This window comes from Cygnus atratus, chromosome 17, assembly GCF_013377495.2.
Source record: "Cygnus atratus isolate AKBS03 ecotype Queensland, Australia chromosome 17, CAtr_DNAZoo_HiC_assembly, whole genome shotgun sequence".
Lineage (NCBI taxonomy): Eukaryota > Metazoa > Chordata > Aves > Anseriformes > Anatidae > Cygnus > Cygnus atratus.
In genome coordinates, this window is record NC_066378.1 from 11,017,579 (window position 1) to 11,261,371 (window position 243,793).

Consider the following 243,793-nt stretch of genomic DNA (forward strand, 5'->3'; position numbering starts at 1 on the left):
GCAATGTGCAAGAGTCCCGGATCCTTGTGTCCTTCCAACATTAATACACAGTCCTTACATTGCATCATTGTGTTCCCAGGCTTTGGAGAGCATTATTACACTGTCCAAACAGGCTTATCTAGGAAATGGACCTTCTAGGCCAGGAAACACTCTGCTAGTTCTCCCCAAGAAACAGCATGTGTGTATTCAGCACAGATGCTGCTCTAGCTATGATATATTGGGAGCTTCATAGTCCTGAAATCTGCAACTCCAATTTTATGACAGAGCATAGGTAGCAGTTATATAAAACATAAGGATTCTGAAGAGTCCCCTAATCTTCCTTAATCTGTTTTTCTTTTTTGAAGCTTTAAAAATATTCTGTAAGGATAGAAAACATCTTTCATATACATGATGACACTTCAAATTGTCATTATTTTTCTCCAAATATTGGCTGTTTGGTTGTTTACTAGTTAAAATGGCATTTGACCACTATTACATGCTAGACCAGGATGTGATAATGTGTGATATGGCTGCTTTTGCAGGCTCTCCAGGTGGCTATCACCAGCTCATCACTCCTATTTTTCACCATTCATTAAATTATACTGGGAAGAGCTGACTAATCTAACTGTAACATAACCCTTCCTACAAAAATGAGTAATTTTTTGCTTGATCAGTTGATTACTAAGACTTCTGCCATTTTGCAGGATATGCCTGATTAGAGACACCTTTGGCTGAATGTTAAGCATGTGTCTACTGTGATGCAATTCCAAGCACTGCTATAAATCTGTCTCTATGTATATCTAAGACATGGTTGGCATGAAAAATTATTTGATGAATTGCCAATTAATTTCTTGGTTTGCTCTGTAGGTTGGAGCTGAGCCTCCAGTGGTCTACTGATATGCAATGTTTCCCCTGCCAGACCTGATGTTCCTCATGTTCAGAGAATTCTTGCTGCTCTGTTGGCCTGATACGGTCATAGTCCTCTGGCTTGTGTTGTGGGTTTTATATACATGCTATGGTGCTTAAATATAGAAGCTATATACAGACTGCTTTGGACATACCTTCTATATCAGATTATATTACTGATGAAGTCCCAAGGACTGGTGCCACAACGCTGCAGAAGCAAGAGCAACCTAATGCCCCTGCTTGCCAAGAGTTGAGAGATGGACTGGCTGTTATGGTTCTGTTGAGACTGGCCACCCTCTAAATACAGAGCAACATACAGTGACCAATTTGTGACCGGAAGAGGGAATTGAGACATGGTAACAGTTAAATTGAGATAATTCTTGACGTGGAATTCTTGACAAGTATCCTGGTGCAGGGCAAAGACACTTTCACATCAGTGGTGCAATCAAAGATGGCCCCAAAGCAATTGGCAAGCTGGGATGAGGCTTATTTTCTTAGTTCAAGTTAGGTGACTGAAGATGATGAGTCTGTATTTTTATTTTTTTGTTTGTTTCTGAGGCTCAAGACATGAAAATGTGTCTAAAGTCTTTCATTTCCACCTATTGAAAATGCTTTAAAAAAGGAAAGAAATAAACAGATGGCTCTCATTAGCAAAAGAGTGCTTTAATCTTTTGCACATTTTAAATTTTATTTTCCTTTCAATGTTTGTAAGTAAATTGGTATAAAATTAAGACTTCACCAGAGGAATTGAATTTCACACATTTCAGTCCATGAAAGAAGAGGTGGACTTCATCCAAATTGCAAAAACTGATGTAATCTTGGCATCACAATTATCTATTATAATCAACAAATGCATTCTAAGGGAACGAAATGCTGTGAGGCTGGCCCTTACGCATCTTACTCAAGCAAAGCTTACTTGAAAGTCCTGTGTACAACTGGGTGTTTTGTCTCCACAATTCAACCAAATAATTTTTATTTTAGTCTTTTTTTAGTCTTTAGAGTTTTATACAGAACTCATCATTTTAAGGAACATGTGCAAGAAACTGTAGATAAAATTTACTATTAGTATAAATTGCCAAAGTTGCAGGGACATCAGTGGAGCTATATAATTCTCATCACAAAATAATCTCCCAGTAGCATGCTGTGGTGGTCACTTGGCAAATGTTAAAATACTTGGATTCTTCTTGTAGCTCAGTAACTTGCTGGTGTTTAACCAGAGGGCAAAGAGGACCCTAATGCTGCCTCCTGAAGAAATATGAGTTGTTAGAACCAATGGCTTCAGTTAGTGTCTGCAGTTTATGCTTCTTAAATTGTTTCAAGCCACAACTTTAGGTCCAAAATCAAAATGTGTTCAGTCAAAATACAATTTCTGTTTAGATTCATAGGGGAGAGACAATGCTACTTAGGTATTAGCAAGTCATGAGTTTCCTAGATGCGTCATTATGAGCTGTACTTCTTCAGAGTGATCCATAGGATCTGTCCGGAGGAGATTCCTTGTAGCACTGCGATGAACAGCTTGGAGTTACACTATGGGCAGTGGTTATGTCATGTGGTTTGTGTATTCATGTACTGATAACATTGTTCTCAAATGCAAGCAGAAAGTTTAATATCTATACTGTAAACAGTACTACATTTTCTTAAGGTTTGTTTTATATAGCAGAAAATGAGTCTGATCTCTCCTATTTATTTGAAAAAAATGTTGAAAACTGGAGAGCTGGTAGATTTGCAACAACACAAAATTAAGTTGACTCTTAGGAGAAAAGATTTTTATTCTGTCCCTTTAAAAACAGATTTGGGTATAAGGTAGATTTTCTACTTCCAAGAGGCCTTCTTCTTCTGAAAAAGAATGTTTATTTTTGGTACCACTGTACAACATTCTGAGTTGAAAAAAAAAGAAAAAAAAAAAAGCTTAGCATTTCATTTACATTGAGGCATTTTATTTTGAGCTTAATCTTTTAGAACACTAGATGTTTTGATACGAGCACTCTCACTATACTATAAAAACTTTCAGGTTTTGATATTTAAATGCATTATTTTAGATGAGGAAAAGTTTCAAAAAATAGCTTGTCAAAATCTGAGTAAAATACTTGGCATGATTCTCCCCTGCAAAGTTTGTTTTCCTTGATATTTAAACAAAAAATGTTCTGTGTCTGATTGAAGTACTTTGGACACAGTTCTCTGGACAAACTCAGCTGTTTCATCTAGGCTGCTGGGGCGGCCAGAGAGCTTTATCTTGGTTTTGCTTTTCTGTGATTTCTAGGCTTCTTGGGGGTTCAGTTCAGAATCCATGTGATTCAAATTAAAGGAAACTTACTTTACCTCCTTTCTGTTAGTTTTAGTTTTTGAAAATCGGGTGTAAATGACACTACTGGTGCCATTTGTTTTCTTGGAAGCAGTTCAGATGTCATCTCAACAATATTCTAGACCTCAAAGCTTTAGAGATGTCAAAAGATCTTTCTAGAGGATCCTCCTGCCTTATGGCCAAATTAAGTCTCCTGCATCAGTTGAGAGAAATGTTCTTTCTTGTTCCGAAGTTTCTACGGAGATGTAGAGTTCACACACTCTGTCTAACATGTACCAGTGCTGAAATAACCTTGCTATTTGAAAGCTCTTCTTGCTATCTACCCTGGAACTTTACTTGTTTTTTTTTTTTAACCTTACTGCTTTTGTTCCCTCCTTCACAATGAACATAGTATTGTTAAGAACAAAGCAACGGTGTTTTTAGAGACTACAGACAGCTCCACCTTCAGTTCTTCTCACCATGCATATACATTTGCAGTTGTACCCCCATGTGTGCACAGGGTGTGTCTTGTTAGAACCATGGCACTCTCTGCTGAGGAAAACCACTTGTTTGAACAAAAGTAGAAAAATTAGGTCCTCATAAGCATTTTACAAAGCTGTCTTTTATCATCTGAGATGCTTCCTGCATGAACCAGATAAAGTTATCATAGTGACAAGTCAATTATATGCCAACATTCTTGCATGAAAAATAATAATTTCCAGCAGAAAGTCATACACAGCGCTGGATAATCTGAATACCTTTAAATTCACGGGGAAACAGCTGATTTTTAAAGTAGTGCTGCCTTCTGTTCCGTATGTTACATTTGGATTCAAATGTAGATGCCCATATTCTTGGATTCCGCTTTTATAAAATGCCAATTTTGTACTGTCATATTGATACCTCTTTCTTCAAGTGATACATTTTGTTAATAATTACCACATTGCAACTACCTCAGGTGAGTTAATAAAGAGTTAACTAAAAGTTACACTGAAACCTGGAATCAGTCTAGTGGGTCTCAGCTGAGGAAAACGTTCAGAGGTGGAGGGACAGAAGTAGCAGTCCTTTCACAATGTTTGTGTGGATTTACTTGAAGTGTAGGAGATGTTTGGGAATTGGCAAAAACCAGGATGCTGGACCATTTACTGATCTGTTTTGAATACTGAGTTCCTTTCGCTCAATCAGAAGCGCAGTTCATGTTTTCTCTCCTGGAAGTCTAGAACCTCTGGTGGTATAAGGTAGCATTTGCTCCACTAAAGCTGTCTATGCTGGCAGAGCATCCTTCTGTTTTGTATCTAGACACTGAAATAGAACAGAATTGCTTTTTGACTATGCCTGTTTACTTAGGTTCAGAGTTTCACCTTCTAAGGAAGGAAAAAGTACAAGGCCTGATCTTGGACTCACTTAGCTCTATTTCATACCTCATGTAACTTCATCGGCCCTAATGGAGTTAATCGTCATTTACAGAGAGATACGTTAGATCAGAATCAAGCCTCCAGCTTCTGTGTGCTGCTAGTTGAGCTGAAGAGTACATAACCAAACTTCAGCAGCAGTTATCTGATCTCAGCATAACAGATAAAAAGGCACTCCCAAGAGTAGAAATCCCCATGAGAACAGAAAAAGACAATTATGTGAACTGCATGCTGTTCTATGAAGAGCAAACATCAGAAGGACTCAGCTGAAATAAACTTGCCATGGCAATACAATTTCAACACTGCTTGTAGATTTATTTCACAGATTCAGAAGAGCAAATAGGAAAAAAATAAAAATAAGAATTCCAATTAAAATTATTGACTTCTCATTTTATTTGAAAAATGAAGATTTTTCTAATGATCTTCCCTCCTCCTCTTCTGCTCCTGGTTGCAAACAGTGAGGAAAGCCTTTTCTTTCCTGTGAGGGATGTACAAACTCATGAGTTCATGAAAAGTTTTCTGAGACTATGATATCTACTCTAAACCCTTAAGTTTAGAAAATCCAACAGTGCCAGTTGTATTGGTCATAGATATTTATAGCATGGTTTCACTGGTGGTTTGTTTGTTTGTTTGTTTTTTAGGAACATAATAAGCCATAGGCCCCTCTGAGATTCAGGCATGCATACCCAAGGGCAACATGTGCCCCCAAACTTGCAGACATTGCCACAATATTTTCTACATGTTTTCCAGTTAAATCTTTAATGTGAAAGGGATTTAGAGCCCTGAACTTTTGGAATACTATATTTGTAGAGGATGCTTTCAATAAAGCATCCTCTGAAGTACAAGGCCAATACGGTTGTTCCATTGGATGAGCTATAGGCAAACCATATATTTATGTACCACCATGCAACCTTTTTTAACCAAATGTAGAAAGGCCTTTTTAACCAGATTTTCTTCTGTTTTGTTTTGTTTGAAGGCAGCATTCTGAATGTGTATCTATATAAAAACAAACTATAGCTATTCTTTCTTCTAGCTGCTAATAACCTGTATAGGTGTAGTCACGTATTTTTCTGCCTAGCAGGTTCTCCTCTGATGTTTATTCTTCCCCTGGAACGTGATTTTGTTCCATCAAGCTCCTGTTGCCTTTGGTATCATTCTCCTGTCATCTTCAACACATCCCCTACATCTCCTGTCTTTTCTAATAGGCCTTTCTTCCCTACTGCTGTCTGAAGGCCTCTTTCACTTTGTTCTTAGTAAAGTGATGTTCTTCTTTTCTTTGCCAAATTCTGTCCCTCTTAGAGAGATGGTCTGATGGATGTCTTTGCCATTACATCCTCTTTCAGCTTTATTTTTGGCTTCTGCAGGCCATCATTCCTGGCACACTGTCAGCTTAAAAAGTCCTTGTCTGTCACAACCATTGGCTTGCGGCATCGCTGGCTTCCCACTCCTGTTCCAGTACATATTTTCTCCCTCAGTCTTCAGCCCCAAACTGAAAATTTAAGCTCTCAATTTCATAACATGGTGATTCTGTCAATACCTCTGTCTGAGCCCTTGCCCTTGTCAATACCTCTGTCTGAGTTTATACTTTTGTTAACTTCTGGCTAATCTCAGATTCTTTGCTTTTGCAGGAGAATATCCTGTGTAAGAGAATGAGAGGTGATAACAGTAGTGAAGCTTGTTTTCCTGACAAGCCTTTAAAAAGTGATTTTGTTCTTCTGAGTCTTTATTTTCCAGCTGTCCTAACAACAACAACAACAAAGTTAGTACATTTAATGGCATTAGGAGACTTAAGTTGAAATTAGGGCAATTTAGAATTTCAGTACTGTTGATTTGTTGGTATCCTTATTAGGGCTACTGCTGACAGACTACTGAAGCAGTGTGAGGGATAAATTCACTGCTTCTCTAAGCTCCCACTTTAATACACCACATCAGTGCTCACCTGCACTGTTCTTCTTCACCCTTCGTTAAGAACTTTTCAAGCTTAATAATAGAGAATGTGGTCCTGTACCCCTCCAGGAAGATTGAGGCATTGTAGTTACTTGGTTAGAAAAAAAAAAAAAAAAAAAGTGCATTAATGAATGCAAACACCCAGTGTTGATGCCAAACCAATTGCTTTGCCAGCCCTTGAAGCACTGGTTTTATCTTTAGCATTGATTTAAACCTTAAGGAAAATCTGTCAGAAGATGAGCCGCTTATTGATTTGGTCTTCAAGGCTTTCTTGTATGTCAGCTTCTGTGAGAAAACTGTGTAACATAGAAAATTGGCAAAGAACAACTTTGTTTTGAATTGGCAACCCTTCAGTTTGGGCACGCATTGTGTTTGAGTGTTCACTGTTGAGCTTGTATTGTAACTATTGGTCCATTTCTAATCAAAGTAATCAAAAAAAGGCTTCAGGGTGTGTTTTGCACTTTCCTTAGAATCTGTGCCCAGAAAATAGGGAATTCCTTTATTGCTAGTAATGCATCGTCTTTTCTGTGGCAGTGATAAGATGATCTGGCATTTTGGTCTGGGTTTTGAATGTTGATTTCCCTGTGCAGGTGTTACTCTACCGATGGCTTCTGTTGGTACTGTAGCTGACACTACAGCTAAGGTAGAGGTGCCTGTGCTCAGCACCGCATAGAGCAGTCTAGGTAGCTGGTAAATGGAAATGGACAGGAAGGCAACTTATCTTTAGTAAGGCAGTGACAGAAGAGAACACAGCTGAGGTCTCTTGGATCTTGAGGATATTCCAGCTTCTAGTCTGTCTGTAGGGGGACTTCTTAAATAAGGATTGTAAATTACTAATGTGGTAAGAGGAAAGGTATAAGAGTAGTTCAAAGTACTTACAATATGATTATACCTCGCCCTGTCCAGCAGCTTTAGCATTCTCCTTGCTTTGTTGCAATATCCCAGGCATAGCACAATTCACAAAAGATCTTGGTAAAGCAATATTCCTTTTTATTTTACCCATTTCCTCTTTTAAGAAGGGATATCCTGAGTATTGGGTTAGGAACTTACAAGCAGGTTTAGATATAATACTGTTTTTACTTTGTAGACTTAAAAAAAAAAATAAGCCTTGTAAGTCAGACAACATCTAATGAGTGAGAGGTCCAGGAAAAATGGGAAGCTTCCAGAGAAAATAAAGGTCTTTTTTTTTTTTTCCATAAGTCCTGACACAATGAGAATGAAAATACAGAAATAAGTTTAAATGAAAATATTGTGAGAACAAATAATGAGAATCTCACTTAAAGTGTTACTTCTGTGCTTCATCCATTCAATATATCTACTAGTATTTCCGAATATGATCACCAGTGCATGCAATTCTGCATATTATGGGAGAAATTTACTGTTAATTCTTAACACTTTCTGCTGTGTTAACTGCATTATAATAGAATAAGAATGCAGTGTTTGCCTTCTCTAGAAACATGAGTTTATTTTGCATCTTCATTGTAATATTAAGTCTCTATTTACATAGTTATATTTATGCCATTTGAATTTAATGGACACAAAAGGAAGATTATAAATATTTACCTAATTCAACATCTTTATTTTTTTCATCAAGATGCTAGCACTTCTTAATGTACAAAGCAACATCTTTTCTAAGATTTGGTGTATTTCTTGTTATTTGAAATTAAAGAGCATATAAAAGGTACTGTTACTCGCAAATGTATTTTAAGTGCTAATGACACAATAGTTATGCAACACATTTATGAAAGTAAATAAGTTTAGTTTTGGTAGTTACATATTTCCGTGTTTTCTCTAAAATTGCCAAAGGGCAAGGAATGATGGGGGAATTTCCAAAACCTCATCCCCAGTACAAGTTAGCAACTACAATGCTCTGAAGCTAACAGAGAATTTCTGTTTAGAGGCTACGTGGTAATGCAGAAATAAAATGGATAGGAAAAGAAAATGTTGATTTGATTGTTCCGTGCATAGGAAACTGAGGCAGAGTTTCAATGAATTAACCAAGGCAACGAAGGGAGTAAATAACAGAATGGGTATATTTTAAGTGTTTGTATTCTTGTCTCCTGCATTTGACTTGAGGCTTTTTTTCCTATGTGATAGGTGAACCCAAGTCCTTTTGAACAGGCCAAAGTTGATCTTAAGTTCTAATCACGGTTACTACATACCAGCATAGAGCTTCACTATAACAAGTTTCACTTAACAAGCAAGACCAAGTGTATTGACTGGGAAGTAAGTCCCACTGTCTTGAAATCGGTAACTGTTTCCTTTTACCTTACTGGGAGAAAAATCTGGATCTGACCAGGAAAAACAAGCTGAACTCTCAAAATATAAGGGTTACTGTATTCAAACAGATATAAATGGTGGTTTCAGAGTCCCGCTTATGAAGGATATAGAAGTAGTGACCTCATTACCCTTCCTTCATCCATTGCCAAGAAATTTTACATCAGTGGTATAAGTTAGGACTGCACTTATACATAGCTGAATTTTGACATGTACGGATTACCAGCTGGATCCTAGCATCTATCAGAAGAAAGAATGGAGGGTTGGAGAAACCAAACTTATACTTGACCGAGCACGTCTGTGGAGATGAATTTACTGCTTATTTATTAAGATGTTGAAAAGATCTGTTCATCAGAGTCAAGTCAGAAGCAAGCATCCTTCCCAATGTAGGCATGTTTCCCTGTAATTAGGATTTGAACTTTCAGTCTTAACTGTAGGGCTGATGCTTTTGAGGGAAAGTATCTGTTCATCTTCAGCCAGTCCATTTGAAGAAATAAAATACTGAGAGGAGTACAGAGTGGAAGGGATCACTTCACAGTATCTGAAAAGAATGCAGACTTGCTCAAGATGCTTCCTTTTGCACCACAGAAGAATGAAATATAGGATGGATGAGGTGTAGAAGGAATCCATCAGATCAGAGCACGTTGTTTCTGCAGGTGATACTGTAAAGTATAAGACCTTGGCTCTAAAATGCCCTTGGCCAGTTGGGCAGAGCATCAAACAATGTGTTCTTTTCAAGGGGAAATGCTACGCTGGGGCTCTGGGGCAGCAGTAGGCATGATATATATCACCTTAGTTGACTGCAGGAGGTAACATGCTAGCTCACTAGAGAGTTGTAGCTACAGGCAGTGTGCCAGGTGCCACATCATATAGCCCCAGCTCTTCAGATTGCTTTTTTTTTATTAAAAAAAAAAAGAAAAAAGAAAAAAAGCAGACAGAGAGAAAAGAGGTGTATTGAGGTGTATTCAAGCTCAGCCTCAACTGTCATTTAGCTTTTATGTCCATTACAGAAGTAGTATTTCAGGCAGCATTTGTTGCAGCACGGGGTCCCTGGGAATTGGGATGTGAATCTAATGGAGGAAATAAGTAGTGTATGCCAGTGCATCTATAATAAAACACTAATCGTACCCCTTTTGAGTTCAGACTTCTAGAAATACGCTGTTCAAATCATGTGTAGAGTTTGGTCTTCTTTTTTTTAAAAAAAAAAAAGCAACAACTAACCGGTATATTAAAGTAATGCAATTTGATGGGTCCACCTTCCTGTTGTCTTTTTCCCATCTGAAGCATTACATCTGTTATCATTTGTGCTGGAGGGTGTGATTATCCTCTATAGATAGAAATGTTCTATTGACTGAGTCAAAGGCATTTAGTTCGTCCAGAGAAGTTATTGTTTGGAGGCCAGAATGTCTCCAGTTCATATCCTAGTTCTTGTTTCCATTATTATGTGTGTGTGATATTAATTTCTGTCTTTGAGGGGGAAAAGAAATCCATCTACTGCTATGAGAAGAGGGGAGAAATGAAAGTGAATATCTGTGGACATCTCCCCTGGCATAACTTTTCATCTTGGCAACAGCAAATCATTAGAGTTTCAATTCAAATTCACAACTAATGCAAAAAAAATAATAATAATAAAGTTGGAAGATGTCCAGATTATTGCCTGGGGTAACATTGTTTCCATTTCTTCAGTAGGATAGGGCTTAAATCTTTGTAAATTGTAAGAAATTTAAAAATTTTGAAGAACTACAAAATCCAATATAATTAACATAATGTATTGTGAGAGAAGTAACTCACTCTAGCAGAGCCTCCAATATCAGTGTATTCAGCACAGCAATACAGATCTTTGCATGGGTTAGGAAACTGAGACTGTGAAACAATCAAGCCAAACACTAAAACAGCTGCTGTGATTTATACTTAAGAGAAATGCATTATAGTTGTCATTGCTTTTTATCCCAGCCATAGTGTGGCAAATTACATTCTACTGTCGCTATTTATAAAATACTCTTTTGCATGTTTATCACCAATACACAATCACTACAATGGCAGCAAACAAGTAAGATTCTTTTTAAGAGTTATTCATGTTATTCAAGTGGTTTATTCTAGAGGTAGCCAAAAATCGGGAGAGAGAAAAAGTAAAATGCAATTAAATCATTTAAGTCACCTTCCTCTAATAAAGGTTCCATTACTTAAGAATCACAAAACTTCCTGAAAATGGTAACACTTATCAAGTAAGTGTGAACATTGTGAGAGGAAAAGTGTGAGACAGTCCGGTGCTGTGCTCACGGTTGTCAGACTCATCAGTTGCGGATCCTCAGAGGTCTAGTTCTCAGCCTGCAACTCTTTCCTCAAATGGTGTTTTCCTACCTTCTATCAGTGTTACTGGAAAAAGGATCTTCCTTTTTCCGGTTACAAGCTTACAAATTTAGCCTTAAAAGTTCCACATCTGAAATACAAATCTAGTTCTTTGGCATCCTTCATCCATACTCGCATCCATTTAGCTGTGTTATTGTATAGCTGTCAGCAAGCCAGAGTGACTCAAGTCTCATAGAGCAGCCATCCAAAACCAAACACATGCAAAAAAAATTGGGGGCAGAGAGCACTTGGGTGGCTACCCTCTCCTACCTCTGTGGAAGGCAGCCAGTTAATTTATTTAAAATAAAAGTGTTTCAGCCAGCTGCGTAGTGGAACTTGGCTGCCCTTGCAGGGCCCTCTTGGCATTTACTCTGGTCGTGGTGTAACTTAAGTATTCAGAAGGTGTAGAGGTAGCCATCAATACCTAAGGCTGTATGCAGAAGGAAGAAATACAATACCCCAGCAACAAGCCTGACCCTTCTAGTTCAGCCACTATGCTTGTGCTGCTGCTGAAGTGAAAGGCACAGATGTCTGACCCCTCCCTGGCTCTCAGCCTGGTGTCGTGGTTGGCAGCTGTCTTCTCTGGGTGCATCTGTCAGGACTGTTAAACCACATAGTATGAGGGAGTACATACCTGTTTGGGAATGCAGGCCACAGCAGAAAAAATGAGGAGGAACTATGAGTAAAGACTTAATTCCAACAAGCTCTTTCTATGAATACCTCAACAAAGAGTATAACTGAGTGGAAATTACTGGCATCTCTTGCATGCTGAACATAAAAGCTGGTTTTCCCTAAACAGACACACTTAGGACAACAAGGACTTACTTGTCCATATCTTCCTGAGATATGATGTTCTTGACTTTGAGCCATCTTTTCAACTTTCAGAGGCATTTTTGGTAAGCTAGACTGGTGTGTTCTGTCATGTGTGTTGGTGAAGTGGGGCTCCCTCTTCACTGCTTAACCTTCATGGTGGGTATCTGGGGAGCAGTGCTCAATGGCAGGGAGCTGTAATGCTCCGAGAGGTACTCTTAATGTTCAAAAAAAAAAAAAAAAAAAAGGTTAACTAACATTCAGTGCAAGAGCTTCTAGCTTTAAAAGTGCAGCGTGGCATTGGCACTCTTTAAGCAAGTGTTACCACAATTTCTTGTGTTCCCTATAAGAGATTGAAGTATTCAAGGTCATGACTCATGCTGCATCGATTTCTTGCCAGGGGATTTAGACCTTAAGTGATGAAATAGGTTGTAAACTGATATTTTTTCAAAAATTAGTAAAGCCTCATACTATACTATAATTGTTAATATTTACTGAGTGAACATATTACTGTTCTTTGTTCTATTACTACAGCCTTTGGAAAGAGCATTTAAAAGACAAAAGCCCTTTTAGGTGGCCTGCCATACTGTCTTATAGCTTTACTAAATGCTTTCAAAAATAATAAACATGATGAGCCAGGTCCTTAGTTGGTATAAATCATCCTGACCCCACTGGATTACACCAGCTGTCACTCTCTGAAGAGTTGTCCAAAAGAGCCTTTCAGTGGATACCTGGCAGGGTTCAGCTGTGTCAGTCTCTGAGCTCCCAGTGGTTCTGCATGTGAATTGCCCCTGATGTGAATTGAGTACTGCATCATCCACCCTGTCTTGGGCACTGGGAGACTTCATGCAAGCCAAACAGCCTCGCTGCTGCAGGACCCAACTGCAAATGATGGCATCCATCATAGCTTCTTTTCTACTCAACTGAAACTGGGTTTATGAATCTGAACTGCAGCTAAGCAAAACTTGGCTAGCACTTATTTGAATCTTAAAACCAGTTTTCTTCAGCTGCATTTTTCCCTATTTTTAATTTGCCACTTTTGTTCTTAGTCTTTTCAGTGTTTAAAAACAGTTACTGAATTTTCTTATTGTTTTTTAATAGAAAAAGGTAGATGAAATAAAACAGTGTTGCATTCACAACCACAAACATTCATGCCAGGAGCTTTTCTCTCTGTAGATTTGTCCTTAGTGCCAACCAATTGAAAATTTTGATATAAGGGGGGGAAAATGTCCCTGAAATATGGCAAGTTCAGGAATCATTCACCAGAATTACTGTGGTGTGATAGGCTTTGGATATTTTTTTAATTTATTTTTTGATGTTTTGATCTGTCCAAAATAGAAATAGGATTTTAAGTAGATGGTGAGTATCCATTTTATTATTGGCTGTATATGTTCTGTGCCCAACTGTGCTCTACCCTTCTTTGTTTACTTCTTGGTTATATTGGTCATCTCTGTTGATACATTTGGAATAGCATCTGGATATCAGGCAGTTCAGGGAAGGGTTTTTGACTAAAAAGGTTGATGTTCTGTGAAGTTAAACGCAAAGCCCTTTTCGCTATATACACTGCTAATGGATAACTGGATTTTGGCTGTCCATTATCACAAGAGTGAAGGGACATTTCTGTGTGGGTATGTCTATGATTCTGCCTGGTGTTTTCTTACACCGTTTACGGTCTTTCTTCAAGTTAGCATAATGAAAGTGGGTGTAGAGTACACTACTATGGACGTCTTTGAGTTGTTTCACACATCCAGCACAGTAGAAATCTAATCCCATGGAGAGCTTTCAGAACATAAGTCAGCAAGAACATTTCATAATAGTATGAACCCAAATAGGTTTTGGCTCTTAGAATTACTGAGTAAAATGCTGTTGAGAAATAGCTCCTTGTTACAGGTCTAAGAATGACATAAATCAGTGGCTGCATCGAGACGGGTAGTAGTTCATCTTGATTCCTGTGGTTAAACCTGTGTTGTATTTGTCATCTACAGTATTTATTTGTATGTCCACTGGAATTTTATATTGTCAGTGACCACGTAGGCCAGAGGTCCTTGTTCGCAAGTGCAGTGCCTGAGGCTACATGGAAAAGGTAATGTGACCAAAAGCAGAGGTTCCCAGTTGACTTAAAGGATTCAAGCATGTGGTACCATTGCTTTCTGTTTAGTTTTTTTGTAAATTTAGGAAATACCTAGTGTAATTTCCCAATTTGTCAAATGCTGTTTGTGTTTTCAGTGATCACAAATATTCATTTCTCTCTTCTCTGACCATCAAGTGGTAGATATAGTTGTGACAGCAAAAACCATACTTGTGAATTCACAGCTAGATCACTATGAAGGAAGAGGGAGATGGAGGTTTTACCTACTACTACGGTCGATGGATGGTAATATGCATGTAGTCACCATCCACCACTATCTTATGCTAAAACCTCAAAAAGAGCTCATCCCATGCCAGCATTGTAATGTTAAAATATATCAACAGAGAAAAGGAAATTGTAGCTCACTTCACTACTCTTCAAGCTTGCTTTCTCCACTCCAGTAATGTATATAAAGGAGAGTGGTGACTCTGGGGTCCTCAGTTTTTTCCTTCTTTTAGAAGTCCATACAAGAGGTTACAGAAGAGCATCAGTTCTTCTGCATTGTTTGACACCATGCCACACTGCGGCTTGCTTTACACAGCAAGTAGCTGGGTCCTTCCAGCCTGTAATGGAAGAAGATATCTTACTGTTTCTTCAGCATTCTCACACAGAATAAAGCAAGAGTGTGGCTCTTGAAAAACAAAATCCTGTTCTCCTCACCTACACACTATTTAGTATTCACCACCACGGGTTGTAATGCTAAGACTCCAATAAGACTTCATCAGTCATGGTTTTCCAGTCCTGCTGAAAAAAGTTCAGATTTGATTAAACAATGCTGCACGATGAATGGATAGGATAAAATTTAGTGAGATTAACTGGGCTGCATTTTAGGTGCCAATCATATTTAAAGCAATGAGCAATGTCAAGATAGATGAAATCTGATGTACTGGAGAAGTGTCACCACTGGGAATGAGATAGTGACTCCCACACAGAGCCAGGGATGTATGTATTTGCTTTAATAATGTCTGAATGAGAATCTCCATTTTAATTTTTCATAATACCATTTGGCAGATTTTGAAGGCTGATGATATTTTTCAGAGAAGGCTTGTATCTCTTATTCCAGAGGTGAGCAGAAAAGAAACCCTTCACCAACCTGTTCCTGTTAATTGTTTTGTTATTCGCATACTCTTGTAATTATTTCAGGATCTGTTCCAAATATTTTTTTAGCTGGATCCTGATGATAATGAACTTCTAAGGTCTGTTTTCCTACAGCTTGCAGTGTCATGCTAAATGGACTGCAACAAGAAATGTTGCTGTGCCTGAGCTGTACTAGAGCCAGATCATAATTTGTAAATGTGTTTTTTGGGAGCTGCTGAAATTTCTCACCACCTCCTTGCAGAGAGAGCAGAACAGTGCAGAACACTTCCCACTGCTGAAATCTGAGTGAGATTTTTTTCAGGCTGATCTTCTTGACAGTGACCAGTAAAGCATAAACCAAGACTTCCAAAAAAAGACTAAGGAATCTGGGGTATTGCATTTCCCTTTTGTTCTCTGACACACATTTGCAAAGGAACCTGGCATTTCAGAAGGACAGACTATCTGCCTTCTACCAGGTAAGCCCCGCCTTAGGTGTCTTGAGTTACCCAGGGAACTTGTCTCCAAACTCACTAGACATCTGATCGCTTTATTATTGGATTACTTAGTATCTTCCCAGCCAGAGTGGAGTGTGTATGCATATATTTGTCTTTTTCACACTGGTCTGTCTGTTAGAGAAAATTAAGGAAAGCAGATATGGTAAAAAGTAGAAGTAGAAAGCTGAAAGATCAGCGCATTGGTATGAGGTGATTAGTACTAAAAAAGATGTATTAAACAACATGGAGCTCATGAGTCTCATTCTGAGACAAAGCTAAAAGTCAATGAAAACTTGATGCAGATCACAGGTGCTTGGTAATCCTCCAGCCTTGGCCTCAGTTCACCTATGAAACACTGAGAGGATGGAGAGGCTGTTGATTGACCGTTTGTTTAATCAGCAGTCATTATAGGAGCTTGGGTTCCTGCAAAAATAAGTAGAATCCTGGAAGCCATTTGGACAGGAACGTCTCAAATTGTTTTGGAGGCAGTATAATTATCTGGCCTGTCATTATTTTTTGTCCTAATGAAGTGGTTGAAATCTTGCACATTTTCCACTAGTCTTCCTCCCACCCCACCCCCCCCCAAAAAAAAAAAAAGAATTTGAACCAGTTTTAAATAAAAGAGAATGTGATTTTTTTTGTTTTTTGTCCAGTGATATTAGGAAATATTAGTAATAAAAACAGCAACATTCTTAGGTGAAGTAATACCATTAACATATTCATCCTATGTAAGGGCAATGTGTATTTCTCCTGTAATGCCTTGTGTGGCTTGATGGCAAAGTTATAGGAGGGAGGTTTATTCTTGTGCTTCAAAGGCAACAATATACTGTAGTGGAAACATACTGTAATTTTTTTCTCCCCCTTATCAGACATTTTATTGTTCAAGAAAAAGTGTTCCAGAAGAAATGTTACATGGTATGAATGAACAATGTGCCTGCTGTTTGTGGAGGTAAACACAAAACAGGATGGAAATTAAACTCTCATCAGAAGTGCCTTTTTTTTTGACAATGAAAATGTTTTCTTCAGCACCATAATGCCAACTCCTAATGTCAAATATTAAAACACTTCTTCAAAAATAAATTCTAGTTACATTATAGCAGATATATGTAATTTGATGACATATGGGCCAAAAATGTTCTTCAGTACCTGAGTTCATTTTTGTCTTTGTTAGCATCTCACAAGGTTTGTTCCTGCAGATGCTTACCTCCTGTCACAGGGAGGTGTTCCTTCTGCTGGTTGCAATGTAGCAGTGCTTTGGGAGCCAGTGTTCTGGGTTACAAATTTCAACCAGCAGCGCAGGAAAAGCGAGTTGACAGATCTTGTTTTCAATACTGCTCTATTCTTAGAGAGGAGCTACATTAGGAAGATGAGTTGTTTGAAAGAGTTTGCCACCAAATGATAGATCCTCTTCTGGGTCATGAATTCTTGTCACCTTGCGTATTAATAGGATCTGCTAAGGTTTCATCATAAGTTTCATTGCTTACAGTAGGTCACGTGAGTAACAGAACCACAAAGAGTTGAGCAGCTGTGACCCACATACTGAAGAAGAAAAGGGAAGAACAGCCAAATAAGGACACAGTGTTTGAGTCGGAGCTTGATTGGCTTAGCAAACATGTTTATACAGTGCTCTGAAAATCAACTGCAAAGTGCTGCAGCACTGTGAAGCATTGTAACTACTGTGGGATTATCTCGGGTACCACATGCCACCCTCACACAGAACAGCACATTTGTGTTGTGGGGAGGTTTGGGGAATGCCACTCTCAAACATTATCCTCTCCCTCTGGAACAGACAGAAATCTTTGTAAGCTTCCAGCAAGTAGCTGCCCATGTGTATGGTCACAAAGTCTAGTACCACCAGCAGTAGGCAGTGGTGCTCGCATGTGTTGGTCTACATGTTTCGTGTCATTTACAATAAATGAGGAAAGTTCACTTCTTTGTTATGTTTTCTTGTATTTTGAATGGTCAGAGGTTAGAAATGCTATAGAACAGTAGCACAGGAGACATACCCCTGCAGGACCTGCAGTGCAAGATCTTAATAGGATTGCCTGACTGTCAGCATGTATTCCTAGGCAGCCAGAATATTTTGGACCCACTGAAAGACAATTCAAAAAGACTTCGCAGCAGGAACAGAAGAAAGACAAATTCTGTGACCACAGTGCATGTCTGTAACTTTGAAATTTGATGTTGTGGTCAAGTCAGTTTGCAAATTGAATGGAACCAGAGTAGTTTGTACCAGCTGAAGGTTTATTCTGTTGGAATGTGAGTTGTTCTCTCAGTGATAATGGAATTGCTGCTGGGGAAGCAGACAGATTCTCTGCAATCATCCATTGCATTGTATACCAAAAAAATCTGAAAGCAACTGGGACTTTCCTCTTCTCACCCCTTACTGTCACAAATATTTTTTCAGCATTGTTGCCCATAGCGATGCTTCAGTGTCAGACAGAGTATTGCCCTAGTGCAATAAGTTTCCATGTGCTCTTGTGTCTGTAGCTAATTCCTGCAAGACTGACTCAAATTTGAATCTGTCCTTTCTGCCCCTCGTCATCTGCAGAAATAACCCCTCTTCCAGGTACATTGAGAGGTATCTGCCAGATAAGACCAAAAGCATCGTTCTGTGGAATAAGGGAAACTTAGTTTGTCTACTGATGGCAGTATATAACAGCATTTAATTAAGCAGCAAAGAAATGAATAATTGGCATAGATAATGTGAATTAGCCCTTATGTTATACATGAAGCTCTGTTCCACTCATTGGACTGTAGTGCAGTGTTGCAAAGTATTAAGCTGAAATCCATGCCCTAATTATTTGCCATGATGTGCATGTCTCAGTTTTTGTACTAAATGAATGTAGGTAAAGATAAAAATGTATTACAAAAAGCTAGGATTCTAATGTAAGATAGGCCAGTGCTAATTACTGGCTAATCATTGTGTTAGAGTAATTATATTATGTGCTTTCACAGCCTTGGTTAGTGCCAAATTGAACACCAGCATATAATTTGCTAGAGAGGAGTTAATTTTTCTTGTTACCACAACAAGATAATATTTTCATTTTTTCTCAATATTTTTCAGGAATGTAGGATATTAACACTGTTTGGAACAATGTTCCTGTTTTGTTGGTTGTAAGGAATTGTTTTGGAAGTGTTGGTGTTAGATTTAGGGTAGGTTTCATTCTCTGTTGTGCTAATGAGAGAGAGCACTAACAGGTCTTGTGGCCGATCAGTTAAGTGGTTGTGATGATTATGTAAGGCTGCATTTTCAGACTGAGTTTTTAGTATTGGCCTCCTTACTGGAGCCAGGCAGAACTTTCTTCCAACAGCTACAATGGCAAGGAGTCATTTTTTTGCTTAGCCAGCTGGGAATGTCCCAGGCCCGATCCTGCCTATCCAATGACCAGTGACAGCCTTCTCTTTCTGGACCCAGAGCAGTGCAGATCCAGTAGCTGTTTTACACTCAGCATCCTAAGCACCTGAAATAAATATACTCATGCAAGCTGATAGTAGTGAAAGCCAAAACAGTATTTTTAAAGAAGTGTTTACCATGATAGCAATTATGGGAAGATGGATGGTTTGAATCTGTAGAGCAAGCAAATGGTTAGAAACGGCTATATTCTTTGTTTAACTTCTGTTCCCATTATTCCACAGACATGTGGAATATATCATTAATTTTAAAGAGGGAGATAAAACCAAATTGAAGGACCTAGATTCAAAGGCAGTACCTAAGCATTGCTATTTATTCTCTCTGTAATGGCTTGAAAATCCGTGTTGAGCCTCTTATGACTGGCAGAAGAATGCTTCCTATTAAATACAGATTCTTTGCGGATCAAAATCGGAATTTTTTGCTAACTGAGGGTGGCTGTGTCAAACTCGATGGGGACAAATGGCTCCTAAGAGTTGAGCTATATCTGCTTTTTTTTATGTACATATACAGGCCGTTCTTTCTGTCTGGCTCACCAAATTGAAAAAACTTTCTTTTGTTGTTTTGTTCAAAAATCATTATTTGATTTATTTCCTGCAAAATCTTTCTATCCTTGACATACTGAATCCACTTCTTGATTTAGACAGCTGTGATCCCAGGAAATGGCTAGTTTGGGTACATTTTTTACAGCTAGAACTATATCTGAAAAGCTGTTCCTTTTCTCTAAATTCTGAGGCAGATTTTCACATGTACATCATGATCTCTAATTAGAAATAATCTTCAAAAGAGCTCAATATTTAGCATGCTTTTAGGAGAAGCTGGTCACTTATTTCAGTACCTAAATAGATGTAGAGCTCTTTTGAAAAATCTGACCCCAGCTGTAAGTGCTGAGAACATTTCAGAATCTGATTTGTTGTTTTCCAGCCAGCAGACACTGAGATAATTATCTGTCTCTAGTTTTAAGTGTGGGAGAACCATGCTCCCATTGTCTTGCCTGGGACCCCATGGCTGCATTTATACTGATAAGTGAAATGGCCTTGGCACAGGTGCCCACAGTAACCCTTGACAATCCGTAATATTCATGTTCTTAAGAGACATTCAACTGGCTCTTTCCTAGACAGATCCTGGCCATGATTTGGGACAGTGAAGGACCGCTTCCACTGTGGATAAAGCTACTTTGTACTGTGTGGGCAGAAGAGTTAGTTGTAGGGATGAGAGCCTGTGCATTTATCAGGGTAAGAGGGGGGGAGAAAGTGGGGAAAAGGCAGGATGAGCCAGCCATTTGGATGAGCTAGTATCTAAAGCAGGCTGATGGGTCTGGCCAAGGAACTGACAGGTGATGATGCTGTTGGTGCAGGACTCTGAAGCATTGTTTAGTTTTATCTACGGGTAATAATACATTCTTGTGTATCTACCTGTTTATGAATGATTTATCTTTTGGAGAGGAATATGCTCTTACAACACTGCCCTGAATGGAAAGGCTACAACCTTTTCTGATTTATGGAGAGTACACATCTAAACTGATGTCCTAAAGGTTGCCTTTAGAGACTCTTCCTCAAAGTGTGGTGCTACCAAGCAATTTGCTTCAGTGTTACAGGATGACAAACGCTAGTAGTAATGGGTCTCCTAAAGATGTCACCGGAGTTGGCTCCCTTGGCAGAGTGTTAGAGCTATCTGTTTGTATCTAATATTAATGCCTTCAGTTTTGAAGAGATGAGCTAGAATCTAGGCTGTCAGGAAAAAAATGTCCTCTTTCTTCATCTGATGATTCTAAAGAACTGTCTGAATCTGACAGTGGAATCTCATTAATGGGAGGGGGGAAATACAGACATGAAGACTTCACATCATACAAATATGTGGTATGAAATCTCGCCTCTCTTTTATGTTCATATTCTGATAAAATGTCACCTAAGAGATACCTCAAAGCTTCTGCAGAGGCATCAGAACCACCCTCTGTGTTACGGAAGTGTGCAATAAAGCTCAATAACTGAAGGTCTGAATTTTAAGATCCGAACGCTTCCTATTAAGCTCGTAGCACCATTAACTTTTGCATATAGCATTCAGCGTTGTATCATTCCAGCTTGATTCTGCTGCTTTCAGAAACTGGAAAAATATGAAGCAGCTTTGCATGGAAACAAAAATGGTCCCTGAGTCACAGTCATAGCGAAGGCAGTGACTGCTGCAGGGGTAAAGGCAGGATCATAACGCTGACCTGCTGTAGATTCTTGGACAATCCTTTTCCTCTTTGAGTTTTTATTTGCTGTCTTCCTCTATTTACCTGTGTAGATTGCCAGGCTCCATGGGGCAAGGATTGGTTCTCGTAATGTTTGCTGTGCTGTTCATAATAGTCTGAATCTCAGGTGGGCTGCTATAATCATGAATTATGTATTAACAGTAATCTTGTGGAGCAAACTCGCAAAATCTTAACTGATAACTGATGTGGATGAGAATTACAAGCTATATTTTACAGTGATGTAGACTATGCTGTAAGTGGCAGAGCTGAGGGATTCAAGGGCAGAGTTGCCATGGGAATACTAACTGAGGGGACATGGGAGAAGGGGCTTCAAATTCTGTGAAGCCTGTTTCTGTGCATGTCATTTCTCAGTTTGCTTTGTGACCTGAAGTGAGATGGAAAATCAGTTAACTCACTGGGCAAGGCCATTTTAATAAGTGACTGAGGGAAAAGGAAACTCTTGAGCAGCCCCTTGAAACTTGGAGGAGGTACCCCAGTGTCAGCCATTCAGGGTCTGGCTGTGGAGTTGTCGGCACAAGCAGTGGAAGGCAGACTTGCTGCACAGAAATGGTTATAGCGAGTACAGAAAGCTATAGGAGGGAGACAAAATGAAGATTGGTGTCTGCAGTTTGATGCAAAAAGAAAAAAGGACACCCAACATGATGAGAAAGAAAAGCAAAAACATGCATGTTGTTGTAAATCTCCCAACAGCCATAGACAGCTGCTTCAGAATTCTGGTTTAAATCTGTGTTGAAATTTCCCTTACTATGAAATTAACAGAAATACCATAGAAAAGGGAAAATGTAAACTGCTAGAAAGGAAAACAGCTGCCCCAGCATAAAAGCAGAAGCAAAGAAATATGCAAATAAAATACAAAGCCCTATATTAAAAAAAAAAAAAAAAAAGGCCTTTTCCTAGAGTCAGTGGCACAGATCTCATCCTGACTTGTCAATTGCAGTGAATTTACATATGCAGTGAATCTGATCCAGTGAACTGACTGAGCCTCTGGCATGCAATACTTGTCTACTGTGTTCTAACTAGAAGGAAGCCAGACTGTAATGTGCTAGATGCAGGCATCCTGTGGGTTACTGAAATTAAGCAGAATGTAACAAAGCAAAATATATTACCCCAAATATTTGGGAAACCACTGTCAGGCCTGAAATGCTACATATTCTTATCGGTCACTTAAAATCTTGACAACATATGCACCAACACACTGAGTCCATTCAATAATGGCAATCCCTGTACTGTGCCTCATGCAGTGGATTGCTTTAGAGAATAAATCATCACCATACGACTACAAATGATGTCTTTGAGAATTTACAACCAGGCTATTAAAGCCTGAGTCAGAGAAATGCTACACTTAAAAATGTTTGCAGAATTGGGCCCTGAGTATGACCTGCTGCTTATTCGTTGTTTTTGGTTATATTTATCTCTTGGATATATTAACATGATACTGGGCTCATCTGGGAACACTAGGCAGCCTGCAGCATATGGCCATCTTTCCAATCAAGGATTTAGCATCCTGAACCTAATCCAGGTTCTGGTTGGTTGCTTAACACCACGGGCACAAAGCATAGAAGACGCCAAAATACAAAACAGATACAACGGGGAGGAATAGGGCAGGGATGATCAGAGGCAGGGCATGGCTTACAGAGGAGGTGAAATTAAACAGGGCAGGTACTCATCAGCTTGAGATGGAGTGGGTGTATGGAGTATAGAATCATGAAGGAGAAGGCACATACAGAATAGTTTATTCATTGCTTTATTGCCTTTTGTAACACAAGACACGGGCTCCCAGTGACATTGTCAAACCGCTGGTTCAGAACAAATATGCGGAATTAAATTTTTTGTACAAAATGTGATTAAACTGTAGATCATGGTACCATAGTAGGCTGTGGAAGCCAAAAGTATAAATGGTCTCAAACAAATTCATGAGAGATTGTACAGGTATACGTGACTGTTAAATAAAATTGCCTGGCTGCAGTTTCCAGCTGGGGAAGTCACTGAACCTCTGACTGCCGGAAGAAGCTCAGAGGTCTTAAGAGGGACAGGATCACTTACTTGATCTCTTACACGTTTTGTCTGGGCACTCTGTGTTACCTACTGTCAGCACAGCGTACTGAGCTAGATACACCTTTGATCTGATGCCATATTGTTGCTGTTATGCTATTCCAGAAAATGGCATAGCCCACACTTGCCGACATCTTCATTCAGGTAAAGCTCAGATGGTTGTAATGCCCTTGGTACAGTTTGTGAAAGCTTTGCTTTCTTTGCTGCTGTTGGACAGTATTTCAGTATCTTAATATCAAGTTTTAAAGTTGCCTTAGTAGCTTCTTTGAGTAACTCCAGGGGCTTGATGTTGTGATGTGCTGCCAGGACTTGAGCAGAACTTCAAATTCCTGTGCAAAAAATCCAAAACTGGGAACTTAAAAAGCTCTGTTTTTCTGAGGTGGAGCCACTCCTCTGTTTTGATTAATTTATGATGTCTGAGGAGGGAAAAATTAAATGTTTAGGTTTGTCCAAATTCTGTTTCAACATGCTTTAATGATAGTTTTTGCCTGAAAATGTTTAGATGTTTTAGATTTACCCCCAATTAAAAGAAACAGACTTTTATCTATAGAATTCCTCTGCTGCTACTGACAACTAAAAATTTGTTAGTTTTCCTTGTGCACACTAACAACACATCTGTGTTACTGCTGTCAGTTTGTAGTGTTTGCTGTGTTTAACTCCTGCAAAATATTCCCAGGTAATCAGTTCTGTAAATGCCTCTGAAGCTTATTTTGTAGGGAACGGATAAGGGATACTTTGTGTGAAGGTGCCATAAAAGAAAGTGGCATGCCTTCCTGTTGTTCCTTTGTTTCATACTCCCTGAAACATCCAGTTAGATGCTAATGTGGTGGTGTTAATTTGAGTCTCCAAATTACTGGTAGTAGCTTCATTGTGTTTTGGGGCTCTAACTGATCAGCAGAGATTAAGACAAAGTATCCTAATGATTTTTGGCATAGAACGCTCCAGCTACCTTTCATGTTCTATTATGGAGACAGAGACAAGGTAGCAGTCCTCTGCTGTGGCAACGATGGTGCAAATTAGCAATACACCATCATCTGCAACGCTGCCATTGCTGTAACAAGCTGGTTAACACACTCTTGTTCTTCAGTAGGCTCTGCAAGAGAAGAGTCAGCTCATCAGTTGCAGTGTTCTGGTCAGGGGTGATTGCAGGACAATACCATCACACTTCTTCTAGCGAAACAAGGAGTGCAGGCATTCTTGTATGCAGGACTTGAGCATAGACAGCACTGCAACAGCCAGTGGGTGGCACTGTTGTTGCAAGGAACCCAAGGAAAAAAAAAAAAAAAAAAAAAAAAACAGTCAACACCAGAAATGTTTGGATGGAAGTTTTCCATTGAAAACAGCAGTTTTGTCGAAATTGAAACATTTCATGGCACATGTCGCTTCTCAATGAATTTTTAATGGGGAAAAAATGTAAATGACTCAGTTTGACTTTATAATTTCAGTTTAGCTCTCCCCCTATACCCCCCTTATTTTATTGATTCAAATTATTAGTTTCTGTGGATACACGATTTTAATATAATTCTTTATGGCTTTTTTTTTCTATATTCTTTATGGTTAATGACTTGAACTCTCAAAATGAAGTGGTCTTACTTTGTGGAAAGGAACACCGGTATTTATAAAACTAAAATATTTAAAACCTCTCAAATGCTATCCCAGTGAAAACATCTTTGATTCTCAATTTAGGACAAAAATATGTTCTTAAGGTCAGAATTTTGTATGGTCTGGATGTTCTGTATTTTGACCCACTCTGAATGGGGCTTCTTTACAAGAGATCATGCTTTGAAATGTTATTTCATGGTGCTTTGTGAGTGGCAGTGCCACCCAGCAAGATGTGCGCTACGGAGTACGCTACAGTGCTCAGGACATCTCAGTTCTGCTTGCAAGAATTCATTATTTTGTGTTGGACAGGTGGCACCATATCTCGGTATCTTTGTAAGCTGTCAAGGGCAGGAAATGGGGCCAACATAGGGATGAAATCTCAGGTAGCTATTTCTTTTTAAAAATAACCAGTGGACGGGGTCCGACTAGGGACAGCTCACTGTCTGAGTTAATGTGGTGGTGGAGTGATGGGTGTTTACAGAATGACTAAAAGCACTGCAGGAGGAAAGGGGGCTCAGTGAGCTGGAGAGGGAACACCTTTTCCTTTTTCTTGTCTTCCAAAATAAAAAATAATAATAATAATAATTAAAAAAAAAAAAACTATTCCTATGTGGCTTGTCTGGTTATGGCAAATATGCAAAACATGGTTTTATTCTACATAGACAGGGTAAGTTATTTATAGTGACTTCTAATACAGTCTTGTTGGAGGAAGCCCAAATTCTTCATTCTGCCATATGCAAAACTTACTGCAATTATTGCAGACTTCTCAGATTCTGCCCACTTCATGTCAAGTTAGCATTGCTGCAGCTTCACTATGCAGAGCAGGAGGGTTTAGAGTGACATACACAGGGGCCCCATGAAAATAAACTGACAGGGATGTTGGCTAGAGGATGCAGAACTGATATCCATAAATGTACTTGTTTTCTAATTGGAAGTGAACAATAGCCATATAAGCTATTATCTGCAGCCTTTGTCTCTCTGGATTGCATGGCACAACTACTGCAATGCCACATGAAAATGTTTAAGCACTTGCAGGCATCTTAGTAAAATCAAGATACCTAATAAGGTCAGGACAAATTGCATAGAGATATTCAAAGTAAGTATGCACATAAATGTTTTTTTCAGATCAGGGCATACAAGAGAGCCTCTAGATGTCCCAGAGGAAGATGGCAATTCCTACGTTCCCTCCAGGGATACATAGCTGTGCTTTTGTTCTTGTAAGTGTTGCAGTGGAATCTTTGAGGGAGCTTAGCAATAAAGAGAAGCACTTTTTTATTTTTGTTTGACACAGTTACTTTGGTGTCTGTGTCAGCAGTGGAGAAAGAACCAAATTGTATTGCTACCTCTGTCAATTCTTAAACAGCACAGCAGAGTCCCCTCTCCTCCCCAGATAAGAAAGAGAAATTCACACTGTAATATTAATAACTGTGGGGCTCGTTAGCCTTTAATAATTAATGTACTGCTAACTGTAGCTGAATGTTCCTTTTTCTAATTCCAATTACAGACCCATTTAGACTAGGCTTAGCTGAGGGAAGTAGCAGGGCAGCAGTGTTATAACAGAGACCTACATCTGACTGAAATTGTTCTCCTTTGGCCTACACAGCAGATTAAAGAAAAGTTTGGTCTCTCTGACAGTTGTGAAGCCAAAGTATCAGGTGTAACAGAAGAATAAAGTACTTCTGTACCCCAGTCACTCCAACTCAGGGGACTACTTGAACATCAGAGCCAATTCCTGCAGCCTAGTGACAAATACACTCACCTGCCTAATGAAAAATGAAGTGTTCCTTTCAGTAGGTGACAACTGCTCATATACTTGCTGCTTTCCCTCAAGATAGTGCTGAGTAGGAGGCTCTTGCTACTGCTTTGTTATCTGAGGGGTGGCAGCATGCCTTCCTTGGTAGGGTATGAGTAAGATAGCAGACCTGGTCTGAAACAATGGCTCCCAAATTGGCTGGGCCTACTATTTTGTGTGTGAAATAGGGTTGTTAGTGCAGCTCTAACAGGAAGTAGCATTTAACAAACCTACTGTGATCTTTGCAACATGATTTACAAGCCTTGGATAAGTGGTGGTAGTGTTTACTGCAACATCATGATGTTTTGGCAGTATTCCTACTACTGTATACTCTTCTGCTAGCAGGCAGGCCAGTTTAACAGTAACAGTTCAAATGTTTCTCAAACTATAGCCATACTTGAAAAGGTCTACTACTATGCAACCAGAATTGGAAGGAAAGGCAACTAGCAAATTGTAAGTTTTGGTGACCTAGCAGCTAAAACTGAGTGATGGAGGCTGCCATATATCATGTCTTCCTGTCCTGGTTGTGCGATCCCATACCTTCACTTGTGTGTGCAGCTGTAAAGTGAGAAAGGTAGGGAGCTGATCCAGCTGAAAACTAACCTAACAAAACAGTTCGGTTTTTGTTAGCATGGCTTCTCATCCATGTTTAGATTAGCTTAAACTATTATGACATTATACCCAGAATTAACCAAAAGAGGTGGTGAAAGAGGCTTGAAATTGTATTGGATTATGTCACATAGTGGGATGTTTTTAATAATTATAATTCTATCAGAGTTATACTGTCAGGCTTTTGTAATACTTGGTAAAATGTTAATTCTCACTGTCTGTGGCATAGCCATGGGTGAGATCATTTTCAGCTACCTGCTAACAATTAATACAACTCTCAAGAGACTTTCTGCTTTTCAAATTACTTTCTCACTGCTTAAATTGGAGAAGTTGTGAAGTGGAAACAGAATAGGGCTAAGAGTGAGCAGTTCTTTAGCTCAGTTGTAAATGTGGGTGGCTGCAGCTGGGGATTAGAGAAAATTCCACATACACCTACAACAATCTAAGAAAAGGGGGGTTGCAACATTAGAGGAGGTGACTCAAGGGCATTTAAACAGCACATAGGCTGGGTTAGAAATCATCTACATGTACTGACCCTTGAGACAATAGCAAGTTTCAGAATGTGGCGTCCTCAAAATCAGATTTAAGGTTTCACCAGTATGAAAACAGGAAGCAGAATAAGAATTCAAGTTATGGACATGCAATGGAAAAGCATCCAAAACACTCCAAAATCCCATTGCAGAATTCTAGTCCTAAATTTACCCCTGACTTGCAGAGGTATTATAAACTAAATCTTTAACTGGATTCAGTCAGGAAGTGGAATTTATTCTCTTTTCCAAGTGTGGAATTTTCAGCGAAAAAGTTGAAGTCATGTATTTGATCTATATTATTTAGATTTGGGGTTTGTTATATATATAACTTCATGTGTTTTATTGCAGTGTTAGTTCCTCACAGGCGTTGTCATCCTGTCTTAATTTCCCGCTCTCTGTAGTATTTGTTCCAGGGTCAGGCTGCACATCCTATGTGCATGTCTGCTCGTGACTTGAGTGCTGGTAACGAATCGTGCCTGCCAGCGGTCTGTGCCACAGCCTGCAAGATGCAGGCTGGGACAGCTCCGGTCAGAGAGGAGAACAGGAAAAGGCACAGGAGCCAGTTCTCACAGGGCGTAATTGCAGTATTTCAGAACTAAAATATACTGCATTTTGAAAGTTCAGCTCTTCAGTGGGGAAAAAAAAATCATTTTCAGAAAAAATTGGATGTTGGTTGAAACTGATTTTTCCATTGGAAAACTAGTTCCAACAGAAAAATTTCTAATGGTTCTATGCTTACCCCCTTCTTTACGTTTATTTAATGAGAACGGCTGTTCTTACCTGCTGCAGCAACAGAGTTTCTCAATGTCTGGACCTAAAAATATAAATGAGAAGTACAAGTGAAATTGTAAATAATTTTGTGTTATGGAAACATGAAAAACATTGGAGTGGATGAAAATGAAGAAGCTGAGAAGGGTTAAATTTTGAATATAATCTGATATTTCAAAGATGACATTTCAAAATTTTAAGCAAATGTACACAGTCAATTTTTTTTTTCAGATGGTTTTAATTAAAAGAATTCTAATGAGTTCTAGTTGGGAAGAGTGAGTACTCACATTTTTGTTGAACATCAAAATAAAGACAGGATTGCTTCACACATTTTGGACATTTTGGTAGAGGTCAAATTTTGGTATCTCCAAGCCTGTTCACCCATCTGTGATCCTTTCAATTACCATTTATCTAAAATGTAACACCAAGAGTGAGAGGAAAAAAACAATGACAAAAAAAAAATCTATTAAAGAAAAAAGTATATTGTTTGACAAATCAATAAAAGCGGGAGAAATCTGTGTACAAAAGAGAATGCAAAAAAAAAAAAAAACAGTAGAGATTAAGTATCACTGATTTCGTCCTTTGCCATGTTAGCAGTTTATGATAAGACCTTACACTAGAAATCAAGTCAGCTGGAAGGGAGTCGAATGATGATTGCATGAGAAAGACTTTGGGACAGGACAGGGTCATGAAATTCTGGGTTCACTTCTGTGTGAGTGAGACTGTGTGTGTGGCCACGTCAGTTGTCCTGTTCTCCACTTCTGACACAATAATGACAATATTTAGGGCAGAGGCTGATTTTTTTTATCGTCTTAGTAGCACCGAGCAGAGTCCTACTACTACATCCCACCACTTACTAGGTCTTGTAGGTTTGCTGTGGTTAGGAAGTTGTTCTACTGTGCTAGAAATATTTTTGAAATTTCAAATATAGAAATTGCAATTCTGTTTAAGAAGGAACCAATACAGTTGAAGATCACACATGTAAAACTTCCACTAGAATCCCTAGTATCTTAGAAGTTTGTGACTCGTTTTGAGTGTGGGAGAGCAAAGTTCAAGTCTTCACTGAAAGTCTGTATCCCCCCTATGGGTACAATCAGATATAGTGTTTATACTCTGTGAACTCTGTTTTGACCAGGAATTCCAGAATTGGTCAGTTATCCCACAAAGCTCATTAAAACCAAGCTTCTGTCATTACATTTTTAGATTTCCATTGCTTTACTTTCTAAAAATGCATTTTGTTGGAAAACACTCAACCAGCTGTCTTCTGGATACTGGTGTGGTGTTAACTGTAAACAATGCTTATGAGGATTTAAAAAATCTCTGCAGGTTCAGATTAGGATAAAGACCTAGGATAAACTTTTCCTTGAACACTGGAAAACACTAGCTAAGTTCTTCTAGTTTGGTGCTTTATGTCTGGATTGCCCTGTTCTATGGCCGTGCAGACCCTAGAAAGCCAGGAGGTTAGCAGAAAATGCAAAGCAGAGGGAAAAGGTTGCTCTTTAACAGAAATTTGGAATTAATGAGCTGAATTTACCTTAGTACAAGTGAGAGCAGAGCTTAAGTTATTAACTTTGGAGTTTGTATCAGAAGATGCTCTGTCTGCTTTTTCATAGCAGAAATCACAAAGTCCACAAAATGATGCACGTCATTGCTATAGAAAGTCAGGATACTCTGAAGGAAAAATAGCCACACAAAGGGGCATTTTGAAGGTAATCCATGAATAAAAATCCATGAATGACTCCAATGAAGATGCTTAGGGGGAGGAGACTGCATTTTTAATGCTGATCTTTTCTCCCTACAGAATATTGCTCCCACCTTATCAATATTTTATAAAAGAAAGAGAAACCTTCTGCAGCTGCAGAGGCAATTTGGAGGGATTAAAAATTTATCCTGTTTTGAGCAGAGCTTTCCGCAGGTGCTAGAATCCACTTAATCACAGGTGGGTAACCTGTGCAGCTTCCCTTTCCCAGGGCTAAAAAGTAGAGTCAAGGTCCAGGCAATTCTTTCATGCAGGTATCTTCTGTCAGGACCTACGTTCAATTTGAATCAAACTGAACCACAGGCTTTGCTTAGAACAGCAGCAAAAGCAGGTCTGGAAAGTAAAAGTGACATTTTTTTCTCCTGGTTTGTTTCATTTGGTGAGGATGCAGTCAAGTCCACTCCTGGAGCAGCTCAGTTACTGTGGCAGGATTACACTGAGGTTTGAATTTGCATCAGTAGTTAAAGGGCACAGATTTAATTAAAAGGAAGTATATCCATTGACAATAATCGTTGGAATTAAAGTTTATATATATATATATATATATATTTAGTTAGTGTATGTTTCATGTTTTCCTTAATGCTAACAATTGAGTCGTGGTCACAACAGCTGTCAGCTGAATTCTGTTTGATGGGAGTTGAAGTCTTTTCTTCCAGTTCTGCTGTAGTTAATGGACAGATGCTCTAGGAATAGAGCTAAGAAATATCTTCTGCACTGTTTGTTTGCAGCCTCAATAGGACACTTACAGTCTGCCTGTATGGCTGAGTCCTGTTCCTCACAGATCAGAGTCTGACAGGTGATTAGCATATCTTTCTTGAAACATTTGTAAGACCTAAAGAAATAAATTTTAAAGAGTAAGTTGTCCAGTCATTGGAGGTGGAGATTTCTAGTTAACATTAGCTGAAATTCAGGGTTTTCTGCAGTAAATTCAGATAATTCCATGTCAATTTTCACTCTGAAGTGGAAAGTCATGTGGTTTAGAAATCTCTCTCCAAAACATGCCTCTCTCCAGTGATTTTACTGGAGTAAAGAAAAAGGAAAAAAAGAAAATCTCCAATTGAATTTCAGAAATCAAAACAAGACCTTAATTTCTAAAACAGTTTTAAGTATATGTTTTCTTCCCATCTCTAAAGGAAACCTAATTAAAACATTTCCTTTCAAGTATTTTTCAGTGAAATTTTATAATGGTTTTAATGCTTAATGGAACACCTTCCAAAAACAAACCAGCATTTTTCAGGTGTGGAAACATCACTTGGTAGGTGGGGACACTTCTTCCTTTTTTTTACTGGGGCTATTTGACACTATCACAGTTGGGTTACTAATGCATACAAATGAGAAAATACACACCAGTGCTAAGGACTGAGCACTTGTCCAATGGGTGTCTTGGCAGTTCTGATCCTGTCCCGTTATAAAACATGTTGGAAAGCTGGAAAACACATTTCTGATTCAGTCTGGGGCTCAGCAAGCCTATGGGAAAAGCAGTCCCCCCCGCTTCCTTTGCCTATACTTACCTTCATGGATCTGCTGCCTGGTAGAACAAACATTCTGGACACGGGGTAGTACGGGTGCCAGGACTGCATTGTTCTGCCTATCCGACCATAAATGTATCCAGCCTTGTGAGAAATAGGTGAGGGGAGGAAAAGGCAAATTCTTCAGGCAGTGGGTTCAAACTTCATACTTGAGTGCCAGACAGGTTTCTGCATCATTCGTGATAGGTAATAATGGGAATGTATTTCTGACTAAACTCTAAATAATTACTGCCAGAATGCCGTCGTGGTGCTGATGAGTATTTATCCAACAGAAGAAAAACAGCATGTTGATTCTTGAACCACAGAAAGCCATAATTGTCATTTAAAATCTGGCATGTTGTTTAAAATACTAAATTCATTATCTTTCAAAGTCTTTATACATCTAACTATCACTCTGAATATATTTGCGAGTGTAAAGAAATAGGTATTCTTCTTTTTGACAAGGGGTTAGACTATTGGGCTGTTACATTTTTAAGATCCTTCTTATGCGAAATATTAAAGCCCAAGCAAAAAAATTAAATAAAGATGTTATGTGCACAGAATGAATGCAAAGCCCATTCTGTTCTAGAGCTATTCATTCCCATTACCTACCCTGAAGAACTTATAATTATGAAATTGCAATGCTTATTTGAAATGTCTGTTGCTCACACAATAACAAATGCTCCTGCCCCTCCTCTTGCAGTGTGATGACTATATCAAATAACTAAAAAAAAAAAAAAAAGTGCTGGGGAAAAAAAAAAAATTCTCAGCTCCAGAGATGCCAAACTGTTATCAAGGACACCGACAGGGTATAAATTTTCAGAAATATTGAAAGGAGAAGGAAAAAAAAAATTAAGCTTTGACATTAACAAGATGATAACAGCCATTGGCTCTTGTTCAGTAACTTCCACCCCAGAATTTCAGCAGTGAGATAATCAGGCTTTCACTGACTTGGATGGGAATGGAACTGACTTAGATCAGACTCTGCTCTCGGGCCTGGCTGCTGTTATGTGGAGTTGTTTGCTGGAAGAATTTTGACAAAAATAATAACCCCCAGAGTGAGGTTTCAAGAGCAGAGGCAGTGTGCTAGACAGGTAAATCACAGACAGGCCCAGATCCTGGAATTAGCCCTGCACTTGGTGTTGTCTGTACGTAAGCAGAGCTCTTGAAAATCCAGAGCCTTGAAAGCTTTGGAGACTGAAGGGTCTATCCAGTGTAATGAAATGCTGATCTCAATGTGAAATAGTCAGCCAGTGGGGAAAAAAAAAAAAAGAAATCAGATATTGCTCTCACTCTAAAAAGAGTGTTGTGGCTTCCTGTTTGCCATGCTTTCAAGTAGCACTAAAAGCATGCAAGATGTTATCAAAAACTTGAGAGTTGGCAAGACAATTTTCACATCATTTCTTCCAGTTATAATTAGAAAGCAAGAAACACTGGTCAGAAGACCTGCAGATCTTATTTCTAATTCTCTTCTTGATGTGATTTTTGACTATGTATACACAAGACAACAGTTAATATTTGCATCTTAAATCACATTTTTATTTTTGAAAACCCTCCTTTTAAAGGATCGCTTTAGTGATGCTATGTTAATAAAATGTAATTTCTTGATTCAGTGACTCTTGAGCAAGTAAATTCAAGGAAGAGAACTGACAATGTCCCCTGAACTTTCCTATTGTCGCACGCCCTGTGTGTTCTGTTGAAACAGGCAGCTTTTCCGTAGCAAGTAGCTGGGTGTTCGCTATTACTGCCTGCTCTGCCCACCGCAGGCAGCAGCAGAGCAGCACTGTCCGTACGTAGCCTTGGCTGGGTGCATCTGCTCAGGCCTTCCTTGTTCCCATTCTGCTCGCCTGCCTTCAGCTTTATTGCAAGGACAAGTTATTACTCAGATAACAGTCCTGTTTCCTGGAGTAATAGTGTTTTGGTTTTTAGTTGGCTATCACCCTAAAGATCAACAAGGCTCAGTTTTTTGTAATTGCAAGCCTTGTATGGGCAGCTGCGGCACCTTTTTATATCTCAGATGTACATCCAAGGGTATCATTTATCAATAACATCAAGAATTTATGGGCTTGGTGTCAAAATTACACAAGGATCTCTAGTTATGAGAAACATGACAAAAATGTGGCCAGGTACTGTTAGCACATATCTGCTGCCATCCATATGTGTTAGGCTGGTGTTGGCATGCATTTCGGTCTCCTATGTACTAACGAATGCTGCAGCATTTTATGCGCCAACCGATGAAGCAGCCCCTGCGGGTGGATCCTTTGGCAAAGCCCTCTGAATTCTGGAAGTGTTTGCTTGCCAACACAGGAGGGAAACATTCAGCTCCTGGAAAAATTACCTTGATGGACATTTGAAAGAAACATCAGCCTCACTGCTGCTGATTATGTATTTTGCAGTACATGCGTTTGGGGCTCAAGTTAAATCATCACACACTTAAACTTGAGGCTCTAGCCTCATGCCAGGGAGCATCATATGTGCTGTTTGTGTGATCCTAGTATAACCTGTGCAATTTTGGTAAATAGGAAGAAAACACCATTAAACTTTGCTTAAAAAGAAACTCTTTCAAACTTCTGGTGCATATGATGTTTTTCGCAGAAAGGGAATTGAGCTGAAACTGTACTCCAGTGAAATGCTTGATCACTAAGGAGAGGAGATGTAATGATTTTGGACAGCAGCTGTCAGGGTTCAGAAAGTTATTTGTTCCATTGGTTTATGGCACAGACTAGTAGTATTTTATTGTCAAACAGAATTAGTTTTATATCAAGAAGAGTGATTACTTGGGTTCACTGTGTTTGAGATTAAACTTGATGATTTCATGTCCATTATTGATTTAGGCTTTACATTCAGAGAAGTAGCGGTTTATATTTTACTTAAGGGGATTTGATCACAGTAGATGTAATCTTCAATGGCTTCTGCAAATAAATTAGTAAAGTTGCTATGCCTCTTACAGTAACTGAAGAATAAAAGAGAAGGGGTCTAGAAAAACTCTTTATCTCAATAAGCCTAGTGCAAAAAGATCTAGAGAAGATGGCAAAAGCACTTACCTTTTCCAGTGTGCAAGGGACATGCTAACACCTGTCTATGACATACACAAAAACAGGAACCACACAGGAGATACCCTGTCAATGGTACATCACAGCTCCATACTCAGATGATATGATTTGACAAAGGGATGCCAAAAACTCACAGTACATCATATCTTATTTATCCTGAAGTTACACCAAAGGAGAGAGGGAAAATGAAGGTGCTTTCCAGCATTAGAACAGGGTCAATGAGGCACCAAATGTGGGCTGCCTATGTAGGAGGCAAGTGTGGAAAGTGTATAATATGTCACTAAAAATAGCCCCTTTCAAAGTATCTTAAATCAGGCCATTAGAACGTGCCATGAGGAACCAACCAAGCAGTACAGCCTGATATGGGAAATTTCCCAGCTGTCAGGCAGAGCTCTGCTCCCTTGGACAGTAGTGCATGTCTACAGAGGGAAGAGAGAAAGCATTTCACGGAAGCCACAGTCAGAATTAGGCTGTATCAACCCGGGAGTTCTGCAACATTCCCCAAGGGATGGATGTTGTGGGATGCTCTCTATTGTACCTTCACTGTCAGCAGCCAGCTTTATTTACAGCTGTCCTGTTCAGGCCATCAGGACCCCAAGGTCCAAAATGCTATCCTTTGTTAGTGCTCCCTTCGGACACAGATCTCAGTAGATGCTGAATTAGCATTGTGGCTTTAAAACAAAGAATTGTGGGCCTACTTGGCCAGCATTGAGTCATGTTACCTTTACTGTCTTCCTCTTTTTACCCTACCATATCCTCATATGTTATCTTTGTGTCTTAGGCAGTTTTCAAATGCACTGGAACCGTATTTAAAGGTAGTTAGACTTACCTAGAACCTGTGTGTATATCTGCACAGGATTTTCTCCTGCATACTTACATAGCTATGACCTAGCCATAACCCCTCTGCTGCTAACATAAAAACCACTCCGCATGCAGACAAGAAGTCTGACACAGCATGGGATGCACTGGGCTCTGGCTCTGCATTGCTTCTAGTCCCAAGCTCCCTTGAGGTTTCCTGTCTCAATACCTGTGGATACGTTGCCTACTACTACTAGAATCTGGGAAACAAGTCTTAAATTGTGTTGTGTTCCTTGCCCAGAATGCAGTGCAGTTACCCTCTGTAACTAATAACTTGTTTGCACAGTTAAACAATAATAGCTACCAAGATGCACAGCAGCTGACGTTGGCCAAGGCTCACATAATGATGTTTTATCTTCAGTAGTTTGTGTCCTAGTCCTTCATTCCCTACAGTGTTTTTGGTTCATTGGGGAACAGCAGTGTGCTGTTCTGCCCCTTCTGTCATATCCCCTGTTGTCAGGTGTTTGTGATCTCATTTTTTCTTGCAAGGCCCCTTGCTGCATAGCAGATTATGTTCCTCTGTGACGGAAAAGTTCAACATCTGTGTAATTTTTTTTATCTAAGGTAATGCACTCAGTTTGTTTTTGTTTTGTTTTGATTGCAGCTACAACATAACTGAGCAGTTTTTATATGCCACCCATCCCTGGTCTATCCCTTCACCAGCTCCATGCCAGGAGGAGATACGTTAAGCTGGAGGTAAGCCTTTGCCTTTGGCTGAAATGTATGTGTGCAGGTTTGTTGCTGCTCTCTACTGGCCAACCCATAGTTAAACCCATAATCATAGCCCGTAAATCAGATCCTTTAACCTGAGTAATGTCTTATCTATTTTTCTGATGGTTTTTGCTCTGTGTCTGTTTGTCACAGAACTGTTGAAATTGGAAGGGACATCTGGAGATCATCTAGCCTAAAGCGGTGCTAGTTTAGACTAGTTTGCTCATGGCTAGGGAGAGTTGGCTTCTGAGTAGCTGCAAGGATGGAGACTCTAGAACCTTTCTGGGCAACCTGTCCCAGTGTTTGACCACTGTCACAACTGAAAAAGAGTTTTTGTTTACATGGTATTTCAGTTAGTTTTTTTAATTACAAATTTAAAAAATCAATCAATTAAAAATATCAATTAGCCTTTTTTTCTTTCACTGAATGTGACATAGAAGAGTCTGATTCCGTCTTCTTTATTCCTTCCCATCATATCCTTACAGAGATCGTTAAGATTGCCACTGAGAGACTGAGACATCTCCAGCCTAAACAGTGACAGGTCTCTCAGGCTTACCTCACATCAGATGCTGCAGTCCCTTTACTGATCCATCAATGGATCTGCTCCAGTATGTCCATGTCTTTCTTATACTGGGGAGTCCAGAAGTGAAAATTGTATTCCAGTGTGGTCTCACCGGTGCTAAGTAGCTTTCCCAGGCTTTGGAAATATGTCTCTAGTCCAAAGGCGAGACAAAAGATTAAGAGAAAGTAGATGCATGGTATTGAAATTAAATGGTTGCATTCTTTGTGATGGGAGTTAAAAAGATGTTGCCTGAGGCTTTATTTTTTTATGATTATTTTTTACTAATTTGTGTGTGGGTTGTTTTTTTTTTTTTTCATTTCAGTTTCTCTGCTCAGTGAACTGGTTCATATTTAATGGCTTACTAAGTTATGTCTACGATAGAAATGACAGCATGTCATTTTCTTATATAGGTATAAGGAAAAGTGCCTTCTTTTGCAGGCATGAGAATAAAGCTAATATTGTTCAACAGCAAAATAGTTGGACCAGGTTCTTCTCAATATAAGTGGCAAAGTGAATGGCAGGTATCTGTCCTTGTGCCTTTGATAAGCTTTTTTTTGGTGCAGTGTTTAAGCAAAAACACCTGCAAATGTGACCAAGTCATGCTTCCAGACTGGGAGGTTAAGGTCATAAATAATTTGTGATGTTTTGGGAACACAAGCCCTGTTAGCTTTCAGCTAAAATATTTAGCCCACCTAAAAGATTTGTTGAGGTATCTGGACACTGTAAGGGATGTCAAAACAGATGTAGATGCCAAAGAGTACTTCAGAATCTCAGTAGCTTTTTACTGGGGGCTTGTGCTCATCCTGGACCAGAGACACTTGTCAACACTGTTCTGCAAGGTAAGGCTCTAGTATCTGCTCTGCTTCCTCCCTGACTGTGCACCCTTCTTTCTTCTTGAGCAGTGGAAAGGTCCATTACTGCCTTCTTTCTCTGGTGTAATCCAGCATAGGAAAACAGCTGCAACTTCTTTAGTTCATGAGATTTTTTTGTTTACAAAGGCAAACGAGTCTCACAATAAAGACATCCCAGTCTTAGGATGTAAAAATAGTGTTAAAAAGATTAAACTGGTCAGAAATAGATTGCAGTAACAAGCATGTAGTTTTAAGTAATTAAGAGATTTGCTGCACTTCTAATATATTTTCCCCATCTGTGAAAAAAAGAAAAAAGCTATGAATCTGTTTTTCTGCTTTCTCTGTTTACACCATGTAGGCAAGTGCATGATGTATCACTTAGTGAATGTGATGCTGTTACTAAAAAAATGTGACTATTCCCAACTTCTTTACTGATGTGTTTACCTCAGTGTTTCTAGCCTCTGCTTCTTCTTTCCTGGAAGGCCAAAATGCTGGTCTAGCACTATACATTCTTACCTTTCATGAAAGGGATTTCAAAGAAAGATGGTAGAAATTATTTTACTTTTTTTTCCCCTCCTGTGAAAATTGTTAGTCTTCTAACTGCAGAATTCCTGGTATCTATGCAACCTGCAGATACAACACATTTGAATATCATACTAGTTGTCTTCTCGAACTGGTCCTTCCTGTGGCTTGAATTTGTAATATGGGGAGTCTTCTTTGCTACAGGCTAACTCAGGTCCTGGGAAGACGGGGGCTTTGTGGTCATAGAGAAGTCCTGGAACCCTGCTTAAAAAAGTGCCTGTGAACATAAGCAGCAGGTGATTAATTGTAAGAATGAGTCCAAATTAATGGCCAGGTTGAAAGGCACCAGGAGCTTGTGTCAAGTAATTTCAAATTTTCCACGCTAAAAAATGGCAGAAAATGAAGGCAGCCCCCTGCAGTTGTATGTCTCTAAGCGGGGGCATTCTTACCCGCCTCTGGCAAGTCAAGAGAACTAGCTGACTTGCAAACTCTATTATATTGACAAACACATACTTCCATTATTCAGACTGCTGGTACATACAGTGCTGGCTCTAATCACTAGCATTTCCTTTTAAAATACTATACATCCTCATGAGTTACAGTGACCAAGAGCCTAACAAAGCCATTGTAAAGAAACATAGCACAGTCAAATAACAGCTGAATGTACAGCAAAATCCTTGCTTTGATCCTTATTTGCCTTTGGAAATACTATGTCAAGTGTCCTTGCTTAAATGAAGCTTAGTTTAAAGTGGAAGCTGTTGTTTCAGGAATGCCACAGTGGCTCTTGGGTGTATAATAAACTTGTTGAAAGGAGCTGACTGATTCACACTTTGTTACTGAAGTGCAGAGCCCTCAGCAGCACATTGGGCTTCTGCATTTACTATAAACTTCTTTCTCCTCTTGTGCTGCCACTGTCTGATTTTTGATGCACTGTATGTCTCCACGTCTGTGCAGGCAAGTCACCCTAAGCATCTCCATCCCACTTCGGACAGGGTCCAGAAGGTGGTGCAGTCGCATGGCTCTCAGCGTGGTAGTCATCAACACCTTCCCATCTGAGAAGTAATCGGGAATCCTGAAATGGCTCATTACATCCCTAGTGTGATCAGGTATCCTGCCAACTTTTCTTTTTCAATATACTTTCTGCTTGTGTTGTAAACAGAATGAAAGGCAGCAAGAATAAGTTGAACTCTTTCCAAAGTAGGGAATGCCCTTAGACACTTTGGCTTTTAATGAACCTTATCTAAAGGAGTACATATAGCTTCTGTGGGACAGTAAATTAAATCCCTTTGGTTATATGCACAGATTCTTCTGGCACAAACCCTAAAAGCCTAAAATACTTTTCTAATCTATATTTTGGTGGTGCATGCTTTGGTGCTTCTCAGCTATTTGCTAAGTTAGAATGAGGCATTACAGAGGGCTCAGAGCCAAGAAAAGACTCGAGCTACCCTCTTCTGCACTGGTCCAGAACTAACCTAGAGTCAACACAGGCACCAAACACAGTATTTACAAATACACCAGACAAAGGACCTAGTTTTATGCATTTATTTCCAGTAGCCTTGTACCTAAACAAGTGTATATATCTCCACAGTCTTACGTTACGGAGCAGTTTTAGACAAATTAACTGCATTTTCTGTGTTGAACCACAGCCTCTGTTTATCTGGTATTGGCTGAAAAGTTTTTTTGCATGTCGGTTTGACAGATGTTATTGTGGAAGTCCATGCTGTAGGTTTTCTCAGCACTTGCTGATCATTTTATTGTTGTTATGGACTTTAATAGCATGTCAGCATAGAATGGACATTATTGTTACACATATACAGATATGTGTAATGTGAGGTCAGAAGTAGGACCAATGTCTTCTTACTCTTCAGTGAAAAACAACTTCTGAAAATGGCCTTTTGTGCTTATTGTAGAGTGTGATCCTAGCTGACTGATTTTATTTAGTTGCTGACATCAATGGAAAGCTCCCAATTAACATCGTCTGGCTTTGGTTAAAGTCCTTAATTTTGTTTTTTATATTCTTCTATGTAGCAGCCTCTTCAGTCCTTGCTAAACTCCTCCAGAAGAAAAAATCTTGTACCCTGTTTTTGTAAATCAGGCTTTTGGAAGTGACCAAGCAATTTAGATTTAGCAAAAGATTCCACAGCATTTTCATTTAGGTGGGTCAAATTTCTGCTATCAGCTGGATAGCAGTAATGATGACATAGGTACGCATGCATGGTACATGCATACATAGCACAGAGTTAGTAAAGTTTTTACTGTACCTGGGATTAAAATGGATACCTATACCCAGCTCATACAAACCAAGGGGAAATGTAAACGAAGTCTTAACTACGTCTAGACCAAGATTCCTCTTCTGTGGTTTTATTTTCCTTGCACTAGCCAGGTGGCTTTATACAGTTTCTCAGACTTTCAGGGTTTTGGCCAGTAAAAGTATGCAGAGTTGAATTAAATTGCGAAAGTAAAACACACTGTTTATCTGTTGAAAATAAAATTAAGTACCTTGTCAAAATTAATTTTCCATGGAAGGTGGAATATTTTACCGTAATATTTTACCGCAAGTGAAAAGTTGATTTATAGCCCATAGTATAGTAAATGGCAACTGTTCATATGTGTTGAACATTTGGGAGTATTTAAAGAAGATGCTAATGCATAATGGACAGTAAAGCCATCTCATGCTTTAGTAGAGACGGTAAGTTTTCATTATGGGATTTCTGAGTATCAGTTTGTTTATTCTTTTTAAAAAAGGTGCAACTCATGTTTCACTTTTTTAAGCACCTTTTATGATGGTTGAAGTTTTCTGTGTGGAGAAAGAGAATCACAACAAAGATTATAGACCATGAACTGCAACAAACTTCTGTTCTTAGATGGGCTCTGGCATTAATCTGCACTAGACTTTTGCCCAGTGTGTGTATTTCATTTGATGTCTTGATCAGTATTGCATAGTGTATGGGTCACTTCTCAGGAAGAACTGATACACATTGTAATGGACTTTATTCCATTTTAAGCTAGAAACGTGCTTAAAAAAGCAAAACCTGAACTCATACAAAAACTCACTTTACAAACTACTAGTTTTACTTTATGATGTACATATACTTGAAAATGCAGACTGTATAAATTCCACTGGAATGTGTACTCAGAAAAAAAAAATTAGTCTGGAACAATAAGAGGAGAATATTTTAATGCTGTTAAGTAGCAGTATGTATATGTACACTAGACAGGGTCAGGCCTTGGCCAGAACAACTTTTGTGGGCTTTGGTTGTGCTAGCAGCAGTATGCAGAATACTAGGAATTCCTGACTGTATTTAAAGTCATTGTGATTCCGGTGGTGCCAAGTTTATATCCTATTTACAGCATACCGTAATTCCTGCCAATGTGGTATTTGAACTAACTAATGGAAATAACTAATGGATAAGATTTTGGTATAACTATATTGTGAAATGGCATCTTTATTTGTAATGTATGTATAAATTAGATAGTGTAGCTAGACTTAGCTGAAAATGATTGCCTTTAAATAGTCATATTTCAGCAAGATCAGAATTTTGTTCACGTGGACTTTGTTTTTTAGTTAATGTTTTTAAAGTCTACTGATTAAAAAGTCTTCTTACAGGTAATACTATGCCATAGGAGAGTGTATTCTACTCTGCCTACCACAGTTTTAAATTGTAGGATTAAAAATACTCATTGTTCATTTCCACTAAATCTTGAGCTCATTACTTGGGTTTTATATCTTCAGATCCCGTTAATTTTTAAACAGACTAAACCAAGATTATCAGAAGGAACAATGTAAGCCTTTATCCATATTGCTTTATAAATCCTTAATCTGATAGGTATGGTTTTGGAAGCAAGTAACAGTATTACACACTTAAAGAGTCTCAGAACATCCTTCACCTCGTTTTAATTTCTTAAATAAGCTGCCTCTTTTAATAAGACAACTCAATTTTATTCCCTTAGTAACCAAATCTTTGCAGACACTGACCACATGCATCACTGGAACACAAACAAATAGAAATGTGCTGTTATGCTAACGGGAATATAATGGGAGGGTGCAGACTGAAAACAAATAGTTACTTTTGCAACTTGCTCCATTTTCACAGAACAGTATCTCTAAGCTTTATGAATACTACATAATGCAACATATCACCAGTTACATAAACTCTAAACGCTGTCACTTGCTCTGTTTGCTACATGCTAGAGGTGCTACAGATTGGAAAGAGCAGGGTCCAGTGTTAGGCAGTATGAGGACATAGCCAGCCTTTCAGGCCTCAGACCTGATGGGTAATTGTCTGTCTCTGTTTGGTCCTGTCTCAATCCATCTCCCAACAATACCAGTGGGAGTTTCACTTGAGGCAGCCTTCAGGATTTGGCCTATTTAGTTTGTGACAAACAATAGTATACAGCCTCTTGCCTGCCAAATCCTGAGGACTCTTTTTTTTTTTGGAAGGAAAAAAAAAAAAAGTGGTATTTATTTGCTGGCCTCTTACTTTTTCCCAAATGAATGCAGGTAATTATTTTCAGTTACACTGGCGAATGCACACATTGGTAATTAAAATTTGATCCCATAATAGTTGCTTTAAACAGGTGATTGTTTGCCTCCAAGTGTAAAATGTAACCACAGAGACTCTCCTCTGTAAAGGCTCATGGTCCAATACCTTTAGTTGCACTGCATTGCAGTGTGAGTAGATCTGCTGTAATCTCTTTAGTAAAATGCTACTAAGGAGAAAGGTGTCGTGTAGTAAGGGTCAAATAGAGACCAAATACAACTGGCAGTTAAGGTGTCATTTATGAAAACAAGTTTCTTCTTTGACCATTGAGAATACTAAGTAGTATTACTGACTGGAATTTGTGCCCAAAGCGCCTTAAAATTTAGTTTCTCTGAGGCAGTTTCTAAATCACAGTTTTCAAGCCATTCATGCAATTGACTATCTAAAAACAAGTTTCAATATGTTAGAAATGACAATAGTGATCATTAAATCATTCAAGTTATGTTAAATTGTTCCTGTTAGCACAAAGACAGCCCATACCTTTGTAGTGAGTTTGTACAACTTGATCTCAGATGTGGTCCAGTTGAAAATAGCAAAAGCACAGAAGCACATCCTGAGCACTGAAGTCCAGTGCTGTATCCACTGCGGAAGGCCTGATTACACCTGGAGATCTTGGGAGAGTTTGTGTTTCTGGTTTTTCCACCATCTCCAAGACCTTAAGCAAAAGCTAAAAGCAAGCCTCAATTTCCTGTTTTGGCTTTAGACAAGCTACTTTCCTAGCTCTTGTGATGAGGTCATTGTGAGGATCTTTGATTCTAGTGGGAACATAAGAGCTCCTGGAAGGAAATTCCTAACACTGAACCAAAATCTAACCTATTCATACTGGAACGCAAAAAGGACAGGTTAAATTCATTACCTTTTTCCTGTAACTCCAAAAAAAAAAAAAAAACCTCTCTGTTGTACCTTGCAAGACAGAAGTCATTTAATATGTTCATCTGTTCAGGATCATCAGCACATGTGGTGCTGGGAAAGGATCACTTACTGCAGAAAGAGAAGGCTGGACCACTGTTTGCTGAGAAAGCAGGTTGGCACCCTTGGACTCTAATCTGGTAATTTGTGGTGTTTTGAGCAAGGAGACACCTAAGCAGTCCATACACTGGTGATTCAGCACAGTGCAATTTACTGTTCACGCTCCAGGGCACATCACCCACAACCCAACCAGAAGATTACCATGACCGATATGAATGCAAAATGGTTTAGAGTCAGTTTTAAAAATCACATCAACAGAATGTTTATTTGTCTAGCAGAGTATGTGTCTTTTTCACAGTCTTTCAGTTGCTTCTTTTTTGAAGAGTGAAGTCTTTATTTCAGACATCTGCCTATAGAAAATCAGTGTGCTTTTTTTAAGGGCACATTTAAAGATGAAAACTGAGGCTTGAATAACTTAGCATACAAATTACACAGCTATAAAAGTTCTCTTTCATTGTCTTAACTTACAGTTTATTTTGTACAGAATTCATTATGTTATACATCTAAGACTTATTATATCGTATAAATATCTTGGGTGTGATGTATATACATATTCAGTGTTATAGATTCAGCAATTAATGTATGCATTTCACAATACACTATAGTGTATTTCAATGTAGTGCACATGATTTATATTTCAGAAAAGAGCATATCCTCTATGAAAAATTGATATTTCATTCATAGGGTACTCTACCTTGAAATACAGTTGTTTTCCATTATATCATGGACTGTTTGTACTGTGTCGTATGGCTGTAAGATTTTCTTATACATTCCCCGATATGAATTAAGAAACAGCAGCTCAAAACATTAATCTATGTGGTTGTACATCAAGAGGAGAGCGGGGCACTGGATTCCTAAATTCTTACCTAAATGAGAAAGAATGCATAGACAAACCACATGGAGCTAGGCTGTGTGATGTCCAAATGAAGTAAAACGTTCTGAACAGATGACAACTGCTAGCTCTTGCTTCTGCATTCTGTGTGCGCCAGCTCTTCAGCTGGCATCGGTCGCTCAGCTCTGACTTACAAAAGCTGAGAGTCCAGCATCAGCTTTGTTTTTACAGTTCACAAACGCCTTATGTTCCATTAATCCACTCCTTGCTTTCAGTATTTTTCCTGGGTATCTCCTTGTATGTGTATTGATACTACATATTGTCTTTCCTAGATAGCTGGCAAATAAACTCACCTACAGTGCCTTTTCTATACATGCCATAAATAAGATGTTTTGTTTATTCAGCATCAAATTACAGGTGTTGCCTCCCTGGGCACCTACTGAAGCATAATTCTAATTAACCTGTCAGTATAGTTTCTGTTTTTTGTTGACAATTCTAGTTGCTTGCAAACATACATATTGTGCCTTTTAATCACTTGGCTTCCTTTGCTCAGTAATCTCAAAACTATAGATACTTTTATCAATGTACAAATGCTGTTCATTTCTTAGAAAAGCAGAATACTATATATTCCATGAATAAAAGGCTTCTTTTTTTTTCCAAAAAAAAAAGGGGGGGGAGAGGTTGACTCACTGAAAAAAAAATGTGCATCTGAAAATTGTTTCATTTCTGGTTTGAATTATTTTTAATTAAATTTACATTCAAAGTATGTTGTTTTGAAACTAAAATTTGATAAAAACAACTGTACATCAACTCAGAACTACATTTTGCATCTATTATATTCACCTAAATTATTTTCTTTTTGATTTTGTGAGAAGTAGCATAAGCTCTTAGAGCAGCATAAATCCAGAACAATTCCACTTATTTTAATGGCATTGTCCCCATCCATGCTACTGAGACTAGAATTCTCTCTTCCCATTTCTGTTTTTTTGTTGTATATATTGCCATTTCTCATGTAAGAAATTTCATATAACAACAGGTGATGTTAAAAAAAAAAAAAAGGATGGAAAGGAAAAAAGGAAAAAGAAGGAAAAAAGGAAAAAAAAGTTATGTGACTGCAGTTTTAGAAATTCTTTTTCACCGTTGCCAAATGTGGAGAGGGGGGTCATTTTTGTAATGGGCTGCATCCAATTCTTCTGTTTAACTGAACACCAGTAGTGGCTATTGCATTTCTAATCAGCTGTTTAACTTTGGGATAGATAATGTGTGATGCCTGTGAAAGTCCTGACTGCACATAAGCCAGCCACTGTATGTTCAGCCACTGAGCCAGCTAAAAACATTAATTGAAAAACTTCAAGACCATGCTGACAGATGCTTACCTAGAGCTTTACCATCCGGTGGTAAATAGAACAGAGCTCATTTACACTTTTGTTTCTACTCCAAAGTGTATTTTATTTATTCTCTCAGTTCAAACACCAAAATGGAAGCATTTCCTGCCCAACACTTAACAGTTCCGGATCCCTGTATTTAACTGTCTTCTGTAGCAGCATCTGAAATGTTTGCACGCGATGTGGTAAATCATAAAAAAGCCTCAGGTCTCCTTTGACGGCTTCTAGCCAGGTCCACATTGCATGTAAGACTGTCCCTTGGCCACACGTTAGCATGCAGCGGGAGGGTACAGCCACTCGTAGGTGCTATGGACAACCAGGGATCAGGCCCCAGGTACAAGCTCAAGGAGACGGCAGTGTGACGGTAGCGAGGCACCCAAACTCAGTGATACGCCTACTTTCGAGCTACGGCCCTTGAAGGGCCACTTCCTGATCAGGCCAGTAAAGCCTGTAAAGGTCTTCTGTTACCTAGTAATGATCAGAAGAGCAGAGGAGAACCACTCTACGTCCCTTCATTCTGTGTGACAGACGGACCGGGGGTGGAGTTCAGCACCTGCTGGTGTAGTTAGCAGAACTGGGGCCACAGTGAAGAGGTGGGTTATGGAGCCCAGCACACTGCTGTGAGGTCGTAGTGGCACTGGTAAGCTGGTGGGAGTGCGTTCATGAGAACAGCAACGCTGCTCACCCTCTGCAGCTACTGTCACCAAGCTGTTGTGTCTGATTCCTAGATGAGGTTTTTCTGTGATTGCTTTATACTCATTTACATTTGTGCAAATGATACTCTTGGTTTCTGGCTGGGTCTAATACAAAATAACATTTTGGGAAGAGATACTAAATTTTAAATACAGATTTTTTTTTTCCCTCTGCTGTTAATAATGAGGATCATAGTAAGAATAGTTCCTCATGAGATCTGGATCATTTAAAGAGGAAAGAACATTTGTTGAAGATCCAAAGATTTCAACTGATGCACAAGTACCACATCCCTTATCAAATGGAAACATCTCTGTGGTCTGTTATTTCATCTGCTTAAAACTGGATTGTAAGATGCCATCACCTCACTATGCAGTTCAATGCCAGCAAGCATAAGTCTTTAATATCTTATATAAACCTGGTGTCCTCATTCTCCTTTGTAGTCTCACTATCAGAATTCTAGTATTTTATAGCAGTTACGCTAAACATGTTTCGAGCTATGGTTAGGAACCAAATGCAGAATTTCCTTGAATAAAAAAGTTGTCTGCTCTGTTCCAATATCAGAGTTGAATTAGAAAATTCAAATCCAATCTCAGTCTACCTAAAAGATGGGATTTATGACATGTAAGGCAGTTGTAGTTTGGATCTTGTGTACATTGCACAAGAGCCATCTTAACAACATGTGCTTTACTCTTGTGGGTTTTTTAATCATTATGTAGTTTCATTTTTTCCTATTGTTTTCAGCATATTTCAGTCATTCTTCAATATAAAAATACACGTAATGCATGTGCGAGAGCAACTTTGAATCTGCGGCATGTATTTCTTGATAAAACTGCAAATAGCCACTTTATAATGTGCCCAGTATGCCTTTTCTTTCCTGCTCCCTTTTTAAATGAAACATAGTATAAATATTTTCTCTTTAGCAGCCATAAGGTCAGTGATGTTTTAGCCAAGGTCTGGGGCATTACCTGTTGTACATGGACTTCTATGTCCTGCTAAACTCTTATCGTCAATGTGTTAATTTATTAGTAAAGAGTAAAACTGACTCCAAGCCTTTCTTTATTTGCTAGGAAATTTCCTTTATATTCTATGCATCTCAATACCATATGTGGCTTTCTCATTCTGATAATGTGTTTTGTCAACCAAGCTGCTGTTTCAGAAAAGCGTTTTCCATTGGAGTGTGTGCTGTTTGGTTGGAGGTTACCTTTTCATGTTAGCAATGACAAAAGTAAACCCAGGGCTACTCCTTGATTTTTATATTCCAGGGTTTATTATTGTATTTACAGTTCCCTGTAAGAAGATACAACCCTTTCCCAGTAAGAGGTCTAATACCTTTCTATGTTTCAAATACTAACGACCCATATACTCATATGGAAAGGAGAAAGATAATCAGTGATGAAGGAGGTATCTCTAGGGGCTGATGCAGATGAATGGAAAACTTAAAGCATTATAAATATTACTGTACTACACTTTGGTACAACCAAAAAAAAAATCCTTCCAAGAAAATAATGTTCCCTAAGTCAAATAAAATTCATAAGCAATAAGAAAAGAAATTAACCACATGGGGTTTTTATATGTGTAAAAAATAATAATACTACTTGGCTGCATTGCACATAGGCAATAAAATTAGGTTCATTCGGATCCCTTTTAATGTACGCCTTGTTTCAGGCTGTAAGCAAGATATGTCCACTGTGCTTTACAAAGGACGACGACTAGAAAAATCAATGCAAACAAAGATCCCTTTCTTTTCTGATTAACCATTTATCATGAGAGATGACAAACAAATGTAGTCTCCTCTGAGTCTGAGCGTAGTTGTATTAGCATTTTGCTAGTACCAGGCAGTATACAAAAACAGCCATCATGTGTGACACCTCCAACACCTACAGGTAGCTGTTTTAGGGGCACATCCTGGTTTGCGGTGAAACAGCTTTAACTCAGCCAGCCTCTTGTACCTGCTCAGTGATATCAGCTTATCATCTCAGTAACTCCAAGGTTGGACTGTCTTGTTCCTATTGCTGACTGGACTGACTGCTCCACCATCCATAAACAGAAGGCATAAAGGTGATTACAAACATAAGAAAGTAGTTTTACATACTGTCTTGCAGTCTTTCCATATAGTCCCTAAGTTCCTTGGAATCACCAAGGTTCATATCTTGGCATACCCATTTAATATTATCATCACTGTCAAATAGAATTGAGTTGGTGTAGGGGCCTCCATCCTCTGGCAGTATTGTTGTATAGGAAGTGAACTTCACTCGCTTCTGCTTTGGCCCAGAAGGATTTATAGGTTCGCTTTTAACTTCTTTTTCACAAATGTACTCAGAAGATCTGAGGATATGATTATGAAGAGTCTTCTGAGAACTCCCATTAAGGAGAAAGTTGCTTTCTTCAAACTGCATTCCTCTGTCAATCATGGTAGTGCACTCCTCTGATGGGAGTGAAATGTCAACTGGGTTCTCCAGCAGTTCAACCTCATTTCCAAGCCAGACCCAATCATGGGAATGGGGGATGTTGCCTTGCTCACTCACAGCAAACCTTTTATGCCTGTATTTCCAAGCGAATGCCACACAGTTAATCAAAAACACCAAGATAGCTAAGCAGAAAACACACAGCAGGGCATACATGCCAATCTCCAAATCTGTTAATCCTCTTGAAGTCAATGTGAGATCACTGGGATTGTTTTCTCCTGGTATTTCTACTTGCGCAGGGAAACCTGTAAAGGCAGTTGGATTATTTTGGAGCTGGTCATCCTCAAGGGACTCCTGATCAATGGGAGATATGAAAGTTGTGCTTTTGTTTGCATTGTCGTCGTGATTACCAAGGGCTCCATTTTTGGACCATTCCTGTGCTGTCCTATCTTGTTCTGCAGGTTTTTCTATAGCATTGCTTGCATGGCTTTTAAAATCTCTATCTGTCTCATCAATGTCATTACTGCTTCCTTTTTGGTCAGCATCTTTTTGACCAAACTTCACTTTGACGCTACCTTTCCCAACAGCCAGAATGCTCTTTCGCTTAGTCTTCTGACATGGTTCACTGATGACCATTTCAATTTTAATCAGAGGTCCTTGCCCATCCCCTTCTGCCACTACCCCAGGCCATTTTGACTGAAGGTTTTGGTGCGTAGACACTACCATCTCATCCAGTGAAGTGATGGTGATCGAGAAATCCTTGGAGTCATAAATATCTAATGGTGTCACTGACCCATCACTGAACAAAATCCAAGCACTGACTATGGCTTCCTGTAAGGGAAAGAGAACGAAAAAAAAAAGCGTGAAACAAGCACATAGGTGATACTCTGTTGTTTGTTTGACATCAGCAAAATAAACACACAGCTTAGCTTTGGTGTATTTTCTTTTCCAAAGAAAAAATGAAAATGTCTACTTTGCTTCTCATTTTCTTCTTGCAATTTTGTGTTCTCTAGACCATTAGGCATTTATCTCATCTTCAGTAACTATCAAAGATACAGTCATCTAAATTTAATAAAAATTGCTGACAAACATTTTTTTCCAATTCTTTTTTGCCTTAAATGAGACTCCTTTTTTGAATGCCAGGGCCCTGTGATGAAAATAATTATATTTTTAAAGGCCTGGTTAATTAATTTTATAAAGGCCCTATAATGAGGAATCTCTGTAATGCTGCAGTTTCAATGATTTACTTAATACCATGCGCGGAGCTGTTACAGGTTGATTCCATGATGATCCCATTCAGCCCATTGAAACAAACTAGGTTAAGGAAAACACCTCAATGCATTATTTTAAATTTTCTGTTATGCTTTCAAATATACAAGATTTTGTGAAATGTACAAAAGTGATTGTAGCTCTTTGTGGAAACTACAGAAACACTCAAAACCCCACCATTTTTAATAAGGTTTTGACCAAAAAATTTTGTCCTCTTACTGCAAATTTCTAGCACTAAAAAGATAGTTGCCCTTTCTCTACTGATATAGAGTATCAATTCTATGATAAATATAATGAAAAAGATATATGTACTTTATTCTGTGGTCTCATCCTAAACTATTTAATTACTCAGATTATACCATTCAAATAAGCCCAAACCCATCAAATTTCAGCAATGGACACCATGAAAACTTCTGTACATAGAGCCAAAAGGTTGTTTTGGCTGAACTGACTTAGAGACTTTTCAGGCATGGGATTTCTACCTCTGCGTATGGAGCTAAGGCATGTTTAGCTATAGAAAAATGTGTCTCAAGTGCACCTAAATGCTTTCTACATCATTACGCATGCATAGACATGGCCAACGCTTTCCCGGTGCTGTGCAGGTCTGCATTAGTTCTGGAGAGTTTAATGTTCATTCTGTGTGGGTGTTTGTACCTGTAGGAGTTGATTACTAAGATGAAGAGCATTTACTATATGAAGTTACTGCCTTTCACAGAGTCACACAATTGTATGTGCAGTCTAAATTTACAGCAAGTAGCTTTTCCCTAGCTTCTGACAAAAATGAAGTAAACAAAACAATTATTTTTGTACCCTATTTTAGATCATACCTGTTTTGGAGTATGAAGAATATCATATGCAGAAGTGGTAGAAACAATAGCTCTCTTATTTCCTTTGCTGATTTGTAAGGAAAGGGACAAGCCTGAAACTAGTTGTACTCCTAGATCTGTAATAGTTACACGGTCATCTAGAACTACCACGGTCTTCTCCGCCAAGATGGAATCAGAAAGAGGTGACAGAACCTTGAAAGAGAAAAGAAATGCCGTGCATGAAACAAGAACTAAGTGTGTTAAAAAGCAAGATTAGATTCTAATTGGCATAACGCTTTGGTTAATCTCAAATTTGTCCCATTTTATGTATAAACTCTAGTTCATGTTTTTCCCAAGAGATTAGACTTGTTTGCTGCTAAATTACTGCATTTCCAAAATAATTTATTAAAGCATTCTATCATTTCAATATGGCAGCCTCATCTCAACTATGAAGTATAGTTTAAATTAAAGGGATTTTTTTTATAAAAAAAAAAGTGATTTTTGTACAGTCTGTAACATTTCCAATGAATGCCGTATAGTACAAGACATTGTGTAAGACACTGATTAATGCTGAAACTCAATAAGTGTGACTGCACGAAGACTGGGTGATAGGAACTTGGCCTGATGCCTTTATGAGAACAGAGGTCCTGAATGAGATGAAAGTAAGATTTGCAAAAGGATTTTGAGAAATCCCACTGGGTGCCTGTCTTCGTCTTTCCATGCCAAATAGTCCTGTCAGTTTGCTTTAAGACTTTGTTTCTAACATGCTCAGGAGATAAATCATCTTTCAACTGATTCCAGAGACAGATGGATCAAGCCCCAAATACTTGACGTGCAAATCATCTAACCTAACATCAGGCACCTACATTGCAGCTACGTGCATCTGAGCTAGCTGCCTTCTGGTTGTTTGTAGTCACTGAAGAGAACGATCATCTAAAGGGCAGAAATCCCTTGACCTCTCTGTGATGTTTGTTTTAGGCTGACAGGAACTGAGCCCTAAAAGTACGTCTTTCTTTGTGTTGACTACATAGGAAACTTAGTGTGAATGGAACGTTATGGATGCTTACAGTTTATCTCTAATGCTCATAATTCCTTTATTTTGATTTACAAATATGAATAAAGTTAGATAAGTGAACATGAACACTCTGAAAGATTTCTGAAGAGTGTTTTGTGTCCATTTTTTGTGTTTCATTTTGTGAACATAAAGGGACTAATTTAACATAATTTAACTAATTATACATTATTATATTTATTAATAATGTAATTATACATTACATAATGTAATTATACATTAGTAAATTTAACATAATTTAACTAAAGGGGCTAATTTAACATTTAACATAAATGCGTGTAGATCTTTGGTAAAATTTTCTGTTAGGTTCATAAGGTGCCACTGAAATAAAAAGAAGCTAGTTGCGGGGATCGTGTAACTTGCTTCACTGTTCAGGAAACCCCACTGTGTTCCTAAGTCACAGTAACATGGATAAATCCCTTCAGAAGTTTCACCTGAAGTATGCAGTATTTCACGTAAAATTTCACCTATTGTATGGAAGCAACAAACAGCAAAAAATTAAAACATGTTCAGACTTGTTTTTATGCTCCTACTGAAGCTGCAGTGACATCTTAGGCTGTACCTGGACTGTGGTGATGCCATGCTCCCGACCAACCAGCACTCGGCCATCCTGAAGCTTAGCAATCTTGGGTTCTTCTACCTTCATGAAATCAGTCACAAGGTCAGTTATATCAAACTGCCACTCAGAGCCTAGCATGTAGGTCAAGTGGCCTCCAAGCTCAGAGGATTCAGCTACGAACTGGGTGAGGACTCGCACCATGGCATGCTGATACTGAAGGGTGCAACCTCTTCCTTTTTTCTCATCATCCTCTTCGTCCTCACTGTCACGGGTAGGCCTGTAAACAGATGCATGTTTACTGAATTGCCACGATCTCTGTACAACATTGCAGAACTCCATTTGCTCATCATTTTCAATTAGATTAATGTTAGCATCATCTGTTACTGCATGAGAAGCAGGCAAACAGATTTTGTAAGTGTGGGTTACTAAATCTGAGTGATAAGCTTGTACAGATTTTGCACTGTACCATTGAAAAGCTGCTGTCACATCCATTAGTCAATTCTTTGTTTGAGTGGCACTGCCCAGCAACTTACAGATATAGTTGTCATTGCTGAGATGTCAGTGGATCCACCGCTTGTTCACCTTGTCTTCATTTGGCAGTCAAAGCCTGCAGAGGGCTAAGGAAAGCAGCCTGAAAGTTTTATGACAGGGCAGTTCTGGAACAAACCCCCTGTAGCAGCTCTGCAGGGGCCCTTGCCCATAATATTTGTACCACTTTGTTTTCCTCCTCAAAACTATTTTAACACAATCAGGAATCCCTGCTTATGTAATGCTTCTCCACCTTATCGCATATCGCTATTGCTCAGCAAGCCCTCTACATTTGAGACATACACCATGATTTAGCCTTAAATCTCTTATAGTTCATCCAAATGTCTGCTATATTTAATCATGTAACAACCACATGGAGCTTCCAAAAAAACAAGCTATGCACTTAAATTACTACTCAGGACATCCCTTTCACCGATGTACAAACACTGTCCCAGACTGGTGGGACTCACTCTTAGGAATAGGTGCAGCCATTAGGTACACTTCCATTAATGTTTTCTATCTCTTTCCCCCTTGCAAAATATAACCCCTGACAATATAACAGTTTTGCATAAGCCTTTTATAAGGCATCACAGTGATTTGTACATGATATCAGGGCTTGTCACATCTCACAGAATTTTCCCTGGTTTAATACTCAGTCTCCCATAAATTCTTTTTTATTGTTATTGTTTATTCCTTGGGGCAAACACATGGATTTTTCACTTGCAAGTCAGGTATTAAGCTCTAGGTGGTTGCATTTTTCCTCACTATGCTCTCATGCTGTGGAATTCATTGTTCAGAAACATTTTGCCTTCCTTCTTTGCTCATTTATTGAGCCTGAGGCAACTTTATAGCAAGGGTGCAAAATAAAGGGTAAGCCTCTTATTTTTCACAGTATTTTGGGAAGTAGTTTTGTGTTTACTGTGTTCCTTTATCATCCCTTTTGAAATACCAGCTATGAGAAACTATTATGAAACAGAATTGCTTTTGTTATAAATTGTTTTATGACAAAGTTGGCAAACCGTAATACTGAAAATGTATCTAAGAAAAGCCCTTGTGCTCGTCAAAATGCTAGAAAGTCCTGGTGTTACAGAATCTAATTCACTGGAAATATATTCTCAATGCATCATTTGTTAGGTGAATATATATATGCTCAGAGTCAAGTTAGTGGTATTTGGTACAGCCTTCTGGTTTTGTGTGTGTAAAACAAGTGTCCATCATTAGTCACTGAATGAAGCATCATTGAATAACCACTGAATTGTTAAGACAAAACAAGGTCCTAAAATAGGATTTATATTACATCAAGAAATTAGACCAGTTGAGTAGTTGAGGCAAATTTTCAATTGTTCTCTCTGTCCCAGCCTGAGCTGCAGCCTAGACTAAGAGCTGAAGCAAGCCAGTCAGCAAAACAGCCACAGGGACAGCACTAGAAGAGATATTCATAGAGCTTACCTGACCCATGCCTATTTAGATGTCATTTGGCTTTATAATGCTGTACAAGAGTTCATGAACTCCATAAGGTTCTAACTGCCAATTTATTCCTGTATTCTGGCCTCCTTCAGCTTATCTAAACCATAACCCAGCTTTGAATAATCTCAGGCTTTGGAAAAACCAAGTTTAGTCCTGAGATGTGGGGCTTTGTCTCTGTTTTAGTAACACAGTCAGTACCATTAGTATCTGTGTAGAGCTGGAGAAGAATGCTCAGGAAATAGGTGAGAAGTACCTACCGGATTTTGGGGAAAATCTCCCAAGCCACAGAATTAGTGGGAACCAATTTTCTTATGGAGAAAGAGACACAGAACTGGTGTTCTGTGAAGAAAAATGTTCGTATTCAACATTACGACTTATTTTTTTTATACTACTCTGTTTTCTTCTTTACCTTTACACTACCAGATATTTTACTCAGATCCAATGTGTTACTCCTATTCATATTTTTTGTACTTACTTATTTTTACTTTCGCTGTCTAAAACTTTAGTCTGTTTATGAGGAAATGTATTCTAGACAAGTTCACGAGAGAGAATTGCTTCAGTCCCAGGCCCGTACAGCTCCGAAATGTGAGCTGTGGGCAGCATGACCAAAAGGTGTAAGGAGAGCTACGTAAGGGCAGAGAGGGAGCACTACTACCTGTATTATGAGGCTTTGGACTATGTGGGCAGCCAGTGCTAAAAGATGATTCAACCCCAAGTATTTTATTGTGGTATCTCAGACAAAGGGCTCCATTTCCTTTACAAAAATATTTACAGCTGTTGGTATCTGTCTATTTCTTCTTATAAGTACATGGTTTCTATTGCATGCAAATGTGGAACACCAGAAAAGCATTCTTAGGCTATGGACTGGGCAAGACACTTTCTTATGTCAATGCGAAGAAAAAATAGCAGTGTTTGAATTTTCAGTATGAGCTTTGCAAGTCTGCTTTACTAGGTACCAACTCAAGTTCTTTCTTTTTTTTTTTTTAACTAAATTATGTCCATTTCCACTTCAAAAGCCACAAATCCCTGATTCAGTTAATAAGAGCAATTGAGTGTTCTGTCTCCATGGACCCAACAAAATGTTTGAAATCCATTGAATTGCATAGTTCCCTTTAGAGTCTTAAATTTCTTGTTACACTATTTTCAGCAGGCTTAAAATCCTTCCTTAAGCAGTGAACTCATTTTCTCTTTAAGACATGTCCTCATGAATATAAGCTATCGCTACATATTTTGCTTCTTTCCCCTTGGTCATCTCTGAGGTTAGCTCTGGATCGCTCTCAGAATCCTTCTTATCCTATTTCTTGTTGCTTTGCAAACTTCTTTGGAAGATTTTTTTTTCCTGCTTTTCTGGAGTGAACCAAGGTTGCCAAAATTACATGTAATTTACATTTCACGCTGAAAGCCTTTGCCAGTGAGCTGAGTTAAAACAGCGAGGGTGCCTGCTAGCACTGATCTAATCAGTGATCTGCCAAATTTATATTACAGACACTGTCTGTAAGCAGTTTAAGTACATCTCTTTTAATTTGCCCCACTCTCAAACCAGGCACCAAGTTCTTGGGCCAAACACTAATTTTCTATTTAAAAAACCCTGAAGAAATAAGCTTTGCTGGTTTTGAATTTGAAATACCCATTAAAAAGTCACAGATTTTAAAAACATATGCAACACCCCTAATTGAAAAAAAAATCTATTTCAGATACAAAATTCAAGCCACTAGAAGTTGATTTAGTGGAAGCTACAGAAGTTGCACATAGCTCTACTCACAGCTCAAGAATAAAAGCAATTTGGTACCTCTGCAGATCTTGAAAATGCAATCTGCCTATTAACAAAAGTCTCTGTGGCTTTATCTCCATAGGAGATTAAACTCAATTAACAAAGAGTGAATTTACAGCGTGTTCAAGCTTTGTGTGGATGTTATTATTCACAAATGAAATGGTTTGAATCCAGTTTAACTTAATTCACTCTAAAAATGGCTTTATTTCCGAGTGACAGCACTCATGAAGAGGTTTAACTAAAGCATTTTTTTTTCCCTTCATTTAACTCCAGCTAACTTTCCTGTGTTTGGCTCTGGTACTAGACAAGACCAAAGTAGACCTACCACCAAATTAACCATTAGTTCAACAGGCTGCCATTCACAAGCAATACCATGTCTGGCTTTACTCTGTTTAGTACATTTTAAAGGTTTATGCTACTCAAAAGTTTTGGTCACTCTGATTTAGCAATGGCTTTATTAGCTTTTGTTCAGTAAGGCCAGATGCTGGTAAAAGTCCTCTAAACTACATGCCTGACACTGACGCATATGCTGGAGTCATACCGTACAATGTCTGTTTCCCTGGGAGCTCATGAAAACAATGTGTTATTCCAGTTGCAAATATTTACTGAAATTAAATTTCCAGCTTGTTCTGTGAAGCTTTAGCCATGCAATTCCTATTAATGCCGGTTGAAGCCATTCATCAGATGTAAATACACGGGCACAGAGCTAGTGCAGGAGCTTCAGAAAGAGGATAATTATTTTGCAGATGCATGAGGAATCAAAGTAAATGTTCCTTGTTAGACTAGCAGAGGCTGCCTGGACCTCTTCTCCACTCCAATATTTGACTTTAATTTAAATATATACCTTCTGTTTGCTATGATTGTAAGCTTTTCTGCAGCCCATTCCAGGAGCAGAGATTTCTGTTAGTCCATGCTAGTTGAAGGACCCTGTATCATGGGCTGATCCCATGAAACTTATTTTCATCTGGAAAGGGAGGCTCTTCACACCTGCAGCAGCACACGCCACAGATGAAGTTCTCCTCTGGATAATGGTAACAGTAATCAGGTCCGCCATATATGTACAGATTGATCTGGTAAGTCCTGTAACTGCTCTTACATAGCGGTGTCTTTTTTTTTTTTCTTCTCAGTTTCTGGCATAAAAAGAGCCTCATTATTGCTGTTGCTTGAGCATGTCCCTGCTCTTACAGCAGTTCAGAGCAGGTGGAAACTGCCACTTGGCTCAAACTGGCCCAGGCATGCAGCATTTGTACAGTTTGTGTAAAAACCCTGTCTCTTGCATTGCTTAAAGGAATTATTCAAGAAGTTAGATAAGCAAACATGTCTGTAATCACATGTGTTTTACAATTACAAACATGTCAGAGTTTATAGGGAGAAGTAATACATTTTATTAGATCAACAAACATCATCAGCAAGAACAGATGTGGTTTGGGCATATTCAGGTCTGAAATAGAAGTAGCTATTCAGATGAAGAACAGCCATGCTGAGGCAGTAGTTTCACAAGTGTTTCTTTTGTTGACAGCACCAATAAAAACATTAAAAGATTATTGTAAACCCAGTTATATTTTGCCATCTGGCTCAGCCCTTCAGACAACTGAACCAGCACAGCCACACTGCGCGTGTGGGAATGAGGCAGCAGGGAAACCAGAGGAGAAGAAATACTCAGAAATTTCACCTTCTGTTGATTGAAAAACAACTCTATAGTAATGTTTAGTTCTTGTGGAGAAGACAAGGCAGTGGTGGGAAGATACCAACCCCAGCAGACAGGAGAGTAGAAAAGGGATGCCTCATCCCTGGCAGTGATCAAGGCCAGGCTGGATGGGGCTGTGGGCAGCCTGGTCTGGTGGTAGGTGTCCCAGGAGGGGAGAACAGACGGTCTTCAAGGCCCCTACCAACACAAAACCATTCTGTGGTTCTGTGATTCTACGAGAACTGTCTTGTCTGTGGTGAGGTGAGGTAAGCAAAAACACATTACAGTCCTTCTGTGAGTAAAGCTGAGGACCGTGACAGTTTCAATTGACCTGTTGGCAATGTGCCACCTAGCGTTCTGTGTACAGTTTTGGGCACCATAGCATAAGAAAGACATAAAGCTGTTAAAGAGTGTCCAAAGGAGGGCAACAAAGATAGTAAAGGGTCTAGAGGGGAAGATGTATGAGGAGAGGCTGAGGTCCCTTGCTTCGCTGAGCCTGGAGGGGAGGCCTCATGGCGGCCTGCAGCTCCCTCACCAGGGGAGCAGAAGGGCTGGCACTGAGCTCTGCTCTCTGGGGACAGCGACAGGACGTGAGGGAACTGAGCCTGCTGGAGTTCAAGGAACATTTGGACAACGCTCTCAGACACATGGTCTGATTTTTTGGGTGGTCTGATTTTTTGGGTGGTCCTTTGGGGACTCAGGAGTTGGACTCGACGATCCTTGTGGATCAAAAAAAAAAAAAAAAAAAAAAAAGATTAAAGGACTTTCTCTTTTTCAGACTTGTTCTGAGGTATCACACATGACGATCTTCGCCCTGAATAGCACTAACAAGATATTATCCATACCAGGAGGGCACTGTGAAAAACTATAGGTGAACCATTGTTTGGGGTGAGTGAATATTGCCTTCTGGTTATATCACTGAATGAGGATTCAGGAAACCAACCTTCAGCACCTGACTGCAGCCCAAATGGCTTGTGTGCTTCAGTTTGAAAACTCGTTATAAAAACTCCCTTGTGTTTAGGTTCTTGGGGAAAATGTTGTTACGAAGGAGATTGAGTCATAAGGCAATTTAAAAATCAAAGAGAAAAAACTCAAGACAACAAATGGAAAATCCATTAAATCTCAGGTAAAATCCAGACAAATCTAAACATAAAGGAAATGCAAAAACCCTAGGTACACAGTAAATATCAGAGTGAGCAAAACTAATGCTAGTCCTAGATTGCCTATTGATTTAGAATACCCCCCAAAGCTTTAAAAAGAATTCAAATGAGCATTCCATAAAACAAAAGGAAAGTTGCTTCCCGTTGAAACCTTTCCAGTTCATGTGTGCATGGAGTGCTGACACACAATGCCATAAACTGCCAGCTGCAATTCTGGGGCATGATGCAGTGGTCATGGTTTCTCTTCCCCCCTTCACAGGAAATGCTGGCTAAAGACATGCCAGCAGTTCAGCTACAATCTGAGCAGCAGCAAACTTGCACTGCTTGCCAGCTTGCAAACAGAGCAGACTCTCAGACCATTATCTTTATTTCAGCTGGCCAAATAAATCACAACTAGACACCAGGGGGTAAATTTCCAGTGCTCTGTATAATGGGTTTAAAGTCAAAATGTCCACAACTGTTAACAACAGTTGACTGTCTCACCAAGCTTGCTGCAGAAAGTTTACTCCTGTAATAAACATCAACAGCTTAATCCTGCAGCCATTTACTAAGCAAAATCCCCACTGGTTTTAGTAGGAGCTGTGCCTAAGGAAGTGTTACAGTACCAGGCACATTACATGCAGAAGGTAAGTTGAGTGAAACTTCAAGCAGCTGGCATATGTTCAGTTCATTCATCACCTAGCACATTTCTTCCTTCTGCAAATGGCAATTTTGCCTTTATCACTGAAGCAAACAAACAAATTCCTTTTGTGCCACATTCACATCACCTATTCTGTTATAGCCTCCAGAATAAAATGTCCGCGTAGCCAAGAAGTCAGTCAGTCCCCTCTTCTGAGATCATTACCTGAGTATCCTGTACATTTTGTGTGCTGTTACCCTTAGTTTTATGCCCTCATAAAGTATTAGATAATTCTCCTCCACTGCTGTCTGTTTGGGCTCTTTAAGGCTCTTCAGTAGCTGAGATGTTCTCCTGGGCAAATCAAGTGCTTTAGCAAGAACTGCCATAGCATTTAGTGCTACAGTTACTGCTGCCAGAAATGCTTTTTCACTGTATTATAAATTTCAGTAGGTGTCATGCCTTGTTCTCAAGTACTATTTTTCAACTTAGTCTGAAATCCACCAATATAGTAGTGTTCCTGGAAGTTTTTAATCTAGCAAATTGTCCAAAAGATAGTTTTCTCTAGAATAAACGTTTTCAGTAGGGAAGGCTAAGAGAGCAGATCCACTTTTCTTTGTTGTTGTTTTCAATCCATGTTTGTCCTGGTAGAATCTATTAATCAGAATATAGTTTTCTATAGGAGTGTGGGGTTTTTTGCCTAATTTAAATCTGGTAAGGTGTGCTTCACCCAATGCTATAGAGTGCATCTGTACAGAAACTGAATAATCATCCAAAGTCCTGTTGGTCTTATACCTCTTCTCCACCTGCAAGATTTCACATGTTCTCAAGCCATTCTATCTACCTCTTCGTGAGACCACTGATTGTCAGGGAAATTCTGCCTTCCATTCTTTAAGAGCTATTTTTAAGTGTGCTGTGGCTAACCTGCTATGGTCCCAAATGGTAAGGGACAGCGACAATAAGGGCAGACCTAAAACACAGTCAAAATAGTTTTTAAAAGTGGCTGTTAAGATGACATTATTCTGTTCTGAATTTGCTAATATTACTGTAGTGTTTTTTTTTTTTTTAAAAAAAAGGTGTCTATCAAATCATCCAGTGTAACAAGACAAAATGACAGAAACAGTATTGTGCAAAGTGCACTTTTGCTGCTGCTTTTGAATTTAGAAATATCAAGTTATGCTAAGAAAAAATACAGAGGTAGTAGGTGAGTCTGTTAGGGAAGCTGTACGCTGCATTGCAGTAATGGATATGGGGTTGCCAAGGTCAGCTGGAGGAATCCACAGAAATGAAAACCTTATCTATATTCAATCAGGTTAAAAGAAACCGGAGTTCTGTTTCTGAGGAAGAATGTCCCCTTCAGAATCCTGCATAATAGGACATAACAAGGCTTTCTAAGTTACCCTGATGTCAAATGTAAATTAAAAAGGACAACACACGCTCCAAAAGCACGTATTTTCAGCTAGGCTTCAGTATAGACTCTTCTGCAGTGAAATTTTGAACATGCTCAGAATTCTGTCTGAGTGGCAGATGCCAATATTTGGAATGCTCAGTATATGTTTCCCAGGCATAAAAAAATCTCTCAGTTTTTATGAACTTTAAGTACTTTGCATAAAGTTATGCCTCACTCGACACAGGAATAGACTGAACAGTATTCTCCCAACATCACAGTGAAATGAGCAAGTTACTCAGTTCTACTGATGGAAAAACAAGTATTTAATGACTACAGGAATGCAAAATCAGAAACCCAGAACTGTTCTTAAAACTCAACAGCCTCAAATATCTGGATTTTCTTTTCCAAGGTTCACCTTTCCCTGCCTAAAGCTATGTCTAGACTGCTGAGTTTATGATGAATGGCTATTTCCATATGCCACAACAATGAGATTTGGGTATCCTCTGGATCTACATGGTGCCCCTTTGATCTCTGGTGTAAGCTGTTTCCTCAACTGTGCCCAGGCAGTCTTGCAGAGAACAGACTGGCTTGGACTTGCAGGACATCTAAGTGCTGTGCATGCTCAGTGGCCTGACTCCTCCCTGGCCTTATTTTATTTAGCAGTGTACACAAAAATTAAACACTGTCAGAGCTGAATATCACACACACACATGATTTTATATATGGGATTGAGAGGTTCAGGTTCTTTTTGTCACATTTGGACATTGGAGTGTATGATGCAATTTTTCTGAGATTGTACAGAATTGATTAATGCTCCAAGTAAAGTCACTAACTTTTAAAATATATATAGATCAGGATAAAATGCAGCTTTCTTATACAATTGTTGGGCATTTTGTAACGAAGGCTAAGCCAGACTATAAAACTCATTTGAAACAGGAGAGTTTAGATTCTGAGAAATACTCTAAAAATTTTCTGCATTCTAAAATCAAAGGCTCTGGGCACATATCTGGACAGTGCTAATGCTGTGAGCATACCTTTTATTGGAGGTGACAGGTATCCTCCAGCCTTTGATCTGGCTAAGCTCTGTATCAGATATCTCTATCTGCAGTGGGAGGCGTGGAACCCAGACCGTCACTTCTAATTGGGTGGTAAAATGCTGGTAAGTGAAGTTAACAATAGTATCCACTTTGCTTTTCATTTCCTTGCCATTAACGAAGATGGAGTCACATCTGTCAGAAACCTTTAAAAAAAAAAAAAAGATTAATTAGGAAATGAATAAAAGTTATTGCAGAAGCACAAAGAATGATACATCAGTCCAAAGACAATGCTGATAATGTGAGTCATGCACATTGTATTTTCAGTTTTCTAATTAGTAGCAAACAGTGATAAATGGACGCCAGGGAAACAGTTTTGCCTTCCTCAATGGATCCTACTCAAACTACAAAAATAATTTAATGATGTTATATAACCTATGTGAATCTTTTATACTAGGCAAATTAAACTCTTCATGAATCAAACTCCATATGCATCAAAGTTTATGTTTACAACTTGCTTAAAGAACCTGGAAAAATGGGGCCATATGTTAGTAAGAAAAAGACTGACTCAGAACCATAAAACAGAATCCTTTTCTTTTTCCTTGAGCACTGTAATGCTGAAAGACAAAAGATCCCCTTATGGCTTATGAGCTGAAGTGCAGCAGAAGCATTAATTTTTAGAACTTCTCTGTAATTGTTTTAGTAAAATGTATTCATAGTTGTTTTGTGTCATTTTATGAAATTACTGACAGAACTAGCACAGTGGCTCTGTACTAGAGTTCCTCTGTCCTTTTGGTCACAGGGCACAAAATCCAGGGAGCACAGATCCTGTTTAGATAAGGAATCTGGCTGGAAGCATATACAGGAAGGATGGAACGTCTCAGTAAGACAGATTTTTTTATTTATTTATGAACATGTGTGTGTATACACTTTTAGATTATATATATATACATTTAAAGTTTATATATGTGCATATACATGTACTCATATATATATTCATGCATATGTACATGTATTCATTACAGGCCTGCATTCTTCTTTGAAACAAGAGAGAGGTGATAGCCTCCAGCACAGTTCATGTACTGTGGTTTAAATCTTTTAAAACTATGGCTCGTAAGATGTAGTTCTGCTACCGAAATGGACTCCGTTCTCTTGTCAGGACTGTTCTTTGTCACGTTGGATAATGCATTCAGATTCACGTATGAAGGGATTCTGACTAAGCCAGTGATTCCAGTTTACTGGAGTTCACAGAATCACAGAATCATAGAATACCCCGAGTTGGAAGGGACCCACAAGGATCATTGAGTCCAACTCCTGGGTTCCCAAAGGACCACTCAAAAACCATATGTCTGAGAGCGTTGTCCAAACGCTTCTTGAACTCCAGCAGTCTCGGGGCCTTGACCACGTCCCTAGGGAGCTTGTCCCAGTGCCCGACCACCCTCTGGGTGCAGAACCTTTCCCTAACACCCAGCCTGACCCTCCCCTGTCCCAGCTCCATGCCGTTCCCTTGGGTCCTGTCGCTGTCCCCAGAGAGCAGAGTTCAGCACCTGCCCCTCCACTCCCCTTGTCAGGGAGCGGAAGGCCACCATGAGGCCTTCCCTCAGCCTGCTCTGCTCTGGGCTGAGCAAAACAAGGAACCTCAGCCATTCCTTATGAGTTACTAACTCATGTAGACTTCAGTGGGGTATATGCTGAAACACAGGTTGGTTTTGCTGTGCAAACGTACCTCTAATATTTTCTGATATTAACAGGAGTAAGTGGATATTGAGCCAAGAAAAATTATGGTAAATGCATAGCAGCTTTTTGTTTTGTTTTGTTTTCTCAGAAACAGTCCTTACTTAGTACTTTGAAATTAATTTTGTTCTGCTTTGAAATTCAGATGGAGTAAGTTTTTCTCCTGAGTTCTAACACGGTATCGTGCTGTTTGATAAATGGTACCTGAATTCTACTATCATAAGGTACACATTTAGATAACAAAATTTTGCCAAACTGGATTATGTAATGCTTTTAAGATTTATAGGTAACTTGGCTAAGAATCAGCTACTTCAGAAGCTAAAGAATACAAGCAACCTTTATATATATCATTCAGCAAACAGTTTCATTTCCAGAATTACCACGATGATGTTGAAAATCATGGCAACTCCCAAGCCGAGCATGGAGGGAGTAGCAATTGGGAAATGTTGTGCCAACTTATCTGTTGGTATATACCCACTGAACATTGACCATACCAAGTAACTGTTTCATGCTTTAACTGATACCTCACAGACAAACTTTTCATGTCGTCCCTTTTATAACAACACTGTACAACTAATGTCATTCTTCTGTACTGCTAATTATTAGATAATAGCTTTGCTAAAATATTGTCAAGTGCCTTTAGAGTCTTGTTAGAAAAGCTCACTGTCTGATGTTTTTCTCTCCATAGGCAATACCCATGTATAAAGTGAAAGAGCTGCACGTCCACATTTACCATTTTCAAGTCAGCTTCTCAGATCCTAATCAATGTACAATCTTTATTTACTTATTTATTTATTTATTACTAAGGGTGTAAGCCAGTTTATGAGGAATAGGGCAAAGGAAACTCTTGCAGAGAATACTCCTTTCACATCAATGCTGAACAAGTACAAAAACAAACAAAAACCTAGCTATCTGATAAAAGAGCTTAAAATGCACTTTGGGCTCAGAAGAAACACAAACGAGATAGAGCATACTCAGAATACTTCTTTCCCCCTCAAAACGTGTCACAAGTGTCTCTGGGAAGGTTAAGCACATTAATAAAGCCCATTAAGTGAATGAGCAGTTGAGATTCTAAATCATAAAGCCCACATCTAGGGAGTTTTGTGCAAATTAATACAAGACAGAAATAACTGAGAAAGCCCAAAGAGGGAGGGATAAATATTAAGACCTGATCAAGGGAATAGGTATTATCTGACATGACAGCATCAAATATTTTAGATTTCTCTTCTTACTGCTTAAAATGCTCTTGCATTTTTGTCAGCATGCAGGAAGGGTGGTAAATTAGGGAACAGGAAGATGGACTTTAATTGTAGCTGTAAAAATATCATCAGGCTTGGCTTACAAATTTCACAGATTATTTGCCTAGACAGAACCATTTAGTTATTTATATATTGACCAAGAGATAGGTATAAATCTGTATATATAACTATGCCACACGAGTTCACCCAGTGCCCCTGTGCAGACTTTAGCGCTCATGTTTCACTTAAGTGTATCTTCTAGAAAATTCTCCAGCCTTGATAAGAAAGCTTGAAGGCAGACAGAATTATTGCTTCAGTTCCCTACCTCAGGATCTACTGAGGAGCCAGGACAAACAGAGCACGGGCCTGGGCCATGGCAAGTCTTCTGTGGCACTGCAGCCCTGCCATAAAGCCTCATTCTGAGAGCTTACACCAGGCCAAAGCTTGTGTCAGCATCTTACACAAAGAATTCATTTCATCCAGGTCTGAGACGAGAGCTGTGATCTCATGCTAACAGCAGTCTGGTGCTCCTCGAAAGTGAAGAGGGAATGAGAAACATGTTGAGCTTCTGCACCAGCTGTATTCTCTGGCCTAGTGGAGGCCAGGGGCCTTATAACAAAGGTTTCTCTTCACTTCCTCCACTGTACGCCAGCTCCAGGAGTAGCACATGATGCTGCTGGAAGGGGAAATCGTAGCTGCTGTTGGGGTTCGGGGAGCAGATGCCTCTGTTTAGCTCATCAGTCCCACAGGTTCGCCGTGGGGCAAGCGCTGCTGGAGCAGGGCGGCGCAGGGAGAGCTACGGTAGCAGGTGGTTCATGCACAGATTGCTTTTGAGCTGCTGGTTCTGAGGGAACAAAGAGGGACACTGCCGCTCAGTCCTCTCCTGCAAACACTAGAGAGTGAGAAGACACAGCCAAAACTTGAAACTGCTGTCCTCTAATCTGAAATGCACAGAGCGAGCCTTTTTAAAACAGTCTGTCACTATCCATTGTCAACTGCCAGACAAAATCAGAAAATGTTATTTGAGACAGTTTGCAACCAGGAGGGAAGGATGGCTGGCTATCTGCTCTAGTATGCAGGGTTCAAGAGAAAGAGGGTTGCAATTAACCTCTCTGGGCTTTGAAGCAGGTGGTTGGCTCCAATCCCCACAAGTAATTGTAAAAAGCACAGTTTGCCCTGTACTGCCTGTCACAGCCTCCTCGTTTTAGCCTAATCAAGTACTAAAGTAGCTACCAATCCAAAAGAGTAATTGGGAAACCATTCAATGTTCAGGTCAGCGAAGGTTTACACACCCTTTGGGTGAACAGGTAATATGGAGGGAATGTGAACTGACAAGAAAACAAATAAAGCTTGCCGCATGGTTAATTTTTACAGCTCTACACGAAGGTTTTAGTCAAAATCTTACACTTTATCCTCAGCTTGCAGGTCATTTCATAAGGAGACTGAATGAGACATGTAACAGAAAGTCAAAATCCTTGTATCAGTTAACCAGTAAGGATTTTTTTTTCAGTTTTTGAACAGCAAAACCCAACCTTATTATAGTCACTGCCTGAGACAACACTACTTCTGATGGCCAGCATATGGGGAAGAGGCCAGAATGCAGTCTGGCTGCAGGCACCTAAGTCCTCTGCAAACAGGCCCTCCCAGCAGTGGTCCCAGGAGGCAGAGCTCTTGTAGAAGAAGAGGTAGGAATGACAGACCAGCAAATTGCAGACTTTTACAAAAGGTCAGAGGAGCAGTGTGCAGCACTGCTTTCCACTGAATGTGTAAGGGATGCAAAGGCTCATTATTGTGGCTGAGGTTATAAAGAGAACAATTGTAACAAGATTTTAAAACGAATGGTACCCAGAGTAAATGGCTCATTCTCATAATAATCTTAAAACTGTAATTTTGTGATATTCGTTGAATGCCTTCTTTTCCACCTTTTCTGCTATATTGTTCCTGGCATTGTCTTGTTAGCCCATTAGGAAGGACTTGCTGCGCTCTTAATGTTGGCTGTTTTTCTTCTGTCTCTTTCATAATTTTATATGGCCACAGCATGGCTATATTATTTTTTTTCTGGTTTGGATTATTTTGTACTTTGTTTTTATTATTGCTACGTTTGCTTTAGAAACACAGTCTGAAATTACTTCCTCAGCCTGAGGAATCTGGCTTTGTGTATGAGAAACAGCTGAAGACAAGCAGAAGGATGGTTCCTATTCCTATCCTCGTCTTTCTCCCTCTTTCAGTAAGCTTCTTACCTCTTTGCCGTCCCTGGCTCTGATTGCCTTCTGCACTGTGCACTGCCTGAACCCATTGCTGGAGCTTCTCCTAAACCAACAAAGGGATGGAAAGATGTGCCTCATGCCTGGAATCAAATGAGCAAACAAAGGGTTTCTCCAAACACTTTTCTGCTAAGAAAAGCTGTTTTTATATAATTTCAGAATTTTACTTGATAGTATTCAGTCCAGAAAATGTCAGACCTTGTTTGGCTGTAATTGTATGTTATGTCAAGACATGTTATTTAGTGTACAGTAAAAAGGAAGTTTTTTGCATTGTTGTTATCAAAGCATTGTATGCATCCTGTAAGGCTTAGCGAAGCCTTTATTTCAACTTCTTCCACAAGCAAGGATTTTTCTATGCAGTTAATTCAGCCAATAGTTCCTCTTCCCCATATCCCAGCTAATTATGTGTACTGGGGTCTACAGATATGTCTCCAAGCAATTCAAGGCAAACAGTAGATTAAGAATATACAGAGTAAAGAAAGGCAAATGGTGCTGAAATTGAAGCTAATGAAAACAGAAGCTTTATTCCCTTTTAATTTTAGACATGTGGAGAATAGCCTTAGAAGTGTCATTTTTGAAACATTCTTTTCACATTAATTTGTTTTTGTTGGCGAATCAGTTCTCCCAGTACTGTTCTCTGGTTAGGTGGTGTAGTTTCAGATACGTGTTGGCTATAGGAATCCCTTGAGATATGTTATAAGGTTTGTTTTCTGCTCAGAAACAATAGCAGGAATTTAAGTCAACTATTCCCCAATTCCTTATATTGGATATGTGCTTGCTTTTCACCTTGTCAGTGAATAGTAATGTTACACAGAAACAGTATACAAACTGCATGACTCAATGCAGTCTAATAGCTATACTTACAATATTATTATAACGAAAGATTTTCCCTACTACCATAGTTCACTAGAGAAGAAGTAAAAACTGGAATATGTCAAGATGGACCTGAAATATTTCCCATGTTTTTCATTTCCAGTTGTCTGAAAATGCAACATTTACTGAGAAGAAGACCAGATCATTCTGCACTGAAACAGGAGGTATTCCTAATCTTTTGATGTTTGGGGGAATATGGATTGGGGCAGGACAATTTGTCCAGCCCCCACAGCACTGTGGTATCCTGTAACAACAGCCACGTCATCTGTCAACAAGAATACTGCGTTTGGGACAACTGTTTTCAGATACATTTGCTCCTTTTTTTTTTAATTACCTGAAGTCTTAATCTTACAACTACTAACATCAATACAATTGATTCAACTGGAGGATGATCAAGGTAGAGATTTCTAAAACTGCAGGAACTTCCATTGGGAAGTCCAAGACATTTTGAAACTACCATTTTCTCATGGTAATTCTTTCCAATTGTATTGTTCTGAAGGACTAAAGTGGCAGATCCAAACCTCACGTCTGGACTTCAAGTTTCTCTCCTGAGAGAGAGCTGCAATTTGACAACCACTTGCTTTAAAGTAAGGAGTTTGTGGGAACACAAGTGCTTCAGCTCCCAGCCCACCACAGAACCAGTTCAAGGCCCCTAAGAGCAATGTCCATGGCTACAAGGAGCCGCACAGGTAACAGCACCACAGCTACAGTTAATATAGTAACACCCATTACTGTGCTGCCAGACTGGGCTTATTCTGAAGGCTGCTTATGGCACTGGTACAAAATACAAACCGTAATTTATACTCTGGTCTGAAACATAATGACAAGGAGTTGGAAGCAAGATTGAAAGGAAGATGCTTTGTCCAGGAAGCCAAAGATTTGGAAACCTGCATAACAAACTGAAGTGCTGTGCTTTTAAGTGACCAGAAAAATGTGATAGGCTTGTGGAGGGGTTTATCAGTTGCACAGAAGCACAGAGCTCTACATGGACAACATGAGACCATTTTAATGCCAGTTCAGCAGCAATTAGCACAACAGAATTAGTGATACCCTATTGTTTTATTGAAGAAGCCTCAGTTCATTTTCTCTGTAGATGTCACTATTTAACACTACTGGTGAAGAGAAGCAGGATATTGAGGGAGGAGGCAAATGAGACTAAGTGTAGCTTTTAATGATGTCAATGGGTATCTGAAGTTTTAGAGTGTTTTTACCTTTTAACCCATTGAAATGCTCTGGGAAGGGCAGAGGGAAGGACAGCATAGAAGACATTAACATTTTGGTTTAACAATAGTGACAATTGCTGTGCCTTAGAAAAGGTGCAATGATCCATGAATGTACAATGAGAATTTTAAAACCTGCTGTACTGAATGAAGTGTGCACTATTCAAAAACTGTTGATCTATGCAAAATTATTAAACAACACATGAGATCTGCCAGGATTTCGGTCCCAGGTGCAGAGCAGCTGCTCGCATTCACTTTCCAGCATGCCATGCAGGGGCGTTCCTGCTGGAGATGATAAGTTTGGCGGGTGCACAGGTTGAAAGGGGTGGACCAAAGAAGGTGGGTGTGCTTTCAGACTCCAGCCTGTTACTTGGCCTGACATAATTCAGGCTCAGTAATAACCGCGGTGCGTTCACGGTGGCCGTGCAGCTGTGAGGATGGGCAGACGCTCTGGCATTTTGTTCTTATTATGTAGAGTGAATGCTGGAAGTGGTTTGGGGAGGCAGCTAATAGCATTACATGGTTCCTGCCAAAATGTCTTATGCTCCATGTACAAAGGTCTTTTGCTAATCAGCTGAGCTTTTAACCATGCTTTTTCTACAAAAATCAAGCTGAGGCATTCTGCAAGAATTAAAAGTTCCTGTGTCTGCTCTCCCCAGTGATTTAGTATCGCGCTGTGCAGATTAAAAAAAAAAGACCATCTTCATTAGGTGAAATCAACAGCCATATTAAGATGTTGGTGTCTTTGGTAAGTCTTCATTCACAGTACCTGAATAGTGGTTGGGCCATCAGGGATGTCAGCTCCCCTGCACATGAAGAAATGATGCTTGATACCAATGACTTAAAGATAGTGGTGGCTATGTTGCTACTGGTCATAGCATAGACATTTCTACATTCAGTTGTGAAACCAGATGGGGCTCACAAAATGGGGATGTGTCTTGTAGGGGATAACACATGACTCTTTAACATTGATCCAACACTCGTAAAGTAAATGAGGGATTTTCTACTGATTTAGTGGCCTCAGACCAGGAGTTCTAAAGGCCTTCACTTTCTATTGTAATGCAATGACAGCCAACTCTGACACAAGCTTGGAAAAGAAAGATTTTGAGGGAAGATTTTGAGGCAGCAAGACACTCTCAAGTTTTTTGGTACTTCATACTTGAAGTTGTTTGGCCAAACTGCAATTATCTCTTGATACAGCAGTACTTCGACTGCCAGGATGCAGGAGAGCAGATGCACATCTCATGTGGTTCAAGCTCATTTAAATCTCAGCACAGTTTGTGTTTCAGAGAAACTTCAGGAACATTCTTTATTCATTCAACCGCTACTTTTGCTGATAATGGTAACACATGGACCATAGCTCAGAGCAGTATCTCTTGCTTCCTTGTCCATTTGTGATCAAAATTCTGCCAGTCCCATTCTTGCTCCTTGAGCTGCCATTTCTTAAGCAGTCTGGTATGCAAGTCAGTTTGGCTTCTGCTTGTCTTGTCACCATGATGACAAGCTATGCAGTAGCTCTCCTGGGCTAACATCCTTCCCAGACAAGCATGCTTATCTCTAGACAGACATCTTCATTCTTTGCACTGAGATAAGAGATCTCTCACCAGCACAAATTCTAAGCACATGCTTTTATGAGGTGTGTTTTGCTTAAGTATTTGATCCTTAAACTTCTGTAGATTAGACATTACCACCACTTGATAGTTTAAGTAAACATCCATGCACTTCATATTCATCAGCTGGTGTCCCAGAAGGGATTAGGAGCTGTTTATCTGATGAAACCCCAGCAATATGGTGCCAGCTCTTTCTTGCACCTATTTTAATTTCAAACACTGAACCTGCTCTGTAGAAACTGTTTATTAGGTGAAACTAACACATATGTTGGAACTATAAGCTGTTTTTTTTCTCTCTTTTTTTTTTCACTTGAATTACTCACACAAATAGGGTTATAGGCTGACAGAATAATTTACACATTGTTGAGAAAAGTAAGAGGGGAGAATATTCAGGCAGATGTAACATACTCCAGTTCCACTGAAGTTCTTTGTAAAATAATGGGCTTTAAAAGTAATCTTCTGTGTACTAAGTAAACTTGGTGTTCATGATTCATTGGTCTAATCCCTGTGACTGAAATTTAAGATCTAAGGCTCCATGAAATTAAAAGAAAAGAAACAATTACATGTGTATTCACTCAATTTCATGTGTTGCATATCCTTCAGTTTTTTCAATTCCAAATTTTAAGAGGGGTAATAGAGGTTTCTAAAGAATGTGTTATTCAAAAAAATATATATATAATCATCACAGGTCAGTTATAACTTGAAGCTTGCCAGCTCTCCTTTGCTGGTTTCTTCAGGTTCCTGGAGAATGCAAGTCACCTCCAAATTTCCCCATCTCCCACAAACATTCCATAGATGCTGCAAATGCTGTGCAAAAAGCTCAAGGCTGCTGAGTGCGTAGAGCCCTCATGTAGGACACTGGCCACTCAGCCCTCCCAGCTGGGCAGAAACACTGCAGTGTCTTCACAGCAGAGCCAGTGTATACAAAGTCCTCGTGCTGCTCCCGAACTACTCCATAGGGAAGAAGAGCCTATGTGCTGTTCCTGACACTGAAGGACAACTGCCCCCCTTCCCTATGAATGTAATTTGAATATATGGCAACTACAATGCTACTGGGAAGCCACAACACCAGAAGATGACTAAACAGCCAAGTAATAAAGCTTGTGGGCTTAATGTGTTTCGAGTAAGTAATGTGTTACATCATGAATGTTAGCCACACTGATAATAGCCTTTAATCTTGTACTAGTCATGAAAGGATACACCATTCTTATCCCAAAGAATCATTTGAAAACCATAAATAAATAAATAAATACATAAAATGAGGGAGGGAGGGAGGGAGGAAAGAAGGGAGGAAGGGAGGGAGGAAGGGAGGGAGGGAGGAAGGAAGGAAGGGAGGGAGGGAGGGAGGGAGGGAGGGAAGGAAGGAAGGAAGGAAGGAAGGAAGGAAGCAAGCTTTTAAATGCACAGTACTACACTTTTATTTTGCAAAAGAAACTTTGGTCCTATGCCTAGATTTTAGTGCATCTATATTTATAAGGCTTCCCTGCTAGTTTTTAGTCTCTGAGCAACAAATAATTCATTGATTAGGAAAAATAAGGAAAAAGGGACATTCAGCAAACAGAGCCAACAAAAACAGCGCTTAAACAGCTTTCACTCAGCGAAGTGCTTCAATAAAATTATTTGGAGAGAATGCCAAGGAGCCTTTACCTTAGAAATTATCTTCCTTCTCTGCTCATATAGGAGTATATAGTTACCCTCTTTCTAGACTGTTTTATGCCTCCAATACAAGATAACGCAGAAAACCAGCATGAAGAGACAGAGTTCATACACAGTAAGTGGCAAAAGCTGAGAGACAATAGCAGGATGTAATTCAGAGAAGCAAGTTTAGATATATATATATATATACACAAAGATGGTGCAAGTTCCTCACACATACAAGATGGTCAAACTTCTAGACATTGGTAGCTCACACATCTTATTGCACTGCATACACTGCACTTCTGCTAACTGCAATTTTAGCACACCATTCAAAACATTTGGTGCTTTATGTGAAAATTCCTGGAGACATATGAGTCTGTGAAAAACTAAATTTTACCAAAAAAAAAAAAAAAATTAGCTCTAGTGGGTATTAAGAACAGTTTAAAAATGTGAATGCACTCAAGGCCAACATTACAGGCCTTCAGATGTGTCCAAAAATTATTTTGAACCCGATTTATATGCAACGATATTAAAAAAAAAAAAAAATGAGGCAAACTTTTCCAGAGGGAGGATCTTTGTGTATCTGTAAGGCCCGTATTGGAGCTACAATATATTATGTATATAATTATACATTATGTATATTATATATTGTACGTTATATTCTTGTATATTATATTGTATATTGTGTAGCAAAAAGGACTTTCTAAATGAAGACAGTATTGTAACGATACAGGGGGCTGTGTCGACATTACAGGAAAGATAAGAGAAGAAAATATTAATTGGCTACAGAGGAACGGAGCTGTAGTGATGTAAAGGTATAAAGACGCCTTCCCATCATCCCCTCCAGTCCTGCCCTGGGTGTCCCAGTCCATGTGCTAGTACTTAAGAATGGTTCTATGTTAAAAATTCATTAAGAATGGTGCTACATTAAAAATTCCTAAAACAAAAGAGACAGGAAAAGCAAAATGAAAATAAATTAGCCAGGTAATCCAAATGTGCAGCAGGTTTACAACTCTGTCAAATGCACCTGATCAAGCTGTACGTTAGTTACCCTGGGTTTTGGTAAAGATATATTACATTTTACATATATTACAGACTCCAATCAGTTAGCCCAAGCTGAAGTCTTTCCATGTTTGCTACCAAAACTAGTTAGTTTAAAGTTAGCAGAGATTTTATGTGAATTTTGGTCACACTGCCAATCCCAAACAGGCTTACTCAGGGGGATATTATGGCTTGTGATGAACCACCAGAGGTGCAATCAGATGCGAGGTATTCCATGCACAAATAAAGAAACTACTTTCCCTTGAAATCCTAGGTCCTTATCTTCCTTTCCTCTCCTAGCTTGCTATAGCTACCAAAAAAAAAAAAAAAAGCTAAAAATTAGTGTGAACTACTGATTTCATTTTTAATTAATGCAAATTTTTTCTTTTGTGCTATTGTTCTCTGAAGACACTTCCTTCCCCATTCCTGTTAAACAGAGAGACAAAATTAAATAGAGACAAAGTAATCCAGTGCTATGACTGTCACATTTCTGCCCGAACAGAACAGAAATCCCATGCAACTAATATTGAGTCCCTGGCACGCACTACACGAGGTAACAGGTGTTATACTGGGGTTTTATAATCTTTGTGAAAACACCACTGAAGACTTTCTAGATTATTTTGCCTTGAATTTTTTTTTAGAAACTCATGTTCCCTCTCTTATTCCCTGATCTTGGAGTTTTCTTAATACTGGCTTCTCAGCCAGCATCACATGGACGTTTTTTGCAGCGTTCGTGCTGCAAGCACACATTGGACACTGCTATAGGATAGCTGTCATCGCGTCCTCTGTGGCTTCATTTCCTATTTCATCCTAAAAACTTCGAATAGTTTCTTGCATTGATCTCCCACTTCTGTTGGCAAAGGAGGGCTTAGTGAGGTTTTGTTTGGGATTTTAACTACACCTGCTGCAAATAACTATACACTTTTTCTGTCCATTCACCTTAGTCTCTGATAGCTTTCATATTCTTCCCTTTCAGCTCTTTCAGTGGTTTTTCAGCTCTTCTTTCGTTTTTGTCCCTCTTACAACTTATAGCTATGTGACTTCCCCTATCTATTTTATTCACCTGGCCTGAAGACTTTCAAAAGGGGTAATAAGAGAGTGAGGTCCCCACATCCTCTTAATTTATGTTGCTGATGACTGCCTGAGATTACCCTTTGCAGACATTTAAGAGCTGCTACACTCAGAGTCAGTGCCAGAGGGCTTGCTATACCTGCACAGAAGATGAGATCCAGTGGGACACAGCCACAAGGAACGTTTCTCCCCCTGTTGTCTGAGGAACTTTCAACACCTAAGGAAGAATTATCACGAAGCCATCTTTAAATATACACTCTTCAGCTTTTAGTGCACTGGAAAGCTCTTCCCAACCTCCCGTCTTGCTACAGGATGTCTTCTGCCCCTGAGCAGCAGGAGGACAGAGTCACGATGTTCCTCTGACCTTTGCCCAGCGCTGCTTCCAACGTCCCGGCTTGGTGCCTGCAGACATGTCAGAGAGAACACGGCCCTGGACGTGCACTGGTCTTTGACAAAGCCACAAGAGTCTGTCCACTCAAATCACTTTGGCCAGAGCGGCAGGTACTGGGGAATATCATACGTCCACTTTATTTACTGTTTGCTAAAGGATGACATGAAAAAGGACACAAAGGTTCTCACCACTGACATGGTGCTTATATGTAAATGCTTTAAACTTTCACGGAGGGGAGAGTGCATGAGTTTACAGGAAATTATTTCTGCTTGCCAGTAATTTCACCTTTATAACACAGCATCCTCCTGCAGCAGGCATCTCCTAAGTCATCTTGTGGCTACCAAAGATATTAGATTCTGTTTACTGAAATAAGTCTATTAAAGTCTCATGTTTTTTGCAGGTCATAGATGTCGTCCTATTGATTTAACTTGAAAGAGCGCTTTTTCAGTGTTAGTAAGCTGTTTGCTTTTCTACAGTTTGCTGCCTTCCTCGTTACCTAATGCGGACTGGCTGCAGTAGGTCACCAGTTTTTAGTGACCGCATGCCCAATGCCAGGTATCTACACTTATTGATTCAGCATTAAGGGCCATTCTTGTGCAGATATAATCTGCCTTCCCAATCTATAGTCTACTTCATTTCCACCTATGCTTCCCTATTCAAGGGGATCATTCAGCAAAGATTTTATTCAAACTAGAATAACTAAAACACACTTCTGGTCCCCTGTGCTGCTTAGGAGGCATGCTATGTAGAAAACGTCTGCACTTTGAGACTTACATCTTACACACTTTACAGTATCTGCAAGGTGCTGTCAGAGTCTTCAGAAGCCATGGAAAAGGTTTGGTGCAAAGGGTTCATTTCTCATGAGGTAAAAAAGGTTGTGTGGTTTAAGCTGGCAGGCAGCTCAGCACAACACAGCTGTTTGCTCACTCCCCCCAGTGGGATGGGGGAGAGAATTGAAAAAAGGTAAAAATGCAAGAACTTGTGGGTTGAGACAAGTACAGTTTGATAAGAAAGGAAATAAATAAATAAATAAATAAATAAACAAACAACAACAACAAAAAAAGACTAAAAAATACAAGTGATGCAAACGCAACTGCTCAGCACCCACTGACTGATGCCGAGCCGATCCCCAAGCAGCAGCCCCTTCCTGGATAAATCCCTAGTTTTACTGTTCAGCATGATGCCATCGGGCATGGGACATCCCTTCAGCCACTCTGGACCAGCTGTCCTGGTTCTATCCCCTCCAAGGTAAAGGCTCCTTGTGTACCCCCAGCCTCCTCGCTGGCAGGGCAGCGGAAGTCCTGGGCTCTGTGTGAGCACTGCTCAGCAACAACTACAGCCCTGGTGTGTTATTAGTATTATTCTCATCCCAGATCTGAAACACAGCATCATACCAGCCACTATGAAAAGAATTAACTCTATCTTAGCTGAAACCAGGACAAAAAGCCAACTCAGTGATGACACCTAGACAGCACTGGGATCTGCTGTGCCTTCCTAGAGAGCCCGTGCACAGTGGCTGAGGCTGCCCAAAGGGGTCAGGCAGTGCGTGTCCTGCACTGTGCTGGAGAGCCTAGAAGGGATGAGCTGCTCTGGTTACGTTTCTGCTTTTAGAGATACCTTATATTTCTTTTCCTTAGTTCTCTTCTTCTCTTTCAATCTCATCCTAGCCTTCTTTGTTTAGTATCACGTTCATTTTCAGGTACCTCAGGCTTTTCCACGAGCTTGCTGTGACTCCTTCTGAACTCCCAGTGACAGACAGAAAAACAATTATTTGAAAGACAGGCAATGGCAGCCTCCTTCAGAATCTCTTCAGTCTCACCAAATAGGATCCATTCCCAGCCTAGCTCCACAGACACTCACACAATGTCAGCAACCTTCTCAAAGAAGTCATGATCCTGTACAAAACCATCTGTGTATTATTCAAATGGGCTGAAGCTGGAGGCATTTTCTTACGAGAATTAAGGAGATCCAAGTTGGCAATAATACATTTTTGCTCGGCAAAATTAGTTACAGAAGATGAAAATATCAATAATAACATAAGGCAGTTAAACAAGCCACATTGTCAAGTTTGCTAAGAACAGAAGGTCCTAGCAAATGGCTGTCTACTAGACTTTAGACAACCATACTCACCACCAACATTGTAAAAAACAAACACGCTGTAACCTAAATAGTTAGAGCTGCATGGCATCCGCAGAGTGCCGGGAAACATGCACAGGTTGTGGGCATTTGCCTTATGCAACGCACAGCACAAAGGGAAGCCTCCCAGCAGCTCCTCAGCTCTCCACTGTAACAGCGCGGGCTGTTACAGCACTCTCACCACGGTACAACACGGTACCGGTGTTGTTTCCTCCCAGGGTTATGGTGCGTAAAAGGGCAAAGGCATCCCAGGGCCTCCACGGGAGGAGGCTCACCAGGAGCTGCCACGGGACAGGCTGGAAGGAGGAGACCCAGCTCTGGGCAGCCTACTCCCAGCACAGCACAGCGCCCTGCCTGCAGCCACCGGTTCCCTTCTGTCCTTTCTTTGCATGTGTTACTTTGACCTTGCCTGGGGTACTCTGGTCCTGATCATTACTCAGTGATTTTGCAAACGTTGCTTTGGCATTTATAATGCACAAAATGTGTGTAAAAGCACAACAATAAGTAATTTAGTCCATGGAAGGATTTTCTCATTTTACCCTGATAATCCTTCATGCTAAACTCGCTACAGGTTGGGGAAAGCTAAAAGGCTACAGGTTCTGCATGGCAGGCACTATTTAAGCCTGCAGTTTTCCAGTACTGGTGTATTGAAATCTTTGATTTGTGAGGTGGCAATAAAAGACATGGAAAGAAAATCTCCCTTGGCAACGTATACTTTTGAAAGGCCCTTTCAAAGCAAACATTCCAGCAGTGAGAAATACTTCAGCATGCTGCCAGTCTGTCCTCCTCCTGTCTTCCCTCCCTGCCTCCCCAGCCTATGTGCTTAGTATTGGAATAATAGTTTCTTTGTGCCCCATATTACACCATTTCTGGAAAGAAACTGTTTCTCGTCACCGTGGTACACTTGGCTGGGGGAGACCTCACAATCAAAGGTTATATTCTTTCACGCAGCTCTATCAGTATTTTATGTTCCTTTGAGGCCAAGTGGTATCAGCTGGCCATATAGCATTCAGGTTTGGGGAAGAAAAAATCATTGTATTCTGAAATGCTGATTGCATCAAATGGCAACTAGATTGGAAGACAGTAATCATGCTGGGCTCAGGCGATTAAAAACTCACTTGGAAAATTGGTGCTTGCTGAGCCTCTACAGAAAGAAATGAATTAGGAAGGAAAACAATAAGGAAGGGCAGACATTAATTTTGCTCTGCAGTGGATAATGTTGAGTGTAAGAGATCTAAGGAAGAATTGTGTGTCTCAAGGATTTTCTCTTATTTTTTCAGGAGGAAACCTAAGAGTCAATGGGGAGGGGTTGCAAATTTAATCCAGACAGTAATCTCAGAAGCAGGAATCAGAAAAGTGCATATAAATACAGCATATAAATAGTAGATAGCATTTCCTGCTAGGAACTCATCATTTCTGACAATGCAGCTCAACAGAGAACTCTCCCTTGCTGGCAGTTCTGCTGGGCAATCTCCATTCTCTGTTCCCTGGGTAATGTCATTCCCCTCCTCACTGCTGAGCTGCTCTGGATATTTGTACAAGTAACTCAATAAAGGATTACCTCCCAGAACGTCTATATTGTGGCAAGCCCTGTGTAACTCTTATTCAGCTGTGAGATCTGTAGGGTAGGCACTGTGTCCACACCACTTTTATACAGTGTTGAGTACATTGTCAGTACTCCACAAACAATAAATGCATTCAACTCAAATAAATGCCCACATCTTCTTCAATAAGGTATACATGTATTTAACAGCCTTTTCTTGACACTCGCAAGAGTTCATGTCTCTGCTCACTGTTCCTCCATTTATTACAATACATCCTTTTTTCTGGCTCATGACAGATTTCTGATCTGCAATTGTGTTTAAGGGAGGTTTATTCAGCAGCGCAGGACGGAGGACAGCCGCAGGACACCGTAGGGCTCTCCAGCAGAAGCAGGCTGGAACTCCCTTTGACGGAGCTGCCAAGTCTGTTAGCTGCTGGCTACGTGCTGCTAAAATGCATTTTTACAACGTGTGAAGGCCACGTCCTGCAACACTTCTCACACGAGTAGTCCCTACTCTCAGTAAATGGGACTATTTGCACGATTATTATGGGAGCAAAAACAGAACAGGAGTGTCTGGAACAAAGTACTAAGGTGACCGAGGTTCCCATTTGTCTTCCAGGGTACAGTGCTATCAGTGCCGACACTGGTGGCTGTTTGACCATTGACTATTTTAAGAGGAAAACATGGTCAATATGCTTGCTTGCTCTAGAGTCACTACCACTTCCAATGCTTTTCCTCAAGATAAAGTCATCAAAGGAGTAAAATTTTGATTATCATCAAACCAGTGATCCATTTTCACACTGAATTCAGTGGAAAGCTGCTTAAATCCGCAGCCAAGCACCACAGAATTCCAAATATGCCCCACTGAAGAGCTATGAAATGGAGAAGCAATGAATTTAGTTTCTATTTCCAATTGAACAAATTTGAAGTTTTAAACCACCAAATCTGATAGGCATGCTCAAGTACAGCGTGTAACAAAGCTGGAAGAGGACAAAAGCAACACCCCACCAAGAATCTTCCATTCCCTATACCTTTTGTAAATGGAAAAAGAAGTACCATTTATAACTTCATTTTGTTCTTTCATCCTTATTTAATGACTCGTTCAACTCATTAACCCAGTATTTAGCTGCTGTTCTTTATGGCTGGATTTTCCTCATTCCCCTCAAAATCACAGATATGCCCCAATCCTTATGCACAAAGGTACACAGCTGTCTAGCTACATGTATTTCTTGTCCTGTTGCTGTTTCTGTAAAGGAAACCAAAATAGTTCTCATTCTGGTTTCCAATTCTGTACGATCAAAATGCAAAAATATTAATAATTAAAAATATACCAAGAACAAAACTGCCTTCTTCCAAAGATGAGGAAGGGAATTGGTTATTGTCAAAGGTAGGTGCTTCTAAGTCAAATAAATTAAGTGCACTTCAGACTGATGGAGGTGTGTCAGGCTCATCATCTCCATCCTCAACTCCTATTATGTATCTCAAGGGAGTGCTTCCCGAAGTTCATCATTTTCTCCCAACAACAGTTACTTATTGCTACATTTGCTTTTGCTGAGCCTGGACTGAGCTGTTTACTATGTGCATACTAAGAGTATAAAATATTCAGAGTTTATCCTAAGCAATATCGCAGTTCAGGCTAATGACTGTTTCCCAGGACTGGGATCCATGCCCTTTGCATTTCTGCTCTCCGAGCAGCCACATGCTAAGCCATAGAATTGTTTTCTTCCTCTGAAGCAGCAGCTGGTCCCTTGGAAGACACCATCAGCATCTCTGCCGAAATCTGTGTAATTGCACATGTCGGTATGGTCTGTTCTTAACGGATCCTCTCCCAGACAAAACACTGTTTTCTCAAGCTGGCTTTGAAGACTGTGTGTGTTTAAAAATAACTTCAGGAAAATACACACATATATTTTGCTATAAGCTGCGTACAATGTGTACTGTGTACAGAATATTAATTCTTCAATATGTGATTTTGTGAGATTGCCTCACTGGCATCCTTATTGCTATACATGGAACTGTTTTGTGTGCAAATATGATTCTAAATGTGAAGTTTTAGCTTGGCACATTCACAAAACACTATAGATTTCAACCTGTTGCTGTGTAACAAGGGTGTTTTTTTGAGACAAATCCTTAATATCAGTAAGTGGCTATGCTACTCTTTTCTGATCATGCTTTGTCTGGCTCTGAAACTAATTAGCAGAATCTGGTGACCTGAATGTCAGAACCTCTGATATTTCAACAAAAAGCAAAATCCTTAACTCAACAGTCGACATATTGCAGAGAGATCTGCCACACTCTCCTGCCTCTCTTTTATGACTAATAAAGATGAACTTTGTATAGGGGCAAAGGGGGTGTTTTCTGGCCAAAATAACTAGAAACCAGAAGATCTAATTACAAGTTTAATGCATTTCAAGCAACTCAATGATCTCTAATTATTGCTCTAACGTAGGTATACCTGTGTGCAGGTATCAAAGACAAGATCTCTAACGGGTTTCTTGCCAGTAAATCCTACTGAGACAGCTGTATCCTCATCATCCCTCTGGCACAACTGAGACAGACCAGCAACTTCACAGAGGAGGTCTGGAGCACAGCACAGAGGTAAACCAGGACTCCTGGGTCCCAGGCAGGATCCTCCTAAATAATCCTTCTGTTCAGCTGAGGAACACTTTGCTGCCGTAAGCATCTTCCCTGTGCCAGGCATCAGGGGGAGTCATTATTTCAGAGGATTTGTAATGGACTGCAGAGTCCATCACCTCCCAGCTCTCAAAGATGGATGGAAATGAAGCTGACAGTGACTTGAGGTTGTTACCAGCTGATTTCATGGAGCTGATGATACTGATTCACTGGCACTAATCAGGTGAGATTAAAAGAACTGCTTGGGCAAGGAGATGGACTCACCAAATTAAACATTTGCACTTCAAAAGGTTTCTAGCTGAGCAGCTGCCTGCTGCAGCCCCAACCTGTCCCCTGCCCTGGGGTAAGACAGAGTGGTTAAGCCTCCAGGGCTGTCAATCTTGAACCACTCAGCAGCATTGAGGAAAAAAAAATCACTTAAAAAATAAGATCTAGCTCAAAATGAATTGTGTAATAAACCAACTGGCACCAAAGTAAATCCATCATATAAACGAGTAGAGAGTATTTTCACTGCTCCCAGAAAGAGTTTGAACTCCTAGAGTAAGCTAATTTCTGAGCAAGTGTCCACAAAATCAAGCTCTCAGGTAATGAAGTGATAGGCACTCAAAAATATGATGGATGGAGAAATAAGATTAGCTCCACTTTATGTACATTTCATTCTCAATCACATACTTTAATGGTGAAGCAGCTGCAGAACTTGCAAATGACAAGCACTGCCTTTGTTTGCAGATCTCCTGCATAAACCGTTGCATAAACAGCCGCAAGCAGGTGCTTCTTGCTCTCAGTTGTCCTAAGAACGTGCTGTGGCTCTGCAGCAGGGAAGTGTTCCCAGAATTCAGTATCATCTAAATTACAGAACTGCAGTATCCCTCCCTATCTTTGTTTGCTTGCTTATTTGTTTGTTTTGGAGTCCCTTGTAGCAGCTACCGTGCTGGCATTAGAGATCAATGTGCCCACAGCTGTTGAATAAGGTCCTCAGTCGCTCGTCTGCTTTTGTCTGTAAGAGGGAAGAACCTTCCGCAGATTTAATCTGGTTCAGCTATTATTACCTTTCCTGCCTTTCCTACACCATTTTTACAGCATATTAGATAAAACCTAGCTGGCTGCTGCTAGCAAAATTAGGTCTTCTATTGTTTTAGCATTAATTATGGAGAGTTCAAGATAAGGTTTGTGTTAGAAAAGTAGGGGGTAGGAATGGTTTGAATTTGACTTTCATTATAATTAGACAGGAAATTATGAAAAGGTGAAAAATAATTCACTGAAATGCTTTCCTCTAGCAAGCTGACAAGAAAAGTGCATTCTTGCACAGAAGAGTTCATGGTATATTACTGCAGCACCACTGTTTTTAATGTATGCCTCTGCCTGGGCACATTCAGCCTGTTTCTACTGCACTTTACATGTGGGCAGAAATGAGGAGGATGAGGCCCTCTGGCTCCCTTCTGTTCAATTGAGGGCCTTTTCTGTTACAAAAAATTAGGCTAAATTAGTCCGTGGTGTAACTCCATGGAAGCCATTTGAATTACTGCAGACATTAATTTGTACCACCAGTCAATTTCTGCGTAACTTGCAAAGAACATGAAAATACGACTAATCTAAGAATGAATTAATTGGGCAGCTGTCTCTCTTTCATTTGTACACTACTGAGATAAACATTTGGACTAAGAAGCTGTCCTCATTATAATTTTCTCACTTGATGCTGCTTTGTGGGTGATGTTTATGACTACCACGTAACTGAAATGTTTTCAGAATTTTTCTTCATGTGAAATTACTACAGTTCAGGCTTTTAAAGACACTTCCATAGGGAGGACAAAGTAATGCATGAACCTTACTTGGAGCATCTAAGAAGCTGTAAAGATTGACAGTGCCAGGGCCCCTCAGGTTAGACTTCCCTCTGCAATACAACCATCTCGAGGTCGTCACTCCACCACTGCCATTGGTCTAACTTGACTTCCCTCTAACTGTGACCCAAAGACTGATTGAGAGCAAGCAAAACCCACTTTAACAGGCCAGCAAAACTTCAGCAGTGCTTATAAGATGGATGGGCAAAGAAGGTCTCTGCCATGATACACCTGCTTTAATCCTTTTCTTTCCCACCTGTGAAGACCGAGGCCCCACGGTTCAGCACACATATAGAAAAGGCACATCCTACCATGCTACAGCTCCTTTATCTCTCAGTGTTTTACCCATCACCAGAGTAGCTGAGTAACTTGTGCATAAATTTGTCAAGTTGCCATCACTTCGTTCTTCTCAGCTTCACCACCCTGTTTAGCTCTGGTTTGCAGGAAAAGCAGGACTCCTGGGGAGAAGTCCTTCAGGAGGGTCCATGGCAGAAGACCACTGAAGTTAATGGGATTTGTGGAGATAAGGATTTTGTCGACAGTAGCTTGAAAAATTACATAAGGCAAGCTGAGGCTGGCAAAAGATGTTTTCTCAGCCTTGTTTGCAGATAAGGAAGTGAGATTCCAAAAGGAATGACTGACTTCCCACAGTTACACAGGAAATCAGCAAAAGATATGGAAATTAATGCTGAGAAGCATTTCCGTGCCTTAATCATAAAGGCAATCTTTTCTTTCAAATGCCAAAAACATTAAACATCCCTTTTCAATGATGGAATAAACATCAGAGTTTCTCTGACTCAGAGCAATATTTCCATCTAAAATTTTTAAAATGTTTTTTACATTTTTAAAGCCATTTCAAGGTAAAATAGTTGGTAGCATTATGACCTGTGTCAAACTGTAGGGAGCAGCAACTGTAGGGACCAGGGATGGCAGTCCAACTGAACAAGTTGATCTGGTCAACTCCGCTGAGGATCAAGTCACAATAAGGTTGGAAAATGCAAGGTCAAGACGTAATGAGTGTGTTTCACTATATTTACCACCAATTATGTAGGCTTTGAAAAATAAGGACTGAAATACTCTCTTTCTGGGAAGCTATTAAAGTGTTATGCGGAGGAGATATATGGCTTTGGACAGGATGGATTCACATCTTTTGTCTACTAATAAATCACTGAGCATCTATCTGTTTGACCATCTCTGAGTAGTATTTTTATCAATGTGATACCTAGGTAGCTGCCCAGATAAGCACATTTTGTATAAATACATAATAGCCTGGGCCAAAGTCTGTTTCTATTTAAGCTAGATTCAGTTCATTGTGTCTTAAATGAAAATAATGGTGTTAGAGCAGTGATCAAAGAACTGTTTCATTAATTGTCTATTAAATCATTAGCTATTAAACAGAAATAAAAGGTTAAGAATGCAACACTCTGTTCTGCCCAAAAGAATATGAATATCTCTCCAATTACAAAAGAAACAATAAAGGCAGAATTAACAGTGAAAAGAAGCTCAAGATAAGGCAATTACATCCAAAATGCCTGACAACCCTTATTAGAGGGTTTAGCAGTACAACGTATATAGAAAAGGTAACACAAATCTGGAAGCAAAGTCAATAGTGAGTTTACCAAAGGGGCCTGTAAAGGGAATATGCATTTTTATGAAAAAACACAGGCACATAAAGCTTGTACTAAATTTTAACTCGGCTAATTAATTGTTATGGATTCAATCTTGCAACCAATACACGTATTTCCAGTTAAAAATTATGCCTGAATAGCATTCAGTCTGAGAGTACCTCTCAGTAATTTGTGACTAAAATCCATTATAACGGTGTTGTAATTTTCACAAAAATAACATTACTCTCATTTTGAGACCCTTTCTATCACCAGGATGGGGCAAGTTGAACTCAGTGAAGACCACACTCAGACCTCTTGTTTTCATGCATTAAGCCAATAGCCTTGGATATCAGGTCCGGGAAAGAGTCCCAGAGGCACTCTTCTGTCAGTGATTTGATGCGCAAATAATTTTACAGATGATGACCAGATTTACACCCAACTTGGTCACTAAAAAAAAAATAAGGGAAGAGGGGTGAGGGAAAATACAGTGTAAATCTTGTAAAATCTGTGCAGAATTTTGCCTAGTGTTTTGGTCTGCTCTCCCCAAATCATTGAAAGGGGGAGGACCCACATCAACTTGAAGGTGCTTTGGAACAGGTCTACTTCCACCTAGAAATACAACCCATCTTGAAAAAAGCAAGAAAGGAAGATGGTCAAAGGGCAAGAGCTTTGCTTTCTTGAAGTGCATAAATCCACAAATGCAACTGGTAATCTTGTCTTTGCTCAGAGAGGTCATGCCAAGTATTATTTAGCTGCAAGCTTCAGTGGACCTCTTAAATTCAGGAACCATAACAACTTCATACCCAGCTTTGACAGGACAACCATATGGACAACTGCTGATTGAACTAAATGGACTTTAAACAAGCAGTGTTTTGAAATGCAACATCTCCCTAACATGTGCAGATACTAATTTTATTAGTGGAGGAGGAAGGGGAGTCCTTTTCCTGACCTTTTTGTATCTGGTTCAGTCTAGCATTCTCTAACTACAGCAAGTCCTAGAAATACTAGAAATCCAATTAATAGAAACAAAAGTCCACATACACAATCTTTTAGATCGGTATCTGGTTTTCCGAAGTACAAAGAAAAGAAAAGACAGTCTGAGCAATAATATACTGATGATATATAACTTGGTGCTTGAATTTATAATACGAGCACTTCATTGTAAACTGATAAATAATAGCCACTAATCAGATACAAAGAGCTGTACAGTAAATAGCAAAAAAAAACAACAGCAAAATTTATCAAAAGAAACTGCTTCTATGACAATTAAATTAGTCATAAACAAAGATATTCATTCATGTCCTTTCTGGTAAGGGCTCTCAAGGAAATTTGGTTACCAGAAAAACAAAATGTGATTTTTCTTTCCCCATCTAATATATAACATAAAATAGAGAAGCTGGAGCTCAGGCTAGAGATTCAAGAAACCTCTTCCACATCACTGGCAAAGGGCAAACATTGGAACAGTCACTTTCACGAAAAGGGATTATTACACTGATTTCCTTTGCAAAATGTTTTAAGGTCTGAGAAGTGCTAGGCATCACTCTGTCCCTGAGGATTCAACTGCACACATGCCTCTTCTCAATAACTTGAATCTTATTTATGAATAATTTGCCTTCAAGATAAACAGAGATAAAAACATTCATGAAAAAACTTGGAAGCAAGCAGAGGTTGTCTGACCAAGACTTTTGCCCAAACCTATCATGTCTTTCCTATAGCTACTTAGGATCAAGTGGATGTCATCTCTCATCTGAGAGTCTCAGAAAAAGGATATCTCTATGAAATGTACAGTTGCTCTGTAAGCACTTTAACTGCAAAGGAATTTCTTTGTGAGATGTTTGTTTTAGAATATTTAAATACCAGCTCATTCAGAGTTGTCAAAAGTAAGAAGGTGAATTTTTCATTCCAGCATATGGTCTTCAAAATAAATGACAGCTTTGCTGTGTGAATTTCTTTAGCCAGACACAGAACATGAAAAATTATCTGACAAATACAAGCTATCTGTTAGGACCTCTGCAGTCTTATCTAGAAAGAGGTTACATTGATAGGTTGAAAGTACACAGGTATAGGATGTGGGTTTCAAATGCAACCTGAAGAGACCTTTTAAAAGTAGTTATAAAAGGGACTGGGTCAGGCCTGGGATACATTCAGACATGACACAGTTAGCAGACAGAATATGAGGAACTTGTTTTTTCAGAGCTCCAGAGTTTATAAGATCTACAGGTTATAGGATTACTATATGTAAAAAAGGATGAGTATACTATCCTATTTTTACAGCATTTTTATATAATATACTGTATTTTCCTGGAATTGAGAAAAAGAAATCATCTTTCTAGGACAACCCAAAGAAATTCATAGAGAATACAAGAAAACAACCCTATATAGAAGCCATTGTACTCAATTCCGATGTTCATTTAAAACAACAAAAAACAGCCTCAAACCACATAATAAATCAAATAAATCTACTAAAGATGTTCAAAAGTACCTCTTCTATGCCTAAAAATAATAATGAGCTAAAAGCTGAAAGCCGTGCAATGTGTCAGAAGTCATACAGTCAATGTCTTGATAAAGTTAAATTAAAGCTGTTTTCATCTCAATGCTGTGGAATGAAAACCAGCTGAACACATTATATTAAAAAAATGTTTAACAGTTCACAGCTTTTGTTTTAAGGACTTTTGCAATATCTTTGTTATTTTCTATTCTGTCATGCTCCTCCAGATTTTGGTAAAGTTCAGTACTTGTAAGAGACTCCTGAGTGGAAAGTAGGTGATGCAGTCAGAAGCATGTACTGCTTTGCTGTACACTATTACAATATACTGTGTTATTACTATTTAATAATGGATGCAGAAAAGCCACACAAGAATAAAGGTCCCTGTGTGGCAAGTTGACTTCTCCCATGTGGGATGTATCAAAAGTCACGTTCTTTCTCATTAGCACCCGCTGGCCAGCGAAGAAAGACAAGGACTGCTCTCGCAGCATCCCTGGCCCTCTCTGCCACACCGTATGGACATCAGCACAAACGGCTCCACATCAGTCTGTGGAAATGTGCTAACCCTGCATAACCTCTGGAAACCAAATTCCTTATTGCACAATGGAAATACCTACCACTGCAGAAACAGCTATGATTGTATAAAACCAGTCCACGTTAAATCCAGAATGCAGGCTAGGACCCAATATGGTGGTGCTGGTGGTGAAGACAAGGGAGAAAACTCACATTTTCCTCATGCCCACCTCTTGTTGGTGCCTTACCTTTACGACGTCTTCATCAGCCGATTTGCACTCAGTGGACTCCGAAACATCAACCACCGACCCATCCTCCTGCACAGCAACGACCTTGACTGGAACAGACACTGTTTTGCCCGTCAGGATGGCCGTGTTAAGGACTTCCGTGTCCTGTATGCACACACAATTAAAGGATGGGCATTAGAAAAGCAAAAACCATAAGAAAGCTGCAGGGGTCAGACCATAGAACCAAAACCCTTCCTCAGAGAGGGACAGGGACAGGGAGCAACGGTTCCTTGCACATACCCTGTGAGCTCCCTGCAAGCAGTGGTGTAACAATTTCTTAAGCTAGAAGTTGTGTCTGGACCACCAAGTTCTGGTTTTGACAGACATACAGATTTACTCTATTGGAGCCAATTTACAGGTTTGGCTGCTGTGGAAATGAAATCCGTCACACAATTACACGTGAAGACACACCTGCAGAGTGGCAGAACCACAGCACTTTTCAAGCACCGTCTCCAGAGAGTGGCAGCACCTCATTGCACCCTTATGTCCCAAACCATGGCAGTGGTTTGGGAGGTGATTCCCAGGCATTACAATAACAGCATTTTTTTCCTTTTTGTTTCAGCTGAAAGAGTTGTCAGCTGAGCCAGTTGTCCCTTTTCTGGACATAAATGCACAATGAGAAACACTGTGCGTGAGGTAGGGTATTACAAACTAAGCAATGCCATATACAATTTTTCTAATCTTTCCCCATCAAAATCCCACCTAGAGATGTTTTACCACATTTATCTCTAATCCTGATGAATTCACAGTGCTGGCACTCTAATGACTCCATTAACACAGCCTTCCTCTGCGTCTCACTATGGCTGCAGCTTGATTAATTACTCCAAATGAGCTGCTACAGCGGTCCTTGCCTTGCGTAAGCAAAGCAGCTCTGCAGACTGGAGGGGAACAGCCTCCAAAGGCCTACAGAGGAATTTGGCTCTGCTTAAGCAGTGCTTACTGCAGGCCAACATTTCATACACATGCAGAGCAAGGAATGACCTGTGCTTCAGAAGAGATTCAGCTCAGCCTTCTAGAAAAACCTGTGAGAGGAAATACTGCTTTAAATCCTTCTGCTTTTCATTTTTCAACTTCTATGAAACTAATTGCTTGCCAGCTGAAAAAAAAAAAAAAAGTTGCTTCCAACTAATCTAACTTTAAATTCCATTATTAGAATTGGTGGAAGAAGAAATGGATTTCAGTGCAAAATTTGATGGCAGCTTGCATAGGGAGATATATTCACTATCATTTGCTTCTGTCTGCTAGCTAGATTGATAGAAAATAATGGGCATTGACCACAAGCTGAGGATAGCTGGAGAAGACCAATAAACACTTGCAACTAAGATGTATTATTAATCAATATTCGGAAACTTCTACAAAAAGCGCCCTGAATTAAATGAGTTGAAGTACTAATAACACTAGTGCCAGCTAACTGATAGAGTCTACTAGAGCTTTATGGGCAGTCATGTTCCAGAAAAGCACTTAAACGTGTACTTGAGTCCATTTCTGTTCAGAACAGCACTAAAAGTATGTGGCTCAACTTGACATACACTTCAGTGTGATTTAAGCAGATTTAAGTGTTGTCCTGAATAGAGATGCTTTCCTGACTAACGCCGCATGAAATTAATACATCATCTTTGTCCTGTTCTTTGCAAGGCACAAACCAGATGTTTTACCCAGTGACTGGTTTTTGTTTTTGCTGGATGGGATCATTTATAACCAGCTGCCATCCCTGACGGAAGAACGCTGGGAAACAGAGAAGTATGTGAAAGATGTAGAAGTGCCAAAGAACAACTGTAAAACCTTTACAAAGACTAAGGTTTGAACAAAACTAAGAAACTCCACTACCATGTGAAAACAATCAGCTGCACCTCGGGTGGAAAGAGGTTGTGTAAGACAGGTAAAGACAATCTGAGGGTGTTTCATCCACAAGTATGTCAAGAAGAGGTAGTTAGATTTTGCCAAACCAATGACAAATATTCCAAATACCCCTAGGCCATCAATTTGATATAAACATGCCACATATGTGATGCAGACATGGTGGTTCTGTGTCAAAATGCTCCCAGTTTGTCAGCAGGCTATTTCTGAGCCATTCGTCAACCACGGACAGTTTTCAGTGCAGCAAGGGGAATAGTATTTTTGCCAAGGTCACAAACAACGAACACGTGACTAATTCTACTTCTGAACCACTTTCTCTTAGCACAGCTACATAACTCCTACGTGTCAGGGGCAGGCGGCACTTGGATGCAATTACGGTCTGATCCAAAACCCTACTGAGTCATAGATGAAAGACTTCTTTTGACTTCAGTGGACTTTGAATCAGGTTCTCAGCAGGCCTGAACTAATTTCTCCTTTGCTTTTTGTGCCATTTGTTGTACAGCCATCATGTTGACCCTCCTGTGTGACAAGGGATAAACAAAACCTCGAGCCTCCTTTAACTCTAAGTGCTGCTTAGCTACCAAGGTGAGAACATACTTTGATGCTCTGAAGGATAATGCAAAGTTTATAAAGAGATTTGCATTCCTCTGTAAACTCTCTGTGAAGCTTAATTTGAGAAAGGGTCTTAGAAGTGACACCTTGCCACCCCCTACCTGTGGGTGCTCTGCAGTGTGCTCACCTGGCTCCGGACACAAGCACTGTCCTGACATTTCCCCCCTTCCCCGTACGTACAGATGCCCGCGGTGCCTATTAGCCACTGCTGCGTCACTGAAACTACACTTCACTGGTAAGCAATTCTACTACATAAATCAATATTTCAGAGGCCTGATGCCTGGATCGGGTGTTACGCAAGTATAATAGGCAGTGTAAAGACCTTTTTAAGAGCTGGTTATTTATAGACTGAAAAAATATATTTCCTCTGAGGAAGAAATATGAAGGCAGAACTGAACTAATTGACTGTCCATTAGATTTATAAGCAGGCTTCTTTTTTTATTACTTTTTTTAATTTGCATCTTCAAGAGATCCTGTTAGGTTTGTTTTATATTTCCATGGTAAGGTTTACTACAGGAAAAGTGTTACTGCATTTGAGATACCTGTGCTGTTTACTACTAGCACAGTCTGAAATCTAGAGAGGGGTAATAATGCTGATTTATATGCACAGGCTTTTATATTTACATGCACGGCTCAGCATCACTGAAACATCTGGAAAAACACTCAGGGACCACCAGCACAAACCTCTAACTGCTGACACGGAGAGGGCCCAGGTGAAAAACTGGAAATCCTTTCTGATTTCTTCCAACAAGGGTGTAAAACACTAGATATTGACCAAAACCTGGAATTCAAGCAGCCTGGCTGGAAACTAGACAATCGCATTGCAAGCACCATCCCTGAATAATAATTGTGTGCGTGTTTATCTCCAGTTCCTTCTCTGTACCTGAATGCATTAGCACTTCAGCAGAGCTCTTCTTAATTACAACTGTAACCTGCTAATAGCGTTTCTTTGTTGTCTGAAGGAATCTACTTCTTATCCAGCCTAGGCTAAATTAAAATTTAATACAACATCAGGTTGCAACAGAACTAGGAAGCAAATGACAGCTGTTTAATTAAAACCTAAAACTGATTAGATGGCACTACTGAGAGAAATACTCAAGAGGAAGAACAGAAAACTACTGAAACTCAAGGCCGGGATAATGGCTTTATTTAAATATGAATAAACCCTGCACACTGCCATAGTAAATGTCTGACAACTCATTGCTTTGGACAAATGGGGGAAATGTGAATGGGAGACCTGTCAAGAGTCACAACAAAGCTGTGATTACCAGCACGGCTGATCCGTGTGTATGTGACCAGCAGCACGGATTACTGAGGAATGACCGCAATAGGTAGGCACGAACCCACGTGAGGAACTGCAGGCCCAACATTCCCAACAATTACTCATTAAACACCGCCACAGTGACCTAAATCCTCATCAGGCCTGTGACTCCTGCAGCTCACCCAACGTGACACAGGTTCCCCCCTTTCTCAGCTGAAAAACAGAGGCACAGAAATAGATGGCACAGCTCATAGGGAGCCATCCTGGAGCCAGGAGCTGACAGGGGTTATCCGCCCCATGGCCCGCAGCCGCCCCCACAACCTGTCCTGCCCCTCCGATCAGGCCCCGGCCTTCTCTTTCCTCTCCTGGCACAGCACAAAAACCCCAGAGCAACCCAATTTACTGTGACAGATATCATCCTTGTGATTAATACACAGGCTGGATGTGGGCTTTTTAGAGGTTAACAAAACACGTTACAGTACAGCAGACCCAATAAACACTCAATTGTAAATCAGGAGGGAAACCTAAAGCCAATCCTATTCCGCTGACAAATGTTACAGCTAAATGCCTTTTGGCATTTAGTTGAAATGACTGTCTTTAGTGAGGAAGGCATAGACCTGAAATATTTGTCTGCAGAATTGCATTCCTTCATTAGTACTTTTTCCCCAGAGTGTACCTCGTGAAAATACATTTGTAATATTAGAAGGAATCTTTAGGAACCAGTTCTCCTGCCTTGAAATGGCATCTCTTAAAAAATGTAAATTATAGGGCAGAATGTGATGTGTGGGCTGGGCTATGGGATTTTTTTTCTTTTTTATTTGATAAATTATTCAGCACCTTTTTCTTCAGATCAAAGAGCAATGCGATATAAGTCCATTAAGCAAGCTTAATATATAAATTAGATGCTTTGCTGAAATTATTATAATCCATAGTAATTCTGTACATTTTCCTCCTCATAGCTGACAACCGTTTTAGGTTTCCAATACATATTAATGAAGCCTGGTTGCTAGAAAGCTATTTATATTTTCCACCATTATATCAGGTAAGATTTGCCATTTTGTCAACCAGCGGTGAGAACAAACAACTGAGATTGTGTTTATTAAAGACATAAAACATGGTAGAAAATACAAACAATCTTGCAAAGAGTTCACATTGTTCTTTACCCTTTTTCCTCCCCGAGTTCATACAGTTGCTCCACGGCATGCCACGGAGGCAGAGCCCAGCACAATGCTGGCGGCAGCGCGGCGAGCTGCCCAGAGGATACGGGCTGACCCCGCAATCCTGACGGCCTGCCACTTGCCTCCACTCAGCACAGGCTGTGCAAGTGAAAAAGCAGTCACAGGGCCTAATAAAGGGCTGAACAACGGTTAATTCCTTGTCCTACAAACATCGTTTCAGTGCAGCCACTTGCGGGATCAACCCTTTGCCACGTTTTCAGGTGTCAGAGTGAGGCCCGAAGTGTAACCACACATAAGACCTCCTGCCCTGACAAGCATGCGGGTTGCTAGAAGATCATTCCCGGTCCCCTCCAACCTTCCTCTGTCTCCCGCTGTTTCCTCATTTCAGCTTCTTATTCAGCATATTGTTATTAGGAGTGATCAGTTATGACAGATGGTAAATCACAAATACTGCTGTCAAAGTTAAAGGTCATCCTTTACATCCTTTGTTTACCTGCAAAATAGCTTTACTTCATATTGGGATCTCCAAGGAAGAATAGGCAGGTGTATATATTCTGCAGGGGAAATTAATTAATGGAGATTGAACTATACAGAGAGGTTCTTAATCACCGATTGTTACAGAACAATGTAAGCAGCAACTATTGGCCTAATTGAATATTATTCTAGATGCATATTACAGTGTGTGCTGCAAAAACAATTTGCTACAGCACAAAAAAGCATGATACAGAGACTGTAAAGTGGAATCTTATTTCATAACTTGTCCTTTTGCCACAGATACACTGAAGGAAGCTCTTATCTTAGCTGGGTGTACCTGGCAAAAATGATCAGACAGAGTGGTAATTCTGTCTTGGAGTTCGTGGAAACTGAAGCTGAGATTTATGCCTTTTCCATGTTTTTTATGAAGGAAATTCAGCTCATTTTGAGGTTTATGTAGGATGAATAAGCAAAACCTGCTGCTGAAGGTGAAACCCGATTAGAAGCACAGACGCTGTCATATCTATGACCTGAGGCAGTTTTATTTTTTTATTTTTTATAACTTGGAACAGATCTGCCCCCATTAAGCAAAGGTTCAGAATGCAGCCTGGTGCATTTGGCAGAAGTAATTGCAACCTGTCAGGCAGCCTCTACTGTCTCAGCTAAGTACCAGTGCCTTCTGCATGAGCAAAAGACCTTTCATGAGACTGAGCTCATGCTGTTTCACTTCAGCCCATTATGCCCCAGTAGAGTTTATTCTCCAAACCTGCTGTGTTAAACATCATGACACCATCACTCCGAAGTACATGCTTGAAGTAGGAGTGGGAAATTCTTACAGCTGAGGAGCAGCTATCACACATCTGATTTTAGTTGTTTGCACAAAAAATACAGACACCAAGAGCTCCAGGCTTGCATTTCCAGACTTTTTAGCATACCATGAAATAAAGAACCTAAAGTCAGCCTAAAAGTATTACAATAAACTCTATCAGTCACCCACACTGGAATTTACACTACGCTTAACAATCTGCATGATACTTGAACATTCATCTGATAGACTTGCACCAGTTCTTCTCAATAGTAAATAAGCGTATTTAGAATGTCACAGATCACTTAATGCTGTTGGTGTGGTTTTTTTTATTCCAGAAAAGCATGACCATGTTCTGTGGGTTAATAAAATTGTGGACTGTCTCCATTTGAAATCAAATAACTTCCCCCAGAATTCAGGAGGATTCCAAATGGGTAGAGCTGTCTGCTCATGTGCAATGTCACGAACCCCTGTATAAACCAATAAACAAATAATTATTTTCAAATGGCCATGATATTCATCCAAACATTCTTCAAAGGCATTAATTTTTCCACAAAAAAATCTGGGGAGGCCAAGTTTTGTCTAGTTTATGAAATGTAACTACTGGATTCACTTGAGTATCAACAGTAGTCTAAGATAAATTTTTCTGGTCACTGTGAAATTTTGGCCCTCTATCTTTGTCCTATAGGTTTAAGAATATTTAACAACATTGTAGATAGCCATTTTGAAGAATTTCTTTCAGACAGTTCTCCAATTCCTTCTCCACTTGTTCATATTTCTTTTGGAGCAGACTGGAAGGAGGGTTTTTTTCTGAGGAAATTTTGTGCCACTGGTGCAATGGGCGAGTTGGCAACTCACCGGCTTGAAAAGGCTTCGGTTTCACAAGCACAAAACCACAGACACTGAAACATAAGGTTGCGTATCACGTGAGTTTACTGCCGCAATCTGTGGGCTCATCATCTACCATGAGTGCTACCTGGGCAGAAATCCATGTCCTTCTGTAATAACAGCTGTTTAATGCTATAGAAGAATGCACAAATTAATTACAGCATGTCTACATGACTTCCCAACATCCTGCAGGAACATCCTCTCATGGAAGGAGCGTGGGTTCTCTTTCTGCTTTGGACATGGTGACTTGCTTCATTAGGCCACTCACACAATGGCTATGGCTTAATAATACCTATTTACGAGCAGAACAAGATATGTCGAAAAGTGACTGTGACATCTTGCAAAGTCCTCTGAAATTCCCTGATAGAAGACAGCTGTCTAGCATTCACTAACAGGGTTCAGGAGAATTGGATTTTATATCTTCTTCCTCAGCACAGTTCAAAGACTGGTGTAAGTCCTGGGCTTATAATGTACCAAATACATCCAATGACAAACTGTATTTTCTGGACAGAGGTAGATGCATATACTTATTAACTGTGTTTGAAAAGCGCATTATGGAGTTTAAAATGGAGTGGAGATCTGCTGGATGCTCACATTCACTGTTCCGCAAAAGGAGGATATCATTTACCGAAGAACATGGACCTGACAGGAAAGACCCACGCATTATCCAAAGAAGAGTTTTTTTCTTGGAGATGGTCTTATCTGTCAGGACCAGATTGCTCCACTTACTTTACCTGTTGAAGCAATTTCACGGGCTTCCATTCAACTACTGCCAGGATGTGAAACATATATGCACACAGTGCTGCAGACAGCAGGCACTTTGGAAGCAGACTGTTTCCCACTGCCTGCTCTCCCTCAGAAAGGCTATTCTTCCCCCCAGGTGCCTGCGGCAAGTGATTCATTCTCCGGCAGTTCCTGCCTTAGCCACATATTTTAGGACAGCATAAGTGACACTTCAGAAGTTTTCTCTCTCTCCATTGCCTATTAATGGGCTTGTGTCTAGTTTAGACTTGATGTCTAGAACAGGAGGAGACAAGCTCTATCCCCTTCTGTTTTCAAAATTATAAACAATTAGGATCTCTACATTTCTGTAAGGTCCTTTACTCCTAGGATAGCCTTAGCAATTTTTACACCACTGCATGTTTCCTAACTGTGACACAGGCTTCCGAGATTATACAACCATGCTTTTTATCTACTTCACTTCATAAAGCTGCCTACTGCTGCATTTGATGGAATGAAAATAAAAAGCAAGAGAACGTATCTGTAGCCAGTCCAGACACCAGACTTTACTATCGTACGAACTCAGAGCTTTCTGGTGTTTTACTTATTGATTTTGGGAGCATCTATCAACTGTATGCTCCTCATCCTTGCACAGCCACTCCAACTGGATGAGTTTGTGTTTTAAAATTCTTCAACATTTACTTTTTGCTTAAACAAATGAAAATGACAGCAGATGCCTCCTGCTTGCGTTTAGAACTGCCTGGAAACTTTTTCAACAAGAAAAAAATAATTTCTTGACAAAAATCAACAAGTGTAAAAAAGACATCTATTAAAACATTTTCTTTTGAGAAAAAGATGAAATCAAAAATTTTGATTTTTTTCGAATGAGAATATTCAGAGTGTCTGAGAGTCTTCTGGCTGTTCTAAGGATTTCTGGAGGTATTTCTTCCTTCCTCTGCTCTTTCATGGCTTGATTTTTTGCTCTTGGTTTTAATTTTTCAATCTGTTCACCTTGTACCTATTCAGAAGTGCTATCTTGTTGCGTCCTGCCCCTATGTCTGATTACATCTTTTTCTGCTCAACTTTTATAAAGAATGACCTCTACTTTATTCAAGTTCAGAATAAAATCCCATTTTTTTCCTTTCATGATTGAATTTCTCAGTGAACTCTTGTGCAGCACATGTATTTGCTGCAGACTAGGACAGTATCACCTGTGTTTCAAAATCTGAGCCACTGCTTTCAGAATATCAGTGTTTTTCCAGAGTCCGTCAGCTTTTGGGAGACACAGCCCCTTGCACTGAAGAACACTGTAAGAACCTGTGAGCAAAAAACCTGGACTTACTGGATTCTGCTCTCAGCTAGACTGGTGCAAGAAACAGTAATGATAGAAAAGATCATGAAATTACACAAATGTAAAAGTCCTGTGAAATCAGGATTAGACGATTTAATTTTTCATCTTTTCCTATCACTCTTTCATCTATTCTAAAACTTCCATATTGAATGTTTAATTTAAATGATTCCTTAGGGTATCTTATTCTTCACCACTTTAAAAACAGTACTCAGCTTTGCAAAGGACAACAAGACAGTTACCTTGATTTCAAAGACAAAATAATTAGGCACAAGAAATCCCACCAGGACAGTGACACAAGAAACTGAATCCCTATTTCCAATGTCTTTCCATGCCTTTCCTGCAAGGTTCCTCAAACTTACTATCTTCAGGCTGTTGGTTCTGTACAGTTTAAATACCAATTCCCTCATCTTTCCTACCAAATGGCCTTTTTGCATAACAAGTAAATGCTGAGCATGCAACATCTCAGTTAATTTATTGGTTGCTTAACTGAAATTCAGTTATGCAGCAAAACAAATGTCAGTGATTGTTAAGAAATATAGAGGGCTACAAATAAAGCGACAAATAACAGATGCAAGGAAAGAAAGACTATTACTTATTACCTTTCTTAAGTAGAAAATGATAATGGCATACTGGCATATACTCTAATGCCATAGATAACTGCATGCACTCAAGAGAAAAATCACAGAATACCTCTTAACATGAAACTATTGCAAAATGTTCCACTTGAAGAGGGCTCCTGATGCCATCTCACAGGTGGTTTGCGATGGGCCAAGGCAATAAGTAGACAAGGGGGATGACATTAATGCTTCTCGGGAACAGAAATAGAAAGTGACAGTATTATTAGTTTTTGATAGAAGCATTCTGTAAACAGACAAAGGTCTTCCACTTGTGAAGCAAGTACATATCAAAATCACAGCATGTCTCTTTGATAAAGAACTTTAACAATGGTTCCTTGTCCTTACCCCTCAACCCCAAATTCAGTCCAAGCAGAGACTCCGAAGTAGCTTCAAAATATTTAGTTCTAAAATGTTTGTAAACTATACAAAGTAGTGGCTGACTTGGTTTTCTGTCTCAGCAAAAAGCACTAAAGGACAGAAGGAAAATGAAAAAAGACCTTATATTTTGCTTCTAAAGCATTATTATCTTCATAATTAGCCTTTAAAAGTCATTAATAAATTATTAAATTCAAACTTTACAATTATTTCTTTAGAATCTGTTACATTATGAGTAATGGGAAAAATACTGATCTTCCAGAAAGACAAACTAGGTACAGCAAGTGAGTAAAAAGACAATTACCCATTTCATGTTAAACAGCTCATCTACAAGAACTACCTCGGAGGAAGAAAATGTCTCCCATTTGCTGCCATTTTACTTAACATGCGATGCAAATGACTACAGAGCCCAGCTCACTGGCAAAGAGAAATCACCACTACTGGACTGTTCAAATGGAATGAATAGTTATGAATAGTTGCTATTTGCCTCCATTAAGGAAATTTATCTTCCTTAAAACTGGCTGTGTTAACCATTCATTCTTTTCCCTCCCTCTAAAAATAGGCAGCTTTCCCAATGATAGTACATTTATTTCTTCTTTCGCAGTATGAATTTCAAATTGTTTACAGTTTTAAGGTGGGAATAAGGCCAGGTCTAATGCCATATTCTTTCTTGTATTGAAGCTGATGGGGTCCTTTTGCTGTATAGTTATTGCTCCTGCTAAATGGACAAATACAAAAGAATATGCTTTTTACAGAAAACAGGGCTTAAGAAAAGATATGGTTCTCTGGCATTTTGACACATCATTTTAGTGAAGGAATGACAAAAGAGGAGAAAGTGTTGCATCTAAAGACCTTCAAAAATGTAACACAGAATTCCACCTCAAAAGTGCTTTCACTTGAAAGCACCCCTATATAATTACCACATTGAAAAGAGCGAGATCTCCTCTCACCTTCCATTTCTTTTTTTTTTTTTTTGGCTTTCTCTTCCCTTTCTTACACCTTGATGTATTCAGCCATGTTCTCCCTCCCTGATGGCCTCTAACCTCCTCAGTGGTTGAAATGGGCTCCCATGGCACAGATGCGGGCCAGTCCTTCCCACCGCTGACATACAGGATGAAAGAACATTCCATGGGTTTTTTCCACTTTGCAGTAGTCCTTAAGCCCCGTTTGAGTCACCCTCTGTGCAACAATTCTCTGGCCACCAGCACTACACTTTTCTATGCTTTCAAAGTGTTCCTCTAAAAAGGCAGGGTCTCAGATAAATCAAATGATAAATCATCACTCAAAGAACACTAACTTCTTACATCTACTTGCAAAACCTTGGTGAGAGTATTCACCTACAAAAGCTGAACCTATGTCTGCTGGGAAAAAGAAAGTCTGGACAGATAAAAAGTACTGAGAACATGGTGAGTGAAGTATCTCATTTACACTAGTGAAATTTCAAATTTTCTAGGCAAGAGGGCTGATCTGAAAATAGATAAACTGGATCCTGAAACAAAAACTGTTTCAATACATCTTTGTTCCTTTGCTATGATGCAACTCCATCACTTTCCAAACGCCCAGGAACTATTGCCAGAAGACATCTTACCACAAAATGCAGAAAAAGATGATTGCAAGTTTCACTCTAAATTCCCCTGCTTCTCTGCAGGCTAGTTTTGAATGACAACTGTTTGTTCTTCTCATAGCCAACACAATACAAAATTGTCAACCAAAGCCATCTTCTAAGGTCACACACAGGAATACGGCGACTACATCAAACATTTTCTTTTCTTCCTTGTTTGTTAAATGACACTAAATGTAATGAACTGTCCAAAGGCTATACTTTCTTAAATGAAGCAGTACCTGTCATTTTAATACTATTTTTCTTATTCTTTATTATTAAAGACAATTGTGCAAGTTGTTGATTTAGCTTTGGACTTTTCTCTCAATAATGCTGTAAATGAACTCTGGTACTCATACTCAATGCAAGCTGCCAAAATCTATCACAGAGAGCAAGCTGGAATAAAACTGCCACCTTATTTCTTCCTAATGACAAGTCAAGATGGGGGAAGAGAAGATGAGGTGTGAGCTAGCTGGCCGGGTCAGTGACGGGGCTGAGGAAAAGCAACAGCCTGACGTGGTCAGTGCCAGCCACGTTAAGCAGAAGCACTTCACAAAGCAGCCCCTGACAGCCCCATCTGCAGGCAGCCACGGCTTGCAGCAGCTTCCCTCTGCAGCATTTGTGTAACTTCTTTTCTCTTTTGTTGGCCAAGAATCTCATAAATAGCATTTGAATCTGTAAATCCCTATTCCAGCATGCGTCGCTATTCATTCCAGAGGGGAATAAAGCTAAAATCTGGGGAAAATTAGTGCAGAGGAAAAGGCTTTAGAACCCATTAAGCATAACTCTGCATGGTTAACGTAGCTTATATTTCACCAACTTTTATAATACCTCTTCCCACTGATTCTGCATGGTCTTTTGCAAAAACAAAGCCAGAAAACCTGCATTGATTAAAAAAATATTGACATCTTTTTTTCCCAGCTGGACTGGGATATGATATATAAAGCTTTTGCTATTTTTACATGTGCAGTGATATTTAGAAAGGTTGGAAATGATGTTTAGGTTTTATCTATTTCTGGTCAAATGGATCGCCAGCGGATTTTTCTGAGAGTGACTGTCTGAAACTTGATGGTAGTGAATATGTAGAAAATGTGCTAGGTTCTAGGACTTCATTCATAAACTGTTGCTAAATGAAGTCAGACGAGGTGGCAGCAGCAGCTTTTTCATGTGTGTGTGATTTTCAGAGAGCAACACGCCTCAGAACACACCTCTCTCCAGGGCAGAGGCTCACTGAAGACTATTTTTGACAATTGCAACCACCACACCCGTGTTCATTGTATGACATCTCATTTTGCCTCTGTGGCACCACAGAAGGGTCTGATGCACACTTCCAGACACTCCAAGGAGGCTTTTCATGGACAACGAGGACTGCCCTGTGCTGCTCTGCAGCACCACACATCCGAGTGCAGCAGAGCGAGACAACTCAGGCTGCCATGCAGTCTCCACCCCAACAGCCTTCAGCTATTTATCAGAGACCCAAATTGTGGAGCTGTTGTGCTCTTCCAGGCTGCAGCCCAAAGAGCTTTGGTCAGACAACAGGCAACTGCAGCTTGCGGGTTCCTTGAGGTGGAAGCTTCCTGTTGACTTGGGAATACCAGCTAACAGAGAATGCCCTTTTTCATTTCTTTCACAGAACTTAATGCAAAAGTCCAGACTTCTCCCGTCTCACAGACCAATCTTGCTAGCGATTCTGGTTGATCATGCTCTCCCCTTAAATTTATGTTTCAGAAACCACCATAATTTGGCTGCTGAGCCCAGCTCGTGAGCTGACAACGTGTGTTTCTCCAAGACTCAGTGTCAGTCTGAAGACAGCTTTTCTCCTCACACTGGTTTTCTGACACGCGTTTCAGTGATGAGTAAAACTTTATATTTACTATTTTGTCCACATGCCCACGAGGAATGTAGGAACATTACTATAAATCGAAAAAAAAAGTACACGGTGATTAACTGAGTAGATTAACCTGCAAAACACTTGGACAGCTGTTTCAACATACTGAGTCTTTGAGGCCAATATGCTGAAGCAGCTGTTCTTATATGTAAGGTAAACTTGTCCGCTTTGTTTTGCAGCGTGAATACTCCAGGCCTATTTCATATCTTAGTAATTTTAATGTACACATGGAGCATTGCCAAACCTTCTGAAAAAGTTCATACCTTTTTTTTCCACATTATTAGCAACTTCATCAGTGTCAACTCCTTTATTCAACAAGAAGCTTGGTAACATAGGCAAGTGGTCCTGTCATCTTTGCACGGGATCCCCACGCTCACACTGCACGCTGCTGTCTGTAGCAAGATGCTTGCGGAACAGATGAATGAATTTGATTATTTTTGTATGTAGTTTTATAATAGCACAAATGTTCTTTAAATGGAAAGCATGCTCTGGTTTGTGATGCTTTCTCCCCTTGTTCCCAAGGCAACGCAATACACAGACACACGCAAACACACACGTGCACACTAACACTCTTTTCTGATGCGAGAGATTTCATCTATCAATGAAACATTAGCCAGCTTCAGTAGCAGTGAAAGCCTAAGCCAAACTTTGCACAGAGTAACTCACATCAGGAAAACAATCAAGAAACAAATTTGCCCCATCACTGTACACTTAGACCACTTTTTTGCACCAAGATCTCCTGTCTCTTCTGTCCCTATAAACCAGGAATCCTGAGCTCACCTCGCAGTATCCCTGTGTTTTCCTCCTACAACACAGTGCTTTTGGGCAAGCTCTTCTGAACAGAAGTAAGCTGGGAGCTTGGTTTGCACACGGACGTCTCAGTGTATTTCCCCCTAAAGGAAATAAGCTGCCAAAACTGGTGGCAAGCAGGCGCTACGGGAGGGTTTCCAGCCCTGCAAGCGCCGATCCGCAGAAGCTGCGTGGCTGCACCTGACACGTGCCCTGAGACACGGCTGGGGCTGTTCGTGGTTCTAAATCAAACTCATTTCCAAAAAACCAAGGCCCAGGCACAAAAGTGATTTGTCATGCTCAGCACTCCGTGCTAAATCACATTTATACCCTCTGATTCTCAATTGTAATCCTCTTTGAAATTTGCTTAATTGCTGGGCTTTTAAGAGCTGGGGGTCAGATACAGACACTGAGTAACAAGTAAAAATGTCAGCGGCAAAGTAAGAGTCTAACAGATTCTGCTGTTTGTCTGAGAAGTGAGATGTGACACAGAGGGGAGGCAGCTGGAAATTGCAAGGGATGTTTTGAAAGAAAGCACTTTGAATCATTGTTGTTTTATTGTTGTTTCCATCTATCTGATTTTTTCCTTTGCATAACAAAAAGGCCTGCTGATTGCCTTTATTGCCTGGGGTTTTTGTACTCGTCATTCCCACTCTGAATGTCAGTGTTTTGCACGTTTCCAGAGTACATCAGACTTCGGACCAGAGTTGGCTCTGGCCTATCTAAATATCCCGTTAATCACAACAGAATGGTGGCACACACAAATGTGGGCTACCCTTAGGGGTCAAGTGCCATTTCCAAATTAAAACTAATTTTAAAGTATATGTCAGTGGTATTTGCAATAACACCAAGTTAAATGGCAATACAAACTGATAGCAAGGCCAACTCGGACAAAGGTTCTTATTCAAATTTCACTTATACCGGGTAGGGAGGGACATAAATTTGTTTTACCTCCAAGCTTAACAGTGTGAAATTATTCAGAAGCGGGGCGTTACTGCTGCTGACTTCAGTGCAGTTTCAGGGCTGATGTAGAAACAACTGTCAGTGATTTAATATCCAGAGAAGAGGTAATAATTCCATTAACATCAACAGAATATCCGTGTGTTTCACAGAGGCAACACCAGGGAACGTGAACCTCTTTTCCATACACCTAACCATGATGCTCCTCCTCTCTATAAATATTCAGAGCTGTAGTTTTCTCAGCTCTAGTCTGTTGTAAAAATCACAGAGAAAGAAATCCACTTACCAGGTAGATCTGAAGTTGGGTTATGTCATCTCTTGTTTATAAAGAGGTTTTTAAAAAGCACTAAACCTTCAATAGGTGCTATGGGACATCCCTAAATTCAGTGGGAGCTCCATTATCTCACACGAAGAAAAGAGTTTATAAATACAATTCCTTTAATTGATGCACTGGCTAACTTATCAAGATTGCTACTATTAACTTGCTTACCATGTAGCCTTAATGATTTTATGTTACATTTTATATTACATGCTTCTATTTATAAATGGTTTATAAGGGACTAATCAATATTTAATAGGCATTTTAGGCATTGAGAAGACATGAGTAGCATGTGTTAGAGAAGCTTACAGGCACATCAATAGAAGGGTTATAAACGTCTGTAAGTTATGGCTTGTAAATAGCCTAGTGGGCCATTTGGATGTTGCTGCAATTTTAATAGCAGTTTATCTAATTAATAAAAAAGTATTAATAACCAAGTCTTTGTAAACTATTTTTAAATGGAATCCTACTACAAGAAGGTAATTCTGTGACATATCCCGCCTACAAGCATTAGGGGGAAATACACAGGTTTATTTTTAAATGCCACACTCCTCCTGTAAGCTTGAACTAATACTGTAACATTTCCAATGCAAACACCATTACGGTGTCATTCTGGGATTTGGGCATTTTATCATATATCCTTAGGGTTAAATTCTGCTCTAAGACACATAAATTTGTCTCACAGGAGCCACTAGAGCTGCTGGCTGTGCAGATCTGTGTGTAGGAGGGCAGAACTTAGCCTTTTTATTTACAGTACTATTAATTAAATTACTGCAATTAAGTATCAAATCAAATCACACTAAGTTAAGAACACAGAAGTCAGAATCATAGCTTGTGTTAAGGTTAATGGGAGCTACATGTGGTTAGTATTTAATGTGCCTCTCTATAAAACATACCCCAAGGGGTGTAGCTTAAAGTGACACACATGAAAATAAAATTTTATGCAAATAATCTTTTATGATGTCCTGGTTTTTGTGTCATATCCAGTCATTTGTGCAAGTTTCCTGCTATTGTCTTCTTACAGGTGAATTACCCTCAGTGAAACAGAAGAGCTTTATAAATGACAGTTTCTGACCAGCTCAGAGCAGCCAATAACATGCCACAAACCTGCCACCTTGCAATTAGTGCAGGGCACATTCTTCAACAAAAAATCCATTCAAGTTTATAAAAATTATCTAGTTATGATTAGAAAATTTATCATTTTCTAATTTTCTTATTTTCTGTGGGTTTCTAATGAACTATAATAATAATCGACATTTCTGCAAACAAGTCAAAGGTTTAATAAAAACCCAAACCACCCTCTTTTCTTCACCGCCAGGCCCACAGGAGTGCCGATAAGCAGCGGGGCCGGAGCCCCAGGACTGCTGGTGCAGCGGCCAGCAGCTGCAGCGGGCACCTTCCCAGGAAGAAACTGTCCCCAGGTCCTCCTTCAAGCAGCAGCAAGTGCATCCCCCAGGCTGCTGGCCACAAAGCAGGAGGCGAGATCCATCACTGCAGAGGTTTTGCACTGCCTAAGGCACGAAGGGAATCCCCCAAAGCCTGGAGGGTTTGCCACGGCGGTGAAGGGGAAGGATTGAGGTTTTTCTGTTGCTTTCAGTGTCAGGGGTGAACAGAAATAGTAGGCATAAGCCCTCCCTTATGGAGTCAAACAGCTGCTTAGTGACAAATCAGCACTGAAATGGAAAATGTTATTACATCAGAGTCCTGGTAGGCTCTTGGTGTATTCCGAGTTTAATGCTTTTTGAGAATTTTACAGCAGGAAGAAAAAAAAAAAAAAGTTTGCTTATCCATTAATCAAATTAGCACAAAACTCCGTGTGCCTATATTTGCAACAGGCAAAAAAACATTAAGAAGGTTCAATATTTATGTAGTATGCTATGGAAGTTCAATAGCAAAATCCAATATAATTTCCCAATTAAAATCACCTGTAGTTGACTTACATCCATTAATATTATCTCAAGCCACTGTATACTGAAGCTATCCACACAATAGTGTTATGTGAACATACATAGGTTAAAAATTAGTAATTACTGTCTAGACAATTCACTGTTAGCTATAGCTGAGTGAATGTAATGAATAATTTATTTGATGAATTTCGCATTCCTTTTCCTCTTTGTGAATTGCTTGTGACCAGTTAGGAAAACTTGAAAATGCACTCATTTATCAGAATTATTTTCTGTGAATAATTCTTAACCTGAATACCTTTCCACCACACAAAATTATTTGAAATTGAAGTTTGAAATTCACATTATTCTCCATATAGGCTGTTGAGGCCATTGGGATTGCATTGGGATTGTTGTTACTTTTTTTCTTGACCAGGTAATCGTGTAACTAGGAACAATGCCAAAGTGCTCTTAAAAAAAAAAAAAGTTTACAGCCCATTTTGTTAAGTTATGCAATTAAGAAAACTATGCAACTTATAAGCAGTACGTAGTATTAAATTTCAAGTAGCAAATTCACACTGAAAATAAGTGATAAATATGAACTTCTTTTGATGCATCAGTCCTTTGGAGAGCCAGGACCTGGATTTTGGGTGAGAGTTTCCAGTGCACCTAAGACTTTATTAAAGGACCAACTGGAGGCACAAATGCCTCAGTAAAAATCTTTGCATAGGCTCCTTTTTAGCTGAGCTAGCCAAGGTCCCTAGGTACATCCATGCATCACAAACTTCTAGAAAAGTGACTGGAAGAGGGTTTGGAGCCCAAGTCTCCCCAATGTCTTAGCCACTAAAGCATCCATAAGAGCCACTACTTGGGCAGAGGTGTCTAGGAGTTAAACAGCAAACCATTCAAAAAATCCCATGCAGTGACTATCTGTAGCTCCTGGTGTCTTAGCTTTCAGAAACCCATTCATGAGATGCTCTTAAAAATCTTGAATTCCGTAAACTTGACTCACAGCACTCCTCAGTCTGAGGGCTATCACATTTTACAGGGCTGAAGTTTTGCTTTTAACGTAGACTGCTGGTCCCTAGAAACCAGATAATATTACGAGGTAAACATTTCTGGTTTCTATTGGCAGAGTTAGATTTGAACTGGCAATGTAGAAGCAAAAGGCTAAACAACCATCACAACTCCCTGTTCTGACGAAGAATTCAGTGGCGTATTTTTCCCTTTGAAACTCGATTTTAATTAGGTGAGCCTCAAAATGGAGGCTGAAACAATGATTGCTTTTAACTCCGCAGCAGATCAAATGCATTTTGACATCCATACTCTAAGGAAGAAATAACACACTAATGAGAGACAGAGATCAAATGCTCGTTTGTGACAAATCTCTAGCAACATGAAGTACGTCAAGCCTGTTAACCCATGCTTGGCACACCAAAACGCTGCAGTGACCAGGTGGCTCTGCATTTTCTTCCTATTAAACTTCAATTCTTGTGGCTTCTCCTCTTTCTCAGAGCCAAGGCAACACTACAGGAATAACCTTGCCCCTGCCCACAAGGAAACAACACAAGGAGATAGGGCATGTACAGGAGGGAGGATGAATGAAGTGCTCTAGCCAACCTGCAATTGTTCAATGACATTCTCTGCCTTTTTCCTCCTACACTTTGCATTACAACCCTACGGGGAGGCTGCACAAGCAGGAATAGCAAATGCTGGCTGTGATCAGCGTGCAAGTCCAGGCAAAGTTCTGCCTCTGCAGGACCTGAGAAGAGCAGGTTCGGGCTCTCTCCCAAGCTCCAGCACGAGACACCCCAGTACCGGTCTCACAGTGCTGAGGTTTTGGGCAGTGGCATTCCCAGAAGCTGTGGAAAGCAAGGACTCCTGTCCCTGCCATTTCAGTGCATTTACCAACCCAGAATCAGAAGGTCACAAAGACTGTGCTAAAGTAGATTCACTTCTCTGTGTCTTTGACCACAGACTTCAGTGCAATGCCAGCATTTCATCCCCTGAAACTCACTGCTCCCATTTCTTCCCCTGTTCGCCTGGCCACAGCAGGGAGAGCGTTTGTCACCTCTCCAATAGCCTGGAAGGTGCAGCCTGCTCCTCTCTGCTCTCATAAGCACTGACGGCCTCACTCTCACCACCGCCACAGGGGATTGTTGTCCTCTGCGCTGGACTGCTCTCCAAAGGGCTCGCAGAAAAGCCCCGGCCGGTACCAAATGCAGTTTTGGCCTCCAGCTCCACAGGAGGCAGAGCTGTGAAACTGCTAATTCAACAACTCCAGAACTGGGCAACACAGAAGATTACAAGGCTGTCCCAAAGCACTGTGTTAGAGTACCTCAATTATCTTAATAAAGCTGTAGCTTAGCATTTTCAGTAACGCTGAGGCACCTTTGGAAGATATTTATTTATACACAATAGCTGCTTATAGGCTACATTACAACTTCTACAGCTCTCTGATTGCCGCTCTGCTCCATCTTTATGATGCTATTTTAATTGAATTTAAAAAAATAGAAATTACATGTAAAATAATTACTAAACCTAACCGATATTGTTGCCATGTAAATCAGAAGTAACTACATAAAGGTCAGTGCCAGCTTTGAACAAGAGTTGGGTTAAATACAAATGAGTGTTTAAAAAGAAAAGCTTTCAGTGCAGCAATATGTACATAAGAAGCATGGTACTGCATCTGCTTGGCAAGAACCTGGTTCGTTTGCATAAGCTAAGAACTGTATGCATCGCTCACACATGTACACACAATACGAAATTAATACATGCGGAAGGGACTCGGCTTGCTGTACATCTTACAAATACAGACTGACAATTAAATAGTCCTAATAGGACTTACTCTCCAGCTAGCAGAACAGTTCAAAAACAAACATAATTTTGTTCACGTGTGCTCATTATATTCATGTGCTGATTTAATTAACAGTAATTTCAGCATCTCTGAGATTTCTTCTCTGTTTTACAAATGATGCCCTTTTGATAACGGCTTTAGTTCAAATTACTGGCCAATCAGCTGTAGACCAAGACTAGAATGCTAAGTTAATTGGCAATAAAACCACAATGAGCACTCTGGAAAAAATTACAGATGAGCCAAATTATTGGGTAATTGTTAAGGAACAAGAAGAGTCTCATTTTAGGTAACCAAAGTAAAAGCTTTGTAGCTCCCTTCAGCACGCTGTGATTCCCATCCTGGGCCCTGTTAATGGTCTGTGCTGCTCACAAAAATCACTTCAGGTTGGCTCGAGTCTTCCCTCTTGCCATCACTTGTCAGGAGGCTCCCCGTGCCTCTATCCCTGGCCTGCAGGAGATCTGACTGCTCCTGATCGCCTGTCAAGGGACCCCTTGTCAGCTCGCACTGAGCTCCCATCAGCAAATTTTTCATCAAGATAGAAGAAGGAAACCTAAAGGAACGGAGGCAACCAAATAGCCCTCTGGAGGCAGCACAGTCATATCAGCTCAGCAGAAGAGCACCTCTTAGCATTTTCCTCTGCACAGTTATTATTGGAACCACTTACTCCTCACAATAATTTAGTGCCTGTGCATCCTTGGAGAGGGTTTTCTAAGAATAGTAACTTTGCAGATGGAACAAAGAGACCCGAGATCACTCTGGCTGCAAGAATACCTGGATGTCCTCCTACCCTTCACGTTAGGAGAACATGTTAACTTTTCCAAATACAGCTTTATTTAGAAACACCTAATGGAAGCCACTCCAGGTATTTGTCAATCAAGTCTGAATTACAGTTCCTTTCCCAAGATGCAAGTGCACAGTGCAGAATTCAGGCGTCATTAGTCCCATCTTCAGAAAGAAACATCTCCAGAGCACCGTGCTCTTCCTGGGCAAACAGAAGAAGTGGCAATGCCTCCGAGCAGAGCAATGAATCAGGCCATGCCACTCGACAGCCATGGCCACACGGCACCGGGAGGAGATGGGTGGTGTTGGAGGGCAGAGTGGGAGGAGGTGTCCCCATTATCCTTCCCCAGCACTTCCCTGCCTGGGTGACTGTTAATTAGTTCCAAAACTGCATTTTAGAGTAAGGACAAGGTAGAAAAGCAAAGCCAGACTTAGGACATTCCTTTGAACACAGGTGCTGGTGTGGGATCAGAGTGGCACTCCCATGGCATAGGCAATGCTGCCCCATTCCTGGTGGCTGACAGACGGGGAAGTTTTTTATAAGAGAATATAAAAAGCCAACTTGCTGGGCTGGAAGAGCCTTTGTTTCACGGGGTAATCGTAAGTGTTCTTCCAAACTGCAAACAGCTAGCAATATGTGCTCACATCACTGCAATTTGGTAAGCTTCAGAGTGGTTTCCAAGGGGAGAATTAGTGGAAAATACTACCTTTAGGACTTGATTCCGAGTAGCTTGCAACAGGATCTGTGAAGCACTTGGCACCAGTACGCCCTGCATATTCATTAATGTTTTGGACTGTGGTTGTAACAAGTATCAGCAAGTGTATCTAATATTATGAAAGAAAATTATTGGTTCACAGTGGAGTAACATGGTGCTTTTACCCAAGCAGGCATAAAACATGAGTATGAAATCCCTCATATAATCTCTAGCTATTGTCGTTCAATGTTTATCATCCAACACAGTTGAATACAATTCTTATCTTTGATGGATGTGGCACACAATAGCTGTTTTCTTGAGTGCATCATAAATATTAATAGTATTCACAGAGCTTCTTAAAATTTGTCATGTCACATTGCGTTCACAGAAACATTAAAAATGCCATTATTTTTGTCCCACCAATAGCAAAATCTTTTTTGGTTCTTTCTTTCATTTTTACTCTCAGAATTAAATGGTAGAGTACATTTAACTGAGCAGAGGGAAAGAAAAAGGAATAATGGATAGCACTGAGCAATTCCAAGACCTAGTTCAGACGCCCAGAATGAGAACGAAAGGGAAAAAATGTGATATTCTTTGGAATATACAGTTCAGCCAGAATTGAAACACTTCATGAAACTGAGGAGATTTGGCTGGAATTTCATTTTTGGAAGAAAAACAAGAAAGAAGTTTGACATTATCAAAGTTATCCTATTCTGCCAGATTCAGAATGGGCCATTTTCACTTAGGGAAGAAAACTTTTTTCAAAATTAAATATTTGCACATTATTTAATCAAGTTAAAGCAAATAACTGCGTACTACAAGGAAAGATATTCTTCCTCTGTTAAACAATTCTGATTAATCCAAAATAGCTTCCCTGAATGTCTGTTCACAAGTGATGTTGAAATTTCTCAGCTGTTTTCGGTCAGAGCAAAGCCCATTTGAGCATTCCTCATGGCAAGCACTCCCCACATTTCTTTCAGCACATTTCAGAGTCAAAGTCTTCCCCTGGATCAAACTTAATAATATCTTCAGTGGTTTGTATTTTGGATGACATATTTCAAGAAATCTTTTCGAATTTCATCTTTCTCCATAAAATTCACTCAGCACTTGTCAGAATAGCCTTACAAAACAAAGCCATTTAATTCCCTATGACAATTAATTTCAAGATGGTAATAATTGCAGAAGATACTATCTCTGCTACAGAGACGTAGAACACTCACTGTGGGCACGGAAAATATAATAATACAAATTTCTTTTTTTTTTTTTTCTCTCCACAATATTTAATTTGCTTTGAGTTTAAAAGCCTTACAGCGTGAGGTTTTAGGGAAGCTCATGGCTTCAGTCCTGCTTCCATTAATCAATGTTAAAACACACTTTGAAATCTGCGATCCAAGATTTTCAGATTATAGTTTTATTAGGACAAAAAATAACCTTGGTAGTCCCTGGTATTGCCAGGGTGAAGATCTACTCTCTCTTGAATTTGCTTTTAAATATTTTTCCCTTGTAATAATGGACTTTGTAAATTACAAAATCACATTCTTGTGGTTCATTTTGCATGTAAAGTAAAACAGAGACCCACTGCATAATTTTAAAGGCAACTGGAAGGCCAAAGGTCAGAACGATTTCAAGTAAGAAATATGCATTAAGTGCAATGGATAAACACACATGGGACTTTCTGCACATAAATACATTTTAACCAACCTTTAAAAAAATATGTAAATCATCTGGGTTTGCTAGAAATGACTGATCCTATCCTGATATTTTTGACACTCCAGGTTCAAGCATTCTGAGGTTTTATAACTGACCCCAGAGAGAGGGAAGAAAAGAGGCTGCTAAGTTTGACATTTTCTTAGCTTCGTTTAAGGTGAAGGTAAGCTTCTTTCTAAGGCTGGGTCTGTTTCCATCTTGGCTTGGCAGTGCTCCTTTGATTGGCACGTGAATGTAAGCTATATTGCCATTAGCAGAAGTGATTTCTGTAGGAAAAATAAAAATCTCTAAAGGATTTTTTATTTTTAAACACTCCCTTTCCAATAGCAGGATCCAACAGTGTTCTGTGCCGGAACATAGACACTCAAATTCATATTACTTCAGACATCTTTTAACTTGTACTGAATTAAAATGAATGTGCAGGAGAAATCTTTTCCCCAAAGAAGGGCACAGGAGTTGTCACGAATGAAAGTCATGGTAGAATCTGAACATAGGAACGGGGCATAATTTCAGCAGACCCACAGAGAGAAGCTACAAAACACACAATTTCTGAACTTCAAACTTTGCTTATTTGAGTAGAGGGTCAGGCAGGCACCACTCAGCCTGGACAACCACTGCAGAGCACTGCAGCATCTCCCTGCATGTGGATCTGCCTCGAGTTTGTGCCACGGCATCAGCTTGCTCGAGGGTTTTCACAGGGAGGGTTTTCACCCTCCTTGGGCGTGGGACAACATCCACAGCACAATCAAGACACCCAGGTCCCATCTCTGTAATGCGGGGCAGACCAAAACATGTGTTTACACAGGGTTATTTTGTCAATCATTTTTGGAAAACCTTCCCGCAAAAATATTTTACATTTTCAGTTGAGCTGTGAAGCTGGAAACACATACGGCCCTTACTGGGGAAAGAGGTATCAGAACACAACAGCAATGGGCTCTCCATAAGTAAAAGCACAAGGCCATGCCATCTCCTCTTCAAATGGGGATTTGATGGCATCCTCCCCAGCTGCAGTTACCCTCCTACGGCTCACTGGCCACACAGCAGCCAAAGCTAGAAGCACATTAAAAAACTACCCTCACCCTGCACTCCTGCTTTTCCTAAACAAATAAGCAAAGTGTTGTACTCAGCAATTCCCTTTCAGCCTGAGTTATAGAAATAGGCATCTCTGAGGACCATTTTTCCTGGGTGCTCTTGTCAGCACGTTTGCTAGCAGCAACTGGAGACGTTATTATTCAGCCTCCCATTTAAAAGAAACCTTACTAGAGGATATACAGCCATCTGTGGTTCTAAGTGATTCACAACATTAGTCAACCATTAGTCAACCAAGAACTTTCATTTTTGGGGAGGAAACAACATTTCTGAAGACATAGATTAAATGCTTGTAGCATACACGGAGATGTTTCAGGCTGAGGGGCTGAGCGAACAGTGAAATATTGATTGCTGCATTTGAGAAACACTTTAGAATAATGACAGATCGGGAATTACAATCCTATTACTATACAAGAAAGGATCTGTGGCACGTGTATCTAAAACACCAGTGATGCCAGTCCCAGACCAAACCATCATTTTCCTAGATAAGACAAGCACACTGGAGATTTGTCTATTATTAAACTTATTGTTCCACGAGCCTTCAGCCTCAGCTGGAACCTTCTTAAAAAAAAAAAAAAGTTAAAATACATCTCTTCAATGTCTCGTTCTTTACTTTGACTAAGTTCCTGGTTGCCTAGAAACTCTCTAAAAGGCTTGGAGTCTTCTTTTTTTATTTGCCCACAACCGTTAGATAACAGATAAATGCAACCACATTTATTTGTGACAGAAACCTGGATGACAGGCTCAGAACTGGTGAAGCGTTTGTTTCTTCTACCCCAGGAGTCAGGCTCTGCTGGCTACCTTGTTACTCGCAACTTTCTATAACTATGGAAATTACAGATCGTGTCTGTTTAGATCAGAGGAGGTAACTGAGACTTGTATTCCCACTGGATACACAGGATTTATCTGTGCTATCAATTCCTATAATTAGCAGGGCATACAGTTCACAAGGTTATTATATTAAAATGAATCAAGGCATCTAGTTTAGATCCCACTTTAAAATGCTCTGACATATCTGGCAGATGCCTAAAACACATCTTCTGATGCATTACACATCAACCAATTCACAACTCACATCTGACTTCAATGCCATAAAAATTGTTTCAAAAAAATCACCTGCAGAGTTTATATTTAATAAGTGTAATATCAAAAGTCTGATTCTGATATCCACTAACATAACAAAACAGTGGAACCAAAAAGACCTTCCAATGTGGTTTTGTTCCATGTTCTCCCTTTGATCTGCTGTTCTGCTCAAAACAATGAAAATGGATAACCTTTCTACTTTGGGGGACTACAGTTCCACATGCTAATCTGTACACCAGATGTTGGAAGAATCAATTATCAGAGACATTTATCGTCAAAAAGAAAACAAAATAAGCCTCACAGGAGCAAAGCAGCTGACATTTTCATCTGACAGTGCATCACTGAGCATTAAACTGAGCAGCCGGGCGCAGATCCTCAAAGGTTTTTAGGGATGTGTTTGTATCGTGCAGCAGGGCAGGCAGGGCAGGGCAACAGTGCTCACACCAGACGCCTGAGTGCTGCCTCCAAAGCAGCCACCTCAGGACAGTGTTTGTCCTCTTTCATTTCCTTCAGGTAACATTTCTTAGCAGCTTTTTCCTCTTACAAACTTACAGTAAAAAAAAAAAAAAAAAAGACAAAACTGTATCTTTCTCCTGCTCTCCTCCAGAGAAAACTCCAAGAGTCAAATATTCCGGCTTCTAAGTAAGCCTCAAATTAAGGGAGTAATCCTCCCATCCATGCATTTTTACCTGAATTAAATTGGCTTAAATAGTTATGCACAGCTTTAGGTGATAAAACAGCATTTACAGTCTTCAAAGCCACTCATCTGTGCTGTCATTAGTTCTTGATGGTATAAATCCTAGCTCTTTTCTAACCGAAACAGTTTTTAGAGATATTAAGCAGTATTATCGGGAGATTTTTTCCTAAGTGTTTTAAAAGGTACCTTTGGGGTACAAAAAGTGAGACACAAATCATTCAGAAACAGGTAAAACTGAGTAAGTGTGACTTAATTTCCATGTAATTTTCCATTCTTATCAAGCTCGGCGTATTCAGGTCTGATTAATTAATGCCTGTAACGTGTTCTGAAAATATAAAGTGCTACATAAATACTGAATAATAACAGTGTAGTTAAGGAAAAAATAATTTGATAATTTGCATGGAGTTTTAGGAATTAACATTTATTTATTTTCCCTATCTATAAAGGCCTATCCAATCCCTTTTACTAGCACAAAATGCTCTAGCAGTTACAGGACAATGGAGAATCATGTATTTTATGTGAGACAGTTCACAGAAAATGAGTTTAGAATGATCTGTGAAGTTGCATTTAAAGAGGAATGCAGACAGACTGTTTTCATTCATTTTCATATCCACATTTCCTCCTAGCAAGAACCTAACCACACAGCTTCTGGGACTAACATAACACTGCATGATTTCAGAGGTTGCTACAGTTTGGAGCTAAGAGTTTTCTCAGTCTCTTGTCCAAAATCTTAGAATTTCACTGACCACTGCTAAAGCAGTCTGAAAAAAGTAGGAGAAACAATCATGTACTTCCTTACATATTTATATCTGGGTATCTTATGACATCTTGTCTCAATACATGTATTTTATACTTCTACAGCAATGCAAGAGCAGAATTATGCATATGTGCAATTAAGAAATCCTATCAAAATTATTTTCTTGCTCAGAAGGGGGGAATTTTCCAATCTAGCTTTCTTTATAGAAACAAAACCATCCAGGAAAAAAAGACAGGCTATTAGTGTAAGCACTTCAAGGACACAAGCGATCAGTTACTTTATAAAACAAACACTAGGTAGGATAGGTATGTAAGGCTCAGAATCCTCTCAGATCACCCCAGCGTAAGTCAATGAACACTGAATCCTAGACAAAATAAACAATCTGTTTCTAAAATGGTGTAAAATGCACACAGCAATACCATCTGGGATCAGATTGTAAGTAAGGCTGGAAACAGTGCCAGTGATACAGTAAGTGCTTTGCACTCTGAATTGATTTTGAATCAGTGCTCCAGTCACCTGCTAGGAGGTAATAAGTCCATGTTTGGACACAGAAAAACTCTTTTGTTTGTTTTGGAGGGGCCATTTACCCTCATATGTCTTTTCACATCTCCAAACAATCCTCATAAAACCAAACGTTTTTTCCCCATAAGGCTTTGGCTGAATGCAGGCAGATTAGGTTGCTTCCTCCTCTCCCGCACCCATCTCAGCAGCTGGGAGCGATGGAAATGACGGAACAGCTTAACTGGAGCGTTCCCACTACGTTCCTCTATAATAAGGGCTACAGGATTGAAGCCTCTCAGCAGGCATCTGATTTACAGGCAGAGACGTAAGAACAACTCCACAAAGAAAGCCAGTCCTTCCTGCAGCAGTCAGGTTATCACGGCTGTCATCCAAACCACCTCCTGAGACAGGTGGAGGTTGCATGCACTTGTGATCACCCATCTTGATATTTTCTCTTTTCTCTGCTGTGTTAGCCACATCCCCACTGTGTCCTCTCTGCGCGCCCTCCTACTGCACGCAGCGTCTACGTTGCCCACCCAGAAGGGCAGAGATGACTTTCAGAAAGCAAATCCTGAACCACTGGGCTATGCTGATTCCATCTGGATGTAGTTCCCTTGGAAATCCCAACTGTCTGGCCCTGTGCAATGGTTTAAACTGAATGTTTCAATTAGAAGGAGCTCAAGGATTTGGGAAGAACTGCCCAATGATGCAGAAAGAGGACTCTTTCAGTACGAAATTTTGTTTCATTTTCTCTCATTAGTGCAAACGTTTTATTTATGTATGTATTTTGAATGCATTGAATTTGGCAATAAGTAACATTGAGATTTATTCCAAATGAAAATGGATAGTTTGGGGCAATTCCCAACAGTCCAAGATTACATTTTAGTCCTCCTCTTCCAAAAAAAAAGATGAAAAAAATTTCCCCTAGCATTTTTACGGTTACCATATAGAATGAAGCATAGAACAGTTGGCTTTGCTACACTAAGTTTTTCTACTTTTCTCACAAGTTAACAAGTTTCCAGTTACTTCCTGATGTCCTTACGAAGCCTTAAAAAGCTCCTTTCTGGACCCAGCATACAGACATTGCCATTCGTCATACTGCTCTCCCCCTGAATTAAGTCAGGTACCTCCTCGCAAAGCAGACACGGAGCACAGCTGAGGGGTGTAAGCCCAGACAGCATTTCACCTGTAGACTCTCCCTGGCCCTGCTTCCTTCTGTGCATCTCAAAACAGTGCTTATTAATGCACTTCTGATTTGATACCAAAGGATTAGCCAGAAATAAACTGCAATATCAATTCATTATAGCAAGACTGTCTGCTAATAAGGAGCTGTTTTTTGCTACACAATGTGCAAAAATCAGCTGTATCTTCACTCAAACCCCAAAGCAAAAAAAAAGAAAAAAAAGGCAACAAAAAATGCCTCTCAAGCTTGCTACCAAATGTAAATGTTAAGAACATCAGACTTGATGTTAAGAGCTTCATAAACCCACTAAAGCAAGAAATCAGCTCTTTTCATCATGCTATTATTCAAATGTTACCATGCAGTCTACCACATCTTCATCTACAAAAAAAAAAGCAAGCTGCTAATGAGGAAAATATCCCCAGTGCTGTCTCGAGTCACCACAATGCAGTGACAGAAAAAGTCATCTGGGGGCTCTTCCTGTTTTATACTGCTTGTTTAAGAAAGCAGCATGGAAAACGAAGATGAACTCATGATCAACTGCAGCAACAGAACACAGATACTCTAGACTATATGGATGGGATCTCTTCATATTAAAAGACCCAAAGCAGCCTACATAGATGCATACATTAAAATTCATCTTATGATCACAGAATCATAGAATATCTCAAGGTGGAAGGGACCCACAAGGATCATTGAGTCCAACTCCTGGGTCCACACAGGATCACCCAAAAATCAGACCCTATGTCTGAGAGCATTGTCCAAATGCTTCTTGAGCTCCGGCAGGCTCAGGGCTGTCACCACGTCCCTGGGGAGCCTGTCCCAGTGCCCGAGCACCCTCTGGGTGCAGAACTTTTCCCTAACACCCAGCCTGACCCTCCCCTGACAGCTCCATGCCTTTCCCCTGGGTCCTATCTTAAATCTCTTAAGAAAGTTCATTGATGTACTGCAGGATTTCACAGCTCATTCCTCCTCCAGTAAGCATGTAAACTATGACTAAATCCACCTCAGTCCCCTTAGTGGAAGGAAATCTCTTTCTCTCCAGCTTTATGACACTGAACTGCATTTCTGTATGCAACATGAATGTTGTTCCCCTTAATAACTACGAGGTTTTGGTAATCTCGGCAGAACATTCACTCCTGCAAATCAAGGAACAAATGTTGTGCTCAAACCTTAAATTCTCTAAGGAACTATACATTTTCACCCATGTGAACAAGTAACTTATGCTCCATGCAAGTAATTTATGCTCAGTACATCAGCAAAGGCATGGAAATTCGCTGGTTTCTGGGCTGGGCCCTTCTGTGGTACTCCTCTGCAAGACCAAGGCCCAGAAGATGACAAAACTCTCTTCTAGATACCACGTGCACTCAGAGGGAGGCTGCCTTGCTAACGAGTCAGGCAAATCTTGAAGAGAAATGAATGTTAAAATGTATTTAGTTTGCTCAGGAACTCTGGGCTTCAGGAACACGCGTCTCTGAACAGCACAGCAACATGCACAGAGCAATTATTTTTTGCTCCTGACTGGGCAACGCAGTGCCAGAACCTGCACCAGTTAGTGACGATTAAATGAAGCAGCACTGCAAACTGGCAAGTGCAAGGGGAAGAAATGCAAATACAAGCTGTTGTTCTTCCCACTGTTGTCACCAGTTCTTCTGTCAACCTAGGATCAAGCAAGTCAAAAATGTTCACACGCAGTGACAAAATAATAGCCTACATGAGACCCCCATTTAAGGAGTAAGGTCATAAAATCATACAAGAAGCTTTTTGCTTTACTCCACAGTTAGTTTATAATGACAAAGTGTCTGACATTAGATTAGCTCCAGTTCAGGTCCAGCCTCAGATTTCATCCAAGGACATTTAGAGACAGCTTAAGCAGCCAAGAGCTGCCATAACTGCAAAGAGATGAAGTGAAACCCTGGCAAAACCCTGGCAGACAGAAGCAAAGGTCTGATCCAACATTCACAATGAGCTTTTGGGTTGGACTTGCTTTTTATTTTTTTTTACACCCACAGTGCTCTGCATGGCACAAAATCCATGCTATCCATTTGGACACAGCTCTGCTATATGGAAGTCAGTTCACGCACCACATTGTTTTTATTATATCCGATTCATCATCGCTACTTGATAATATTCCATCCATACAATCAGAGCTTTGTTTCATCTCCTCTAGCCATGCTGACTGCTTACGTGCTTCAAAAAAGCACTAGAAGAAAATTCTCTATTGACTTTTCTGCATATAATTTCTCCTCTATCATTGGGCTGCCAATAAGTGCAGCCTTTGGGAGTAGGAACTGGAAATAAGACTTATTTAGGGCCTTGTTTACATTTAGAAGTATCTTTCCTTGCTTTTGCCCTACTATGGGAAGCTAGTGGCCATGCGGAGGAAAATGCCAGTATTTCTTGGTTAATTAGTGTAATAGAACCAACGCAGACAGACTGAGAAGTAAGGACAAATCTTCATGAGGAAGTAAACAAATTGCCAGGGTGTTTCTCAGGGAACTGGTGTGAGAGCCAGGCTCTCACTTTTTCATTTTTTTTCACTTTGTTTAAATAAATAAAAAAAGGAGAAAGAGACTGGAGAAAAACAATTATCCCTTTAAAGGTGCCTAGATCCATATTACATAAATATCACTGTTACTCTAGTTTTACACCAGAATATTCCCACTGAAATCACTGCAGTTGTGTCAGCTCAAAGCTCCAGTACTTACCAAAAGGTCCATCAGGCCCAAATGTGCATAGGCCAAGAAAAGCTGTATTTGAGATTAGAAGTAGATATTTGCTTTTTTTTTTTAATAAACCATCAGCTGTGAGTCTTCTGCACTTGTACACCTTAAACCCTGCCTGGAAAATAAGTCACGCACCTAAGCCTTCAGAAAATATTTTGTCCTTTCTCTATGTCTCCAAGTGGACCTTTTATTAAACTGACACTTTGCAGCTCACTGGTTTGTGTGTCTCTTTGGGGAACAGCAAAGCAGAAAACAGCCTAGTTGTTTGGTTTAGCAATGAAGTTTCCCCACACATGCATGACAATTTATTTCATTGAAAATGTCCCATCTAATTGCACCATTTACCCTCAGAGCACATGCATGGCGGTCACATTAATACACCAGAAGACAATGGTTCCAGAGGAGCTATTACCATGTACCAGGCCAATAATCCACAAACGGTAAAGGATTTACACAAAAGACTCCAATGGTTTCCTAGGAGCCATTATGGCATATCAGGTAAATAAAATATTATTGAAATGTATTTTTTGCATTTAAATCATTTGCAGCAGGTGCATAGGAAGTAGCACATAATAAAATGGTTCACATTCCCTTGAATACTAACGAGAATCAACGGAAACATTTAGCAAAAAGAAGCAGCAGCAGGTTCTTACCATCGCAAGAGGAACAATTCCAGCAAACATTGTTCGGCTGACAAAGATCTCAGAGACCACCAGTTCACTCAGGGAGTCATCTCGAGGGTATTCCACCTGCCAGGTAATTTGCTGGGCCCCTGCCAGGCTGCTAGCATTGTCAATCTCAAAGTCCATCTGCAGGATCTCATAGGAGGAGATGTTTGCTCTGGAAAAAAAAGAATGCCCATAAAAGAAACATCAGTAGGATGTTAATAACAAAATATATTTTGACTTCTCTTTCCTATTCAGCAGAAGGTTTACCATTGAATTCAACACTCAGACTTCAAGACACTGACAGAAACCTAAATCAAACCACACACTGGGCAATATACATAAAAGATAAGGTGACAGTACATCTTGTACATCTTTAAGTTTCCTGACATGGAGGCATCTCTCCCATTAAACTCAAGCATTCATTCTCTCTAATCATGATGAACCTACAAAATAAAACCCAAACCCTGGGAACTGCATGGCACAGATGTTGCTAAATTATTCAATATAACATTATTATAATGTTGTTGCTACAAATACTGATGCTCCAAAACAACAGAATACTTGACCACTCCTCATGCTGTATCAGAAATGAGCTTTTCTGGGGAAAAACAAGTCTTTCAAACGCAAACTTGTTTTTATCCCACTGAAAAAATGGATTTGCGGAAATTATACATGATGATAAATGTGGGGTTGAATGTCCTTATTTTCGATTCATGAAAGTATTCTTTGCATCAGTGATGCAGACTTGTAATTGTATGGTGATCATTATGTATTTCTCATCTGGGAATAGAAGTTTAAAGGTAAAGAAATTGATGTAAATGCACAGCATTCAGAGCTCTATTTAAAAATCAATTCTCCTTTTGTTAACAACAACACTTAGCTCTCTCCTCTGGTCCAACACATTGTAAATATTAATAATTAATCCTCAGGTTAGACAGACAGATATTCTTATCTTTGAGATACAGGTAAGAAAACAGACACCAAGGCTTAACCATCAGCAATCAACACATCCACAGCAGGGTCCTATTTATAAAATAGACATTTGTTCATCCGGTGCTTTACTTCCACAAAAATTAAGGTATTTTACAAAGCAACATACAAATTCCTGCCCCGATCCCACAGCCAGACGCCTGCAGTGCAGAGATCTGATGCAGCTTGCAAAGCCCAGAGGCAGGCTGGAAAGGCAGCTAACCTGACTGCTGACCCAACCATTTAATCATATTACATCGAAGAAAAAAACAATTTGATCAGTATTTCTGAAGTTTCAGGGTACAAGTTCATACAATAGGATAAAATTTGAACTTGCAGCATGCTAGCCACTCTTGAATGTGCTCTTACTAGGAACAAGAGAGAGCCGAGGGACGTGTCCTCCGCCTGCAGGCACTGAGCACCACCCGCTCGCTCTCCGTACTTTCACCCTCTGTCCTCTCCCTTGGGACATTTATTTTTGTGTCCTCAAACAGCGACTCCAAGAGCTGTGCTCAAAGAAAGTTTTAGTCTGCTGCTACAAAGCACAGACACTTAAATATTCTTTTCCTCTTCCCAATTGCACAGAGGCAGAAACTGTTTTTGCCATATGTTTTTGAACGCACATTGTAAAGAAAAAAAATCTGAACAAGAATTATTGATTTTCATGTTTTCTTCCTGACAACAAACAACACAAACATATGCTTCAATGCCTGGAGGATAAATACTTTCCATGCTAACAGAAGATAACATCCACCTTCAGGCAAAACCAGAAGCTGTAAAGGCATCTTTTGGGTGGCCAACCAGACAACCAGCAAAAGCCCTTTAAGAGGAATATCACTACAGAGGACTAGAGATGTAATTAAGCCTTTTCCTGTTAAAAAGCATAACCACTGTGGGCATCACGATTGAGCACTCAACTTCACAGTCTTCCACTTATCACTTCTGGCAGTTTGTTTTATCTAAATTACATAAAATGAATTTGCTCACAATGCAGAAATGAAATTTTGAGATGAGCTTTACGCTAACTATGGATGTGGATATTAGGCCTGTCAAGGTATGTTTGGATCTGCAGTTTAGGTTCAATCTGTTCAATCCAATAGTTGCCACTCACAAACACGCACGAATAGTTTCAAATTCTGAACCAAACCACTGATGGAGGGTTTGGCTTTGAATTCATCATTTAAACAGTGTGTCAGATAAGTCTGCACTGATAAATTAATTCCGTATGTCCCAGTGACTGGCTCTTCTTTCAGCTCAGTCCATCATGCTTTCAAATATGCCTTTCCTGTTTTTCCTTTTATACATCTCAAAAGTATCAGAAATAGTGGTTTTATACTTTTAAGAAAGTCCAGGACTCAGATCTCCCTAAGAAAAGTGTGCGTGTCTTGCCTATATAAGCAAACAGAAGTAACTGCTTGCGAGCAGCACGACTCGTGCCTACAAACATGCAAAGACCTTCACTGCATCCTTAGCACAGCAAGGAACCTTCACTCTATTGCTATACAAGAGAAAAGTTTCATTTAAAGACAGACATGGTTATGCACTCCTGGACTGGAAGTGAGCCGCTAAGCATCTAGAAAAGAGCAGCAACTCAGATACAGAAACCTTCCTGGGGTCTAACTAATGGTAACGTACAAATGAAAGCAAAGGTGACTGCCCGGGACAGGTGGTGCTCCTGGATCCAAGGAGAATTCTCGTCTCTGGAAGAACAGGGCTTGCCAAATGCTCTCTGCTTTGTCTCAGAAGCAAGCCACGTAGCATGCGATACTAACACATATTAAATAAGGATCCACCTTTCATTTGGAGTTGTGCTGAAAGCGCTGCATTTACTGTATCTAAGTAGCGTTCCCTTACAGAGTTTCTCCACTGAATGAACAGTTTTTAGCAAACAAGTACTCGACTTTCTGGACTCCTTTATTCACCAGCAGGTTTCCAGTTACCTTCAAAACAGCAAGTCAGTGGATTTTCTCAAAACTATGGTCTCCTTTTTTCCTCTTCAGGACAAAGCTTGGGCTTTCAAGCAATGCCAAGTGTTACAGTATCTGGGTCACAGAGAACCCCATGGACTAATCCACCCTCTTTGTTCAGAGTCTCTTCACTGAATACAGCTTGTAACGACCCCATGATGAAACGTGAAAAATGAATGTCTTTCTGGCTCAGACTAGAGCCTTTCAACTGGGTACTGCATCTCCTGCAGAGGCTTCTTTCCTAGCAGGCAGATTGGTACCAGATTTGTAATTCTTGCAATTTATTAACCATCCCTGTGAGAGACCACTGCCTTTTCCACTGAAATTGATGGAGGTTGCCAAAGTGAAAACAGAGATGAATTAAATCATAATCGAGACCTTAAGGGTTAGCGTTTACTTATGTGAGCTCCATTAGCTGGTAACTCCACATCACAATACCTGTATCTAAATTTCTCTCCTTGATATGCAGCATTGCACTGCAGACCTTTTTAAAAGGAGTTACTCCACCCTGCCATAGCAAATCTTCAGCTTTTCCTCGCTCTGATTTGTAGCTTCTGACCAACGTTGGTCTTTGTGGTCACTGTCATCTGTAAGTGCTTGGTGAAGACAAAATGCTACAAGTGGGAAAATCCACTCGCAGAGAAGATGATGACTGTAACTCATGCTGTTATCAGCCATTAAATCCCACTAAACCAAACTTTATCCTATAAAGATTTTTCAGCTTTTTCTTGAGACTTACTCCATTTTTCTCTTAAATAAGTTTGCACTATTGGGAAGAGCCTGATGGAATCTAAGGACTATAATTCACTTCTCCTTTTCACATCTTTCTTCTCTTTTTAGTTAAATATTTCTATTGTCCAGTGAAGTCTTTGCCCAGTTTAGAAGGATTTTGCCAAGCCCTAGCTAGAGTTTAGAGGAGCAATAAAAAATAAAAAGTCAAAATTACTTTTATAAAAAAAGATTATTTCCTGCAAGCACAAGGAAAAGACCTTATAATTTTAGGCAGCTGGCATGCTTGCTAATAAGTCCATTTCTATGGAAATGAGTTCATAACTATTAATTTTGCCTGCTCCTGATCTATTCTTGATGAGCCTTTCAAATTTAGAAAAGCGCTTCATGATTCTCTCAATTTGGTAATTACTAACTCCCTTTGATGAATCCAGCCCAGTGTTTCAGACATGAGACATTCATTAGACATTTTTCTTTCTGGTGAGAGGAGAAAAAGAAAGCATGGGCTTGGATTTATTTCCTCTCATGAGCTCCAGCAAGTAGACCTTCTTCCTCCTATTGCAATTTATAATCCTGTTTGTGTACTTTCACAACACTGCCTCTGCTGGTGCTTCAAGAACCTGAGATTTTTGCAGAATTTCTTGTTGTCAAGACTCAGATATGCTTAATGCGTACAAACCAGGTCCCCAGCAGCCTTTTCAAGCCTTATAACATATACAATCATCATTCTGTACACAGCAGACTTAGCGGGCACGGTTGTCAACCTGACCTCAAACACAACATTTTAGCACAGAATACACAGAATGCAAAGCCATGCCAAAGTAAAGCCTAACTGCAGCTCCAACCAGAATGCAAACAAGAGTTAACCAGGACAGGGAAATGTTGTTAAGCCCCAGAACTGGACCCTGTGCTAGATGTGCAGGCAGGTGGCTGTACGTGAGCAGAGCCCAACAGCCTTGCCCAGCTCGCCAGGTTGAACCTGAAGCGTTTCTTCTGGACGTGCCTTAAAGCCATAAAGGAACACGTGCTCCACCCAGAGGCAGAGCCTCTTTCAGTTAAAACCACCAAGATTCACACCATTGTTGGAGGCTAACTACTGTGTTACCTTGCTAAATCTATTCTGATTGATTTTTTTCCTGGATCTGCCTGTACATGCAAAAAGTAAGAAAAATATGGTTTTCGAATCTGAATCTAAAAAAAAGCCGTGTCAGATTTTGTTTCTCTACATTTATTACCTTATTAAGAATCAATACTGCATAGGTTCATCTTATAAAATTACAGATAAATGTGAGTGTCCACAGTAGTGCTAATGTTAGAGGTTTTACTAAGCACTAAAAAGTCACCCAGCATTGAAATATTAACAAATTAAATTTATTCCTATTTTTTGTCAAAGTGAAACATGAAATTATTGAATTAACTAATGGAATGATATACACTGATTGATGTTATGATGGCAGTGACAGTCTAAATAGTTAGTAGTTACCTTAAATAAACAAATGCCTATCATTAGCTATTAAGAAAGATTTACACTGCTAACCAAACTGAAGAGCCTGCCCTACATCATTTCAGAGAGAACAAAATACGCAGAAAGCCATGAATGAAGGAGGACGGCAGAGGCCACTCGCAGTGCAATCAGCTGGGTGTGCCCCGGCACACGGAGGGTTTGCGGGCTCCCGCTGCAGCCTCATCGACAATTTAGTTGATAGAAGTCAGAACCTTCTGCTAGTGCAGTTGGCTATTACAGGAAATCATGAGTTTCATTCATTCATAAAATAACATTTTCAGTAAATGGCAAACTGTTTATGAGGCACACAGCAGTGTAAACAAAACTCCTAAAAAACGAAGCAGACACTAGGTAATTGGAGATAACAAAATGTCTGGTATCACATTGCTTGCGAATCTTCTCAAGGTTAATAATGGTCAATTCTTACTCTCTCTGACAAATTGCCACCAAATTCAATGAGAACAGGATTATATAAGCAAGGTACATTAGTTTATAAAATGTTTCAGTAATCCAGGTCTCACTCCTTTGATCTCAAGAGGATTAATTTCATAAGCATGGTTTACTGAAGAGCAAACAGTTCCAACAGGAAGCTTTTCAACAACTGATAGGAAATGCTCAAGACCCTAATTTCCTGCCAAAGTCAAACGAAGCAGCAGATGTCCAGGACCTCTTGGGGAAAAGATCCAGATTAAAGGTCCTGACCTTCTTCCCCCTAAGGAAATTAAGATCCCAGCAGTCTGAGATGAAGGAAATGAGACTTAATACCTGCTAACAGAGCCGCATCCACTCTCCGAATTGCAAAGATTTGCATACTGGCAACCCGTGTACTTTGCTGAGTGCTGCTTTCCTAAATGTGGGCATCAGCTAACAGGAACTGGCAGCAGATAATGCCTTTAAATCCGGGATATTTTCTAGCAGCTACGACATCCTTAAGTACACATCTTATTTGAGAACAACTTACCGAAGTGAAACACTACATCTCGTGTTCCGTATGAAGTTTGACTTGGTGATGACAATGGATGTCAAGACCTACCAACCTAAGCCCTTCTCTCCCAGCACATTCCATTTTCATTATGCTGTAAGGACACATAGATGGATACAAGTAGCCTACTCACGCCACCCCCCCAGGGCCAGTTTGCTGACGAAGAGCCTCTCCTGAGCAGTGCTGGAGGTGAGCCTGGCTGGAGCCCAGTGCACACAGGTAGAGGCAGCCCTGTCAGGTGTTGCAGCATAGACGAACGTCCCTGGAAACCAGGGAAAACTCCACGTGTGTCCTGAGAATTTCTGCAAGCTTCTGCATCAGCAGGGATATGTTCAGATGACAGTGGTGCTACCGCTCACTGCATGGCCCCCAGAGGTGTTTGTTCTGCTGAGGGAACCCGCACAGTTGGGGGTGCGAGGCAGGGACAAATGCTAGAAAAAAGCCCTGGTCACTCTTCCTTCTTCCTCAGCTCCACACCCCAGAACAGAAGTGCAAGGCAGAAATCCCAAACACTGAACAAAGACTGGCTGGATGGCAGGTTGCCAGTACATTTGCAGGGATGGAAGAAGTTTGCTTGGTTTCTTCCTGTGATGCATCTCAAATTCACAGTTAAGAATGTGCTCTACTTTCTAGCAGAGAACTTTGATCTGTTGTCTAGTTTACTGCTCCCCAACCACAGGCTTTTTCAAAACACGTCTTGGTGCCTAATCTCGGTTTTCTTTCACTGCCGTAGGAACTCACACTCTTCACAGATGCATGGGCTGTGTACGTGGCTAAATAGAATAAACCCAAGCTGTTAAATCTGTTAAGAATGCATGTATTGACAGCAATTTTTAATAATCTAGGAAAAGACATAAAAAGAAGAAGAAATTTTTCTATGAAACACACCAGGTATTATTCATGTTATTTTTGCTTAGCCAACATCTTCCCGCAACTGAAAACAATAAATCTAGATAATGAGCAAACCTTTTAAGCTCTTCAGCTTCTTCCACTGCCAATTCACAACTGTGCTGCTCACTAACAACTTGCAATAACTTCCACTTTATTTGATTTTATCAACATCATCATGACAACCCTGGAGACAACTGAGACAATTGCTTCAATTATTTTTATTTGCTTCTACCCTTGTGACAGCGTACAGAAATTCTGCTGGTAAAAGAGTCCTTAGATACTATTTTAGCTAGCCTTTAACAAAATAGGACTTTTAGAACCAAATTCACTATGGATGTAATTGGTGCTGTCCATTGGTAACTACGCTGGGCATTGGGACTCCATTTGTTCCTTTGTCATGACTCTCCCCTTTTGAAACAGCATGTAAGCTTCTGGGGTTTAAAAATGCACTTTGATTGCACCGAATATTTTTTCTGACTACTATTTAGAACCTCTTTATTGCTGTGCTCTGTATTTCTTAAAATAAAGCTTCTCTGCCAGGAGAAAGCATCTTGCTGGGGAATATAACAAACACATCCAATAAGAAACAGGGGCCAGGGTTTAGCTGATGTTGGATGCAAATATAGAGGGAGCTATTTTTGTATAAAATAACAAATGATTTTTTGATGAAAGATTTATGCTGAATCCTAACCAGTTAATAAATACCACAGCCCAAATGGTGCTTAGAATTTTTCTTGAACTGTTCAGAAATCCTTACATATTTACATACCATGTGATACCATAATCACACGGTGTATTTTCACACTGCTGTGCAAGCAGCCGAAATACACCATAAAGCAATGATGGATTTTTAAACAACCAGTGACTAAAAAATTCAGTGATATAAGAACTTCTTTGCAATGCATAGCTTCCATACAAAGAACATCTCCCTTCAGAGACTCTCAAAAGACCTTTAAATGAATGAGAATACAACTTCAGGAGACACTTACTTTCACCATTACCTGCGCTGCAGCCGAATAACCCAGGACATGTATCTTCAGCCAAGCTGCACATTAACATCTGTGCAGCAAACATTTTGGTTCACCTCACATTAAACAGAATGAATGGGCCGGGTCACCCAGAGAATTGATGGTGGAGCCAGTGATTGATCCCAAAAGTTACTTGCTGGAAATCCACTGCAATGCAATGGGACTGACTCAGCCTGCCTATAATGCCGCCGCATAACAGCCAAAGAAACGTGTTTCCTGCAGGTAATTAAGCAGAAGAAAAAGGCCAATCTCTCACATAGCTCCCCCCCTATTCCTACCCTAGGTTATTGGTTACCAGCTCAGCATAGCTGAAGATGCTTCTTTCAGTCTTGTTCTTCTCCAGCCAACTACAACATGGAAGACATGAAAGAGTTTAATTTCTCTGTACATTCTTCCAAATTTGTTGTGGGTACCAGGAAGAGTGAGTCTGTGTGACAGCACCTGAGCTCATGTAGTTATGCAAGGCTCTTGGATGTTACATTTACAAACACATGCACAGGTTCCCCATTTTCCTACGAGAGAAGAGCTTGGATAAGTGACCTGAGTGAACCCTAACAACTAAAACCACACCTCCAACAAAAAGTTTCCTTGGCATTTTAAAAAGCTTACAATTTTTATTTGCCTGGCATTAGCAGTAATTGATCAGACTCATTTGTATACAGCAAATGCACCAGTAAAGAAAAATGCAATTAGACCTAGGAAAAAGTTACCAGCAACCCAGTTGCTGTTTTGATTTCAGAATTACAGCTGAGGCTGACAGCTGGATCTCCTTGGGGAGAAAAAATCAACCAGAGGGGATCTAAAGATGCAAACTCCTCAGGCACTGCATTTATGAATGAAAGGGAAGGGAAGACAGGATGCACTGTGGCACTAACAGACCTTATTCACTCAAGGATGCACGAAAACAGTGACAAATGGTGCTCTACTCCTGAGGATTTTAAAAGCCTAATGCGACACCTTGAACTTAATCCTCTGCTTAATGGGCAGAGGGTGTAAACGAGTAACAGAATGCCAAGCAGACACAGACACAGACACAGACACAGATTTCTAGGTTGGAAGAGACCTCAAGATCATCGAGTCCAACCTCCGACCTAACACTAAGTACTCCACTAAACCATATCACTAAGCTCTACATCTAAACGTCTTTTAAAGACCTCCAGGGATGGCGACTCCACCACCTCCCTGGGCAGCCCGTTCCAATGCTTAATAACCCTTTCGGTAAAGAAGTTCTTCCTAACATCCAACCTAAAACTCCCCTGGCGCAACTTTCGCCCATTCCCCCTCGTCCTGTCACCAGGCACGTGGGAGAACAGACCAACCCCCACCTCACTACAGCTTCCTTTAAGGTACCTATAGAGAGCGATAAGGTCGCCCCTGAGCCTCCTCTTCTCCAGGCTGAACAAGCCCAGCTCCCTCAGCCGCTCCTCGTAAGACTTGTTCTCCAGACCCCTCACCAGCTTGGTCGCCCTTCTCTGGACTCGCTCGAGCACGTCCATGTCCTTCCTGTAGCGAGGGGCCCAAAACTGAACACAGTACTCGAGGTGCGGCCTCACCAGAGCCGAGTACAGGGGGACAATCACCTCCCTAGACCTGCTGGCCACACTGTTGCTTATACAGGCCAGGATGCTGTTGGCCTTCTTGGCCACCTGAGCACACTGCTGGCTCATATTCAGCCGACTATCAACCAATACTCCCAGGTCCTTCTCGGCCAGGCAGCTTTCCAACCACTCATCTCCCAGCCTGTAGCTCTGCTTGGGGTTGTTGCGCCCCAGGTGCAGGACCCGGCACTTGGCCTTGTTGAACTTCATACAGTTGACCTCAGCCCATCGCTCCAGCCTATCCAGATCCTCCTGCAGAGCCTTCCTGCCCTCGTAGCAAGCAGGTAGCAAGGACAACGGAAAATTAAAGGGGTTTGTTCTGAAGTGTTCCAAGAGTGCACAGAACTCATGAATCTACTGTAGAAGCTACTACAATACCACCTGCACAAAATAAAGAACGAATCAAAATAGGAACATGAGCAAGAATTATTTTATTCCTCCTACATTCTGTTCAGATTTAAACAAGATTAAGCAGCTAATGAATTAGACCTAGCTATCTTTGAACCTAATGTGCTCTCAGATGGAGAGATAATGTGCAGGGTATCCCGTGGTTTATTCACGCTTCTGCTAAGAAATAAACAGCCATGACAACATCCTCAGAGAAGTTAAGGCAGGGATGAGTGTGGTCCATTAGCACAAACAGGACCTCCTCTCCCCCCACTTCCCTCAGAGGCCCGGTGTGCATAAGATTGTTTTATTTTATATTCTGATAATTATGTGAAAAAAGAGTGAAGCCTTTCCTCTCAGTATTGATACCCACTGAACAGACAGTAAAACTGTGGAACTGGCATATGAACATCAGTTTCCCATGTTTTAATTAATAAACAACATGAATTCATCCAGCTGAGCAAACAGAGGGTGGAGCGGGGTCTGCATTCAGTGTAAGAACAGAAAAGAGCCATCTACAATAACACTGTGTGCCTCCTCCCTTTGTTCGTTGAGATCAGCTTACAGTCCTGATGTTCACAACAAAACTACAAGCAAGAGAGAGAAACAAGTACACCACTCCATTAAAGCCTATTTTTATCCTAGAAATGAATCCAAATTTCTCTAAAAGTGCCAAGATCACTCCAAACGACAAAAAGCAGAGGGGCGAATTTAACATTTCTCTCCCTTTTAGAATCATTCCACAATTACTTCTAATGGCATGCAAGTAAGGTTAACACAATGGTCGCCACAAAACGTCTCTAGGTCACCTTCTCCGAGAGTAATCATTACTTTGTCACACTTGCAAGACAATGATTTCCCAACATGCGATGAATTCAAACGCAGTGACAGCTAATGGCATGCACTGGGGAGCTGCTGGGATATTGCTCAGAGCTAAGGTCATACCATGAATAAATGAGTCTGGCTGTGAGTGAGTAATAAGTGAGGTTAATTCATTTAGGCTCTGAAAAGGAATAATTAGAAATGGAAAGGGGAGAAGCGGTGTCCCATCCTGCCTTCCCCACTCCCCTGTTTATACCATAAAACGCCCCCCGGGACTTCGTTTCAAGGAATTTCCGCAGCAGCGAAGGCTGTAACAACCTGCAGATGGAGCAGGGCTGAGCTGCTCAGCGGTGTGAGGCAGAGCAGACTGTGGTGCCGTGGGGAGAGCTCCGCCACGGGTACCGCACGGAGGACGGCGCACATTTTTCAAACCAGGGAGTCTGAGCCAGGCATGACCTGAACAGAACAGTGACAAAAACAATGCCGGGGTGGACATGCGTGATGTTACACTGATTCCCCTATTACCCACTGAAATAAACACCCAGTTTGGGGATGGTTTTGCTTTTTCATTTTCCCTGCTACAATTAAAAATGTTACCTAAGCAAAAATACCAGCTGTCGTAAAGAACAAAGACTCAGATAAAAGGATTTCTGGTAGAAAGCAGGTTCCTGCATGCACTGCAAATCATGCTACACTATAGAAAATATCACAAGTCCTAGCACGCAGGGTTAATGCAAAGCAGAATTTACAAAATCATCGTTCTTTATTCCTCTCTTTTCTGAATCTTTTCAGGATTTCATAATCTCACCCTCGTCCTGCCCCCCCTCCCAATTCCCTTCCTCCCTGTACAAGGATATGCACAGCCCTGGAAAACTGTTTAGCTGAAATCCTTAGATTTGGTTGAGTCCTGGCATTCTCTGAGACAGCTGTATTTACGCCCATTGCTGGTGGGTAGTCATGCTGGAAGCAATTAGCTTTCACGCTTTTTCAATATCCCCTTTCAAGAACTTTGAGATCCCTCACTGCTGTTGATTTAGATGTAGAGAAGCACTGCAACATACAGAAATAAACAGAGCTCACCCGTATGCTGAGTTCCTTTAGCCTAATTCAAATGCAGCAACTTCAGCTCCCCACCATGTAATCCATCCCTCCACAAACAAATTCCCAGCCCATCAGTGAAAATGCTCAAAGGCCTTGAACACCAACACCACAACCCTCAAAGACAGCAGCTTCCAGCACTGCTGGGCCCACAAAGGGTTCGACCAGCCAGCAGCCATCTCGTTTGGACCGACAGGTTGCATTTGAGCATCTCCATGGATTTAACAACACTTTCAAGTGTGTCCTTTATGTTTACTAAGAGAAAGTCTGTCATTACTGGTCTACTTAAAAGAAAAAAAAAGAAATGGAAAGAAAAACATGGTATGATAAGACAGTAGCTAAACGTATACTGATTGCAGTAATTGCATCCATTCCTCTGTTGGAAAGTCTTGTATTGTATTTCTAATATGTGCTGATAAGTGCATTCACAACATGATTAACAGCCTCCAGACAAGAATGGCTATTATGTTTAACAGACTGATTAGCAAGTGACAGAGCTGCAAACTGTACTCCTAGCAAATTGGCTGCTTTTAAATTACAGCAGCTTCTTTATGGTTCCATTTTTAAAATGCAATGGTTTGTTACACATGTGCAATGTAATTCCTATCAGACAATAAGTAATAGAGGATACTGAGATTTTAACTTTTAATCTTCAGATCTCAATTAAAGCATTGCTCATTTTCTTTTTAATTACAGTGAAATCTGCACTATACACGGCACTCATTATGCAACCTCCTGTCTTAAATGTTTCTCACAAACTAGCCCCAAAAACAGGGACAGCAATTCTAGTTCACATCTTTTAGAAGTCCTGCATTACTTTAGCTACAGTTTTTGCTGGTCCTGTAAGCAGTCAAGACAGGATTTAATGGTATTTTTCCCAGCGTTTGATTAATTCCCTCTTCTTGCCGGTATGGGCATTTTCCCCCTGGACTTTCACAGGAGCCCCAGTGACCCTTGGAGCACAGCAAAGGGAAGAAGTGTAGGGCCTGTGCCACTGACAGCCCTGCTCACCTCCTGGAACAGAAATCAAAGCAGAGGTCTCAAACTGCCTTCAGTTCCGACTTGCCACTGCAGAAAGCTCGCCCCTGCTATAACCAGGACTGCTTATACCTCAAGTGAAATGAGCTCCTAATTAATTCCGTGTATTTCATAACAAGTAGGAATTAGGCACATAGTTCCTCGCAGTGCTTCTGAAAATCCTGCCATCAAATGTGTGATTCTGTTTTTGTTGATTGCTCTTATTTTTTATCACTGTAACATATGAGAGCACCAGTCTTGGATTTGGGCCCTCCGTGCATTTCTTACAAACACAACTATAAAGACGGTCCTGACCCTACAGAGCTTGCAGTCCACAAGACAGAGAGAGAAAAGAGGTACAACAATCTGCACCGATTTAAATTCATACAGATAGCCCAAACCCTTTAAGCATGAATTTATCTAGAGACTTTCAAGCTCAATGACATCATGTACTTCAAACCAGTTTATTTATAACATAAAGCTTAGTATAACTTGTAAGGAGATAGAATAAATCAATTTGCTCTATCACAGAACTTCATCAGATACAATACAGATGGCTCTGCTACCATGGTTAAAAATAACCCACACATTCTGAAATCAGCTCAAGGCATTTATCAAATTAGGAAACCGGTGGAGGAGGATGTTGTCTAGCTTGTATACAGTAATGGGAATAGCCACCCAGCAATTTGGTGCTTTTATTAATTTAATCTTGTGTGTTCATCATTTTATTCTAGACGGTCAACTGAACTGGGAGAATTCCGTTTCCCAAACCATTTATCTTTACTAAATAGCAGGACAGAACAAGTTGAGGTTGTTTACTGAATGTAGAAAAGAGGAGGGAAGAATCATCCAAAGGGCAACCTGATTGTAGAACAGAACATAAAATACTTCAGTAACAAAACCACTGTAAAGCAAGCCTGGCGTCCTGGCTGAGCAGTCCAACACTTCATGCTGGATGAAAAAGGAAGATGGGAATTGATAGATCCCAAGTGGTAAGCCCCACAGTAAATTAATTGTCAGGGAAATTGCACCATGGAAGTGGCCTTGTAGATGTATCCTCCTGCATGGTCCTCAGCCAGTCTGCTTGTGCTTCCCAGCTAATCTGGACCAGACAGGGAGACAGAGTGCAACAGCCCTGCAAACAATACTGTTTGAAGAATGAAATTCATTTGTTTCTCTGCTTTCATTGCTCTTGTTGTCAAATTCCACCCACAGAAGGAAATCAGCTGTTGGTGTTTGCTGAGAATTTATTCACTAAAGGATTTACAGCAAGGTTTTTGAAGGATCTCTGTCCGTCTCTTCTGCTAGAAAGAAAATCCTGATGTCCAGGAGTCTCTGGAGAGAGAGGACGTAAAGCCAACATGAACAGCATATACCCAAAGAGGAAGGGCCATTTGCTATGCTGGAAGGAAATTCCAGTTCCTGTTAACTCTGCAAAGTGAGGAGGCAGAGTTCATGCTGTGACCATTTTAAAAAACAAACAAGCAGACAAACTAAAAAAAAAAAAAAAAGGAATTATAAACTCCTGGGTCAGCCAGAGCTTTGACATCCACTGCTATGATTCTTCATCGTAATAAGGTACCTATAGAAGACCAAAAGCCTTTGTAATTCAAATAAAGCCAAATATCATCACAATAAAACCTTAAACAAACCTTATTAATAAACCTTATTAAACAGGGAAAACTCAAAGCAACTAGATCAAAGGGAAGAGAACTAAGGCGGCTCATACCCAGCTCTTCCCTCAGATCAGGTGTCAGTGCAGACTCCGCACCTGGTCCCAGCTAACCCACGCTTCCTGAGCGGCAGCAAGCCCTGGCCCGCCCCAGGCGGTCTCCAGGCAGATGCCTCCATAGAATCAGACTCACAGCATGGTTTGTGTTGGAAGGGACCTTAAAGACCACCCAGTTCCAACCCCCTGCCATGGGCAGGGATACCTCCCACTAGACCATGCTGCTCCAAACCCCATCCAACCTGGCTTTGATACTTCCATCTCGAGCTGGCTGCTCCCCAGTGCATCCCCACGCCTGCCACCAGTGACCCGCTCCCTGGCACAGCCCCTCTGCGTGGCCGCATCCCTGCTCATTGTTTTGAGCCCCATCTACTGGATTGTAACTACAGCCTCCCAGTTGAGTGTCCAGGTCCTTGCACAATCTCTTGTGGTCAGAACACCTACCAAAGTACGATGTGCTAGTTATTTGACCAAGAATTATCCAGATTACTCCCTAGAAACGTTTAATGCACAGGGCACAACCACCTAGAAGCTGGACTCAAGCCAGTGTGAGCTTAACAGCTGCTTTCAGTGGGCAGAAGATGAAGAACTATTTTCATTTAAATCTAATCCTTTTTCCTGAAGAGAACCATAAATTTTAAAAGATCAACATATAATAACTTCTGGCTGGAATATCAAGTTCAAAGTTTACTAATGCCTATACCAGATAAATTTAGAAAAAAAAAAAAGATACCATTAGAATTCATTAGATACACACTTAAGACTTATCACTTATTAAGATATATATTAGCTGCTTCTACTACTTCAGTTTATCAGCTGCACCATGCCCATATTTTGTTTTCAAAAGGATTACAACAGCACATCTAATTATATGAATGCTTCTGCAGGTTATAATTGAAAATGAGATCAGTTGATAAACTGCTTTGATGAGGATTCAAACACGTACTGGGAGCAGAATGTGACATCTATCCCTTCTGGTCTTGCTCCTTTGCAGTGGCCTTAGAAATGAACAGAAATTGCTTCTGTTCTGCTCTTGCTCATTTGAAGTTCACCTCTGTCCCCCCAAATACCCACTGCTCCTCACAGCATCCCTCTCCATGCTGCCTCCCCAGCCACACGCCTCCTTTCCCTTGTTGTTGCCATTTGGCAGTCCTCTGATGCCAAGCCCATGTTCCCTGTCCCTGCTCTGCCACCTCTTTGCTGCTCTGGGAGCACCAGGGCCCCTCGGGCTTTGGCCCCTTTGCCCCCCCCCCAACCTCATTTATCATCACATTACCAAACTGCAGCTTTCACTGACCATCATCCAGAGGATCCCAACTGCAGAAAAAGCAACACCAAGAAGCACGAACAGCTGCATAAGCTAACCAGGCTGAATGATCAAGTGTTCCTCAGTATTGTATCAGAATTCAGAGCAGTCTCTATCAGCTCACTTTCTAACAGTGATTTCAGACACAGCATCAAACAAATGCTGCGTCGGCTGCCATACCTTGACCACGAATACAGCGTGAATTATTATTAGCACTGATGCAATCAATATGGACAATAAAACATACCAAATTTTATGTTTCTTATCCTGCTTTACGATGCTGCTCACAGCACCCAAAACTTATACCATGGATCAAATTTAGCTTTTGACATAGACTGGGTCTGAAGAGCAGTAGTTTTGTTTTATTTACTTATTTATTTATTTAAATAAGTCCATTTTCAAAAAATACTTCTGAAAGACACGAAAAACCTTGAGGGCATTTTCCTCTGTTCATAAGCAGAATATGGAAACTGTGTTATGAGAGAAAAGTAACCTCTACCACATTTCCCACAAAGTGGTATTAAACAGCATTCTTAGGTTTCCAAGTTGTATTTGTCTTTAAATTGCTTTTAACACCAGAACATCAGGTTAATTAGTTTTATACAGTTTGACTGGAGGCATTGAAAGAGACATTATATACCTCTGCTTGTTTTAAAGAATAAAATAATTCCATATATGTATATTTTAGGGGGTGAAGCAATGACATTGTCTGCATAGGACTGCAGAACAATCAAGTCTGGCAGTCCTGATATACTGAAACATCGGAGGAGAGGGGAAGAATTTATAAAAAGAATGATTTAAGAAAGCAGGGGAAAATTCTTTTAAAGTAAAGAATCAGAGGAAAAAGAGAGTCTGGGACTTAAAAACAAACAAACAACAACAACAACAAAAACTAATACTTTCCAACACCCTTTTTTTTTTTTTTTTTTTTTTAACCAAACCCTTCTCCTTCAGAGCCCCAGCCCCTCAAACTAGTTTTCACCAGGGCACACACAAACAGAGCAGGATGTGGGAGGAAGGTGTCGATTATCACTATTAAACTTCTGTGTTTCATTTTCAGCTGAGCAAATGCAAAAGAAAAAGAAAATCCTTTAAAATCAGGAAGCAGATCTGAAGGCACTCTATATAGCTTTTTAAACCAACACTTGTGTTTTCATCAAACTTTCCTAATACTAGGTTGCTCTTAACATTTGGGAGTGATTGCAGGAGTTATTACTTTAATTTAATTTCAAATAAAGCAAAATTTTATTGGAAAGATAAAACGTGAGTGTTCCAAGGAGACCTACGAAGTAGAGTAAACAAGATAAAGGCACTTTTCCTTTTATACAGTACCCGATGTCACATTGGGTTTAAACTTCCCATTGCACTGGTCTGTACAAACTGCTTGCATTTGGCTTGTACAACTGAGAACAAAAAGATCTTTGTGGAACCAGCCTAAGCTTGAAGCTTCCTTTTCTCCGAGTACCCTACCCTCACTTCTTCTCTTTGTGTCCTAGAGTTTTTACTTCTCTATCACTTGCACTGAAACAAAGCATTTCCTGTGAGTGAAAAGCAGCATATTGTGAGTTGCCATGCTGGATTTGGTGGCATCTCTCCAAAGCACCCCTTCATTTCACTGAGAACAAGCCCCCTCCATCCTCTCTTTCAGAGAAAACTAAAATAAAATAAAGGGTCTGATGTGCCACACAAGTGACAAAATCTGTGCAGGACACAAGTGCTTCATCTCCAGGGCAGCCCTGGCATGAAGCGGAGATGCAAAGCCCCACAGCCCTGGCTACTGCCCAGCACCCGCCACAGAAGCAGAGGTGGTGCAGAACAGACAAATAATGCACTAAGGCAAGGAGCGTGTATTTATCCCCCCCCCCATTTCAAGTCATATTTACCAAGCATCCAAAGCCCGACTGGAAACCTGCTTCCAGAAATGAAAGAATCTCGATAGGAAAAAAATGGTAAGAAGATCAATCACACAAACATCTAGTGAAAAACCCAGCAGGCCACGATGTTTCTTTGGAGATCTGCAAACAGCCAAGAGATGACAATACTCTAATTAAAACAGCACGCTGCAAAATATATCCAAAAGGCTTTTCTTCCAATCCAGCCCCTGCTCAGATCCTAGGCACTGAAGAAAACATCAAGTTGCACTGGGAGTTGTTTCCATAAAGAAAATACAGATAATGAGGCATCCCTAAAACTCTCCTCTTTTAATTTAAATTTGAGAGGACCATGCGAACAAAAGGGATGGTGTCTGAGGCAACAGGACAGATGGTTCTGCTCCCAGAGTGATGCACAAAAACGAGGCTTATTACAAGCCTTTTATTTTACTCAGTTTTTTTTTTATTATTATTATTTACTCTTCTTTCTCTCTTCACTCATCTATTCATCTACCCACTGGAGTACTGAAAATTCAAGTTCTTGTTTTCTTGTTCTTCTGATTCATATTCAAATTCAAACACATATAAGCACACAGCACAGCTTTCGCTGTAAAAAGTTTGAAGAGTTTTGCTGTGGATTTGGGGCCTTTTTCTTTTTAAGTGTGTAACAAGCTTATTACAGAGGCTGAATCAGTACCTTCTAGATGAATACACAGGAAATGAGAGGAACATGGTAAGTGACACATTTCCCAGCCTGAACTTCCAGGAACATGTGGTATATCCTATTCTTTTGTAATGTGTTTATCTCATCAAGAAAACCACTTTTCCCCTCATTTTTGCATTCCCCGGGTGCTGAATGAAGTGGTTTTGCTTTTGATTACGGTAAACACATAAATAATCTCTTCAGAATGATTCCTGTGCTCTGGTCATGGTCTCAGTAGATGTTCCCACATCCTCAGCTGCCAAGAAAAAACAAGGCCACTTGCTTCAAAGGCCCGCAGGTACAGGAGACTTCCCACAAAGCGCAGTAATCAGATAAGGCCCAATGGCGTTCTCATTCTGAGACATACGCACACTCTCCTGCCTTTGTACTGAGTCCCCACTCAGTTACACCCTCTGAGAGCCCAGCTGTCCAACAAAGCAGGTCTCCCCCCTCGCGGCAGCCCCTGGACAGACGGACACGAGTCTTGCCCTGAGAGGCGTCCCACCTCAGGGGGAGATCCTAGGTCACAGCCCGCTGCCGTCCTGGAGAGCTCAAAGTGGCTCTTTGCTCAGGACCAGTATTTATAGGACTGCGAGACGGCTGCCTTTAGCCAGTATTTTTCCATGCTGGCCACAGCTCGGGTCAGGTAGCCCTGGCGTTGCCCACCAGCCGTACAGCGCCAGTGGCCACTGTTGTCCTAATTCTCTGCTTGCAGTGGGGACATCAGAGGACGTGCTGACACAGAAAGTAGAAGCCCCGTAACAGCCACACTGTGATACTCCACATAAATTTAGAATGAAAGTGAATTATATCCAACAGAGCACCCAAGAAAAGTTTAGGGAGACAGAGCACACTCAATCACACAGGAACTAATAGCAATGTCTCCGTAAAGAATACCAGAGACCTACAGATATCAAAAGCAGTCAAGAGGGGCATCATTTTCTTCTTTATAAGAAAGTTGTCCTTGATCCACCTGGATCATTGCTCCCGTTCTGGAACAGCTGAGCAATTGCTACCAACTGAGCCATCAGTACTACAATCAGTAGCATAATGATAGTTTTTCTCCCATATATAACATATTTCTTTCCCACAACTTTCCTTCTGGTCTTTAACCTTGGAAAAAAATATATGATTTGTAATAATAAAAATGGATTTCAAGTGAGTAGTCCTTACAATCACCGTAATAAATTTACGGAAAATACATTTAATTATTAGCACAGCAATCTGGAAAGTGTTTTGTTATAATTAAAAGGATAATTACCTTTCTCTACTTTAACAAACTCATGAATTAATAATTTAGGATGGCTTTGCCAGAGTAAATTTATTTGCCTATATTACAAATAACACACTCTCGTGGTATTTTCTCTTTACCTCATCATATCTTCTACATGTATCTTTACATCAAGTTGTAATTTTCATTCAGGGGACAAGAACGTTTATATGCTCTCATTTCACTCAGCTAGATGCATTCCTATCACATGGCCAGCCCACGGGTCACCCACTACCCATACTGAAGTGAGTATCTGTAGATCCAAACCCATAAGCTTGTCTTGCTTGAGCAAAAAGACTGCTTCAACAAGCACAGGAGCAGCAGTCCAGAAATCTCTAGCTGAGGTTTAGTCCTTACTACATGCGTAACAGCACCACACAGAGCAAATGTGGTCAGAGCGAGACAAAACGTACACAGGGCAAGTCATGTTTCGGGCTGAAAAGCACAATTGCCGCAGCACATTTTGCAGGTGCCTGGATCTTACTCTGTTACAGTGAAGAAAAACAAAATCAAGGAAAAAGCCCTTTTTTGTTGCTGTTTTAAAAGACTGCCTATGCTTTCAAAATCAAAAATTTCTATCTTTGAACTATATTTCGATTTAATTTCAATTTAATTGGAAGTTGAAAAATTTGAAACTATGGCCTATTTGGGCCTTGACTCTCAAAATTGATTCATTGTGACTTCCTGTCGACTTGCTGCCATTTTTAATACTGGTTTTGGAATTGCTGCCAGCAAACCAAAGCAACAGTTTCCCCACAGTCCCGGGAGATAGCGCTGCCATTCACCCACAAGCAGATGGGAAGAGATGGGCAAGACAGAACAACTTGTGCACATCGAGTAAGACCCCACGCCACATTTGCACAACCTTTCGTATCCACAGGACAGCTTCTCACCATACATATGGCCCATGCAACACGTGCACAAGAGATTCACATATTCTGGGTGTGAAAAGCTTTTTACGAGGGTTTTATTCAAAGCCACAACGAGCAATGGCCATGAACGTACCTACTCATTATTAGTACTGTATGCAGGAAGAAAACTCACAGTACCTCACGTGCACACACATCTACAGACTACATTTAGGAAAGCTACTTGGGAAATTTCAAATGTCAAGTAATGCGCTTAAACCACAAACAGCCTGTGGACAACTCAAAACAAGCAAAAGCAAAACAAAGCATCTACTACAACTTGTACATCCAGCTCAAGAAATTACATTGAATAACTCACTGTTATGTTTTGGTCTGTCACCTGTTATGATACAGCACAGAGCAAAAATCCTTGCTGAAGAATAAATGTATCCTCTTTAGAGTTCCATTCAGCAATGATCTTACAAGGTTTGCAGGTATAGGTCACTGATGAAATACAGACCATGAGGCCCGTTGCTTGAAATATAGATCTCTATAAAGAGTCTTATAAAACAGGTACTGTCTGGAAAACTGCCATAATCTTTTTAAATAGAAAAAGCAGACACATGCCTGTTACTCAGTTGAAATAACGATGCCTCTGAACACTGTAAAGGAGGACAAATTAAAATTATAAGAAAATCTTAACTGTAAATATGTTTAGTATGAAATTATTTAGAATATTCTTAATAAGATCCTTAATAAGTTGCATAAACAGCTCAGTTTATGAACTCAGTTTTAAATAACAGTTTCAATTTCTGGAAAAAAAAAAAAGAGAGAGAGAGAGAGAGAGACTGGTGTTAGACCAGTAATATATTTTAGCATGACTCTATAAAAAGTATAATATTAAATATATAACGTTGAATGGGGAGTAAATGCAAACAAAAAAATAAGAAAAAGCACCTAAGGAGATGGTTAAGTGTAGGCACTGAACAACCATCTACACAGACAAAATTAAAAATTAAGCAATATATCTCAGATCTGTGTAAAATATGCTACAATAAAGCGAGATCCAGTAAGATCCAACTCAGATATTTCCTGACACTGGGCTGCGTAATAGTGCTCTCCTCGGTGGGTTCACTGGTGTCTAACAAGCAGTGAGATGATGCTGTGGCTTTTTTTGTCAGAAGGAGCCTTAATGCAGACTCTCTTGTTTATATAGCAGGTTTTATCTCATGAAATTTACAGCAGTTTGGTTATCTGCGCAAACTCTACCTCTCTCAAATTAGGTTGAAAGCAGGACACACCTCTCCACTCCATCTCTTTAGGAAAGCATGCTAAAAACGAGCCAAAAGATGTAGATAATACAAAGGATGAAACATGATTTTCCAGTAGATTACGTCCGCAAAAAAGCTGGTGCGAAGGTTGCACCACAAATGGGAAATGTTTCACAGTGCAGGACTGTAACAACCCCTCTCTAGGTAACACGCAGTCGAGGCCTCAAGGAGCATGTTTCATTTTCTACTGGGAATGTCACTGGTACAAGCCAGGCCAACCTACGAAAATGAAGTTGACTATTAAAGGGACTTGCACGGGAGCAAATTAAAGAATGAAGTACAGCTGAACAGAGAGCTGGGAACTTATCAGTACTTGATGTGTATTTACAAAAAGAGAAATGACTTGGTGCTAGACTGCACAATTTGCTCATGCTTGCCAAAGGAACTGCCTCAATCCAGAGAGCTGAGGCAAAGGGGCACAGTCTTGCCAGCCATAGCTGATGTTCACATGGATGGCCAGCTAGCCATCGCCAACACAGTTCCTGGGAGGTGCAAGGACTACAGGATTGGGCTTCTTACAACTCACTTTAAAGCACACAAGAACTGTAGCAAAGCGACAGTTCCTTTCACCAATAGGACCATAAAAACTCCAGAATGCTATCTTCTGATGCACACACCTTACGCCATGAACAAAACCGTGCAGTCTGGCCTGCTCTCTTACATACTGTCGCTGTAGGTTAGCGCTAAGCCTTTACTCTTCTTTCGAAGTACAGCTTCACAGTAAATAGGAAGCCTGAAGCCCATGTCACTACATCTGCAGTCTGGCACCACCACGCCTTGTGGCTGCCAATTTGAGATTTTCATGGATGATAGTGTTCAGCAGTACCAGTGACCATCTGTTTCTTCCTCCTCCTCTTTCTTCTTCTTTGCTTCTACTTAACTCACTCTTAAATGACCAACATATCCTGGAAGCAAAGGCAGATTAAAATTTGCAGTGGATGATACAACATCTGTTGATTTAATTCCCAGGTAAAAGATGGGCTGAAAACTGCAGTGAGGATTTGAAAGAGGGTGTAATGTAGAGGGTTAATGGGGAAAATGGAGCAGCTTGAAGTTAAAGCCACAGCAAGTCGTGCGATTTGACAGACTGCTTCCCTGGGTGGCAGGTGGAAGAGCAAGGCCCCATAGAGGGTGTGTCGGAAACAGGAGCGATGTGATTGCAGCGTGCTGTAACCAAAAATAAAGGCAAGCTGACCCCTGCCTATCTCTGCAGTAGCCTGCTATGCAGGGGAGTGAGCAGGAATGGAGATTAATAGCTCAATTCAAGTGCATTGTCTCTGCTTTACACATTAAGCGCTTTAAAGCAAGCAATCATTTTGATGCTTTGCGTTTTGATGCTTGCAGCCTACGTCCCCCCATAACAATCTACCAAAAAAGTTTAAACTTTCCTTTTAGAGCTTTAGATTAACCGAGCCATGTCCACACTACCTCTCATTCTGCCCTGGAATGAGACAGAAGCTTTGCCTCAGGGAAATTCAAATCTTATGTCAGCAGTTTGTTAGATGGCTTCTGGCTAAGGGACATATATTAAAGGACAAGACCTGGTTTTGCAGCCAAATGGCCACATGGAGGCCAGGGAACCGCACACTAAAAATAACCATTACTCAGCTAGACTCAGGTGTGGGAGAAAAATAGGAAACATCCCACGCAGAGGGGACTCTCCCATTTGCTGAACTGCTCCTTCCTTCTGGCAGCACCGAACACAGGAAACACTGCGGGTTCAACACGTCTCACCCCTGCCCCTGCCCAGTTCATCTCACCATTAAGAACTAATTAAGAAACAGGCAGTGTTGTGCAGAGGAAGGAACAGGGAGTATTCCTTTTACCTTGGGCCTGTCTGCCACATAGGGTTTGTGCTGGTGTGGCTGTTCTGGTTAGGAGCTGAGGCAGACCCCAAGTACGGCTCTCTCCTCAATGTGGTCCCAAAGATCCCTGAGGGAGGATATCTAAGGGAGAGCATCACGACAGGGCAGGCATTCAAAAAATGCCCCAAGCCCTCCAAGAGCCAGCAGAAGCCTACTACACAGAAACTGCCCCCAAAACTGAATTTAGTACTACTGAATGGATTTTATTTATTTATTTAATATCCCTTTGCTTTATGAACCCATGTAAACTTTTGTCATCTACAGCATCCTCCAGCAAGGGCTTCCAGGGGTTATACAGTCAGTGACACTGTACCTCTTTTTAGTTTGAACCTGCCAGCTGCCAACTTCAGTTGATGCCACCAATACTTTTTTTTTGAAAAGACAATGATTTCCCTATTCACCTGACACAGTGTTAATTTCTTCAGACCTGACCCATTCTCACTGAGGTAGGCATCTTCATGCCAGTGGATACATTCACTTTCCTGCAGAAATATTCCTGCAGAACACAGACGTTGCCTTTCCTAGCTGCTAATTTTTATCTTTTAGCTTAACTGAAACTTCCTTCTGCATCCTTAGTTTCATAACTAAATATCTACTATGTATAAGGTAATGGAGTTTATAGAAATTCAATTGAAAAAAAGTAGGTAAATTTCTTTACATAATAAATATTATAAAGATATCCATTAAAGGAAATTGAAATGATGGTACTTTAAAATTAAATGGCTAAAAGTCATAATTTCTTTCAAATTTAGAAAGTACTCCAAAGTGGGCTCTTTCTGTGGCTGCAAAAGACATGGTACTGTGTTATTTTTTTATATGGGAGTATTTCAGGCAGACAGCCTGACAATTTCAGCTAATTCAGCTGATGCCATTGGATGTCATGTAAGGATGGAGAACTAAACAGTTCTTGCATTTAAGGTAATGGAGTAGCTTTGATTTTGCTCACCAAGATCGTGATCTATCAGCACGTATGCATTTGAGTCCATCAGCCACTGCTTCAAACAGCCAAGCTTGCACTGGTCTCAGTGAGGACCTGTATCACTACTGCCACCATTATCTCCCATAGAAAAAGATTTTCTACCTTTGTGAAAGCTTGAGTCTTTAATTTTTCGCAGTTGTGAAGATGAGATGCTAGGATACAAAGCAAGGCTAACACAATGCTTACTTGACAAATAAGCCATGAAGCCATGTGTCTTGCAAAGAACTGGAGGAGATGTCTGTTTCTAAAACAAACTAATATACTTAAAAAGCAGCAGGTATCTCTAGCTCTCTACTGCAGCAGCAAAAACCTGGAGAAAAAATGACTGCCAAATATTACGAAACCTGTAACCATGGTCCGACTGAATAAGCCTTCAACCAAGTATTACAAGAAAGGAATTTCAGTGCTTAGCACAACGTAATTTTAGAAGGAAGTGGATGTTCTGTTGTGATATAACATAAATGAATATAAATGAATTGAGCCTCTTTAACAGCTTCTCAACAATAATGCATATTAAATGCTTGGAGAAATTCTTCCAGGCAGCAGTGAATAAATAAATGTAAAACGCTTTCATATTAAAAGGGCATGATCCTGCATTGGGAAATAAAGACTTGACTTCCTTTTAACTCCAGCTTCAAAGAACCTATGTTGAGCACCGTAACATACACATGACAGGTCAGATGCAGCACCCAGCCCTAAAGAGGAGCAACACAAAGCTCATTAACAGCAAGATCAAAGCAGAAATAACTGCCTTCATGCAGGGAAGGAGAAGAAGAGGTACTATCAACCCAGTGCAGGTCTCAACGTGGGTAGGACCTGCTGGGAAGTCAGCACGGGGATAGGAGCTCTTAGAAAAGAGACGTGTTCATGAATTCCTTGCGCTGGTCAGATGCTATTACAGCTGTGCCTTTGGTGAATGGAGCTCATGTCCTCCCTTCATCCCAGAGAGAATGGCTGCCTGAGCCCAGCTGCGGCAGTCAGGTGCAGGGGAGGCGAGGATGAATCATGCACTCCAGCTTGCTAGCTACGGAGGTCTCTGTGTTAATGACTGGTTTAATAATTATTTATGCACAAACAATCTCCCAAATATTCTCTGTTGAAAAAATACAGCACACTAGCCATGAGTTTTCAATTGATACATTCCCCCTAGATTCCACATTCGTACAAATGTGACAAGGTTGCACACCAAGTCATAGACAGCTGATCCATACCTTTCAGCTTGTTTAAAACATAAAGCAGCTGCCTAGTTTTCTGCTGAGATTCAAAAAAATCTTCCTCTGAGAAGCATCTCACGAGCCTCACCTTGTTTGAAGTTCCCTTACCCAGTCAGCAGTCAAGAACACTGCTGTCAGGAGGTTCACAAGAGCCTGGCAGCTATTCTAAGAAAGGCCTGTTTAGTGGGTTTATGTAATTTCAACCTCACTACTAGTTTTACTTAAAGGTGAAACACAAAGCAAACACTACAGATGTCAATCTGTACAAAGCCAGAGAAATGTTTGCACATGTTAAAAATACACCCACAAAATCAATCAGTTTTAAATAGATCTCCTCAGGAGCTGTGAACGGTAATTCAAAGTGGGATGTTCAGGAACTGAAATGGCTTTAACAAAGCAGTGATAACCATACCTCCAAACTCAAGCATCTCTCGGGACAGGAGATGCCCTGAATATGAGAGAGAAAGGGTCAACATCTTCTCCAACACCGGAATTACTGTGAGAGAGCACCATCAATCTCAACGGCACGTCAGACTGCCTGCCTCCCAGTACAACAGCCGGCACTCCCAAGGCAGACAAATTAAAACCAGCCACTGGTTCCCCAATTCCCAACTAGTAACAGAAGTGGGGATTCTCCAACCAGTCCTCAGGGTAACAGCAGGATGTTTAACTTGGCATACTTTGGTGTTTTCTGCTATGGATCGTAGCACATAAACGATGCCTCTTTGAGACAGAACCAAAACCAGATTTGGAGAATCAGCCTTGCCTGTCTGTCCGGTCTGCCAAAGCTTTGGTTGGCCTCTCCAACACAGCTTCCTTTGAGCATCAGCACTTCTTGATTTTAGCATGAACAAAGCCCCGGTTTTTCTGCAAAGCTTCCAAAAAGTTGAAGTTGTGATGACTGCAACTCAGCCCCTGCTAGCATTTGTCAGTGGCAAGCTGCAATTTCTGTTTTCCTAGCAACACCATACATTTCTATTCCCAGTTGCCTGCTTTGTCCCCTTCTTGCAGTCTGCTTCACACCAAGTTCATGAAAGCCTAGCAGTAGGGACTATTTTTTGTTTGTTTCTAGTACCTGTCATCTATAATCCCTCACGTCTCTAAGGTTTTGAAAGCACTATCTGCTGTAAATCATACTAATAAAAAGATTTTTTTTTTTTTACCATCATAGCTGTCCTTTGTGATTTTTTTTGTTTCTTTCAAACTTTCTAAACTTCATCTTTCTTAGCAATAATATGTTTTTAAGAAAAATGATGTATATTAATGTATTAACCCAGTCTTCTCCACTACAAACAGTAATTATTTCATGTACCATGCACACAAACACACCCTTCGCACCTGACAGCATTTGAATTGTTAGGAAATGTTTGTGACTAATAAAACAGAATCAACTAGCTGCAGTCAATTTTATACTCTCAAAAATAATCCCACTCCACACCTAGAACAAATGAATTTGGCTGCCATATATTTAAATTAAATGCCCAGTAAAGTTTGCTAGTTGAAAACTTGTGGAAAATTTCCTAAAAGCAGATAATGGACAGGTTGCCTGAATGGGGAGTTTTAATTGAGACTTACTAGAACTGGAGATTCAGGAAATGGAGGCCTGCAGATAAGATTAGAAACAACTGTAGCTGCAGAGCTCCAGGTTCTGAGTGGCATATGTCACACGTCAAGGACCGGTATCGCTGCAGTCACTGTCAAACCGTCCTTCCTGAGAGCATTAGTCCACAAGAGCTTCACCGTCACTACTCTCCAAGCAATAATGATAAATTTCAGCACTAAAACAAGGGATTCCCCCTAACACCTCTTTGCTACAGAAAACTTTTTTTTTCCCCTTTCTAACTTTTAGGACAGTCAAGAAAATTAACTTTCCTGTTCCCCTCAGGATAGAGAGAAACAAACTGGTTAAGTCGATACCAAGGCAAGGTATGTGGCTTGCTTTCCCCCAGCCCTGCCATCAGTGTGTGCTTAGCCCTGGAACAGGTGGAAGAGAAAGCAACGTGCTCTGAGAACTGCACCAGCTCCCAGCCCAGCCTCAAATGCTGGCCAGCTGCCTGCTCTAAATTGACCTGATGAAGAGGACAGGACCATCATGCTACAGGCCTGAAAAAACAGGATATCTAGAGCGCTTCACGTCCCTTAGCCCTCACTCAAGTGCCTTCTCCCACTGCCTCTCTGAAGATTTTAGTCTGCATAAATATAAATAGGCTCAGATATACACAATACTTCCGTGTCTTGAGCAAGTCATTCTGCTATGTGGTCACTTCTGTGCTGAGAAAAATGCTCTCATACCTCCTTGCGACACAAGAGCAAATGGAAAGCACGGAGCGCCCCATGCTCTGGCCCTGTACTTGCAGGAGCAGCTGCTGCAAGCAGCAGTTCCCTGCCCTCATCAGGAAAACCAGAAGGCTGTACCTTTAGGAAAGGATAAATTTATAAGTGAGCTGAGCTAAAAACAACATAACCACCCTATGACAGCACTTGCTTTCCTGATTCCTCCTCCATCCCTGTTACAGAACCAAACTCTTCTCTTGCATCTGCTGCCACTTGCCTCTGGTTTCAAACAAAAGCCACAGCTGTAACCCCCTCCCACCAAAGCACAGCGACAGATTCAACTCTACCACCCCCAAGTGCCAGGGAGATAAAAATATGGTATTTCAGAGGCGTGGGACATAAATTCTGGCTTGGTTTAGAACCCCGTGGGCAGTAAAGTGCTCTGCCCATTAAAACATAAATTACCATCTGAGTATAGCTGATGAGAGGCTGGGGCTAAAAGGAAGTGGTACTAAATCAGAATTATAGGAATGCTCTTTTCAGTCTGACTGGAGGAATTTACTCTCCTCCCTAGTGTGTCTCAAGATGACAGATGAAAATTAAGGCTGGTTTGTATGGGAGCTCGGAAGTAAGTGGTTATCCTCCCAACATACGTCCTTGTCAATAAAACATCTTCTTAATCCTATCAGCTATGAGTGTACAACACCTGTCACACCCAAACCTCTCAGTGTTTATGAAAATAAGAAATTTAATCTCATAATCATCCTCTGAAGTGGGCAGCAGCAGCATGCTCAGATAGCATGATGGAAGACTGATGGACAATCCTGGGCCCCACAAAACGGTACAGCCAAAAGCAGCAAATCTGGGAACAAAATGGTGGCCTCCTGAGCCTTCCTCTCACTAAGGGCCATGGCCTAGGCCCAGCAATGAACAGCAGCTTTAGAAAAGAGGCCTGCCCTCCTAGCATCTCACTCAGGCACAGTACAGAGGTTATTTCACCTCTTCGCTGATGTCTCACCTCTTCACATTCACCCTCAGTGAGTAGGGTGGCTCTTCCACTTCAGCCTGTAAGCATTAGGAGCAATACCTGGTCTAAAGGGAAACAGAGGCCAGCACTCATTACCAGGCCTGGACTTTCAAAAAATCACTTAACACGGCAGCTTTGAATTTCCTTTGAAAAATCTGAACCTCTAACACAAAACTGTGCTGAGTCTCCTTGGAAAACCTTGCCCCAGGGAGCATTCAGAAACTCCCCCGCACTCTCAAAGATTCAGTCCCCGAGTCCCGACACAGACAGCTGCGTCTCTACACCCAGGAGGGAGCAGATCGTTTTCCCTGCCATCGTTAGGTCTCATCCAGAAGGAGGTTAGGGTGAGACACCCTGAGCTGCTCTGCACCACCACACGTTTCATTACTGCGAAGCATGGTGGTTGTGTACAGCTGGAAGGCGCTCTGGGAGGCAGCAAGGGCTAACCCCCACCTCACTGCTTCCTCTCGAGGTTTACTGCCTCCCAGGTGGCAGCTTCCCATGAGGAACTTTAATGTAAGACAAAATTTTACAGCTGTTTTTATAACAAGAGCTATACTACAGTTGCTACAGAGACTACACTAACACATATCACTGAGTGTTTGGACAGGACTTTATCACAAGCATTTATTTGCTTGTGTCCCTGGCTTTACCTCACTGAGAGTAAATATTATTAAGTCGATTTGTGAGATTTTTCTCAACATTTATGTCAATTAGTGCCTATCGGCCTAGCAAACATGGCTTCAGTTCCTACCCTGCCTTTACCTCAGGGAAGGCCTGTTACCCTGCCTGTAAAGCTGGAGCATTGAGGCAAACTGCAGTAATTTGGGGATGTACCCAGCAAAACATTAAAGTCCACAACACATCCAGGAATTTAATCCAGACCATTTAAACTTTTCCCTACAGTTTTAACCCAGACCAATTCTTAACTTCTCTTCTGGGAATTAGAAAAAAGTAATCAGGACAAATTTAAAGTGCTTGGAGGGATCAAAACTTCCAGCTTATTTATGATCTACAGATAAATCAATACATTCAGATAAACTTTCTATTTATCAGTAATAAGCTCTTTGACTCTTGAATTCACCCATTTCTCCAGATGCTTGTTTCCTAAGCAACACTATCTCATACCTCTTATTTATGGTCCATCTTTGCTCTCCATTCCACAATAGGGCTAAGAGACACTACTGAGATACAGCTCCCAGAGTACGGCTGTTCACAATCTCATGTTAGAAAGTGCTGTCGGTGTCACAAAGAAAGATTGCAGTCTCCTTCCAGTTCTGCAATCTGGAGTGCGCACTTCTGTGCCTGCCAGGTATGTCCCTAGGCATTACTGGGAAAACACGATTCGTGACCCAGAGATATGTTTTGAAGATGATGATTGAAAGCCAAAATAAATCCAATGTCAATGTTTAGAAATAGACAATAGCTATGGGATCACAGTGCCTGTGAAGAGCTGTGGAGGAATCTTTTAAACTGAAAGTTTGGCTTCTTGGACTGCTGGCACTACATAGCTGATGTTACTTAAACTCTTCTGGAGACAGCTGTAGAGCAGAATAGCCACAAGTTAAAGCACAATGCACTGGTTTCTTTTTTTTTTTTCCTCCCAACACAGTGATGTCTGTTCTTCATTACAAGTAAAGTGGAAAATTGGTCCTGCGTTGAAACGGCAGGCCTTTGCGATACAGAACACAATTGAACTGTGTCCCTACACCATCAGACCTGAACAGCAGTGGATTGTTACGCAGGTCCCGGGGTGCCCACTGATGTGAGATGTGGTTTTTATTTATTGGAGAAGACACTTGCATACACTGGGAAAAAAGTTATTTGCTAGCCTTAAATCATCCACGCAGGAACAGCTGAAATAAGCTTGCAAATATATCAAGAAGGGATTCAGGCCTGAATATGGAAAGACAGGACTGAAGATGCCAAAAGCACACGAGTTCAGAGAGGTTTAAGAGCCAGAGTTGCAGAAAGCAATATATTTTAGAGTGGAAAAGCAATCTTGCCTGCAGTGCTCCTAAAGGCACAAAGATACTTTTCACTTTCAGAGCAGGCCATGCACCAGCCAGAAGGATCACAGTCTTGCAGGCTGTGGGGCTGCTGAATGCTCGGGGCAGGATTTTGAGAGACCCTACCAGAGATTCTAACTGAAGGACCCAGTTTAAGTTCAAGCAAGTAAGGTTTTTTTTACATGCAGAAGTAGAGCTTGGCACACAAGATTTACATTTCTTTGGCCCTGCAGTTCAAGGAGTATCCTGCAAACAGCTCAGCAGAGGAAGAGGACAAAGCAGCAGCAGAGCTTGCCCAGGGCGCAGACCCTGACCCTTCTCCAAAGTGACAACTGTGAGAGCCACGTAAGGCTCAGATTGCACTGCCATGACCAAACCAAACCCACCACCTCGGTTGTCTCAGAATGCCCCAAACTGAAAACGTTTTGAAACAGAAAGGATTAACATCATTTCTTCATTACAATGTTATCCTGAGACCTTCACAAGCTCCTTTGCTGGCTGACATTCAGCAGGTGCTGTGACAGAACCAGTGGCCATATTTGCCCACTGCACTATGCAAATCACGCAAGCCATACCAAAATAATAGGAATGGTAAATGTTATTAAATTCCCCAGAGTACAAAGTATGCCTAGGCTGGATATCACTTCCTTGTCATTAATTCATACTCTATACTTCATAAACTTTTATTGCAAAGAGTGCATTCAGAATTTAAAGAAATTCTGAAATTCCGCAATATGCAATGATCATGCTCAGTGCGTACCCTGGATTGGAGAGAAATCGTTGTGCTTTTTTGCTCTTGTTGTTATGAAGTGGTAACCCATATGTTCCTCACATTAGGAAGGTATTTAATGTATGCCCTTGGCAAATACCAGACGATGGAGGATCTGAAACAAACAGAACCATCACCCGAAGATGATGCATATTTCTATTGAGGGAGAGGGAGGCTATTTACAGTAAATTAAAAAGACATATATCAAATCTTACTTATGGTAATATAAAACTATTTCTGAACTTTAATTATTATGATGAACTGGTCTCCTGTGGCTTGCTCATTTCATGCAGTTAAAAAAAATGTTAACAGTCTTCTAATTATATCAGTTTTTTGTGTAAAAAAAACTGGCTCACATTTATTACTCCATCTAGAGAAGCTATGGATCATCTCGCTATTCACTTGATGTTTTTAATTTACATATCAGAAATACTAATAAGTACAGTGTTATTAGATCATATTCCCATTCGCTTCCAATCGAAGAAAATGGTCCATTTTGTTTAGCTGCCACAATTAAATTAATTTATTTTTCTACGGCTCGGTTTTTGATAAGGGCTTTTATCAGAAGTTTGACTGTATTAAGCTTAATAGGACATCTCTCATTAAAATAAAATCCAAAAAGAAAATATGTTTCATTAAAATCAAACAATGGCTTTGCCCCCCACCCAACCCCATTTTGGCTTCATTAGCATTTTTAATAGAGGAGGTAATTGTGCATTTCACTTGAACAAGAGCCATGATCTGAAGGTCTGGATTTGTTTAAAATTCAATGGATTATTTCAGTATCATTTAATGAGTGGCACTGCTGTGCCTACAGACGGCCAAAGCAGAAATGGCAAGGAAGCTAGATTTGGCACATTCTGGCTTTGTTTTACATTGATTTTCTGTGGTGCTGCCCACAGCACAGTACCCAATAATTTGGTCTTCACTCCCTAGTGTATTTACAATATATTCCAATGGTATTAACCTAAAAATTTCCTGTAGTCCACTTCTGACAGACATAGAATTGTCTGTAAGAAAGGAACTGAGCCCCCAGCTACAAAATCAACCTCTAGAAACATTATATTGGGAGAGCTAGTTCTTGTTTCCAGCAGAAGCAATTTCTACCAATCGTTGGGATCATTCCTGGTTAGGCTGCCAAAAGGAACAGGAGCATACGAACAACTTTACAAAAGACAAAAAAAAAAAAAAAAAAGGCACTACCTGAAAAAATTAGCTTTCACAATAATATTATCTTTGAGAAAGATACTGAGGTTTTGACCTCTTGCTGTTTCATCTGGTTTCAACTCCTAATCCGTTTCATCAGGGTAAGATGCAGCATCCCCTAACTTGCCTGGTTGTCTGATGGCTCTGTGCTTTTGAAGCTCCCTTAGTATCTCCAATAAGCAGGCACAGGAGACTAACCCCAGGGATCCAGAAGATACCTGTACTTGACAAAGAAAAGACGAACACATTCTGATTTTGGCCTGAGGCTGGATAGGAAAAGGAAAGGGAGCTCAACAAAGACTTTAGGGCAGAGCCATTCAAAGATCCTTTCACACTGCCAAAACAGGAGAAAAGTTTCAGTGCAGGTGAAATTTGGGCATCTCACAGAGAAGCAGAAGCTGATAAGAATGAGGTAGTACACCCTCCTGGTAGGTAATAGACAGACTAAGGAAATAAAATGTGCAGTGATCAATGTTGTGTACACATCTCATCCATCATTGCCTGAATGGATCCAGAGAGTGATTTTATCCTAATAACGCTATTTCAGTTAGGATCATTCTTTTGTTCTTCCCTTGGCACCTACTTCATTCTTCTCTGCCTTCTCGAGAAGTTTCTAAAGTTGAAACTTCTGACTAACCAGCTGCATTGCTATCTCATACTCTCTTTAAACAGATTTCTGCTCACAGCTGAACAGACATTAGCTGTTGTAACAAAGCAGCAGCCCATATGCAAAGTTTGCTTGTTTGCACCACCGTGTCCTGTGCTTCAGCTCTAAGCCAAAATGCCCATATGGGCCCTGGAAAAAAGAAGGGGGAAAAACGTAGAGTAAAATGTTGAGTTGCTTCTGCTGGAAGGAAAGAGGGACTGTCAACACAGAAATTGGATTAACACCTCAGCAGTGCAAACGTAAAGTTTGTCGTTCTGCTCTACACACTGTGGCGACTGGGAATTGAACAGCAACAGCACAGCAATTTCTCTTAAACATCACCTTCTCGTTTTTAACCCCTGTGAGCCCAACCTCCCACACCGAGGGACCTCCAAGGCCTGCTGGGATCACAGTGCACATATTGCTGATCTGAGCAGCCCACATACATCCAATAAAGGCAAAATGGCACACTGAGTTCATAACACTATTTATATAAGGCAATTTATTTTCATCATGCTGTTATCAAAGAGAACATTTCATAAGCTGCTCATATCCCACACACCTGTATGTAGAGTTACTGCATGAGGAAGGCTGTCTTCAGTGCCAACATCAGTTTTAGGAGAGAACTCAGGTTTAAAGCCAAAGTAGAGCTCAGTTTGCATTTTTAGTCTAACAACTGATAAGCTATATTCTTACAATTCTAGCCCAAAATAAAGAAAAAAAAATCCGAAATACAAGTCCCCAGATCTCTGGGGATTTCTGCTTTTTAGGGCAGGCCCAGAGATAGTACCCTTTTAAACTGCAGTCCTCTGAGAGTCCCAGCATCAGGAATACGAAAAGCAGAACTGAAAATTATTGTGTCAGTTTCAGACCTGCATTTGGGCAGGAGAATATAGCAGCAGCAGCAGCAACACAAATGATTGCACAGAGGAAGCAATCTGCCAGCCCCTGTGGAGAGTACCTAGAGCATATGTTCAGTGCAGCATGCAAACATCTTTGATTGTAGCAGGCAGATCAACAATGCTCTGGCTACACGTTTTTAACAGTAGGAAGCAGGAGATTGTGGCATGAGGTTTCTCTAACTCTGCTGCTGCTGTCTGAGTTTATTATATTTATACATTTTATGGATCATCACTTCTGCAGCTCTGAAAGTACAGCGTGCAGGTCACAAGTTTAGGAAATGCATGGGGCATACAGTGGGGTCCTGGTGAGAAGCGGGCTGGCTGATCTGCTTCCGCTCGCAGTTTTCTTCAGACTCTTGTCTGCGTGCTATTTGCATTTTCAGTCCTGCTGTTACTTGTGTTTGCTCCTGAGCTAGGCTGAGTTCGGATATCCTTCCCACCTGCACAAGGTTTCCTTGTACACAGCCCTGAGTATTTCTATAGCCAAATCTAACCGAAATATCAGTGCTACTTTTACTGTTGTGCCCTCCTTGCCTTACCTAGATGGCTCCTAGGCTTACTTTTCTGCAAATGGACTTGTGGAGCTGTACATGTTCCTAATATTTACACCCTTGCAAATAATTCATTTTTTTAAATATGACTAAATCCAGAAAACAAAAAGTTACAGTTTTTTCAGTTCAGATTAACCAGAATCAAAAATGTTATAAGGTCAGGGTCAGCACCTTTTGAAAACCATAGTAAGTTTGAAAACCATTGAACAATTCAAAATAAGGATATGAAAAACAAACAAAACAAAACTCTATTTTTCCAAGTTCTAGAGAAAATATGGATCAACTGCTTGTCCTGATTTTTAGTTTAAATGGCATAAATGCCTACCTGGTTTTGGTTGAACCAAATGTTCTTTTTTGTCAGTTAAAAAATAAATTTTTGACCAGTACTGCAAGTAACTACAGATATTTGAAAACAGATAAGATTAGGTTTGAAAAACAAAAAAGTGGAAACGCTTCTTTCTTCTCTAGCTCACACTATACCACAACATTTCACAAATGCCTGCCATGCTCTTTCTAATGCCGAATTTCACAACCATGACAGCGAAACCATAAAGAAGATATTTTGCCTCACACACTTGCATTTTGAAATGAAAATTAACTTCATAGCTTTGAGCAATCAATACCTTAATATAACTGAAACAACAATGACAATTTTGATCTATAAAATAAAATTACCCAAACCACAATTAGGCCAGGACCTGGGGACTCAGAGTCACATTCCTGAGAAGAGAACACTGACTTCCCTCGTGTCTCTAAGTATTACAGTCTTATTTTTAACTCTGACAGCAAAAATTAGCACTAAACCAGTCTTTTATTTCCCGTTTTTCCTGAGAAGAAGCCCTTTTCCTGGTGTACATTTTGTGTCGTCCCCCCCCCCCCCTTTTTTTTTTTAACGACTTCCTCCATTTATTTTCTGGATCTTGGCAAGATGCTAACCTACTCTCTATAACCGCAGGCTACAGTACTCCAACTGCCAGACATTAGTGTATCTGTTTCAGTCAGTCAACCAGCCCAAAAATTGACAGTTTGAAGAATTACCAGCTCCTAGTACATGAAACCTAACTAGGCCTGGACAGCTGTACAAGTGAACAACCTAGATTTCCATGTTCTTATGACCTTGCACGACACAAAACACTTCAGGTATTATATCAGCTTGTCTGTGAAAAGCATTCAATCTCTTAAGAGATATAAAGTACAAAAGAAACAGCACATTTTGCCTAACTATGAATTTATCATTCACAGCTGAGATCAGCATCCATAGTTAAAATGAAATGAAAATGAACAGCCTGTCAGGTGTGAGCTGCTAGCACTAACTGTAATCCCCTTCTCTCTTCCAAATGCTCCTCCAGTCCAGCTCACTCTAACTCCTATGAGAAAGGTGAATAAACCATTCCTTTGAGTGGAAGTGAAAAGCCTACAAAAGGATCCACAAAGTACAAGGAACAGTTTTCACTCTTCAGTCTGCCAGAGCCTAAATCTCCCAGTTAGCCAGCAAAATTGAGAAACACACCCATCCAGCACTGCCAGGTCGTGCCCAACAGGTAACCAACCATTCTGACACACAGTCTCCTGCTCCATCCACAGTCTGCATGCTTCATGTTGTCATAGCTTAAAAGTTTGATGAGGATATGAAAAAGAGAGAATGGGACACGATGACATAAAATGGGAAACGGCACCCAACAGATGAATTAGATTCCTCTCTCTCAACAAAAAAAAAAAAAACAAAAGCACAGGACATTCAACTGAACTTAAAAGCAACTGTATTTTATAAGTATTTTTATTTGGGCACAGTTCAGTCTTAATTCATTGCGGGGTTTATTTGAGGAACTGGCACCACTTAGGTCAAGAACTTAGAGAAATTTAATTAAAGGGTAATAACTAATTTCTGCAGTTGGAAAGTTTTTGTTCTCATTTCTACAAAGTGCTCTGCTGAGCCTTCCACAGCAAATTCAAGCCATGACTTTGATCGTGGCCACTACAGAGAGGGCTCCAGCTCAAACCAGCTGAGTAAGAACGATCTCTTGTGCAATACTGACCATTAAAAATGCAGAACAGCTTCTCAGGCAAGAATGGTGTTTAACTATTGATCAAAGCTGCAACAACGCAGGGGACCTCTAGGCTCGTAAGAAGATTTTGATGACAATGAAAATAAAAGCTAGTGTAAAGAGGAAAAATAGGGAAAAACAAACAACAACAGAAAATTTTCCTTCCTCATAAATAGCACAGGATGGCCAACTGATGTTGGGTTAATCTTGAAGAGACCCTTCAGAGAGGCCTGAAGGCAAAAACAAGGAGATGAAAATTACTACAGAAATTGCGGAAAGACCACAAATACCTCCAACAATGAAATGGTGACAGCAAAACTAATGGTTGTATGGCATCCTCCCCCATAGACTACAAAATTATCATCATCTGAAATAGGACTTTCTTGGACTGTCAGTGGGATACCAGCACCTAAAGAAGTGCCAGCAGGCTTGCAGTTGTGGAAGAGGAAGATGACCTTATAGCAGGGGGATAGACAAGCTCAAGAAAATGCTGGAAAAGAGGAGGAATTAGTAACAGCAGAGGAAGGATCTATTTTGTGGGACACTACACAGCAATGGCTAACACAATTCCTGTTCAGCCGGGCCATTGACTTGAATAAAAGTAAACTTGGGCCCTAAAGTTGTAGTGACCTATTTATTAATTAGTGTACCTAAATGTTCAGAGAAAGCTATTGCTTAATGTGCACTCTTCTCTTCTCCAATCTTTTTTAAATAAAAGGAGTTGATTGGATTGATAGCAGGATTGAGAAATGGAGACTCTCGCCATCTGAAGATGCCCAGTTACATGCTTTTTCACTTAAATATCATCAAAAGCCAGCACAAAAGGGACATCAACGACACAAGAGCAGAGCCAAACGCATCTGGCTTTACTGAGCATAATTGTAATATCAAATGCCTTGTTGGGTTGTGTCTTTTGGAAACAAAAACAATCCATTGTGATACTTTGGAAAGGTTCCTTCTCATCTGCATGGAACTCATTTAGGAAGGATGATTTAAAACAAAAGAAACATTATCCAATATTAGAAGTAACCGTTAGCAAGGCTCATTAATGCAATGCACTGAAGCTACATTCTCTGCAATTCTATTGCATAGCTAAACTACTGTAATTAAACCATAGTTCCTCTGTGTTATTTAGCAAAGTAAATAATTACACCATGCCCCTGAGGCTTATTGTTAATTTGCAGCATCAGGCAGAAACCCTCACTGTCACTTCTAAGCCTCCATTTTATGGGACCATATCCTTATAGCGCTGCCCAGCTACTGTACCAAACGTCAGAGTAACTGCAGTGACATTTTATCCTCCTATTCTCCACATTGTGGATAGCAGTCATCACACTGCCTTATGCACATGTACATCTGTATCCAACGCAGCCATCAAAGCTTCATACCTAACAGACAGGTCTTAAATAATCAGCGTGGGTTTATTTCCCAGGGTGGGAAAGCTGGTGGTTTTGCTATGCGACGAAAAAGGTCTGGATTCATTCACTTATTGCAGTTTGACTTTTTTTGCTCCAGAAATATAAATGCCAGCACAGCAGGGCTACAGTCCCTTCCAGCACCATTCTTGCTTCAATAAGCACGGCTCCTCCTGCACTCTTGTCATGGGCACAGCTTCCGTCCTCAAGTTCCCAGAAGACTGCAGGATTGTATCTGAGAACAGAAATTTAGCCCTTTGGAGAACATGTATTTTTCTACAGCTTGCTTATAGCTGCCCAACTACTTTAACTATGGACAGGGATGCAGATCAACAAGTAATAATGAAAAAAAAAAAAAAGATTATTATTATTATTTTTAAATTCATTCAACATCTCCTATACTCCTCAAGTTTTTAGGGCATGCTGAGGGGCCGTAAGTCCGTCCTGGAGGCCACAGCACAGGAGCATGGCTGGCAGGCTTATAGCTATGTCCCAGCCCAGGAGCAGTAGCAGGGCTGGCACTGCACAAAGCGGCAACCAGACCATTATTCATGCCACACTTAGACAAGCACCCAGTATCTCTGTGCAGTTTGTAAGGGTGGAAAGGGAAAACAAAAGCACAATGACCCAATAATGTCAGTATTCAAGTCAAAAAAAAGTTATATTTACCTCCGCCTCAAAAGAAAAGACCACATATTCTTACATATCAGCAGAGAAAATTACTACAGATGTCAACTTCAGTTTTCTAGTCTGGGAGCTGCAGCTTTCTGCTCCTAGGGAAGATGTGATTTCTCCTGTTTTCATGCTCCTCCCAGTGGCAGAAAAGAAAGGCCTGTCTGCTGGCTACAAAGCAGAGAGACTGTTTTTTTTCCTTCCCTTTGGCTAGTCCCACAGTGCCTTGTAGCTAAGAGCTGGAGAAGACTCATCACGATGCTCTGAGAGCCCAGGATGAATCAGGAAAAAGCTCTCTTGCACAAGGATGAATTTATTATTCCATTTTCTTGGAAAGCCTATAACCTGTATGTCAAATCTAGCAGTAGTAAAGATGATGACATAAAGACATCCAAGATGGGTAAAAGAGACTCAAGAAAGAAAGAAGGAAAAAAACTTTCCACAGGACATTGGTTTGCACCAAGACACTCCTCAGATTTGCTAGCATTTTCATCAGCAGTTTATACTTACTTGCCCAGGACAAGAGGTAGCATTTTACTTCCTCACAACAGAGACTTAAAAGAAAAGCTCTTTAAAGGCGGGTGTTTATGCATACATACTTACAACAAGACAGTGTATTTAAAACTCTGTGCTCAGTCCTGTATGGTTTCAAAACTGTAATGTTGATCCTGAGTCTCTGTTTTCTCTGTTAGCAGTAAAATGTTATCTTGATCAGCTCACTACAACAACCAAAATGAACAAACATCAGCACTGTTCCCCCAGTTTCAACTGAACTATGCTGATTCGTATCTGCTGCGCTTCCGGCCTGTTGTGCTCTGCTTTATTCTGCTTCCTAAAGCGCTGGGATGACAGCTGGATTATTGCAAGGTTCCCTACCTGTTATTAAAAAGTGACTGCATCTCAACGCAGCTAAGAGTATACATTTGTGATGAATGAAAGGACCACATTATTGTCTCCCTTAGGTTGCTCTGGTGAAACTGAGATGCTTTATAAGTATCACGTGCTAAAATATTTGTAGATGGTATGCGGAGGAAGTCAGACACACAACCTACACACACAACTCAGCCTTTACAATCTTTATGGCAAATTGATATCAATATCGTTTCTAAGTACTGTAGAGAAAACAGTAAAAGTTGTGAAACACCCTTTGTAGATCAGAGAAGGAAATGTGAATCAGAGGTTCACAAGGATTTGGAGATCCCTCAAAAAGAAAAACACTGAACTGTCTGATTTTTTTTTTAACGTAGGCATTATGGCATGCCATCATTTCTCTTAGGAAATGCATTGTGAAGCTGACATTCCAACGTGAGTAAAGAGCTTAAGGATTTCTTTTTTCTAGACACACTATTTCCACCTAAAAATTCAAGCCTAAAGATAAACAGAAATAGACTTCCTGCACAAGTAACGCTGAAAACAGAAAGGCACCATGTAAAATCCATCACTTGCTACATCTGCTATAAATCTCAGTGGGTCTCTGCAGCTCTGCAAAACTAATTAGCAGCATATCAGGGATTCAGCATCACCAGCTGAACTTTGAGCTCAGAGCAATTCCTGAACACCAAGCTTTTACCTCTAACAGTAGTACACTGTCTTTTAATACCTTTACTTAAGCTGACAAATGCTGACACTGTCCAAGCAGTCAAAGTTTGCCCCTTGTGGACTTCTCCTTCCCTGCTGTCAGATCTCTGCATTCCCTGACAAAGGAGAAATAATAAAATACGGGTTTGCAAAAGACCACGTATAAGCTCTTATTTGTTTTATAATAACAGTTTATTTTCTTTCAGATTTTATATTTAATGTAATTAATCACCTTTCTCCATGGTTAGTTTTATATGTACTGTGCCATGTTTCTTATGCTGCCTCTATCTTAATTCCTTTTGCTTTTCCTGTTGGCTCTTAACTTATGAACAAAAGAATCACTGCTGTATCTAACATTAGATTGTGACGTTTAAATGTACACCACCATATGATTTTTAAGCAGCAGTTTATTTAGCCCTAGTGCATTGTTACGCACTGAATCGAACTTCAAATCGAACTTCATTGAGTGTTGTCATTTGGAAGATAAAATATCATCACTGCTAATATAGTGTAGTACAATCCATACTGACTCAGAGAGTTGGTAATACACAATAAAAAACAAAGTAGGATTGGAGGTGGCCTACTGAATGATCTAGGCCATTCACTGGGTACCACCGGCAACCACAACATATTGTAAACTGTTTTAGCAGTGGGAGTTTGACAGTTCCTTAAAAGCAGTGTTTCAGAGCATCACTCCCAACATGCACAATGGCTACTCAAGTGGCTACATCTCTGTCACCGAATATAACATAAAACTCCAAAAAAATGCTTTTTGTTTGTTCGTTTGTTCACCTTTTTCTTTTTTTTGCTTTGTTTTTGTTTCGCAGAGTTGGCAAAATTGGTATTCCAGACAGTTCTACTCCCAGCCTTGACTTGAACTGACTTTTGCACACATGCTATCACTCACTGCTGTTCCTCTGGGCCCCCACCTCAGCTCACCCATTGCATTCCCACAAAGCATGCACTTCTTCAGACAAGTCTTCAGCTCTACTGTTCAAATGCTTAACATGCCCTTTGCATTACTGGTCCGTATAAATCAGATTGACTCATTAGGGCAGACATTTCACTTTTACTGTCCATTTCTGATTTCATTTAAGCTAGTGAAAGGAAGACATGGAGTTATAAAGAAAAGATTTGTCTTATAAAGCTTTATAGGCAGCAATCCCTCATCTTGATAATTTTTAAAAGGTAGAAAAAAAAAAAGAAAAGGAAAGCAACTATCAGTTCCTCCCTTTACCAAAGCACAGTTAAGCAGTCTGACTGGATTGCAAAGTTTTGACAAGAGAAACCCCACTTCTCATGGCTTTTTGGTTGATTCTGTCAAACTTGTCTTTAAATAGTCCTTTAAAATATAGTGGCCACTGTGAAAAAGAAGAGGAAAGATGAGACAAGCAGAAAAAGAAGGAGAAAAGGGAAAAAGAAAAAGGATGAAAAAATGGAGGGGGTGGGGAGGGGAGAAAAAAGGGGAAAAATGAAGAAAAAAGAGGACAAAAGGAAAAAAAAGAAAAAAATGGAAAAAGGAAAAAGGAAAAGATTTTGATAGGTTATAGACATGGTCCTTAGAGGCTTCCTCCTTACTTCAGTCTCTTAGGAATTCTGCCCAATAATTTCTTTACTGCAAGTTCTTTTCCTAAGAAACTGAACCAGAAGTCACATACATGATCTCTCTACTCTCTTCCCCTTTCTAATTTCCACTTCAGCCCTGTGGAGGGAAGGTTCTTAGGTACCAGCAAGAGGAGGCAAGGCAGCAGACGTTCACAAACCCTGCTACATGAGGGAAAGACTAGCATTCCCATGGATGATGTGCACGACGGCAGCAGTAGGCCAGGGCGTAAAACTCTCACTTCTACAGCAAAAATTGAGTATTCCCCATCACAGCCATAAAAAAAAAGTCCTTAATATGAAACTTGTTCCTAGAGGCCTGCAGAATACTTCCTTGCCTTTTACACCCTTCCTGTATATGCCAAGTGCCCAAATCCATTACCTTGACAACACTGTGCATCACTATAATAGCATGAGTCAGACGTGTGGTTTTTGTGACCATAACAAAAGCAGACTCTCATCGATTGGCATGGTGCTCCCTGTTTGAAACTATAATTTCAGAAGGATACTTGCTTTAAATCTTGTAGCTCTTTGCTTTGGGTCTTGCCAAACTTGCACATATACCACAGTCCGTGGCTTGTTTTATGGTCTCATTTTAATGGGTTTGTCTGTATTCCAAGGGCCAGCAAAAACAGAACAAAAATCTTCTGTAAGGGGTTTCACTTGGGGCTTCTTCTTCATGCTTCACAGACCCAATCCTCAGAGGCTGCATTCAGCATTTGAACCATCTCCTGCAGTTTCCAAACGAAGGTTGCAATGTTCTGTTCTAGACTAAACTCCCAGCATGTGGGTGCTTCACTTGTAGAAACCCTTTGGCATACGCAGAGTTGGACCAAAGGCTTAGACCGGTGAAGGAATGAAGGGAGGGATAAACAAACGTAGCTGTATGACATTTGCTATCAGAGAAAACTCCTGCTCCTAGCAGGTATCGATCCAAAGAAAGGGAAGACTGCTGGCTAGCACAAACTTGGCTGACAAGCCAAGAGAGTGAACAGGTTACAATAGTGACAAAAAATGACAGTCACCATGAACACACAGCAATACATCTTCTTTACAGCATCCAGGAAGAAAAGGGCTCAGATTTCTTGTGGCTCAGTCTCCTTCCTTTGTTAACATCCCCTTTCTATCAGCTGTGCTGTACCTTAGTTTAGTTACAGGCACATGGCAGGGACACATCTTGCTGTGAATTTCTGGCAGAATAATGCTCTATCAGGGAAGCATGTAGAAAAGCAAATGAAATCCAGTGGTAATTGGATTTCTCATCAATAACATCGGTGATGCATTGCCATATAGGGTTATCCAACAGGGCATGGTTTGCTGCTTTTTGCCTGGCACCCATTCACAGGCTTGCAAATATCAACATCTAGCACAAGGCAGAGAAGTACAAGGCTCCCAATGTATCAGTCCTGTAAGCCACTGACTAGGAAATGCTAAAGCAATGAGAGATGTGATTGATGTCTCTACCTGGTCTTAATAGATATTAAGATATTATTAGAAGATGAGAAGATGTGAGCATCACTGAATATCAGTGACTATTGTATGTGTTACGTGAGAAAAATCTTAAAATACCCATCGAAGCTGTGATGTGGGACTGCAGAGAGACAGCGCACATTTTTGAAAGGAAGGAAAATGGTCAGAAACAAGTTCATATAGCCACGTGAAAAAAAAAAAATTGCCCTGGTAACAAGGCAGGTGATTAAATACAAAATGAGATGTGCTCCTGCTAAGCCAAAGCCCACTATAAAATCACAAATCCTTGCAGGAAGGGGGGGCAGTTCAATCTGCCATTTCCACAGGGCTGATGAGGTGCAGGGAGGATGATGGAAGTGGCAAAAGGGAGGGGAGCACCATAAGGCCAACGTGAGCCTGCGGCACACTGCAGGCAGCAGAAAGGATACCCATGCTGCCCTTGAATGGACCTGCACAAACAGCCTCAAAGGGGATGACTGGTACTGATGGCTGTATTATGAGGGGGAAGAGGACCATGGAGGACCGCTCCTCAGGTCTGTCAGGAGATCCCAAGTATTTCACAGCCCTGAGCCTTCCATCTGTTCCTGAGAAAGGGATGAAGGATCTAATTAAGGTGAGATTCACAGCATAGGCTTGAGGCATCAGAGTCTGCTGGAGGAAACTCAGTAACCTGCTGGAGCTCTTTGAACAAGTTAATACAATAGTAGAGAACTGTGAAAGGGAACATAATTTTCCACAAGTTTTCAATAACTTTCCATGTAATAGAGCAAAGGCCCTATCCTAGCCTTAGGGGATACAATGCAATAGTTCTGAGGAAAAAAAAAAAAAAACAGGAAAAAAAAAGGAGGAGGAAAGAAACAGGTAAAGCAAGACACAAGTTGTCTTTCAGCCCAGTATTCTGGGCTACTTGGTGATATGCAAGTTATGATGCACCATCACGCCTCATCCAAAGTAAGGACCCATCCTTGGCAGGACTTCAGTATCCCAACCTACAAAGCACATATTCCACCTCTAGAGCACCAGGATAACAGTGACCAGGCTTTGCTGGACAAGCTAGCAGCTGCCAGAGAGGACTGGGAGGCTCCTTGGTCAAGCACCACTTCAGCGAGAGTTAGGTACACAGTATTTTGAAAAGCCCAAGGAAGTTTGTCTACATGTTCAGGCGGGAGAAGAAAACGTCAATTTTACAGTCTTCTCTTGATTATTCCTCTTTCTACAGCTGTTAAAGACAACTGACTTCAGGTCCAGCTGAAGCTCTGCTAGGGAACAGAACCCAGCACTTGTAACTGGTGCATTATTTTTCAACTACGGACGTACTCCAAGCCAGACTTGAATTCATGGGTGTTGCTGCCTGCCTGCCTGAGGAACGCATACTATTCCTCCCAACACTCTGTGAGCGTTTAACACTGACTACTGTGCAGCTAAGTCCCTTGTGAGACAGGTAGATGATAATAATCCCATTTTATGAATAGAAACTGAGGCACAGAGAGTCTAAGTGACTTGGCCAAAGCCTCAGAGGGAGCATCTGGCTTAGCAGAGAGCTGAAGCCCAGCTCCCAAGCAGCAGGCTAGCAGCCAAACTCCTGGAACAGCTTCTGTCAGAAACAATTCCCATGTGGAAACAAGCCACGAACACAAGGACAGCCTAATTACAATTAAAAAGGAACCTTCCCAGACCCAGACCCAAACCAGCAAACAACTTATAGTTAACCCTTTGCAGCACAAGCCTACAGCAAGAAGGCACGTTCTTACCATTGAGAAGACTTTTGCAAAGCATCCGCTCCCCCAGCTGCCACTACGACGTGGGCTGAGAGCTCAGCAATAACCCAGGCCCTCGGTTTGCTGCTCGACATGGTCACCCGCAACTGCCGGGCAGCCCTTCTCTCCACATCCCTCCTCCTGAAGCGCCTGGTGCTTGGTGCCTGCTAGAGCCATCACAGCAACCCCAGCCTCAGCGCTCTGCCCCAGTGCAGCCAAGCTAGTGCTAGAGCTTTCTCTCCCCCAGCCCTGCTCACACGCACGCTGCCATTTTACTGCACATACACTTGTTCACTCTAGTTAAATCCCCTCTGTGCTTTCCTTTGGAAGGGAGGATTTCAAAATTTGATTTGTTTTAGTCACTAAGTACTCTCTGGTATTCCCAGCAGCTCCTTTAGCTGACAAGGTTTATCCTTGTCGCCACTTTGTTGTGTTTTATGAATAGGGACCCAGCAAAACCCAAGACACCATTTAACATAGCGCACATTAGTCTTTTACCCGGCGTTGCTCAGCGCCTGGTATCGCTCTCTCTACCAGAGTGTTACACACAAAATGGTCCCTCCAGGCAATGCACTCAGTCAGGAAGGATATTAACTCCCCCCAGCAGAGAGTGTGACTGAAATTCCTGCAATCCCTGTAGTTTAAAGCATGACTGGTAAAACATTTGTGCATATCAGAGAGACGCTGATCTGGTTCACACCATGGTGGCCTCAAGTGAGATGCCCAGCATGACGCAGGGAGCGGCGGCAGCACCCACCTCAGCACGGAGCATGATGATGTGCCAGCCCAGCTTTTTTCAACTCCTCCTTGGTGCTTTTCAGTGCTTCTTCCCAAATCCACCGCGGCCCAGGGCAAGAGCTGGGCACAGCGTGCCGTGCCCGGGACACAGCTCCTGCCACTGAGGGCCCACACAGACGGGACGCCTATTTCTGCAAGGTTCTGGAAGGTTCCCCCCAGAGGGGAAACGGCCCCTCAGCCTGCAGCCGGCTCCACACCTCACCCACCTCACCTCACCCTGCTGCTGGTCAAAGCGGGTAACAAGCAGTTAAAGGCTTACTAATCTAATTAAAATCAACCCTTCTGGCATCTGATTCATAAAAAAAAAAAAAAAGAAGAAAACAAGAGTCACCCTTCCCAGCCACTCTTGCCCACCTCAGAGCAGCACTGCATCAGGCTCTCTCCCCCCTCTCCTCTTGCACACAAAATACAAAGCACAAATATGTTATCAGCTCTGCAGGCTGACAAAATGATGAAAAACAAATTCCTTCCACTTCACCCCGGTCACACCCTTTCTTAGGGCAGGGATCAACTGTTTCCTGCTCCACCAAGGGCATGAGCTGGGCAACTTAGAGTTGCTAGCAGGAGGCAAAAGGCATTTCACCAGAAAAGGGACCAAGTCCTGCCCAGCATGAATCCTCCCTAACTGCAGAGCAAAGCCTGTAGATAACAAGATCAGCATTGACTGTGCTGAAAAAGATGAAAACCTAAAGGGAAGGTGCTGCCCAGCATAACATAAAAGCTGATACTGGAGCAACCAGAGATGGTGAGCAACAAAGAAATACAAAGAGAGGAGATCAGAACAAGGCAAACGCAGAGCTGTTGATGCATGGAGATCAGGAGCCTGTGTTTGCCCAGCACGGTGCACATGCACCAATCTCCCACAGCAAATAAGGAATAAAAAACTGTCTATCACGGAATTACAGGAGAGCTGTTACACCTCCCTTTGTCCTCGCACTTCTGCTCAAGAATATTTGCACCGGTGTGAGCACTGTGCTTCAAGGCTGGCAGAAGAATCAAAGGCAGCCCCCTTTTTCCGAAGTCCCCAAGTTTGCTGTCTTTGAAACCACGTATTTTGTTAATTCTGTTACACTGAGCTCTCTGCTGAGTTTTATTCAAAGAGAAAGGCAGGGTGTCTGACAAACTCAAGCATTTTTAACCTTGTGATTCTCCAAGAGCCTTATGTTAGACCCAAGAACCCACACAAAGCCACCCCTGCTGCTGTCTTCCACCGAGAAAATGCAACTGGACTACAGCATAACAGCTTGCTCGAGTTCCCACTGAAATTAGTGGGAGCTTTGTCACTCACAGCCTTTGAAACAAAACCCCTCCAAATAATTCCAGCCTCCCACTAGTCTGCTGCTCAAAAACATTTAGGCCAGAATTAATTAAAGAAATCCATAAAATTCAAGTGACTTTCAGTTATGTTTAGAGTTCAGTGTACAGCCCCTTAAAACACCTAGAATCTTACTTTATTTTCAATATAATTAAATTTCAAAGCATTTAATACGGTGAAAGTAAGATCTTTCCAAGTATCTCCGCTTTGAAAAATTATGATGTATCATATTCATTAGCATCTGTCACATTATGCTGTGGGACAGAGTCTACTCTGAGTGACAGAATATGGTAAATCAGTACATGCAGGTGTGTGACAAACAAAATCAGTGTAATCATGAGTCTCAGAAAATTGCTTTTAATGTTATGTTTATATATGTAATTCTGTTAAATTACCTGGGCAGGATATAGATGGATTTTACTTTATACAACTCCCTAGAAAACCTAAAATTGCATGTATAATTACATTCTTATAATATATATATAGTAAAGTTGTGTCGAGTAGCAAAACGACATTAAAATACTGGTAATGAAAAGCCATCCAATTGTTTCAAATCAATGGTGGGAAACAGTTTTATATAAAATTAATTAAAGAGTTGAGCAGGTGAATGCATTCTCTTTCAGATATGGATACGTAAGTGTTACCCACATCAGAAATTTTACTCACCTAGACCCTTAAACTTTGATGGAAAGATTTTCAGGGTAGTCCTTGAGGAATTACCTGGTTGACCTCTCTGAGAGCTATAGAAACCATCCCAAGCCTCTTGCTAACAGTATGAAGCGCCTGTTCAGAGACTCAGGAAGTTGGTAACAGGATACAGAGCGTTTCATTGCCGGACAATAGTTCAAATCTCACATAAACCAGTGATGGCCAAGGAGTCATCATTACCATGAATGCAGTTTGGCTCCTGATGTGAAAGGAGCTATGAATTTTCCCCTCCTCAGCAGCAACTGCTACCCACATGATAAATGACTCCCCCCAGTTCAGTGCTATGCGGCCCCCTTAACAGCAGTGATAGGGACATTACAGGTAATCTTTCCTGGTCAGAGGATCAGGGGTTACTTTGTGCTGTTTCTAACCTGCCTTCAGGCCAGGCAACAGAGCCTTCTAACCCTTCATGTAGGTAGAGTAGGACCTTTAGCAAACATTTTTTAAAAAAATCACTTTTGTAACTAAAAATAAAATGCCATTTCATCTGGTGGCTGTGTAATAGTGATTTTATACAGTGCCATTAAAAGCAAAATTCTGATAGGAGGAACTGCTGACTGCTGCTAAACTGCAGAATTTTTAAGTTCTTTGAGGCAGGAACATGTCAATCTTTTATATGTCTGCAAAATGCCATGAACATCTACGGCACTCTATAAATCACAAAGAGAATGATACAAGCAAACAGGAGTTATGGGATCCTATCTCTTCGGCAGATTTTGCCCTATGGATAAGATAGCTTACAAAGCAATAATGAAATATTATCAGCAAAATAAAGTTTTAGTGCCTTTTTATTCTTAACCGCATTTTGCTAGCACCATGTCAATAGAAGCAGAGCTTCATCTGGGACCAAAAAGTTCTGATTTGCATATGTTATCATGCAAAATGAGATTTTATTCTACCCTTGCCTTCAGAAACACTGAGCCATGCATAAGATCAGATCGCAAAATTAAAACAATTTATTGTACTGGAAGTCTCTTCTGTTAGTTTTGGCCAAGTTCCCAGTTCAAGCGATTAGTGAAACCACAGAAATACTAATTAGCAGTGCAGGGATCCTCAGAACTTCCAGTGTTTGTGTTCATGGTGTATTAACAAGTAGACTGACCATGTTCATCTTAAAATTACTGTCTGCTCTATCACTAATTGTCAAGACAGGAAATCAAATGACCACTTGCAGAAGACAGATAATTTATCCCTGGAAACGTGGAAGCCCACCCTACCACAGCATGCTGTCCGACTGTGGTAATGCAAGGGCTCTCAGAGCAGCCCTCCTCTGCATCACCAACATGCAAAGGTCATTTATCAGATCCTGCACATTCATGAACTCATCCTAAGGATTCCTAGAACTTTTAAGTGTTCCTTCTTTGCTTTCTCTTCTTTTGAATCTAATGAAATTTTCACGATTTTCTATCAGTCATGACAGGCAGAATCTCAATTTCACCTTTAAATTCAAGTTAAACCCTTTTTTAAAATCACCTGACTCCTGGAGTCAGTGACTTAGAATATAAACATTTGAGGACACATGGTAAAAACTGAAAAACTTGTCAATATGTCTCTCCATTACTACTTAATAAGACCCCTCTGTTCCTAAGAATACCAGCATTTACCTAATACTTTATCGTAAATAAGAGGAACTACAGCTGAAATCAACTTTGTTGATTTAACCCACAAAGATCCCACGTATCACACAAGGGATACCTCCGTAGCATTTTGAAAACTTACCAAGGAGCCCAACCACTGGCCCAAGGCTCAGGTGCAGCTGAGGAAACAACTCAGTCCTGAGCGACTCCCCAGCATTTCGGTTTCTGAACAGCCTGCAAGATACCATTTTGCACCTGACCAGAAGTGAACATAAGTGTTCATTCAGAGACCCAATTAAAGCTCAATTTAAAAGAAAATCAAGAGTCAGGTACAGTGTGTGCAAATGAGTAAACCTAATCTGCCCCAGCCTTCTGGGGCACAATCTGTTTCCAGTGTTACTTGCTATCCAGCACCAAGTATACTATTTGCAAATATTAACAAACAAATAAAACTTTCAAGGGCAAGAAATCAAAAGTGGTTAGCGATGAAGGGAAATGGGTCTTTCCTCATGTCATCAGATGACGAGTTGTCTCCTGGCTTTTGTCAAGCATCAGCTACTGGTGTAAATTTTGGGGTTTCACTCCTGATCTCCCAGAATTAAGTGGTGCTACATGCATTAGGAAAGCCCTGCAGCATGAGACCTTCAGAAAGTACACTTTCTGCTTGCGAAACTGCTCAGGAAATGACAGTCGAATTGCTAGCTCCACAGAAAATATCCAAAAAGCTAATTAAAAGGCTCCTCCTAGACTGGGCCCTAACCCTGCCATACCCCAACTGCAACATACACTTCATATTCCAGAAGGCATCTCCCACATAATGGTTTAGCAACCTACTCTGTTGCCAGGAATAGAAAAGTACATCAGACTTGAGCAATTAAGTTTTTCTGTGCTACATAAGCTGGAGAAGAACCACACAAAGAAAATAGCAGCACAGAAAACGAACAGGATGGATTACAGGCATCAGCATTAGCAGATAAATAGTTTCTTTCTTTCATTCAATAATATATTTGGAGGAATAAAGCTTGTGCTGACAAAGAAAAATGTAACAAGCAGGACTACAAATAAACTTGCAGTTAGCATTCATTTTATCACAGAGAGTTCCAAATTCAATTTAGGATTCACATTTTGCAGGAAATTTCTACATAGGTCACAGACATATCCTACAATTTAGGGTCAACATGAACCTTTAAATTGCATTTTATTTGAAATAGGGGGACAGATGTGGTTAAAGAAGGTCAGGCATGCCAAAAACATTCTATTTTTGTATTTAAGCATGAGGTACTAGTGGGGGAAAACAAGAACAAAGAATAAACTGGGGCTTTTGTGTATTACTCAGCTTTGTTAAAAAATTCCTTATGTATAGAATGAAAAGGTACTAGAATCTAATCAACCGCTCACAGCAGGAATCCAAAAGTACCACTTACGGTGTGCAGCAGATTGATATATAATCATGGCTGAAACAGAATTATAGCTCACATCAACACATGACTTCTGCTGATCTCCGCTGGAGCTTGAGGGTGGAGGAAGAGGCAGAGGGAGGAAGTCCAGCAGACATACCCCTCAACACAGAAGTAAAACATAAGGACTGACAGCCAAACCAGAAGCTCCGTGAATTCACTGAATTGCAAGAGGCAAAAGCACAAATTATCCCACTGCAGGTGATCAATTCCTTGTTCCATGCAACTGGTTCAAAGGAGTCCTGCTCCCACCCATCCAGTTCTCCAGCTCTTTATGATATTTATTGTTATTATAAAAAAAAAAGGATCAGAGAATTTGTTCTGTAAAACACAAAGAATGGAGTTTTACAGTGTTTTTATACACTTGTAGAAAAAATAAATGCTCAAGTGCCTGGGCATCTCCAAATCAACACAAATCTGCTGGTATTTTAAACTTCTAAATATTCTTGATGTGTTTTTTTTTTTCTTCCTCCACCATAGTCTTTTTGGAACATGCATATGTTCATCTGGCTTGGAGCAACAATATACGTAAAACATTAATAATTAGAAAATAAAAGTTGTACTAACAGCACACTGAAACAGGAGGAGAGCTCCAGCCCTGCACTTGGCCCATTCTGCTCTGCTGTTGAACCCCTATAAAATGAAAGGGCCGCTCCTGCATCCATCCAGGAATGACCACCTCTGCTCCATCACGTGCCATGATATAAGCCACACTTACCCAGCTGGAGTGAATATTCTGAGAAACTTGGGAAGATAGAGCAAGGGAAGTGTTGGCTGCAACCACCAAGAAAAGTATTTTTTATGTTTTACCTATGACAGCCCTCTTCACAGAGGCCAAGGACTGATACTACCCCAATGATAGCATTATTTCATAAAGCTTTGGACACAGTCAATAGAAATGTTTTGGAGGGATGAAGAATATACTGCGATGACGACTTGAAGTTCTCCTTTCCTGTCTCTTTATAATGAATGAAAAAAATAGATGTTCCAGTGTGCACAGGGAACAGAGTACTTGTACCTAGCTAAATCAGATGGTGGACTGGACTGGGATAGACAGATCCTATTTCATGCAAGTAAATAAGTGACAAGTTTTCCATGTTACTGAACACCAAGAAGCTCTTAGTTTCAAATACCTAGATTACTGGCCAGATTTCAAAGGAACTCAGGAACCCATTAAATAAAAAAAATAAAAAAAAGTGAAATAAAGGCATACAAACCAGAGTGGACAGATGCTCTTTGGCTTTGTGAACTTCAGCTGAGGCTCTGTAATGAGCTCTCCAAGATCCTGGCCCTGAACCAAGTACGAGTCCACTGAGACCTTCTGAAGAGAGTCCTGCATGTGCACTCCGCCTAACGCAGTCAATGCCAGAGACAGAAAAGACTTTGGGGAATACTGTAGTACTGATTAAAACACAATTAATAAACAACAGAGAAAGAATGACAACTGGTAATCAAATGAGAATGTTCAGTATATGTCAGAATTGAAAACAGAGAGTAAGGATGGAAACAATTTCCCTTAAAAACTGTTTTTAAGATACATATTTTTTCTACTTCAGATAAAAATCTCATCCTTCTGCAAACTGCAGGATTACAAGATCCATTTCCCCAACAACCCAGGGTGAAGGCACACACCGATAATGTGGGAAAACCAGCCTATGAACTACCTGAACCATTGTTTTTCAACTGCTATATCTGCACTAAGTTTATACAGAAGCAAATGGAAAACCCAATTAACACATTTTCAGCAGCTCAGGTAAGTTAGTAAGGGCAACAATCAGCAAAGCAGGCTCAGTATTTCCAAGGACTATCACTCCACTAAGCTATGTCATGAACCAAGGCAAAAGCTGTTGTATCCCAGAGAACAGTTCCAGCAGAGGAATCCTACCAATGATGAACTCTTTAATGGTATCAAAAGAGAAGCCAAAAGTTTTGAAGAAACAAAGCCTTGGATTAACCTCTATTTAATATTTCTCTGATTTACAAGCCTCTGTCTAAGCTAGCCCAGTAACCTCCATGTGTTTTTCAATGCTTCCACAAATATTTTTATCACACAGTTACTGGGGCCTGGTTTAGTTATCTCCCTTGGCACACCTGGCATGCACAATGTGACAAATACAGTTGCATGCCAGTATGTTGCTACAGTTTATCTTCCACAATAAAACTGGTAAAATACAGAGAACACACAGGACCACAAACCTGTAAAATACTCCACCTCTTACGCTACACCATTTTTGGAAGGCTCTTGAAAGAAATTATTTTCTCCTGCAATGTGTTTGGCTGACAGGAGTCTCAAGGTGTTGTTCAATGAGTAAAAACCAGTTTTCACTATTAAGGCATTCACAGCCAGTATGTTCCATACTCATCCTTAACATTTTTATTTTTCTTTAAAATTATTATCTACTTTTTCTTTATGGCAAGCCTCAGGAGTGACAGATGATCCATCAGATTATCTGCTGATTTTTAATGACAGCATTTTGCATTCATTATTCCCTACTTAAATCACTCTTTTTAAAAGAGGAATAACTTATTTCCTCCTCTTGTCACTAGAGAAATTAAAGGGTACACCATTAAGAAGAGTGCTTATCTAACAAAAAGACACACACCAGTCAGATTTAGAAAACCGGCACAGATGAAAATTGCCTAAAAGGGAGAGCAAAAATAGGAATCTGTATCTCCAAATATCTCCGCTCTCCACTCACTAAGATCAATAACTTCTAGAGTTAAATCTCCACACTGAAAAATCCTAAGAGGAAAAACAAAATTTCTTTTTGATTGTGCAATGATGAGGTACCCTTGGCTAAAAAGCTAAAATGTGTTTAACATGTGGGTGATGCAAGATAGCCGCCTTCTTACCTGACAGTAGCAGGGACATTTGCTTGGGGGAGCCTGGCAGCATCAGTCTCATCCCATCAGTTGCAGGAGCACTGTGAAATACGGTACCAGAAGAGTGCAACGCTGGCAGTGCTATTATTGCGGACCAGCTTAACGCAACCTTAGCAAACATAAGCGAGGATCCGTGCTGGCCATCCCCAGCTGAGGGCTGCTCACAGTCTGGGCACAGGCACAGAACCAAACAACGCTGCATCTTTAGACAACACCTGCAGAAGAGCACACCCAACAACAAAGCCTTCCTACAAGAGGCCCTCACTTCTTGAAACTCCGAAGTGCCATGCCTGGCCAAGCTTTTGAGCCCAGTGAGTCCAACAATTTTTGAAAAATCAAAACTTGTTCATTTCTTACACCAATTAAAAAAAAAAAAAAGAGAGAGAAAGAAAAAGGAATTTGGAGTTTGAGAGATCAAGCTATTGACAGTTGGTTTAGTTGGACAGCCTGGAGGACCAGGGAACTTGCAAAAGTGCCCGAGTCTCCATTTACAGATTCATCACACTAACGGACATGCAAGGGCTCTCAGCTTAAACCTGACTTAACATTCTTCTCAAGGAAACAATGAGGTTTAAAAGTAAAAAAAAAAAAAAAAAAAATCATATACTGACACTGACAGAAGCATCTGCCAATTTCCACTCAGCTTACTTTTTCATTTTGCAAGAGTTACATTATAGGCTTCAAAAATAAACACTAAGTTATAAACACAGGTGAGGAATATCAATGGCAAAATGACTGAAAAATTCTAACTAAAGCAAAAAATAATTCATGCAAAGTTAATGCTGGGACATTTTATAATGTATTTGGCATGGAGGATTCAAATAAATGAAAGTAGCAAACTTAATATTTGCTTGTCTAGCAACAACACCTCCTAACAATAAAATGAGTTTAAATTTTGGCTAAATGCCTAATAAATGAGTTGTTAGCTTTGGTACTTTAATGCACTGGCTGGTAAGTAAGCAAGTCAACACATCTCAAATGGAATTCCAATGTGTTCAGGAGGCTCTGCTACAAGTCAAACTCATAAATTGGTAAAGGTGGGAATTAAACATGCCTCAAATACCAGCTCTCTGATTTCATATTCATTCAATAATCTTTTCTAGTCCTATTCTATCAAAGAACAATCCAATTATGGCTCTTAAATCTCTGTGTACAGTTGCCAAAAATAATTCCTTAGCAACATTTCTAATACACTCAGGTACATTTCTGTGCTATAGAAGAGTTCAATTTCTGATTTCCACAATATTTTCAAGTGTGACACACTAATGCCTCTTATTATATATAGTGTGGCTTACCATCAAGACCTACATTTTCCACACAATGTATCTCTAATTGCTGACTCCAATTACCTCCTTTATCATTACTGGCATCAACAGAACCAAGGTAGATACTTGAAAGCAAGTAGGTACTTAAGTGGCACCCTACATAAAGATGGTCTTCTGAATCTAGATTTAAGTTTGCCAGAAGAAGGGGTTTTGTAACTGGGAAAATGTGAGTAAGTAGGGCGTTTACAGAAGAATCAGCTAACACTTGTGGCACCATGTTTTGATCATGTCTTCTCCCTCCTTCTGTAATCTCCATAAGGCTCGTTGAAACTCTGCCATCAGTGAGGCAATCTTAGACATCTAGAGGCGCTACTCAGAAACCTAAACATGTGCAGACCCCGCGTTTAGTAGTGACTAAGAACAGTGTTTCCCAGGTATTCGGATCAGCATACACCCAATAAAAGTCTTCTTCAAGTCTAAGTTGTCAAGGGAAAAAAACATAAAATAAAAACAACTGTGACCGAATTAGGAAAACAAACCCCAAAATCCAGCACATTTTCACTGTTGTTCCTTGCGTCAGAACATCTGCTATGAGAGCGGTGAGTTCAGCAGCCATGCTTACATGGGCTTCGTCACTCAGTCTTAAATTATCAACTAAGCACAGCTGGATTATGCATACACATCTCTGTAAAGTTTTAGAAATTTTCCAGAATTGTACAGACTTCTGTCATGGACCTCTGGTGATAGCTCACATGCAATCATCCACATGGCCATTAAAGCAGACTGGTAGAGACCAAGAAAAGCCCATCGACTTTTGAATATGCCGTAACTCCCTTTGGCATCCTGTATGGAAAAAGCATGCAAGCACCAATGGATGAATAACTATTTGAACAGTCATTCACTCATCAGCATGCATTTGATATTTGCTCCCAGCATCCCTGCTATACTCTTGCAGTCCTAATTATGCAGACTATCCTACCCTGAAATTAAACCTTCCCAACTGTTACATTAATATTAAGATTCACATCTAGGAATGATATACCCAAAATGAAGCTAATTAGGTCAAATTAAAAAACAAGACTCGTTTCAGAATGATTGGGCTCATCTTTCAGAAGAAATGTCACTCAGAATAGGCTTTGAATCAAGTTTTGTGGAGCACATTTGTGAAGAGATTATTTACGTAAAGCACCATCGAGTTCCACTGATATTTTTTGTGTGCTTTAACCCTAATTATATACGAAAGCAAAATCGGATATTAAAAAATGGCTTCCATTTTCCTTACACCTTGTAGACTGCCAATACAGAAAAAGGAGATCAAAATTGAAAGGGCTGAAATAAAAAGCTCAAAGCTCGTCTGTCCAACCACTGCTAGAAGCAGGAATGAGACTTCTGAAAAAAAGTCTTAAGCCACAAGCACAGCTGACCAACAAATGGCTGACCGATCGAGTTGAACTAGGAACCAGAACTGACTCTTCTAAGCCAAGGATCACAACTGCTCCTTCTCTCATGATAAGATCTGCTATTTGTCCTATTTTTTTCCCATTGCTACCAAAAAGCTGGAGAACAGGGTGCAACATGGGACTTGCTACTTCTCAGCACATCCTTTCCACACCCCAGGAGCTCTAACTTTTCTTCAGTTTGAGTCTTTTACATTCCTCGGTCCCATGCTCACCAAGATCCCTACAAATAGTGCAAGTCTGACTCTCCTCCTGTAACATCACACCCAGCCTGCACAAAGACAGGGCTCTACTGATGTATTTTTTGAGGCATAACCAAATCTTCTAAGCAAGATGCAAATTTTATAAGCTAAAAAGGGATTTTTCCCATTTACTGTATGCCAGTTAGGCAAACACCAACAGAAGGAATTTTCTGACTATTTCTGTATTTACACAAAACTTTTAACTAGCATGGCAAGTCAAAACTTTATCAACTGTTAGTTGATAGAGGTAGAGATACTGTTAGAGGCATTTTCATGCCTCTGTACGGTATCATCTTACTCCACCAAATACATGTGAATACTACTGAGTTCTTCCAACAACACGTTTCTCATTTTCCAAATTTTCAAGACAATGGTGTATTTACCTTGTCGAGGTTTCTTGCTGTACAGGTTTTTCCAACTATCAAAGGTATATTTGTTCAAAAACATTTCCTTGGGTCATGATAAAGGTACTATATCAGCACAATAAGGATGCAATAAGACGAGCCACTATGTCACTACCTTCTTGGATGTGTGAACCTGGGTAAGGAAGCAATTACCTGGACTACCAGTCAGTAATCTCTCTGACCCATCTCTGCTGGAGACTTCACCAGAGCAGCAGTGAGCCTAACTAAGAAAGAGACAAAAACAGCCATCTGAAAGAGGTGGCTGGCCAGGAGAGAATTCATGTGGTTACCAGGCTATTAGGCTCCCAACAGGAGATGGACAGGCAATTTCATCGTTCTCAGCCTTGAATGAAAAGAAACAAACAAACAAACAAACCACCCTCCAGAAATGATACATTGCCATTTGATTCTAGAACCACAGCTTTCCACAGTAAGCAGTCCTTCCTACTGCTGTTAATTTGTCTATTATTTTTTTATGTCCTCTTTAAGTTACTGAGAGGTGTCAGTGCTTTTATCTCACAGAAACATTTCCAAGCAGGCTTAGATTCTTTTATACAAAAAGGAATACCTGTAAAGAATAAAGGTTAGTTAAAATTCTTCTAACTCGGGTTTTCTTTGTGACTCTTCTGAGTCATTTATGTTTGAAAATGTGTGTGGATGCTTCTCACTGGAACACTCTTTGCACAAAGCAGAGCAGAACTCCATCACTCATAATAGAGGTCACAACCTTAAAACTGGTGCATTAAAGATAAAATTCCCTTCATCAATGGCTCAAGAGACAGGGCTGTCTTGGGGTCTGGCCAAAGGCCAGAGAATGAACTCCTGCAGGATTTATAGGCCATGTGCACTTTACATTCAAAGCACATTTCTTTGCCCATGACACTTCTGACCTAAGGAAAGCAGCAAGTGCATAAGAATAGGAGAGAAACGCCCAAGGCAGTACACCGCACCACGTCGTCTATGACTTCTATGACTTCTGTCCACACCTTAAGCACCGCTTTTTTTAAAAAAAAAAAAAAAAAAAAAAAAAAGGCAAAACTTTCCTTTCCAAAGATCCGAGTATGGCTTTTGTGGTGGATATAGGCACTAAAGCAGAGGCTGACTGCTTCACCTCCCTCCGACCAGCCTGGCAGGAGGTGACAGCCATCAGCTTTCCCTTCCCCGTTTCCCAGCTTTTTCCCTCAGCTCTTCGCTATTGTGTTTTATTTGCTCCCTCTGCTCCTCTTACGCATTCACTTCAGTACTGTGTGAACTTGATGGCATCCAGCCCACTGCCTTTGCACGGGCCTAAAATAAGACAGCGAGAGGGTCTGGCTGTAGCAGTTACTGCTCTTTTGTGTAGAGCAACACATGCAATTGATCTTCTGTCAGGCAACTGTTGTTGCTGATGGCACTTTACACACTCAGTGTCCCAGGGCCAAGCAAGTTCCTTTGGCAATGAACACATCTCAGCGTTTCACTCCATGTTCTGGTGCCTTCCCCAGTGTCATTAACAGCATGCTGCCGTGTACTACAGCAGGCTGCAGCCCTTTATGGTCTTAATGGTCGTAGCGAAGCAACCCAACTCCTCGCTGTAGCTTCAGCACACCCCATGCCGTACCACCCAAGGGCACAGACACAACCAAGCTGCGTCCTCAGGTGGCCAAATCACGGCAGTAAGGAGCTCAGCAAACCACCAGAACCGGAGCAGGCTCTGGTCGGGGACAGTACGCTCTCTGCAGCATGCTGCCCTTCCTTGAGGCCCATGAGCTGTGACCCGCATTTGTACGTCATTCTGAAGCACAGACCAGCAGGGAATTCAGTGCACAAACACCTCCACAAGGAATGTCCGATGCACATCCCGGGCACCCAGGTGGATGCTTGTCTACTGCCCTCGGCAAGGCAGGGACTGGAGCAGTGGTGGGAGAGTAGGAAACGTGGGGAGCAGCTCTTGTTCCGAGGGACAGGAGCCTCTCAAGGCTGTCTGTCAATGGGAGGAGGGAGAGGAGACAGCCTCAGCTCTTATTTTTTATCCACAGCTTTAAAAACAAAATCAACTGATACAACATTTTTGCTCATTCATCAGCTCCAACAGTATGTATTTACTTTAAATAAATATATGCCCATATCTTAACTGGCAGGCAACTTTTCATCGTCCTTTTGAGTGATATTTCTGGTTCAAAGGGTATTCCCAAGCACAGGAAAAGACGTGAATTATTTCAAAATAGGAGGTTATATTTACATACCTATAAATACATGAAACAACTGTTTTTCCTGATTTAAAGATATATATATATATATGCACATATTGCAATTATAATTTTATAAAGTCATTTAAATTTTGTGAATTCATTAAAGACCTTTGAAAATAGTAAAGAAATGGAACGATCATTACAGAATCTTAATTTTTTATTCAAGTTTAAAGATAGATGATGTCAAATGCCAAACAGTCGAGCTGGTCTGCATCAATTTTAAAAAAAAATCTAAATTTCCAGGCAACAGAATAAATAGTTCTGATGGAAACTTAAAGAAATCCCTCTGAAGGTTTCACCCTCCCTACTTCTTCTTTCTGAGTCTCTCTCATGCAAGTTTAATTTATGCAGTGATGGATATCCTGACAGATAGAAGCTGCATTGTAGACATGGAGATAAAATAATCCCTAAGTGAGAAGAACCAGTTTGGTCACAGTAACACTATACTCAGCACTGTGGGTAAAATCAGTGCTATTAACTTTGGCAGTTAGCATAAATATTAACTTTGCCAGTTAGCACAAATATAACCTTTCTGATTAAAGTACTAGTTTGTCATAGAATCAGACTCTCCTCACCTAGTTAATAATCCAATAGAACATAAGGATGCTTTTCCTGAGTAAGGATAATGATCTCTTTACATACTCCTTTCCAAAGCAGAATTCCAACTTTCCAGCCTAAATTTTTGTGCTTGTCATTCCTGAATCAAAGGTCAGGTCACGTTATTTTTTGTTCTCCAGCTTTCCAGCAAGAAGAAACTCAGCACCATGAAATACGTTGCAAAGTGGGGCCCCTTCAAATGAGATTGCCAATGATCTTAAATAACCTTATCATATAAAATGCAGAATCACTCTGGCAGAATCAATCCGTTCCTGATACTCCATTCTTCCAGATATTAGCACTGAGTTATGGGGTACAGCAGCTTGCCAAAGACAGACCACGCTCTCAGGGTGTCATTTCAAGCCCTCTCGCCCTAGTTCTGCTGCAGCCTAACTTGTAGATATATTCCTGAGATGCTGCCAGAGAATTCAGGGTGCAAAGGACAGCGGAACTGCAAGGCTCAACCCATCTTTTGGTAAGTACTGTGAAAAAAAGGCCAACATGCTCTTTACAGAACAGTATTCTGGAAGCCATGAAGGATTTGTGGCTGGTAGACTCCCAGTTGTTGACCTTCTATCTATTTGAAAAGCATTTCTTGCAATAACTCAACATTTAGCCCTACACCATAGCGTAAAATCCCAGTCCCTCACAAAAGCTATTCTGCGTGGAATGCTGAAAGCACTTGGCTTCTATTGAAGCCCACCAGCCCTGATTTCCTCAGCTCCTTGCAAGATGCACTCTGTGCTCAGTGCAGAAATCCATAGAGATCCTTTCCTATGGCACAGAAGTACTGGGTCCCAGCTGCAGGCACCATGTAGAAGTATCTGTACTTGAAGTAGAAACTGTGTCTTCTGGAAACAAAGCACGCTTCTGATTCAACTAGCCCTACCAAAATGAGATTCATGAAGTTCTGCCCCAAGCAGAGAATACAAGGGAGAATAAATGCACATGACAACAATCATTCTCCTCACTCACTGAGCTGCCAAAAAGCTCCTTTGAGATGACAGCAGTAAGGGCAAATTAAGACTCCACACAGATCAGAATAGGTGTGTGCAATATACTTGTGTGTATTTAAAATAAATCTCTTCTTTTTATGCTCTTTGTTCAACTACATTATCAAAAAGAGGTTTTAAATACAAGCTTATGGGACTACTAAAGAAGTGAATTTATGAATGTATTCCTAACAAAACACACTCTAGAAAGCTTTAATCTATGAATTGTGACAACCTTGGACAAAATGGATTTTTAATAGAATATAATGTAAACTGCCTGTAACATTGTGATAAGGATATTTTTTTTTAAGTAATGCACAGAAAAGGCATGATGCACTCTGCATGAAAGGAGGAAAGGTCTTAATTTAAAGCATTTTAATGAACACACAATTTGCATAGGAAAATGTGAGAAATGGAGATGAAAAACTCACGATAACACTGCAGAGGGGAGAAGGAGAAGGAGAAAGATTAGAAAAGTAAGCGAATTTGAAAAGGCTCCCACCGATAAGAGCGGCTAAAGGGAACAGAGCCCGGACGACAAACACGTGAGAGCCCAGCACCGCTGTTCTCCCAGCAGGCCGTGTCTGTTGGTGGCTCTTATCAGTCGCACACTGGGGAAGAAAGAGCAATCGAAGTGCAAAGCAGCGGAGAACAGACCTCTGCGCTAAGGGCAACGAGGATAGTCAGAGATTTCAGCAAACACAGCTGTGGCTTGTGGGAGTTTCTCATTTTTGCCGAACCTCCTGGAGCTGTGTGAGGTGGCCGGGACTTTCAGCCCTGCTGCAAAGCTCAAGGGAGGTTGCAGAACTGTGGAAAATTCGGCAATCTCGTAGAGAAAACTACATGGGCTCGCAGGCCTCAGTCCTGGCTTCGGCACTTCTCTGCCAGCGTAATGTCGGGCGAGTCAGCAGAACTGAAATGACTTCCAGGAGAGAAAAATCTGGCTCCCCTGAGGTAGGAACGATTCTGTTTACTAATAGCTTCTGCTCTGCAATGAAAGAGATTGATCCCGCACTCTCACTCATACATAAACTGCCTTTAATGAAGCTCCTTGAATTACTGAAAGGAGGAGCAGATGAATCAGGTCTAGTGACAGTTTTGCCACATTGACCTTAACAGAAGAAGTTCGAGTCTGCTCATTCAAACAGAGCAGCAGAACCCCCACGTAAACACTTAACGTCCTTTGAAAGAAACAAGAGGGCCACCACTATGACCAAAAAGGCAAATTAAAGTAAAGATCAAAGCTAAATATTTACTCTAAGCACTACAGTATGTGCAAATCTGGAAATGATCTTTCAGCAGTTTTCATTTGCATACTTTAATTAATCCAAAAATATTAAAACTAATCTCACAAAGGAAAGGGTCAAAGTATTAATTAACTTGAGATTTGTTTTTTTTTGAGATTTTTGTGCAGTTTAACAGTTCAACACAAAGCAAAAATCAGTTTTAATAAAAAGTAAGTTACTGCGACAGGTATAATTTCATGGGTTAGTGAAACCACCTACAAGGCAATAGTTTCAGTACTCTCCCTGTTTTTCTGTCTAACTTTACAAAATAGTTACTGAGTTTTGATAACACCAAATGATCTTAAGTCTTCCTTTATCCTCAGCGTTTCACTTTCAAATTGATGCCTTTCCCCCATATTCTAAACAGAATAGAGGTCACAGCTGCTTTAGCAAAAAGCCTGAATGCCACGTTAAGCAGAGAGCAAATACTGCACCACCACCTCGATATCAGCTATCTCAGGTTGAGATTTCACTGCTGGAGCCACCATGTGTCAATTTTTTTCAATTTTTTTTTTTTTTTTTCTTTTTAATGGGGAGGAAGTGTGTGAAACAGGCAATGAACTGAAATGTTTGCCTGACATTTCATGCCAGAAAGCTCTGTAACACTTGACTTAACCAGAGACTGAGAGTGTAGGAATCACCTACCCTCGCTTCATGTGTTCACAGTGCAAATACTGTGTCCTGCTCAGTCACCTCCACTCTCTGCATCTTTACTGGAGAGAAACGGGCACTTTTTGCTTGCTATTACTGGTCCTGTTTTACACATCCAACAGGACTCTCACCTTAACAGAACTCTTTCTGTTGCTAGAAAGAAAACCCATGGTAAATAGTCTTCACCTCAACACGTGTGCTGCAGGTACCCAGAGCTAGGTGGGATTCATTTGTTCTTCAAATACAGCTTCAGAAATCAAATAGAATAGAAATGCCCTTTGCACTCCAAGCCTTTGGCAATGATCTTCCTAGACCTAAACAATGGCTAACAACCATTTTTCTCCCTTAAAGGAGCTTTCAGAAAAGGATGGATGCAGAAGACTCCTCAAATCAAAGTTTTGACATAAAGTTTTATGCTTGTCTAATTATGATACAATTACATGCTAAATGCATGCAGAGTGTACTTAAATGTACAGTAACTGCACAATAATGGAGAGAAATCGCTTGTATTGTCACATACATAATTCTGACTAACAACATAAATTTCTCATTACCTTTGATACAGTTGGTGGGAGCATTACCATAACAAACGTACACAGCATTCATAAGACAGTTCATAGACACTCATAGGTGTTTTGCAGCAGTAATGAATAACACTTAATAGCTATTACTTTTATAGCTTTCAAATAAAGGAGACAGCATTGTCCTATTATTATTCTCCATATTTCTCTATTTTAATCCATCTCTCCCTGTTGGCTTTTTGTCAACAGGAATTCTCCTGCTGCCCCAAAGGCACAAGAAAAGCAAATGTGAGCCAGGATAGTTGGCTGCCTCCAGTTTAATTAGATCATCTACTTCCAAAGCTCAGAAGTGAAACGAAAGGAAAAAAGCTCTAATCACATCACCTATAGCTTTTCCAACAAAGATGAGGAGGAGCAAATGCTGCTGTTAAAAGAGAAATACCACCCCTTAAAGAAGTTACTGTGTCTCTCACAATTATTGTGTCTCGGCACTTCAGCAAGGGTTAATGTGCAAAAGAGCTTGCTGGCTTACCTGCTCTCTGGGTCTGGGTCGTTGTGCACACAGGTGATTGTGGCAGTGGTCCTTGCACTATCCGTCTCTTCTTGAACCCCCCACTGGTCTGCATCACTGACTCTGACGTCCATGATCTTCACGCCTGGGGCTGTCCTAATTCTGTGGGGCAACAACAGGGACCGCTTTAGTCACAGACCCCATACAAATAAATCCAGAGAGGTAAACATGGAAGATGAAAGAGGAAATATTCCCTCTTGCATTAGTAATACACTGATACATTGCAACTCTAAGTCATTCTGCGTTAAAAATATAAAATAGGTCCAATTACTTTAAAGAGATGAAGTATAAGTTTCATTATATGCAAAGCCAGTTAATTTTCAGTTCGAACAATGTGGAAAGAATAAGGATGCTTTCTGCTTCAGTGGCACCAGTTTGATATAAATGAAACAGATGTGACTAAACATAAGTTGATTAATTTGTCGTGTCTGTCCTGCAGTTTAAGATGGAGGATAAGAGCACTGTGATATAAAGTAAATTCTCCTGCTTGCAAACCTTTGGGAGTAAGGTGCCTCTTAATATTAGGGTGATCTGCAAGGAAAAAATGTGCTCCACTGCTCAAAGACCATAACGCAGGAAGAAGAGAGAAGGAATGATATCATATACCCTGGACAGAGGGATGAAAATAATTATGCCATTGCACTGGGATCTATCAAACTGTGCATGCAAAACTTGCTGCTGAAAACACTATGATGCTGACATGAAAAACCTTGATTTCCTAAGCACAGGTAGAGATAAAAGCAGTTCAGTAGTTGTCAAATGTCACCATTTTTTGCCATTTGCTTAAACAAACAAACAAACAAAAAAAGTCCATGCTCCAGTGGGGCTCTGCATTAGGAACAGATTGCCAAGGAATAGAAAACAAACTGCTTTTAATAGCAGGAACTTCATTTGTGCAGCTTGACTCCTGAAACAAGCCTGGGATTTCAACAGGAATGCTGCAAATATGCCTGGAGAACAATTAGGCTGAAAGCAACTGCTGTAGCGCCACATTCACCACTACTGTGACTTAATTAATTAAAAGGAAAGCCAAGAGGGACCTCTTAGTTGTATGGTGGAATGAAACAGCACTGCTGCGACATGGAGCGTTACTTAACAGTGAGTTGTGATGGATTTGTCCCAATGCCTCGTGACCAGTCAGTGCTCACATTACAATGTTAAGAACATCCTTTAAGCTCTGAGTTCACGGTCTGAGATCAAAAACTTCATGACTCGATGGGTGTACTTTTCCTCTGAGAAGGAATTAATTCATCCTGCTTTTATGATGTCCTTATTTTTCCCTGTAAGGCTTTACTGACTTGATTGACCAAATTCATGCCTGGCATAACCAATCTGATGAAAAACGTTTCCTGTAAGGAGAGAATTTTATTTGATATTTTTCTAATTGTTTCCTTCGTGTTTCTCCACAGACATCCATATCTCCAAACAACATGCCTCAAAGCTTACGTGCCCGTTTCGTATCATATCCTCTTCTTTTTTCACAGGAACATTCATTTATTTTGTAGTAATTACACTGGACCAAATCATTCCTGCAAAACACCTACATGGCTTCATTTCAGACTGACTTGTAACTTACATGAGAGACAGAATTAGGCCTTCAGCAACGGATTCAATCTTTTTTTTTTCCTTTAGACTTAGTCAACCAGTTTTGAAAAAAAAAAAGAAATTAAAAAAAGTCCTATTTTAATCTTCTCTTTCCCAGACAAAACTATGTATTTTTAACAAATTCGCCTCCCCACCACCTCCTCAATTTCCCAATTTTTTTCTTGACAACATGCCTGGAAGCCTCTAACCTAACTTTCCACCCAGGACAAGGCCCTCACTAATTAACAGTTCACTGAAGGGCAGAAGACGCATGGCGGGGGGCAGGACAGCTGGATTTCACCCATGATTTCAGGATTCATCAGCCTTTTCCCATCTGTCAAAAGCCTGTTGCGTCCTCCTACGCAGTTCTTGCACTACAGATATCCTTGCTCTGCAGCATTTTCTTTCCAGCAGCCTGATCTGAGCGTGGCGGTCGGCTCACTCCAGTGAGGATGCAGCGCAGGAGGTGCAGGCCTGAGGCACGCCGGAGCACTTGGGACCCCTGCCCTCTGTCACGGGCCAAAGCTGCTCCTCCTCTTCACCTCTGTCAGCAGTCCCACACAGAGCAGGTTGAGGATGCAGAAGCTTCAAATATTCACATGCCCGGCTGTTCCAGACCTCTCCAGACATGCTGCACCCCAAAACGCCAGCACCCCTCTTGGGCCAACCTTCCACCCTTCAACCATGCCTGTCTCCCTCAGCCAGGGAGCTTTGCTCTTCCTTCCCATGTCTGAATACAGCTCCAAGATGCTTTTTGCCCATCTGGGCAGCAGCTGGGTCCCTCCTGACCCTTGTCCTGCTGGCTCACCACTCGGCTTCTCCTTCGGGGCCCCGTCCCTTCGGAGGCGGCCTTCTGGCTTGAAGCAATGCCGTCTTGTTGACTGTGCCTACAGCTTTCTCTTGCCGCGTATCTATCTTCTGTCTTGCTGGGTTAGCATCAAGTGAACATCACATACACTGCTTCCCAGCTATGTTTTCCAAAAACGTCTCAGAATGCTGCATTTTAGGAAAATTTCCAGTCTAATCCCCTGCAATGCATCTGCTCTGGTGGGCTGAGACAAGATGTCATTTTGCATTTTTGGATATCAGTACAGCCAGAAAGGTTGAAAGAAGGAAGAAACTCAATTCAGCTTCTCACTTAGGAAAAGTCAAGAAATTCAAATCAAACAGCCTACATATGGGAGGTTTGAGCCTACTATTCCTCAGATAAGTGATTCACATCTTTAAATCTGCCCCCAAACTCCACAGGCACAAAAAATGTTTTAAGCATTGGTTACTCAGGGTATAAAAAAGAATAGGAAATTCCTACCAGAGCTGACATTAATTGGAGAAAAGATGGTGAATGTGTAGTGTTAGAGCCCAGGCGCTGGGTTTATTGCCCTTGCTCTGTGCCAGGCTTCAATTATAAGCTTGGGTGGATCATTTAGTTTTCTTACGCCTCCCTTCCCCACATATGAAATATGGGGAAGTGCTGCTCTTCCAGCTCCTAGGGAGTGTAAGGATAAATAGAATGGATTGAAAAAAAATATCTGATGCCCTTTCAATTTACCGCCTGACAAAAATTCTGCCATCTCTGGGTTTGAAAACATGGAGAAAATTTACTTAAGTATTTCACAGAAGTATGATCAAAGAAGCAACAGTTACCACTAAGATGACTTAATTCATTTTTTATAAAATTAAAGATAATTGTGAAATGAAAAAAAATGAAAAAAGAGACAAAACACATCAGCCAACAGGAAATTTGGCAAAACTGACATTCCATTTCGACACCATGATTTATTTCTGAAAAAGAGAACTTTCAGACAGAAAACAGTCCTGTTAAAAAGTGGTTGCCCACCTTTAAAACGTTACAACCTATATGGCACTTTGCTAAGGCAATTAGCAGAGATGTAAATGAGACAGAGGAATACTGAGTGAGGTCGCTGAAAGTCAGCCTGCAACAGTCCCCCCGAAGCTACAGCCTATATTCACAGCCTCAATCACAAATGGGGTGACCACTTTATTCATGGTACTGTCATCTTAGGAGTGGAGGAAGCCCAAGAGAAACGTGACATCCTCAAGCAATGCCTTCTGTGACACGTATGCCCATAAGATCTTAAGAAGAGGTAGCTGGTGGGTAGAGGTGGAAAGTGTCAAAGCTAATCGGAACAGGGACCCAATGAAACAACTGCTTCATGAGGAATTCTGCCTTCTTTTCCAGCTATAAACAGAGGAAGCTCCTTTCAATTTAGACTGCAGAATACAGTTGGTATCCCTGGTAGTTTTTTCCCCAAACAGTGTGTCCTCCATTTACTGTGGAATATAATAAAGCTGGAAACATGATAGACTGAATGGAGCGGGCAAGCAGAAGCATCCCCAGCCTGCCAACTTGGAACAACCAGAAACTATTTTAAAATACAATCCCAGCCTTAAATGTGTGTGACCCCATGAATTCAGCAGCTCTAAACCTCTTCTCTCACCTATTACAACAGCAGGAAAGGAGAAGGTACGAGTAATCACCAGGGCTGGGCAGCAGCATAAGGGCTGCAAGAGGGATTTAAACAGACGAGCACTTAGAGGAAGCGGTGCAGGGACTTCCACTGCCTCCCAGTCAATTAAGCACAGAATCTGAAAGGTAAATGCTTGCTTGCAATGCACCCCCAGCAACACTCCCGGCAGCAGTAATTGGGAAGTAAAATCTTGGCAAAAAGAACTTTAAAATAGAAACAGAAGGAAAAGATATTTAGGAAATAAAACAGGAACGTGCTCACAGCAGATGGAACATGCTCAAAATGATGGGAAAGAAGACTTCCAGAGCTATTTTAGAAATCCTCTCATCTCCCCCCCAACCCGGTATGGGGGAAAACATGATCAGAGCTAAATTCACTCTCAATGACGTACTAATAATAACGGTTATGATAATAAATTTCATTTGTCATTTCCAAACACTTCTGTATTCAACCCTTCAACACACATTTTTAGCCCAATTAAAAATAAAATCATTATTCCTCCCTTACAGGAAATCCAAGCTGTAGGCCAGTTTAGTTAACTTGCCTAAAATTATACAGCCTCTGCAAAGCCAGAATGAGCAATGATACATCCTGATTCCCAGGCTGACACTTTGGCTAGACACCCCTACCCATCTTTAAGACCAAACTAGAGCAGAGCTGAGTAATTCCAGGCCCTCACAGAGCATTTTACATATTTGAAGAATTGCACAAACAGCAAGCAATTAGTTCTGAATGAGGTCCCTGGGGAGTTTCTAGTTAAAATACATGTGTTTTAAGATACATTAAGCCAAGCACTATAAATTAAAATAATCACCGAATTCAGGCATAACAACTGAGAACTTTTGGGGGGTGTGGGTGAGACAGACAACTGTTTCCGTACAGGAGGGAATTGAGGCAGCCCTGTACAGGGGTAGGAACCAAGTGGAGTTTGTGGGGGCACCGAAGGAAGCGATGCAGCTCTGCCGCACCCCAGCATGTTGGGGCACAACGATCAGAGCTCATTGGTGTGAATGAACAGAAAGCAGAGCAGTTTGGGAAGCACTTTTGGGGCAGAAGGAAGGCCGAGGAAGGGCCAGAGCTGCCCTGAAGGAGGCACCCCCATCTCCTCCATGTCCTTCCCAGGCAGAATTCTCCACAGGTGAATCCAGAAATTTGAGGAAAATGAGGCGACGTAGCTGAAGCAACCTAGAAAACATGAGCCAGAACCAGGATTTACACCTCCATTTCAACTCCTTCAGCACAAAACCACCCAGCTCCCTCCTGGCCCTGCCTGAGACCCACCACACACCGCAGCACCCAGCCACGCTGGCCCAGACAGCTGGAGCGCGAGGGCCGCGCTTTCGAGGTCAGCCGGGCCCAGCAGTCAGGCCCTCAGTCTTCACAAGCTAAGCAAGTGTTTATTTTCTGAAGTGTTTTTCCAAGAACCTCCTCTCTTCTTTTATATTTTAAGAGACTTGTCGCAGATTTACGTTCAAACTGCTTCCCCATCAAACGCGCCTTAAAATAGCAGCACTAGGCCAGCTGTGTTCGTTCCAGCGATTGTGTATTAATGTCGCTACAAGTAAAGCTATATAAGTACATACAGTAAAATACACATCAAAATACACAAAGATCCTGTGATAAACCAAGCCTTCCCCATAAGGTCAGGAGTGTAGAAACACAAACAATATGCTTTTTTGTCACACGAGTAAAGCAGGCTGCCTGCAAAGCCTGGTGGAGAGGCACAGGTAGATGGCAGGCAGACAGCGAGGGGGAACAGAGGGCAGTGCAACAACCAAAAGGAAACACCCCAAAAGGGTTTCAGAAATGACATCAGGGGGGTTAAAAGCTTAATGTGACCCTAGTACAAACCCAGTGGCAATAGGTATTACCAGTGAAACAAAGCGGGAACTGATGGTGGGACAAAAAAAGCACATTTGCACTCAGAGATAAAGAAAGCTCAGAAGAGATGGAAGCAGCGACTTCCCCAGTCAGCTGGAGTTTTCCTTACGCTACGACCTCCGCATTTTATTCCAGCTAAAAACTACTCCAGTGGCTGCCCCTACATTGCAAGTCCAATGCATAATTGGCCCAAATTTGCTTTAAAAACAGGGCACAGACTTGCTGTGCTCTGCCCGCCTTGGCCCCATTGCCCTGAAAGCCCTCCCCACTGCAGGGCCAAAGCTTTCTCAGCCACCACCCACCCCATGGAAATGCCTCTAGCGGCCTCAGCACTCTCTCACCTTGACACCACATCAAGAAATTTGCCTTTTCCTCTCCCCAGTATACCTCAATTTCTCTCAGTATTTGCTATTTTTATATAAACTTTTGTAGCTGTCTTATTTAACCCCGTCAAGTGTTTGGGGATGCGGTTTCTCTGAAAGCAGTTATTACTGCTGTGTATCAGAATATCTCCATCCAACGGGCGCTCAAGGAATCAAAGTCAAGGCCAAAGCAGCAGGTAGAACAAAGCAAGAGAAAATAGCTACAGTGACCAGCAAAAGGCAAGGCAGGAGCAAAGCCGCTCAGCAGACATGGTGGCTAACAGACAAAAAAAGCCCAAAGCCTCAGGGAAGAGAAAGCCCTTCACAGTCATAGAGGTGATCAATGCTAAAGATTTAGTGATACAACTACCACTGAAGCTATCAAGCTCTTTTTGCAGCCCACCAAATGTATCAAAATATGCTAAGCATCAAGCTCACTAGCATATTGGATTTTGAATAATGAAAAGAGTAAACAGGATTTTAATTTGGATTCTGACAGTAAAGTGCTTTCCATGTGATAAATTAACTATTAGGGAAGACAAATTAACACAACCTACCCTTGAGTATGATGGCTTATGATTTTGAGGAAACTTTTACAGAAGCATGATCAAAATAAGGCAGGATGACAAATAGGAGGTGATGTCGGGGGGAATATTTTTATCAAAAATCCTCCTTCCGCCCTTTGATCAAACTGTACGTAAAACTTCCCTAAAAAGTAAAGCAAATTTTGTCAAGACCTACCCATTTTTCCTAAAAGCTTATAAATGTTTTAGGAGAGATCAACAGCTAGTCTAAATCACCAGAGATTGATGAATTTTATACTGAATTTTTAATATTGAAAAGTTAAATTTCACATCTGTGAAGACAAGCCAAAAAAAGGAGTCACCCTCTATTAATTTTTTTCTGAAGGGAAAGGTATCTCAGAAACTCTTTCCAGATGTAAGACAAAACTCATAATATCAGCAAAGAACATGGGAGCATTTCTAAAACAGTCAAACATTACCTTGTATTTCCATACCCAGTGGAAAATTCTGAATTTTTGCCAATTCTTTTTAAAGGCATTGCAGCAGAAAGTCCACTTTTCAGTTTGCTTTCTCTCTTATGCAGGTAAGTAAATAGAGCTTAAAATAACAGTGGAAAGACATTCTGATTGTCTTGAAATTAAAGCTATTATTTTTTATTCTGATTTATTCCTATCACAAACCAAACCTGTTTATATGGGTTTGCAACACTGCTATGGACACCTGAGTGGTTCTGAAGTCTTTACACAGTATGAGACCAAAACACCACCTTCTGCAGTGAACACTGTTTTCATCAAAATACATCAGCAGCAGAATTTTTGCTTCAGGGAAAAAAAAAAGGCCACCAGGTACGGGGGCAGGAGACCTTGGGTCCGATTCCATCAACTGAGGGCAATCTATTAACCATTTAACTGTTTGGGCAAATTCAAAATGGGAATAAGGATATTTACTCGCCTTGGTATAGAAATTCACCCCAGGAGGTAAAAATATACTGCAGGTCAAAGAGTTCCATAGCAGTTGGCATTTTCATAATAAAACTAGAAGCCAATATTTTTTTCAGTCCACCTGAAAACGTTGTTGGGCCTTTGACACACAAATTATTTTAATTACAGTATAAGCAAATGTGAGATTGAGATTGTGCTGAAACTGGGAGAACCCTGGCATCCCGCTAACACAGCTCCACAGACTCCTACTGCACCTACATGGGGAAGCCTTTCAGGTCCTCCGTCCTTTGCCCACAGTAAGAGTAGCAAACACTGAAAATCTGCAAAGCCCACAATTCCTAATGCTTGCCTGACACTACGCTTTCACAGTATTCAATAAACACGAACTGACTATTACTACTATTGATCAAAAGGAGAGAGAGTCTTCTTCCAACTCTAAATGATTCTTGTGCTACCCAACATCCCTTTCCCATCAGTATGCACAACCTGCTCACAACCCTGCCTCCCCTAAACAAGGAGTGATATTTTCCTTTCTTCCACTGCCTCCATTCAGTTAGCTGAGTTATGATGGGCTGATCATTATTCAAAGAGCTCCAGAGTGCCTGCTGTCATGCCCCCTTAGACATCTTCAGGAATTGAAGTATGTGCCCTCTTTTCTCCAACACAACAATTTGCGTGCACCTTCTCTGTAGAGAGAAGACAGAAAACGCTGGAGTAGTTTTCTGTAACACGGGTCTACAGAACAAAAATCAAAGCCCGCTCAGTCTCTTCAACCTTTCTCTGAAAGATCTAAACCACTCAGACTATGTCCTTTACCTTGAAACCAATGCAATGCTATTAGATGAAACCGTTCCTTAAAGCCTAGAAGTACAGGAGAAAATGCATTATCAAGTCTGAAGGTGTCCAAAGTATTTGAACTTGGAATTCTTGCAATCATGCAGAGACACAGCTTTGAAAACTATAATGAAAATATCAAAGTAGGTCAGAGGTTTCCTCCTGCAAAGACAAAGATACTTATAGGTTTCCTTTTATTGAAAGCCTCCCTTTCAGAAATCAGCACTGCAAAAATGTTTGCAGGCTGAACAGAGTTCAGTCCTCCTAGGAGACGAACTATCTTTGTAAAGGGATCATTTTTTCTACCTCTACAAGTTAAAAAAAAAAAAAAAAAAAAAAAGCCCCAGAGGTCACAGTTTCTGGAAGCACCAAACAACAATATAGTAAAAACTTTCCATCCCTCTCCCTGCAAAACTAGATAACGAGCTCCATAGCATTGTCTCAGCCAGCGCTGGATGGGGTTTTACAGCATTTAAAATAATCCATCGCTGCGGCTAAATTTCCTCACTGCCTTGGAGACTCATACATTTCCTATAAGGAAGAAGTTTATTAAATATAATTCAAACCACTATAATTAATTACCAGGCATCAGGGGATAAGACTTAAAAAGTAAGAACGCTAGACAGAGCAGATTTTTGAAACGTACACCTCTAACTTCTACTGAAACCAGTCCCAACCCTTGGCACATCCAACAATCACTGGACAGCATGAAGCAGTCCTCAGGGCACCTCCCATATATTTTTCTACATTAGCTCCATATTCTGCATTAAAAAACAACAAAGGAAGGGTTGTTATTAGGAACTCCACTGGGACTGTGGCAAGGAACCAAAGACCTGAACACCAGGGACAGAGTTACAGGGAAAAGGGGAGGAAAAAAAGCACTGCGATGAAAATCCTCCCAGAATTGGAAAGGCCCCAAGAACTTTGCCTGAACTAGTAGTTGTTGTTTTTATTGAATTATTTTATGGCATTTTATGTTGTTTAATCGAAGAAAGAAAATGGATGCCATAAAATATGCAGAGCTAACTGGGGCTGCAGAGTACATTGCTGAATATTGCTAGTAACGCCATTTCCCCTTTACTGTCAAAAAATAAAAATATCGTTCTTTATACCCCTGTCACATGGAACAGCGGTCCTCTCGCGCTTGCCAATCAATCATCTCGGTGCGCACCTTTACCTTGAGCGCTATGTGCTAGGACGGTGAATAAGCAAAGCTCAGGAAATAATCTCCCTTTCCACAAGATAGAATTCAATTTCCAGTATAGCTCAGACCAGTACTTTTCTTGAAAAGGTGGCACCATAAATTACAGTAAAAAAGCATTTTTCTGCTGCAAGTGAAAATTTTAGTGAGCATTATGATTATGTGGTTTGTACTCCAGGCACCAATGACCACCAAGTAGGCTAATAATGTGTGAATTCTGATGAGAACCAGCCCTCCAGCTGGGATAAGCCATCAAACACTTTTTTCCCGGTTTTTGATTTTGCTTTCCTTCTTTACCGGAAGTTTTTTCCACCTGCAGACAACAACTTTTCAAGATTCTCCTGGAGATTAAGCACATCCCAGCGACATGATCCCTCTCTGGGGCTCAGGCAAGCCCGAGGTAGCCCTTTGGCCACTGTCCCAACAGGCTTTTATCTTTGAAAGCCCCAGTTTGGTTTCTTCAGGTGGGGCTTCTCAGAAGCTTTTCAAAGGCTCTCTGCAGGTAGACAGCGCTTTTGCCATCAACTCTCAGCAGATCTGGCAAGGGTTCTGCAAGCCCCAAGCTACGTCTCCTCCCCGAGCACAGCTGACAAAGGCTGCGCAGAGGAGGCTGGCTGGGTCCATACCCTGCTGCGAGGGAAGCCAAAGTCCTGCAACCAGATGGTGCTGAAGTGTGAGCTCGCTGGATTTGCCTGCGATATTTCTAACCGTGAGGGTGAGGAGATGGCTGTCCCTTTCTAGGCACCCTGAAGCTCTATGTCCCAGCTTTTGCTCTGCAGTCCTGGCCAAAACACCCTTCTGGGAGCTGGCGCCTGGCAGGCAGAACCTGGCAGCCCCAGTGCTCGGGATGGGCAAAGAGGTCAGGAGCTTCCACCTCTCCAAAACCTGCTGCTCACAGTGCTGCCATGGCTCAGAAAGCCTACCCAGCCTTGCAGAGCTGTCAGGAAAATTTACCAGCCACAGCACAAAAATTGCTTGCCATTTACCACAGTGATTGATGGTAATGCAAGAAACTAATGGCATTTTACTTGCTTGTCAAAAGAAATTACTCACCCTGGGCCAGCAGGATTGGGGAAGGATTCTTTAATCCTTGCAGCGATTTTTAAATTAAACTCCAGTGCTCACAGGGCTGAAGACCAGTCAGACAGCAGCCTGCTTCAGGATGGATTCAAACGTGATATAGCAAACGGGCAGATTGGTCCGGCAAAGCAATAAAACAGAGAGGAAAGCAGCTGCACGCTGTGCTTCTGACTTTTTTTTTTTTAAAGGGACAGATTTCATGGCACTAAATCCATTTCCAGATCTTTGATCTCTAACAAAGACCTAGGTCCTGGCTGTGCATGTTAAACAAAGACGGGGAAATAACAGGACAAAAGGGCCGTAATCAGAAACTGGAGACAACTGATCTGAGAGGTGCGGGAAGGGGCTCCCGGGTCGGACCGTGCATGCAGGGAGTATAAGGGGTCATTCGCTTCCTAAATCAGTACAGTTGATAGGATTGTTCCCTCTGTGGCTTTCCCTTTCCTTCCTAATGATAATAAACCACTTAACCCCTTCCTTCATCCTCCAGCATTTCTCCTTTAGCTCTTTGGCACCAGGATTGTGCTGCTCGGGTTTTGCCCGCAGTACTGCCGTTCCCCGTGCATGGAGGACATCCTCCGACATGGTTTGGCCACAACGTCCTTCTCGACATGAGCTACTTCACTAGTTTGGGGGCAGGTGACATTCATTCACCAGCTGGCAGGTGACGGGGTTTTTTCCAGTCCTTCACCAGGGTGCGATTCTTACAAGTGGTGGCACAGCAGGCTCCAACACCTAGCACTGCCCCCAGGAGTTTTGGTAAGACAAACAGCAAGAGGCATTGCACAGCACTTCTGAGGACAGGAACAAGCCTCTCTCACAGGTTTGATTTTGGTTAGCCTGTTTTCTTGACCAGAATTTAAGCTTCAAGCTCCTATACATCCTCAGAAACCAGATGAGAAACCAGCTGTGCAAAAGGTCACGAACAAAACGGATGAGAAAAAACAACTCAAATTTCATGAAGGCGACACATGCCTAGGTGCTAGCTAATAAAAAAGTCTCTTAAACTTTCAGCATTTCAAAGCATGTGCTTTGTTTGCAATAACAAACACTCTAAAAACAGGCTTTGACACTGGGGAAGCTGAGGGGCACTGAATCAACTACCAGTAAAAAGGGCTATGATGCTTTTTAACGTATTTTCTGGTTTTCAGTGAAAAATGCTCAGTGAGATGCTTTGTCCCTGTCCTCCTTTTTCAATCCTGACTAATCCCTAACCCTGTTAGCCATGAATTTGCGATTAATGAGCCTTGTTTAGAGGATGTGAATACTGAAATTGTTCTGATATACGGGCTCTAACCACAGAAAGATGAGCTAATTCAGCAAGGGAATCTGCTGTGCTTAGGGGGGATTCCAAACCTTCAATAAAGGAAATCAGCTGTTAAGTCATTTTAACAAGGGGCAGCATGCTGTGCTCCCCACTCCGAGGTGCCAAGCGATGGTCTCGCAGCTTGGCATCTGGGGACAAAATCATCGTGCGTTAAGGATGCTTAACATCTGCTCGTAAATCTGAGGCCAGGCAAAAAATGGCTGTGACTGAAAGGAAGATGGTGCAAGTGAGGTTTTCCATCGGAGTTTTTAACAGCGAGAACCATGCACACACCCGCCTCTGACTTAGCACAGCAAAAGACCAACAACCTAGGGCTAAACTAATTACGTCTAGTTATGCTTGAGCAGGAAAACAGCGGCCGCTCCTCTCCTGCTTCAAGGGGAGAAGTAAAACAAGTTCCTCCATGGCTCTTCTTCCCTACGCCTGGAAGGGAAGAACTGTCCCTCGGGAGCACTCCTCTCCCAGGGTCTCTAGATAAGCAGGCTTCTTTCTCCAATGGGGACATGGCCAGGACAGTTCTCCACTCCAGGCTCGACGGCAGGGATAGAAAAAGCCATGTATGCAGCCCCATCAGGCCAGCCTTCCTGATGACTTTTAGAAAATGCACCTCCCAGACCATGAAAAATCTGATAAAACACTGAAAACCAAAAAGGCAGCATTTTTCATAAAATTGTCCATTATGTGCCCACCAGTACTTGGAAATAATGTGAGTTTGTGGGGTTTTGTTTATTTGTTTTTTTTTGGGGGGGTGCCTAATGGTGCTCAGTATGGTTTATAAAATACATCAAGATGGAATAAATGTTCCTCGTTCTTTTATGGCATTCACTCTCAGGCATATTTCAGGAGGCTAATCCTGGGTACCAGGACATTAATTCCAGGAGACAATCCCTTTTTCCCCTCCACAGCTCTTCAGAGAAAATGACCTGGTCTGATCTTAACGTATCTTGAAGAAGACAGAAAGATTAATTACACTCCTCCCTATCTTATCTTTGTGGCACATCTGAGCAGCTTGTACAGTCACAAAATCTTTATTTCCAGGGTCCTTTTGATTGTACCGCTGAGATATTCAAACACTCATTAAACCTAGGGGAAAGCCCCGTTCACTGAGACTTAATATGGAAAGGCAGTGGAGGAGGGAGGGCTAAAGTTACCTTACACTTAAGTTGAAGAGCCAGCCAGAGATTTATTCATAAGTGACAATCTCCATCCCTCACAGTCACCTATCCATGCAGCACCCCAGGCGCAGGAGATGCTGTTGGGACCCGCAGGGCTGAGCAGCACAGCCTGCTCCAACAGCTGGCTCGCTCTGCTTATTCCTAGGATGAAGAAGGGAAAGCGAAGAAACCTGCCTTCTATTTTTGTAGGCACAATTTTGCATCTACAAATCACAACTGTTTTCCAGTCACAACACTAATGTCAAGTTAGAGCTCAGCTTTCAAACCAGTCTCCTGCAAAGGTGGTGTTTGTCAATGCCTGCATGATTGTGGCTGTAATTATTTCCTCCAGCAGTTACTGCCGCTGTATCTGACCTTATCGGAGAGTCAAGTGCCGAGGCATTAAAGTGACAATATCTTCTGAGCCAGTAATTGCTGATCCAAAACCATATTCTCAATTACTTACGTCAATAGCTTGTGGATACTAAAAGAGAAGCCAGTATTTTACTTTGGCTGGGCTTCCTTTCTAATCTGATAGTTAGGATATAAATTATCTGATTTGTTGATGAAAAGCTCAAATTACAAAGCTACCATTCACAAAATCACTGAATGTATGGACGAGTTCCTTTGATTTTAAATGGTGTTGAGAAAGGCATTCTCTTCTTTCCCGGTATTGCTGCCTTCCTGACTCAAATCTTCGCTGTCACACTATCATCCCCAATTAACTTCAGGCACAACTATTTTCAGGTATAGCACCCTGCCTGCCAGCATAGCAATAGGCTTCCGAAAGTGGGCCTTCAAACCGCAGCTGAAAGCTCATCTATCAGAAATACCAATATTACCCTTCCGTCTCACTTTCTGGGGTTGTGCAAGCTCAGCAGGACCAGTACAATCGAGGCTGTACTTACTCCTGGGAACGCTTGGGCTGATTGTCACATGGGGAAACCCTTTCTTTACAGAACATTCCTGCAGTCAACATCTCTCTGCACTTCTGTGTGAAATTACATAACTAATGGCATGCACGTGGTGCTACAAAGAGTAAATATCATGCTGTTAAGGGAAGTCAAGGTTCAATTTCCTTGCATGTAGCAGGTGAGATACATGCATCGAGAAAGGCCAGATCCGGAGAATGTAATAAACAGTCACAGGTGAATATAAAATATAAATGCAAAATGCATTGCTTCATATTTATTACATCTTTTACATCTAAATCAGGCAGATTTCATTCCAAAGACTGAGACTGATCTGAAGTAATTTAGTGGGAGGCTGGTAGTTGAAACACATAATCACATTTCTAGAACAATGTAATTACATTGAATTTAATGTGATTTCCTGCCACTGGTTTAAAAGTGCAGCCTCCTCCACGTTCTCGATTTACGCTGAACATGACACTTGATGTAAGATTGCTTTTACGTAGTTAAAGCACTGCGTAAGGAAAAGTATGCCAAGACTCCTTGAATTCCCCAAGACCATCATGCAAAGGTCTCAGTCATGGAGTACTAGTACGTTCAAAACAAACATTCCTATCTAAACACTCTACTAACCTTAAATTTCTAAGATGCTGCTGAAGGAACAATTTTGCTGATCTTAAGAACTTGTGCCCAAGTCAGCTCTGCGCTATGGTGTGAAGAAATCTGAAGTGAAATTTGCCCTTAGCACAAGAGTTTTCAAGTTTTCATATGTTGCTCATGCTTCTGTGAGTGCTATATTAAAAAATTCTTATAAATAAAAGTCTAATAAATGGACAGGACATACTCATTAAGAATTATTAGAAATAATAATGGAAAAAAAGTCATTGCGATCTGAATGCAGACCACAAATTTGAATCTTAAAATGAACAGAAGGACAAAGGCTTGGAATTTTGAAAAGTTACAAATAAAACAACATGGAAATTGATATTCACTTAACTCCTAAAAATCATTTAAAATCTCATCCAGAGAGAGAAAGCGTGCAATTCAATGCATCAGGAGACCCTGCACTGTCAGCCAAACCATACTTCATGAACAGAAAAACTACTATTAGAAAAAACACCATTAAGTTCATAGCTGATCAAATGAAAGCCTGCAAGCCTACCCAGTATGAAATAATCCAAATAATCTCTCTGCAGAATAATTTCAAATAGCAACCAAAGTTGTAAAAATCTAAGCATATTTATAATCGATTTGCAAACAAAAAGAAAAATGATTAAATTAATCAAAAATGCTATTTACTGCTGGCAGTTCATTTAGCTTCCTGCAGAATGTTTCAACATTTATATTCCTTCATTGGAATAAATAAGTATTGAAATACAACGGATAATGAAGCAGATGCTAAAAGACAACAGAAGTGCATAGGATTATTTTTTTTCCCACAGACCTATATAAGCTTGAATGAAATTAAAAGTTTAAAAGCAAGCTTTAAAGCCGGGGACTTTTATGAAAAGTAAACGAACAATAGATTTAAAGCAGTGCAATTATTGGTGAATCACAATGCTCTGGAAATGGCCCTGCAGCACTCCAAACTCATCGTACAGCATGTAGAGGAGGTGAAGGAGGGTGAGAAGAACCCCTACCACCAAGCCAGCTCCTCAGCCCTCGCTCCAATAAACCACCTGCATTTTAGCCACAAAGCCACAGTTAGGCTTTAAGCCAAATCCTGAGATTCTTCCTTCCATGGAAGTTTTCATTGGCATGAACGTAGCCTCAGGATACAGAGACCTGCACCAAGGCAAAGAGAGGGCAGTACCTTCGAGCTGCATTTCCTGAGCAAAGCGATGCACCACGAAGGGCTACGCCGAAGCGGCTGTGACAAACGTGAACTTTTTGGCTCCACATGCCCAACACCACTATGCCTCCGGCCTTCTTCCTGAGCTGGAAAAGCTTCCCAAAGGCCTCGGCCTGTTCAGGTTTCAAGTCCTTAGCAGGGTGTCTTCAAAGACTGAATACATTTGCAGAAATTAATTTTGGACTGCTGCTTCTTAAAAGGTACCCATTTCTACATCAGGCAGAATAGCAGCAGCACCTGCTGGAAGTTACGGTCTTAACCGAACCCAAAAGGTACTAAGCAGATTTTCCCTTCTGTTTATTGAATAGCCTACTTTCTTCAAGGTGACTTGAGACACGAGGCAGCTTACTTAAACAACAAGAGATTTGCTGGATGCCAGAAGGCCCCATTCTCATCCCCGACTGTCTTCTCAGCTCAGGAGGAGAATTCTGCAAAGGATACCCGGAAACACAACCAGGGAGTCAGGACCCTTATTAGGTTAAAACATTCATTTGTAAACCAGAACCAAGCAGACACAAACACTGTGATTTAAGCTTGGACAAAACAACGGTCAGAAATGAGAAAACAATTGGCGATGGCAGGTTTATCACTGCACTAGCTGGGAGGGCCCCACGACTCTTCAGGGCTTTCATTACACAGCAAAATAACTGTGAAAATCTCTGCTCACCCATCACCACTACAACAGTTAGGTATTCAGATTTCTTTCTGGAATAAGTACAAATTTGCTTTGATTGACATTTCATCACTTAATACATTCAGAGCGTGTCAAGGGAAAACCTGACTAAATTCACAGTGCGATGCTGACCGAGTTTCCAATAGGAACAGTTGTCAGGACTTATAACTTTCAAGCCCACATTTACCTGGTGGCAGAGGTATTTCAGCAACAAAGAGCCTCTCCACCTCCAGGCAGGCCTTTCTGGGACACAGAGGTGGACTCAAAGCCCTTCTTTTCCTGCTACCATCAGCTCGTGTCTTGGCAGCACAATACTTTTTCCTCTGAAGTCCTACCTTTGAGACAAGCAGCTGGGGAGTTGGCAAATGCTTTGCGGGAGACTCACGAACAAGCTGTGGAAGAGGACCTGGAGATCAAATGAGGGGAAAAACACCCCTCTTTGTCCCTTTTTCCCCACCAAGAATCCCCCAAACACAAACTGCCCCACCACAGAGCTTGAAGATGAGCAGAGGTCACAGGAAGGCACAACCAGAAGCCACCATCCTAACCAAAAATGGGGAAAAATGCCAAGGAAAATCAGCACACGAAGAAACTCAGCTCAAGTTTGTGCCCCTGGCCAGCGCTCCAGCCTCACAGCTGTGCTGCCTGCCATTCAATGGGCTGCTCCCTGCTCACCTCAATCACTGCCTACAAATTAAAAAAAATAAAATAAAAATGTCATTCTCCTCTGCTCATGATCCCTCCTCTGAAATTTTCTTATTCCCTTAGGAAGGTCTTTAAGATATAGTTTTCAAATAAACCTACACATTTCCAAGTATCTTTCCTTCTCTGCAGAAATCTGTAAGACCATGAAATGACTTATCTTCAGCATTCATGATGGATCTCTGGCTGCCCCCACCCTGTGTTAATTAGACGAAGACAGTAATAAAGAGCCCTGCCTTTTTCCTTAAAACCAACCACTTCCAATTAAATATTTAAAATTGTCCCGATTGTTAGAGAAGCAGCTTCTGCAAAGAGATTGCGAATGTTGCAATTGTTTTGCAATACGGTCACCAGCAGCTGGAGGCTCTGAGCTGCCCATTTCAATCAGAAATTTTCCATTTCAAATGCATTTGGCAGTTTGTTCGTGGTGAGAAGTGCTTCTCAACACATGAACTTTCAGAAAACTGCAATGAGTGAAACACAGGTGGCTTTTCTTAAAGCCTGGGTCAAAACACAATTTCCCAGGTTTCTGTAAACACTCCTTTTAAAAAATAAATAAGTAGGCAAATAAAAAAGAAAACGTGCTGTGCCATACCTTCTGCACTGCTATTAGGAAGCCGAGAGGCTCCTGCTAACCAGACAAAGCCTTCAGTCAGTCCCACAAAATATTCACAAGACAAATGAAAAGAACAGTGGGAGGAATTGGCTTTCAAGTGCATTCATTGTACTTTCCTTTTCTTTAAATGTAATAGTATGCAACAGCTCCTTGCAGTGCTGAACAGACAATACTATTAACTCTTTTCATTCCAGCACTTAAACCTGTTATAGTTTCTCTACACGTCAAAATCCATCATGTAATATGGGCCAAATCTTGAGGTCCTCACTCAAATATTCCCTTAAATGAGTTCTTAATAGGATTTTTGCATGATGCTTTCATGTTTTCCACAATGCCAATCAAAAGCCAAAAATACGGCATAGAAGCCCTGCAGGGAATTAATGAAAAGTATCTGCATTTGTACGAGGAACCAATCACTGAAAGAAAGAAAAAGGATATTTGAAATAAACCTGGAGGGTACATTAGCAGGAGCGCTTCTGAGCAACTTGCCATTTAAAGCATGCACGGGACAAATTCATCTTGAGAGTCACTTCAGTTGGAATGGTCTGTAATCAAAATTAATCACAATTAATTTGGCCGGAGGTTTTTGCCACAGAGAGGCAGGTTCCCACAGCCAGAGCCACAGGCAGCGGATGGCAGGAATCGCATCCGCAGCGTCCACCTCTGCTGATAGTGCCAATTCTTCTGCTATGCTGGTGCCACCGTAAAACGCTGCGACAGGATCCAGGCCAAATTTGCTTATCAGCTCTGAACCATGAGGCCAGCCAGCAATATGTGCTGAATGGTGCTCTTTTTGAGGATGTCGTCTTTCTGTTTATATTACCTAATTCTTCTTCTCCAACTCCCTGTGGCAAACCAACAGTTGAAATCATACTGTATAAGCTAATAGGGTTATATAAGCATCCATTTGCTGCACATATGCTCTCCCCCCTAAGGCAAGCAATCACCACGACTGTCTGTAGCAAGAGAGGTACACTGTCCCCTTCTGCTGTCTAAGCACGTCCAAGTGTTGGAGGTGCTTTGGAGAGCATCTTTACCCTCGATGGAGGAGGATGTGTGGGCTGAGCAAGGAGCCAGGCAGCAGAAAGCTGCCACGGAAGAAGCAAACCCAGACGAGATGTCCCCAGGCCGGGCATCTCCTGCCCCTTGCCTGCCTGGTGAAACAGAGCTACATTAAAACAAGCCTGAGGATGCCAGCTCCACACTCAGCACCTCTCAAGGTATTGCGGGACAGACGCAACCCTCAAGCTTTTTGCCCAGGCTGAACTCCTCGTGCCAACTGCACAAGAGCTTCTTTGCCTCTTAATGCTTCTCAGTCTCCACAAGTAAGATGTGCTCTCCCAGCTAATTCTCCTTCTCTCTCCTCTTCTGGTTTTCCCAGCATCATTCTACAACTCCATTTTTGCAACACAAAGGCAAAATAATTTACATAAACAACTAAGCTGTTTCAGAGTAAATTGTGTATACACACAGATACTTCCTTTGCTTCAAATACATTTGCCTTGGACTATTTAGAGTCAGAAGAATGAATACTAATCCTTACAATCTATTAATTCCTGTACCCTTCACCCCAAGGTATGTGAAAATGGCATAGGCCATATGACATAATGGACTTCTGGCACCGAATCCCTTGCTTTCTAGAAGAGTCAAGGGTTTAAAACCCCAGAAAACACATCTAGGAAATCTAAACCCATGCCACATGAAGTTTAAAGTATGCATTTTACTTATACATACTCTTCTTTTTTGTTTGTTTTTTTGTTGTTGACTTTTTGTTGTTGTTGTTGGCTACATTCTACCATTCAAATTCTGCTCACAAATTCAGAAGGACCCATATTTCTAGGTACAGTTTGAACGTTTCTCCAGCATGGTAAAAATGCATAATCCCTTGGAGGTGGGGACTTTGCTCTCTTACACATCCACCTGCTGTATATACATCTCTTCTTTCACACCTTGTAAGATTGCTGCTGCTCCCTCCTTGGCAGTTTGAAGGGCACAGATGCTCCGAGCTCTTGGAGGGACTCACACGGACAGCAGTGCCACTTCCCCAGCTGGCTACTCCCTTCGGTTTTCTGGCCAAATCCATTAATCAGGCCTGATCCGGGGAGTCCGCATGTGCATGTACTGTGAAATCCCCTTACAGGGCACTGTTTTCCACCAAAACGAACTGTCCTTTGCCAAGCTCCCCCATGGCAAGCCAGCTACAGAAAACAGACAGCGCGAGCTAATGGGGCCCTGCACGAGTCCGTTTGCTGCACATATGCTATGCACACCCTCAGGAGCAGAGCCCCGCTTGACCATTTGACTGAAGGGGAAGGGACGGCTTCCCGTGGTTCCCATGCTGCACACACGAGAAAAATTGCTTTCAAATGCCTTTGCGCTGCAGTGTTGCACTTCTCTCCATCCTCCTCGCTGGCAGGCTCAGCAGCCTTCACCAAGAATTTCTTTCCCGTTTGCTTCCTCCCAGCAGTCACATCAAACGGGCGCGTATTACCCGGCCTGGAAACAGCTGCTTTTATCCTCCAGGTGAAGGACTGAAGCAGTTAGTCTGCATACATTTCTGAATGGTCCTCAGTGAGAAAATTCACTGTTCCTATTCCAGGGAATAAAGTGATCGCTTGCTTTTTAAAATTCCTGTTTTTTAAGCTGATAAATGCTGTTGTTAACAGCGATAGGCAGTTTCCAGACCTAAACTGACCTCCCAGTTCCCAGCTGCACGTTGGCTACTCCTGCACTCTTTGCAGTGGCTTCAAACACTGTTTGTGGCCCCATTTCACCCGCTGATCTACCGTGGATGACAACGGCTCAGGCACAGTCCACAGCCAGCTCCAGCAGCGAACAGAAGCCCTGTCGGATTCGAGGTATACCACTGTACTTCTCTTCATTTTCCCACTGCAAGAAAAGCCAGTTCACCTGACTCTAATTTTTCTCATGCAGCAGAATGCCAGCTCCAACACCGTTACATCTTACTAATGCTGATAAATGTGAGACCTTTTAAAAGGCCTGGGGAAGACAGATTTCATTTTGTTGCGATAAATTTCGACACTGTGTAAGACGAGGGAATCCAATAAACTATCATTTATCTTTCTTCTTCATTTGAATACAATTTGCCGATCTATAGCACTAGTTTTACTGGCATGCCAAAATCTGCAAATTCACTTACTCTAGGTGTTCAGCCATATGAGGCCAAAATTGATTCACATTGTCCCTCTTCTTCCACACTGAATGCATGTTCTGGGAGGGGATTCTTCCCAGGCTATAGCATTACCAAAATTCACTCCAAAACACTTAAAGTTTTTGGATCTAAGTTTGTGTGATGTATCCCCAGGATACATGAAATTCAGTAACAGCAACTGGAAATGTTGGATTCTTTCTGCACTTACTGCCTCCTGCCAGCAGACGGTCTTTACTGAATTCAGTGGAAATGATGTGAGCCTGTGTCAAGCTCCAACATCGCAGGAAAAGAATGAGCCATCACAGCAAATGAGGAATGTGTCACTTTCTCCACCTTTTCTTGGATGATAAAACAGAAGCACAAGGAAAGCAAGCAAATCACTCAAGGCCACACCAAGAATAGCACCAAAATCCCCAACCATAGGACATGCTACATACTTATAGTAACAAAAATATATCTGTCATTGCGCGTCACACAAGCTCATTCAGAATAAAAATTTATCACTTGCTTCGGACTCCAGCCAGGTGACAGCAAATATATCACAGAGCTGCCAACAATCCGCTAATCTTGGCTATGAAATGTAGGAATATAAGCAGCTTAAAAATACACTGGTCTTTCAGAAACCATAAATTTCACTGGCTCCTTCTCACATACCACTGGGCCATAGGTCTACTCCAGCTATTTCACTCCCATCTCCTGCAGTTAAGCAGCTTCATTTACATGTCTGTTTAGAGAATGACAAGCAGATATAGGAGATATAGCAGAAATCACCTATACATATACAGAGACCCTCTCCGGCTTCTCAACTGAGGAAGATTTACTAGTGGCAAATTTAACTGCAAAGTCTGTACAGAAAGCCAAGGACACACACCACTGGATTTTCAGAGCTGCCACAAACACAGCTGGAATAACAGCTGGAGAAACATCTCTGCCTGTCGGGAAACCTGACCTGTTGTGCTCTCTTGAGAAAAGAAGAAAGCAAAGAAAAGTGAAATATGACATTTCTTCCTCCATCTAAAACCAAACCATGCATCTAAGCTCACACTTTTTCAGATCAAGTGCAAAGGGATGGCAGATCCATGAGTGCAAATTCAAGCAACGACTTAGGTTTCTCATGGCATGAATGAAAAAATAAATAAACCAGGGTGGGAATAGGATCTTTGATTATAAGCACAGTAGAAGTTTCAAGGGATATTTCTTTACAAATAAGTGCTCGTTCATAACATCTCACTTTGGGTACGTTTTGAGGAGACTTTCAAGTTGTGATGCTTTATAGTCAGCAAGCTCACTAAGGACCATATTAGCTTGCTTAGCTTAAACGCTACCCCTGCAGCTGTATGATGTGGCCCTGCTACAGAAGTCAGTTTTCACTCACCATTCCTTATACAAATTCAGTTCTTTAAATGAATTTCTCTTATGCCAAATGGCTTGGTGTACCTGCCATTCTTCATTTCCTACTCCGGCCACAAACTTCAATTTTCTCTCCACAGCACTTAAACAGTGCATAATTACAACTAATTATTGATCACCAAGGGATTACTAGTTGACAAATCCAATTTTCACACTGTTATCAAGCATGACTGCAGACCGGAGAGGAAAAAGGGTACCCGCACTGCTTCAGAAACCTGCAGGTCTATAAGTGGGGTGGGACCAGCGTTGGTACCGTGGCCATTTAGCAAATCAGATGGCAGTAGCACCTGAAGGCCAATGTGTTTAGGGGCCTATTATGTAAGGCACTATAAATCTATAGGAAGTGACAGTCCTCACCCCAAAGAGTTTTACAAGCCTAAAAAAATCCAAGCCTTTTACATCTGTAAATGTATTCAGTTTGGCTGTGTTCATAGCACTTCTGCACTCCATTTCTGCAAATATTCTCCCAAGCAAGCTAGCTGGCAGAGATGTTCAGAGAAACAGCTCGTTTCGGGGAAAAACACCACTCAATTTTCCTCAAAGCCAATTTTAAATTTGCATGCTTTAGTGCACCTGCTGATCTCCCCAACTGGGATCGATCCAGGACAGCAGGGCGCTGTGCAATGCCCGTGCCCCTGAGGGCAGCTCGCGCCCAGCCTGTGCATGGCCAGCTGCAGCGGCTGGCACCCCAGTACCGGGCACCCCGCCGGCACTAGCCCCACGCAGCGGCACTGAGGCACAACGCAGAGGGGGGTATCTCAGAACAAAGCATTCAAAAAAGTCTGAAAAATACATGGAGCTGGTCACCAAATATCACTGAATGGAGCAAAATGCAACATTTTTGGTAGCAAGTCATGTGATTTATTTTTTTTCCCAGTTGTATTTCAGTGGAGTTATTCACATAATTCAAGTAGACACAAATCCCAGTGTGAAAATATCTATGCTCCTGTAGCCCAGTGGCAGCCCTTCCAGCATGACTTACAACAAAAGACAGAAAAAGTCCATTCCCATGGTATGCACAAATTGGTTTATGATTAGAGCTCATCCAGCACCATTATTTTCTGACAGAGAATGTGTTTTTAACAGAATTGAAATTTCTGTGAAGAACGTTTTTCTTGCAAATGCTTAACTTTTCTTTTGGGAAAAACCACATTTTTGTTTCATGTCTGTTTAACATTAAGATACATTTCCCCCTCTGTTCAGTTCCAAAAGAAGCAGTGCACAATTTAGAAAATGCAGCACTAAATCTCCCTGGCTCCTAAAGTATAAAACTGAGAATGAGCCTCACATACAGACAGATTGCAAGTGCCTTACGAAGGACTTATTAAAAAAGACTCAACTCTATTCTGCTTCTTGCCTATGAAAGTGAAGTATGATTTTATTAAATGAAGCCCTTAATATGTTTGCTAAGACACCGCCAGGCTGAACACCAACTACGTTTCCATTGTTTTTCAAGACAAAAAGAAAGCTGCCCTGCAGAGAGACGAGCTCGCTTACAGCTCCTTAGCCTACAGACCAGCTGAGCAGGTCGCGTTATCGAGTGCGTTCGCAATATCCAGCACAGCGCATACATAAAGAGAAAACACAGAGCTTTCAGAGCTCATTTAAGGAAGTGGAAGGGGGCGGGCACACGTTACATATATTTCTGTTTTGGGTAGTGAGGGTCCCTCTGACAGGGCTGCATAGATAAGCAGACAGCCAGGACACGCAGGCACCTCAGGCAGGTGAAACATGGCCGGGGGCTGGAGGGGGCTTCCAGGCCGCCGGGTCTCCAGCCCCTTGTGGAGGCCTTGCACCATGGGGCAAATGAGCTGCCCAGCTTCCCACCGGAGGGGCATTTTTGAGGCGACATGTTGGCTGTGTTCAGGGGATCCCTGACAGCGAAGTGCCCTCGAAGCGGGCACCAACCAGCCCCAGGCCTCGTCCTGGCCCAGCAGGGACCCCTCCAACCGCCCGGGTTTCTGCTCCAGGAACAAGGCCAGGCACAAGGCCGCGCTGCCCTCTCCTGGCTTGTGCGCGGATCCAGGGCTGCGCAGTCCTCCCAGATCCTCCCCAGGGCAGGGGCAAGGGGAAATGGAGGGGTCCGGAGGGGCTGGGAAAAGCCAGGGTCGCTGTGGGACAGCCAGGGGGGAGGCAGAGCCCCCGGGAAGATGAAACAGGCATAAAAATCCTGGGGGCAGCGTGGGATGAGTGCACAGAAGGGCACCTCCCTGCCTCCCTGTTGGGTATTTTGGCCATGACAAACTCTTCAGCCCTGGTGAGAAGGCAAAAGGAAAGGGCAGGAACACCCCTCGGCCCCATGGCCTTCGTTCAAAATAGCAGTTTGGGGGTAGAAGGTGCACTGCCTTCCTGCTTCTGGGAAGCATCTCATATTTGAGGTGGATCACTGGAACACGAGCAATAAAAATAGTAATTTGTAAAATGAAAGCAATGACAGACGTTTCTTGTAAAAACACTGCGAGACATTACAGATAACATAATGTTACATAAACAGGCCGAGCATTAGAACTACCATCATCAACGACAGCACGGGGGACACAGCAGCTTAGCAAAGGAAGTGAAAAATAGCGGATGTGATTTAAGGGGCAGGCAGAATCTACACTGGCACATTGTAATTACTGTAGTTGAAACCCAGCCAGGATCCTGGTTGACTGCCTCTGGGCTTGTGAAACGCAACCCAGAATTTTTAAATGACCAAATAATTGGGACCTGGGTTTCACGTCGCCAACAAGACACTGCCATCTCCGCAGCCACGGCAGGACAGCAGTCCAGCACTGGCACGAAGAAGAATCAACCACAAACAACAGCCTCTGCAGTACTTCCAATTTCAGAAGTCTCTGACCAAATATTGACCTGAACCAGTTCTGCTTTGCATGACCATTTTTCTTCCCAAAGCGGTACGGCTGCAGGTTTCTTTCAACCATTCTTCAATTTCAGCAACCTGTAAGCATCTAATGTCTAGTCAAAGGACATCATTCATCCATTTTACGGTTCCCAGAATGCAAAGATATCTACCCAATTTCCTAAGACACATTAATATTACAGTATGGCATTCTCAGCCCAAATCATGGAGGCTGAACAAAGCTCTCCTGACGTTTTATGACAAGGTGATTAATAATACCAAGAAGAAGAATGAAATGATACCAGATTATAAACTACTGTAAATCTTTCAGTCATCCCAGGAATAATGAATGTAGATTTCTTAGGAGAGCAGTACAGATTTAAACAGAATCATTTTAGTTTTCTTGTCAATCAAGATGCTATTTATATAATAGCAGAAACAGACAATGAACTCACTTAATCTTAAAATGAAGGTGTAGCATATTGAAGGCAAGGGTTACTGGCACTTCTTTAACATTTTTTCATTAAAAATGGGAATAGAAAAAATATCCTAGGCTAGAATTTTCAAAGTCACTGAAGAAAATGTTCCACCTTACCCATCATTTCTGATCGCTGACCTTCCCCTCTCCAAGCAAGAATCACAGCAACAAGCAGTTTAGCATTCAAGTCAACCAAACGTAGTCAGTCTGCCTGAGCTGACATGACCTACTTTTTTTTTTTTTTTTTTTTTTTCAAATACTTGGGTAGAAAAGTTTCAGAGTATGGTCAAAACCGTAATGGTCCGCGCATCCACTGGACTGAAATGCCCCCAAACTTCCTTGGGACAGGCTATGGAGTCACGCAAAAAGCAAATGCAAAGTCTTAACTTGTTCTGGAGATGCAGTGAGTAACCTCACCCTGGGACAAGGGTCACGGCCGTGTTCCGCTTCTGGCTGCACAGGGGACCCTACACTCCCTGACCCCTTGGTAGGCTGTCCTAGACGTTACCTCAATGCAATATTAAATAAATAATAATACTGAATTTGAGCTCATGCAACTCATACAGGCCGAATGTTCCAATGAAAAATGAATAATGCATCCAGAAGAGATTCATTTGGGGGAAAAAAAAAAAAAAACTAACTTCAGTTTGAAATAAAGCCCTGGTTGCCTCGGCGAAGAGGGTTTAATTGCTGTAATCACTCCATCTCACATAAGGTCGCTGTTTAAGGGAGTCCACAGTACCGCCATTCAGTCTGTGTCTGCTCCATAGCAAATAAAGGACTACTGGTCCCAAGAGCATCAGTCAAATACTTCTGAAAAGATTTAAATTATTTTTAAAGGGTTATTAGCTTTGGCAAATGAGTCAAAAGTCATCTTAGCTGAAGAGCATAGGTACTTATGCCACATTATGGAGATAACAGCAGGAAATGCCATAATTAAGACAGTACTACTAGTATTACCGTGTGTCACTAAAATCAGTGCACAAAACACGAACGATCCCTATCCACTCATGTCCTATCCACCTACCCCACGGCTACTACTACCCTTAGCAAATTTCCCAGCAACTACCAGAAATATGAAGCCAGAACACTGCGCGCACACGTGCCTTGCACACAACCAAATTCAAACAGTTTCACTGGCACAAATCCTAAGCAACTCTACGGAAGTCAATTAAATCAACCCCCTTTTCTGTGTAAGAGCAAGACGACTCTGGCCAGACAAATTAAATTAGAGATGGGACAGAGCCAAACTCCCAGATGCAAAGCAACCCAAAACTCACAATGCGCTTGGATCCTGGTCCAGATTCTCACAGTCTGCTACCACTTCTCCCTCACCCTCTGCCACCTCCCAGGATGGGACAAACTTTTCAGAATGTCCCCAAGCATCACTCAGTGCATTTTATCACCATCTTCCACCAGGGATCTGTATGAAAGCGCTCATACGTGTGCTTCCTGTGGCTGCTTGGCACATTTCTTGCCCAGACCCTCATTAACTTGAGCAGATGCTTAGAAAGCCCATGAACAAGGCCCCATCTATCCCTCACTTTTGCTTCTCTTCCTTTCCCACTTGCTGTCTTCTAGGAGCAGCGCAATTAGAGATGAGGATTCAGTGAAAACGCATTTGACGACTCCTTCATTAATCCCACAAAAGCTTGGGCCACACAGTGAGACAAAAGCAACCAAGAAAGTTCACTTGCCAGGAAAATTAAGAAAAAAAGGGGGAGGGGAGCAGTTGGGAGGGGAAGATATATTTTGGTCCCAATGAGCAGCTTAAACGAAAGCATGGCAGGAGCAGGAGGAGACCTGCTGGAGCCAAGCCTGATGGCTCAGAGTACAGGGGATGACAAATCTGCCCCACAAACGTGCTTGCTTGAACGCAGCCTCCTGACAGCACCCTCCTCGTTCAGATACCCCTTGAAATACAACTGCTCTTGACCAGTTCCTCCTCTGCAGGGAATATCCACAGCAAGTGCACAGGGATCCTAAGGAGAATACGTTTTAGAGACACTTTCCTCTTGTGTATTTGTATATAACTCTCAAAGCAGGATGAAGCACTGCTCAGTGCAGGGCACTGATGCCCAGCACTGCTCAGAGGGGGAGCTTTTAACCGGTGGATTGAAAGCCGGGGGAGATGGGAGATAAACCCAGTGGGCAGGAGCATCCCTGGGCGTGGGGAAGCTCCAGGAGAGCCCCCACTACTGTCCCCACAGAAAGCAACCCTCTTTCTGGGGCTTCTGCAGCTCCGTTGGTGCAAGGCATCACTTTCCTTGCTCTGCCCCACTCCCCAGCCTCCGCTGCCCATGCGGCGTTGGAAGGCTCGGGGCTGAACGCTGCAAGAAGTGAAATAGCTTTAAGTGTCAGCACCACGCGCTGCGCTTCGGGGTGCCAGACTCATTTGTCACTGTTTTCTCCTCCTGCAGCTCTTTTGACTCACCTGGGATCCGATAACTTTGTTAATATGATTTCCTTCAGACACTGGTCGAGTGCGGCATCCAAGGCACACGTGGCAACGCTCAGAAGCAGTAAACGCCCCACACAGAGCACAGCTCCCTGCTCTGCCTTTTCCAAAACCTGATTTTCTTATGAGTTCTTTAACAGCATAAACTGCAGGGGGAATAGGGGGTTGGAAGCACTCAAAACAAGAAGAAATGATAATATTCTTGCAGTATTTCATCTCATGCTCTTTCAGGAAAGTCTTCCCTCCGCAAGGCCGCCAGCTAACCATCGTACTGTCGTTCCTGCATCAGACCATGCAAAAACTTACGGGGAGACACAAGGACGAAAGCAACTCCATTGCATCAGCAGGAACACGAGGAAAATGAGACCAATGTGATCACTCAAGAAATACTTCATCAGCTTCATGTGACAGTACTGCTGTTTTACTTTTTTACCGCGACAAAATGACAGCAGTACACAGCCCAAAACATTTATCTCAGGAAGAAGGCAAATTTCAAAGTCCACACATTTTTATACTTTTTTTCCTTTTCTTTTTAATACTATTCATTACACATAAGTAACTGCAGCAATGACTGAACCACTGTTGTGGCTGACTTGTTTAAACAAGACCGTGATTTACTGCACTGCCAGCTAATGAAGAGCCGTACAAGACGCTGATCAATGCCATCATTGTCTGGCAGCACAAAGCAGAGACCACTCAGCATATTGTCCAAAACAAAGACACCCCCCCCCCCCCCGCTCCCTGCCAGGGGCTCGCTAAGTAGGACACACAGCTTGCAAAAAGCCACCGTGTGTCCCTGAGCTTGAAATGATCGCTCAAAAACAGGAACTGGTCCCAAACCATGTTGCCAACCTGGGTACAATGTGAAAAATAATATATACATATATATATTACAGCCATAGAACCCTGAGCAAAAGGAAGATTTGGAGGAGGGCAGCAGCAATGCCCTGTGCAGATCTGAGAGGCCAAACCATCAGTGGCTCCTTTGACGCAGCTCCTTGCCCATGCGGAATCGCCACCCAGAGCACCTTGATGGCACGCAGCCTCACTGGAGCTGAGCAGATGCCACAAACCAAGGGCATCCTTGGCATCTCAGTTTCCCCCGGGATCCACATGCCTCCCCCAGGCATGCTCTGTCTCACAAGCGTTTTAACTGTGCTCACACCCCGCTCTCAACACGACCGTGCCGCATCTGCTGCCAGTGCTCTGCACGTTCGCACTCCGCTCAAAACAAAGCGTCGAGTCGAGCAGGAGCCGCCTGGAGTTAATTAGCAGGAGCTGTCGTGTCGAAGCTTTTACAGACTGGGATCGGCCTAGGAACAAGGGTGTAAAACCAAAACCATTTAAAAATGTAAAATCTCTTTCCATTACCGTCAACAAGGCTGAGTTCATGTCAAGTCACATGCTGTATTGGCACCTTCCAAATCCATGGGAAACACTTTTCACATCATCCCCGTTTGCCATGTACCGCAGCGCCTGCTAACGCCCTGGCAGACAAGGGCTTGTTGGGGCTCCTCTTACAAACCTTATGCACTGCCACCAGTTACACCAGCCTGCTTACCCGCTTGTAGTTCAGTACTTCACAGACAAGATGCCTCACACACCAACTGACTTCAAAATCAGCACAAATAACTCTTTTTTTTTTTTTCTCCACTGTACGGCTCTGAGTATGAGATACAGCAAATTCATTTACATAGCACTGCTCCATCCCTTAGTACTCATAAATGCACATGGGCTGATGAATGAGATAGCTGTGCTGCTGGCAGGACTCCAGTAGAGAAAGTGGGGTCTCAAGGAAAACCAAACACCTTTTCCGATGCAAAGCGGGGCATTGCTTCACTCCAGCTCTATTCAGTGTCTGTCCACCCCCTGCCATGAATGCAAAATATTCCCAAACCATCAACATTGAAAATAACTAACCAAGTCATACTATTCATCTTCTGCAGTGAAAAAACACCCTGGTGAAATACACACAGAGGCTGAATATTTCAGAACTTGATCTAATTCTGCATTTTGGTCAACCTCTCCTTCCAACTCCTAGCAACATTTCCCCTCTCCCGTGGAAGAGGAGAGCACCCATAAGCCAGGGCTGCTTGGAGCAGGCAGCGGGGACACTTCCCACCATCACCAAGCTCTGCCCCAGTCTCCCAGTAACGAACAGATCTGTTTGTGGACAAAGCAGCGTGTTCAGGACCCCCTTACAGGGTGACAGAAGTCACGGGCAGAAAGCGTTTGGGTATGAGAGCGCTCATCACCATGAGCCAGCCCTCCGCAAGCGGCACGGGGCTGCTGCTCACCTGTTTTATTCCCCGCGATCGCGGGCGGGTGATTATTGTAGCAGGTAGTTGACCTTTATCTAAAATTCCATTAAAAAGTTTTATTGACTGTAGTCTTGTGGGGTCTTTCAGGATTCGCTCGGTCATTAATTCACTGTTGGATATCCATGGGTTTTTAAAGCTTTTAGGAGTGTTCAAGCTCTAGAGAGGAGCTTTTTTTCTTTTTTTTTTTTTGGTCATTTTTAGCTGTTTTTAAGACTGTAAAAGGGGTCTTCGCCCTCTCCAGTGTGCCTAGGGCAAAGAAGGTTTTCTTAAAGCATGCAAAATGGACAGAAAGTGGCAGCGTGGCACCGCTGCTGCCAGGGCAGGTTGGCTGGTGCACGGGTGCAGCCGCCTGGGGAGGATGCCTTTTCCAGCTCGGTCAACGCAGATTCCAGGCTTTTATTGTACTTTATATGATATCCTTGTGAAATTCATAGCTCCGCACCGTCTTGTCACATAAACACCATCTATTAAGACACTTAGAGCACTGCCAGGCTTTCATCTGCTGAAGTTCCTTTTTCTGGGCCAAATGCCTGTCTCAGAAATAAGAAAATTAAAAGAATGGTTCAACCTTTTCTGAAAGAGAATTTACAGAAACGGTCTATCCGAGCTAAAAATTCTGCTGAGAGCTCCCCCAGCCTTTGTAGGAGGGTCCTGGAAGGATGTCACTCCCTTCCTCATTCAGTAATGAAAAGAAAACAAAACAGTGGGAGCTAGACAGTCTATGTATCTAATGAGGCAAGCTATCTGGAAAAAAAATAGCATGAATTTGTCCTTGAGGAATATGTTAAAATGTGCATATACACGGGGACTGAGCTAGGGTTGCCCAGATCTCTCTGGCATTTCCATCCTTGCAGTGCTTGGCGTTTTTGATTAATGGTAATCATTGTGTTTCATATTTTGCATTTAGTTCAGTGCACACTTAGAGAGAAGAGAGAAATAATCAATTTCAACATTCATTCTGGGTTTATTAACACCTTTAAATAAAAAACAAATATTCCCAAGTCGCCAGCAATACCCTAATTCCGTAATTATTTCTAAATCTGAATCAGCACTTCTGATTAATTTCAGAAGTACATTTTTCCCCTTTTCAACACTTTCACTTCTGCTGAATTTTCATCCTAAAGTGATGCTTCAGTTAATCATTTATTTCTCTCACCAGTAATAACCCTGCCCTGCTTCCCCATTGATACAGTTTGGTTGCAAGCAATGAAGGCCGTGCAGAGCCTGCTCCTCTCCCGCAGCCAGGCTGTGTTCCCCACAGTCTGCACTCTCTCATTTTCTATGCATTTCCAGATCTAAAGCCTTCTGTTTTCTTTCCCTTGTTTGCTCTTGGCAGCTATTGGCAGGAGACATCCTCTTAATGATCTTTTTCTGGCCTTCTAGACGACTGCTCAGACTTCTACAGATCTTTCATTATTAACGCAGAAGCCTTGTAAGTCAGTTTTAATGGCCTGTGCAGTTTTTATTCCTTAGCAGGAGACATCACCTCCTCCATATGGATATATGTTTATTAAAATAAATCCTTAATATCATTTTTCCCAGCGAGAATAATCAGTAAAAGCCAACCGCCGCGTATTACGCCTTGTCCTGGTTCATCCAAAAATCAAAACGTGCTTTGTCCCGCGGTGCGGATAATCCTTCTCCCGAGGTTGCCTAGGCACCGGGCGGCAGCGAGGTCCCTTTGCACAGCCCTGCCATTCCCCCCAGGCAGAGGCCGCATCCCGACCGCAGCCGCTTTCATTTCTCCAGCGTGGGATTCATTACCTGCTCTCAGTCCCTTCCTATTATTCCTGGAATATCTCCAGTCTCTGTGTCTGCTCTGACAGCGGATAAAAGAAGGATGGGTCATTCATATTAGGGACGTGTAACGAATGCCGACAAACCCACTTTTTGTCTGTGCCTCGACAAATTGCTATTAGTGCTCAGCCTTCATTACTCGTACATCCTTGCTGACGGTTCGAACAGGGAGACTTGGAAAAGGGGACAAAACTCCGCCATTTATTTATAAAGAGTGTCCTGGTTTCTTTCCTACAACCAAGGCGCGATTGTCCGTTTCTTCCATTAAATGCTTTCCTGCTGTATAAAATGACCCCCATTTCTCTTCTAAATACACCTTTTGAGTCTCAACTGTGAGTTGAATAATGCCATACCCCACAAAAGAAACACGAGCCATTCCCAGTTTGTGCTGGATAACATTTCCATCCTACCAGTCAAACAAGAATTGCTTTCTCCTCTCTCCTCTCCTTGTTACAACTCTCTCATGTATACCAGGAGACTTCTTTAGTTCAGTAAGTAGCATAAGGGCTGGTGTTACTCCTTTTTTCATCATGATTTCCATCTTTCCCTATGTACTATGTTTCAGCCACGTTTGTCAGTAAAGAAGGTAACAGGTATTCCTGTGCATCAAAAGACAAAGCGCCCACGGATTTGTGACACTAATGCATCTATTAGTCCTGCAGGATTCTCAAAACTGTGCTTCACCTTTGCTTTTTTAAAACCAGGTAGCCCATAAAAAAAGTATAGTCATGGTAATACAGCCTCTTTCACCTATCTTTATGGTTAAACCATGTTTAGTGGCAGCCCACCTAACATAATGGCCAAAATTTATGTTCACAGATGGTAAATTTTACAGTACAGACCAGAGCAGCAAGGCCACAAATTAATCTGCACTGTCATAAGAATTTCATTGCACTCCTGTATAGATCATCTGTCAACAGAGCGAGCAGTATGACTGTCAGACCCAGCAAAAGCATTAAATCCCCACTTAGCCTCCAAATTCTGCCCCTTGACATATCTGGGTCCTTCAATTACACCAAGCCACACTGTCTGGATTGCAGAATGAAAAGAAACAAATTCCCTGGACCACAGCACAGACCACAGAGCTGGACCTGGACCACAGAGCTCTCCGACTTGATCTTAAATCCCGTTTATTGAATGAAAACAAACAAAAACAAAACTTAGCTTAAGCAGAGCAAAAATGGTTTGGACTGAGGAAAGGGATAGGAAGTGGCCACTGGAGCTTCACGTCCAACCTGCAGCATCTCCCTCTGCAGAGGGACATCAATGGAAGGACGGGGGTTTAGCAAATGAGCATCTGTCAGCCCAGCACATCGCTTTCTCAGCTGCTTTTCCATTCCCAGCATTCCCAGCTTTCCAGTTTCCAAGCTTGGTCAAGAGCCTCCTGTTTTACAAGAAAGAATCTGCCCTCCTAATAGAGAAGTTTTGCTAAAACAAAATCCAACACCAAATACGTTACACAGCGTGGCATGAAATAGTAAAGAGGTGCATGAAATTGAGCATGTCTGTTCTGCATACTGTCAGAGCTCGAGGTCGGCATCAATCGCCGTGCTGAGAATGACTTGATTTTGATCTATCATCTCATATGAGCCAGACTGCAATTCACTCTGCTCCACTTATAACAGATACGATTAAAAACAATCCATTATATTAGGCAAAAATATATTTCCCAAGGCAAACATTCACTTCGATGTATTTTTCTCTGGCTATAACACACAGAAATTCTATGTATATAAAAACCTCTGGGTTTTTACAGACGTTAGCATTGAGCTGAAAAATAGGGAAAGCCTGCGAGGGAAACCACATAAATGAGATGCAGGCGCTATAGTGATTGTATTTCCCTCGGCATAATTCCCTGCCTGCTATGTAAACTTCGGCTGAATAATCTCTCCATGGGCCCCAAGTATGTCATTTGAAATACTCATAGCAACAGTTGCTGCTACTCTCTCCATCCTGGAGGATGGGTGAACCGCCAGCAGAATTGCATTTTGCCTCTTTCTTTCAGTATTCAACTGAAGGTTAAATAAAAATGCTTGCAGTCTCTCTGATGAAAAGCACAACACAGACAAAGCCAAGGAAACGATGAGACAGACTAGACTACGTAGAGCCGATTGTGAAATTTCCAAAGAAATGTTTCTGGGCACATAAAATACACTTATTCATTATAACAGAAACATCTCCCGGAGATGAACCGATTCCGCACGCTTCTCAAAGAAGGAAATCCCCATAGAAACCTGCCTGCCCGCCCAGCAGCTCGGGGGCACTGAGATGCACACTCAGCCCCACGAGAAGCCGAGGGTCTTGGCAGTGGCCAGGCTCTTGTGACCCATCTGGGGCTCCTCAATCTGGAGGTTCTCAGCTCCCTCGGTTTCTGCTTCCTTAACACCCCATGTTAGTTACTGTGCTCATTGCTTCCAGATGCAGTTTTGCTTTTGGAAGACAGCAAGAAAATCTATCTCCGCGGGAAGATTTTGATGCTTTCCTGCCCAGTGGAAATTTCAAAAACGCCACCCTCATGCTGTTTGTTACAAGGCAAAAGTTATTTTTGAAATTCCAATGAAATGAAAACATCCCCACCTTAGGTCTTCTCTAACACCTTGGGAATTTTATCCATGGTGTGGCAAAGAGAACAAAAAACTGAGAATTAAGTGCTGATGTGAAATCCTTTGCAGAGCCTTAGGCAAATTCCATCATCTCTCTGCTACAGAACTGGGGATCGATAGGCAACTGCCGAAGTCCGACTGCTCCACAAGGTTGGTCCGTCTAGTGCACTACTCAACGGTGGCTGCTGGCCAGAACCATGCTTAACAAAGACAAGCCAGTAAACCCAAGCACAGAAGCAATCACAGAATAACTTGGTTTAAGAAGAAGGAACTTGGGAAGAGTTTTCTTGACCCAAACCATTTAAAGTCCCGTTAAACCCTATAACGTGATATTCGTCACAAGTATTTGACCCCAAGATGATGAAAAGCGCTTGGGGTGGGTGGGCCACTTCTTACCCTCTGCCTGTGCACTGTGCTATGAAGCACTTGTCCTGACTCATGCTGCAATCTCTACGTTTATTAGCATGCACATGCTATTTCACAAAAGTTGAACAACTTGAAAGTACTGTGTAAGGTTTGCTGTCTGTTTCCTCAATATCTGTCCCTACAGTGCATTGCTGTCATGTTCCGCTCCCATCGTTCTCAGATCAAAAAGTTAGAAGCGAGGCATGAATCCGTTCTGAGGTTGCCAGCACAGACTGTAACTCCTTTCCTCCCAAGCGTCTTACATTCTCACAGCAAATGACACTTTCCAATTACCTTTTGGCCCTTTTATTCCCCAAGTCTGGCTCACATTTCTCTCTGAATTCAGTCTCTACGCAGCTCTGAACCCAGAGTCTGACAGCTAAGGACATAACAAATATGCAGCACTAACCCTCGGGGTGGTTAGAAGTGCCTGAATTCTCCTATTGAAGGCAGATTCACGAGTAAAGGTCACCAAAAAATCTCAAAATTTAAAACTAAAATGGCTCACGCAACCAAGCAGTCAAAAGCTTGAGGAGGCAGGATGGGCTGTCTTGCAGCAAAGCCAAAGAAGGACTTGCAAAGTTTGGATCCAAATCTTGGCTCTGCCAAAGACTTCCTACACAAGCTGAGGCACATCTCCCTTCTCCCAGATCCCCTCTGTACACCACAACAAAATAGTTCTTCGCCACATAGGACTTGTACAAGATGTATCCCATGTACGTTGGAAAGATTGTAAGAAAGCTTATAAAAAAGAGAGGGTGTTTTGCCAAAGCAATGGGAAACACTCCTGCAAACCATCTAGCAAAATGGATCGCAGCCATTAGCCTGGCTGACTTTGAGAGGTGTAATTTCAGAGGCAGAAGTACTACTAGAAGCAAACAGAATTAAAACAAAAGATAATGATGCAAACAGTAATAGCTCATATTTTAAAATCAATTCCCATGTTCCAAAAAGTGTCATCTCCACAGATAATTCAAGCCTATTTATAGTTTTCCCCAGTTGGAGAGCAAATGCTTAAAGTTCTCTGAGGAAAACACTGAATGTAACCAAAGCAATTACACCTGAGATCAATTTGTCCTTATTTGTTGACTGCTCAGCATAGAGCACTTTAAATATTCTCTTACCTTAATACAAACTGGTCTGCTAGAGAGTCATCGGCCAGGGAAACGTGAAAGGTCACAACATCACCTTCTCTGACAGGGCTGAGTGGCAAGCGGATGACGACATTCTCATCTAGCCTCAGTGAAGACTGTTTTAATTTGTCGTGATTTGGGTAAACAATGATGCTACCAATCCTCTCCATAGCTGGCAAAGCCTTCTGTTCATTATCTTGACCTGCATGGATATTGTTTTCCCATTTTGCATCCTCTGGAGAACATTCCCCATCTGCTGTATAAATCTTATAGAAGAGCTCCACAGTAATCCCTTCCAAGGAGGCTGTTTCCTCTGAAACCAGGGGTGGAGGGGAGCTGAACCAGCTAGGAGATAATTCCAGCTCTGCAACACATAATCCGAGATGACCTGTCAATCTACAGCTGGCCACAACTTCTCTAGATTCCAGGAAGGCAAACATCTTCACGCAAGGCAAACTCTCCGCAGAACTATTGTCATCCCAGTCTTTCCCCGCAATATAGAACAAGGTTTGTATTTTAGGCTTGTTGGAATAGATCGAGCTGTCAATTATGTGCGATTTTAATTTCCAATTAAAAGTGAATTTATTTGTGAAACCAAAAGATGCAGAAGAGAGCATGAAGTCCAAGGGAACAGCCTGTTCAACAGAAAAAGGTCCATACGTGGCATTTAGGATGGGTGGTAGTTTGGATTTGTATATAAAGAATGAATCCACCCTAGACTGCAAACTGGAGTTCCTCATGATATCCTGGTTGGCTTCTTTAAGGAAGAAGAAAACATCGGCATTGCAGATGTGATAGCTCGCGGGGAGATACGTTGGCAGGTTTGAGAATCTCTGTATGCTGTCCATGATCCCTCCTCGGCTCTCCACCACTGCAGGCCAAAGATAAAAGGAAACAGAAAGACAATTCTAGTGGTTGCTTAGCAGGCCCCTCCGTTCTTCTACAAAGCAACATATTACCGGGGATCAATACTGTTAGCCACAATTACAAAACAATGTGACACGGGTACCATGAAATGAACACTTTGAGCTCAAAGCTCATACTCTGAATGACATCCCACTCGATCAGCCCCTTTCCCCTTTCCCCAGTCTGGTACCCACCCAAAGTACTTTCCTCAAGTTCTGGGTAAAACAAGGAGACAAATTGACAAGGCCAGACGCCAAACTCATGTTCCAAAACTTTTCACTGTTTGGTTTTTGTTCCTCTGTAGCTAAACCAAGTTTATGGTTTGCTCTCATCCACACTGCAATATATATAAGCAACTGGCATATTGAATAGCAGTAGGCAGGAAAACAGAACAGTTTCTTTCAACTAGCATTACTATTGCACAATGCAGGCTAGGCTGGGGTTTGCAAATCTGCATCATTCCCATCCCACTTTTGCCAGGTCAGTAGTTTGGAAGTTAGCTGCACACTGATAAAAGACTTGTGTTCCTGGGGAAAAAAAAGAAGTTTTCACACACAAGAAAATACTGGGTTTGACAGAGGTCTCGGTGGGATGGATTTACAGGCTAGGGTGAACTTGAGAGAAGAAATCCTTTACACACAGAAGGTGTGTAAAGGATTTTTTAGTTTAATTCCAGAGGAGAATGAAACACATTTGGAAATCACAGAAGTTTCCCTACAACACAATGGTCAATCCTCCAGCCAATGCTGAGCAATTTTTCCTGGGCAAGAAAAGATTCCAGAGGGAGGGAAGGATCAAACAGATGTCTTTGGTTTGGGCTGATCTCTAATTAATAGTGAGATATATTCAATCTGGGCTGCGATTCTACCCAAAAGAGACGGTGGGTCTTTTAAACTAACAATTCATAGGCTCCAACAAAAAGCTGGTGAATGCAAGCTCCTGGGACCGCCGCAGAAGAAATAAACAGAAACCAAATGAATTAAAATGAAGCAGTTCCATAATGCGCAGAGATAACAAAGGAACAATGACAGATCCTAAGGTCAAAGCTCTTGTTGTCTCTTGCAGAAGCTTAGCGGCGATTTTAGTGTTTGTCAGGCTGGGGAGAGCAGATACACAACGCGACAAGCGCAGAAACAATTACACCTGTTACGAGCCAGATGACTCAGATACTTACAGCCACAATTTAGCACAGATAAAAGCTCAAATATTTAAGATATTTTTTTCAGGTTGTGTATTTTTAAAGCCTACACTTCTCAAAGACAGATTCTAGGGCAAACCTCATCCATTTGACTTTGCTCCACTCTTGTTGTCCGTTGAAATTCTGCTCATTTATTTTCAATGGCTTGATATTATCTATGCTCCTTTAAATACTTCTCGTCTCATCACAATACTTCTGCCTTTACTTTTGCTGCGTATTTAATCGTATCAAGGTTTTTCTGGAGCCATTGAAATAGTATTTGTGGGAACGTGTAAATATAAAATATATATAAAAGCATAAAATATATATAAAAGCATTTCAAAAAGCTCAGCAGGAAACGGTATCAACAATCCCCTCTCTCACTTCTCCACATGGGGATGAGTTCTGGGATTCCTCACAGCTCCACAAGCAACGGCAGCTGCGGAACAACTGCCACACCATCCCCCCACTTGGGTGTCCTCTCGTTTCTGATGCCCACACATAACTGTTGCAGCCCATCTCTCAGAGCACACCAGTGCAGCCCACACCTTCCACCCGGCTGCACGCAGCCGTGGAGCTGGGCACCCGGTCGAAACGCAGAGACCCAGGTGATGGGGAGCTCCCTCTTCCCTTTCCGATGTGGGAGCCAGCCAGCTTTGGTATCACAGCTCTCACACAGGGGAGAAGCGGTTTCCTAAAGGAAAAAAACAACCCTGACCCTTCCCTCCCACGCCTCTTCGCATGCCAGTGTGAACCCGGCGCAGCCGCCACGCTCCCTGCACCAGGCAGAACCCAGAGCCCCCGTTTCTGTGCGCGGAGCCGTAGGACGTGAGTGGTAACGAGCAGCTCTGGAAGGAGACGGAGGCGAGGGGCCAACCGCGCTACCCGCAGCAGCGGGAGGCACAGGCGAGGCAGACACAGGAGCAGCAGGAGCATTGGAGCAGGGATGGACGCCACTACCCTGCACGGGAGGGTGCCCTGAACCCACGGCAGCCCGCGAGAGGGATGCAGGCACGCAGCAAGGCTGGTGACCTCCGCTCAGCAACGCCCCAGGACACTGCTTGCTGTGCTTCTCCACCGCTGCCTCGGGGCAGCCGCGGTGCTTTTAGCCTGCTGCCAGAACGACAGTGCGCTCGGGCAGTCACACAGCGGGACAAACCTCGTCCAGCTCTTAGCAGGAGCAGAGGGAGGAGATCGATGCCAATTCTGGCACCCGAGTCACCAAGGGATGCTTTAGCAGCTCCATTACTGCTCTGCTATTTATAGAGCACCTTGACACGGCGCGGCTCGCCATGCTGTTTCCGCTGCTCAAAGTGAACTTTGTTCCTGTGAAAAGCAAGGCAGCGAGGGCAGGGAGGGTGTTGTGCCTTCCCTGAGAACCCAAACGCAGACAAGTGCCTTCCCGGATTAATTGTAGATAAATCAGGCTACATTTGAAAGCAATACTTTAGAAAAGCCTCATTTATCATAAAAACGGTGCTGCCATACAGATAAGCAAAGGACATACAAAAGCAGAAGTACCTTCTGATTTCTGGGAGAAAACCTAAAATTTGCCTTCTCCTGGGACACCCCAGATTACAGAGGAGACTGACATAGCTCCTGAGCCTAAAGAAAAACTGGATACAAGGCAAGGCTTAAATGCATCTGTGTTTACATTATAGCACTTTCCCCCCCCCCTCCTCATCTTTTATGCAGACACTTTATCTCTCTCAAGCACTGATTTACAGGAAGTTTAAAAGGTATGTTTTTCCCTTTCCTCCATTTCATTATAGTGGCAACATTCAGTACTTCTTCTGAGAACTGGTACGAGGGCTAGGATATCAGCCGGCTGTAACTCAAACTAAATGAGACACAAATTTTGTCTGAAAGCTTATATGGGAAGCCATAAACACTTGTAGACAGGGCTGGGCTTTGTCCTAGAACCAGCCTGCAACAAAATATGATATCTGAATTTAGCAGCATTTTATGATGCTCTAGGAACATCTAAAAAAAATACTTCATATGGTGGCAGGCCAACACCCCGCCTTTTTAATTTGGCACATCAGCACCACAACATCAATCTCCTTACAGTAACAATCAGAAAAAGGACACATCTCCAGCTTTCTGATGTACAACAAAGCAGCTAATAAATCACCTACTCCTTTAATAACCACTCCAGCAAGATCAAAAGAGGGCAGAACATTAGATCAGAACATGGGTTAGTCCTAATTGCAAAATAAAGAAGAGCAAGAGGTGAAGAAAAGTAGATGGAGGCAGAATGAGCATCCCCGGAGCCCAGGGCTACCTCAAAGGCTGAACTCAGTTTTTCAGACTACTTTGGGACTGGGGACACTGAGGGAGGATGTATAGGAGTAACACACAGACACGATGAGATATTCAGACTGCATTTCTACCATAATTTTTACCTTGTAACAGTTTTTCAGATAGTGCTTTGCCTCTTTTAAAGCACTGTTATTCGAACCAGACAAATACCAAGACCTCTGGAGCAACAGGTCAACTGGTAACATCTCACCCCTCTCAATTTATGCCAAAACACTTCTCTCCAGAGCAGGACAACAGCCTCACAGCCTGGTTCTTCCTGCAAACTCTGACGGTGCGTACCGAAAGGAAAGTCACTCATGGTATTTCCAAAGAGCAGAGGGAGAAGCCGCCACCATGCACGTAACCAAGTACGCGATGCCATGGATCAGGGAGATGCTCCTTCCTAGTCCTTACCCTGACCAGCTCAAACCTCACACAGAACTTCCTTTCTGTTATCTTGGTGATTTTTTTTATTTAGCCATAAAATTATCCAGCACTTTTTTCAATCCACATATCTGACTTGACTCCAACTGATGCCACAAAACGCAGCACAAGACTAAGGCACGAGCAAACCCAAGGGCTGCCATTCACGTAGTCCAAGATTTCATCCAAGCTGTATTTTTTAGATTTCATAAATTCTAAGTAAGAAGCAAAACAAGTATCCTACAGAAGGTAATGGTGGCAGTGGCAGGTCAGCATTATAAACTAATGCTTCTATGTTAAGCTGTAGTAAGGGTAAAGTCTTGAATTTTCAGTTACAAAATGATGAACTTTAAAATAACTCCTGCTGGAGCATAAATATCTTCCCTCTAGCTTAGCTAATTACTTAACAGGAACCAAGTCTTACATAAGCCCTCAGTAATTCTGAAATTGGTGGTGCGACAAACAAGAAGCAATTAAAATATGCAACTTTTTCAATATTCTTCCCTTCTGAAAACAAACAAGAAATCCAATCTTGCACCTGTGAAAAACTGAAAATGTTAAAATCCATCTTTCCTGCAGCATCATCAGAATTGTAGCGTGAGATCATACAGACACTCCTCTTTGTAAGAGAGGAATAATTTCAAGTAATGTGGTGCCAGTAAGTACTATGATGTTATCCGTGACTCATACACAGGCAATCAATGGCTTGTCTGTATAGGAGAAAAATCACCAGCCCTTCCCACCAGCCCTCACTAAAGACCATAAAGACCAAACTACACATGTACATTATTCTGCTATAAAAATGGCTCTATTCATAATAATTATTTTGCTCTGGAAATGCAGGCATTATCCTTGAATAAAAACACACTGTATCCCAGGATAGGGTATCCACACAAGGAAAGCTATTCTAGAACTGCTAAATCATAGAACAATAATTAATTCTGAATTAATTCTGGACAAGCTGTGTAGGTTACATTCTTTCACGCACACAAGGGGTAAGACCTGATGCCTGTTGGGGACCCCAGCCATGGGGGGCTGTGCAAGGTGATTTGGCCTGGCTCCAGCTTGGGGAATTCCAGTGTAAACTGCTCTGGCTCGTAATCCTGGCAGCAGGAAAATGAGAAGGATGATACCTTGTGAAAATCTACCATGAGTTCAGGCTTTATTTGGGCACTCTGGGTAGGGTAAGTTGCAGTTGTGTGAGAATTTAAGAAGACTAGATGAACACCCGCTTCATGCTTACGCTGACTCATTCAAAATTTAATAAAATAACCATGCAAGGAGGATATCACTGTTTACTTCCCACATTCAGAGTCCATCCTGTGACTCATCTCCTCAGTTTTACATTAGAGGAGAGAAGAAAAAAAAAAAAACCACCTCTCCATAGTCCCACTGAGGAACAACTTCCATCATCCGCCGTTCAAAACAAGCCTTACTCATTTTGTACTTGATGTAGTTATACAGTGAACGGCACTGGCACAGAAAAAAAAGCCGTAATAACAAACAGTGTTTTCAACTGTAACAGAATAATTTGAAGATATGATACTGCGAGGAAGACCTAAGAAGAGTACCCAATACTTTTTTAATATTAAAGTCAGCCCAGAAGCTGTCAACATATAAAAAAACATAGTGTAAGAAAAGATGAGAGGATCCCTTTAAGCTTTTCTCATTCTTTTCCTTATCCTAGTTTGATGTGAGGATAGGACTTGATATAGGACTCACAACCAGTTTACAGTCCTTGTATTCAATCTTGATTAGACATCTGTGGAAGACAGAGATCCACTTTGCAAAATGTTGCTAGTTGGGCAGTTTGTTTTGAAAGACCAAGACAAGAAGAAGGATGCAATTAAAAAAAAAAAGTCTATTTAATCCAACCATCTAAAGCTGAAGAGAGGTTAATTAACTTTTGTAGGCCTGAGACAATGTCTCACATGCTTATCTTCAAATGTCTCAGTCAAACTTTTGTTCGCGGAGCTTCACTGCAGCTGTACATCATGACCACCCTCTGCGGGAGGCAGCCCATCTCATTTTAGATAGGTATCTAAGGCCAACACACACTCCAGCCTCCCCTTCCAGTAAATCACAGACAAGGGTGTCTCCAGAATTCATTCATCTTCTCACAGATGCTTATATCAGGGGTGACAAGTCACCCTTGGGAGGAACCTATTTCTCTCCACTGATGCCCAAGGCGGCCGGCGCATGCCATGACTACATCTGCCCATCACCCTGCTTCCCATAGCCTGAAAGCCACATCTCAGGCCTCAGAAACCTGCCTACCAAAACACAGTTTTCAGTGAAAAATCAACCTGTACACATGAACAAAACCCCCCTGATCAGACCACAAGTTCGGTAATGAACTGTATTATTGTGCTCCTAAGCAAGCCCATTGCTTTGCCTGCTCTCCATTGCCAAAAAAATTAAGTTGGATGTGGAAGTTTCTGAGCTGGTACTTACAATAGGTTTTTTTCTGCCTGCATTTTGCACAGTCACCCATACTGAAAGACATACATACAGCAAGGCCACCTACAGATAGTAATAAAACCGTACTGTCTGAAAGGCTGCCTATAAATCTTATTAAAGTAATCCCTTCCCTGAACCCAGATTATTACGTTCACCTTTATGGTAGAATAAAAATTAATTTTCTCAGCTATAATAAGTGTATGATAAGAAGGCATCACTTGGGACTAAATAAAGATTATAATTAACTCCAACTGAATAAATCTAAATTTAGCTTGAACTAGCAATTTGTTTTCATACATTTTCCTCTACAATTGAGTGAATAAGTATGGCAGGATTAGCATCCCATGCCAGCCCCAGCACTGTTGGCATGGAAAGGAATGAGGAAGAGTGTAATCCAGCACCCAACAGGCCGGAAGATTAATTCAGGGTTCTCTATCAGCAAACGTTTACATAAAACAGAAAAATGGAAAGGTTCACAACTGCCTTTAGTCTGGCAAGGAAAGCACGTGAAGTGTTGGACTCCAGAGAGAATAGTGCTGGCTGCACTCCCTAAATCAGTATTACACAAAGAAACGACCTCTGACACCAGCTGCTGAGAGCATGTTTAGGGGAAACATCCCTCCATGCTTGCCTGACCTCACTCTTTCCAACTGAGCTTTTGGGTGCTATCAGAAACGGGCTGCTGGGCCAGGTGGATCTGTGCTCTGACCCGGTGCGGCCACTCTTCTTCAATCTGTTCTCCCTTCTCTGTGACACCTCAGAGGTGATCCATAAGGCAACTGCAAAACAAGACAGCGCTATACAACCACATGCAAGCACACAAACAGAATGGAGGGAAGCAAATGCACCCAACAGGTGAACAAAATTTACCTTTTTTTTTTTTTTTTAAAGTCAAAAACAAAACCCCATACAGCAGCACTGTACGCAGCAGATGAGAGATTTATTTTTCAAGGAAATGAGCCTCTACTTATAAAAGGTTGAGGAACTGCCTTGTTAAGCCACTGCCTCATTATTTGACATTCTCTGGGAAGATGGTTGTTAACTACTTTATTACTAGGAAGGAGGTGTTCAGGCTTGTTTATCAAAATAGATCACATATTTATCCTGGCCAGGGAACAGCATGTAAACCCAAGCAATAAAGCTATTGTGCTTGCTCTTCTGATTGCCATGCTAGCCCATGCAGACATCAGATTTGCCTGTTTACAATGATTTTATCAGGCACAGCTGAAGCTGAACCATTATCATTACAGCAGTATGGTTCTCCAAGTGCGTATGCTTATTTCTAAAGACTGGAGTTCTTTTACCTTAAAGTTGACACAGTCTGAAACCAGAAAATAATCTTTTTAGGATGAAATAAGAGTATGCATGCAATGCATTACACCACTATAACAACTTAAATTCATATCTCACGAAGGTTTAACTTTCCTAGACAGGGACTACCCTTGTACTTAACGCTGCAAACCCTAGACCCATCATTTCTTTTTTAAATCTACCAGATGAGCACAATTCCTGCCCAAATATGAAATTTCCTAAAATTGTGCTGTCCAAAGCTGGGGAGTGCAAATTCCTCCTGAATTATTAACACTGTTTTTACAGTTAAAGTCGTCAGAGCTTCTAAGCAGTGTCTCCAGCATCTCTGTAGGTTATAAAGTGAAAAGTTATTCCACCATGGGGAAGAGAGATCCCCTTTCCTCCAAACGCTACCATCATGTCAAGGCCTGGAAGGACGTGAGAAACAGGGCATTAAACCTGTGGCATCTGTAACTGTAGGAAGGTTATTTTAGGTAAGTTTTAGAGGTTTTTATTGCTCCCTCTGAACCCTGTACAGTGGGAAACATGGTAACTAAGGCACCTGGTTTTATGGGCAGCAGTGATAGAAAAAATAGTCACAATAAAAAAATTTTAAAAACTCTCTAAACATCCCTAAAATAGCTTTTCTTGAAACATATTGGGGATGATTTCAACATCTGTGAGTAATGTGCCCATGCCCACACCCCATAAAATCTTTATGTCATCACGTATTCTATTTATTAATCTCTTTCGCTCTCACACGCATGCTTCTGGTCAAAGTCTTCCTTGTTATAAACTTTTATTCAAATGTGTCTGATAGAAAAAAGCTAAAAGTGCGATCAGCAAATATAAATTATGTTCCTGTAATACTATATATAGTTGTGTAGATGGGACTTTGTGGTCCCATCCACAGCCCATGAAAGCACCAGATGACGGTGTTCCCAAGGCAGGTCCTCATGGCCACTCGGGGCCAGTGAGTTCTTGCCCATATCTCTTGGGTTCTAAAATAGTCTCTCTATGGAAAATGGAATCATTCCAGCAGGTGAAGGACATAGAACAAATACCAGAGGTGAACCTATAGAGAAAGAGCAACCATGAAGAGAGCATGGAGATGCTGAACACAACCTCTCCAAAACCCAAGCAGAAGCGAGATGAGATGTTCCCAAGGTCTCTTCTTCAAGTCTCCATCGGCTGCCTCCAGCTCCTGCCTCCTCTGACAAAGGCAATATAGGTATTTGCAGAACAAAGGTTCTCCAACCCAGACTAATTCCCTGAGTGCTCGAAGGGAGTCTTCCTCCCTGTCACACTCAGCACTGCCAAGGCCACCTCGGTGCAATGCAGATAACTGACAAATCCCAATGCAGGGAGGGGGCAGAAGGGAGCAAATTCCCCAAGAGTTTCCTCATTTAATGTGGCTATTGCAATTGCTCCGGTTACTCTGTTGGGTTGATCGCTAGCCTAACTTGCCATTTTAGCTTTGATCAGAGGCGCTGATATGGCAGTTAAAAGTCACAGGCTGCTCTTGGCGAGTTTCTCTGCATCTCTCCTACAACAGCAACAGGAAATTGTCCTGCCAGTTACAATTAGAGGCATTAGCACAGTGGCAAAAGGTCACAAATTCATCAGCTGAATGAACTGAAAGACAGAGCTACTATTGCAAGCTAAACTGAAGCTTAAACACACCTTGGTAACCTGACTGGTTAATCACCCATTGGGGTTTCTATTCTGGTTACCTGGAGGGGAGAAACAGCTAAGGCTGCACGTGCATCTACACACACAGGTTTTGCACCACCTGCCCCTCCACAGGCAGAAACCACACAAATACAATTGCACGAACACCAAACCCTGCTCCGAGGTGCCTCCCCCAGGCACAAGCAAGCCTCCTTCTCCCTTCCCAGATGCCCCTTGGCTCTTGCTGGGCAGAGCTGGAGACGTCAAGACCAAGAGGGCTCCACCTGCACAGGAAGGGCAACCTGCCCCCTGGGGCTGCACACACCTTTGCTTTGCTTTTGCTGCAGGATGAGGCGCAGCCACCCCGGGCGGTGCTGGACCAGGGCAGCAGGCACAGGGACTGCACTTCGTGCCCAGCTCCCTGCGGCATCGATGCTTCCAGCCTCCCGCACGGCAAAACCCTGCGCATCCCTCCCAAGACCTGATAAATAAGGTTTGTCACGGCTACTGGAGGGACTCGTTGCTAAAGAGGAGGTTAGGAGAGGGCTCCCTACTACCGTTATCTGAGGCAAAACTCATTTTCCCCCAGTGATATTTCATAAGCAACAGAAAATGAGTATGTGTATGGGAGTGTGTGGATATATTCTCCGAACAACAGAAAGGCCTTACAAGGGGAACACATTCACTAAAGGCACCAGGTGACTGCAAAAGTAAATCTCTTAAATATATGCTCTAAACTATTAGCCGGCTGTGAAATATTTGTATTCAGTGTTAAAACATCTATGTCACACAAAGCCAAGAGACTGACAGGAGAAAGGCCAGGATTTATGATAGCTGGGGTCTATCTGTCATGGAGATAGGAAAGCCAAGAGAGAGTCCTTTTATTAAAATCACTCTCCTGCTGCAGATATTGATCTAAGCAGCTAAGGTTGAATAGCAAAGCGCATCCCTGTCTCTCACAAAGTTCTCGCTGGTGGCAAAGGACTGGGGGAAACACACTCACACCCCCAGCAAATGGAACCCCAAAAGGAGGAGCAGGGAAAAAGAAGCACTGATAGAAACAGCATCCTGCGATGCCATGGCACAGCTGCCTTCCAGGAACCAAGCAGTCCCACTTCACTTTCTGAGTTTCCAGTAAGCCCATTTGGCGTCCCAAATCACTCGTGTAGTTTACCATTACTCCCAGACTAAGCTCACCATTAAAATAAGGGGAAACACAGTGCTGACTGCATTAATTACATTCCCATTCTGAGCAGAGAGAGGGAAAAAAAAAGTAATTTCATAAGGATCCTTTCTGAAATCTACTTCAACATTTTCTATTTTTCCTCTAAGTAATAATAGCTTGGATCCAGATTTCTGCCCCAGTTTGGGCTGGCCCTTCCCTGGCAGATCTCCCTCGGTTCATGGAGGACCAGGATCTTTGCTGCATTTCTCTTTGCAAAGGCCTCACATACTGCATCTAAAGATGAAATGAAGCAAAGTACTTGTAGTTCTATATACTACAGACTATCTATATTCCTGCATGCACAGGTTACACAGAAACACCATTTTATAGTGCTTGTCCCCACAAAAGCTTCTTCGGTGGTATTGAAAAATCCCCTGCATGAGCCAGAAATTACAGGATATTAAAATGCTGGCTGCAGATTCTCCAAAGGCACTGTCAGAAAGATGTGAATTTGGCCCAGAGGCTTTCTCCAGAGCAACGGGCTTTCACCAGATTCTCCGTTCTGTTGTTTCAAAGCTCTTGGAGGAAATGAACTCCAAACTGATGGGCCCAAACAGCCACAGGAAACTACAAAAGCAGCTTACAATAAAACCCCCGTAAAGTTATTAAGAACACAGATGTGTCTTGAATGCACAGAAAATCCTGTGTCTTACCAGCACTCATCCATATCCCACTGTGACTGTAATCCCAGAAAGAGAATATGCCACGTGCAGCCCTGCTAGGGGACTCTGATAAGACCAAACAGGACACGAAGGCATGCAAAGCAAAATCCTGAGTCCTGCCCCAGCCCCAGCACTGGAAGCAGTTCTCATTTTGCTTCCCATTATTGTTGAATTTCTCATCTGGACAGCTACCTTAACTACACATGCTGATTTTTGGGACCGCTGGCAATATAGATAGTTAAGTTCCTTGTTAAATCTTTGCAGTGTTAAGATCCATGGGAAGAAGTCAGGTTTCACTTAGGTCTCCCCACTGAGCTCCTCCAGCAAGTCATGTCCCCATCCTGTAAATGTGCTTGCACAAACATAATTTCAAGTATGTGTGCAGTCTCACTAAGTCAGGAAGTTTTCCCACTGCAAAATTCAAGCACAAGCTGCTAAGTTTCGGGACAGAGACTTGCAAGGCCACCCAGCCTTTTAGCTCCTTCAGAAAAAGCCTAATGAGAGCTCCATGGCTTTACAGATTCTCCCGCTATTAGTTCAGGGATATCTGCGCCTTATTTCTCTGAACCCAATCTTTAACCTGCACTTTGCATTGCTCTCACAGGCTACCAATTTTACACTAACCAGACTCCCAAAGCAATATGTGCTCTCTGGCTCTCATAGGAGCAACCACACAGGCCTACTTCTGTGGTTCAGACATCATTAAGTTATCAATTTATATCTACCTCTCAAGGCACAGCACATGAAAATAACGAATTCTTTCCCTTCTAATGACAGCAGGTTTTTTCCCCCATCAAGATACCCAGAACAAAAGTTCCTGTGCTCTCTCGGATTTTTTTTTCCTTAATTCAACATTTTATTTTTGAAATGACAACAGCCTCGAGCAACTCCATTAATTTGTTAAAGAGTAAAAGAGCTTTGCATTCGTAGGGTGATTGCTGACCTCCTCCCCTGCTCCCTTGCTTATCAAAACAGTCCTCCTCAAGCACACCCTGGTATCAGAACAAAGCATAATTTTTCACACTTGAATGCATTATTTCACGTTTTGAATACGCATCTGACATATTTTACAAATTCATGGCATATGCTGTCAGAAAGGACAAAATAACCATCCCTTGGTACCATTTTTCTCTTACTACAATGATCAAAGGCTGCAGCTTGTCATTCACACAAGGAGAACAGCTCCTCTTGGGGAGAGGAGGAGGAGCCAGCAGCCTCACCCAGGACTTCTTGGGTGTTTGTTTCCCTGCCTGTTGCTGATTAGCAATTTAGAGTTCGATTTCATAAGCACAAGGAAAATTCCCAATTGCTCTGGAGGAGGCAGCTCTAGGAGATCTTGTCAAAATATTGGTGTGTAAAGAAAGTGAAACCTTATTATGGCTCCATCCTACAATGCATCAAATACAGTTATCTTGCTCACAGACAATTATCAACTTAAAGGCAAAGAATAAAAACTCTCAAGCAAAAAACAAAGTTGGATGAGGTCGTACTTGCTGTGTGGTTCCTATGTGTTAATATATTAAGGTAATAAAAGATAATGAACAGTAGCTGACAGCATTTTCAAATTCTTCAAGTCAAGAGAAGTAAATTAGATCAGATTTGAGATTGCCCGAGAAGGCAAAAAGCTGGATCTAATTCTTTTCTCAATGACGGGACAATCATACAACTAAGAAAAGGTCAGAGGGACGTTGCTATCATAGCCCAACCTAGCGTATCAGTTAGGAAACTCCAGATCATTGATGTGACATTATTTTAGGATGATGAATATATGCCAGTGGCTCTACCAGAACAGAAAATGCTCACCTATCCAGACAAACTACTCCAAAGAGTGTGAATTAAATGTGCAGTAATTTATAGCAGGATTTCCCAATTTGTCCTATTACCTCTAAATTGAAACAATTCACTGATAGTGATCTGGAGTAACTCAGGAAATAGACTGAGGATGGCCAGATACGAAAAGTCTGGAAACAACCTTTCCACACCAGGGTTGTTTATCCATAGGGTTTGCCTGCAGTTGTCGGCTATTTCAGGGAAGCTGACATAAGAAATAAGAACCGAATATGTACCAGTAATGATGGAGCAGAGGTTAGACGCATGAGGAGCTGCCCCCAGCACCTCTGGGCCACCTCTTGCATTAACAAAAATCTGCAGGCCCTGTTTCTGGCTGGAGTAAGACCGCATAAATCCAACAAGGCCTCATGGACCCCAATCTTAGCTACATGCGTCTGAGTCAATCACCGAATCACTGAATATCCCAAATTGGAAAGGACCCACAAGGATCGTGGAGTCCAACTCCTGGGTCCACACAGCACCACCTAAAAACCAGACTGTGTGTCTGAGAGCGTTGTCCAAACCCTTCTTGAACTCCAGCAGGCTCGGGGCTATAACCACTGCCCTGGGGAGCCTGTCCCATTGCCCGACCACCTCTGCGTGCAGAACCTTTCTCTAACACCCAGCCTGACCCTCCCCTGTCCCAGCTCCATGCTGTTCCTTCGGGTCCTGTCGCTGTCCCCAGGGAGCAGAGCTCAGCGCCTGCCCCTCCGCTCCCCTTGTGAGGGAACTGCAGGCCGCCATGAGGCCTTCCCTCTGCCTGCTCTGCTCTGGGCTGAGCAAACCAAGGGCCCTCAGTTGCTCCTCATACGTCTTCCTCTCTAGACCCTTCATTATCTTTATAGCCCTTCTTTGGACACTCTCAAACAGTTATATGTCCTTCTGATATTGAGGTGCCAAAATCGTACACAGAACTAACTCAAGGTGAGGCCGCACCAGAGCGGAGCAGAGCAGGACAACCACGTCCTTCGACTGTCGTGCCGCACCATGCCTGATGCACCCCAGCATACGGCTGCCCCTGCTGGCTGCCAGGGCAGAGCCTGTCACACTCCGGTGCCAGGCCGCAGCGCTCCTCCCACCCCAGGCCACACAAATTTGCACCCATGGCTGCCTCAGCTTCCCAGAGAGCCAGAGCAGGGTTCTGCAGGGGTACGACAGACCGCAACCACATACATGCATGGCACAGCATTCGTGTGTGCTGAGGATGCTGCTTCACTGCAGCTCGATGTCAGCATTTGCCCATCCAAAGCTGCCACAATGGGCAGTGAGAGGAAGCAGCAGAAAACCTGTGTTCTCCTTCTGCTTACTGGCATCTCCTATAAACCTCTGTGTGGAAATATCACAAGTGCAGTTCAAGTTTGAGTCAATTCAAGTTCAAGTCATATCTTATTATATCCAATATTGCTCACCTACCCATAGCCTGAAGAATAAAATTCTGCAGAAACTCAGCACACAGGTCACTTCAGCACTCTGGTTTGTCTGGCGTTTATAAGTAGAGCCGAGCACATAATTCACACTGCATAATTTATCCATGGGATTTAGCCCTTGGAACACACAAAGCAGATAACAACTGCTTCATGCTTATTTATATTTTTTTATATATATATAAAATTCAGTCAACTTCTTCTCTGCTTATTCTGAACTCTGCAAAAAAAAAATTATGAACCTCTGGCTATATTCTTCCAGGGCTTGAGCTCATGGCTAGCTGTGATCAGTTAGATTAATTCACCTATTTTTCAGTCTTATACCTTCATCTATTCTTGTTTCCTGAGTGGAGGAAAATGCGTGCAAGCACTAAATCTCAAACATGCTATTCTAACATTTGGATTCCATTATCATAGAGATAACATATAATCCTATAATGATATGTAGTAAATTAACATTTAATCTCATATCAGAGAGTTCAAAGGGATCACAGCCAGCTGGTGCTAAAATAAGCATTTGCTAGAGGCTGCACGAGTGGGAGCCGAAGATGAGAAGCGAGCAAGATCTAAGCTGCTCTGATGCTTTGGCTTGGCAAGACTGGTTGGCAAGGTAAGGATCAAACAAATCCCTGATATGAAGGGAAACATCTCCAAAATCAACCGGCCTGTGCCCTTTTGCTCCAAATGCTGTCCCTGCAGTCCAGCCAAGGTAGACAAAGGCAAGATTTCCCACCACAGAGCTAACAAGCAGGGAAGGTCATTGCCACACAGTGCTGTGCAGGGGCCTTAATTCAGTGCTTGATACGTCCCCTGTTTGTCAAGGTGCAGAGATGTGATGAGGCTGGAAACAAGTCTCCAACCTAGGGTCAAGCTCTCTCCAGCTGCAGAGATCCATAGGGCCAGGAGAAAAATGGGGGTGGCTACTTTACGCACGTGAAGAACTGTAGGAAGGATGTACAGTTTCAACACAGAAGCCAAAAATTGTTTGTCATTTTGTTCTCTTTTCACATGCTTTCATACATAGCACTAACATACCAACCACTGCCCATTCTTCATTAACAACCCGAGTTATTAATAAAGTTTTCTCTACAGAGGCTTCCTCAATAAACATGCATATTGACTGGTGAGGATGATTTGTTTCTCCCGAAGACACGCACAACCAAAGCCCCCAAAGATGCAGCCCCCCAAACTGGACTGGGCGACCTCAAACAGTGAGTGCTGCTGACCAAAAAGCAGATAAAACCCTGACTTATGGAAGTTCCTCTGATTTCCACAAAGCCAGAGATCTCCCAGTTGGGATTAAGAGGGTAGAAACCATCTGTATCATCCTGGATGCTCCGTGTGCCACCTTAATCACCCTAGCTACAACCCATGGCATGGTATATTTATCTGGAAATCTGCAGACCCCAGCATTTAATTTTTGTTATGGGCAGCAGCAGCAAAAAACCTACTGCCATCAGTCAGATTCAGGTCCTTTCTCTGAATCCACAGACACACTTCACTGCTCCATCTCATACTGGAATATACTTTGAAAAAAAAAAAGTCAGGAAGCCAAGAAAGCCAAGAATCCATCACAGACAGAGACAGTATTTTGAAAAAATACTGCAAACTCTTTCTGCTAGCTTTCAAAGGAGACACATCAACTGTGCTGCCAAATTAGCTAGAAAGTAAAGGCATTTAAAAAGTCAAGAAAAGGGAAAGAGAGAATCCCAGACAGGATAGGCAATACAAATACACAGCGAGCTGAGTTTCACAACTCTGGACACTGACCACAGTTCTGTTTCTGAAGAAAACTTAATAAATAAAAATAACAAAAAAAAATCTTAAGTGTTATGGAGTTGTCTTTGCTCTTGCATATAACACACATTTCTATTACCCTTTCTGGATTAGCCAAATGAAGATCAATGTATCTATAAAACTCAATGACATGTTAATGCAAACCTTAAAAAAGATAAAATGCCTTTTATCTCAGTCTTAGGAAAACCTAATAAAGAATTAACAGTCCATGAAGCCATGGAATTTCACTCAAGGCTTTACTTTACGCCAGGACTTCCTACTCCATTAATTTTTAACGGACAGGTTTCCCTAGGCTTTGGGACACGTTGGTGCAAATGTACACTGTCATTAAAATCGGTCCTATACTTTCCTTCAGAGATGGGATAGGAACCCTGCTGCACTATGTGAAATTAAAATATAGACAACAGCCACAATGAATCAGAACTGTAAATCTGAAGCAACTGTTAAAATAAATAAATATGCCAAAAAGGAGAGACAAATATTGATTTTGATAATGATCTTTTTGACAGTTCATGAATTTGTAAGCCAAAACTTCCACTATTTTTTACACCTGCAGGATGAGCACTTTGGAGCAGAGCTCATTTGTAACATCAGCATTTCAAATTTATATCAGATGCAACTGCCAGGAATCTACTAAGCCAATGCTAGATGTTGAATCTTTAAAGGGGTGAAGTCAAATATTAGTGTAGGATTTGGTTCAAGATTGGTTGTCAGAATTAATGAGCCTTCAGTGACTGCCATGGGCCTTGCAGAGAGGGTAGGATCCATAAACCCGGACACCCCTAAACTCACTGAGAAACCAGTCTCCTCCAAGTTCTCAGCTATATTTATTTCTACAGACAAACACGTGGCAGCAAGACCAGAAATTTAAAATGCCAATACTTAAAACCAAATTAAATCCAATACTTCTGCACATAGTTAAAAGTTGTTTGCTCTCAAAGGGCCTGAATACCTGAAACTCCCACTGACGTTCGAGGAAATGAGACTTCCCACCAAACCAAAATCACTGCCACTTGGCATCTTCAAGCACCAGGCCCAGAAGATGGTTCAGGATGGAGAAAGCAAGAGCAGAGAAGCAGCTCCACAGCTGGCACATCTCCCAGGAGACAGGGAAGGAAAGAAATAGCACCCATCTCCATCCAGAGCTGTGCATTCGCCTCATTCTCATTTTTCCAGGGAACAAGGTTATTTGCAGTCATGTCCAAAGACTGGGCCTTGGTCCTTGTTCATATTTTGAGCTCCGGGTAAGGAGCTGAGTGACTCAGTCATCCTCACGTTAGAATGCGGAAACAAGGCTTACGTATTGAGCCACGGGTACTTCTGCCTCTACCTACAAATGCTGGACATGGAATAACAGCCTCGGATGTATCAGCATTGCAAATCCATTGGCTGGCAAAAGAAAAATTATTTTGCCATCTTTAGTCACCGACATCTCGCACACACCAAGTACATTCGGATCACCAAGGTGGGATGCTAAATTAATCGACAGGAAGCACTGCCTCCCAAAGCAGCCTATTCTAGACCTGTTCCTGGCTAATCTTCAGGCAATTTTCTGCTGCTCTTACTCATACAGAAAATGTTTTAAGAATTGTAAACAAGAAAATACTGCTTTGTGTGCTGGGCATTCACACCAACATTGATCGTCACCTGACATGGAAAATTCCATCATCAGACCCCAAAATCTCACAAGAATCCCTTCTGAGAGTCGCTAACTCTAACATTTTCTATAAAGGTCTGCAGCAAAACTCTAAAAAGCAAAACAAGAGTATGAAAATAAACACTCTTTGCAAAGCAAAAATCCTAGCACTTTTAAACATGTTCTTTGAACCTCACCATCTCTGCTGAATTTTACATTAAACCTAGAGCCAAATATTTGTAGCCACCAGACTGTAAGTGAACCTCCCTTTTGCTATTGCCCTCCTAGCCTTCAGTTCACGGCTGTGCAAGACAGAAACATGAACGCAGAGGGTGAATTAGCTCAAGAGGGGGGGGAACTTGTCAATCAAAGCTGCTAACGCAAGACCACAATAAAATTCCAGTTTAACCTCAGCAGTGACCACCCATCATAATGCAGCACTTTGACTGCTTGTCAGCAACCTGCTTTGAAGAACAAGGACGATGCAAAAGTCCTTCTGAAACTCAGCAAGGAGAAGTGCACCTGTCTGCTCGGCATCCATCAAGGCTTCCCAAAGTCTGCGACCAAATGAATTCTCAACAGGTTCCAAGTACGTCATGGAGTAGAAAAATCACAGTATAAAGGATTAGTACAGGTACAGGCTCTACAATGCTCCCCTGTGTGCCCCGGACGTCATTTCTTCAAAAAAAAAAAAAAAAAAAAAAGAGCAATTCTTCCATAACCACATCAGACTAGGACACAAGGTTGCACATGGAGAGATCCTGTGCTTTCCCTCACCCCAGCCTCCAAGGACAGTGGGCTGTCCAATGTGCTTGGAGAGAGGCTCTACAGAACTGCTGGGAAAATAGCAAATTTAAAACACCCCCATCCCGAAACACAAGGTCCCCATGACAGGGAGCTGCCCAGAAGAAGGGATGTCCCTCCTCTCCTTCTTGGTTCACATCCAGGGTCCATTCCAACCCATTAACGGGTTCTCTCTCCTCACACCATGAGGGTGCCCGTGTTACACTGGGCCTCTAACATGCACTGCAAGTTGGTTCTGTCTTAACCAACTTACTCATATCTGTACAGACTTGTGTTCACACCATTTTCTCCAAAAAGTCTTATATCTTAGAGGCTTGTCTGAATGTGAGTACATGCGGGATTCACAAGAGATTATCATACTTTAAACAGAACGTGTTTGCATTTTTCTTCAGGAGTATTAGTTTTCAGAAATGCAGCATATTTATTCGTGTAGTTAATTGGCTAGATTGTAATAAAAACAAAAATCTCCATTACTTCTTCTAAGTGTAGGAGTAAAAAGGAAAAATACAATTTTAACTGATCAACAGCCTAATCTTACTCTTTCCTGAACCTTTAATCGCATTTCCAGCATATATAACTTGCAAAAAAGACACAAACGAGTTAATTTTCCAAAAGCCAGCAGTGTTACAAAATCTGTAAAGCAAACTAGCCAATCTTCACCTTTTGAATATGACGATATCCCCCAACCGCAGAAAATCACCCCGCAGGGAGCAGGGGCTGCTGGCAATCCTGCTGTCGGGGCGAGCATCGGGTGCTCCGGGAGTCAGAGAACTGAAGGTGCCCGGCTGCAGACCTCCCGCGTAATCCCCAGCTTCAGGGCTATGCCTTTGCTATCTCTGACAGTGAAGCCTGCACCAGCTTCCAATGTTGTCGTTTTATCAATGAGAACCAGAAATGTGTGAAGCCCAGCTTTCAATGCACTTTATGTTTTTAGCATAAACTAAAAATCAATCGCGTCTCGTTAGCAAAATTCCACCACAACAAAACAATTAGTGAGACTCATTAATTTTTTATGGATGTTACTGATGTGCATGAAGCCTGCTGACCTTTCGGTGACCAGTGTAGCATACATTACACACTTCACATCTTTCACCTTCTTTTCTTTGATTTACAGTAGTTACTAAGCATTTTCAGAAAGCAAAGCCTGGCTTTTCGGTGCAGCTCAGAGCTGAATTCTCCTTTCTACCACGTAATTCCCAATCACACCTGCCTTATCCAGCAGGGCTGAAGGACTGAGGAAGCACCAAGACACCTCCAAACTATTTACAACTGCAAAAGACACAAGCAAAGCCTAGCCGCCTGTAAGAGTCTGTGGAAATATGGAGAT

General features: G+C 41.3%; 1 protein-coding gene across 1 annotated transcript; it reads right to left on the reverse strand.

The window, feature by feature from the left end:
• Positions 1 to 49,004: 49,004 nt before the first annotated feature.
• On the reverse strand, positions 49,005 to 242,260 carry TMEM132B (transmembrane protein 132B). The gene is made up of 9 exons (XM_050714283.1): positions 242,185 to 242,260; positions 222,852 to 223,731; positions 186,072 to 186,212; positions 121,110 to 121,296; positions 88,769 to 88,912; positions 62,685 to 62,890; positions 53,035 to 53,308; positions 51,422 to 51,613; positions 49,005 to 50,156 (listed from the first exon to the last, which is right to left on the reverse strand). The coding sequence occupies exons 1-9, from the start codon at positions 242,258 to 242,260 to the stop codon at positions 49,005 to 49,007; spliced, it is 3,252 nt and encodes a 1,083-aa protein (XP_050570240.1).
• Between the last annotated feature and the right edge of the window lie 1,533 nt (positions 242,261 to 243,793).

Excerpts from the sequence above, each read along its gene's own strand:
- TMEM132B (XM_050714283.1), bottom strand. The coding sequence starts at position 242,260 with ATGACGTACTTGGAACCTGTTGAGAATTCATTTGGTCGCAGACTTTGG. Across the intron at positions 223,732-242,184 it reads GATGGATGCCGAGCAGACAG|TGGTGGAGAGCCGAGGAGGG; the intron begins GTGCACTTCTCC and ends TTTGGCCTGCAG. Across the intron at positions 62,891-88,768 it reads CTGATGAAGACGTCGTAAAG|GTTTCTGACAGATGTGACTC; the intron begins GTAAGGCACCAA and ends TTTTTTTTAAAG.